Source organism: Caenorhabditis elegans, chromosome V, assembly GCF_000002985.6.
Source record: "Caenorhabditis elegans chromosome V".
Classification (NCBI taxonomy): Eukaryota; Metazoa; Nematoda; class Chromadorea; order Rhabditida; family Rhabditidae; genus Caenorhabditis; species Caenorhabditis elegans.
This window is the reverse complement of record NC_003283.11, coordinates 1609250-1858138: the sequence shown is the minus strand read 5'-3', so window position 1 is coordinate 1858138 and position 248889 is coordinate 1609250. Positions and strand designations below refer to the sequence as shown.

Below are 248889 nucleotides of genomic sequence, written 5' to 3'. Positions count from 1 at the left end.
TTCAGTCTGAAATTTGTATATAAAGCTTCCTTTAAACCAATCTCTACTAGGCTCCGCCCATTTCTTGGTTGAAAATTTTTTTCTGAACGATTTTGCCTTGCAAAACACTATACGAAATTTGAAATAATTTCATTTTTCAATTTAAATACACTTACACATTAACAGAAAAAGTTTGTTGACCTGCCTACCTGCCTACAACTTCACACTGTAGTTTCATGGTAGGCAGGCATATGCCTACGAGGTAAGGTCACAAATTTCTTGCTTCCCTCATAAATTGAAATGGAAGAGTTTGCCGAACTAGGCTATTTTGGCTCGGCCATATCTGGGGTAGATTTACGGCGCGTTGCGGCTCGATTCTAGTTGTAAAACTAAATGTATTTGTCCGTGTGGAGTACACGACTTTCCGACGCGTTGTCTGGCAGGCGATTGTCAATGGAGCGCGAAAAATTCAATAAGGAAGGCCAGAACCCCGTGAAAGGTTATGCTTGCCTGCCTACTATTTTGAGCTACTACGAGTAAAATAGGTGATTTATAGTGTACTTTTACCTAGTACTGTGAAACTATCCAAAAATTCCTTCTCAATTTTTTTTCTGAATCACCTTTATTTTTAAAAAAATATGATTCATATATATTTCTTCTTTCTCAAATTTATTTTACCTCAAAAATATCACTGCTTGAGACAAGGTCACTTTCTGCCAAAAAATCAAGCAGAAGCATGCAATCTCAAGGTTACGAAAAATTCAAATTTCCCTTTCCAGAAGCTTCGAGTAACAAAATTTCAAAACGAAAAAATTTATGCAAATTTCTCCCAAAAATCGTGTGAAATTTATGCTTTCTTCGCCTTCCCCCCTACCCGGCCGTTTTTCATTTTCGCATCCCATTTTTCGCGTAAATTCGTAAATTCCTGAATTCCGCCTGCAGGCAATTTGCCCTCCCCTGACCAAAAGCAAAAGCAATTCAATTCGAAATTCACAATTCAAAAATCCCATCCTAAAAACTTTGGAAGGGGTGCGCGCGTTCCGCCTCTCTTTCACCCCCACTCCCCCACCACAGGACGAAAAAATCTTTTTGTGAATTTGAGTGTAGGCATGCGGGTTTTTGGAAAAAAAACTAGTTTTTAAATATGATTGTGAACCTGGAAATTTCCAAATATACTTTTAATTTTTTGATTCAAAAATGGTTAGAGTTGTGTTACGCTAAATTGACGTAAATCAGAATATGAATAGGCCTGGATTGTGGCAATTTAAGCCAAAGCCTGAGAATAAGCCTAAAACTACGCCTAATCCTAAGCCTGAACCTAAGCCTATGCCTCAGATTAAGCTCAATCTGAAGCTTCAGTCTAAGCATAAGCCTAAGCCTAGGCCAAAGCCTAAGAATAAGACTGAGCCTAAGCCTAAGCCTGAGCATAAGCTTTAACTCAAATCTAAGCTTAAGCCTAAGCCCAAACATAAGCCTAAGCTCAAAATAAATCTCAAACTCAAGTCTAAGATTAGGCCTAAGCCTAAGCCTAAATCCGAGCGTTTTTGTTAAGTCCTACACTAAACATATGTAGAATAACCAGAAATCATGCTAGAACCACACCAAAAATAACAAATACACTGTGTTTCGGCGACAATTTTCGGAACAAAAAATGGGGTCAGCTTTCGATTTCCGTCCCCCTTTCTACCCCCTACTTCTATTTTAGTATGCAGTACATACAAACTTGGATGACTTTTTTTGTGGATTTTTGATTTTACTTTTGTTTTGTTATTTTCTGCAAATTTGCTCCATTGATAAGCATTGAGCAGGCTTGCAAACTTTTTAAAAATGGTTTAAAACTAATATCGCTCACTGTTCCTAAGTTCATCAACCCTCTCTCTTCTAGCTTTCAATTCACAAAAATGTTGACAACAACTACAGTTTTCCCGGAGAGTGTGATGAGGACGGGCCTAGCCCCGGCACCGAATATTCCGAACCCAAGAAATGCAGGAAGGAAAAAGAGCAATCCGGTGAGTCATTTTATTTTTTTAGGATAATGATAGCGGTAAAACCAGTAATTATAGGCTATGATCTAAGAATATAGTCCAGAGATAATCCTGAGCCCAAGTCAAAGCCAAAGCCGAAGCCGAAGCCTATGCCTAAGCCTGAGACTCAACCTAAGTCTGAGCTCGAGCCTAAGCCTAAACCTAAGTGTGAGTCTAAGCCTAAGCCTGAGCCTAAGCTGTAGCCTAACCTAAGCCTAAATAGCGTCGAGCTCACGCTCGCCACTGACGCCAAGCCCAAGCTTAAGCCTTAGCCTAAACCTAAACCTGACCCTAAGCCTAAGCCTAAGGCTAGCCCTAAACCTAAGCCTGAGCCTAAGCCTAAGCCTAAGCCTACCTAAAAAAAGAATTTACGATACGACCTCAGGCCTACTCACAGCAACTTAAATTAAATTTCAGGTTTGGGAGTTTTTCACCGACCTCCGAACTCATGGCCTGGCAGGTGTCCGCTGCAGATTTTGCCACTGGGTGACTAACGACAGATCGCCTACAACTATGAAATTTCACTTGAAACGGAAACATGACACAGGTTGGCTTAATAAATTCACAACGGGTTCCAAAAATGTATTCTAGGACCCGGAGGACTTTGGGCGATATGTGAGGAGAAAATCAACTCACAGGCTCCAGCGAACTATGCTCCGCGAGTCAAGAAACAGGTGAGATTCTAGATCAAAACCAGTTTTCCACCCAGTCACCCAAAGTCAGATGTCTGTCAAAAATTCGTGTGTTACCCAATTGCAAAAACCATATCTGTTTCGCTACTGCGTCTCTCAAATTTCCTGCAATTTTCTAGGTAGAAAACATGTTTGAAAAGCGAATAGTAGTGACCTAGAAATCACCGAAATTCGCATTAATTTTTACAATTCTTTTCCGCGCGCCCGCACGCGTGGGGCGCCTGCGGAAGACACAATGGTGGGGGTAAGAGACGCAGACAGATTTTAGGAACGTTTTGCAAAGTAGCTTTTACATATTGAATATATGTATGTATATAAATGCGAATTCTAAAAAAGAAGAAATCCAGTTTTTTTTTTCGTCGCGGGGCGAAGCTTGGTTGTGTCCAATTTTCGACATGGATTGGAATGTTTAAACTGGACATGGTTGAACGGAAAAGCAAAACAATTTTACTTTTTTTTTGAAAGGAAAAATCTTCAAAATATTTAAAATGCTTTTTGAAGTTTAAAGGGAAATCTAGGAAATATAAATTGCAGCTTTTTTTAAACTTTGACTTGGAGTTTTCTGTCTTGAATTTTGGAACATAATCTACCTACAGTAGTCTCACAGTACTTTTCAAAAACTTTTTTTTCGACAACCATTTACGAGATTTTCTTCGAGTAAATTTATATTGGAAAACCGGCAAATTGCGAATTTGCTGGAATTTTCTGCAAATTGTGGTTTCGCACTTTTTTGGAAGTTTCAGTATTTCAATTTTAATTGCAAAATTGTACGCATCCTATTAATGTTCCTACAGCTATTTTGAAAAGCAAACACATTCTATGAAAATATCTAAAGAAAACAGAAAAAGGTTCCAAAAGGCCCAGTTTTAAGTGTTTCCGTCTTATAAAAATCCCTCTAAAACTTTTGGCAAGTTGATTTTGGCAAACGGCAAATCGGCAGATTGACGGAAATGAAAGTTTCCGGCAAATCAGCAAACCGGCAACTTGACAATTTTTGTAGACAAAAAATTGGTCGAACGGCAATTGCCGACCACCCCTGATTTACAATACCTTAACTACAAAAATTTAACTGCCACTGAGAATACAGTAATCTTAGTCTACGACGTAGACTCTACGTCTGGGTAAACTTACAGTAACCCAATAATAAGACTACAGTAATCCTACCTCAACCCTATTTCAAGACACAAGTACAGTACAGTAGCTATACAAATACTATTTATCAAAATTACAGTAATCTTACAAAAACCAGTAATTTGGCAGTAACCACTGAGTATATTTTAAAAATCTACAGTAACCCTACAGTAACCCAATAATAAGTCGACAGAAATTCTACTTTAATCCTATTTCAAGACACAAGTACACTACAGTAGCTATAAAAATACAAAACATCAGCCCTAGGATAATATTTATCAAAAGTACAGTAATCCTACAAAAACCAGTAATTTGGCAGTAACCATTGAGTATATTTTAAAAATCTACAGTAACCCTACAGTAACCCAATAATAAGTCTACAGTAATCCTGCAAAAACTGGTAACTTTACAGTAACTCTGCAGTAACCTTTTCTTATAGTAATTTAAGTTATCCTACAATGCAAACATCTTACAATAGCCCTGCACTACACTCCAATTAATTATTTTCACGTGGTGTCAGAGTGTCTCATTTCGGCCTGATCTACGTAAATCTACAAAAAATGCGGGAGAAGAGACGCAGAGTTCTCAACTGATTTCGTATGGTTAAAAGCGTGCTGAAGTCACATATTTTTGGGCAAAAAATTTCCCCATTTTTTGTAGATCAAACCGTGATGGGACAAACTTAGTTTTTTTTTAATTCTGAAAAGCGACGAAACCATATCTTAGACAGAAAAAAACTGTAATATTTTCAGCCCGAAGATCTGCTCCTCAAAGCCCTCTCCCAACCGTCACCCTTCTCGTTCAACCCCTTTGCCACCGCAGAGATCAAGCTCGGAGCCCAAGATGACTTCCTGGCGGCTCTAATCCAACAAGCCTCGCAGTACGCCAATTCCAGCACATCCCCATCGGCCAATTCGAATGTAAGTTTGCCTAGGTGCCTAGGCACACAAGACGGGCGCTTAAAATTAATTATCTTCCAGGAAGGAAACGCATCTAATGAAAACGAGAGTCTCACCAGCGATTCGGTATTTCTTAGCAAATTGAACAGCACCTATCAGAATATTGTGAGTCAGAATACTAAAAGAAGCAGCCGACATTTCACTACCCAAATTCCAGAAAGAAGAAGATTCCTCCTCCTCGTCAGTCAGTGGAAGCACCTCGACATCCACGTCATCAGCAGAATTCCATCTGAATGATGGGACAAGCATCGCCGCGCTGCTACAAATCGCCACAGATTCTGACTTGGTATTCACATTTAATGCGAGAAAAATGGGCGAATATTGCTTTGAGAGTAATTTAAAAAATGTAAGTTAAGAATTTGCAAGAGAATTATTTTCGGCCAAAATCACAGAAATCAAAAAATTCCAGCAAAAAATGGTAACCCTAACCGATTGCGGTAACGAAATCCGAGTCACTCAGCTGGAAAACGACGAGGAGACCCGCGTAGAAATGTGGAGGAAAAGCGACTGGCAGCAGTTCACTTGGGCGGTGCGGGGCTCTTGTCTCCATTTTTTGAAGGGTTGCTCCGAAGCACCTTTGATAAAGATAGAAGATGTGATGAATCTTGTTGAAGGTTGAAGGATTAAAAAAGTAATCCCAACGCTACCAGTTCCATACTCTTTGTCATTCCAATCGATTTCTCTAACTTCCTCCCAGTGCTATTTTCACCCCAGTTTCCCTTCATAATGATCACTTACTGGCCCAAATTGGCGTCTTTCAATTCAATTTTTTCCAAAACTTTTTGAATTTTTCCTCATTTATTTATTGGCTGACGGGTTTTTCTATTTATTAATTTTTATCTTTTTTTAAATTTTTCCCTTGACATTCTATCATAATTTAAAAAAAGAATAAATAATTCCCGTGTGACGAAAAAAAAACAACTTCCAACAAGAAATAAAGTTCAAATCAATTATTTCTAAATTATTTTCACAAAATGAACTACTTCTTCCATCCAGGAACGTTGCCAGGTAATCAATGTTTCAGATGGCGCCTGTGAGATGTCGGCTGCTGGCTGAGGGCAGCCGACATCTCGGCTCCTGTGAAGTGCCCGCTGCTACGCTAGTTTTGAGAAAAAAGTGCCAACAGCAGCCGACGTCTCGTGGCTGAGAACCTTTCAAAGTGCCTGCGGGGAACTTTTTTTGAAAAAATTTGAAAAACGCAGCAGTTATTTTCAAATTAAAATGATTTCTAATGGGAACCGGGGATGTGTAGCATTTTTCCGGGAAACGCAAAAATTACTTATTTCATACATGATAATCGAACTTTTTTCAGCTAAAATTAATGAAGACATGTAGTAAAAAGATTTGTACTATCTGAAAATAATATTTATTTTTGGTGAAAATATTCAAAAAGCCTCAAATAGTGCCTGAAAGTTGTCGTTTGCCAAAAAATTATCGGCACTTTTTCGGCAAACAGCAACTTTCAGGCACTATTTGAGACTTATTTCTTGGAGCTTTTCGACAAAAATAAATATTATTTTCAGATAGAAAAAAACATTTTTCTACATTTCGATATTAATTTTCGATGATAAAAGTTGGATTATCATGTATGAAATATACAGTTTTGTGCGTTTGCCGAAAAAAATGCCGCACAGCCTTGATGGGACTTTATGGGGCACCCGACCTTATAGGTTATAATAAGACTCCAGTAGAATAGCACCTGTGATAAGTCGGCTGATACTTTTAATTTCAAAATTTAAAACTTTTAAATTGGCTGACGTGTTTTCCTATTTATTGATTTTTATTCATTTTTTCCCCGTGACATTATAGTTTATAAAAGAATAAATAATTCCCGTGTGACGAAAAAAACAAACAACTTCCAACAAGAAATAAAGTTCAAATCAATTATTTCCAAATTATTTTCACAAAATGAACTACTTCTTCCATCCAGGAACGTTGCCAGGTAATCAATGTTTCAGATTGCGCCGGTGAGATGTCGGTTGCTGGCCGAAAACAGCCGACATCTCGGCTCCTGTGAAGTGTCCGCTGCTACGCTAGTTAAAAAAAACGCCGAGAGCAGCTGACTTGTGGTCCACAAGCCTTTTTTAAAAGCATTTTTTGAGTCCAGTAGAATACCACCAGTGAAGTGTCGCCTGCTACTTTTAAATTTTGCGTATTGCGAACCAGCAAAGTGTCCGCTGCCAGACAATATTCAAAATCACTTCCATTTTTTGCAGCGTATTTCCGGAAAAAGCCCGAGAAGAAGACTAATGAGTGTTCGCACAAAAAATTCACAGTGGAAAAAGCCAGATGGAGAGATGTAAAAAGAAAATACGACAGATGGATCGAAAAGGACAGGCAAAAGAAAGCTGGAATCAATGTGAGCAAAGGCGTGACTCCAGAAGACAAAAAGCTTGCGAGAGAAGCCCGAAAAGAGCAGAAGAAGCACGTGAAGGCCAGAAAGCTGAGGAAACGACAGAGAAGACACCGAATTTTCAGACGCATTCGCGCATCGAAACGTGCAAAGACGGAGGTGATTGCAAAAGGTCAGATGAAGCCAGAGGACATCCGGGAGAGACTTGCCTACTTGAAATCCCAGCGTGTGGAGCACATCTACAGATACCTACAGTACCGCTACACGTGTTCGGCTCCACAAAGAAAGGCGGCTCGTCATCTGCGCTGGGATTGGACACTCACGAGACATCGGCGCAAGAGATACCAAAAATATCGAAGATGGATGGAGGGACGTGCCAAGAAGATGGGACTGACTGTATGGAGAAACTGTGATATGAAGCAGAAGCCGCATTCGATCCCGACAAAAAGAGTGGAATGGCAGGCGCCGGGAAAGACTGGTTGGAAACGTGTCACCTATGAGAATAAGTTCCCGGTCGTGCAAACATTGAATTCTGTCGAGATTCAAAGCGACTTCAAACACATCAGTGAAGAGACAAAGGTCATGTTGGGACTTACGCCGTAAGTTTATTTTCCTCGTCGCCCGCTAACGCCCACTGACGCGCGCTGACGCCCGCTATTGCCCCCTGACGCCCACTGACGCTAGCTGACGCCCGCCTACAGACGCTGACGCCCCCCGACTTCCGCAGACGCCCGCCTACAGACGCTGACGCCCCCTGACTTCCGCTGACGCCCGCTGACGCCCACGGACGCCCGCTGACGCCCACTGACGCCCGCTGACGCCCGCTGACGCCCGCTGACGCCCGCTGACGCCCGCTGACGCCCGCTGACGCCCACTGACGCCCGCTGACGCCCGCTGACGCCCGCTGACGCCCGCTGACGCCCGCTAACGCCCGCTGACGCCCGCTTACGCCTACTGATGGCCGCTGACGCCCACTGCCGCCCGCTGCTCCATCTCTATTGCTCGCTACTTGCCTGTAGTTCCCCGCACCTCCCCGCGGCTGCCGGCCTCTAACTCGAGTGGCTCATTTTTCGGGGTATCTCCGAACGCCCAAAGACTAATCCACCCGGATTTCTGTTTTTTTCAAACCTGAAAATCGAATGAAAAAAATTAACATTTCAGAATGTTCTGCAAAGAAGATGTGATTGGCAACATGGGAAGAGCTGTATTTCGATATTTGGCTTTAACACAGTACCAGCAGACCTTCTATCATTTCCACTACCGTGCGACAATCAATTTCGACAGTGCCGGATCCGTGAGTTGTACTAAACAAAAAACTTACTAAACTAATTTTCAATTTACAGAAAGAAGCGCAAATCCTGTGCAAGCTCAACAAGAATCGCTCACACAACGCGATGCGTGTCATGAAATATGGCCAGTACCTAAACTTGCAGTACATATTGACACCACAGGTTGGTCATTTTGTTAGAACAATCACTCAGAATCCATGTAGCATTATGAGCAATCAAAATATTTTCCAGCTGCACTGGGATTTGGGATTTCTCGTACAAAATACAACACTTGACCTCTACTCGGCTGTGCATCTTATTCAGCAAACATTCTACTGCATTAGTGATCTCCACAAGGTATGTCTTCACCAGAGGTCCGATTTGTTTTAACATAAGAATTTGGCTACACCCATCTCGACATCCGCCCCTCTTCGTTCTCTCTTCTCAGAAACAACACATCAATCGTGGTGCTCAATAATTTCTTCAACTCCGAGACGCGTCAAAACATCCGTCGTAACATTTGCACGACGAAGCACAATGGGCTGCAGCCTCTGTACGTTCAGCAGGCCCGACATGCCCGTAACAAATTGGAGCGAGAGCCACTGCCGAAGAACGTCATCAACACGTACTTGTCGAGACGTCAGCATTTCCGATTGGCACGAGGACCTGCCGACGACTACGAGTCGTGGTTTTACATTTGTGCACGGTTTATCACTCTGGTATGAGTTTTGAGAAAGTGGCTTCGTTATGAGAATCTGGCGTTTTTTCGGCACGTATGCAGGAACGTAGCTTAGGCTTAGACTTAAGATTAGGCTTAGGCTTAAGCTTACCTTAAGCCTAAGCTAAGCTTAGGCTTAAGGTAAGCTTAGGTTTAAGCTAAGCTTAGGCTTAAGCTAAGCTTAGGCTTAGCTAAGCTTAGGCTTAAGCTAAGCTTAGGCTTAAGCTAATCTTAGGCTTAAGCTAAGCTTAGGCTTAAGCTAAGCTTAGGCTTAAGCTAAGCTTAGGCTTAAGCTAAGCTTAGGCTCAAGCTAAGCTCAGGCCTATGCTTAAAATTAGGCATAGGTTAAACTTAGGCTTAGGCTTACGCTTAAGCTTATCTCTGGTCTACATTCTTAGACTATAGTCGCTGAACAAACATAAAAAATTCGACCTATTTTGACTTCTCGCCACCCCCTGCCTATGTCATGCTTAACTACGTTTCTGTTTAGAACCAAGTTCATGCTTGCCTGCCTAACTACATTTCTACCTTGTCCTAGTTTACTTGATAGTAACTACTATATTACCTTGAAAACTAATTTTTAGAAAAAGTTTGAATGGCACGATGAGGAAGATCACATAATGGCGGCAACAATGAAGTACAACTATCTGGCCACGTGCACGTTTCCAGACTAATGAGAGGGTAAATAGACGAATTTAATTTTGACTTATTTAAGCATTCTTTCAGATGGCAACAATTCTACAGTACTGTCTGTCTGCGACAAATACAAACGCAAAAGTAGTCGCCTTTTATCTTGAACGCGTCATTCAGAACTGGAAAGAAAACATTCCGCCAAAGGAGCTGTATTCGTGGCAGGGCAAAGAAGACCGGTTTGGTAAGAATCTGGAGAAGAGACAGAGAGAATGGATAGAAAGAAACAAGCCATGGTACAAACCGAGAGAGCCCAGATGTGCCGAGTATTGAGGATTATGAACTTTACTAGTCGTGAATAAATTCGTGTTGCCATGTACTCTTTTATGAAGCTAGAAAGCTTAACAAGTCATAAATATGCTTAACATTTTTTTATAAAAAATCAATTAGTTTGAAGGATCGCCGGTGCAATTTCTCCGGCCATAAAATGAAATAAACATTCCAAAATATCGATGATGATCTTCAATCTCGTAGTCCAAATGACTATCCGAACAGAACGGGGATTCCTGAGCATCGCACTCCTTGAATACGGCCTTCAGCATGTCATTGTCATACCAAACCTCATTCCGATGATGATGGAACTCGGCCATTCCGTTTAATGGAATATGTGGGACAATGTCCTTGTGATGGACAATTCTGTACGAGTAGGTTACCATTTTGTCGTGGGCGTCTGCAAAAGCCTTGTCGCCGGTACGTGGCTCTCCGAACGTGATCATTTTGAGGTTGGACGACGTGGCAAGTCCGTTAGCGACGAGGTAGTTGGATGCTAGAGCTGCCATGGATCCTCCAAGGGAGTGGCCTCCGACCTGAAAATTAATAAGTTTGAAATTTAAATTTTCGTAAAACGTGGCTGTTATCGGCGGAAAGTGACAATTTTTCATGGCTTTTTGACTGACTATGTTTCATTTTTCGTGGTTTTTATTTTTCTGGAATTTTTTTTCTCTAGTTCTCCCCCTTTCGCCCAGCCTAGCCTAACAACAAAAGCCTGAACCAAAGACTTAGCCTAAGCCTAAGTCTAGGCCTAAGCATAATCCTAAGCATAAGCCTAAGCCTAAGCCTAAGCCTAATCGGCCAACGGGAACCCTTTGAAAAATCAAAAAAACGCTGTAATCCTAACCCTAAATAGCGTCAGCTAACGCTCCCCCACTGACGCCAAACTTAAGCTTGATCCTCAGTCTAAGCCAAAGAATAAGCCGAAGCCTAAGCCTAAGCCTAAGTCTAAGCCAATGCCTAACCCTAAGTCTAAACCTAAACCTTAATTTTTTTGTACTTTTTGGGAAAAACACCCACCCAAATCTCATAGCCGGGATATGCATGCTTCAGCGTATTGAAGTCTTCCTTCATTCCAGCATTCCATAGTAAATTGTAACTTCTCGCAAAGTAGAAACCGACGTTTCCGCCACCAAACCACGCGGTCTAAAAGTAGTTCTTTAAAAATGCTACTTTGCCAAGTTGAGCTTACCTTATTTCTGTACATTATCTCATCGGATTCCACAAGCAATTGCAATACTCCTTTGGTGCCTCTGAATTTTTTGGTTAAAACATTGCGTCGCCATGAAGGCAGGTAGGCAGGCACGGGTTGCCCAGTTGTCAGCCTCTCACCTGAACGCAATGATAATTGCCTTATCATCATGCGACACCAGTGTCAAACCGGAGCACCTGTCCAGACCATCAGCCTCATCGCATTTCACGTTTACATGTCTTTTTAGCTGAAAACATAAGAATACAAAAAAGAATTGCAAGTTGTAAAAATTACCTCATAATTAGTAAAAACCTTATCCAAACAATTGGTCGCGTTTGGAGCTTCAGTTGACGCAAAAATTATTGGAAAGTGGCTTCTGACAAAAGTATCCGAGAAGGAGGATGCTGGAAATTTTTAAATTTAAACACTTTAATTTTCGTGGTGAGACTAAACTTCCACACCAAATATTTTCAGAACAATATTTCCAAATTTTCCTGATAATTTTTGTTAGAATAATAATTTTTTTAATGATTTTTCAGAAAATTACTTACCGTTATCGTCGCCAGTTGGAGCTCCTTGAGCCCTGAAAACTCCTAGGCATAGTAGAAAAAGCAGGCAGTGCTGCCTCATTTTTCAATCAAAATGACTCCATCTTTCTTATCACGGTTTTTTATCAGAGCAATTCTCCTTCGGGAGCACTTCCTTATCATTCAAATAGGGTATTTGGAGCATGAACTGTGGTTTTCCAATTGATTTTTTTTTGAGAAAATATAAATTAGACTGTTTTTCTAGAAAATTTCAAACAAAAAGCTTCAGAAAATCATGAGAATTTTATTAAATTTAAAATTTATTTTTGAATTAAATTTAAAGGTGGAGTAGAGCCAGAGGGGAAATTATTAAAAACCACTCCTGTAATTCCAAAATTCCTTAATAAAACTTTTCAACAAAAATTTTGAAATTTTTTTATTTACTGTCAAGAAGTACTTCAATTTTGTTTTAATTATTTGTATTAAAACATTTTAGGGATCTAAACATGCAAAATTGCTCTGGCTTTCCTCAAAATCTCATATTTTTCAAAATTTTGGCAATTTGCCAAAACTTTGACTGGAAATTATGAAAAATCTTCAAATTATTTGGAGTGTTTTATTATGATATTCGGTCGTTTTGGAACATTATACGCGTATTTAGACAATATCCCCACCTTTAACAGTCTATTTTAAACAAAATTTTTAAAGCAAAATTTTTTAGAAAAAAGAAAGAAAAATGACACTATCCCGAAAAAAAAAACAGAAGAAAAAACAAAAACCCAGTGCCCAGAAAAAAAAAAAAAAAAAAAAGAAAAACCACGAAAAAAAAACATACCGAAGTCTGGAAAAATCCATGCAAAAATTGACCAAAAATTGCCAAATAAAAGCAACTGATTCAAAAAAAAATTGAAAAAAAAATTTCGCTCGGAAAGTTGAATTCAAAAACAATACAAATAATTATTAAAAAAGGCACAAGAGTTTTGATTCTAAATAGGGGGTGCTATTTATTTTATTATTTATTTCAAAAATCCGCGCAAAAAAATTCAGGTGTAATTCAAATTAGGTCATCAACTTTTGAATTTTTCGAATTTTTGAGTTTTTCAAGAGTAATTTCAAGGTATACTCAATTTTTTTCGAGGTTTCAAAGTTTCTACTACAAATTTTTTTTCAAATCTGCAATTTCAGAATTGTACAAGTATCAAGTTAAAATTTTAGCAAAGCCAAAAAATGAACAAGAACTAAATTCTACTCTTTGTCAATGTTTTTTACCTCATTTCATAAAAATTTAAAATGTGTTAGTCAAAAGTTTTAAAAGTTTAAAGGTGGAGTACCGAAATTTGAGACTTTGCTTTTTCAAACCAAAAATGGTTCAAAACTACCGAAGTTCTGAAAAATTTTCAAAAAAAATTATGGCCGCGTAAAGTTTTGGAAAAAAGGTATATTTTTAGCTGAATTCTCAAATTTTGGCAACTTTTCAGGGTCGCAGATGTTGGTAATTGAGATGCTTTTTCGATCGATGCGGGCACAAATATGATACAATGTTCTGTTGTTTAAAAGGCTATGATAGAATAACAAAGAAGTCTTATACAAGGTTAAAATGTCTAGATAGTGTAAAAAGGAAGTATACCATTTCTAAAGAGTTACGGTATTTAGTTAAATGCAATTATTGCTTTCGGTATTTTTCCTTCGCTTATATCAAGTGCTGCTTGTTCCACATGATGGCCCAAAGCTTCACAAAATTTTTGAACGGTGAGCCCATCACTGAAGTCGGTGATTAGATGCATTATACTGAAAATTATTAATTTTCAAAAATACGAAAAACTAATTTGGACCATACTTTCCGCTCGCTTTTTCCAGACTCGTACGCCCCATTTGATCCATTTGTGTGCCACTTGCCAACGCAGTTGTTGCAATATCATTTGGATTGAATGAGTCTTGAACTGCTGAAATGACTCTTCCTTTTAGAATCTTCTTTGGCAGATCTGGCTCCGCTGTAATTGGACGCCCGAGGCCAATTCCTTGAGTTGCATTACAGGAGATTGCATTAATCATTGCAGAAACTGTTCGAAATCCTCCAGTCAAATATACCACCGTTTTATTAAAAACTGGCCGAATCTGAAAACGATACAATCAATTTAATTTGATTGTTTGTGAAAATGGATGACTTGACAGGGATCCTAATTTGATTAAAATTTGTAAAGTTGCGAATGTATAAACCAGGGGTGCGCGGCAATCGGAAATTTCCGGCAATCGGCAATTTTGGCAATTTTCAAACCAAATTATATTTCGGATATTGAAAAAAATTTCACCTTGTATTTTAGTATTCGGTTAGTCATTTTCTTTAACAAAACGGTCAATCCTTACAGGATTAAATCATTTTGAACTTGAAAAGAGAAATCTGTTCAGTAAAATACATGTTTAGGCTCCTAAATCTACAAAAAGTTTCAATTTTATATTTCCGGCAATCGGCAATTTCGGCATTTGCCGGTTTTTAAAATTTCCGGCAATCGGCAATTTCCGCAATTGCCGAAAATTCGATTGCCGAGCGGCAATTGAAGCGCACCCCTGGTATAAACTATAACTACATGCTTTCAAAAACATTTTCTAACATAATTCATCTTTCCATTTCGCTTTGATCTTCGAAAAAAGCGGGAGAAGAGACGCAGACATCTCATCTGATTTCTTATGGTTAAGAGCGTGCTGACGTCACAAATTTTCTGGAAAAACATTTCCGCACTTTTCGTAGATCAAACCGCAATGAGACTGCCTGACACCACGTGCTTAGCGACAAGAAATCAAATTTCAACAAAATTAACCACATTTTCAGATTCTCCGTGTCAAATTACCCCTTATCTCCGATTTTCAGAATTATAGTGCAAAATCTTGTAAAATTAGGTGCCAAGTCCGCAAACACCAGGCTACAGTACCCAAAAGACTAGATTTGACAGAATTTTGCACTAAAATTCTGAAAATCGGCGATTAGGGGTAATCTGAGACGGGGAATCTGGAAATGATATCATTTTCGGCAAATTTTGAGGTTTAGACCCTTTCAGCTGTAAAATTTGAATTTTACAAATTTTAAGTCAAAATGTTCGAAATCTTCAGAGTTTGAGCCAATTTTCAGATTTCCCATTTCAAATAACACCTAGTCCCCGATTTTCAGAATATTAATGCAAAATTCCGTCAAATCTGGTGTTTGCGGACTTGACACCCAATTTGACGGAATTTTGCACTAAACTTCTGAAAATCTGAGATTATATTATCTTTGGCAAATTTATTACTAACCTGCTCGGCAAATTCAACGAAAAATGCCTCCCTCTTCTTAGTCGACTCTCGTTCCCAGGTCCAGTTGAGCTGCTCATATGTTCCTCCAGATAGCTCTACAAAGTCAAATCCTTTGCTCTCATATACTTGACACATAGTTTTAGCATCCTCCAAAGTGAGTCCTTCTGATTGAAATTCCACTGAATTTGTTTTAATTCCAATCAAAAACCCAGTTGATGCCGGAATTTCAGCTCGAATAGCATCATAAATCTCGATAACAATTCTCTGACGGTTTTCCAGCGAACCTCCATACTTGTCAACTCTCTTATTAGTTGTTGGAGATGTGAATTGAGAGAGCAAGTATCCATGGGCTCCGTGTAGTTGAATTCCATCAAATCCACATTCGTATGCAAATTTGGCAGCATAGACGAATCTATCCACTACTTCGGTTTCAACTTGCTCAGTTGACAAAGGCTTTGGCTTTCCATACGTTGTAAAACGTGCAGCTGACACAAGTTGAACATCAGAAGCTGACCAAGGAGTAGGATTCACGAACACTGGGGTCTGCCTTCCAGCATGAGAGATCTGCATTACGGCAAGAGCCCCATCCTGTTTCATCAGTTTTGCCCAGTAAGTAAACAGAGCTCGACGTTCATGGCAATCTCCTTCTTTGAAAATTATAGCATTACCAGCAGCCTCCAAATTAGTCTGAAAAAATCAGTATCGAAATGAATGAATTTTTGAAAAAAAAAAAACTCACTGGGTCCACTAGAACATTCGAAGTCAGGATCATTCCAAAACTGCCATTTCCCCATTTGTCATAAATATTAAGAATAGCGTCAGTTGGAAGACCGTGTCTTTTTGGCTCATCAGGATAATAACTCGACTGAATCTCGGTGAGGGCAGCTTTCAAGAATCGATTATTGGTTTCTCTACCATTTCGGAATTTCAAATGTTCTCCAAGAACATCTGGGGAAACGATTTCAGCGTGTGGGAAACGGCGAAGAGACATATTGGTTCTATGATTCGACGAGGGAAGTAACTGTTGTATTTATACTCTTAGCCTACGTTGGCTACACTTCAACTACAACGTCTGTTTGCCCTTATCTCTTAGTGATCGTTGTATTATTGTGACGAAAAAAAATCGAGAACAAAGGTTATTCGCCTGGCAGATATAACCATCTTCTAGATACCGCATTTCCTCTATTAGTCTTGCATGCAAGACTAATTTTTGATTGATCCGTAGGGGTGCAAGAGAACTGCAAGACTATTAAAGGCTGCAAGACTAATTTTCGAATGCCCAATAACTTTGGAAAGTGACCAATCTTTTGTAAAAAAACTTAACTTGTTACTATTATACATAAACAAGAAAAAATACATACAGTGCCGGCAATAAATAATTCTATTCAATTTTTAATTTTTGGTAAATTTACAAACTTTTCAAACGAGCACAACTTAAGGGCATGCTATCGAAAAAAGTTCAAATAATGAAGTATTGTCCATAATTACATTTATTTGTATTCAATTACTTAAATTGTTTACCAGTGTCATGACAAAAAATACAGCGGCCGACATCTCGTGAGCCCGTTTTTCACAACGTTTACTGATTTGGCCGTATCTAGAAAACGATTTTTTTTCCGTTGTTAAAGTAAAATTATCTTCATATTATTTGCCATCATTTGTATTTATTACCTTTGTTCTGAAAAATCCAGCAAAAAAGTTTAAAGAGATTAAACTTGAATAGTGTACGACCACACCTAGAGCATTTCTCGCAAGTTTAAAAATATTGTGGTTTTTGATTGGGCGTTTATTCGTTGATTTAAGTACATTTATGGTCTTTGGAACACAAATAAACGTTACTTTTTGTGCCCCAACGACCATAAATGTACTTAAATCAACGAATAAACGCCCAATCAAAAACCACAATATTTATTAAAAAGTGATAAATAAATAAAAATTAAGTTCCAGACACTGCGACACCGAGAAGTTGGAAAAAATTTTGATTTTGCTGAAAATGGGCCTTATTTTGCAGTAGTTTGAACCGCCATAACTTTTTTTTTGAGAAATTTTCAAAACGTCTCTTTACGAAATTCGGTAGTTTTGGATCAATTTGGGTCTTAAAAAACAAAGTCTCAAGTTTCGGTACTCCACCTATGAAGGATTGACCGTTTTCTTTTAAAAAAAAGACCAACCAAACACTAAAAAACAAGGTGAAATTTGTTCAATTTCCAAAATATAATTAGGTTTGAAAATTGCCGAAAATGTCCGGCGATCGACAACTTCGGCAATTGTTCAATTTGGAAATTGCCGAAATTGCTGAATGCCGGAAAATTCCGATTGCCGCGCACCTCTGGCCTAGCCATAAAAATGCATATCTCCGATTTACAGAACGCTCAAAATGCACAAACACGAAAAATCGGGGTTAAAGATAAGATGCCGTCTGTCCGTACGCCTGTCCGCCTTAAATTACTTTTCCACCTGTGATGTTGAGAAATGAAACAAGAGCTGAACTACCTGAACTCTCCACTAACAAACTTCACCTGCCTCAGCTTCTCCCAGTCGCTGATTATGTTCTCGTTCAGATGGAAAACCCGTACAACCTTATATCCTGTGACTTTAATCGATATTCACGTTGGCAATCTTTCCTAGTACTATGGGCACCAGTTTATGGGCTTCTGGTATATTTAGCTGCGGGATATCTGTTCAAATATCATTCGGATAAGCAAAGCTATCAAGTTCGAACCGCTCAAACAATTGCCGTCTTTTTATGAGTTAATTTTTTAGCCTGTTTTTCAGACTGCAATTAATTTTTCGAGAGTTAAGAAAACTGGGAAAAAGCTGACTCGATTCTTCTTACAATTAGTTACTTACACGTGGTGTCAGGCTGTCCCATTACGGGTTGATCTACAGAAAATTGCGGGAATTTTTTGCCCAAAAAAATGTGACATTAGCACGTTCTTAACCATGCAAAATCAGTTGAGAAATCTGCGTCTCTTCTCCCGCATTTTTTGTAGATCTACGTAAATCAAACCGAAATGAGACACTCTGACACGACGTGCACTTTCACATATTTTGTAGGCACTATGTTGAACTGACTGATACTTCCTCATTTCTGTTCCCACAATTTGTATTGCCGGTTTTGGGCGCGCAAATTGGAGGAATTACAAGTGAAATATATCTGCCAAGCAGCCTCTAATAAATGCCGAGTGTGCAGACTCCGCCCCTTTTTCGCGTTTTTTGACACTTTTTTTGGCTTGCGAAAAAATGTTCCACTTCGTTTTCATTAATAACTTCAGAGCCGTTCGACTACATACTCTAATATTTGAGATCCTATTAGAAATATCTTGCCCTTTTGTGGAGCAAAAAACGGCACTTAGTTTGGAGCAAAATTGAGCCCAGGACGGCTTTCCCCAGTTTGAAAAATATTTTTTTGCTCTTTTTACCCCCAAAAAAACCATGTTTTAATTGAATTTAAATTCGGGTTTTGCTCAGTTTTGTTTCAAATTTATGTGCAAGATACTACTCAGAGAGACTGATTTTTTGAAAAAAAGTTTGAGTTTATAAGTGCAAAAGCCAAAAAGTTGTGATAAAACAAAAGGCCGAAAAATGCCATTTTGCCAATAAATTTTTTTTACGTAAAAAGCCGTTTTTCGTCTTTATCTCAAGTTCTACTTTATCTTTTTTGATATTTTTTTTGCTTACCCCACGTAAAAAAGTACGCTGAACACGATTTTCAACTCAGAATTGAAATAAGTTCTATGAGTCGGCCGAGCAAGACGAAAATGTGCCAAATTTTGCACATTTTTTTTTTTTCGCGAATCTACTTTTTCCATCATAACTCGGTCAGTTTTCAAGTTTTTTCAGTTTTCTAAAAATTGACGTGTAGGTCTCATCAATACGCATCGAGACATATAAAATTTGTAAAAAGTTCAGTGGGAAAATTTTTCAAGAAAAAAATAATTCAAACATTTAGTACTGGGGGGGAGTAGTTTCCTGGGTCCCCTGTACATTTTTTCCACTAAACTTTTGCGGAATGTATTTTTTATACATAGTTTTCGATTTTATCTAATGGAAGATGAAGTTTCGTGGCATTAGCAATGTTCTGTCAAGAGATATTATTTTTTAAAAATTTTCAGGCCAAAACTTGTTTTTTTCTACAAATCGACCAGTTTACAAGATATAACCCTCAACTGTACCTCTCCTTTTCGGGAATTCAATAATGAGTACAATCCTGTAATAAAATTTTCAAAAATTCGTTTTCCCGCTGACTTATCAGTGTTAAACGGTTTTCGAACGTCTTTCCCCAAATTGGAGTTATTGAAAAAAGCTGAATCGAAAGACGACTCCCTCCAAAAATTTTCCTTCCCTACATCTCTGTGTCAGGGTCTCTCCCGCATGGCCGAGTGGTTAGTGCGTATGTCTGTGAATATTTTGCTCGTTGGCTCGATTCCCCCAACTGACAATTTTTTTTGTGGGTACTCGGGATTCGAATAGAAATGCTCGATTTTAAGCAAAATATGAGTGGGTCTCCTCTTCTCCCAATGGCTCACTGCAATCGTCACGAACCCTCTGACAGGTTCGAGGCGAAGCCGAGAACCTACGTCCGACTGGGGGACTCGCCCTACACCCCCTACCCGCAGGGAACGCTAGTCCTCGAGCATACACTTATATTATCGTTGCGCTAGTAACCCATCATGGTATGTTTTTAGAAGAAGCAATTAAAAAAAACGCTGCAAAAACTTTATTTTAGCTATTAATATAACAACTCTCTTCACTGCCCACTGCCGTCTTATGCTGTTAACGAAATCATTAACTATACAAAATTCAGTATTATGCGTTTTTGTGAAATGCTCCAACAAGTTATCATATGTTTGTTATATTTTCTTGGTCTTGGCCATGTGCAGCGTTTTCATTGGTTTTAATTTGGGTGGAGTTGAATATCAAAATGCTTGGAAGCATGAGTATTACAAAAAGTATAAATTAGAATTTATTTGGTGTCCTCAGTACTAAGTACTCGATTCATCTGCTAATGAATTCGTGATTATGATGATTATATCAGGCGCAGCCAATATCTTTTTCGCGATTATGCTCAACGTGTGCACTGTGACTACGATTGTGGCTCTGCAGTCGGCTCGTGGAACAATGTCCCAGAAAACTGTAAAATATCACATGCAAGTTGCTCTTTTATTCATGTTTGCAAGTGGAATCCAGGCGGTTTTCGTAGTTCTACCAGTTACTCATATTCTATTATGCGTTTATTCAGATTTTTCAAGCAGTACACTGGAGGTTAGTTTGAGTATGCTTTATCATTTACTATATACAAAGGGTTTATTACTAGTGTCAGTATGTTCAGTTTTGTATAAAAAATGTGCGTTCTCATCTTCGTAATGCAGTGCTGGCCAAAAAGATATCCACTTTTGGTTTTTTGTGTGTAACTTTTTTCTAAGTGGTTATTTTGTTTTGAAACTTCACCACAGTGTTCACAAAATCTAAAAACACAATATTCATCAAAAATGTTCAACAGATTTTGAAAAAACTTCAGAAAAATTCAAAAAAATCGAAAAACTAGAAATATTGAAAAAACCGAGGTTGCAAGGAAATGACAATTAAAGTACCGGAATATGAGCAATTGGATTTAAAAACAACATAATTATGCTTAATACTTTGTCGCGTATCCGTTTGCATCAATAACAGCTTGACAACGACGTGGCATCGAGTCGATCAGCTTGTGAATAACTGACATGGGGATAGCTTTCCAAGCGTTTTCCAACTGGTTGAATTTGGCATCTGCATTTGAAGCCCGAATACCTCCAAGACGTCTTTCCAACTCTTCCCACAAATGCTCTATTGGATTCAAGTCCGGAGACTGACTTGGCCAATCGAGCAAATGCACACGACGACGTTGAAACCAGGAACGCACATGAAGAGAAGTATGCTTAGGATCGTTATCCTGCTGAAACACGAAGCCACGGCCCACATTTTGAAGTGCCCAGGGTCGCATTGTAGTTTCCAAGATGTTTTCGTATTGAAAACGATCCATAATGCTTTGGATTCTCCTTAGTGGGCCCATGGAAGTGCTGGTGAAGCACCCCCACACCATGACGCTCCCACCTCCATGCTTAACGGTTGGGCATTGATACTTTGGAGAGTACCTAGAGCCAACAGGACGACGTACCCAGGAATTTCCATCACTCCCGAACAAATTGAACTTGCTTTCGTCAGACCAGATGTGTTTAGCCCATTCCTGACGTCCCCAACGAAGATGCGCTTTTGCCCACGCAACTCGAGCCATGCGATTTTTCTTACTGATGAACGGTTTCTTGACTGGCTTTCGTCCGTGTAGTCCTGCTTGCTGTAAACGTCGACGAACAGTTCGTTTACTTGGTACAGGTTCATTTGGAGAACTTATAATCATTTGAATATCCGTGGCGGTCCTATGCGGATATTCTCTTGCTGATCGGAGGATGTTGCGATCCATCCTATGGGTTGTCACTCGAGGCCTGCCGGGCGAGATTCTCAAAGCGACGGATTTCTAAACATTTATTATTAAAAAATAATATTTTTCGAACTCACCTCAGTTTGGTACTTCTTGATTACTTTCCAAATAGTCGACGGAGAACGTTGAATTTGCAGCGCGAGCATTTTCGTGGGTATTCCTTGTTCGAAGCCAGCTACAATGGCTTTCTTGACGTCCAAGGAAAGATTTTTACACCCAACAGATTTTACCATACCTTAAAAATAATTTATCAACCAAACAAATCCAGTGCAACAAACAGAGTGCGTTTTATTGATAATTCAAAAAAAATAATGAAAATTGGAAAAACGAAAAAATCAAAAAATTGAAATAAAATTCAGAAAAAATCGATAATCATGTAATGTTTGGTCCGCAAATTTGCGTAACATTTCGCTTTATGCACACGGAAAAATTCAAGTCAAATGGATGCTTGAGAAAAAAGTTACACACAAAAAACCAAAAGTGGATATCTTTTTGGCCAGCACTGTATTAGGAACTCATTTACTTTCCGTTTTGTGAAGAACACTGTACTGTTGAATGACTGTAGCTGTATTAATGGCGAAGTCCAATAAAGTGTACGTAGTCGGCATCGTGGACAACCCTTCCCAGACTCCCAAACACCCCCTTCACGACGGAATACACCTAAAACCTGCAATAGAGAGAAAGAAACGAATAACACAAACGAAGATAACTCAAAAACTTATTTATTAAAGCGAAATGTTACGCAAATTTGCGGACCAAACATTACATGATTATCGATTTTTTCTGAATTTTATTTCAATTTTTTGATTTTTTCGTTTTTCCAATTTTCATTATTTTTTTTGAATTATCAATAAAACGCACTCTGTTTGTTGCACTGGATTTGTTTGGTTGATAAATTATTTTTAAGGTATGGTAAAATCTGTTGGGTGTAAAAATCTTTCCTTGGACGTCAAGAAAGCCATTGTAGCTGGCTTCGAACAAGGAATACCCACGAAAATGCTCGCGCTGCAAATTCAACGTTCTCCGTCGACTATTTGGAAAGTAATCAAGAAGTACCAAACTGAGGTGAGTTCGAAAAATATTATTTTTTAATAATAAATGTTTAGAAATCCGTCGCTTTGAGAATCTCGCCCGGCAGGCCTCGAGTGACAACCCATAGGATGGATCGCAACATCCTCCGATCAGCAAGAGAATATCCGCATAGGACCGCCACGGATATTCAAATGATTATAAGTTCTCCAAATGAACCTGTACCAAGTAAACGAACTGTTCGTCGACGTTTACAGCAAGCAGGACTACACGGACGAAAGCCAGTCAAGAAACCGTTCATCAGTAAGAAAAATCGCATGGCTCGAGTTGCGTGGGCAAAAGCGCATCTTCGTTGGGGACGTCAGGAATGGGCTAAACACATCTGGTCTGACGAAAGCAAGTTCAATTTGTTCGGGAGTGATGGAAATTCCTGGGTACGTCGTCCTGTTGGCTCTAGGTACTCTCCAAAGTATCAATGCCCAACCGTTAAGCATGGAGGTGGGAGCGTCATGGTGTGGGGGTGCTTCACCAGCACTTCCATGGGCCCACTAAGGAGAATCCAAAGCATTATGGATCGTTTTCAATACGAAAACATCTTGGAAACTACAATGCGACCCTGGGCACTTCAAAATGTGGGCCGTGGCTTCGTGTTTCAGCAGGATAACGATCCTAAGCATACTTCTCTTCATGTGCGTTCCTGGTTTCAACGTCGTCGTGTGCATTTGCTCGATTGGCCAAGTCAGTCTCCGGACTTGAATCCAATAGAGCATTTGTGGGAAGAGTTGGAAAGACGTCTTGGAGGTATTCGGGCTTCAAATGCAGATGCCAAATTCAACCAGTTGGAAAACGCTTGGAAAGCTATCCCCATGTCAGTTATTCACAAGCTGATCGACTCGATGCCACGTCGTTGTCAAGCTGTTATTGATGCAAACGGATACGCGACAAAGTATTAAGCATAATTATGTTGTTTTTAAATCCAATTGCTCATATTCCGGTACTTTAATTGTCATTTCCTTGCAACCTCGGTTTTTTCAATATTTCTAGTTTTTCGATTTTTTTGAATTTTTCTGAAGTTTTTTCAAAATCTGTTGAACATTTTTGATGAATATTGTGTTTTTAGATTTTGTGAACACTGTGGTGAAGTTTCAAAACAAAATAACCACTTAGAAAAAAGTTACACACAAAAAACCAAAAGTGGATATCTTTTTGGCCAGCACTGCATTACGAAGATGAGAACGCACATTTTTTATACAAAACTGAACATACTGACACTAGTAATAAACCCTTTGTATATAGTAAATGATAAAGCATACTCAAACTAACCTCCAGTGTACTGCTTGAAAAATCTGAATAAACGCATAATAGAATATGAGTAACTGGTAGAACTACGAAAACCGCCTGGATTCCACTTGCAAACATGAATAAAAGAGCAACTTGCATGTGATATTTTACAGTTTTCTGGGACATTGTTCCACGAGCCGACTGCAGAGCCACAATCGTAGTCACAGTGCACACGTTGAGCATAATCGCGAAAAAGATATTGGCTGCGCCTGATATAATCATCATAATCACGAATTCATTAGCAGATGAATCGAGTACTTAGTACTGAGGACACCAAATAAATTCTAATTTATACTTTTTGTAATACTCATGCTTCCAAGCATTTTGATATTCAACTCCACCCAAATTAAAACCAATGAAAACGCTGCACATGGCCAAGACCAAGAAAATATAACAAACATATGATAACTTGTTGGAGCATTTCACAAAAACGCATAATACTGAATTTTGTATAGTTAATGATTTCGTTAACAGCATAAGACGGCAGTGGGCAGTGAAGAGAGTTGTTATATTAATAGCTAAAATAAAGTTTTTGCAGCGTTTTTTTTAATTGCTTCTTCTAAAAACATACCATGATGGGTTACTAGCGCAACGATAATATAAGTGTATGCTCGAGGACTAGCGTTCCCTGCGGGTAGGGGGTGTAGGGCGAGTCCCCCAGTCGGACGTAGGTTCTCGGCTTCGCCTCGAACCTGTCAGAGGGTTCGTGACGATTGCAGTGAGCCATTGGGAGAAGAGGAGACCCACTCATATTTTGCTTAAAATCGAGCATTTCTATTCGAATCCCGAGTACCCACAAAAAAAATTGTCAGTTGGGGGAATCGAGCCAACGAGCAAAATATTCACAGACATACGCACTAACCACTCGGCCATGCGGGAGAGACCCTGACACAGAGATGTAGGGAAGGAAAATTTTTGGAGGGAGTCGTCTTTCGATTCAGCTTTTTTCAATAACTCCAATTTGGGGAAAGACGTTCGAAAACCGTTTAACACTGATAAGTCAGCGGGAAAACGAATTTTTGAAAATTTTATTACAGGATTGTACTCATTATTGAATTCCCGAAAAGGAGAGGTACAGTTGAGGGTTATATCTTGTAAACTGGTCGATTTGTAGAAAAAAACAAGTTTTGGCCTGAAAATTTTTAAAAAATAATATCTCTTGACAGAACATTGCTAATGCCACGAAACTTCATCTTCCATTAGATAAAATCGAAAACTATGTATAAAAAATACATTCCGCAAAAGTTTAGTGGAAAAAATGTACAGGGGACCCAGGAAACTACTCCCCCCCAGTACTAAATGTTTGAATTATTTTTTTCTTGAAAAATTTTCCCACTGAACTTTTTACAAATTTTATATGTCTCGATGCGTATTGATGAGACCTACACGTCAATTTTTAGAAAACTGAAAAAACTTGAAAACTGACCGAGTTATGATGGAAAAAGTAGATTCGCGAAAAAAAAAAAATGTGCAAAATTTGGCACATTTTCGTCTTGCTCGGCCGACTCATAGAACTTATTTCAATTCTGAGTTGAAAATCGTGTTCAGCGTACTTTTTTACGTGGGGTAAGCAAAAAAAATATCAAAAAAGATAAAGTAGAACTTGAGATAAAGACGAAAAACGGCTTTTTACGTAAAAAAAATTTATTGGCAAAATGGCATTTTTCGGCCTTTTGTTTTATCACAACTTTTTGGCTTTTGCACTTATAAACTCAAACTTTTTTTCAAAAAATCAGTCTCTCTGAGTAGTATCTTGCACATAAATTTGAAACAAAACTGAGCAAAACCCGAATTTAAATTCAATTAAAACATGGTTTTTTTGGGGGTAAAAAGAGCAAAAAAATATTTTTCAAACTGGGGAAAGCCGTCCTGGGCTCAATTTTGCTCCAAACTAAGTGCCGTTTTTTGCTCCACAAAAGGGCAAGATATTTCTAATAGGATCTCAAATATTAGAGTATGTAGTCGAACGGCTCTGAAGTTATTAATGAAAACGAAGTGGAACATTTTTTCGCAAGCCAAAAAAAGTGTCAAAAAACGCGAAAAAGGGGCGGAGTCTGCACACTCGGCATTTATTAGAGGCTGCTTGGCAGATATATTTCACTTGTAATTCCTCCAATTTGCGCGCCCAAAACCGGCAATACAAATTGTGGGAACAGAAATGAGGAAGTATCAGTCAGTTCAACATAGTGCCTACAAAATATGTGAAAGTGCACGTCGTGTCAGAGTGTCTCATTTCGGTTTGATTTACGTAGATCTACAAAAAATGCGGGAGAAGAGACGCAGATTTCTCAACTGATTTTGCATGGTTAAGAACGTGCTAATGTCACATTTTTTTGGGCAAAAAATTCCCGCAATTTTCTGTAGATCAACCCGTAATGGGACAGCCTGACACCACGTGTAAGTAACTAATTGTAAGAAGAATCGAGTCAGCTTTTTCCCAGTTTTCTTAACTCTCGAAAAATTAATTGCAGTCTGAAAAACAGGCTAAAAAATTAACTCATAAAAAGACGGCAATTGTTTGAGCGGTTCGAACTTGATAGCTTTGCTTATCCGAATGATATTTGAACAGATATCCCGCAGCTAAATATACCAGAAGCCCATAAACTGGTGCCCATAGTACTAGGAAAGATTGCCAACGTGAATATCGATTAAAGTCACAGGATATAAGGTTGTACGGGTTTTCCATCTGAACGAGAACATAATCAGCGACTGGGAGAAGCTGAGGCAGGTGAAGTTTGTTAGTGGAGAGTTCAGGTAGTTCAGCTCTTGTTTCATTTCTCAACATCACAGGTGGAAAAGTAATTTAAGGCGGACAGGCGTACGGACAGACGGCATCTTATCTTTAACCCCGATTTTTCGTGTTTGTGCATTTTGAGCGTTCTGTAAATCGGAGATATGCATTTTTATGGCTAGGCCAGAGGTGCGCGGCAATCGGAATTTTCCGGCATTCAGCAATTTCGGCAATTTCCAAATTGAACAATTGCCGAAGTTGTCGATCGCCGGACATTTTCGGCAATTTTCAAACCTAATTATATTTTGGAAATTGAACAAATTTCACCTTGTTTTTTAGTGTTTGGTTGGTCTTTTTTTTAAAAGAAAACGGTCAATCCTTCATAGGTGGAGTACCGAAACTTGAGACTTTGTTTTTTAAGACCCAAATTGATCCAAAACTACCGAATTTCGTAAAGAGACGTTTTGAAAATTTCTCAAAAAAAAAGTTATGGCGGTTCAAACTACTGCAAAATAAGGCCCATTTTCAGCAAAATCAAAATTTTTTCCAACTTCTCGGTGTCGCAGTGTCTGGAACTTAATTTTTATTTATTTATCACTTTTTAATAAATATTGTGGTTTTTGATTGGGCGTTTATTCGTTGATTTAAGTACATTTATGGTCGTTGGGGCACAAAAAGTAACGTTTATTTGTGTTCCAAAGACCATAAATGTACTTAAATCAACGAATAAACGCCCAATCAAAAACCACAATATTTTTAAAAAATGATGAATAAATAAAAATTAGGTTCCAGACGTTGCGACACCGAGAAGTTGGAACAAATTTTGATTTTAGCTAAAAATGGGCCTTATTTTGCCCAACTTTGAACCGCCATAACTTTTTTTTTTGAGAAGTTTTCAGAACGTCTCATTACGAAATTCGGTAGTTTTGGATCAATTTGGGTCTAAAAAATAAAGTCTCAAATTTCGGTAGTCCACCTTTGAAGGATTAAATCAGTTTGAACTTGACCATTGAAAATTGTTCATTGAAATGCACTTTAGGCTCCTAAATCTACGAAAAGTATCAATTTTATATTTCCGGCAACATTGTGTACCGGAAATTTCGGCAATTGCTGGTTTTGTGAATTTTCGGCAATCGACAATTTTGACAATTTCCGAAATTGCCACAATTTCAATTGCTGCTCACCCTTGGCCTAGGCTTAACAAAGACTACACTTAAGATGGGTTCCCTTATTCAACTGCCGATTACATCATCGGTAATTACGTGAAGGTTTAGCCAATGATTATGTGATGATAAGATGATAATGAAAAGAACGATAATGAGTCACACACACACACACACACACACATCCACCTCATGCCTACGTCTCCCTTATATATCACACGGCTTCTCCTCTTTTTCTGAGACTAAGAACTTGAATCCCACTGAGATAGTCGGATCCACACATGAGACTAGCGAGAGAAGCAGACATGCCTCGTTGCCCATTCATTGCTAGTTCCCCTCGATCTCTCTCCATCTGTCAGCCAACCATAACCAACCATTTCACCAACACACACATCCGTTGTCATCTATTCACTTTTATTTTCATTTTGGAACCCTTACACACCAAAATGATACTCTTACTTTCGCTCATGACCCTCATGTTATCATTTGCAAAAGCACAGGTAAGAACGTAGTCTCTGAAAAACTTGCTCCTGTTTTGTTTTAGGGTTGAGCATGCACTGTAATTTGACATGGATTTTCATTGGCCTAGGAAGAATGAAAACTAGGCCACCCAATTTTTGAGGGTCAAATCGGCAATTGCCGCCCACCAAAAAATGAAATTTTTTTCGTCAAGAAATTCGGCAAATCGGCAAATTGTCAGTTTGCAGATTCGCTGGAATTTTTCAATTCCGGCAACTTGCCGGTTTGCCGATTTGCCGGAAGTTTTCATTTTCGGAAAATTGCCGATTTGCCGGAATTTTTTAGAGGGATTTTTTGATAATACGGCAACACTTGAAATTGTGCCTTTTTAAAATTTTTTCCGTTTTCTTTGGATATTTTCATAGAATTTACTTACTTTTTAAAATAGTTGTAGGATGCGTACAATTCAATTTGCTGATTTGCCGGAAGTTAGCCGGTTTTCCGGAAATTTCGATTCCGGCAATTTGGCGGTTTGCCGGAAATTTTCATTTTCGGAAAATCGCCGATTTGCCGGAAATTTAAATTCCGGCAGTTTGTTGATATGCCGGAAATTTCAATTCCGGCATTTCGCCGATTTGCCGGTTTTCCGGTAATTTCCAATCCGGCAATCCGCTGATTTGCCGATTTGCCTTAAAATTCAGCAAATCAGCAACTTACCAGTTTGCCTATTTGCCGGAAATTTCAATTCCAACCTCTTGCCGATTTGCCGGAAAACTCACCAAATCAGCAACTTTCCGCTTTTCCGATTTGCCGGAAAAATCGTTTGCCACTCTGACGTCACAATCCTGCAATTCTTGTACACAATTGTGATGTCATACTTTATTAAACAGGATTCCTCCTGTTTCAGAAGTTGAATTAAAAATGAAGTTTTTTGAGTCACAGACCAAATTTCAAATAATCTTGAAAGTCTCAGAAAAATGTTACAGTTTATAGAACATGGATTTTCAACCATTTCTCTCCCTGTTACGACCTGAAAATATGAGAAGTATGGCTGAACTTGCCACCGAATTATCATCAATGGCAGGTAACAATATGAGGGAAAACGAGAGAGATGTTCAGTGAGTTTTTTTTTTTCGAAAATTTTCTCGAAAATTTCCTCGAGATTATGGTTAAGCTCTAGCCGTCTTGCCGCTTCATTCGAAGAAAAAAAAAGGAATGAAACTTGTTTCTGTTTTCCCATCCTTAAAAGTACAAAGTATTGCTTTGCAGGCGGACGGTAGCCGCTCCGAAACCGCCGACGCCCGAACAAAGGCCGTCACAAATGATTGGCGGAGGTGAGAAAACTGGACTTCTCCAAAAGTTTTTGAATTACTTACTGGTTTTTAATAGAACCTTTTGCGAAACAAAAAAATTGATTCTGCAATTCGAAAATCGCGGTTTCGAGTTTTTCATCGTAGGCCGCCATTTGAGAGTTCTACTTAGGTTAGGCTTGGCGTCAGTGGGGGAGCGTTAGCTATTTAGGGTTAGGATTACAGCGTTTTTTTGATTTTTCAAAGGGTTCCCGTTGGCCGATCAAAGCGAAACTTTACACAGAGGCGTATTGGCCACTAAGAAGCTTTTGTGTAAAATTTCAAATTGATTCCATCAAAACTCGCCGAGTTATGGAACTTAAGGTGTTTTCGAAATGCCCCTCAACTATTTTTAAAAATTTTTAAGTTTGGCGTTTTGTCAGTTTTCGGCCTAAGCTCACGAAAATTTAATGACAGGAGGACGGCAGTGAAATAAGTTCTCTTGTGAATTTTGAGCCGATTTCGATTTACAGGAGCCGAGATATTAAGCTTCTAAAATAAACAAAAGTTCGAGCCCGGGTGTGGCATCTAAATTTTTTTATGCCCTGTTTTTCGTGGTAAATGGAAACGCGCGTGTAACTTGACGGTGGGTGGATGGATTTTGATGCGGTGTTTTGCTGTCTCTTCAAGAAGCTTGCCCCACCTCTGTATGCTTTATTTCAGAAAGATAGGAGCTCTTCGAGCCGAGATATGAAGAGTATTTTCGAGTATCCTCGAAAAATCACGTTTTTTTTCTCATTTTTCGCCTCTTTTTTTTGCAGGAAAATTCGAGTTTTTGCGATTTTTACGAGATTTTTTAGCAGTTTATAGTACTCGACGAGATGCGTCGAAAAACATGCAAATCATCCAGATCCATCAACTGTGAGCTCTTTTAGAGAGCTCCAAAGTCAAATTCGCAATTTTGACCTCCCCCCTCCTTTTTTCGCAAACCACCGCTTCGTGCGATGTTGTCTTTGAGAAATCTTTGGTTCCAAAGTGAAATTGTTGTATAAAAAGATCGTACCTACATTTTAAAGTAAAAATTATTCCGAAAAAGTGATTTTTTCATTTTGAAAAGCGAGGCAGAAAAAATTTTTTCGATTTTTTTTCCAAAAACTTTGTTTTTCCCTTCTCGTAGGATGGCGGTCGTTTGAGATATTTTGATTTTGAGGAAAAAAAATGAAATTACAAATATTTCTAAAGCGATACAGCAAAAAAATTTCGAAAATTGAGTGAAAATTCACTGAGATAATCGACCTTGAAGCAAGTTACTGCCGTTTTTGCGTTGCTCATTTTTCAACTTTGAGCGTTTATTATTCACTCAATCTGAGATAATTTCAATTCTGTTTTTTTACATAGATTCAAAATTTGACGCTAAATCCGAAAAACTAAGTTTCAAAAAAATTTTAGTAGAAATTTTTTTCAGCACTGACTTTTTTGAATTTTTGCGATTTTTCACTCATTTTTCGATGAATCTTTGTTTTCTTTTTTGTGTTCAATGAACAATATTTATAAAAAATGGAATCTATTAACAGTTTGTGAAAATTTGTTTTTGAAAAAATTTTGTGCCAGTTTGAAATTTTTTCAAAAAATTAATTTTTTGCCTCTTGACCAGAAAAAGTGGTTTGGTCTGGTGTTTTAAAATTAATATTTTTAAAATCCTCACACCTTTTTTCATATTTCCCCAAATTTTTGTAACTCAATTCTTACTTTGAAAGGAATTACAGGCGGGAGATAGAGTTCGTTGAAGGGTTGGCTGCCAACACATCGCCACCCCACCACAGAGAGACACACATTTACGACCCAATATATTCAAATATTACCTCTTGCTCCCAGTTTTCAAGATTTTATGATGATTTTTACTTTATTAGAAAGAACACATTCTCTTTCCTATTTGCAGGGATAGTGGAAGACAAAGAAAAACAATATGGATTTAAAATCAGGGCTTCGCCCCGATTTTAATAAAATGTATGAAACCCTCATAAAAAGTTACAAGAAGGTTTTTCCTTGCGCTTGGAGCGCAAAAAAAAAGAAAAAGAGCTATTTAGAGTTAGGAACAAACCCAATTTGAATAAAACATTGGAAATCCTTATGACTCACTTAAGCCTAAGGGCCCGAAAAAAAAACTAGGATGCCCAACTGGAATAAAACATTGGAAATCCCAATCCAGCCAGCCTAAAGGCCCGAAAAACATACTAGGATGCCTAACTGGAATAAAATATAGGAAATCCTTATGACACACCGGCGGTATGGCGCGGCTTAAGCCTAAATAGCCACTTTTATCAAAATACATTTGAGCGAGGCGGTTGTAAACTATTCGTTCATTAACAAAAAAAAAAATTTTAAGAAGCAAAAAAAGAGACTATATTTAAATTTAAAAATAAATATCATATGTTATCACACCTTACAATTAGAATATCACGCCTTAATTTAGATCATCGGAATTAAATATCATCAGAGTGATTATATTCATCAAAGGTCTCACTTTATTGGAGGGCTAATTTGATCAATATAAAATTCCTATCTCATGTGAAGAAAGGTTCAAATTCTGTACCTATGAATGCTGCCGATACTTGAATTTCTATCTCATGGGAAGAAGGCCTTTCTTGTTGGAAGAACGGAGTTATAAAAAAATATACGCAGGTACAGAATTTGAACTTTTTTCCCATGAGATAGGAATTTGAATATTGGCATTCTATAACTTCACTAAGAAAAAAATCTCGAAAGGTTGACGCAAATATGTAGAGATTGCTCGCAATCCTTCAAATATTACAAAATTTCCAAGATTCTTAGTAATAATTTTCATTTAGATTACTGAAAAATATCCACAGATTACTTTTGAGTTGCCTGAGAAGTTATTGTAAAACTCGAGTCGAGCTCAAATGTATTTTGATAAAAGTGGCTATTTAGGCTTAAGCCGCGCCATACCGCCGGTGTGTCATAAGGATTTCCTATATTTTATTCCAGTTAGGCATCTTAGTATGTTTTTCGGGCCCTTAGGCTGGTTGGATTGGGATTTCCAATGTTTTATTCAAATTGGGTTTGTTCCTAAGTCTAAATAGCTCTTTTTCTTTTCTTTTGCGCTCCAAGCGCAAGGAATCAGGCTTAGGCTCAGGCTCAGGCTCAGGCTCAGGCTTAGGCTCAGGCTTAGGCTCAGGCTTAGGCTCAGGCTTTGTCTTAGGCTTAGGCTTAGGCTCAGGCTCAGGCTTAGGCTCAGGCTGGGCGACAATTCAAGAATTCAGAAAAAAGAACAAAAAAATGAAGTCAGACCAGTCACGGGCTTCCGGCAACTCTCTTGAAAAATGGAAGAGACGCGCGAAACTCTGCCACGGCCATGAGTAGATTTACGCTGCATAGTTTTTTGTAGATCAAGAGGGGGAAATTACTGCATAATTCAAGTTCAAAGGCTTCATCGCAAAAATGTTCCATTAAACTATTTCCGTAATTTTCAGCAATTCAAAATCTCGCATTCCAAGGCCGAAATGCTTTCCTACAAGCCCTGGATAAGCTGGAAGCTTCCGGAGCTTCTACGCCACCAACACCACCACCATCCACATTTCCGACCCTCCCACCATTAACATTCGGAACCCCATCGACTCCACCACCACCAGCAACACTTCCACCAATGTTTGGGATTCCGAAGCAACAAGAGTCGAATGATAATACTTTCGACATGGGCGGTCGTGATGTGTTGGGTGTGCGGGATTTCAAGAAAAACGTGGCGATGGGAGAGAAGATTCGGGAGATTCGATATGCCGAGCCGATAGCCGAGGTGGCTGTAGAAGCTGCTCCAGCTAATATTCCGGCTCCCGTGGAAATTGCCGCACCGGCTTCCGCGTCTTCTTCTGCTGCAGCTGTGAGTGCTCCCGAACTAGCAAGACCACCAGCGCCGGTATGATTTATTTTGTTATTATAAGGCCCCACATGGTGTCGGGCTGTCTCATTGCGGTTTGATCTACGAAAAATGCGGTAATATTTCTCCAGAAAATTGTGACGTCAGCACGCTCTTAACCATGCAAAATCAGATGAGATGTCTGCGTCTCAACTCCCACATTTTTTGAAGATCAAAGCGAAATGAGACATTCTGACTCCACGTGTGAGGCCCAAAACGCGCTCCAATTGAAAACGCTCCGCCTACCATCGTTGGGTCTCATTAGGTATTTGGCGGTAAAATCGTAAATTCAACCGTTTTCAATTCGTTTCGCCAAATTACGAGCATTTCTTTTTTCCGGCAAATAGGCATAACGGCAAATTGGCAAAATGGCGGAATTTAAATGTTCCGGCAAATCGGCAAACCGGCAAATTGCAAAAATTGAAATTACCGGCAAATCGGCAAATTGGCGGAATCGATAGTTCCGGCAAATCGGCAAATTGGCGGAATTGATATTTCCGGCAAATTGGCAAATCAGCAAATTGCCGGAATTGAAATTACCGGCAAATCGGCAATTTGGCGGAATTGAAATTTCCGGAAAATCGATAAATTGCCGGAATTGAAATGTTACGGCAAATCGGCAAATTGCCGGAATTGAAATGTTCCGGAAAATTGGCAAACCGGCACATTGCCGGAATTGAAATTTCCGGTAAACCGGCAAATTGCCGAAAAAACAACGATAGTCGAAATTTTGTGGTTTTGCAAAAAAATCCTAAAAATTGCCGAAAGCGTTTGAATTTACAGTTTTTCCACCAAATACCTAACGAGACCCAACGTTTAGGGGCGGAGCGCTTTCGATTAGCCGTGGAGCGCGATTGGGTCCGCATAATAAATTCGAAATCGCCTAGCGGCAAATTTAAAAATAAAAATAAAATATTTCCAGACAAACGCTTTCGACGGCAGCCCATTCATGCAAATCGCCCGTCGATTCCTTCAAGTTGGCACCGGCACCGGGACCCCAACTGAGGGAGGCAAAGCGGAGCCACTCCCGCAGATCGGAATCCGAGATTTTATGCCAAATACGGATAGTAACTTTGGCCTGCCACGTGGCAAAGGCTGCCTTCCATTTATATCGGAATTCATGCAAATCGCGTATGGAAAATGCCAGGATCAAGCCGACGAGAAGACGTTCGACGCGTGGGGTGAAGAACTTCGACGAGCAATTCTTCACGGAGAAATCGATTTGCTGAAAGCATCCCAGGAGACGTGCCGACGTGGTGCAGAACGGCAACAGTGTGATTCGCTGCGAGAAGCCGTTGCCACGTGTGATGTGATGGCAAGCTTGGAAATCGGAACACAATTGCAGAGAGCCATGAAGAGATGCGAAGAAGTGTCTGGAATGATGGATCAGTCGCCTGCAGCTGTGTTGGGACAGCTGAACAATTTGATTACCGGGGAGGTGGCGCAGGGATTTTTGAATAATTTCTTGAAGAATGGATAATTAGTCTCTGAAAGGGCACTGTGTTAGATTATTTTTTTGTTTTTGTACATACTTAATAAATTATTTAGAGCTTTATAATTTTTGTTCTTTTAATGAACAGAAAAAAGTAACAAAAAAGAAAAACAACAATCAGAAACTAGCTATAAAAAACTATTGAATTTCAATTCTCATGCATTTTTACTAAATTTCTGCACTGCATTCTTGGCGACGAGGCTCCAGGAGTATGATGAAGTCGGCTGTTTCATGGGAATCGACACTCCGCCGACGATCACACTCTTGCCAGATGATTTTGATCGGAAAATCGTGAAGCGGCCGATTTGACGAGTCGAATTGATGCATGGGCCATCTGTGGAGAACACTTGGCGACCGATTCGTACTAGATGATCGCCGTGGATTCCTGATGCTTCTGCTACACTCGTTGGCACTGCGATCACCTCGAATTGCTTCTCTTCGCGGATGTACGATTTACCGAATCGATTTATCGTGTTAAGTTCGTCCTGAAAATCAATTTTAAAAATTTTAATTAATTTTATTTCAAAAAAAAAAACTGCTCACCAAGGTGAAAACGTTCCCATTCAATCCCTTCACATCCACCGAAAAATATCCATTTTCAATATTTCCACGTGGGAATCTGAAATCCACGTCCACGTCCAGAGCTTCTTTCAGGAATGCAGCAGTAACTAGCGAACAAGATCTCCAGTAGGCATCATTCACTAAATTCACGTCCTCAGCAGAATCGAATCCAATTTTTCGAATCTCGGCTTGATCTTGAAGTGGTTGATTGACGCTGCTGAAGTAGGCGCCGCCAACGGATGGATGAACTTCCACGAGTACGGCGTCGTCGGCGAAGTGCTTGGAGATATCTGAAATTGGGGAAAATTAATTATTTATTCATAAAATCTGCTTTCTTACGATTAAAACAGTGAAATGATGTGGACACATTCCGATTCACAAGAACTGGCTGAGCCTTATCCTCAGTTCTCACTGAAACCACGACTTTGTCCACTTTTTTCAAGTCCCCGTACACTTGATGGCGAATGTGATCGAAGAACTCGGAGGAAAGAGTCGCTGCTGGAACGGAAGCCGGGACAGCGTCTGAAAATAATATTTTATAAGCATTTTTTATCGTTTTTTTCTTTGTTATAAATATTATTTTCAAGAAATTTGGGGTATTTAATGCAACTCACAGCCTCCATAATTATTGAACACCGTTTAAATTTTCTCTTTTTCAGCTTTTTATCAATTTTTTCGCAAATTCAAACGAAAAATATCATTTAAAAGCATCAAACGATCAGAAAGTGGGTAAAATCAACGATTTCTGTCAAGAAACAGCTTTTCCTCACAAAATTACATGTTTTACGAAACAGAAATCGCAAAACTGGCGGTTCAGATACATTTTCGATGTGTAGGATGCTTCTCAACAATTTTATACATTTAATAATTAAAAATTATTTCTATAGAAGCTAGAAAAAAAGCCTGAATAACTTTTCTCATACTTTCGGCCGATGCCACAGCAGTTGATGCGCTCCGGATTGCCAGCAGGCTTCTGACAGGTAGTTTCATGTTTTATTGACCTGAAAAATATGTTTTTTTAAGTGATTTAAAGCAAAAAACCATTAAAAAAAGAAATCAGAAAAATAAAAATAAAATCACCGGAAACCAAAGTGTGTGCGCAGATTGCGAAAACGCGTGCCGCGCCTTGCATGTGGGCGGAGTCGGGTATTTGCCAACACATTGACGATTTTTCTACGATTTTTCTACCGAATTTGTGCTTTTTTGACCGAAATGTTCAATTTTTAAGTCAATTTAACGTATTTTTTGCGTTTCAGAACGAAAACTTGATTAAACCAACCGGATCTGACATGATAATCGCCCGGAAAAAGCTGCAACTACAGAGATTATGGAGGCAAAGGTGAGGTTTTGTTTTTCTCTACTTTAAAATTAATAAATTTTGTTTCAGAGGATGCCGAGTGGCTACGTATATTTGCCTGGGAGTTTTAGTTTTATTTGGATTTGTCTACAATAGCAAGGGAAATGTAGGTTTTTTTGGAGTGCGCCTAATGGGGAAATTGCTGTAAAACATGCCTCTGGGGTCACAATGACCAAAAAAAATTCAAAAAAAGTCTCTAAATTTTATATGATTTTTTGAAAATTGGAAAAATCTCAATTTTCCCCCTAATAATTCCTATTTGAATTTCCGCCAATTGGATTCGTTCTATGGAGCGTGCTTGCATTATTTTAATTAATTAATTTCATTTTTTATCATTATTTCACTGATTTTCTTCATTATTTGTGTATTTTTATTGGAAAAAGTGAGAAAAATGCAAGATACATGCAAATTTTTCATTAAAAGTCACTGTAAATGCGTAAAACTGTGAAATATGATAATTTCAGGTTCAGTTTTACCCATTTTCAGTGATTTTTAATGAAAATATGCATTTCTGTCTCTTTTTCCGATAAAAATACACAAATAATAAAGAAAATCAGTGAAATAATGAGAAAAAATAAAATAAATTAATACAAATAATGGCGGAAATTCAAATAGGAATTAAGTGGAAAACTGAGATTTTTCCAATTTTCAAAAAATCATATAAAATCTAGAAAATTTTTTTGAATTTTTTTACTATGATATTCGGTTATTGTGACCCCATAGGCGTGTTTTAAAGCAATTTTCCCACTGAGCGTAGTCCACATTTCAGGGAATAGAAACAAAACTCAAAAACAAAATGAATTTCAGAGCATGTCATCTATCAAATCGGACAGTGCCGCTCAACAATTTGATGATTTAGACGATCTCACAAATAAGGAGCTCCCCGGTGGTCCTGATCCTAATACAATCTTCCGTGGCTCAGAACTAGGAAACTACGAGCCAAAAGAGCCGGAAATCCCATCAAATCAGCCCGGAGAGCACGGAAAACCTGTGCCAGTAACCGATGAAGAAGGAATGGCGGCAGGAAGAGCAGCGGAGAAGGAGTTCGGCTTCAATACCTACGTCTCCGATATGATCTCGATGAATCGAACTATTCCGGATATCAGGCCGGAAGAGTGCAAGCATTGGGATTATCCAGAAAAGCTGCCGACTGTTTCAGTGGTTGTTGTGTTCCACAATGAGGGATGGACTCCGTTGCTCCGAACTGTGCATTCGGTGCTGCTCAGATCCCCGCCAGAGTTGATCGAGCAGGTTGTGATGGTTGACGATGATTCTGACAAGCGTAAGTTTGCAGGAGGACCCCTGACTTTGAATTTCTAGTTAAAAAAAAAGATTTACGAGAATTTTCTCCAGTTGCGGCAGTTTTTTGCTAAAATTTTTCTGGACTCTGCTCTGTGGGGAAATTGCTTTAAAACATGCCTATGGGGTCACAAAGACCAAATATCATGATTTAAAAAATTCAAAAAAATTTTCTAGATTTTATATGATTTTTTGAAAATTGCATCAAATTCCCATTTGAATTACCGCCAATTGAACTCGTTCGTTGGAGCGCGCTTGCATCATTTTAATTTTTATTCATCAATTTTTCTCATTTTTGACTGATTTTTCATGTTTTTCGTGTAATTTTACTCGAAATTTAGTGACAAATTCAATATAAATGCAAAAAAAAAAAACGTTTTTCATCAACACTGAGCGTGAAATAATCAAATTCAGAGATTTTCGCTTTAATACCAGCTTTTTCATAAACAATTTACATTTATATTGAATTTTTCACTAAATTTCCAGTAAAATTACACGAAAAAAACATGAAAAATCAGCCAAAAATGAGAAAAATTGATAAATTAAAATTAAAATAAGGCAAGCGCGCTCCAACGAACGAGTTCAATTAGCGGTAATTCAAATAGGAATAAGGGGAAAACTGAGATTTTTTCAATTTTCAAAAAATCATATAAAATGTAGAAAATTTTTTTGAATTTTTTAAATCATGATTTTTGGTCATAATGACCCCACAGGCATGTTTTAAAGCGAATTCCCCACAGAGCAGAGTCCAGAAAAATTTTAGCAAAAAACGCCAAAACTGGAGGAAATTCTCGTAAATCGACCTTGACACTTCGCGCTTCAATGAAAATGTCTCCGGCTTTTTTTCAAGCTCAAATATACAATCAAGGGAATTTTTTGAATTTCATATAAAAGCAATAATTTAATATTAAAATAAATCAATTTCAGCTCACCTCAAAGAGAAACTCGACAAATACGTGACTCGCTTCAACGGAAAAGTCATCGTAGTTCGCACAGAACAACGTGAAGGCCTCATCAACGCGCGATCCATCGGAGCCAAACACTCGACCGGTGAAGTCGTGCTCTTTCTGGATGCTCATTGTGAAGTCAACACCAACTGGCTCCCACCACTGTTGGCTCCGATCAAGCGTAATCGCAAGGTTATGACTGTTCCAGTTATTGATGGAATCGACTCAAACTCGTGGGAATATAGAAGTGTCTATGGAAGCCCGAATGCTCATCACAGTGGAATTTTCGAATGGGGACTTTTGTACAAGGAGACTCAAATCACTGAAAGAGAAACTGCTCACCGCAAGCATAACAGTCAGCCGTTCCGCTCGCCAACTCATGCTGGAGGCCTATTCGCTATCAATCGGCTCTGGTTCAAAGAACTCGGATATTATGACGAAGGGCTTCAAATCTGGGGTGGAGAGCAGTATGAGTTGAGCTTCAAGATCTGGCAGTGCGGCGGTGGAATTGTGTTCGTCCCATGCTCACATGTCGGTCATGTCTACAGAAGTCACATGCCCTACAGCTTTGGAAAGTTCTCTGGAAAACCTGTGATTTCTATTGTAAGTTTGTGGAGAAAGAGTTCAAATTTCCTACAAAAAAATCAAAAAACCCTGATACGACTCTGGAATTCTCTGTAAAGATTGCAATAAAATAATAAAATATATAAATCACTATCTACATCAGGAGTGTGCGGCAAATATCCGTTTGGAAAAAATTTTTTGTCGAAGAATTCGGCAAATTGCAATTTAAATCGCCGATTTGCCGGAAATTTCAATTTTGGCACGTTGGCATTTTGATTTTCGGCAAATGTGCAGAACCACAATTTGCCGTTAATCCGGAAATTCCGGCAATTTGCCGATTTGCCAGAAATTTTCAATTCCGTCAATTCGCCAATTTGCCGGAAATTTTCAATTCCGGCAATTTGTCGATTTGCAGGAAATTTTCAATTCCGGCAATTTGCCGATTTGCCGTAAATTTAAAATTCCGGCAATTTGTCGATTTCACGAAAATATCAATTCCGGCAATTTGTCGATTTGCCGGAAATTTCCGATTCCGGCAATTTGCCGATTCGCCGGAAATTTTAAATTCCTGCAATTTGTCGATTTGCCGGAATAAATCGTTTGCCGCCCACCCCTGATCTACATTTCCAAAGAAAACATTTAATTTCAAAATTTTCATTCTGGAAAATTTTAGTTTTGGCTCTTTATAACTATATAAAAATTGAAAAAATCTATAATTTTTAATTTTTTCAGAACATGATGCGCGTCGTCAAAACCTGGATGGACGACTATTCAAAATACTACCTAACACGTGAACCGCAGGCGACCAATGTCAATCCAGGCGATATCTCGGCTCAATTGGCTCTTCGCGACAAGCTCCAGTGCAAATCGTTCAAATGGTACATGGAAAACGTTGCCTATGACGTCCTGAAGAGCTATCCGATGCTCCCACCGAATGATGTTTGGGGAGAGGCCCGGAATCCGGCAACCGGAAAGTGTCTCGATAGAATGGGTGGAATTCCTGGACCAATGGGAGCGACCGGATGTCATGGATATGGTGGAAATCAGCTTATCAGATTGAATGTTCAAGGACAGATGGCTCAAGGAGAATGGTGTCTGACTGCGAATGGAATTCGAATTCAGGCGAATCACTGTGTCAAGGGGACGGTCAACGGATTTTGGTCTTATGACAGGGTAAGAATGCGAAATCGCTCTGCATCCTGTTTATGTGCATTCTGTTTTCGTGAATCCTGTTTTGGTGGGGCCTCAAAAAAAAACACGAAACTCTGGCCGAGCCGCGACGCGACACGCAACGCGCCGTAAATCGACCCCGACCGTGGCCGAGCACAATTTAAAGGGGGAGTAGAGTTTGTGGGTATTTTGTTTAAATATACTAAAACTGGTCCAAAACCACCGTATTTCATAATGAGACTTTACAAAAAATTTCCAAACATTTTTTATGGACGGTCAATATTTCGAAAAAAAAGAGCCAAATATTGCTAAAATCTGAAATTTTGCACACTTTTCTTTGTCACAACCGCTGGATATTAGTTTTTCTGAAATTATCACCCTTTAATCCTTATTTTAGTAATTTATCTCGCGGAAATTCGGTGATTGGGCCAACTTTTAGGCCGATAGGAATCCAAAAATGATCAAAATTGGATGCCTATTGGCCTAAAAGTTGTCTCAATCAACGAATTTCCGGGAGAAAAATCACCAAAAGAAGGATTAAAAGGTGATAATTTCAAAAAAAACTAAAATCCAGGGGCTGTGACAAAAAAAAAGTGTGCAAAATTTCCGATTTTAGCAAAATTTGGCTCTTTTTTTTCGAAATTTTGGCCCGCCATAAAAAATTTTTGGAAATTTTTTGTGAAGTCTCATTATGAAATTCGGTGGTTTTGGACCAGTTTTAGTCTATTTAAGCAAAATACCAACAAACTCTACTCCACCTTCAAATCGGGCTCGGCCACGGCCGGGGTCAATTTACGGCGCGTTGCGTGTCGCGTCGCGGCACTTTAAGCAAAATACCAACAAACTATACTCCATCTTTAAAAAAAAACACAAATTTCCAGTTTTATTCAAATAATAGTTTTTTAAAAATCTGTTTTTTTTCCAGAAAACCAAACAAATCATCCACAGCCAAAAGCGACAGTGTATAACAGTATCCGAATCGGGATCAGAAGTTACGTTGCAAACGTGCACAGAAGACAACGAACGACAGAAGTTTGTATGGAAAGAATTTTATCAATCCAGCTAACTTCCTCTCATCATTTCCCAGTCCCTGGAGGATTATCATTTTTTTCCTACAAATATTGTACATATCCGGGTATAAAATCTAAAATTAGTTTCTTCCAAAGACACTTCCTTCCCATCTCCCCGAAATCCAAATCTCTGGAGCTTCTTCTAGTATTATTTAATTAATTAATTAATTTTTACTCTTTTTATTGTGATATTTCTCAGTTACCTAATTTATAATTTATTTTCATTGTAATATGGGTTTTTTATTGGTGGTGGCTTTCTCTTTTCACTTTTTGCCTTAATTCTGATGCATTTAAAAAATAATATTATTGCTTGTGTAGAAAATGTTGCTGTTCTATGGGGGCTTCCGGGTTACACAGTCTTTGTTCTCATTTTTCGGACGATTCAATTGGGGTGGGGGCAATGCAAATATTTGAGGTGGTGACTGGATGGATACTACTGCAAGCTAACTACTTCACAAGTGTTGGTTATTGGGGGAAATTTGGACTTTTTGAGACCGTGGCCTAGAAAAAATTTAGAAAACTCGGCCACTGATTTTTGAGAAAAAATTTCGCTCGTGGCAAGACCTCAAACAGGATTTTTTGCTGAATAATCGAATTCAGGCTTCAAAAATTTGGATTAGTTCCGATAAATTTTGATTTTCACTGAAAATTCGCTGTGAAATCGAGGTGCAAGCGCGCTCCACGGCCAAATAAATACGCCCCGCCTCCAACACTTGGGTCTCGTTAGGTTTTCGCGGCAAAACCGGAAATTCAAACGTTTATAATTATTTTTCGGGTTTTTAACTGATTTTTTGTCGACAAATGTTTGAAAAGTTTTTGAATTTGACAAGGTATTTTTGCTAATTTTATTTTGAATCATATTTTCCAAGTTAGACATAAAAAACGAAAAAAAAATAAGAAAAAACCGAAATATTACCCAACGAGACCCAACTTTTGAGATTGGAATGTTTTCATTTGGCCATGGAGCGCGCTTGCACATCGATTTCAGAAAGCGCATTTTTCTGCGTCTCCGTAATATTATGAAGACGCAAAAATTGCGATTTTTGCACCTTAGATACTGTCTTCGGTCTCGACACGATTAATTTTTGTAACGAAAAATGGAAAAATATGTGCGCCTTTAAAGAGTACTATAATTTGAAACTTTTGTTTCTGCGCAATTTTCATATTTTTCACGGATTTCTGCCTTGCTTCTTCGTAGAAATGCCGAGGTTGCCATCTGGTTCCCTCATAAATTGAAATAGAAGAGTTTGCCGAACTAGGCCATTTTGGCTCGGCCATATCTGGGGTAGATTTACGTCGCGTTGCGTGTCGCGTCGCGGTTCGATTTTAGTTGTAAAACTAAATGTATTTGTCCGTGTGGAGTACACGACACTTTTCCACGCGTTGTCCGGCAGGCGATTGTCAATGGAGCGCGAACAATTCAATTAGGAAGGCCAGAACCCCGTGATTTTTTTTCGGACAAGTACAGTCAGTTTTACAACTAAAATCGAGCCGCGACGCGACACGCAACGCGCCGTAAATCTCCTCAAGATATGGCCGAGCCGAAATGGCCTAGTTCGGCAAACTCTTCCATTTTTATTTATGAGGGAAGCCAAAAATCCGTGACAAATCGCGAAAAAAAAACTGAAAAATCAATGAAAAAAATTGCTGAAACTAGAAATGGGAATTACAGTACTATTTAAAGGCGCATGACTTTTCGCATTTAACAAAAAAAATTTCGTGCCAAGACCGGGTTTACCGTAGTCTCAAAATCGCACAAAAAAGTTTATCGGCATTGTGCTCCAACCTCGATTTCAGCTCGCTCTCTGTGTACATTGGAATGTTTTTTTTCCTTATCAGCAGCTGACACTAACGCCTCCGCACTCTACTGCTAAAAATAGTGAGCCACGTGGTTTTGCTCCCTATTTTGTCAGACTTGATCCAGAGTCATATGTACACGTCTAAATGTCTTAATCAACGTGTGCTCGTACTTTTTATCGAAGCCCCGGAAAGTCCAAATGTTCTGCTGGTCACTATAAAAGAACAGTGGCGAGAAAAACCAAAGTCAGTGGAAAAAATGTTATCACTATTACCTTTTTATCTATTTTTACTAATCCAAACTCTACGGGCGGCCCCTCTCGACAATTGTGCTCGAGTGGATTCTTGCTCGGCGTGCGTAAATTCCACTGATGGATTTGGGAATAGCTGTCAGTGGTGTATTGCGGAGCACTCGTGTGCTTCCGAAAAAGCTGCGAAATCTGCAAACTGCACTGTGGATGACTGGACGTTAGACGACTACAATTGCCCGACAGATGTGTCGCATGTTAAGTGAGTCTTTGTGGTAATTGCTACATGGCCGGGAAAATGTTGAAGAAAAACTCAGCCACGCTAATTGATGGCCGAGTCTTTGCTATTGCTAGGTCACGCCAGAAACCGCTATGTGGAAGAATGACTGAAACTAAAACGTATTTGTCCGTGTGGAGTACACGACTTTCCCACGCGTTGTCCGGCGGGCGATTGTCAATGGAGCGCGAAAAATTCAATGAGGAAAGCCAGAACTCCGTGTCCGCGACATGGCCGAGAAAAACAAGCAATTCGGCCATGCCAATAAAATAAAACCGAATTTTTTTGCGATGTGGTGTCTAAAATAATCAGTGGTCTAGTTTTTTCATCTTCTTTATTTTCTAAATTCTAGGAAATTACTAATGATTTTTATAGTTCAGCTTTCGAAAAATTTCTGCGCATGGTCGAGTTTTCTCTTTTTCACGGCCACGTAGTTCAATTCAAAATTTCGAATCAATTCCAGGTACGATGAGAATTTCATGAGGAACATCGTGGTGCCTCTAATTGCAGCCACACATTCTCCAAATCGTAGTGAGGTAAGAATTTTATGAATTAAACTTTCAAGCATAACATGATGTATCAGAGTGGGCGGCAAACAATTGTTTTCTGGCAAATAGGCAAATTGCCGGATTTGAAAATTTTCGGCAAATCGGCAAATTGCCGGAATTAAAAATTTTCGGCAAATAGGCAAATTGCCGGAATTGAAAATTTCCGGAAAATAGGCAAATAGCCGGATTTGAAAATTTCCGGCAAATCGGCAAATTGCCGGAATTTAAAATTACCGGCAAATCGGAAAATTGCCGGATTTTAAAATTTCCGGCAAATCGACAAATTGCCGGATTTGAAAATTTCCGGCAAATCGGCAATTGCGGAAAATTTTCGGCAAACTGGTTTTGCACATTTTTTAAAAAGAAATTTCAGATTTTCAATATTAATCGGCAAAATTGTACGCATCTTATGCAGATCAAAATTTTTTTGCCAGAAATTATAATTTCCGGCAAATCTGCAAACCGGCAATTTGCCGATTTTCCAAATTTGTCGGCAAAAAAATTTGCGGAAATTGCTGCCCACCCCCGATGCTGTACACTAAATTAATTTATTTAATAAAATATCTGATTTCAGCTAACCCGCTCCTTGGGATCCTGCTCCCAGCTAAACAATAAATTGGATATAATCAATACTTATACAACTCCTTGCGACAAAACAAAATTTGTAAGTTGATCAGAAACCGAACAGTTCAAAAAAACCAAACAAAAACAAAAACACCACGTCATACCATTTCAGACCACCTGTTTTGCATACAGTGCTTATCTAAAAGACCGGAATGCGATGGTTATAGTGTTCCGTGGAACAACAAGTCTCTCCCAATTTATTGACGAGGGAATATCGTTCTTTTTTCTTCCAAAGGTGCCCTTTAACGTGACAAAGGGGGTCGTTGATCAGTACTATCTACATGCATTCTATGCATTATGGAATCAAGGAATGAGGGAGGACGTTCAAAAGTTTATTCTTGAAAAGCGCCACGTGAAGCTCTGGTTTTTCGGACACTCACTTGGCGGTGGTCTCGCTTCGATTGCTTCATCCTACGTTGCGAAGACGTTCAAGCTGCATCAGAGTCGGACGAAATTAGTGACGTTTGGAATGCCACGTATCGGGGATATCGACCTGGCTGAGGCACACGATGAGCTTGTTCCGGATTCGTGGAGAATTGAGCATAGAAAGGATCCGATACCGTCACTTCCGCCAAGAACTTTCCCGAAAGATCAGAATAGAGGATCGTTTCATCATACAACGGAGGTAGGTTCAGCCAGACACGTGGTTGATACGTAGGCAAGCAACCAGGCAGGCATAAGATAGGCACGTAGGCAGGCGCAAAATCAGACGCGAGGTGGGAATATAGGCAAGCAGTCAAGCAGGCAAAATATAGGCGCGTAGGCAGGCAGACATTCAGACACGAGGTGAGTACGTATGCTAGCAGCTAGGCAGGCATAAGATAGGTACGTAGGCAGGCAGACATTCAGGCACGAGGTGAATACGTAGGCTAGCTGCTAGGCAGGCATGCACTTTTAAACACGAGAAATGTTGATAAAGAAGTGCTTGAATCGTTCCTGTGAAAATACGAAAGACCTGATAAGGCAGGTATGTAGCCAGGTATAGAGTAGGCAAGGCAATTTTAAGAAAACACTTGTTGCTCTTTTTCGCGGCCTTGTTTGAGAAACCCCAACTTTTACAAATGTAAAATATCCAGAAATTGCCAATTTTTCAGATTTGGTACCCTGATGGCATGGCACGGGGAGCCCGGTTCGAAATTGGTACTCGACCAGATACGACTGTAGGCCGAAGTGTATTTCCGTTCAATTTCGACGATCATAAGACATATTTCAATGTGGCCATCGATGACTGGTGGAAAAATGGATGTGTTGCATAATTTTTTACGGTATAATTAACTCTATAGATTATAATGTTATTCTACGGGTGAAAGCAAAAATAAAGCAATTTACATTTTTAGTTAAATTTTGCCACTTGGCCGCAGACAAAAAGTTCGGCCACCCAATTTTCATTTGGGGGTCATGTTCAAATACACCTACAAAATATGAAAACTTTCTGGTTTTTCTTTCTTGGTGTTTTTATTACCTTCTTCTGACTCATCCCCCATTGTTAGGATTTTGTACAAACACGAAAATGTGTACTTATACGCAACATTTCACATATTTCGCAGGATTTTTCCCAAACTTCCAGTCATGTCTGCCTACTACGATCCATATGGAAATACGGTGTGCACCACACAACCTTATCCACAGCCACCTCCGCCGGTTATTGTGTAAGTCTTTGTTCATAACAAAAAGTTGAGAACTAAAGCAACAGTTTTGAGAATTTTTAGCGTTTTTGTAGCTCATTGTTGCTAAAAAATTTCAAAAAAAATTAACTTTGGGGGGTAAGCTGTCTCAAAAATCTTCTTTTCCACGATCAGAATGCAACATAAAATTATTAGGACCATAAAAATTCTAATATGTTCAATCAGCATTACGGTGTACGGCAAAGAGGTACCCTTCTATGCATTAAGTTGGCCTATGTACCAAGTTGGCCTGTGTACCAGGGGTGTGCGGCAAATTTGCCGAAATTGCTGAAATTGCCGTTTGCCGAGCTCGGCAAATTTTGAGATTTGCCGCACACCCCTGCTGTGTGCCAAGTTGGTCTATGTACCAAGTTGGCCAATGTATTAAGTTGGCCTATGTACCAAGTTGGCCAATGTATTAAGTTGGCCTATGTACCAAGTTGGCCTATATAATAAGTTGGCCAATGTATCAAGTTGGCCTATGTATTAAGTTGGCCTACGTACCAAGTTGGTCTAAGTACCAAGTTGGCCTGTGTACCATGTTGGCCTATGTACCAAGTTGGCCAATGTATTAAGTTGGCCTGTGTACCATGTTGGCCTATATACCAAGTTGGACTATGTATTAAGTTGGCCTATATACCAAGTTGGACTATGTATTAAGTTGGCCTATATACCAAGTTGGACTATGTATTAAGTTAGTCTGTTATCAAGTTGGCCTATATACCAAGTTGGACTATGTATTAAGTTGGCCTATATACCAAGTTGGCCTATATACCAAGTTGGACTATGTATTAAGTTGGTCTACGTACCAAGTTGGCTTATGTACCAGGTTGGCCAATGTATTAGGTTGGCCTATGTATCGAGTTGGCCTACGTACCAAGTTGGCCTACGTACCAAGTTGGTCTAAGTACCAAGTTGGCCTGTGTACCAAGTTGGCCTGTGTACCATGTTGGCCTATGTACCAAGTTGGGCAATGTATTAAGTTGGCCTATATAATAAGTTGCCCTATCTATTAAATTCGCCTATGTACCAAGTTGGCCAATGTACCAAGTTGGCCTAAATATGTAAGATTTGTCGTACAGCGTTAAAAAAGTCGAGTTCTACAATGTTAATGAGGCCTGGGCCAAAGGCCAAACAAGCCAAATTTAGATGTGATTACTTTGCACATAGCCATCAATTTTACTCGTACAACAATAAATTCCAGATGCCAACCACAACCAGATCACTGCCATCGTCATGAGCCATCATGTTGTGAGAGCTGTCTGGCATGCTGTGTATGCTGCCAGTGCCTGGCCTTGTTGTGCTCCTGCTCGGAAGGTGGTTGCTGTTGCTGCAGCGATGATCATTGCTGATTGTGTTAATTGAAATATTTGAACCGTAAAAAAACACATAAATTGTATTTTTCAAAGTTATTCTCAGATTGTAAGAAGTTCAATAAAATGTATCTTCAGAATAATATAATTTAAGTTGTAGATTTTAGAGATACAATAGAAATTCAATTATGACTTATTTAATACAGCGGTTTCAGTTTTAAATTAAACACAAATTACTGAAGAGAGCTGGAGTGATGATGATGCTGGTGTCCATGTCCAACCACAGACACCGTTGTAGTGGTTCTGGTGTTGATCGGCTTCTGAAACTCAACAAAACTATAGACTTGGCTTAAAAGCCCCATGCTCACAACTTGAACAAATGAAGATCCCACCTTGAATCTGAAGATTTTCGAGACTCCGCTACGAATGGTGGTGTTCATGAAGAGGTAGATGATCGCTGGGCATCCGTGTCCAAGCTGCCAGGACATGTGACCGATGACAATGACGAAGTCGGCGACCGGGAAGAATTGCATGTAGACGTAGACCATTGCAGCAATGAAGTTGGCCATGCAGATGAGGGTGGATTGGAGGAAGATCTGGAAAGTCCCAAATTTTGTCGGTCGCGTATTTTAAGGTGACGATAGTTTCAAAGAAAAGCGACGTAGAAAACGCTCATAGGATCTAATTTTTCGGCAACCGACATATGCTGGTTTGCCAACTTCTTGTGAAGTCAGAAAACCACATTTTGTCGGCTGCTTAACTAGAACCAATTGGCACTTCTCCGTTTGAGCCGTTTGCTACAAAGCAGCCGACAATTCCAGGGCCTGTCCAGCCGACATTTCACGGGTTACCTGAGCATGAGATTTCTTGTTAGTTGACTCCAGCCTTTTCCTGAATTGCTTAGAGATCGCAGCGCAAAAGTATCCATAAAGAGCACACGTGGCAACCACGATAAACAGGTTGTTGGCGGTATGTGGATAGTTTTGGTACTCAAGTGTCTTGTCTGAAACTCTTAATTTTATCAGAAGAACTTCAGATATTAACCATACTTTGATAGATGAATGGATCAAAGAACCATGCTTGGTATCTCGATGTGAAGAGCAATGGTGGGGTCAGTATGGTAAAGTAAAGGCCATAAGCAATCGGGATTAGTAGAACACAAGTTGTTCTTGATCCAGAAAAATATTTCTTGACCAAAGTTGGGAAGAGGATATCCAGGACCCGGTTGAGCACTAGGATCAGGCAGATCAAACAAGCGGAGCACCAGAATCCTAGGCCCAGTGCTCCGGCAATGAAAATGGTTTTTGGGTGGGAGCAGTAGACGGCTCCCTCAATCATTAGAACTCCAGTGGTTACTGAGTTGACGGCTGGAACAGAACCTCTACTTTCTTAAAACTATCTTAAAAGCTTCATCACTCACCAATAGCACACAAATCCACGAATCCTAGTAAAAACATGATTTTGAAACATGAAAGTCGTATATTCTCCTTTTGGAGCATTACAACTAGACATGGAATGTAGAGAATCATTATTATAACTCCGTAGAGCAAGTCGATATAACCGAGAATCGGGTGAGGAGTGCCCTCCATTTCTGTCCACATTTCGGGTGTAGGGTATTTGTCACTGGAAAATGTTTTATGAGAGGTCGAAATTTTTTGTGAATTGCTTTAAGATTTACATGTTGTGTCCATAGAGAGTAAAACCAACTTTTCCTCATATCGAATTTCCTCTAATAGTATTGCACCGAACTACTTCACTTTAGAAGGTGATATCTCGGTTCGTTTAAAAAATATCAATAAATTGTCAACTGCAAATATATAGAAAAACATATAACAAGTGATTTGTCAGTTAACCATTTTTAATGAAACAAACGCCAACTGAGATATAAGCTGTCAAATTCAAGCAATACTATTAGAGGAAATACGGTAAATGAGAACCGTCCAGTAAGATGTAAGCTGCTAGAAAAGAAACAAAACTATATGTTTTTTGACTCTAGATGATAGCAAAGACCTTATGAGTTAAATTTGTCAGAAAACGTTCCGGTAAAAATATCGTGGTCTAAAAGAAAAACTAATTGTAAGCCAACAATTTTTTTAAAGCTTGCAAAAATACATTACTATATTCTTAAAAAATAAAACACAGTCACTTAAAAATATAAACTCACTTGCAATTAAAATTATAGATTGCATTGACATCTCCACCTTTTGCAACGAGCCATTCCATTTTTTGGCAGTCGCTGGCTCTAAATGTTTGATCTTCACTCCCACCCACTAGTTTTATACTCGGAAAAACTACCGTACCACAACCAAAAGATTAGGCTGATGTCTCGATTTACACTCGAAGCTTACAAATTTCGGGATTATGATGCTTTTGATAATAGTGGAAAAAATGTGACTGGGAAGTGCGGGCGGATTAAAGTTTTTGACCAAAAACTCGTAGTGGAATTCATAGAAATTGAGAAAAAAAATAAAAAGAATTACGCGAAGAACAATGGGGAAATGCGGATTCAGTGATTCTCGGCCGTATTGAACTTGATCCCACGATTAAGTTTGAGCAAAAATGGGAAATGCTGAAGTTGAAATGAGTAATATTATATGGCACATATTTCGAAAAAGATTTAGAAAACTTCAAAAAATTATTAAAGGTGGAGTAGCGCCAGTGGGGAAATTGTTAAAAACCACTCCTTTGGTCCTAAAATGACCAAATACCATTATAAAACTATTCAAAAAATTTTTGAAATTTTTTTATTTACTGTCAAAAAGTGGCAATTACTCAGTTTTTGCAACTCATAATTTTGGAAGTCGACCAAAAAAAAATGTTTTTTCGACATTTTTTATGTTTTAATTTTGTTTAAATTATTTGTATTAAAACAGTGTAGGGGTCGAAACATGCGACATTTCTTTAAATTTCCTCAAAAGCTCGTATTTTTCAAAATTTTGGCACTTTGCCAAAACTTTGCCCGGAAATTATGAAAAATCTAAAAAATTTTTAAAGTGTTTTATTATGATATTCGGTTGTTTTGGATCATAATAAGTGCATTTGGACAAAATCCCCACTGGCGCTACTCCACCTTTAAAGGTGTTGAGGCCAATTTTCTTTCTTTTTTAAGTGAAATTTTTTTTCTGTTTCCCCTACCCCTAACTGAAAATTTCATTCAGGTTTTTATAAAATTCTAACAAAGAGTACAACTTTCAAAATATTCCGAGACATGCACTATTTTTTTGGTGCCCAGCATCGTCAGGAGCGTGAAATTTCTGAAACTCTGGGTGTATGGTGGGCGACATACGATTTTTTTCAATTGCCGAAATTTTTTGGCAAATTGCGGTTTTGCACATTTTTTTGGAAATTTCAAATATCCAATTTCAATCTGCAAAATAGTGCGCATCCTATAAATATTCTTACAAAGTAAGCAAATTCTATGAAATTATCTAAAAAATCGGGGAAACATTTCAAAACGGCACAGTTTTAAGTTTTTCTGTCTTATAAAAAATTCCTCTAAACATTTCTGCCTTCTTCCTATGTGAAATCCGGCAAATCTGATATCCGGCAAACCGCGAATCGGAAAATTGCCGGAACTTAAAATTTCCGGCAAATCGGCAAACCGGCAATTTCCCAAATTTGACCACTTGCCGCCCACTTCTGGTATGTATGCCTATTTTTTTATTTTGGAAAGAAGGTATTCAATATTTTTACGGAGAAGTTTGGAGTCAGGAGGATCTGGAAATCTTCTTGAACTTTGAATATAAAACCCGTTTTCACTCTTGAACTCAGTTTGTGAATTCCATGAAAGAGTTTGGCCGAATTCAAATTGCTAATTGACGAGACATAATAATAATAATTATTATTATTTATTCCCTTTTCTCGAATCACAATGGAAACATTTCAAATTTTACATGAAAAAAGAAGAACAAATAATAAGTAGCTTCTCTTCAACAAAAGTGTTAATGTTTTGCAACAAAATTGATCGGAATAGAACGTGATGAGTTTGTCTTCTTTGGAGCCTCAATTTGGAGTTTTCCTTCATTCGAAATGGCAGATTTGACAGAAGGTAAATCAGCATCTTCTGGTAGAAGAATCATTTTTGAAAATGAGCGTTTCAAGTATCCATGTTCCGATTTTGTTTCTTGAATCCCTTCAATTTTGAGCTCTCTTCCATCTAATTTAATCTTAAGATTTTCTGGTTTGAAATGAGAGACATCGAGTTGAACCGAAAACTTGGATTCATCATTTACAATCTGAAAAAAAGAACACAATTTTACCAATTGAAAATATGAATTTATGATGCTTACTTACCTCCCCAATATTATCGGAAAAATTGAATGAGTTGTGATCAGCATTTCTCCAATACGGAAATTGAACAGATCCAGTGAGTTCGTCCAAGAAATGATCAAGAGCATTTGAATCAGAATATGGAGAACGGAGCATGAGCATTTTCGAAGTTTTTTAGATGCACTAGAACAAAGCGTGTTGGCTTCCTCTGAGCCCGCTTTCCTTATATACCCGCATTCTGCAGCCTTACAGAATGTTCTAGAAGGTCCTAGATGCATTCGTTTGAAAATACTCCCGGTGGGTGCAAAGAGACGCAGACGGAAAATGTATCTGGGTCTCTTTATTGTGTACACTACTTTTCCATGTACCGAATGTGAGTCGCCCTCCTTTTGCAACAAGCAGCTCGAATGTTCTAGAAAAAGGTGGAAAATAGTATAAATACCGTTGAAAATAAATACCGAACAACATTTGCTCTAATTGTGAAATTAGAAATCTTCAAACTATAATCATGTCACTTTACCACTATTTCCGTCCAGCTCAACGTTCCGTTTTTGGTGATCTTATGAGAGATATGGCTCTGATGGAACGCCAATTTGCTCCAGTCTGCAGAATCTCTCCATCTGAGTCTTCTGAGGTAAATAACAAATATTCTTTAAAAATTAAAAAAAAACAGCTTTCAGATTGTTAACAATGATCAAAAGTTTGCCATCAATCTCAACGTCTCACAGTTTAAACCAGAAGATTTGAAAATTAATTTGGATGGTCGTACGCTATCAATCCAAGGAGAACAAGAATTGAAGACTGATCATGGATATTCAAAAAAATCATTTTCTCGTGTTATTCTTCTACCTGAAGATGTAGATGTTGGTGCAGTTGCTTCGAATCTTTCAGAAGATGGTAAACTTTCGATTGAAGCGCCAAAGAAAGAAGCGGTTCAAGGAAGATCAATTCCAATTCAACAGGCAATCGTCGAAGAGAAATCTGCTGAATAATTATTTTTTTCATTGTCTCTATTTTTTTGAATAATACATGTAATAATTAAATTATTGTACATACATAAATTACAGTATTGTTCGCTGCAATAAACTTGAAAATATTCAAATTCGGTGTTATTTCTTGAAAAAGGCAAATCGGCAAATTTCCGTTTTGCCGATTTGCCGGAAATTTTCAATTCCGCCAACTTGCCGGTTCGCCAATTTGCCGTTTGCCAGATATTAATTTCCCGGAAGTATTTAGAGGGATTTTTTTATACGACGGAAACACTTAAAACTGTCCTTTTTGAATTTTTTTCCGTTTTCTTAGGATACTTTCTTGGAATTTGCTTACTTTTTAAGATGTAGGAACATCCACAGGATGCGTACAATTTTGTCATATCGGCAATTTGCCGGTTTGCCGGTTTGCGGATTTACCGAACATTTTTTAATACCGGCAATTTTCCGTTTTGCCGATTTGCCGAAAAATGTTCAATTCCGCCAACTTGCCGGTTCGCCAATTTGCCGTTTGTCGGACTTCAATTTGCCGGAAGTTTTTGGAGGGATTTTTTTAAAAGACGGAAACACTCAGAACTGTCCCTTTGTGAAATTTTTTTCCGGCAAATTCGGCAAAAATCGGCAATTTGCCGATTCGCCGGTAAAAATCGTTTGCCGCACATTCAGAATTGCTTCTTTTCTTCGTTGTACAAGTTAGTTTAAACTGTACCTACAGTAACTGCAGCTATAAAAATTCAAAATAGTGTCAATTATTTCAAGATATTTCAAGATATTGAACCAATTATTTCAAGATATTGAACAGTAAAATTTGAATATGAAATATTAATTTTCCGATTTAAAAATTCAAAAAACAAAAAACCGATTGTGAATAATCTAGATCTCTCATTTTTCATGAATACAAAGTTCCGTGTTTTGTTTTTCGCTTTGAAAAACTCTGAAGGCACCTTTTTTGCGAGATTACTCATCGCATTAATTTTCAATTTATCTGTCTTTGTATGAGACCTCTCGCCAGCCTATTTTATTTCCTTATGATGACTAAAAAAAGTTTTGCTGAATTCATAAAACGGGGGAGATGAGGATCAAAATGTGTAAGTTTTCTGTAATCTCTGTCTATTCACGTGGAATTTCACAAATAACCGGGGCGAGCACAATGAGTTACGTATTTTAATCCCGAGTACGCACGAGCTGTTGGAAAATGAGTGAATTGAAATGTAAAATAATGGGGAAAATAACAACTTAATCCAAGTGGCTACCGTATATGGTATAAAAGCTGAGAAATGAGTGGGGACCAGAGATCCAGAACAGGTTGGCAGCATGGAGTGGCTGATTGTGAAAGGTGGTGATGTTAATTCGATCTACAACTTTAATTGCAAGTAAGTTGGATATTTTGTTGGTAATTTTATTTTTTGAATAAACCCCGATATTTTTTACAAGAAGCTCATATAGTGAACTTTTATGAATTAAATTCCGCAAAATCTTTGTATTATAACCCCACATTGTTTAAGTAAAATAGCAATTATTTTATTTGATCATCTATTTCAAACGTGTGCAGTTTTCATTGTTACGCTGACTATTAGAAAATATTGTTTCCTAATCCTAATAATAAGAATTCAAATTAATCTCACTGTTTCAAACTAAAAAAAATTAACTTTTACAAATATGGGGTTATAAAAAATACAAAACAGGTGGGATGCGGCAAATTTCAAAATTTTCCGAGCTCGGCGAATTCGGAAAACTAGGCACATTCAGCAAATTGGCCGTGCTGAGCAAATCTTGGAAAATGAGAAAATTTCTGATATTTCTAGGAGCACGAAAATTACTGAATTTTTAGTACAAGCTCGATTTTTGACTAACTTCTAAATAATTCAATTTGATGCTACTTTACTAGAATTTTTCGAACAAATCCAATAGTTTCGGTTAAATTTTTTCAAATCCAGTTTGTGGTGCGTGCGGCAAATTCGGCAAATTTGCCGAGCTCGGCAAACGGCAAATTCTGCGAATTCGGTAGATTTGCCGCACCCCTGATACTCAATTACCACGAAGAGTTACCATAATTTTAAAAATATCTTTAAAAAAACTGTAATTTCCACTTTCTTTTTTTTTGTTTTAACTTGATATTAAAAAAGGTTTTTCGTTAAATTTTGAAGAAAGGGGAGAGTATGAATTTAAAAAAAACCAAGGAAAAATCAAAGAAAATTTTGCAAAAACAAACAAAAATTCTCGCAGGGCTCCAGAAAAAGGTGTTTGAAAGTGGTATTTTCATTGAAAAAAACTAAAAGTCGGCTTAAAGGTGGAGTAGCGCCAGTGGGGATTTTGTCTAAATACACTTATTATGATTCAAAACGACTAAATATCACAATAAAACACTCCAAAATCTTTTAGATTTTTCATAATTTCTAGTCGAAATTTTGGCAAAGTGCCAAAATTTTGAAAATATGAGCTTTTGAGGAAATTTAAAGAAATGTCGCATGTTTCGAGCCCTACAATGTTTTAATACAAATAATTTAAACAATTTAAAGTATAAAAATATAGAAAACTTTTTTTTTGCTTGACTTCCAAAATTATGAGTGGCAAAAACTGAGTAATTGTCACTTTGTGACAGTGAATAAAAAAATTTCAAAAATTTTTTTTGAAAAGTTTTAATGTAATATTCTGTCATTTTGGCACCACCTTCAAAAAGTGAATAATTGTAAAACGTAGATCTCCATAATTCCAAATTCTACAGTGACAAGTACGAGACTCCTGAGCTGTGGACTGAAAAAGAAGGAACACCTCGCCCACTGTTGGGATATATCGATCTGATGTACGGTGTGATAATCATGTTGCTCTACGTTCCATGCTTGACTGTCATGCTCAAAAAGGAGAATATAAGGTTATCATGTTTCAAAATTATGTTTCTACTTGGTTTCGTGGATTTGTGTGCAATTGGTAGGTCATCGAAAATAAGCTACCTATATAAGCTATAATTTAAAAAAATTAAATTTTTTACAGGCGTCAACTCAGTGACCACCGGAATCTTGCTTATTGAGGGAGCCGTCTACTGCTCCCACCCGCTGACAATTTTCATTGCGGGAGCCCTAGGCCTCGGCTTTTGGTGCTCTGCCTGCATGATTTGCCTACTTTTGGTGCTCAATCGAGTCCTGGATATCCTCTTTCCCACATTGGTCAAGAAATACTTCTCCGGCTCCAGAACCACTATGGTACTCATGATTCCTGTTTGCTATGGCTTGTACTTTGCATTCTTCACGCCTCCATTGTTGTTCACCTCGAAATATCAAGCATGGTTCTTTGACCCGTTTATCTATGAAAGTAAGTTGAAAGTTGATTTTCGGATTTCAACGAAGTTACTATTTTTATTGTTTTATAGACAAAACCCTTGAGTACCAAAATTTTCCACATACCGCCAACAATTTGTTCATCGTTGTCGCCACTTGTGCACTCTATGGATACTTCTGCGCGGCTATTGCAAAGCAATTCCGGAAAAGAGTAGAGTCTACCAACAAGAAATCACATACCCAGGTGAGTAAGGCTAATCAGTAGCAGTTAATTGATGGTCGGTCGGTTTTGCTAGGTGACCTCCAGTTAGAGTATCAGGCCTCAAAAAATGAACAAAATGTATTAAAAATTATACGGGTTCAAAAATCGTAACATCATGGGCCTAAATCTGCAATTGAAAGTAGCAAGTTCCAGCATTCAAACCAGGGGTGGGCGGCAAACGATTTTTCCGGCAAATCGGCAAATTGTCGGAATGGAAAATTTCTGGCAAATCGGCAAGTTGCCTGATATGAAAATTTTCGGCAAATTGCCGTATTTGAAATTCCCGGCAAATCGGCAAAATTGCCAGAATTGAAAACTTCCGGCAAATCGGAAAATTTCCGGAATTGGAATCATCGAAAAGTTTGGCAAATTGTGGCTTTGCTCATTTTTTTTTGGGAATTTCAGAATTTTAATTTCAATCGGCAAAATTGTACGTATTCTATGAATGTTACTACATCTATTCTGAAAAGAAATCTAATTCTATGAAAATATCTAAAGAAAACGAGGAAAAATTTCAAAAGTGCACAGTTTTAAGTGTTTCCGTCTTACAAAAAAATTCCTCTAAACGTTTCCGGCAAATCTGATATCCATCAAACGGAAAAAAGGCAATTTGCCGAAAATGAAAATTTCCGGCAAATCGGCAAACCGGCAATCGCCGCCCAGACCTGATTACAACTGTGTTTAACCTGCCAAATGTCGGCTGGGTAACAAAGCACAAAGGTCTCAGGAGTTAAAAAAAAATGCAGCAGACATCTTGCTGTTTGCCCATAGTTGGAGAGCGGACAAAAATTAACCGCTGCGCCTGTCACATGTCGGCTGCTATAAACCAACTTTCAGATTTTCCTCCAATCCACTCTAATCTGTATGGTCAACTTCGTCGCCGCTATGATCTACGTCTACATGCAATTCTTCCCGGTTGCCGATTTTGTCATAGTCATCGGACACATCTCATGGCAGCTTGGTCACGGATGCCCTGCATTCATTTATCTGTTCATGAACACCACAATTCGCAGTGGAGTCTCTAAATTGTTCAGGATCAAGGTGAGAAATTAGCATCTAGGTTTTGAAGAATAAAGTAAAAATAAAATAAAACTCAGGGTGGCCGAGTCAACTCCAGAACCACAGCTACTGTAAGCGTCGTTGGAAAACCTGGAACTCATCAATCAATTTCGGCACACTAGTTAATTTATTTTTTTCACTTTGTGAAAATATTTATTCAATACTTGGGAGCAAATCTCCATTGCACAAATTCTCATCGCAATATGTATAATAACCTAATTTTCCCAGCCGTTTTTCTTCTTCTGGAGCCTCGTCATTAACGCTTGAACATCCCTTTTCTTTGACATTATTAATGTCTTCGTAGAATAAATAGCACTTTTGACCTTTAAAATAAAATTAATATATTGTATAAAAGTTCTTCACCTATGTACCTATGCAGTACTTGGTTCTTTCAGATTGATCTCTTTTACTTAAATAGCATATCACGTTGCCCAACGGCACTTCAATGTTCTGTTCTCGATTGCAGAACTCTGTATCACAAATGCATTGGAGCCAATCGTTTTCAATTTTGCACATATTTTTACGAGACAAATCTTGAGTGTCTGGAATGGATTTTTAAGATTAGTTTGGGGTTTTTTTTGCAATTCTTACAGTTTGGGTCACTACATCCTCTTCTAGGTTTGGCGGTTCTCGGGAATACATCGCCAAATTCATTTCGAGTCTGAAAGGAAATTTTCATCTGGACAATCAAGCTCCCGTAAATACACTTATAAGTGAAATGATTTTGAAAGAGAAGTTTGCCGAACAATAAAAGACGTTAGCCACGCCCAGTGCTCACAGCTGATTTGTAAAAACATTATGTGTTTTATACACTCACAAGATCACGCTCGTATATGCAGTAGTGTCCATAGCAATAATTATCTTCATTTAAGTCATCTTCGAAGCATTTCATGACTGGCGGTACGGTAAGCACAACATCTGTTGGAATTTCAAACGAATCATCATTGCATTTGTCAGTGTTGCCTGAAAATAAAAATTCTAAAAAAAGACTAACAAATAAAAACTAACAAAAACACGAAACAAGTCCTTTTCGATTTGTCTGGCATGTTAGTTCCGATAAGTCGGCAAATGTTTCTTGACATCCCTCAAAAATATTAAATTCTACAACAGTTTTATGGAAATTTTAGGGTCGAACAATTGCAAAATTTTGCAAGTTGTTAAATGTGGTGTATAATATCAAGTTGCGTTTTTTTTGTATGGTTAAGGAATAAAACATATTTTTACATTTACATAAATGACACTCATTCTATGAGCTTCTTGAATTAAAAAAAAAAAATGCTCGAAAAATATTGTTTGCTCTCAAAATGATCGAAGTCAGTAAAACCACTCAAAATAATTCTACGAATCTTAGTGAAAATAATTCACTGGTTGATTTCCGTTGCTTTATTTATTAAAGGATTAACTATACCTCTACCTACCCGATCTCTGACCTGGCTGTTTGCCAAAATCCACGTTTTCATACAATAAGAAGTTGATTCACAATATCCGTCGATACAAGTAACGCTGTAAAAATTAATTTGAGTTGCTCAAAATATCAGAAACTGAAAATCGTTTTTTACCCAAAATGCCCTTCACAGTAACACTGAATTCCGACAATTTCTTGTGGAAAAACCGTCACGAAAGTAAGAATTAATAAAGTATGCTTCATTTAGAAAAAAAATTATTTTTAATCACAATGCAAAAATTTAGAAATAAATGGGTTGCTATAGCGATTTTTTGATTTGTTCAGTTTTTAATTAGATTATTTGTGCCCCTACTTTGAAGCAACACCTGCTTTTTCGCACCGTCATTTTTTTTCTGTTTTTTCGTTACGAAGACAAATTAAAAATTCAGGGGGCAGATAGCTCAGTCGGTAGTGGTGGCCGCTAGCAGTCTGGAGGTCACGAGTTCAAGTCCGGCCTCACCCCCTAGGTTCACCCAGCCTCTATTGGGAAGTGGAGCAATCCACGACTGGATTATCGGCCACAGTCCCCGGCTAGGACGTGGCTTAAATTACAGCCCAGAGGGATCACCACCAGGCAGTTGTACCTGAATCCCAGATCCGCAGTGCATAGCACTTGAAGAACGGATCGTCCTTTAATCCTTTTAATCTTTTTATTGAAAAAAACTGAAAAAAAAAACTTTTGGCGGAAAATTCAAATTTAAGTTTGCAGTTATTATAGACCGAAATACCTCGTTTTTTGGAAGAGATTAAAAATTTTTTTGATTGAATTTTTTATTTGTTCAACAAAAATGCAAAATTTATTTTTTTCCTGGCGGGGGTATTTTTTTTAACTCAAAAGGTTCAAGAAAATTATAAAATTTTGAACCTAAATGCTTATTTCAATCGAGCAAATCAAAATTGTAATCATGAAATTGCAAACAGCATTTTATTCACAAAAAAATCCCATTAGAAATTATTCTATGACAGAATTTGCCTCAATTTGTGGTGTACTCGTTTCTACAATATAATCTCCGTTGCACTCGTCTTCGTTACAAAACTTAAAATACATGTTTGCACCACTGGTTTTTGACTCCTCCGGGGCTCCATCACTGACACTCAGGCAGCCCAGCTCTTTAACTTTTTTGTCGATGCGTGCAACACACACGTGACCTGAAAATCTGGGATTTTTTTGTCTATTCCTGAACAAAAAACCCGCCTCGACAGTGTTTCCGTGCTGGAATATTTTTCGAATCATATTCACCTTCTCTATAATAGCATAATGTGTTTCCCATGGGTACTTCAAACGGTTGATCTCGATTGCAGTATGGCGTGGAGCACTGACATTCTAGCAATCCGTTGAGCAATCTGCACATGTTCGGGGAGTTCAGGTCTTCTGCATCTGGAAATAAACGCGCCAGTCACTCAGAAAACTAGTTTAGGATTATTTCAACAAAAAAACCTGACAATCGGAAAGCGGCTACTTGTTCCTGAGTTTTGTTTATGGGGACGGAAGCTTTTTAACGATTTTTTTTCGTTGATTATTCTGTAGCAAAATGTTCTTCAAAACACTTCTCATATTTGAATGTATGTAGAAATTTTGCAAAAAAAAAATTCTCCGCCTAATTCTCGGTGAGTTTTTTAAAGTTGACAAACAAATTTTGAACTTGATTTTCAAGATTTTTCTTTGTACTATAGGTATATCAATTTGGAAAACTTTCAGATATTGAAATAATCATTTACGAATTTGACGGCTTTCAAAGTATGATCGGAATACTTACATTCCAAGTCACTGCAACCACGAGACGGACTATTAATGCTGGTATATGCATCTCCAAAGTCATTTCTGATCTGGAACTTTTTTTTCATTACCATTTGATTCTTCTTAAAAATAAAAAAATTAACAATATCATTATTTACTAATCTAATATAAAATCAAGAATTCGAAAACCCCGATTGGTTATCGCAGACTCTTTCACTAATGCCTATTGTTGAAGATAGTGCATTCTTAAGAGGCAGGCGCGGTTTCAAGGCCTGCCTCAAACCTGTTCTCCCCTTCAATGCTGAGTTCTGAAATGAAAGCAGGCTTGGTGTTTGCCGAGAGACAGGTTTTGGCAACTACTTGGAAACCCTAGTTGAAGATTACAATAAAAGTGCCTTTATTCATTATAAGATCACTCACGTATTCCTGTTCATACGTGCAATAGTGCCCGAAACAGTAGTTATCTTCAATCAAGTCTTGTGAGAAACATTTGATGACTGGTGGTATGGTAAGAACAACATCCGATGGTATTGTAAACGAGTCATCGTTGCATTTATCAGAGTTACCTAAAATCATGTTACTTTAAAATATCTTCTTTAGCGACGCTGAAGTTGTTGTTGTAGAGCTTTAATTTTTTGGCGAACACTTTAAGGTTTTTAGTTTACCGTCAGACTTCAAAACGATACATGTGTCATTTGAAAGAAAAATTTTAAGCGGCAAAGCTCCACTCTCAAACCCTCTACCATCGATCTAAAACTGCTTCTGTGCTTTTTTTTCACTACTTTGGAGGCCTGTAGAATTGCTCCAAAAATTTTTTTTTTGCAAACTTTCAATGTTTTCAGAACGTTTAAAAATAGGAAACCAATATGGGAGATTTTTGGAACATTTTAAAATTTTTTTAAAAAATCTGAAAATTCTTGGACCTAGTGGAGTGATGAAATTTTCAGATTTTTTTCAAAAAATTTAAAATTTCCAAAAATCTCCCAGATTGTTTTTCTACTTTTTAACGTTTTGAAAAATATTGCAAGTTTGCAAAAAAATTTTTGGAGCAATTCTACAGGCCTCCAAAGTAGAGAAAAAATGCACTGAAGCAGTTTCAGATCGATGCTAGAGGGGTTGATATATATAGACATATCCTTATGGAAAACTTTCAAATGGCACATGTCTCGTTTTGAAGTCTGACAGTAAACTAAAAATCTTTCCTTACAAGGCTATAATTTACCAGTTTTATTTGAGAACTACATGCTGAGAAAGTATTCACCAAATTTAAAATTGTTTTTATATTTATTTTGCTAAATCAAAGGTTGAACAATCAGTATGATTCCAATGCCAAGTTTTTTTTAAATATTGAAATTTAACAGTTTAAGTATTTCAGACATCTGAATGAAGGTTATCACACTCCAAATGTAATATTGGAAATGGGTCACAGCAAAAAAAAAAACACCGGAGGAGCATTTTGAATTTTTTTCACTATTTTATTTGCTTGTACAATTAATTTAAAAAGTCAATTTATACAGACTTTGAATAATTTTAAGTAGAGTAAAGTTCTATCGCGTGCTAATTTTTTCACCCATCTTGTTATAAGAATACATCATTTTTTAATCCAAAAATCCAGTAGCTTACTTCGCAAAACTTCTTCAAATCTAGTATTTAATAATTTTTTAGCTGTAAAAGTTCCTTGAAAAAATTGAAGATCGAATTTTTTCAAGTCCAAATGGCTCCCCTGATGCTAATTTTTTTTAGCCAATTAGGCTTCATTCGAAATTCTAAATATGAGCTGAAATACTTTTTAAAAAACCACTCACAAATACACGAGACCAGTCCTCTCCGATTTTTTTGACATTGTCGGTCGGATAGATCAGTACGAGTGTTTAAACAGTCCTTAAAATTTTCCTTGTATACCCTGGAATTTCAAAAAAAAAAAACTTGATTGCTCACTGCCCCATTTGCCACAATCCAAGATTTTATACAATAATTTTCCGTTTCACAAAATCCGTTCACACAATTATCGCTGAAAACCGAAAAAAATATTGCTTTTTGCAATTTGCAATTTATTTGTTCTCACCCATTTTGTCCTTGACAATAGCACTGAAAACAGGAACAATTTTTAAATAAAAAACCTAAAGCGAATATTGAAAAAACGTTCATTTTAATAAAAAAAAAGTTTAATTCGAAAGCAAGAACAGAATTAATAATTAAATCGTTGTCATGGCTATTTTATTAAAGTTTGTTTTTTCAAGACTTGATCTATCACCTGCTTTTTGATTAATTTGCAAACAAAAACTCCAGTTAACATCATGAAAATATATGTAGTGTTTGAGAAAAAATGTGTATACATACATTAAATTTTTAAGAAGATGTGCAGATATAAATTTTAAAATTTATTCACCAGTACAAATTTAAAATAATTTATCAAACAAATCCTCCATTTTCCGGACCTGCTACTCCACTTTCAGGGGGTATACACTCAATTGCACAAATTTTGATCGCAAAATCTATAGATAAAATCGTCCTTTTTTCTTCAACTCTTCAGGTGCACCATCACTCACACTCAAACATCCTCTGGAAATTGTGTTATCATCTTTGTGCACATAGCATAGATGACCTGAAAAAACCATTAAATCTCTGAAAAATGTCCGCAGAACTCCGTTTTATTAAGCTGAAACTTTCAAAATCCTTGATTTCTAAAGATGTAGTCAAAGTGAAAAATTTAACGATTCATTTAAGGTTATGTTGTTGACAAAACTTATACATTAAAAATTTTATATAATCGGGTTTAGAAATATTTCACTATTCTTCCATTAAAATTATGTCAAATTGCCAAATTTTCAAAAAATCAAATGCCAAAACTGCTATAATTTTTATCTTGTTTCAATAACTAATTGTTACTATTTATGAAGTTACATATATTACGGGCCTCGACCCATGTTGGTTGCGCACTTAAAAATTGCATTGCTTATTGTAAGTGACAGAAAACAGTACCAATATACCGATTTTAATTTTTTTTTTAATTTATTGAATTTTTCTATTTTTTGAACGATTTTTTTTAATGTTGCAATATTATTTTAAATGGCTGATTTATTTTTTAATTCCCTAATTGTAAGTTTATAATTTTACGCTTTCCTGCTCTATCAATTGATCTTGCTTCATTTTCTCTTTGATCATTGTTTTAAACATAATTTTTCAATTTTTCAGATTTTTTTCCACAGAAAAAAGATTAAGTGAATTTTAAATTATCGAGTTGTAAGTCAAATTTAAAGCTTCAGCGAATTATGGTCGTGTTATCAAGTTTTAAGGCAACTCATTAAAATTAGATAACATTCAAAGTATCTACTGAATTACTTATATAAATTCACATAAAAAATAATGAGTAGGGATACGCATTGAATGAAAACTTTATTAAATTCAAATAAAACCCATAAATCAACTGAGGTTCCCAGAACCTTCCACATTCACAACTGGATCTGCAGTTATTTCTCCATTGCACAAGTCTTCATCACAAAATCTGTATAACAAATATCCGCCCTTCTTTTTCAGCTCTTCCGGACCACCATCACTAACGTTAATACAGCCTCGACTGATGATATCATAATTAGTATGCACGTAACATAGGTGACCTGAAAAATGGAGTAAAATTCGAAAAGAACGTGCTTTTGCTCTTTAAATTTTTTTTTCAATATTTTTAAAAGTTTAAAAAAATCAGAAAAAATGTAGAAAAATTTTATAAATTTTATAAATTTTTTTACAGTTATATTAGGTATATTGGGACTGTATTCTGTCATTCAGGGGAAAAAACCGCAGCACGTGGTGTCAGGGTGTCTCATTTCGGTTTGATCTACGCCACAGCGACCTAGGGCACGAATTTTCAGCCAATGAGAATCTGATGTGGGCAGTGGGGCGCGCTTGCATTCTGTATCAAAAGTGAAACTTTGAAAGTGTTTTTGCTGTTTTTCATCGATAATTTCGGGAGAATAAGGAAATATTTATCAGAAAAACACATTCTAGTAGATTTTTTAAATATATAGTTGCAATTTTTAGTTCAGAAAATACAAAAAACGCGTATTTCGCTTTTTTTCCGAATTTTCAACAAATAACTGATTGCAGGGTGTTTATCGGAAATAAAACAAACATTATGGATCTCCTATTTTGTAAAATGCATCTTAGTACTATCAAAGTATAGTAATTTTTAGTTTTTACAGAAAAATATTGCATATTTGTTCTATTTCAATGTGCATCCTATTTATTTTTTCTAAAAATGGTTCCAATTGCTGTTATTTTGTGCCCTTTTGCTATGAAAATTTTTAAAAAATAATTGTTAGGTTGATCAGTACTGAAAATGAGAGATAATATTGAAAATAAAAAAGAAATGAGAGTTTTTCAAATTTGTGCCTGTTTTAGACCATTATGCTTGAAGTAATCAATAAATTTTCTCAGAATAGTGAATAAACAACTTTAAAGGTTATAATCAGAAACAGCACACTCCTCACAGCTTGTTTTTTAACTAAAATTCAAGATTTTGGTGAATATTTACATCAAAACTGTATTCCTTTTTTGGGAAAATGCCTAAGGCTCCGTCAATACTGGCCGGATTTTTTAAATTATTTTTTTAATTGATATTTTAAATATTTATCTTTCCAAAATTGCCTGCAAAACGAAGTAAAATTTCCTTTTCTTCCAAAGAGTGCATAGAAAACAACTGATTGAAAATTTCAACAGTAAAAAATGAACTATGCAAGTACGCCCCATTGCGAACTCTCAAAATTTTTTTGTTCGCGATTCTCGCTCTAGTTCGCTGTGCTACGTAGATCTACGAAAAATGCGGAAGAAGAGACGCAGAGTGCTCAACTGATTTTGCATGGTTAAGAACGTGCTGACGTCACATTTTTGGACGAAAAATTCCCGCATTTTTTGTTGATCAAACCGTGATGGGACAGTCTGGCAACACGTGCCACAGACGCACAGACTTTTAATAAAGTGTGAAAATCGCAGAAAAATTTTTTTTGGTCGATTTTTAAAATTATGATAGGTGAAAACAGAGTTTTTTTTTGAATATTGTAAAAAAAAAGGGTAAAAATAAAAAATTCAGTTTTTTTGAAAAGTTTTACCGTTAGAAAAGTTTTGTAAAAGATATAGCGTCCGGGCTTTAAACAAATTTAATATTCCTTTTTGGGAAAAAAAATCGTTCACCTCGACAGTACTTCATTCCAGGAATGTTTCCTGGCTTGCCGTTAGAGTTGTAATAACACAGTAAATTTCCCATCGGCACATCGAATGGCTGATCTTTATTGCAAAATTCTGTGTTACATTGACATACGATCATTTCATCGTTCGTGTAGCAAACATTCATTGAGGCGAGGTCATGATTATCTGAAATTTCGGGTAGCGGATAGTTTGTAAACTTTTTCCTTACATTCCAAATCACTACATCCCCGTTCAGGAAAAAATGAGGAAATTTGCACATCGCCAAAGTCATTTGGTACCTGGAAGCTATCAATTTTTGAATGATTATGCTATCATTTATTTTATAAGATTTAGACCATAATTATAGATTTTTGTTAAGCTTAAATTTATTTTTCAGATCAAGTAACTACCTTTCCAAATAATAGGCTGACCAATCAACTTACCAACTGTCTTGAGTACCTGCAAAATTGCCCAAAACAGAAATTATCATCATCCACAAACTTATTATAGCATTTGATTGTTGGTGGGGCAGTGAGAACAATATCCGTCGGAATAGAAAACGTGTCGACGTTACACATATCAGTGCTACCTGAAACTTGAATTCAAAACTTTATTTTTTTTATTATTATTTGTATTTATTTAATACGATTCCATACGAATTTATATGGATAGTATAAAAAAAGAGCGCGAAAGTTTCTCATACACTTGCTTGCCCTGAAATTGCTGTAAGAAAACGAGCTCTAATGAGAGAACTTTAAACATTGAAAATTATGAAGACTACTTAAAGGTGGGGTACCGAAATCTGGGAAATATTTTTAAATTACTCCAAATTTTCCCCTGATTCCGAATATCTAAATGAAAAAATTAAAAAAAATTTCCCTGGTTTTATATTTAAGCTTGAAATCGCGATTTTCATTTGCGTACCCATGAGGTTTTTCAAATGCGCGCCTAAATAAATTTTCCTTGGAGCGCATTTGCTCCATTCGTTTTTTTTCCATCAATTTTTATTTCTTTCAGTTTTCAGCTATTTTCATTCATTTTTGTCGTATTGTATGGGGTTTTTTTTCGGAAAACATTAGGCATTTTATTAGAACAAAAATGTATGAAAATAGCTGAACACTGAAAGAAATAAAAATTGATGGAGAAAATAAAATGGAGCAAATGCGCTCCAAGGAGAATTTATTTAGCCTCGCATTTGAAAAATCTCATGGGTACGCAAATGAAAAATATAAAATCAGGGAATTTTTTTTGAATTTTTTCACATAGATATTCGGAATCAGGGGAAAATTTGGAGTCATTTAAAAATATTTCCCAGATTTCGGTACACCACCTTTAAAGGTATATTATTATCTAAATGCCCAAATTTCATCAAAATATCAAATTGAGATGCATTGAAAACTTTTCAAAAAATCATTTTTAATTGAAAAATTCATTTTCAGCTAAAATCTCCAAGTTGGCCATTATTCAGTATTGCAACATGCGAAAATTGTTTTAAAAAATTAATTATCGCCGTTTATTGAATATTTTTGTTGTTTATTACTTATTTAGGGTTTACAATAATAGTAAATTTAAACTAGTAGATTGCGATTTTCTTACTTTCACTTTACAAAAAATAAAAGCTTTTGCAACTATTTTCCCTCAAAAGGCCAAAGTCCAAAATAGCTGCCACTAAAGAATGACAGATTAGCTAATTTGATCATTAATCTCCCTTTCGCCAAATAAAGAAACAGGTGACCGAAGCACGGAGACTTTGAAAATTGCGCATGCGCGCGCGTCAACATATCTACCGTAGCCTTCATGAAACGTACAGACGCACGAAACGAGTCCCTTCCGATTCGTCTGACACTGTCGATCCGATAGATCGGTGCGGGTTGTCAAACAGTCCTGCAAATAGGTGACGAGAGGTTTTATCAAGTTTTTTGTGTAGAAGTTTTGGAAAGGAAGTGAACAGATATGCAAAATGATCTGGTATGACCTGCTTGTAGATTTATTAGAGAACAAACGAATATTTGTTTGATGACGGTTTGATCATAGTTTTATCACAAATCATATGGCGATGTAGATTGTGGTTCAAATCAGGAAAAGATTTCTTGAATTACCGCATTTTGTTTTTGAATGTTTTTGTTGGATCTTTGAAAGTTGAGTTGAAAATAAAACACCTTTCCTATAAAAGCCATCATGCTGCAAAAAACGGCCCGGCTCAAATTAAAGCACTTTTTAAAAAATTTTACAGTTTAATCTTCAAAGTTTAAATATAGCCAATATTTTTTGTCAAAAATTATAGTTCACAGGCTCCCCCCGATTTTTTACATGTGTGCACAGTTTTCCTTTTTCAATAGCTCAATTTCTTTTTTTTCTGGTTTTCAAAAAATTATTTCTGAAGAGAAAATTAATCGTTTGTCGATTCATTTTTATCAAGATTATTAAAGGTGCACCTCAATGGAGTACCGAAATTTGCGACTTTGCTTTTTTAGGCCCAAAATGGTCCAAAACTACCAAATTTCGTATTGAGACGTTTTGAGAATTTTTCAAAAATGACCGCTCAAAGTTTTGAAAAAAATTGTCTATTTTTCAGGAACTCCACCTTTAATTTTGCAATGCCAATTTTCATTTAGAATACTTGTTATTAAATTGAGCTCTGTAGAGCCTTTTTAAAATTGATTCATTGCTTCCAAAAATCTTTTAAAAAAATTACCTGAGCAGTGATCTGTCCGTTGATAGAAACCCAAGAAGTCATGCAATACGAAGTTGTTTCACAAAATCCATTGTCACAAAATTCGCTGAAAACATTAAATTAGTTTGACAGGAAAGGTCTTTCAAATTTAAAATAAAGACATTTTGGAAACTATTATACTCAAAAGTTTTAAGACAAAGCCTGATCCGAAAAAAAAACTCACCCCATACTCCCCAAACAATTACACTTAATGGTAACAATATCTTCAATAAGCATCGCAAGAATAAGAAAAGTCTTCATTCCTAACTTTCTCCACAAGGAAATCCAAGTTCAAGTCGAACAAAAAAGTCACTTTAGTGACACCAATGCAAGGTGTAAATTGAAAACGTGTTGGTTGCCATGGGATTTTCTTTTTTTATTATGTATTCTCTTATTTCCTAGTTTGATTAATTTTCTCGATAAGGTTTGCATTGTAAAGGTTAGGGCAACACCTGGTTAGGAATGACGTCTGAATTAATAAATTTAAAACAAAAAGTCACCGAAATTTTTTTCAACACTAATGACTGAAATATGGTTTAAAAATGGAGTTGCGCCAGTGAGAAAATGTTTAAAAACTACTCACATTATCCGAAAATGACCGAATATCATAATAAAACATTTCAAAAAAATTAAAAATTTTAAAAATTTTTATTTACTTTCAAAAAGTGGCAATTACTCAGTTTTTGCCACTCATAATTTTGGAAGTCCACCAAAAAAGAAAAAGTTTGTTCTACATTTTTTATACTGTAATTTTGTTTAAATGATTTGTATTAAAACATTTTAGGGGTCGAAATATGCGACATTGCTATGTTGGAGTTGGTGATGGATAGTGTCAAGGTACTGTAGTTGTACTGTAGGATTACCGTAGGGTTACTGTACTTTGAGAAAATTTGAATTGCTAAAACTATAGTAACCTTACAGTAATCCTACCGTACTCCTACAGTACCACTATTGTACCTTGACATTATCCATCACCAACTCCCAACCCAATACCTCTCCAAAAGATAAAAATTCACATTTTCCTAAACTACAGTAACCCTACCGTATATCTACAGTACACCTACAGTACCACTACAGTACCTGCAGTACAGTCAAAAGCTCATATATTTTAAATTTCTGGCAATTTGCCAAACCTTTGTTCGGAAATTATGAAAAATCTAAAATTTTCTGGAGTGTTTCATTATGATATTCGGTTGTTTTGGATCAATATAAGTGCATTTAGACACAATCCCCACTGGCGCTACACCACATTTAAAATTTTCCAGCAAATTTTGTAATAATAGTTTTTGTAGCAAAGCTTCAAATCACTTGAACTTGACCGAATTTTTTTTCTAATATTAATGCCGGAAATATGTTTTAAAAAACCGCAGCAAGCATTTAGAGTGGTTCAAATTTGGAATATAATGGCTTAAGAATTCTTGTGAAAAGCTAAAATTGTCAACAATTTCCCAAAGTATGTAAGTGTATTTAGGCAAAACTTTTCAGGCTTTCCTTTAACCTTTCAGGTCGACAATTCCAGAATAAAAGTAATTATCTCAATTGATATTTATTCCATATCCTCATATTGCAATCATGCTTCCGTGTTGTATTGATAAGCTTCTTAAATTATGTATGTTTTTTTGACCATCCCCACCCCTTTTACCCCTTTTACCTTGTCCACACACGGAAATGCCTTCCCCTTTGATCATCTCAAAAAAGAACAGCTGAAGGAGGATAGCTGCCTGTAGAAACATATACACACATATACACTGCATCAGATAAGCTTCAGCCTTTGTAAAAAGGCTGAAGCTTATCTGATGCAGTGTATATGTGCGTAAAGTTTCTTATGTAAACTTTGAAATTTCTCGCCAATTTCACTTTTCAGTCTCATTTTAACGATTACATCATTAGTTTGTCTTATGTTACGGCTTTTACAACTTTTGAACTTCTGTTTAAGTTTTAGTTTGACAGAAGGTAAATCTGTAGGCACGAGGTAAGTTTAGGCTGGCTGGCCTAAATTAAATTCCCGCGGACTAGAAAACTCCAGTTGCCGATTTAAAAACGGTCTAACAAAAGCGCGGACAAGAAAAAAATCCTCGGCCGTGTAGTCCTCTCGGAGATTTCCGTTGCGATTTCATTATTTTTTTGGGGTTTTTCTTCGGTTTTCTTTTTGGTTTTGCTTATTTTTGTAGTTTTTTTTTTCAAATAGAAAATCGTGTCAGAAAAGTATATATAAAATGCAATGTCCGAGAGGAGTCCGTTTGCATTTGGGCGCGTTTGCATAGTTTCATAAGCAACCAGGCACACGCGGTTCTGGATTCCCTCGTATTTTGAAATGTAAGAGTTCGCCGAACTATGCCATTTTGGCTCGGCAATATCTGAGGTAGATTTACGGCGCGTTGCGTGTCGCGTCGCGGCTCAGTGTTATTGTAAAACAAGATGTATTTATCCGTATGGGTTACACGAGTGTCCTACGTGTTGTCCTGCAGGCGATTGTCAGTGGAGCGCGAAAAATTCAATGAAGAAGACCAGACCCGCGTGCAGGCAAGTATGCAGGTTTACACTTCCCCGATTTTTCGTAAAAATGGATATAGTCAAAAATATCCTTGTTCTTGTATTAAAGTTTTTTCCATATAATCATAGCTAGAATATTACTGAAAAAAATCACAATTTATCTTCCAATCATCACAATTCTTGTTTGTCCCTCCACTTATCTCATTATCATCTCCATAAAACCGCACCATACTACAGACATATCCGAAAAACGTCTAGCTATGTATGCCTAGTAGTTTCCACAGTAAGTTTTGCCAGTTTATTGCCAATGTTAGAACTAGGGAGTAGGGAAAAAGAAGAAGAGAAGCAATATGACATTCTGCCAACAACCACTCAATTTCCATCTTCACTCATTATTTCCCATGTAAGCTTGTTATCTCTATCCACCGATCTAACGCGTTTGCCGGTTTGCTTCCACATTTTTGTTGGTTTTTTTGGTGGAATGGAATTGATTGCTTTTGAATTTCAATTAAATCCTAAACGCTCAATTATTTTTGTAAACTATGTTGCTCACCGATATTTTTCAACAATTAAACATTAATTTTGAGTATTGAGTTTTGTGCAAAAATATTATGAACATCTTTAAAGGTGGAGTAGTGCCTGTGGGAATTTTGTCTAAATACATTTATAATGATCCAAAACAACCGAATATCATTATAAAACACTCCAAAAAATTTAGATTTTTCCTAATTTTCGGTCGAAGTTTTGGCAAATTGCCAACTTTTTGAAAAATATCAACTTTTGAGGAAATCCAAAGCAATGTCGCATTTTTCGACCCCTACAATGTTTTAATACGAATAATTAAAACAAAAATTAAATATAGAAAAAAATATTTTTTTGGTCTACTTCCAAAATTATGAGTGGCAAAAACTGAGTAATTGTCACTTTTTAAAAGTAAATAAAAAATGTTCAAAATTTTTTTGAAAAGTTTTATTATGATATTCGGTCATTTTGGGATTAAAGGAGTGGTTTTTAACAATTTTCTCACTGGCGCTACTCCAACTTTAAACATAAATTCACGCCAATTCTTAAAAAAAATTGAGTTTGGATTTCGCGCTGAATTTCTTGGACTACTTGTTTTTTAAATAGTTTTAATTTTCCGGCAAATTTCAGAAAATTTTAAATATTACTATTTTAAATTGTAAAATCTTCCCCCAAAATATTCTGTATAAAGAATTTTGAATTATGTTCGTGATAAAAAAAATAGAGCTTAAAAAAAGAAAGGCGTAACATGCTCTGACATTTTCAGTACACGTGGTGCCAAGCTGTCCCATCACGGTTTGATCTATAAAAAATGCGGGAATTTTTTGTCCAAAAATATGTGACGTCAGCACGTCCTTAACCATGCGAATTCAGTTAAAAACTCTGCGTCTCTTTTCCCGCATTTTTTGTAGATCGAACAAGTACCAGGAGTGGGTAATCAAATTTATCATTAACCTAAGGTTCACCAAGACAACGATACAATTCTTATCACCACCTTATCCGTGATCTCTTTTCACTTTTAAATAAGCTTCACCTCATGCGCTCTGCAAAACCACCCAAATCATCTTCCCTTGATCTCTGAACATTTCATCAGTTGACAAGTGATCTACCTCGCATTCTTATTATCTTCATAACGCATATTCACTTTTCTCATTGACATGTTCCTGTTCCAACAAAATCTATTGTTAGTTTCCTTTAAATACGCATTTTTCGTATTTGATATATTATTAAAAATCAAAAAATCATATGTTTTATGTTTGAAATTTTTTTAAAAATATTCCCAAGTTAAAAAATTTTTAGAAAAATTGTCAAAAATTCCCAATATTTTTTCCTGTTAGAAATGACCAATTTTTGAACACACCTACATTTTGCGACAAGATATTTTTTTGGAAATTACACAACACTTTTTAACGAAAAATTTGAAAATAGGTAGTTTTTTCGCAAAAATTAACACCGTTATTTTTACCTGTAACCTTTTAGATTATTTCTCTAATATGATTTTAATCCAAAACTGATTAAGTTCAGATGAACCGGGTAAAATCGGGAAATCGGTGAAAATGATTTGCTGAAAAAAATCCCATCTCTTTAAGAACAAAGACTGCCCGATCCAACCAACCTCATTTGATAATTCCTTGTCACTGAACGACGTATTGATGGATTCTGGTCAGTTCTCGTGTGTTAAGGTTTTTCTCCTTCTCCACCACATAGCCACAACAACTTTCTAGTGGCCGCTTCTCCTCATCCTCCTCTGCCCAGAAAATGCTTGTTTTTGGCTTTTCCTGTCTCTATTCGTGTGTTGAGTGGATATATGTGTGTTTTTGCGATCTTTTTTCTTTCTGCATACGATGACGTCCGTTTTATCAGTTTTGCAAAGGGTAAAGGATCTCTTGTGACGCGGCACAGGTGTTCCTTTTCTCAAACTATTTCCCTAGAATTTCCGACATATTTTTTTCTATTTTCCATGCCTGCCTCCTTGTCTGCCTGCCTTCTATTTTTGCTTTTTGGGTGCAGGTTCTCATTGTGAAGATTTTGGTCGATTTTAAGCCATTTTTAAGTTATGCTTATTTTGTCTTTTACATTCTCATTCTGAAACAAACTATTGTTTTGATTTTCTGAATTTTCGAAAGCGACAAGCTTTTACTGGCTTTATTATGGCTTTATCATAAAGGTTACGGCAGCCGACATCTTTCGGCTTTTTATTTTTGAAAAATTATAGGTTTACCATCACTTGACCCTATGTATTTATGAGAACTTAACTTATTTTTGAATATAAATTCTCAAAAATAAATGCAGCTAAAATTTTGTTGGAAAACGTTTATTTTTGCGATTTTCCGATGTTATGAAAAATGCTCCCGAATTTTCTTTTCACTCAAAACCAAAATACAAACTTCTCAAGAGGTCTAGTCGCAAATGATCGAGAGATCAACACCTAATTTCCATCATCCCGAGAGGATGGCATGCTGTGTTTTATGCTGTTCATTATACGCCTTTTGTCAAAAGGAAAAAAATTCTTTGTGATATACCTGATCCTCTTGACCTAGAATTTTATGATTCAAAAAATAAAACTGTGTCCTGAAGTAGTTCTGTTGTGGATTTTATAGAGCGCTGGAACGATAAAACGCTTGTTAGAAATTATTTCTGGTCAGTAAAAATTATTTTTTAAATTGCACTGTGGCAATTGCAGTTCGGCAAATTTTTTGTCGACAAATTCGGCAAATTTGCCTATTTGCCGGTTTGCCGAACATGAATTTGCCGGAAGTTTTTAAAGGGATTTTTTATAACACTTAATAATGTGCCGTTTTGAAATTTTTTCCCGTTTTTTCAAAAGATATTTTCATAGAATTTTCTTACTTTTTCAGAATAAATGTAAGCTTACAATTTTGCCTATTATTAAAATTGAAATTTCCAAAAAAATGGGCAAAACCACAATTCGCCGAAAATGTTCCGGAAAACTCGGCAATTTACCTATTTGCCAATCTGCCGGAAATCGTTAATTCCGGCAATTTACCAATTTGCCGATTCGCCGGAAAGTTTCAATTCCGGCAATTTGCCAATATGCCGGGCGCCGAATCAGTTATTGACCCTAAGATGACGTTCCATCCAATGAGTCACTAGAATAAACCAGCTTTTCCATTTTCTTACAATTTGAAACATCAAAAATTTCATGGCTAGACATGGCGTATCAGTTTTTTTTTTGCAATGATCTATGATTTCCAAAGATCACATTTTATTTCGCTGGAACTTCTTGTAGTACATGAAAGCTTTTTGCCAATATTTCTAACAACCTTTTTTTCAGTCAACATGTCTAGAGAATTTCCTTCACATTAAAAGCAAATGTTGTAGTGACCTTGTTTCGATGTTGTCTTCTGCTTTATTTTTGTTTCATCTCACGCTTCCTAAAGATCAGTCACCAGAAATTCCTGATTTTCGGCAATTTGCAATTTGTTTAGATATGTAGCTGCCAATGACGAAATTGTTTCATTAGGTATTTTATTTATATACTCCTATTGTTGTCACTTTGGTTGCGGCATTCTAAAGAATTGCATTAAAAAACCGTTTCCGATACGGTTTAGATTTTCTCCAACGAATGTTTTTTCCCAAAAATTGTTCAAATGTTATCTTATTCAATTTTGCAAATTCACCAATTTTTTCCACTTTGTATAGCTTTCCTTTTTGTTTTCTAGATTTTTTCTAAAGTAAGCGTTCTTCAGACATCGATTGAAAATATCTTTTACAGACATGCCATCACACACCTTTACAGTAAATACAGATGAATACCGGCCAGCCGAGTGGGGAGAAGACTCAGAGGATTTCTGTGTAAAGGTAAATTATTTTTAATTTAAAGTAAACATTTGCAGTATTTTGTAGGCCGAACTGCAGAAATATCTAGTTGTTTATCTAGTTATCTAGTTGTATCTATATATCTCGTTGTATATCTAGTTTTATTTATTTATTTATTTATTTTAATACGATTCCATACGAATCGTGTCCCAAGAAAAAACACAAAGTAATACACATAATACACATAAATCAATACACATAATACATACACATAATACACATAACACATTAAAATAAATCAATTCCGTAAATACATGGTAAAAAATATTATGCATAAATACAATTCATAATTATCACCTGCAAATTGGATTAGAAACATAAAAAGGTCAGAGTTTATTGTAAATTGTCAGAGTTTATTGTAACTTTTCAGGTGCCCCGAACCAGCAGAGAAAACCAGCAACTAAAGTATGGCCACGTGGAAGATGACAATGTAGACATAGCGTATCTAGATTTTCCATTACTTCGTGCCAGTCTTATATTCACTTTTATTTCGGTTACAGCATTTGTTGGTGAGATAATTTCTTTTTTTTAAGCCTTGGGCTCCCACGAGATGTCGGCTAGACGCGATTTCTCGAGAATAAAGCTGAAATTTTTTTTTATTTTTTTAGCGGCGGTGCTCGCAGCCCTACCTACAAACTACACACCTCTGCTAGATGAAGAACTGGTGGATAATTCAATCATTATTTGGTACGGCGCTAAAGTTTATCGGTGTAGGGTAAGTATCAAAAACTAGATTATATTGTGTTAGCTGAAAATTTCAGACCTTTTTCACATACCCAAAAGATGGCCTACTTTCAATTCTGAATCTTTTGGAATTAAATGTTTGGGGCAATGTGATATTCCGACTTGCCACATGCCTAACAATTGCTGTTCGATTTTTTCAGAGCATTGTGTTCAGGTATGTAATAGAAAGCATCTGAAAAATGCAAATATCCTTCAGAAATCTTCTTATCAATGGTTTTTGGCGGGAAGTACCAAATCCAATGTTTCGGTGGCTTTGTGACTTGCTGCCAATGTTGACTTTAATTGAGACCACCGCGTTAGCCATGTTTAGCATTATCACAATGCACAGTGATTTTAAAGGTGAAGAAGTTTTACACAATTTCATTTAGGTTTAGGCTTAGGCTTAGACTCACGCTTAGGTTTAGGCTTTGGTTCAGGCTTAGGCTTAGGCTTTGGGTTTGGCTTTGCTTTGTGCTTAGGCTCAGGCTTAGGCATAGACTTAATATTAGGCTCAGGCTCAGGCTTACCCTTAAGTTAGGCTGGACGGGGGTGAGAAAAACCTTTCCTTTTAACATTCTAATAATTAAAAATTTTCAGAAATAAACCATTTCTGCAAATCCACCTTCGCAATTGTATCAGTTGTCAACATGTGTATCCCCACAATTTTCCATTTTGTTTTATCAATTAACAGTTCAAAGGTATGATTTTTCACCACATTTTGACTAGATTGAATTTTCAAAAATCAAATTTTGCAGAAAGCCGAAGCAAGTATTGTATTTGTGCGTGCAGTTTGTGCAGTTGTCTTCGGTTACTGTGCTCCACAGTATTTCCAGTTCCATATTGGATGGACCAAGGAGTCGTTGTGCCATTCTTACAGTGAGTGGAATTTCTTAAACCATTTTTGCTCTTTGCTGATTGGTTAGCACATATCCAATCAGCCACGTTGGCCAGGCCTTTCCGACATCACTGATTGGTCGGCGTACAACCAATAAGCCACGCTAACCACGCCTTCTGCGCATCGCTGATTGGTCGGTGCTTATCTGATTCGCCCGGGGATTCAAAATTTTGGATATCAAGATAGTAATAATTTCCAGTTCCCCGCCACTTTGCCATCATGGAGTACAGCCTGTTCTTGGCCTATATCACATTCCATCTCCTTTCGCTTTTGGATCTACACCACCTTCAATTCATCTGCTATCCACGTTCTTGTAGTGGAGAATGTGAGCCGCTGGCTCCAGTCAACTTTGAAAAGGGAGAAAAGTATGAGCATTGCCGAGCATTCGAATACAACCAATGGAGGCTCAAGAACACTTATAAATAATTGACTGTTTTGAACAGACTCATGTCTTTTTCTTTTCACTGATGGTATCTCACTGGTTGCGCCAACTAAATAACCACACATCTCATCTCATTTCACTTGTAAATTAATTTGAAAATTTGTCCGAAAAAAACGTAGTATCGTCAATTTTTGAATTGATATTTTGTTTGCCAATGACTTTTCTTGAAACTGTGTAGTAATAAATTAATTTTCTGAATATTTTGCTCTAATTCAATTCTAAAACACGAAACAATTTTTTTGCAAATTTATTTAAAAACTGATTTTTTGGCTGATGAAATTGCAAAAATCGGCTCCCACCACGAAAATGTCAAGCTACAGTAACCCCGTTTTCGTGGCGAGACCCAAAATTTCCAAAGTTTATGAAACCTAGTTATATACTTGTCTGGAAGCTCTTAGCAAACAGTATTCATATTTTTCAGTAATTTTTTTAAACTTCCGTGAAGAGTTTCTGTAAACGATATGATTTTTTGTAATTTCTAATTTTTCTGGCAATTTTCAGGGACGGTTGAAAACGTTTACCAAACCCCTGACGAAAGTAAAATGAAAACAGATATCAAGATATTTCCCACATCACTTTTTTATCATTTTTTTTTGTTTTCAAAACGTCAAAGAGACAAAAAGTGTAACAGGTTACTGCGCCCAATGTCTTCAATTTTTCATTTTTATTATTTCCCTACTTTGTTCTTTTATTTTCTTTCAATAAAAGGGGGTTTCAAATTACTATGAATTTTTGGACGGTAAGTAATATTTTTGCCAATTTTACGACACATGCTCATGGATCTACAAGGTGTGATTAATTATTTCGGTTGTCTCTAATAGTTTTATTTTATCCACAGTGGCACTCCTTTTCATTGCGAAAAAAGTACAATGTAAAAATATTCAGATCTGCCTCTCAATCTTCATCCTGTTCGCTTCAGTTTTGGCAGCACCGAGTAAGTTTTTCCTCATAAAATATGCAGTACTATTGTAAAACTTGATTTTTTTGAAGACAACAAATTCTAAATTTTACATTATTAAAATTAATATTTTCGAATCTTCATTAAATAATAAGAAAGGCTTCAAAACCGAAAGATTTCAGAAAAATGCGGACCAAATGAGGATTTCAAAGAGTGCGGAACTGCTTGTGAAGCCAACTGCGCCGAAGGACACGTGGTAAGATTTTTGAAACGTGGCAGTTGTCACGCCTACTTGCCTGCCTATTTTATGCAGCTCTCATATACGTTTTAATTAAATTGTTGAACATTTTTCAAACACCAAGTGTGTTATCGCAAAACTAGTTGAATGTCGGCTGCACATTGATATCCCAGAAATATTGTATACTACAGACTACGCTATAATTTTATTTTCAGATGTTCTGCACAATGCAATGCATTGTAAACGTGTGCCAGTGCAAGGATGGTTTCTTCCGTAACAAGGATAAGAAATGTGTTCCACGCAACAAATGCTAAGCTCAATTTCATTATATGTTCCTTATAAATTTCACAAACTATTCAATTTTAATTCAGCTTGCAAATAAACCATTTTTTAATTTGGCCGTGGACAGGACCACGCACTAGCACTGTTAAAGGTGGAGTAGCGCCAGTGGGGAAATTGTTAAAAACCACTCCTTTGGTCCCAAAATGACCGATTATCATAGTAAAACTTTTCAAAAAAATTTTTAAATTTTTTTATTTACTTTCAAAAAGTGGCAACTACTCAGTTTTTTCCACTCATAATTTTGGAAGTCAACCAGAAAAAAAATTTTTTTCGACATTTTTAATGTTTTAATTTTGTTTAAATTATTTGTATTAAAACATTGTAGGGGTCGAAACATGCGACATTTTTTGAATTAGCTGAAAAGCTCATATTTTTCAAAATTTGGCAATGTGCCAAAACGGAAATTATGAAAAATCTAAAATTGTTTGGAGTATTTATTAAGATATTTGGCTGTTTCGAATCATTATAAGCGCATTTAGACAAAATCCCCACTGGCGCTACTCCACCTTTAAGATATTGATAGTAGGAATTTTTTGGAATTTTTTCCTTCTAAATTTCTTCTAAAGTATATTGTTAACAATTTCACTAGATACATTTCTCCCAAATAAAGTTTACCGGCTGTCCGAAACACTTACAAAGTCGCTCCACATCAAAGCCAGGTAATTAGGTAAACACTATATACAAGTACATACAGAATAAATCATATAAAATACCCACTTTAAAAGTCCTTATACCTCCCCTCTTATTTCCTGCATAAACTTTTTTTCGCAGTACTCCCCGTCTTTTTTCCCATTTTTTTTCCTTTTTTTTCGTTCTTCCATTCCAAACACCCTTCTTTTTTTCCATTTTAGAAACCAATTATTTTCGGCTTTACTTTTTCTTTTCTTATTTTACGCTAGAAAATGTAGTTTTCTTGAGGTTTTTTTCTGGAGCAGTTGAGCATTAAATGCTCAATTTGTGGAGTTTTACTATTAGAATTTTTGACTTCAAGCTTTTTTCTCACATTCACGACAGTCAAAAAATTAATTTTGCTAGCGACCAATTTTAAATTAGTCATCGTTTTTTTTTAATTCTTTAAAAATCATGCATTTATGGAAATTAATTTTTTTCGTAGAAAAATCAAGTGTGAACCGCTGTATTTTTAAAATCACACATTTCTTGCAGTCTTCAACTAAAATCGATAATTTTCTCAGAATTGTTTTCTAATATTTTCGAAGAACCAAATATTTGTCCGTTTGAAAAATTGAGCCATAGTTAGAAATTAAAAAAATTTCTCTGAAAATTTATTACTGTGAAAAAAAAAACTGAAAATCTAATTTTCAAGTACATGTTGACCGCACACCAAGTGCACAATACTAATAATTTTTGATTCAAGGCCCATGTCGAATTAATAAGAAGCTCCAAAAAAAGTTCAATGAAGCATATAAAAGCCTTTCCTTCTTTGAACTTGCTCTTCTTCTTCGAAACGAGAGGAGACATGATGAATGAAAATAGGGAGAAAAGACGGAAGACGAAGTGGTCCACAAAGGATTCTCCTCCCCATTTCTTTCCTTTTTGCCCACCCCGTCACCCACCAAATGAGCACTATTTTCTGTTGGTCCACAAAATGGGTAACTTTGTTCTTCTACCCTCTCCAAAATTCAGAAATCGCTCAACAATTCATGAGATTTTTACAATGGGCTTGTCATTTTTTTTTCTCGCATTTTTTTGGACTTCTATGAATGAAAAGCTAAAGCTAAAAAATTTTAGTTCACCGTAAGTTGAGAATTGTTATAATTTGGAGAAAACTCTAACAATTTTTTTCCAAAACTTTGTGATGTATTTATCAATAGGAAATTTGCGTATATTTCAATTCAATTTATCAATTTATGTAGGTTTTTCAAAACTTTTTCTTCTTTTTTTAATTTAATTTTTATTGAAATGGGCGACATGAGAACATGAGAAAGTTGCAAATAGTGATGCAGGCGACGAATGCAGGCAGGCAGCTTTCCGGCAGGCGTCAAGGCCTAAAACCTCGCCTGGCTACCATGGAAGCCCTACTCTGAAGACGTGGCAGGATTTTAACAGAATCGATGAAAAAAAAGACAAACTATCGGGCTCAAAAAACTTTCCAAATAAACATTCGATTTTTTAGCAAGCAGGCCTACGGACCTGCCTTTCTGCCTACCTCCTATTTTCTGAATTTCGGCGTGTTCTCTGTTATTTGAAGTTTTTACTGATGTGAGTAGATTTATTTTGAAATGCCAATTAACTTTTTCAAGGTTTCATGGAACACGGATTTCTGGCTTCCCTCATAAATTGAAATGGAAGAGTTTTCCGAACTAGGCCATTTTGGCTCGGCCATATCTGGGGTAGATTTACGGCGCGTTGCGTGTCCCGTCGCGGCTCGATTTTAGTTGTAAAATTAAATGTATTTGTCCATGTGGAGTACACGACTTTCCCACGCGTTGTCCGGCGGGCGATTGTCAATGGAGCGCGAAAAATTCAAAGAGGAAGGCCAGAACCCCGTGATGGAAGTAGGTCGCCACGTGGTGCCAGGCTGTCCCATTACGGTTTGATGTACAAAAAATGCAGGAATTTTTTGTCCATAAATAGGTAACGTCAGCACGTTCCTAACCATGCGAAATCAGTTGAAAAATCTGCGTCCCTTCTCCCGCGTTTTTTGTAGATCCAGGTAGATCAAGCCGAAATGAGACACGCTGACACCATGTGGTTCGCCTTGTAGGCAGACAGCGAGGCATTTTTTTTTTCGGTAATTTTGAAAACTGAATATCCGAAAACTGATGAAAATAAAAATAAACACGCCTAAATTGGCTTCGTTCCTTTCCTTCTCAAATAATATGTGTTTTTTTTCGCCCCGGCCAATTTCCCTCTATAACCGATCACTTTTAATAATTTCCTCATTCTCCACACCCGCTCAGACTCCTTCATAAGCTTTTCCCAAAAGCATTTGGACCACCACCGCCGCCGTTATGCAAATGAGATCAGTGCACACTTCCGGTGTGCCTGCGTCTCACATCTGTTCACACTATTTCCATCATCACTCCGCCCACTTTGAACTTGTGTGCAAGGCTCATTTGAAATTCAAAAAAAAAGAGAAGTACTTGTGTTTGCAACTTTGTTGTTCCAATTGTTTTGCACATTGAGCCAACTTGTTTTTTTTCTGTTGTTGGTGGGCTCAATGGGGTGCCGAGCCAGTGAAGCCGATGGAAAATAAAAACAAAATCATGTCAGTCGGCAGAGAATTGGTATATTTTCAGTTATTTTGCATTTTTCTGAAATTTTTATCTTGATTTTTTGCGCTTCGGTTGAGGTGTAAATTTTAGAGAATTGACAATTTTTTGAAATGAACTTTTTTTTGTATTTTCAAAATTTCGCCGAGCTACGATCCGTTAAAGTTTTCTACCGGCTTCTTTCCTTTCGTAGTATAGTTTTAAAATTTTTCAAAAATCAATTTCAGATGCTCCCACAGCTGCTCCTGTTCACAATACTCCCAATTTCGACGCTCGGTCTGGAATGCTTCACGTGTGGAGTTTTCCTGTCGGCTCCGGAGCCAATGTGTCGCGGTGAAATCCGAAATAACTCGTGTGCTCCCGAAAATCTTGGATGCTTATCGATTATTGGCCATAAAGCAGTGAGTTTTTTGCTTAAATTAGAGGAGTCACATGGTGCTAGGCTGTCCCATTACGGTTTGATCTACAAAAAATGCGGGAATTTTTTGCCCAAAAGAAATGTGACGTCAGCACGTTCTTGACCATGCGAAATCAGTTGAGAACTCTGCGTGTCTTCTCCCGCATTTTTCGAAGATCTACGTAGATCAAGCCAAAATGAGATACTCTGACACCACGTGACGAGTGGCACCGAAAAAAATATCGATGGCCGAATTTTTGCGCGTAAAATATGAGCGCTGTGAAAATATGAGCACCCCACAGATTTCTGGCTTCCCTCATAAATTGAAATGGAAGAGTTCGCCAAACTAGGCCATTTTGGCTCGGCCATAGCTGGGGTAGATTTACGGCGCGTTGCTTGTCGCGTCGCGGCTCGATTTTAGTTGTAAAACTGAATGTATTTGTCCGTGTAAAGTACACGGCTTTCCCACGCGTTATCCGGCGGGCGATTGTCAATGGAGCGCGAAAAATCAATGAGAAAGTCCAGAACCCCGTGTCGGCAAGAAAAAATTATTTCAGGACGGAACCTATTATGTAGAAAAACGATGCGCTGAGAAAACCGATGATTTAACGGATGGATGCATTAATATCGGAATCAGAGGGTAAGTCTCAAAATGCGCTCTATTGAGAATAACACCAATTATTATAATTAATTCCACGTTGCAGCATCGCCGCCAAGCAATGTTTGTGCAAAACGGATCTCTGTAATTCGAGCCCCGGCCAGCCGTTCCGCACCTGCCTCGGATTAGGACTGCTTGGCTTCCTCTACGCGTTTTGGAGAATTGTTTGAATTTATTTTTGAAGCCCTCCATGGAGCTCCAAATAATAATTTTTTGGTGTATAGGAAATTTTCACGGTTGACCTCATATTTCGACTCGTTTTGAGCATAGTTTTGTACAATAAACATTTGAATTTCTAGAAATTATATTAAATGCAGAGCAAAACATCACTATGAGCTGAGGATATTGGTATTGAAGCGATTGAAACTTTTCAACTACCGTATCCGCGAGTTGTAAAACGGTTATTGTACTTTTCCATTTTCCATCAATAATTTTGATGTCAAAACAAGTTTTTTAAAGACTTACAACGTAAAAAAAACCAAAGAAATACTTAAAATATTGAAGGGAAAATGTGAAAATTGGAAAAATAAGTTTAAAATTTACTAAATTATTGCCCATTACAGTACTCCTTAATACGGTAAGAGAAATAGTCTTGATTGTGACAGTCGCAATTTTCCGAAAAACTTTTTTCAGATAATAAGTTTTTTAATGCCTACAAATTTTTATGCTTACTTTTTAATGCCAAAATTTCAAGTTCTGCCGCTTAATTCGCAATATTCCTTTAAATACACTTTGCGCGTAAAACCAGATGCCCGGTCCGCATTTCGAAACTTACCGCGGTGTTTGCGGACTCGCGAAAAACAGATTTTATTTTCTGTGCGCAATTTTTCCATTTTTCTCCTATTTTTCTTTAAAAACGATCATAGATTTGATTTTAATGTGTGTTTAATTTAAAATTTGCTAGTTTCTTATCAATATTTCCATATTTTCCACTTTGAAAGTGTTCTTATCAGCAGAAATCAGTAGAAACAGCCAATTTTTCATGTCATTGAAATAAATTACACGGAGTCACACGATTTTTTTGCATAAATCCGGCATTATTTTCATTCAAATAGTTCTGTAGTAACGTTTTCTTCGGGCAAATAGTTGAAAAAATGTTTTTAAAAATATTATTTTCCATCAAAAACTCTGCAAACAGCATTTCATCTCGAAAGTGCAGTCCCAAAACATTTAAATGCGCCCGATTTTTTGCAGAAACGTCACAGATAATTCGTTCGTCTGACGACCTCCGTACGGTCTTCCCCGTCAGATAGACTTCCCCCATCACCATTAGCCCATATACTTTCCTTGTCAATTTTCCCACCTTTGACGTTGCAGTTCTCAAAACAAAAACGTTTTTATTAGTTTCTTTAGTTCCTAGATATTCTCTTTTACATTTTATTAATACTTTATTGGACTCAAAATTGTCTGGAAAAACCGAATTTATTAATGAAACTTCTTGAAAATTCTCAAAAATGGTTATGTCGGCGCAAAATGTGATCTAAAATTAGTTAAAACTTGAAATTTGACCGCGGCTAGAAACTAACTTTTTTGAAATCCGCCTCTAATTTTGGGTATTCAAGTTAATTGTCTTGAGTTTTCAACTCGATTTAGGTACATTTAAAGTCGATGGATCACCAGAAAATGGTAATTTCTACCAAATTTGATGATCAATCGACCTTAAATGCACCTAAATCGAGTTGAAAACTCAAGATAATTAACTTGCATACCAAAAATTAGAGGGTGATTTCCAAAAAGTTAGTTTCTAGCCGTGGTCAAATTTCAAGTTTTAACTAATTTAAGGGCATATTTTGCGCCGACATAACCATTTTTTTTTGAGAAGTCTTCAAGAAGTTTCATGATGACATTCGGTGTTTTCAGACAATTTCGACTACACACGCTCCCCTCAAAGCCGAATAATTATTAGAGCGCGCTCTAATAATTATTCGGCTTTGAGAAGGGCGTGCTACACCACCTTCAAACAAAATTTAAACACAAAAAAAAAGTGTTTTTTTAGTTTTCCATCTGCAACAAAAAAAAAGAACTCGAAAATCTCCTTGCAGCTCTTTTTAGATCGTTCCTCTCTTTGTTCTGCATCTCTGCGTCGAGTGATCTCTGCAAAAGTTGTCCCGCCGCCGGAGACCGCCCATCTTATCATCATCTCCTCCTCCTCTCCCGTGTTCACATGAATTCCCGCTGCAGACAATAATGTCAGTTGATTGACCATTTGACACACACACAAAATATTTCATTTTCCATATTATGTATTTTTGCAACAAAAAATATTTATCTGACCGCCCATCTCCTCCTCCGTGTTAATATAAAACGTGTGCCGGCATAAAAATTCGAATAACATCAGCATTTTTCATTTCTACAGGGTACCAATGGCTTCACCAGCAACGAAATTCTTGACCGATCGGGTTGCTCTCGTCACTGCTTCTACTAAGGTATTTAGCCCTTTTTTGTGGTTTTCTTATTCAAAATCTGAAAATTTGCTTCATCAGACCCAAAATGGTACAAAATACCAAATTTCGTAGTGAGACGAGAAAATTTTTTCGAAAAAAGTTGAAGATTTTAAAAAAATGGTAAATTTTCAGCTAAAATCTCAAATTTTGGCAACTTTTCAGTGTTGCAGCGGTTGAAACTTAATTTGTATTTAATTAACATTCTTTGATGCATGCCTACGCAACTTATTATTACGAGAACAAAAAATTCTGAAAATGCGTATTTCACAACATATTTGACGCGCAGAATATCTCGTAGCGAAAACTACTGTAGCGCTTGTGTCGATTTACGGACTCCATTCTTGAAAAAAAAAATCATATTTTTCGAATTTTTACACATCGATATTCAATTTTTCTTCGCTTTTTCGAATTCCGTGGTCATTTTTGTGCTTATTTTTTAATGTTTTATCCATTAATAAATTAATTTAATTGAAAAACGTCCAATATTCGCGTAATTTTGATGAGTAAACTCCTACGGGCGGCAATATTAGTGTAAAAAACGCGAGTATTGTACGTTTTTTAATTAAATTGATATATTAGTGGATAAAATATTTTTAAAAAAATCCCAAAAATAACAAAGGAATTGAACAACAACGAAGAAAAATTGAATATCGATGTGTAAAAGTTCGAAAAATATGTTTTTTTTCGAGAATGGAGTCCGTAAATCGACACAGCGCTACAGTAGTTTTCGCTACAAGATATTCTGCGCGTCAAATATGTTGTTTAATACGCAAAGTTTCGTAGACATGCATCAAATAATATTAATTAAATAAAAATTCAGTTCCAATCGCTGCGACACTGAAAAGTGGCCAAAATTTGAGATTTTAGCGGAAAATATACCATTCTTTTTCCTAAACTTTGGGCGGCCTTAACTTTTTTTGAAAAATTCATTCAGAACGTCTTATTACTAAATTTGGTAATTTTGGACTATTTTGGGTCTGATAAAGCACTAAAGGTACTCCACCTTTAAATTGATACTATTTCTAAATTGTCTTGTGTTCATGTTAGCCATCGCCTCCTCAAAAACAAAGTCATCATCATCGCCTCCTCAACTAGTATTATTGTTTTTTAGGGAATCGGGTTTGCCATCGCCAAACAACTTGGCGCTGCCGGCGCCTCTGTCGTCGTCTGCAGTCGGAAGAAGGAGAATGTCGATGTGAGTTGTGGATGAAATAATTAGAAAAAAACATAGTTTTTCCCTGAAAAAATCATAAAAATTTAACGATTTTAGCCCAAAAATATGGGTAGTACGCCTTTAAAGGTGATACAGTTTTTTTTCTACCGATTTTTTAAAAAATTTTGCAACAAAAAATTGAAAGTTTCGGCATTTTACGGCGATTTAGTTAGTTTTTCTCTGATCATTGTGGTTTGAAACATTATTGTTTTTTTTTCAAATTCTCAGTCGTTTTTCCGCAAAAAAATTTACTTGAACATAATTTGTACGGGTTCAAAAAATTAAAAAAAAATTAAAAAAATCGCAAAAATTAAAAATTGCCTATATATATATATATATATATATATATTATTACGGTTTAAAAAATTCTGAGAATGCGTATTTCACAACATATTTCACGCGCAAAATATCTCGTAGCGAAAACTACAGTTACTCTTTTAATTACTACTGTAGCGCTTGTGTCGATTTACGGGACTCTATTTTTGAAATTAATTTTTTTTCGAAAAGTGACAGCGATATTTCTGTTTGCTTCGTTTTTTTCGTATAAAATGACGAAACAATACGAAAAGAAAACGAAGGAAAATAGAATGTCGTTGTCATTTTCATTTTTCGAAAAAAAAAAATTAATTTCAAAAATAGAGTCCCGTAAATCGACACAAGTGCTACAGTAGCCATTTAAAGAATTACTGTAGTTTTCGCTTCGAGATATTTTGCGCATCAATATTGTCAAAATTTTTTGTCACCGTAATAATATTGTCGGAAAATGCAAAAATGTCGAAACTAAATTATTCCATTGTGCGGGAATTCAAAAATAATTCGGCACGTGCAGTCAGAAAGTCCCATTTCAGATTGATCCACGAAAAATGCGGGAGAAGAGACGCAGACATCTCATTTGATTTCGCATGGTTAAGAGAGTGCTGACGTCACATTTTTTGGGCATAAATATCCCGCATTTTTTGTAGATCAAAGCTAAATAAGACTTTCTTACACCACGTGATTCGATCAAAAATCATTAAAAATATAGAAAAATTGGTAAATAGAGACGGTTTTTTATTTAAAAAAACAGGAAAAATTAGATGTTTGGTTTTCGATTTTCGACACCTTGGTTATGCAAAAGCAGGAAAACATAAATATGGTTTTTTTTTTAAATTTTCAATAATATTATTCATTTTCCAGGAAGCCGTCGCCGCACTTCGCCTCGAAAACATTGACGCTCACGGCACAACAGCACACGTCGGCAACAAGTCGGACCGCACAAAACTGATCGACTTCACACTTGACAGATTCACGAAACTCGACATCCTCGTGTCGAACGCTGCCGTCAACCCGCACTACGGTGATCTGATGAAAGTCACCGACTCACAATGGGATAAGCTTCTCGATTTGAACGTAAAATCCGCATTCGAACTTACAAAAGAGGCTGTGCCGCACTTGGAGGCTTCTGGTCGGGGCAATGTCGTCTTTGTGTCGTCTGTCGCCGGATACTCACCGATGAACGAGATTGGAGCGTATTCGGTGATGAAGACGACGCTCACGGGATTGAGCAAATCGTTGGCTTTGAATTTGGCCAGGCGGAATATTCGAGTCAATAGTATTGCTCCGGGTAAGCGGAAAAATATTTGTTTTTTGGATATTTCGTGAAAAAATTAAATTTTGAATCATTGAAAATCAAAAAATTCAAAAAAATAAGTTGCTAATTTTGGTAGCCTAGGTTTTCTAGGAAAATTGATTTTTTTTTCAAAAATTTTACAAAAATGCAGTTGATCTACAAAAGTTTGAGGGGTGCGCGGCAAACGATTTTTTTTCCGGAAACTCGGCAAATTGCCGGAATTTAAATTTTCGGCAAATGGGCAAACCTGCAAATTGCCGGAATTGAAAGCTTCTGACAAATCGACAAATCAGCAAATTGCCGGAATCAAAATTTCCCGCTCATTGGAAAATTGCCTACCTGCCGATTTGCCTGAAAAATGGCAACTGCCGAAAAAATTAATTTTCGGCAAATTTGCACTTTTTTTTTTTGGAAATTCCAGAATTTCAATTTTAATCGGCAAAATTGTACGCATCCTGGAAAACGACGATTCCGGCAAATTGGCAAATCAGCAAATTGCCGGAATTGAAAGCTTCCGGCAAATTGCCAGTATTGAAAACTTCCAGCAAATTGCCGAATGTGCCGGAAATTAAAAATTGCCGGAATTGAAAATTTCCGGCAAATCGGCAAATTTCCGGAATTGAAAACTTCGGCAAACCGGCAAATTGCCGAAATTATAAACTTTCGGAATTGAAAATTTCCAGCAAATCGGCGAATTGCCGAAATTGAAATTTTCCGGCAAATTGCTAATTTGCCGGAAAAACGGCGAAATTTTCGGCAAATTGTGATTTTGCACCTTTTTTTTTTGAAATTTCAAAATTTTAATTTTAATCGGCAAATGATTTTCCGGCAAATCTACAAATCGGCAAATTGCCGGAATTGAAAATTTCCGGCAAATCCGCAAATTGCCCATATGCCGGAAAACGGCAAATGTCAATAATATATTTTGAGGAAATTCTATGAAAATTTCGAAAAGGCACAGTTTTTCGTTGTTTCCGTTTCCGTCTTTTAAAAAATCCCTCTAAAAATTTCCGGCAAATTACTGCAAATTTGCCGAAAATCAAAATTTTCGGCAAACCGGCAATTTGCCGGATTTGCCGCTATTCCTTCAAATTCCCAGAGGGGTCAGTGGGTGCAAAAACACAAACTTTAATGTCCTTGACTGATCACATTCTGTATCTTTTATCATTTAATCTTTTCTCTCTTTCTGTTATCTTGATTCGATTCGACAAAGAACAGATTTTAATTGGTTTTCGATTTTTGCCTGCTTCTGTCATAGTGTGTAGGGATTTCCCAAGCTAGCTGGAGCTCCTGAAAAATCGATTTTTTTTTTCCAAAATCATTCCGAAAAGTGCGTTGCCCACTACTTATTTTCGGATCGATTGACCCCATTTTTACCCCTCGTGCGAGCTATTTGCTCTGCGAAAGAGCAGTAGCAGGAGCAACAAAAAAACAGAAGCCACGAGGCTAACGTCTGAGTTTTAGCAAACATTTGACATATTTTCTCAATATTTACCTCTCGCTGCTTCTCTCCCACATTGACTTCGAAAAACCAAACGCCAACTCACGGGATCCCGGTGCATCGGGTACCCAGAGGAGGGTTATTTTCAAAAAATTTGAAAAAAACGCATGTTTTTCGTTTGTTTTTCAACTTTGAAACGGAAGATTTGGCGCGATCGAAAATCAAAATGTTGAAATTTGGCGATCTTTGGGAAAAAACGCCATGTGACTTGAAACATGTTGACTTGCCAAAAAACCATCTGATAAATAACATACTTAATGACCCAGAAATCATAAGGCGTAAATCCTGAGATCTAGGTAAATATAAATATTTATCCGAATTTTTGCGGAATTTTCGTGAAAACTGTTGTTTTTCCAACGCACGTGGACTCAGAAAGTTCCATTTTGCTTTGATCTTCGAAAAATGCGGGAGAAGAGAGCGCGTGCTGACGTCGCAATTTTTCTGGGAAAAATTCCCGCATTTTTCGTAGATCAAAGTGAAACAGGCTGACACCACGTGTTGTCGTTGATGGGTGACGTAGATATTACGGAAATACAAGACTATTAGCATGCGTATTGCACAAAATATTTGACGTGCAAATAATCTCGTAGCGAAAACTACAGTAATCCTTTAAATGACTACTACTGTAGCGCTTGTGTCGATTTACGGGCTCGATTTACGATGGAATATTACATTTAAGCAAAATAAAGAGAAAATAATACAAAGAAACGAAGGAAACTGGAATATAGCTGTAACTATTCGAAAATAAATTTATTTCAAAAATCGAGCCCGTAAATCGACACAAGCGCTACAGTATTTATTTAAAGAGTTACTGTAATTTTCGCTGCGAGATATTTTGCGCGTAAAATATGTTGCACAGTACGTATTCTCAGAATTTTGTGTTCCCGTAATATTGAAATATTTTTGTGAAATGCAAAACGGCGTGCGCCTTTAAAGTGTACTACGGAATTTTCATAGATTTGTCTAGTTTTCTCACGATTAGTTGAAAACTTGAGATTCTTTTATTTTTGGTCTAGCAAAAAATTACAGAAAAATTTTCTACAAAAAATATTTATTTATTTATTAAAGAGAAAATTTCAATCTTAAATTTTTAACGAATCGTGAGAAAACTAGTGAAAATCGATGACAAGCCCGCGAAAACAGGATTTTTTGAAATTACAGTACTCTTCAAAGATCGTGTCGAGACCGGGCTACCGTGATTTCGACTCAAAAATCGCAAAATTTTCGCGTCTGAATAATATCACAATGATTTTTTCGAACCACACTAAAACATAAATTTCTTTACAGGAATCATTCAAACCGACTTCTCGCAAGTCCTCTTCTCCGACGAATCCGAAAAGCAGAAGTGGCTCTCACAAATTGCACAACGCCGATTCGGTGATCCGGATGAGTGTGCCGAGGCGGTGGCGTTCCTGGTTTCCGACGAGGCTAGCTACATATCTGGAGAGACGATCGGTATCAACGGAGGCATGCACGCGCGGATTTAGAGATCTCCGGCGGTGGAAAATAGTGCCGATAAACGTTTTTTTTTAATTTTTCTTGATGAAGAATCTCATTTTTCCCCTCCACTCCCTCCCCGACACACTAAATTATGATTCATTTCAATTTTTTTGATATCCCGTCCCCCTCACGTTGTCAGGCTGTCCCATTACGGTTTGATCTACAAAAAATGCGGGGGATTTTTTTATCGAAAAGTTGACAACTCTGCATCTCTTCTCCCGCATTTTTTCGTAAATCTACGTAGATCAAACCAGAATGAGCCACTCTGATGACACCACGTCCCCCTCATCATCATCATCATGTGCCAAACCTGTGAGTTTTGCGTTGTCGTCCACCTCTTTGCAATTTAGGGTTCTTTTATTCATATTTCCTCTTTTTTTTTTGTTCGAACACAAATGACTGGTATTCTGTCATGCTTTTTTCCTCGAATTTTCCATGTATTAGCCACGTTTCATTTCTCCCTCTCATTTCTAATCAATTTAGAGTTTCTGAATGAAATTCTCAAAAAAATACAATTTGTTTCCAAAGCTTTATCAGTAGAGCAGTAGATCACTAGTTGTACCGAAAAGCACATATCGAATACAGCTGCTTATTGCAGTCAGTATTCACCCATGAATTATCATTAATCACCAGCGCCACACAATCACAACCATCAGCATCTCGTGGATATCCGGATCGCCAGTTTTGATAACTGGAATCATAGGTGTCTCCGTTGATAAAATACCAGTTTGACGAGTTGGTCGGGTCCCGTTTTAGCCCGAACCAGAACATCCCGTCACTGACGGGCGGTACTATGGCTGAAAATGGGAATTGACGATAGAGCGCGTTGGCACACCGACTCACTCCGCACTTTCTCCTCCTCTTCCTTTGTCTCGATTGATGTCAGTTTAGGAGTATGCAGGAATAATGGATGATCGGATAGGCAGAGATTTTCAGCTTCAGCGAATTGTTTTTTGTCTGAGGAGACCTGGAATATTGGAACTACTACGGGACCACAATGCGTACTTCACAACATAATTGACGCGCAAAATATCTCGTAGCGAAAACTACAGTAATTCTTTTACCGATACAGTAATCATTTAAAGAATTGCTGTAGTTTTCGCTGCGGGAAAAAAATGTGATGTTTCAAATGTGATGTTTGCACAAAATACACCAATTCGTCGAGCTGAATACACGTATAATTACGAGCTTCAGAAAACTTTGTATTGAGATTATTTGTACTTGTGTAGTATTACAGGAAAACAATATTAGAAGAATGCGTATTGTGCAACATATTTTGCACGTAAAATGTTTTGTACAATACGCATTCTCAGAATTTTGTGTTTCACAAACCCGATAGCATTTCGTATTGGCCAGACCACTGAAATATGTGAAATTAGTCGTGTCGTAGAAGCATCTGCAAGAAAAGTTAAATTTTTAACATTTGAATTTTGAGGAAAAAATTCTAAACTTGAAAATTCTAAGTTTGAAAACTAACGGGTCTGATGGATTCGATGTCGGTTCAGGGGTTGAAGGCAGCGGGAGCACATATTGGCAGAGTACTTGTCGTTTGGTACTGGTACAATTCCCGTCCGAGTACCAAAGCTTGTCGCTCACGTTCATGTAGGCACAATCCGTGTAGGTAGTTGCGTCGATAGAGGGTTCTGGAAAATCGCTTAAAATATCACAAGATGGTATTTGCTACGTGGCGGTAAAAGATTTAAAATAGATGGCCGAATTTTTCACTCTTGGAAAACTCGGCCATCGATTGTTTTTTTTCGGCCACGTTGTTGAAACGGAACGATCAACCAGCAAATTTGTTTCGGATTAAAAGAAAGACGGAGCAAAGGTTTTGCAAGCCCACGGCGCGGTTTTTTGTCTGTCGATTTACGAAGAGCTTTGTACTACACGTGGACAAGTGTGCATTAATCTATTTGCACAGTTTTACAGGTTTCGTTTAAAATTATTGTTTTTGAACTATTTTTCACATTCCTTTTTTATTTTTATTTAACTTTTTTTAAATTTAACATTCAAAAAGTTGATTCATTGTCCTTCGTAAATCGACACAGATTTCTGGCTTCCCTCATAAATTGAAATGGAAGAGTTCGCCGAACTAGGTCATTTTGGCTCGGCCATATCTGGGGTAGATTTACGGCGCGTTGCGGGTCGCGTCGCGGTTCGATTTTAGTTGTAAAACTAAATGCATTTGCCCGCGTGGAGTACACGACTTTCCCACGCGTTGTCCGGCGGGCGATTGTCAATGGAGCGCGAATAATGCAATGAGGAAGGAACTCCGTGACACAGTTTTACAGGTTTTGTTTGAAATTCATGTTTTTGAAGAATTTTTACATAGTTTTGTGAAAAAACCACAAATTATTGTTTCAGATTCACTTACTTTAGTAAATTGACACACATAAAACCGCGCCGCAGCCTTGCAAAATGCTTATTCCGAATTCACAATTTAATCGTTATGTTACAACAGAAACCACTGTACACTATGCTAACCTTCAAATGCTTTCCACGCGGCACCACCAGGCGAGGCAACTGTCGCACCGAAAATCATTGAATCCACTTTCGGGACGAGACCCAAAATGTCGTCTGCAGTTTTCACACGAATCCCATTCTTGCCAACTGGAATCGATAAAGGCGAAATATCGATTGAATTATCACCAACGTTGATTGTGATAACTGACGAGTCAGCTATTGGGTAGAGGGAGCTGGCCGCTTTTATATTATCCGAGTCCCTTAAAAATTTGAAATCAGGAATTGCTTGATCCTTGAGTTTTTATCCCCTACGTAGAAGAACTGAAGTAGATCATCGATAAGAATTGTGATTTAAATGGCCGGTATGACGTGGGATATCGATTATAATAAACTGACTGATCACGGAACATTCTGAAATTAAAATTAATTACTTGTTATGAAAAATTTTGAAAAACTTACGATTTAAAATCCAGCGGATTGTTGCGAACGCAGTCATGATTAATTGTCTCGTTAAGATTCCGAATCATTGTATCAGTATCCACAAATGTGCTCACAAAATTTGGATACTGGTATATATACGGAGACACCTGGGTGCAACCATACGCAAACAGTGCGAATTCGGCGGGTCCACGATCTCCAATATAGGTGGATAGAGATCTGGCGAACTCGACTTGCTGCAAGATGCATTTTTAGATAGAATTTGTTTGTTTGTACAAAAAACGTTTGTAAGCGGCCGACAAGTCAGGAGTTGCTTTATGCTGTAAGTAACTGGGAACCCAGAGAAGGAGGCGTCCTCACATTTGGTTGTTGTCGAGGGAGCCCATAAAACGTCGACTGCTATAGTTCGCAGCCGACATATCGTGGCTCAGCTTAAAAGTATGCGTCGTTGAAAAGACCTAGATAATGTCGGCTGCTGTTGGTAGGCAGTCGATGTGTGCCTACATTATTGCCTTGAACGCTTCTGTGCCTACACAAAAGACTCACTAACCGCAAATGTCAATGCATTTGTGGAGAATATTGAAGCATCAATTCCGATAACCACTGCAGTTGATCTTCTCTGTTCAGCAGGTGGCAGTGTTGATCTGAATGGTACGGTAGTTTGACCGATTGTTGGAGGATATGTTACTGGGGGTTGTGCTGGAATTTTTTCTGCTTTCAAACAAATCCTTCAATAAATCTTACCCCAATTACTATACGTTGAACTGTCCCCGTTCATCCATCCCCATCCAGCTTCTGACTGGCCTAGACCGATGTAAGCTGTTTGATAAGTCGTATCCATTAAGCCATCTGAAAATAAGCTCTCCAGTCTAGAGGCATGAAAGGAACTGAACAATTTCCCACCAGCTACAAAATCATTTTCCAACTGATTATCTATTGATAGCTTCACAAACTTTCCTAGACCGGCTCCTTTTCCTACAGAGTTGCACGAAGAGGTTGCTGACCCACTCACCGCTGACTTGGTAACTGCTAGACATTTTCCATTAATCTGATATTAATTTTTAATGTGGATAAATATTAAGAATCTGGTACAATTTTAACCGTTAAAAAAATTGTTTTTACTCATTGGGGTTTATTTTTGAGCAAGGTATATTCCGGGAACACAAAATTCTGAGAATGCGTATTACACAATATATTTGACGCACAAAATATCTCGTACCGAAAATTACAGTAGTTCTTTTAATTACTACTGTATCTCTTGTGTCGATTTACGGGCTCGACTTTTGAAATTAATTTCTGTTTGAATAGTTACAGCGATATTCCATTTTTAGCATTATTTTAATATTCTATCAATTGAGCCCGTAAATCGACGCAAGCGCTACAGTAGTAATTAAAAGAATTACTGTAGTTTTCGCTACAAGATATTTTGCGCGTCAAAAATGTTGTGCAATACGCATTCTCAGAATATTGTGTTCATGTAATATTACACAAGTAATGCTACCAATAACCTGAATTCAAAATACAAGGTTACATCTTTTTTGCACATATTACACACTGAGTTCTGACCTTTCTCATTGAATTTTTCGCGCTCCACTGATAATCGCCTGGCGGAAAACTCGTGGGAAAGTCGTGTACTCCACACGGACAAATACATTTAGTTTTACAACTAAAACTGAGCCGCGACGCAACACGCAACGCGCCGTAAATCTACCTCAGATATGGCCGAGCCGTAATGACCCAGTTCGGCAAACTCTTACATTTTAAAAAATATGAGGGAAGCCAGAACCGCGTGATTACAGTTTCTCTAAAATCAAATTGAAAAAAAAATGTTCTGAAACAGAGAAAATATTTAAAAACTCACCTCTTCCAAAGAAACGGCAGTCGAACTTTGTATATAATCAGTACAGATCACTGAATCAACTCGTTTAAACAATAAAATAAAACATATAAACAAGTAAGACAAGTAAACAAGTAATATGTTCATAGCTTCTGTTTCTGAAATATGTTTTCCCTGAACAATAATTTTGTATGATAACATGACAAAAAGGGTGCAAATGATAATGAAAAGGAAACCAGGAAAAATGTCTTATCAGCGGCACGAAAAAGAAAAAAAAAGGAATTTTTATGTAATGCGTCAAAAATTTGAAAATCGGATTAAAAATATAAGCATTGCAACTAAACAAGCAAATTTTGTTTCACAATTATTTTCAGGTGGCCGCGCCAAACTTCGGCCACTCATCAGTTGGAAAATTGCCTCAAAAATCGGGTATGCAAACTATTTTGGGCAACCTCAAACATAGAATAGAGAAAACTCGGCCATTAATTTTTTAAAATTCTGTTAACTTTTTTTTTTCTTCCCATAAATTTTCAGTCTATGATCTCGAACTCGAACTGTCGTTTTTCTATTTCTTATCAGTAAATTTGCATTTTACTGAAAAATTGTGCGGCTTCTGTGTCGGTGAGTGCCTTCATTCAACTAAAAGCCTGAAGTATGGAGCAAGATCAGTAGTTGTAAAAATTTATGACCCAATTCGTTTCGCAACTTGTCTTGTAGAAAGGAACTTCAGGTAATTTTCTGATTTCCACTTATTTCGATATTTTTTGAATGTATAATCTAGCATTGTTTCAGCAATTTTTTCATAAAAAATAAAAAATAAAATACATATACAAAACCAAGTTAAAAAGCTGTATCCGTAAAGTTGAACTGAAAAGCACATATCGAATACAGCTGCTTATTGCAGTCAGTATTCACCCATGAATTATCATTTATCACCAGCGCCACACAATCACAACCATCAGCATCTCGTGGATATCCGGATCGCCAGTTTTGATAACTGGAGTCATAGGTGTCTCCGTTGATGAAATACCAGTTTGAAGAATTTGAGGGGTCCCGTTTCAACCCAAACCAAAACATTCCCTCATTGACAAGAGGTTGTGTGTGTATTAAAGCTAAAAATTGAGGTTTGCAATGGAGCACTTTTGCGAGACTTACTTCTAACCTGATCCTCTTCGATTTTTGTCTCAATTGATGTCAGTTTAGGGGTATGCAGGAATAATGGATGTTTGGATAAGCACAGATTTTCAGCATCAACAAACTGCTTTTTTTCTGAGGACACCTGAAACTTGCCGACTATGCAAATGTGCTTCATTGAGACTGAGTCCACTTACCCTATAGCATTTGGCATTGTGTAATGACTCGAAATATTTAAAAGTTGTCGTTTCGTAGAAGCATCTGGAAAATGTAGAAATTGCGTGGATATAAATACATTTTAAAAACGAATACATGAATTTAAATTTCAAAAAAAAAAAAAACCAACGGATCTTGCCATGAAATCGTTGGATTCGGTGTCGGTGGTGTTGGGAGCACATATTGGCAGAGCACTTGTCGTTCCGTGGTACATTCCCCGTCCGAGTACCAAAGCTTGTCGGTCACGTTCATGTACGCACAATCCGTGTAGGTAGTTGCGTCGATAGAGGGTTCTGGAAAATCGCTTAAAATATCACAAGACGATGTTTTCAACGATGTATCCTAACCTTTGAATTCCTTGCTCGCGCCACCAGCCGCTGCAGCCGTCGTGCCAAAAATCATAGAATCTATTTTCGGGACGAGACCCAAAATATCGTCTGCAGTTTTCACTCGAATCCCATTCTTGCCAACTGGAATCGATAAAGGCGAAATATCAATGGACTTATCACCAATGTTAATTGTGATAACTGACGAGTCTGCCATTGGGTAGAGGGAGCTGGCCGCTTTTATGTTATCAGAGTCTCTTAAAATTGTGAAATCAGGAATTACTTGATCCTTGAGTTCTTATCCCTTACGTAGAAGAACTGAAGTAGATCATTGATAAGAATTGTGATTTGAATGGCCGGTATGACGTGGTATATCGATTATAGTAGACGGTCTGATCTCGAAACATTCTGGAAAGAGGTATGGTTTTGGAAAAGATGCGTAGTCGGAGCTTCCTAATCTCGTTAGCCGTTTGGAATACGTAGAAACTTAAATTTGCGGTTAAAAGTTTTCAGTAACTCGTCAGAATTTCTAAAAATTAAGTTTCCACGTATTCAAAAAGAGAACGGAAAAAGGGAAGCTCTGACCACACGAAGTCTCAGGAAAACTGACTAACTCACGAGCGAAAATCCAGCGGATTGGTGCGAACACAGTCATGATTAATTGTCTCATTAAGATTCCGAATCATTGTATCAGTATCCACAAATGTGCTCACAAAGTTTGGATACTGGTTCATATAAGGCGACATCTGGGCACAACCATACGCGAAAAATGCGAATTCTGCTGGCCCGCGAGCACCAATATAGGCGGAAAGTGATCTGGCGAACTCGACTTGCTGAAAGTCCAATTTTCAGATGGTGATCAAAATTGTTTGTTTGTAAGCGGCCGACGAGCCAGGAGTTGCTTAAAGTTGTAAGTAGCTGAAAACCCAAAAAAAAACGTCGGCTGCTACGATTCCAACGAGCTTCGCTGCCGACAAATAGGATTCCTCAGTTTCAACTCGTTTGAAAGTCCAGAAAATGTCGGTTGCAATAACCACCGACGTGAGTAAGCTTGCAAGCGACACCATGGATGACCCAGAAAATGTCGGCTGCTTTTTTTGGTAGGAAACAAAAGCTGAGTTCAAAACTTACTAACCGCAAATGTCAACGAATTCGTTGAAAACAATGAAGCGTCAATTCCGATAACTACGGCAGTTGATCTTCTCTGTTCAGCTGGTGGAAGTGTGGATGGTTCGGTAGTTGGTTCAGCTGTTGGAGCATCTGGTGGATGGGCTGAAATTTTTGGTATTGGGAATATAATATTTAGAAACCATGATGAATAAAATTTAAAATAAGACAAGCGCGCTCCATCGAACATCGAACTATTGGCGGTAATTCAAATGGGAATTTGATGCAATTCGAGATATTTTCAATTTTCAAAAAATCATATCAAATTCAGAAATTTAAAAACAAATTTTTTACTATGATATTTGGTCATTGTGGTACCATAGGCAAGTCTTAAAGCAATTTCATAATTACTCCACCTTAAAAACAAATTTTTCAAGTATCAAAAACTTACCCCAATTCCTATAAATTGAACTGTCCCCGTTCATCCATTCCCATCCCGCAACTGAATGACCAAGACCTATATAAGCCATCTTATAAGGAATGGCCTTCAAGCCATCTGAAAATCAATATTCAGCTTAAAAATTAAATAAATACTCACTTGCGACAAAGTCATTTTCCTCCTTACTGTCGATTGATAACTTGACGAACTGAACTCCATTTCCTGTATCGCTACAGGAAGCTGCTGCTGACCCACTGAATGCTGTGTTGGGGACTGCTATGCATTTTCCATTAATCTAGTGTAAATCTTGGATTGATATTTCAAAACTCAATTTAATTTAAGTTTCTCAAAAGTTTGTATGCCTATGATCAACAAAATTTTATAATTAAAGAAACTTTTCTATGAATTTTTTAAAAATAAAATTGAGTAAATTTTATGAATCTGGGTATTTAGATTTTTCAGTTTTTCTAAAACTACATTTAAAAAAATCAACAAAAAATCTAGGTGCTTTTCAATTAGATAAATACTTTCAAAAACTCACTTTATTTAATGAAACGGCATTTGAATTTAATATATAATTAGCACAATCATCTGACTCAACTTGTTTGTATAATAGAAAAATCAATAAACAAGGTAATAAATTCATAGCTTCTGTTTCTGAAATATGTTTTCAGTGAACAATAATTTTTGATGATAACATGACAAAAAGGGTGCAAATGATAATGGAAAGGAAACCAGGAGCTTATCAGCAACAAAAAAAAATGCAAAAGTCAAGCATTAATTTGTTAATGTGTCGAAAAGTCGAAAATCGGATTAGAAACATTAACATTACAATAAAAAGTGCGTCTAGCATAGTTAGAAATTTTTAAAGCAAACCACGTACTCACTGGCTGGTCTAAATTAAATTCCCGGGGACTAGAAGCCTCAATTTTCCAATTCAAAAAATGGCCTAACAAAAGCGCGGACGAGGAAAAATCCTCGGTCGTGTATTCATCTCGGAGTTTTCCGTTTCGATTTCATTATTTTTCTGCCGCTTTTACTTCGATTATATTTTTGGTTTTGCCTATTATTGTTGTTTTTTTTTCATCAAATAGAAAACCTTGTCAATTTTCTGAAAATAGGCAAAAAAAAAACAGATTGGAAAAGAAAAATAAATAAAATGTAATGTCCGAGAGGAGTCCACCATCAGTGTTTGCGTTGGGGCGTGTTTGCATAGTTTCATTTTGAAATAACAGCCGGCGAGCACGTGTGTAACTTGAATACTTTTTTAAAAAGTTCACAGCGCTTTCAAAAATTACTAAAAAATTACAACGCAAAAGTTGATGGCCTAGTTTTTTTTTCTGGCGGCCACGTTACTAGAGCTGTCTTATCTCCAAATATTCCAAAACGAGGAAGACCCTAAAATTAAGTTCCGTTTAACAAACACCCCACCCATTTCTACTTCCTATACCTTTTCAGTCTATGATCTTGAATGTTCGACTAGAACTGTCCCTTTCTCAATTTCTTATCACTTTGCATTCCATTTTATTGAAAAATTGTGCGGCTTCTGTGTCGTCGAGTGCCTTCATTCATAATGGAGCCTGAAGTATGGAGCACGATCGGTAGTCGTAAAAAGTTTATGACCTCATTCGTTAGAAGGGAATTGCATGCAATTAAAGTTTAGTGATGAAATATGGTTTTGTGAATTATAACCATTAGGAACATTAATAATATGGTGACATTTGAAGTTCAAGTACATGTTCACTAATCTTCTCTATATGATTTTCAGATAGAACAAACCTTTTTCTACATGTTTATGTTAACTTTGGATGAAAATAGTTGGGTAATCATGTAAAATACAGTTCCGCACAGCCCTGGTTTACACTTTCAGTGTCACAAACTCCGTCCCTATACTATGCCCATTTTTGTGACTTGAAGTGTCAAATGGAATAGGATTGGATTTTTTTAATACCTATTATCCAAAGAGAAAATTTGAAAAAGTTTGAAAGTTCAGCTTCAAGCAAATTTATTCCCACAAACTGTGATTTTTCATGCTTTCTACCGAGAAACCAGTTTTTCAACAGTGTGACATAAAATCAAGAGTACACATAGCACAAACTCCGTCGTGAGGTCTAGTATTTATACAGAGATTTAGTTTGTATTAGACAGTGTTTTTAAAATTTTCCATTCGACCAATGGCTCCAAGAAGTATTCTAATTACCGGTGCAAATCGTGGTATCGGCCTTGGGCTTGTGAAGCAGTTTCTCAAAAATGAAGGCATTCAACTTGTAATTGCAACTTGCAGAAATCCATCAAAAGCTGATGTATGCCTTAATTAGGATAATGCTTAAAAATCTAACATTTAAGGAACTGAACAGCATTGCTGATTCGCGTCTACAAATTTTTCCATTGGAGATAGACTGCGACGACTCTATCAAGAAATTGTATGAAAACGTGAGGATTTTTGTTTGCTTTTCAAGTTTGAAAAATTTGATAAATAGTGGATAGAACTATTACTCAAAGGACCGAAGTGTGAGATTTCGCTTTTTTAGACCCAAAATGGTTCAAAACTGCCAAACTTCGTAATGAGACTTTCTGGAAATTTCTTTCAAACAAGTTATGGCGGCTGAAAGATTTTGAAAAAGGTCAATTTTTAGCTGAAATTTCAAATTTTGGCAACTTTTCAGCATTGCTGCGGTTGGAAAAACAAAAAAGTTAAGTGCTGCGACACTGAAAAGTTGCTAAAATTACTATTTATAACTTATTTATGTCCTTATACTATTCATTTTTGATCACGATTTCAATCGTAAATAAATACAAATACAAATACAAAAAAATTTGAGATTTCAGCTAAAAATTGACCATTTTTTCCAAAACTTTGAGCGGCCATAATTTTTTAAAAGAAATTTTCAGAAAGTTTCAGCACGAAATTTGGTAGTTTTGAACCATTTTGGGTTTAAAAAGTGAAGTCTCAAATTTCAGTACTCCAAGCTTGTGCAAAATGCACATTTTCAATTTCAGGTTGATACCCTCGTTGGCACTGACGGCCTTACAGTTCTTATCAACAATGCTGCAATTTGTTCAGTCTACGAGATTGAAGGACAGATTAGCAGAACATATATGCGTCAACAAATTGAGACAAACTCAGTCTCTACCGCCATCCTGACCCAGAACTTTATACCATTGCTCAAGAAAGCGTCGGCAAAGAACGGCGGTGAAGAATATTCGACTGATCGCGCGGCAATCGTCAACATTTCTTCCGGAGCTGCATCCATTGGATATATCGATGACAAACAACCTGGTATATATGTACGTAAGATTTCATAGATTTTATAAGAGTTTTGAAATTTGAAGATCGCTTACCGTATGAGCAAATCCGCATTGAACTCATTCTCCAAGTCTTGTTCGGTTGAGCTGGCCAAGTACCACATCTTGGTTACGGCAATGTGTCCTGGTTGGGTCAAGACTGATATGGGGGGAGAAAATGGATGGGAAGAGGTATTTGTTTGAATGAATATTTCTTTAAAACAAAAACATTACTGCAGGTTGACGATGCAACCGAAAAGATTATGAAAAGCATTTTAAAACTTGGCGCTGCTCAACACGGAGCTTTCATCAACTCCAGCTTGGAAGTGTATCCAAATTGACATGAAATGGATCGATTGCATTTAGCACATATATGAAGTTTGCTTTTTTTGTTGGATAATAAAGTATAACGTTTATTGTAGTGAGTCCAGGAGTTTCTAATTTTCTCACTTCTCCTTATTTGAAACGGTCTTCAACGACAGTTACAGAAAAAGTTTGCATGCATTAGTATTTCAAGTTTGCGTGCCAGCTGTTCTTATATTAATTTCTTTATTCAATTTTTTCTGTGAGATCATAAATAATTAAATAAGTACTTTATTATTCGTAAAACAAATCATCTTTATTCAAATACAAAAGGCCAAACTAAACCTTAAAGTTAGACAAGGAACGTTGATTCCATAAAAAAAACTCTGACAATGAGTTTTGCTCGTGTACCTTATAAATCATACTGTCGTTTCCCTTAAAGCCAGGCGGAGCACACGAATTGTAATTGCTCTAATATTTTCTTTCGTTGCACAATACGATAAAGAAACAATTGTGGGTATTGTATGCACAAGAGTTAATGAAACAATTAAAGAAATAGGCTGACAAATATCAAATTTATAAAGTATCGTCTCAATAATTGAGGCCAAAATGTAAATCTGAAATAGTACATTTTAGCGTTCTGTCAATATATATAAAAAACTAACAACTTGCACACTGTAAATTGGACCAAATTGTTGCAAAAGATAGCCAATCGAAATGCCCATTTCCGGCGTTAATCTTTGCATAAGACCACGTATATAGTAATAAAAGCATCCTGTGATGAAAGTCATCAATAGTAGCATTCCATTGAACAAGTTATGCCACATCTCCACTGTGAGATCAGTTTTCAATAATGACTCTTTTTGAAGATAAAAGTTGTCTAAATTTAATTGGGTTATATACGTTTTTTTCATAAAACATACAATTAATAACTGAGTAAGACGCCATTGAACAATAAACTACAAATATTGCGATGTTCAGTTGTGATCTGAGATTTGCACTATTACAAAAATACTGAAGGTACTCTATATGTAACTCACTTTATTAATAGCCATTTGTACTGCGCAAAGTGAAGAATTAAAATACGCTGCATAGTAGCCAGAAAAGTAAACGATATGATGCATCCGAAAACGAAACCGATAGAAATATAAATGAACAGTGCGATAGTAAGCATCGCTGCAAGAGAATAATTACTCTCTCTATCAGCAATCAATCTAGTAAAAAGATTTATACTGTTGATGAAAAGAGTGCAACCAGCAATGAAAAAGAGCTGCTGGAAAATCGGAGCATGAAATTCCTTGAATTTTACTCGTTTTTCTGCTTTCCTATTTCTTCGTTTGTAAAGCAGTAATAATAAAAAGAATATGCAGTTCGTAGTGTGGATGAAAAGCATTACAACATCCATAACGTCAAGAAACAATGTGTCAAGACTGTTTTCATGTTCCTTGTATGAACGTGCAGCAAAAATTAAAAACTCCATGGTAGAACTCAGAAATTACAAGTTGAAGCTTTTTGAAGTGTAGCATGAGGCTATAAAACACCATGACAGGTGAATAGTTTTTCAGAGTACCCTCGGAAAAAATCAAACTTTCATAGAAACTGCTGCAACTTAAAAGAAATTGAGATTTTGAAATTGAAATTTGAGATTTTTTTTTGCGTTTATTCGTTGATTCGTTGATATACATTTGGGGCACAAAATGAAACTTTCATTTATGCCCCAAAGACCATAAATGTACTTAAATCAACGAATAAACGCTTAATCAAAAGCCACACTATTTATTAAAAAATGATGAATGAATAAAAATTAGGTTCCAGACGTTGTGACACCGAGAAGTTGGAAAAAATTTTGATTTTAGCTGAAAATGGATCTTTTTTGCAGTAGTTTGAACCGCCATAACGTTTTTTGAAAAATTTTCAGAACGTCTCATTACGAAATTTGGTAGTTTTGGACCAATTTGCGTCTAAAAAAGCAAAGTCTCAAATTTCGGTACTCCACAAGATTTTTGTGATAAAATTTTAATTTTTATTTACAGCTGGAATCAGTGGGAATTTCATCCAAAACGATCAAGTATCATAATAAAACACTCCAAAATTTTTTTAGATTTTTATTAATTTCCGGTCAAAGTTTTGGCAAATTACCAAAAATTTTAAAAATATAGGCGGCTGAGGAAATCTAAAGCAATTTCGCATGTTCAGACACCTACAATATTTTTATACGAATAATTAAAACAAAAATATTTTTTATGATTTTTTATGTGTATTATGTGTATTATTTTGTGTTTTTTTTCTTGTGACACGATTCGTATGGAATCGTATTAAAATAAATAAATAAATAAATAAATAAATAAAAATTACAGTATAAAAAATGTATGAAACAATTTTTTTGGCCGATTTCCAAATTTATGAGTGCCAAAAATTGAGTAATTGCCAACTTTCGACAGTAAATAAAAAAATTTCAAATATTTGTAAAAATTTTTTAAAAAAATTTTTCTTAAACAGTTTATCTTCAAACATTAGTCACTTCACCTACTTTTCATCTGCTGACATTATGACGAAAAATAGTTTTCAGCTGCGCGAAACGAAATGTCTTTAGTCAGGACAGCCAAGCAATTCATGATCGATTTTTTAGCAACTAACTATTCAAATATTTTCTTTGAGAATATTCGTGGCCATCAACTTAATAAACGTTTCTCTCAAAAAGTTAAACATTGTTCAATTCAACAATAATGAACTATACATGTATACCGGATCTAACCTATATAGACACTCCTGATTTCTTATTGACAGATATGCACATTATCACAGGAATATCTACACCAATTCATTTTCTTGGACTATACTGTATCATTTTTAAGACTCCTAAGCAGATGAGGAGTGTGAAATGGTACATGCTAATTTTGCATATTTATGTTATGATATTTGACTACTCCTATACAATTATGACAGTCCCTTTTGTTCTATCACCTTTTGCTGCGGGCTTTCCACTTGGTCTGCTTCGTCTCACAGGAATGTCAGTTGTTGCACAGTCAATATATTTTATAATAATTTACTTTTGTAAGTGACCTTTTGCTTGAAACCCAGAAAGAGACAAATTTATAGTTATGTTAAACGGAATAGTTTCGATTTTCGAAAATAGGTTTTATAAAATTTGCTCGTTCACCTCGAAAAATACGTGGAAATTTTGGAGGATTGTATGGCTAGCTGGGCATTATGTAATAGAGGTCCTGCTGATCCTTCCTATAAAATGTTTTGTTCCAGAACAGACACATGCACTACAATACGTGTTTCAGGTTGTGAAAAAAATTCATTAGAGGTGAAGTAGCGCCAGTGGGAATTTTGTTTAAAATGATCCAAAACAACCAAATATCTTTTAAAAAAATACTCCGAAAAATTGTAGATTTTTCATAATTTCCGGGCAAAGTTTTAGCAAATTGCCAAAATTTTGAAAAAATATGAGATTTTGAGGAAATCCAAAGCAATGTCGCATGTTCCGACCCCTACAATGTTTTAATACAAATAATTAAAACAAAATTACAGTATAAAAAATATAGAAAAAAATTTGTTTTTTTTGCTCGACTTCCAAAATTATGAGTGGCAAAAACTAAATAATTGTAACTTTTTGACAGTAAATAAAAAATTTCCAAAATTTTTCTGAAAAGTTTTATTGAGATATTCGGTAATTTTGACGCCATATGAGTAGTTTTTAACATTTTCCCCACTGGCGCTAATTCACCTATAAAAATATTAAATTCCACTTTTCAGAACCTTCCATGTCTACCTAGATATATATACGATGGTCCGGTTTACGTGGTTGCTGAAGACATCACTTACCATTTTTCATTTATTTTCTCATTGCATGTGCTTATTTGTTTCGAAGTGATTTTCTTTTTCGGATATCTTATTCGGAGCGGTCGTCAGCAACTGAAAGGAAAAACAATGTCTCAAAGAACGTTTCAGTTGCAGAAAAAGTTTTTTATAGCACTCATTTCTCAAGTTTGTGTGCCATCAGTTTTCTTTATTATTCCACTAATCTACGTTGTGATAACAATTTTAACGAAATATTATAATCAAGGATATCTTAATATTGCATTCACAATTATCGCTATGCATGGACTTGTTTCGACATCTGCAATGCTTTCACTTCATCAACCCTATCGGGAAACAATTCTGAATACGTTTCAAAAAACACCAAGAACCTTGTCCAAGATCCAAAACTTAAATGATAAGCGGTTGCACAGGTGCTCGGCTCGTGTAGCTCATATTTCACCTGGTTGATGTGTTAATGATGTGAATAAATACGTAAAGTAACGAGAAAATTGATGATATTCAGTTGCACTATTTAAGCATTCCATGTGTGTAGAATTTTTTTCCCTCTTCATGAATATTCAGAACTGAGTTTTAAAGGGTTTTAGAAAATTGAAATAATTTATTTTAAAAAAAACTGCTTGACATAGACCCTTCACCCGGCCATATAAAAATTTCCATTGGAAAAAAAAAATCACTTTGCTATTTTTGCGTAAGGCCGCATTTTGTTGTGCATGACGAGTCCCCTTCGGCCATATTGAGTACGTTTTGAGTACAAATTCGGTTTAAAAAACTCACTCTCTCGCCCATGAAAAACGCAAAGACAGTTCATCACGCATCCAATTGTACATGATGTTTTGAAACTGATCATGACATGACAGATTTTGTTTCAATGAGTTGTTCTTTTGGAGTTGAAAACAAACATTGGAAAGGTTTGACGATTTTCACAATTAGAAAATAAACGTTTCAAAACAAACTTATTACAATTTTCATCATTGTAGACAAGTGTCATGGATCTTGTTTTTTTCGGAGTAAAATGACACAGTTAGAAATTAGTGAGCGATTAGCGAGGCTAACGATTAATGTTAATGCGATCTACATGTCTGTTTTACTCGGAAAATTTTAAACAAGACTTTTTATCTTTTAGGCCAGTACTAGGAAATCATATGCATTTTTTTACACCAATGAAAAATATGCTGTGAAGTACATCGTTTCGTGCAATATTGTTTTTTTTTTCAATTTAATTTTTTTTGTTTTTTTGTATATGCCACTAAATATGCGATAATTAAAACTAACCATTTACAGATCATTGTCAGAAATGATCAAATTCTTGCTATTTTTAGCTATTGCAGCAGGTTTGATATCTTAAATTACTATTCAATGCTTCACATGGCTTGTCAAATAATTTTATTCCAGCGTACAAATTAGAAGATTTTTAGCAACTGTCATATCAAATGCAGAATTGGCTGTACCAACTGCTTCAATTTCGGCCCACGTCCTAGACATTTCTGGTGGCTCACCAGCTGGAGGAATTCAAATCCTTGCTTTCATTCTGCTAAATAATGGATGGACTAATATTGGATCACAGTGAGTTTTAAATCTATTCGATTTGTGAAGTTAGCATCCTTTATTCTCTAAATCTTCCAAAAGAAACTATAAACCAGTACTTATTGAGTTCGTTTCCCTTAAAATATTTCGATGTTTTCAAACTGAAACATGCAATTTTTTTTGTAATTTTAGGTTTAGTTATGCCATATTATGTCTACGAAACAAAACGCATAAGTACTTATTCTAAACTTTTGAATTTTTTCCAGATTCACCCAAGACAACGGGCGTGTTGACTGGGTCTCACCTGACTTCACGCTTATTCCTGGAACATACCGATTGGTCTACATCACAGAACCATACTACACAGCAAAAAACGTAGAGAGCTTCTATCCCTATGTGGAGGTTGTATTCAACATTCGCAACGCTACACAACACTATCATGTTCCATTGACTCTGAGTCCATGGGGATACTCTACCTACCGTGGATCATAACTATTTTCCCAATTAACCATAAATTTGCAAGTTATGTTATTAAATAAATTGAATCCAGCCGATACCTTGAAATTCTAAATTTACCAATGAGATTAATAATCCCATCAAGCTTTTAAAAATTTATATACCTACATAGATTAATAACTGCATTTGGAACTATACTTGAAAAATCCACAAGTTCACAATATGATTTCAATTTGAAATTAATATTCTAAAATTGGTTTCGAATTTAATTTTTGACCAATCTATAAAATAGTCATTGATTTTCTCCACGGAGACCTTTAGGTCTTTTGGGAACACAATTCTAACAAAAAAAGTTGTTCGACTGAAAATTATACTTTTTCAAAGCTAGTAATCAAATCTATATTAAAAAATTCTGGATAATCTGCTTCTGAAAATATTTGGACTAGATGAAGACTGATTTCATTTCTCTTTTTTCTTGTAGTTCAACATTATCCTGGAGCCGAAATCCACGATTCGTAAAAATTAAAATTAAACTTTTCTAAACTGAATAATTTCATATATGTGCATCATTACAAAAAACTCGTAATTTAATACTGAAACTTGAGCATATCTTTCAAAATCGGATCATCCACGTTTGCGAAAACCGTAATCTCAAACATCGTAGTCACGAGCTCATGAACCTCTGACATCACAATTCCTACGGCCAGAACGATTTCAGATACTCTGAGAATCGGATCATCATATCCTTCATCTTCGCATATGAGGAGAAGTGTTCGGAAAATGTCATCGCGTTGGCGAGCCGAGATTTGACGACCCGTGTTTTGGAGTTTGTAGTAATCTGAAAAATTAATATGTTTTCTGGTCAGACGTATGCAGCCGACACTAATCTATGTCGAGAGCCTGAAATCTGTCGGCTGCTGGTTTGTCTAAACATTAGCAGGATTCCCCGTTTCAACTCACTATAATGCCAAATCGCTAATGCTTTAAACAATGAAAACTCTGCGAGGGATAATTTCAGCTTTCTCAATGGCTCGTTAACATTCTTCCATTGCCGCCGAATCATTAGCACGACATTTCTGAAACAGAAATACATTTAAAAAATTTCAATATTTAAAACTTACTTATAAATAGTAATATCTTCTAAATTACAATCTTGGGGCACCACTTCAAGTTCCGTAGATGGCATAGGATCCATTTTCAGATATTTGGCTTCTCGCGTCACAAAAACTGGCTCATCCGGGTAGATTCTGAAAGTTTATGTTTTTTTTTTGTTTTTTTTTATTCCGATCAACTTACACCTGACTATAATAAGCTGGATCCGCAAGTGCGTCAACTGCAGCCGTAGTTTGGAATAGCACAGTTTTCTCGGATTTATTCAGCAGATGGAACTCGGGGAACCGATTCACGTAGTCCAAAATCATGGTATAATCATTGCGATTTTTGTATCGATAGGTATCGTAGCTGAGCGGTTTCATGTCGGAGAGGTCAAATGGCTGGAAAAAATTGGTTTCAGAAATATTTTCGACCAGTTTGTTCTTAATTTTTCAAAAAAAAAAGCTAGAATACAGTCCCAATATGCCTAATACAACTGTTAAAAAATTAATAAAAAAGTTTTCTAAATTTTTCGTTTTTTTTTCAAAAAATAAAAAGAGCCGAATTATTTTTGAATTCCCGCGCAAATGAGTATTTTTGACATTTTTGTGAAAACTGATTAGTTTCTTCATTTCTTCTTTGATATATATTTTGAAACTTTATTTTTTACATTTTCAGACATTTTTCAGTAAAGAAAAGTGGCTACTCATTATGAAAATTGCCAAAACGTTCAAATTGGTCTAAAATTGTATAATTCGACATTAATTTTAACTTTTCTTGAAAAATTTCTGAAACTAAAAAAATCAAAACAAGTCAAGAAGAACCAATCAGTTTTGGCGGAAAACGCAAAAAATGTCAAGAATGACGTCACTCATTTGCGCGGGAATTCAAAAATAATTTAGCCCTATTTTTTTCAAATTTAAAAAATAATAAAAAATTTAGAAATTTTTTAAAAAATTTTTTACAGTTAAATTTGGTATAATGAGACTTTATTCTGTCATTCAAGGCAAAAAACCTTCAGACGCTACTCCACCTTTAAAAAATTAGTACTAAACAATGAAGATCACACAAAAATGCCGAAAAAATATTGCCAGAATATGATCTCGCACTTTCAAAAAAAACTTACGCAAACACAAGGATTATCAAACATCGCAGAAAGCGATACATTCGCATATGTAAGTCTTCTTCTCATATTCAGATTCACGAATTGCTCTATATAAAGTGTAGCAAGCTTGTAGAGTCGATCTTCCTCCTCCATAACATCTATAGGTGGAGATACAGCTAGTGACGGCTCATTGGGAATTTTGATAAAATGCTGAAGCTCTTCGATTTCCATTAGATCATCATCAATTTTCATCGATTTTGCGGGAGGATAATATGATTCGCTTGACTGTGAAGTTGATTGAATTGGGAATTGGAGAGGATCGTAGTCTTAAAAATTTTTAGAATTATTTTTAAAAGTAATTTCGATTTAAAATATCACAATAAAACTTTTAAAGCATTTTAATTTTTTTTAAAAATTTACTGTCAAAAAGTGAAAATTTCTCACTAGGGAACCGTCAGAAGGTGACCATCGGATTTGCAAATAAGACCTATGCCATTCGATAGTGCATGTCTTAAAACGGTTACTCGTGAATTTTTAGCGGCAAAACTCCAGAATCAAGCTCACGGTGGGCTCTCAAAGATCCTAAAATAGCACTTTAACGAAGCATTAAAGGGTCAATTTTCCCAGTTCACTTTGGTAGCTCATATCTCCGCGAATAATTTTTTTACATAAAAGTCATCAACCAAAAAGTTGTTGATATTGTTGTGAAGAACAAGTTTCCAGTTGAAAGTTTTTAACAAAAAAGTTTTGTTTGAGATAAAGCGCGTGAAGTGCGGCAACTGTTGATGTTATTTTTATGCTGTGATGTCTATTCTAATGCTTTTAACTCAAACAAAACATTTTTGGTAAAAAACTTTCAACTAGGAACTTGTTCTTTACAACAACATCAACAACTTTTTAGTTGATGACTTTTCTGTGAAAAATTTATCCGCCGAGATATGAGCTACCAAAGTGAAATTGGAAAATTGCTTCTTTAGATCGTTGAAGTGCTTCGTTACAGTGCTATTTTAGGATCTTTGAGAGCCCACCGTGAGCTTGGTTCTGGAGTTTTGCCACTAAAAATTCACGAATAACCGTTATAAGACATGGGCTATCGAATGTCATAGGTGTCACATGCAAGTCCGATGGGCACCTTCTGACGGTTCCCTAGTCAGTTCTTGCCACTCATAATTTTTGAAGTCGACCGTAAAAAATAGTTTTTCCTTCATTTTTTATATTTTAATTTTACTTTAATATTTTTGTATTAAAACATGGTAGTGGTCGGTAAATGCTTTGGATTTCCTCAAAAGCTCATAATTTTTAAAGTTTTGGCAGTTTGCAAAACTTATGGCGGAAATTATGAAAAATTTAAAATTTATTGGAGTGTTTTACTATGATATTCGGTTTTTTGGATCATTATATGTGTATTCAGACAAAACTAACGCTACTCAACCTTTAAATGAACTTACAATCAGAGGTAGAAGCTATAACATCCACTGGGCTGGACCGCTTATTTTCTCCGTTCATTTTGTGCCCTTGTACTACTGAAATTCAAAAACTTGATTTTACAAACATATTAAAATAGACTTACATTCTTCCTGCATCCCAGCTTTCAAGCACTTTGCCAGCCTACATTGTCTACAATTTTGTCGGAACACGTGGTTGATTTCGCAGGTTTTCTCACCGGGACATGAGTAAATTTGGCCAGTTTTTACAGTTCGACGGAAGAAAGCTGCACAGGCCTGAAAAAGTTCACTTGAATAGGCAACTACTACGTAGATTTATGTAGATTTTGATTTTTCGTGGCTATTATAAAAAATTCAAAAAATGGGGACCAAACCTAACTGTTCAACATGATGGCTAGGCGCAGGAGGGAAACAATTTCAAATTTTTACATAACGAAACATTGAGTAAACATATGTTATCTATTGCAGCAGGGTGTGCGGCAACTGCGGCCTGGCAAATTTTGGTAAATCGGCAAATTGCCGGTTGCGATTGGAAAAAAAATGCAAGTTCACAATTTGCCGAACATTTTCGGTAATTGCCATATTTCCGGCAAATTCGGAAAATCGGCAATTTGCCTGTATGCCGATTTGCCGCAAATTTCAATTCCGGCAATTTGCCGATTTGCCTATTTGCCGGATATTTTAAATTCCAACAACTGGCCAATTTGCCGGAAATTTCGATTCTGGCAAGTTACCGGTGTGCCGATTTGCCGGAAATAATCGTTTGCCGTTCACTCTACTGAAGTTTTTTGAATTTTTAAATGTTTTTTTTGCGGGTGAAATATTTCCGAAAAAACAAGAGAAAATAAAAATGTTCTACTGATAAGACAGGAAAAACAAAAAAAGCTTGGTAAATAAATTAATCAACTTAATTTTAGCAACAATAAAAACAACGTACCTTACAGGAATGTGCTCCAAAATGAAAATTTGTCGCGTTTGGCGAGTCGCAAACCTTGCAATTCCCACGAGACATCTTGAATAATCAAAGAAAATTATAGAAACAAAAAAAAACACTTGAAAAAAAGTGAGAAGGAGAAATGAAACAAATCAATGAGAGACGCAGACACAAAACGTGGGTGAGAGCAATAAAACGCTGAAGAGAAGGAGACATTGAGAGTCAATTCGCGGCATGTTATCTTTCTTTTCTGTCTCCAGGTTGTCCATTTGTTTCAAGAACGAGTGGAGAGTACGACGGGAAGGGGCAAAGGTTATAGTACACTACAAGACACAAACCGCTATATAGTTTTTATACTTTTATTTGTAGTCGTCTGTCAAAAAGCGGTAGGGAACTCAATAATAGCTATGTAAAATGATATAATGTACGAATTTTGAATTCTATGGTTGGCAATATCATACTCACGTGGGCTTAGGCTTAGGCTTATGCTTATGCTTAGGCTTAGGCTTAGACTTAGGCTCAAGCTTAGGATTAGGCTTAGACTTAGGCTTGGCGTCAGTATCGAGCGTCAGCTATTTAGGTTTGGGTTTACAGCGTTTTATTTTCATTTTTCAATTAAGTTTAGGCTTAGTCTTAAATCTAAATGGGCAGGGGGAGGAAGAGAGAAAATAAAAATTCCAGAAATTTCGAATATTCAGAAAAAAAGAAAAAAGTACACAAAATCGTGAAAAATATCAAAATTCTAAGAAAAAAGACAAAAATGGCGAAATCCCAAAAAAGCAGAAAAAATGCTTTTTAAAGAATTGGACAAGGCCCCATTGTCTTTTGAGTACACAATGATTTTCAATTTCTGAAATTTTTCGAATTAATCTCAAAATTTTGGTTTTTCATAATGCTCTTTTTGCGTAAATCTGTCTGGGAAAATTATCTCGTCATTTCTTAAATTTCGTCAAAATTATTTTTTTCAGTTTTGTTTGTTATAACTTATTCTGATATTTTTCTTGTATTTGTATTTTGAAAATCCCTTCAAATTCAATCGAAAATTGGTATTCCACCAAAAAAGACTCCTCCCACAACTTTAGTATAAACTTATCGGATTTTTTTTCATTTTTTGAATGGTTATCCTAATATATATAATAAAGATTAACTTGCAAATATCACGAGTGATAGGTCACAAGTGATTAATCTTACTTCCTACATTCTTCGATATTGACTACGAAAACATCAATATAAACGCCTCAAAATTTTTTTGGTTCAATATTTTTCTGTTCAACACGCCTTGGAGAAAATAAAAAATAATTTTTAGAAATAATTTTATGAACAACCAAGCCGCCTGTTTAGCCCTTTTTTTTATTAAAGTCAGAAAAATAAGGAAAACACTGAGACCAGGCTTAGCTCACATCTATAATAAAAAATCATTTAAGCATGAATAGGGGTGGTTGAACCAAGAAAGCAAGTAGTTCAGTTCCATTTTTCACTTCCTTGTATAAAACTTTAGTGATATCACTAGAACCTAATTCGTGCATTAAAAATTTCAATTTTTGTGCTCTCAGATTTAACAAAAATCCTGTCGAGCAATTTTAGGGAACAAGCATGTTCTCTAATTAACTAAAATTTTTCGATTTCTGCTAAATTTTAATAAATGTGCCCCTTAAAAAATACTACATTCTTGAACTTTCTTGATATTGGTCTGATTTACTTGATGGTTCATAGGTTTAATTTTTTTTAAACTATAGCATGTAAAAACCCAAAATTTTATCGAACCCAATTAATGAAATTACCACAGAAGATTTATGGAGTACTGTTTAAGGGCTTGACCTTTTTGCATTCAATAAGAAGTTGTAGTGTCGAGGCACCATATTTTTGGAACAAAATTGCAAAATTCTGCATTCTGTACTGGACATCAGTTTCATTAGCATTTACTTAAAGATTCTCGAGTTTTAAAATTCCATACGATCTCTGATAAAAATAAAAGACTTTCAAAGTAAATCCAAACGTATTTTCTAGCAATGTCCTGTTCGCTAGTTCTCAGTAAAAAGATTTTTGGTTTTCACTCCTGGACTACCTGGATTACTGGACTATTGAACTTTCATATTTTCCAGGAAAATTTTTGCTATAGTTGACAAATATGCGAATACAATTAGTTGCTTGGAACACATAATAAGCAGAAAACAATCGCCCACTTACATTCCCGTAATTTTATTTTTACGTGTGGACTAATATTAACTTTCATTGTTTTCTTCCTTCTAGACAGCCATTCACTTCTTTGTTAAAAAAATTCTTTGCTAATTTGAATTTGTTACATTAATTTGCCTGCGTTCTTTATAGACCGAGAAAATTTATCTGAATGTAGTATATAAACTTTGAAAAATCAAAGACCCAAATCTAGAGCTCAAACGTTTAGAACAAGCCGAATTATAATTACTTTGTGCAAGATCTTTTTATGAGAAATTTTTGACATTTTTGAAACATTTACAGAATATACATAACTTGCCCCAAACCTTTGCTTATGAATCTGTTTTTTTGTTTAAATGTTCATTAACCATTAGAAAATACAGTATACATATTAATCTGCAACCTAATTTACCCAGAATTCATCGAAAATAAATAATTGAAGGTGTGCATTTCTGGAAACACAATTGCTAGAAAATCCAAAAATCACCTATATTCCTAGTTACTGCTTGCTCTGAAAGAGGTGTATAACTTTTAAATACTAATTTTCAGACATCTGCCTATGCAACCTGAAAATTCATCTGTGTGTGATGTACGCGAAGTTTTGAAATATCAAGACTCCAAATTTTTGCATTATTCCGAGCTGATCATGCTGATTTTATCATTCATTGCTTTACCAATTTTGATTTTGGCAATTGTGAAATGCATCAAATCTTCACTGTTTCATACGAACATTAGATTGATAACAGGGTTTCACTGTTTCTTCATTCTTATTCATTGTTTCGGCAGGTGAGCTGATTGTTTGGACCTGCCATTTTTTGGGGGACACTATGTATAATAAAATCTACAGTAACCCTGGAGTACTCCTGAAGTATCCTGGCAGAGCAGTACTCGGCACATTTATCACATTTGCAAAATTCTCTTTTTAAAATTGAATGACCACTCGCAGCCTCGATCAATGTCGGCTGCGCATTTATCAAACTTCCTATACCAAATGAGCAGCCGACAAGTATCGAGGTCTACGATAAACCACACAAGCTTTGCCTAAGTATTAAGGGTGGGCGCAATTTCGGCAATTTTTTTTCAGCCAAATTGGCAAATTGCCGGTTTGCCGATGTGCCGGAAAATTTCAATTCAAACAGTTTGCCGGTTTTATAATTTTTATTTTCTGCAAGTTGCCGATTTGCCGTTTGCCGGATATCAGATTTGCCGGAAATGTTTAGAGGGATACTTACAAGACGGAAACACTTAAAACTGTGCCTTTTTGAAAATTTTTTCTCGTTTTCTTTAGTTATTTTCATAGAATTTGCTTACTTTTCAAAATAGATGTAAATACATTCATTGAATGTATACAATTTCGCCGAATGAAATTTCCATTAATTCCAGAATCCTTCAACATTCCAGCGATATGTACCTCTGGATGGCACCGTTAGCAGTTTGTGAAAAACGGCAATATTTTGAAATGTAAAAAGAAATTTAATTTTACCATTTTTTAACCACTTGTAATTTCAGATGTGTGATATCCCGAAGCATGTACCTTTACGGAATTTACAGTTCCAGTTTTACTACTGTATTTATGGCCATTGAAAGAACTCTGGCGACATATTTATCGCATAAATATGAACATAAAAATTCATGTGTCGGTATTTTATTGGTTTGTTTCCAGGTAATTTCTAGAATTTTTGAAAAATTTTTAGCAAAAAATTACAGATCATAATTAGTCTATTAATAACTGTTCCCCTATTTCTTGATTCAAAGTTCACAACTCGGCCGGATTTTTGTGAATTTCATGATCCTTCCGACTGGCTTTTGGTTGTAGAGATCTTTACGATTTTCTCCAATTTTGTAGCCTTTTTGCAATGTTGGAAATTATACAGAGTGAACACGGTACGTAAAAAACCTATTTTTTTGGTTAAATTTTTTTTTTCAAGAAACTCAGAGTCCATTCAAAAGTGCGCCGGTTAAGCCAAAAATATCAAATCGAGGAGAACAAAATGTTGATAAAAGTTATATTGCGTTTCACTTGCTTAGATTTTGTGTTCATGATGGTATATTGTTTTGGAAACTTGGCCACAAATTTTATTGACTTTAGTTTATCCCAAGGGAAATTGCACGGATTCATAGAAAGTGAGTTTCAATTGTTCCTATGAAAGTTTCAATTTTTTTTAGTGGTGCATTGTCTGCCGGTTTATGCAATTGTCGTCACATATTCCATGGCAAGAGTTATAAAACACGTGAGTCTATTATACTTTTTAATTATTTTCGAGCAATTTTTCATGGCCACTTCACTGCCAGACTTTGGAATGTCTCTTTTTTTGTTTTTTGTGTATTTTCTGAGATTTATTTTTTCTCTATCTGCCCAATTCTTTAAAAAGTATTTTTTCTGATTTTTTGGGATTGTGCCATTTTTGTCTTTTTTCTTAGAACTTTGATTTTTTTAAAACGATTTTGTGTAATTTTTTTTTCTGAATTTTCGAAATTTCTGAAAATTATATTTTCTCTCCTCTTTCCCCTGCCCAGATTAAGCCTAAGCCGAAGCCTACGCCTGTGCCTAAGCCTAAGCCTAAGTCTAACCTCAAGAATACGCCTCGGCCTAGCTCTTATTTATCATTTTAATACACTTTTTAAAAAGTGGACTAACAAAACTGTCGCTTTTCTCAAACTCTATCATTTCAGATTCAAAAACGGAAGACGTCAAATTTGGTTGCAGAAATCCGAATAAGGGAGGACGCGTATTTCAGTTATATAAATAATCAATGGACCCGTGACACTAAGAACAAAAGTCACAAATAGAACTAAATATTTCAAATAGTTTCCACTTTATCCTGAGCTACAAAAGTTGCCAAAATGAACACGGAACACATAATGCAAGTGTCTTGAAATCCAAGTGTGACAATTTGAAAATTATCAGGAGATTTGAGATGATCGGAGTACGCAGTAGAGACTGATGCTAGGGAGATGAACTGTAAATATAGCTACGATTGAAAAATAATCAATAACATTTTCTTACAATTGAAATACATAAGAATAACAGGATATGAACGATACGAGCGCGCTCTTTCAAACTCAATTTCTTAGCGTTTTTAGCATAATAGATGGAATAAAACTTATAAAACAGAAGATATGTTATCGAAACTAATAAAATCCATTTCAAAATGTCCAATCTCTGAAATTTTACTTTAAACATTAATTACTGAAGCTGTAAACTTGCAATGATAAAACAATTATTGATACTGATTTGAATGTAGGTATGTCTGCAATTTTATTATTGAATAAGTCTTAAAAATTGGTTGTACATGAAACTGCAAAAAACTACCGATTTATTGCTAGATGAGCATTTCAAAGCAATATCCCCACAAGGGATATTCATTTTCAATTAAGTGGTAAAATTCTGTTTAAATCAGGAGTGAGCGACAAACGATTTTTTTCCGGAAAATCGGCAAAATGACGGAATTTAAAATTTTCGGCAAATCGTCAAACCGACATCCTGCTCATTTGACAAAGTTTCCAAAAAACGACCATTGGCGAAAATTTTCGGCAAATTCTGGTTATGTACATTTCTTTGGAAACTTCAGAATTTCAATTTTAATCGGCAAAATTGCACGCAACCTATGAATGTTCCTACGTCTGTTTTTAAAAATAAGCCAATTATAAAAAAATTTCTAAAGAAAACAGGAATTAAATTTCAAAAAGGCACAGTTTAAATTTTTTTTCCGTTTTATAAAAAATCCCTCTAAACACTCCTAGCAAATTTATATTACGGCAAACGGCAAATCGGAATTTGCCGAATATAAAAATTTTCGGCAAATCGGCAAACAAACACATTGCCATAAAGGAAAACTTCCGGCAAATCGGGAAACCGGCAATTTGAAAAAAAACCAGTAGACTTACAAGTTGTGTCGGGTAAATATCTTAATGCATAAAGAGCTATGAATAGTACCGCATCAATTATGTATATCTTCAGTCTAAAAATTTATTGAATTCATTTCTCTAACTATCAGTATACCTTGTAACTTTACAGCTCATAACATAAACTTCACTTCCAATTTTCCAGTTCAAAAATAATGCGTAAGTCATAGTAATAGAGTAAGGAATTGTTGGTGTGACGAAGTTTGGAAAGAGCAGTATGGGAAAGGATATCACATATTTGTACATTTCAATTCGATTACCATCAAAAAAGTGGAAAGTTGATATTAATAATATGTCATGAAACAAAAACGCTAATTGGAAAAAAGTAACAATAGGGTAGATTAAACAAAAATGGTAGAAGCAGTAATATATCGAATTCTAAAAAAACACAATTTTAAGAGTTAACATCAATAATAGATCTATTCGAAGTTTACACCTACTTCTTTTTTACAAGCTTGGTAACAGTACAAAATTACTGAAAATACAGGAAACAGGAAGCCTAGCAATATCCATTCCGATCCAAGTGGTAAAATATCCAGCAAACTTGCATCGATTTCAGAAAAATTAAAAGAAATCGAAATCGGTTGTGGATACTCGGTAAAGTTGCAAAACATATGTACATCAGGCAGAACTGATGTAGATGTCAAGGTTTTATATCTAAGGAAAATCACCTGCTCGATTCAATTTTTTTTAAGAGTTCAATTTTTTTGGATAATTTCGATTATTTTTGGTGGATGACGTTTTTGGTTCTCATCATCGGCTGTGCTATTTGATGTAAACATAAAAAATTTTCTTTGCTTGAAGTATAACATTGCGTGGGATAATATTTCGTAGATCAAAGAGGCACATATATTGGTAGAATATATTAGGAAAACTGTGAAACGTGTGTATTAAAAGAAAGCTCACACTTGTGTTAAGAATGAACTTTTATTATCTTTTTTTAGTACTCTTCAAGAAACCAATTAAACTTAAAATAATATTTTTTATTTATTTACGTGTCCTGAGATGCCATTTAAAGACATATGAGCTTGAAAGAACAATGTTCACGAAATAGCCAAATTCGAGTCAAATGCTGATACAGAAGCCACTTCATTTTTCAGAAAAAGTCGTCGGAAGAAATCTGAAAATGATTGTGGGATTTCTATGTGAATATTAAAAAAAAAAACTCAATTAAAAAAAAATGTAATACCAATAGTTATGGGCCGTATTTACCAGACGAATTTGTCCTAGGCTTTACAATAATACACTAAAGTTAACCGTTGAGTCTCTCTTAAATTTTTTAAACCGGTATCTAAAAGTAATCATTTTTAAACTCTTCTTATATTTTTGTGAACACATATTGTTTTCGATGAGCTCACATTTGAGCAGACAAATGAAAATTCTTTAAAGAATTTTCCAATTAGTTTAAGTTTTAAATATGTCAAAAATTGAGTACTTCTTATTGTCAGCAATGATAACTAGATATATTTATTGAAACAGATTTTTCCTAATATTTTTTTAATAGCTTCCAACTCACTGTAAAATGCGTTTCTATATTCGTCCACTAGAAAAATCACGGGAATCGAATCGAGTGCAATGTAGAGTGAATACATACTTATTATGGGTTTATTAGACCATTGTATATTTAGACCAAACAGTGGGCAGATAAGGAAAAATCCAGTTGGAATAAATAAAAAGACGACAGGAATAAAAGTCTGAAACGGCTAATGTCAGTTGACATTATGTTTTTGAACTTTAAAAAATTTATAACCGAATATACATAGCTCAAAAACGAATAGCTATTGTAAAAAATCATCTGTCATTTTTTGTTAACGTGCCCGACTTGGGCTGTCAGTCTAGAACGATTTTTTGACCGACAATGCATAGAGAACCTTGAAAATTTATAATTTTACACTATATAAAAATCGGTACATAGCCTCTAATTAAGCTTACTTGAGCAACAAGCACTTTGTACAGCTGGCTCTGAAGCCTTCGTGAGTATTCACTTTCGCCTTGAGACAAAACCGTTTTGATTTTAAAATAACTCTTTGTCCCGTAATAAACAATTGTGAAAAACGGTATGATCTGAAATATAGTTGTTTGGAATATGGCTCCTCATAGTATATAATACCATCGAAATATTCATTATCAAAAATTTCAATAAGTAGTCAACGCTTAAGTTCACATTTCCATTTTCCATTTTCCAATACCACCATCCGACATAAACAGTTTTGTCAACATCCAAATCATAAAACTCTCTTAAGTTCGCTCTACAAAAAAACCAATTAACTTTAACTACTGTTTGAAAACCTGTTTCAAACCTGACATAATCAGACAGTTCCCTTTGAGGACCAAGGAATAGGAAGAGTAAAGACTCTATTATGCCCGCAAGTAAGGATAGAGAAATCCAATGAACCAACCGTTTTCCTTTAAAATATTGAAGGCGGCCTTTTCAAAAAAATATTCATGATTGTGCAAGTAAGATATTTTATAGCATGAAGCTTACCTTTCAAGAGCAAAATATCTGTAGATAAAGTTGATAGCTATTGCAAATAGACTTGCGCCAAAGCTGCCACAAATGAAAACTACATATTGTAAAATTTGCTAATTTATAAATTCTAAATCACAAACCCAATAAGCAAAAAGCCACGTTTGAATGTTTTTCGAAAATGGTGTCTCTCAGGTCCATAATTGTCACTGCACAGCTTCCAAAACTGTAGACATACTTGAAACATTTCTTTTATACGTTTTCAAATTTTTAAATAAGTTACCGGTGATATGAGCAAATCCAGAAAAGCAACAAAGCTTGATAGCATAGAAAAATAACATAACAAGTACTTATAGCTTCCCATTTTTGAAGGAGAGCTACTGAATATCAAGACAATTATAACGCAGTTTGTGAGAAGTGAGAATAGACAGGAGGAAGTTTGAAATATGCTTTTTATCAGGGAATATGTTCCCATTATTAGTATTTTTAAAAAAAAGTATAATCAAAGTATAGCGCTTTTTTTGAAGTTTACTGAGAGTAAGAAAAGAGTAATAGATGCAAAAAACGATTACATCTAAATTCTCCACGGTATGCTCATTAGCGATCATTCATAGAAAATATGTGTTACCGGAGAGTTACTTAATGCTAGTACGGAATGAAAATCGAAATTATATAGAAAAAATATATTATAAACTTAAAACCCTGCATGTGCAACTTTAACTAACAAACCAGATATTCAGACCAGGGGTGTGCGGCAAATTCGACAAATATGCCGTGCTTTATTAACAAACTCCGAAAAATTTTATATTTTTTAATGCTTTTTGAAGCACCAAAACTACTGAAATCTGAACAAACATCTGGTTTTCGAATAAGTTCCGTGTAGTATGTTTGCTTAATTATCAAAAGTGTAATTTTACTAAATTGTTGGTAAAAAAATCAATAGTTTTGGTCAAAATTGTACTGTCAAATTTTTGATGTGTGCTGCAAATTTCAAAATTCGCCGAGCTCGGCAAAGTCGGCAAATCTTCTTTTTTTTTGAAATTTGCCGTGCTCGGCAAACTCGGCAAATGTGCCGCACATCCCTGATTCAGACCATAAAAACGGGTTTTAATCAACCTGAAAAAAATTTGAAAAAGTTTTTTTCGCAGCTTAAATTTACGAGGTTCTCGTGCTTCATTTCAATTCATAAGTGTTTGGTATTATATTTTAAACGGTGAAAGTTTGAATCGTAACGAACATTACATTTAATTTTCTTTTCGATGCTGGTGTTTTATTAATATAAAGTCACAACTTTGTTTTTGTTAAACTTATAATTTTTAAGCTTAGAGAAAAGTATTGCATATATAAACAGGTAACGTAGCACCACAGAATCTTGAAATGAAATCACAATTTCTTTTTCCACCGTCTCCGAAATGTTTCGAAAAAATGAATAACTATACGCAATTGTGGACGTCTGAATTGAGAAATTCGAAGTTTTAAATTAGTTTAATGCACTCACCCAAAAGACTAACAAATACAGAAACATGTGTACCGTGTGACAATATTCCAAGTTGCTCAACTTTTTTCCATGCCTAACCGCGTAAACTTTTCGGAGTAGGCAGATTGAAACTAAGATAACTACTGTAGCTTTGATAGTGTCCAAAACTAGAACATGACCATTGAAAAGTACCAAATTAAAATAGCACCTGTCTTGAAATCGAATGTATTGTAAACTCAGTTGAGGGAATTTTTGCTTTGAAGATAATGCTCGAAGAATGGTTAATAAAAATAAAAACGAGGAGATAGTGAAAGTGATTCTTAGCCTGAAATAAACCTGGACTTATAATAATTTTAATAATTTTAAAATACTTTTTTTAAAATAAAAAACTCTACCTGGTAACTTTACATCCACAATAATATTCCCCTAACAATGATCTGAAGCCACATTTGTTATTTAGCAATACAGCGTACGCCAATGTGATTGCGTGGGGCAGTGTTGTAATAAAATTGAAAATGGCAATGATGAAACTAGTGAAACAAAGCAAGCCTGGCCCAAGATGTACGTTCTGATAATCTAGATGAAATAATAGCCATGGATAATACTCTCGAAAAAATACGGCACCGTCAGTTACCGCTGTTAGTGGTATAAGGTAGTAAAAATGAGTAAAGTGTATGTGCAATTCATTCTTCTGAACTATTTAAAGTTTTCAACGTAGTGCCAAGATGTGGTTGTTTGGAAGCGGCCGACACGTTTGGGGTTGCGCGCCTAGCTACGAAGCTTGAGTGACGCAGTGAGGCCGGAACAGCCTGCTCTTGGAACCCCTAGGTTGAGCATTTCCCATAAGGTGTCGGCTGCGCAATTTACACAAAATGTACCAGGCCAAATTGAAATTGCAAATGTCTGATTCCAATTTGCAATAAAAATTGATTAAAAGTCTAACTGAATTTAATTAAATGCAGCCATTTAATTTATGCCGATATATATATTTTTTGGATTATTGTAAATCCTATATTTTATTGCATTTGAAAATATGAATGGAAAAAAATAAACTAAAAAAAATTAACTTCCGTTTAAAAAAACTCGCCTGTTTCTTGCACAAAATGCCCACAAACAAAATTAAACTGATCATAACATACCAAAAAATAAACGAAAAAGTTTGTCGCGGAGGTAAAATGTCCCACGGAGCAACTGTAGTAGTCACATTTTGCTCGGACAAAATCAAAAATTCTCCAGAATCACTCACAAGCTTCACAATTTTGAAAAAACGCAATTGACTACAACTATTCGAAGTACGAAATGTGAGATAAACAGCTGTTGTGCATTGAAATGCGTGACTTGGTAAATTGAAACATTCTTCATTATGCAAAATGACGCAAGTCGTTTTGGAAAAAAAGCTGCTTTGTTAACTAGTCAGCTGAAATTTTTCGATTTTGGAAGAAGCTTTCATTGCTCACAAAATCGTAAAAAATACATAGCATTATTACAATTTTTGAACCCAATAAAAATATTAATATTATCCGAAAACTGAAACGCCTCAAAAAAATAGCTCAATTAAGAAAAGTTTATCTAAGCATTAAGTAGACACAGAAACGGCTGCCATGGAGGCGACCTACACCTGAGTTTAAGTCAAAACTCAACACATAGGCTTGCTTAAACTTCTCCTTAGTTGCTTCAAATTAGACATTTGATTCCACACTTTGATTCCTGAGAAAAGTGAAGGCTACAAACTCCATCGCAACGCACAATATTCAATGGAGAACACACTCTCTTCACTTGCTGCGTCTTCACACTTTGCACACTATTACGTTGTACGCATTTTTTTAATAGGAAGACACACTCTAGTTCAGCAGGTAATTGTTGCTGGCAGATCAATTTTCTAGTATAAATACGTCCACTATTCATTGAAAAGTTACATTTTCATTTGTTCTTTATTTCTGACCTTTTTGGATTTATATGTTCCTTTTTTTATGAAGATATCTATTTTAAGTAGTGATTCATAAATTGAAATCATTCTGGCCAGATCATCTTATCAAGATGAAAAATGCTCTAGGTATGAGAGGAGCATACTAGGAGAATGCTCAAGTTTTTAAAAAATGTGTACCTGATTTGGTTAATTTGAATACGTTCACAATTAAATTCGAAACATTAAAAAAAAAATCTAATAAAAAAATTTCTAAAAATGCGTTTAAAAGACGAACGCATGGGTGATTTTGATTTTTATTAGAATTATTAAATCACTGCTACGTTCAGCATTCATTCAATTTAAGTCTAATTTTAGCCCGGCTACCTTCATGTTTTCAGAAAACGTTCCTCTTCAAATAATGCCAACCTACAAACTGACCTACTTTGATGGCCGTGGACTCGCCGAGCCGGCGCGAATGCTCTTCCATCTTGGTGGAGTTCCATTTGAAGATTCAAGAATTCCAGTTGACATGAAAACGGGATTGATAATGAACCCGGAGCTTGCGGATGTTAAGAAAAGTGAGTCGATCAGGGCTTTCAGCTTCCTATTTTTCACATTTCCCTTTGAGAAACTTTTTGAAATTTCCAAAAATTGGTAGAAAAAGAGTGAAACCAGAAAGATTTCCAATTTTTGATTTTCCAGAAGCCCCATTCGGAAAGTATCCAGTTTTAAAAATCGATGATATAGAAATTGCTCAGTCAGCTGCTATCAATCGTTACCTTGCGAGACAATTCGGATTTGCTGGAAAAAATCCCATAGAGGAAGCTCAAGCGGATTCCTATATCGATCAATGCCAAGAGTATAACACTTCATTCCGCGCATGCATGTATGCAACTCTTCAAGGAAAACCCGAAGAAGAAGTTCAAAAAATTCGCGAAGAAGTCTACATACCTGCTCAAAACAAGTTTTATGAAATATTCAGTGACATTTTGAACCGTAACAAGTCTGGATTTCTTGTTGGTGACAGCCTTACTTGGGCTGATCTTGTCATTGCGGATCATTTGTACAGCTTGGATACTATGGGAATGCTGACGCATGAAGATGCATGGAGATGTGAGACATTGAAGAAATTTCAAGAGAAGATATATGAGCATCCATTGTTGAAAGGATACATTGCGTCAAGGCCAAAAGGAGCTTTTTGATAATTTTAAATTTCTGTAAAGATACACAAAGTTTCAATTTTTTTTAAATAAAAATCAAATTAATAAGCTTTAAAATTATTGTTATAAATATTAAAATTGAATAAGGCTACTAGGAACAATTTGGAGTAAAATTCAATTTACGAAAGCAGTCAAACACAATTTCCCATTCTGATATAATCATCGCATAAACAAAAACATATTGTAAAATGCAGCTGTCCAAAAATCCTAGTAAACGTGGAGAATATGGCTCAGAGCTCGTAATTGAATGCGCAATTTGCGGAAGATTTATCAACTGAAAAATTAAAAAAAATTATTTTCAAGACTTGAATCTAGTTCGTGAATCACCCAGAACACAAGTATGTATAAGGCTATATGAACCATTTGCACATATTCAACTTGTGTAGCTTTTTCTCTAGATTTTAAACCTTTTGATAATAAAAAAAATAAAATTTTCTTCAACCAAAAAAAGGTTATTATTAAAATTGGCAAAAACTTCATCATATCGAGCTCCTGAAAAATATGACTGTGTTAGGAAAAATTGTAAAACTCACAACAATATTTCCTTTACAAAGATGAATAGTGATAATAAAATGTTTCGCTGAAAAATCGGAATTTTAAAATTAAATTACTTTGCAAATATATGTACATCCTGTGGAATTACGTAAACGGTAGAAAAACGACATGAATGCAGTAACAAATATCAAAACTTTAGTTCTATAATACAAGTTTTAAAGTTAAAGGTGGAGTAGCCCCAGTGGGGATTCTGTCTAAAGACACTTATAATGACACAAAACAACCGAATATCATAATAAAACATTTCAAAATTTTCTTAAAGATTTTTCATAATTTCCGGTCGAAGTTTTGGCAAAATGCCACAATTTAAAAAAATATGAGCTTTTAAGGAAATTATGCCGCATGTTCCGATCTCTACAATGGTTTAATACAAACAAATAGAACAAAATTACAGAAGAAAAAATGCAGGAAAACATTTGTTTTTTAATTTTTTCCAAAATTATGAGTGGCAAAAACTGAGTAATTGTCACTTTTGACTGTAAATAAAAAATTTTAAAAAATTTTTTGAAAAGTTTAATTATGATATTCGGTCATTTTGGCACCTTAGGAGTAGTTTTTCACACTTTCCCTACTGGCGCTACTCCGCCTTTAAGTTAAAATTATCATAAAACCCACCTTGTAATTTTGACCCCCAACACAAATTTGCTTGCTTTTGGCTTCAGGTTCAAGAAAATTGAGTTGACCATTGTAAATGAAAACGAGACAGGCGGTAAATACAATACTGGGTTGCTCATAATTAAAAAGAAGATAAATCTATTAAGTATGTGATCTACTGGTTCATCACTCGATAGAATTATTGGTAGAAAAGCGTGGAAAAATAGAAAAGTGAACTGGGAAATTGGCGCAACTAAGATGACAATACAGTATGGAGGAAATGAGTTCCAAAGCAATTTCTGAAAAAGTATTGCTGAGCATCGGGTTTTTGAGTTTACAATAACACTTACTCGCTTATTAACTAGTTGAATAAGAAATAATATAGTTGAGATTAAAATGAAAGTCATCAATCCCAGTGCTTCAAGTACAGTTTTCGGAGGTTCTAATAACGTTGGTGAAGTAGTTGAATTTTCCATTATACCTGGGAAATAAGGACTTTAGCTCATGTCATAAAATGGCAAAGAGTCAAATGTTTCACCTGCTTCACCGCGGCACATTTAATGTAATTTCTGATTTACTAAGGTACATCTGTAAAAATATTAGGTACTAAGCTATTGGAAGCTTAATATCAGAACTTTTGAAGAAATCCATGAACATAAATATACAAATTAAGTACTTTTATTTTTAATACTGGGAAATTGAATCGAAACACGCGGTGTCAGGTTGTCCCATCGCTCCACTGCACGTAAAAGGCGGGATTTTTTTTTTGAAAATTTGTGACGTCACAGCGCATTTTTAATAATTATTTTTCAATTTAAGCGTCGAATTGTGTCAAATTGTTTAGCATTTTCAAATTGCTCTCTCATCTTAATTTATAAAATTGAGATTCCGCCGAAATTCTAAAAATTTAGCAAGTTAAATCGAGAAATTTGATCAAAATACAATAAACAACAAATTTAACACGGAAATTTACAGGGTGGGCCAAAAGTATGGTAACACGTTTGCAGCTCTATAACTTCACGCGTGGAAAGAGTTATTACATCAACTTGTACCAGTTTTGTTCTCCATAAAATACTGACCAGATGAACGTTTTGAATTTTTAAAATATTCCATCCGCATCGCTGCAGGCCTTCAGAACTTTTGAGATCACGATCTTGATGGCACGCAAGTCGGCATTCTGCGGGATTTCTACATTTTTCTCGAGGAATCCAGCAAGTGTCTTACAAGTTTTTATAATTCAAAGAATGCTCTTGGTCTGGAGATTCTTTAAAAACAAAAATCCAAAAAATTTCTGTCGTGGTATTTCTGTCATGGACTTTGGCAGTAGTTTAAGTCTTGAATGACTCAGTCGCCAGAAAGATGGATGTGAGCGGCGGCAGCAGTATGAAGAAAAATTCGTTTTAGTACTTTTTGGCACGTTTTGACCTGACTTTTCAGAATTTTCATAGAAAAATTAGCCCGGATGATTTTGTGGGTCGTTACGCCTTGTGAAACCAAAAAAACTGAGTAAATTTCGCAAAGTTGAATTCATGAAATATTCAAAGGTTCTTGCTAGGCGCCAGTGTAGACACAGAAAAATTTTATATACTACGAAAACAATCAAAAGCGCTTCTTCACTTCTTTAACTTTGAAATTAACATAAAAATCATACATCTGAAAATTATTGGCGTGCGTGGGAGGTGTGTTTGTGTGGGAAGTGCCGCGTGCCAAAACGCCGTTTTTTCGAAAGGGTTCGCCAAATTGCCGAGGTGATTAAAATTGCACCTTATTGGGAAACAATACAAATTTTGGGTCAAATTGAAAGAAATTTATTCAGCTATCAGTATTCGATAGAAGAATGTACTTATGATGTGGCAGTCGCGCGAAAAGCTCATGTAAAAGAACGCTTCATGTGTTACCATACTTTTGGCCCACCCTGTATTAGAAAAATCATTGAAAAAATTCCACGAAAATCGACGCTTAAATTTTAAAGCAATTAATCAAAATGCGCTGTGACGTCTTAGTTTTCTTCTTCCATGTTTTCCAAAACACGACAACTCTTCTAAACTCGGGATAAGTCAAAATTACAACGATTGAATTAAAAATTGAGTGAGTTGTAGAAACCATGCAAGCAACCCAAGAGATTTCTGAACTTTGAAAAAATTATTTTTTTAAAAATTAGTTTAGATTACCCTGCGAGTGATATGTAGGAACTATCACAGTCATCATTATAACGAAAACAGGAATGAATGAGATTGGAGTTGTCAAAAACTGAAAATTACATTTTCTATTCAATGATAAGTAAACTAAAAAAAGCAAACCTGAACTATCAAACTTTTTAAAACAACTTTGTGTTTGACAAGGTCATAGGTGGATAGTCGGCTTTGAATTCTTGTCAGTGCTGTGTACATTCGGTAAACAAGGCATGTTATCAGGACAGTGGATTTTGTGGTTCCAAATGTAACAAGTGCAAAAAATAAAATCAACTTATTGTTCATGGGATAATATTGAAATTCTCGAAGATTCCCAAATTGACCTGCATATTCAGGATACAGCTAAAGCAGGTTGAAATTGTTTGAAAAATAATAGGTATTATTACGGGAACAATAAATCATGAGAATGAGTACGTGGAGCATTTTATTTGACGCGCGATATCTCTTAGCGAAAACTACAGTAAGAACTCGAAAACTATTGTTATTTAAGTTCTTACTGTAGTTTTCGCTAAGAAATATCGCGCGTCAAATAAAATGCTTCAAGTACGCATTCTCATGATTTATTGTCCTCGTAATACCTCTTCTAGAATTCTCATTTGTTCATGCAATGTGTCGCCACTACGGTAAATGGAAAACGCAATTGCAAAAGGAAATAGCAAACAAAATGAATACCACACATGATATATATAATTGGCGGAGCTTGTAATATCCTCTAAGCTCATAATTGCTTTGTGTTTACGAAGAAAACAAATTGCAAGGATATTGACTTGTTCACTGATAAGAAATGTGAAGATTGTCTGTAATTAATGATGAATTAGAAAAAGTAAATAAGTTTTGTTTTTTGGTTACCATAAGTAAGTGCGAACTCCATGAAAACACTCGTGACAGAATGCCATAGGAATAGCCTGCACAAATTGGGAACAAGCCAATGGGCTGCATAAGGAAGGCAGTGTTCAAGTCACAGATGAGACATGAGATCTGAATAAAATATACTTTTTCAGTAACCGTACTTCAAAAAATTTATTCATTAAAAGTGGAGTAGCGGTGCCAAAATGACCGAGTATCATAATAAAACGTTTCCAAAATTTTTTGAAAATTTTTTATTAAATGTCAAAAAGTGGCAATTACTCAGCTTTTTCCACTCATAATTTTGGAAGTCGACCAAAAAAAATGTTTTTTTTGTATTACATTTTTAAATAAAAAAAACAATTTTTTTTCAAATTTTTCAAAAAAAAAGAGCAGCAATTATTCAGTTTTTGCTACTCATAATTTTGGAAGTAGACCAAAACAAATTGTTTTTCTACATTTTTTATACTGTAATTTTTTTAAACATTATTTGTATTGAAACACTGTAGAGGTAGGAACATGCGATAATGCTTTGGATTTCCTCAAGCAAATTTTTTTTTCTAAAAAAAATTTCCCAAGCTGATATTTTAAAAATTTTGGCAATTTGCCAAAACCTTAACCGGAAAGTATGAAAAATCTTTTTTTTTGGAATGTTTTATTATGATATTCAGTCGTTTTGGATCAATATAATTGTATTTAGACTCCACTTTTAAGTTGAAAAAAGTCCTACTTGAAATGCTAGCAAGTAGAATTTAAATGAATCCAGCCTCGAGCTGTGAAAAATTATGAGATAAATGACAAACGTGTTGAGGAAGAATGCAACCGTTCCAGAGATGTAATAGTGATAAACTAGGTGAAATGGGACGTTAAAGTCGATATTAAACGTTTGTTGATCAGACATGAGGCATAAGAGTGACTACTATTCATGGGAATGAACACATTTACATTCAAAAATCACCTGCTTCGCCGGGAGCATGAAATGAATACATACATTTTTTTATAAAAATTTGAAACAAACGTACTGCAATACGGAAGAAAAAAAAACTACGAGTGAGCTAAAAAAATGTATCACGGAGTTTCAAGGTACATACATTTTCATGACGAGTCATATAAATCATAATTACAGTTTACAAAATGATGTGCTACAGAGGTTTTCATTTTCAAATTTTTTTGGTTCCCTTGAACCAAGAAAAGAAGTTTTGGAATACATACATATATCAAAAGTTCGAGATATCTTAAATTTAATAAATTTTATTTATACACATTTTAATAATAAAATTAAAAAAAAAAAATTAAATAATGTGAATTGAAGTGACACTATTTGGAAGTGTCTTTGAAATTCCAAACATTTTGCGAAGAGTCTCACAATATTTACTAGACATCAGTAGGCACAAAACTGGGTGAAGTATCGAGACGAAAGTTGCTAGGATCGTGAAGTAGATGACGAGATCAGTTAAAAGTCGGCTGAAAAAAAAAGCGGTGAATTGTTTTTTTTTTTCATTAAAGAAAGCTGGAGAGCTCTCAAATCTAGGTTATATCTGAAATTTGTTAAGATATAATTTTAAAGGGTATATTTCAGGGTATATGTGTTTTTTTTCAGAACAAAAAATATTTGAAAATTACACCGGCCACCAAGCTCAGCTTGGTGGAGAGGCGAGCCTTGCTGCATGATTTTTTTCGTATATACATAAAAAAAAATTTATTGAAGTCTATAGAAATAAATTTAAAAAAAAAACGCCGCTCACATATTTATGTCGCCCTTTGTGAAAAATTGTTTAAATATTGAAATTAACCCCAATGGTGTTTCCGATAAAAACGCAGCCACTGTCATCAGTCCGATTAGTTTGGTAGAGAGTCCATATTTTTCCTCATTTTCTGCAGTTGATAAAGTCCGAATAGCTCTCGTTCTGGATTTTTCAAGTTTTCGAATTTCTCTAATTAACACAACTGCTAATAATGGAAAGGAAATTCCAGGGATAAGCTGAAATTTTGTATTGTTCTCAAGATCTTTGAATTAACAAGTCACATACACTGGAGATTATAGAATCTGAAATAAAATAACTTCTCAAAATTACTACGTCGGCAACAGTAGAAACCGGACGCAAAATTAAGGAAAATCTGAAGACGCCATGAATATCCTGGTGTTCGGCGCAACTAAAATTAATATTATTTTTGCAATCACCAGGAAGGACCTACTTTGGTGACAAAGGGTAAGTCCGATTTTCAATAACCTGGCATTCATATTGCCAGACAGTTGTCAATATACCACTGATACCAAACACAATTGCCATTAAACTTATCCCAAAAATGGGTTTCATGATTTTCGAGAACCTGGAAGGAGAGATTTCTGTTGGGGTAAAGTATGTTATGTTAGAAATAAAAGAAAGGAGAATATACTCTCCTTTCATAATAAATTTAGGTAATTTTACTAAAATCAGAAGCAAAATGGGGTATTTGTAAACATGCATTCAAAAAGTAATTATGAGCTAACCAATAACGTATAGTCAAAGTTTGTGATTACTTAAAAGTGGAGTACCAAAATCTGGGAAATATTTTTACATGACTCCAAATTTTCCCCTGATTCCGAATATCTATGTGAAAAAATTCAAAAAAATTTCTCTGATTTTATATTTGAGCTTGAAATCGCGATTTTCATTTGCGTCCCCATGAGATTTTTCAAATACGCGCCTAAATAAATTCTCCTTGGAGCGCATTTGCACCATACTATTTTCTCCATCAATTTTTATTTCTTTCAGTTTTCAGCTATTCTCATTTATTTTTGTTCTAATAAAATGTTGAATTGATACGAAAGAAAAAATTTTTTTCGAAAAAAAATCCATAAAATACGACAAAAATGAATGACAATAGCTGAAAACTGAAAGAAATAAAAATTGATGGAAAAAATCGAATGGGGCAAATGTGCTCCAAGGAGAATTTTTTGGGCGCGTATTTGAAAAATCTCATGGGTACGCAAATGAAAATCGCGATTTCAAGCTTAAATATAAAACCAGGGAAATTTTTTTGAATTTATTCACTTTGATATTCGGAAACAATTTGAAGTCATTTAAAAATATTTCCCAGATTTCGGTACCCCACCTTTAAGGGCTCTCAAGTTTTTTAAAATTTAATAGACCGTTGTTAAAGATGTTTGGAAAGTTCAATTTGCCTTACTTTGCGTTAGAAATTTTCCTCATGATCAGAATCCTAACTCCAGCCATTAGAATTCCAAGCCATGAGCTGCATCGCTTAAAATGATACTGAACCGACCAGGACATGGCGTCAGCGTATGCTTTCACCAGTGAATCTGAGGTAATACTGAAAAAAAAGAAGTTGCATCTATTAGTAAGGACGCTTAACCGGGAGAACTCTGATTTTCCTAAAGGTGGAGTAGCGCCAGTGGGGAAATTGTTAAAAACCACTCATTTGGTCCCAAAGTGAACAACTATCATGATAAAACTTTTCAAAAATTGTTTGAAAATTTTTTACTGTCGAAAAGTGGCAATTACCCTTTTTTTTCCACTCAAAAATCTGGAAGTTGACCAAAAAAATTTTTTTTCGACATTTTTTATGTTTTAATTTTGTTTAAATTGATTGTAAAACATTGTAGGGGTCGAAATATGCGACATTTCTTTAAATTTCCTCAAAAGCTCGTATTTTTCAAAATTTTGGCAATTTTCCAAAACTTTGACCGGTAATTATGAAAAATCTAAAATTTTTTGGAGTGTTTTATTATGATATTCGGTCGTTTTAGGATCAAAGGAGTGGTTTTGAACAATTTCCCCACTGGCGCTACTCCACCTTTAAGGATTGAATAAATTACCCACCATTCAGGGTATTCAAAATCTACTAAACTGAAATATCTATATACTGTTGTCAGCGTGGTACACAGATCACAAATCGCAATTCCAATCATAAAAACATTTATTGAAGTGGCTCTCATAGATTTTCTAGTCAATATTATTACATGGAAAATATTGATAAAAATAGAGAAAACGCTCAGGATAAAATTCACGAAAAAACTTTTATCTTCTAGATTTCTGAAACAAAAAATAAATTTTCTTCGGGTTCTATAAAAAAATAATGTCACCTCAATAAATTAATGAAGATTCGTAAATGTTCGTTATCAGTCGAGTTTGAATTCATTATATTTAAGTTTTAGTGTTCAGTTGAATAAAAATGCTCACTTGATAATAATGAAGTGCGAATCGCCAGACATACTAATTTTCAAGATTAAAAGAACAGGATCTCGAAATATGAATAACAGCCGATTACATGACATGCTTAGCATTTAATAATGATGTTAGAAGTCAGAAGTTTATTTGAAAAATGAGGATATAATAAGGATAGTCTCCTTATTACGGATAACAGCGGACTTTCCCCTACTTGGTCTAGTTTAGATAGTCTAGATAGTCTAGATAGCCTAAATAGTCTAATTAGTCTAGATAGTCTATAGTCTAGATAGTCTAAATAGCCTAGATATTCTAGTTTGTCTAGATAGTCTAGATAGTCTAGTAGATAGTTTTAGTCTAGATAATATTTTTATTCTTAATACGAGCCCTGATTGATAATATCAAAAAGGTTTAAGTAATTTGAAATTTCGGAGCTGAAGCCACGCTTGTTTTGTTTCTTGCAGATGACAATTTTGCACTTCTGGTGAGACCGAGCATCAGTCGAATCGTATTCCGATACTGACTAGACATCAAAATGCAAAATGTTGGATGAAGAATTGAGTTGATGGTGACAAGCATCAGGAAGTAGACAGCCAGATCTGTGGACAATAGCCTGAAGCATACATTGATCATTATCACGGGTGGTGGTACTCACGTAATCATTAGATTTTTATCAAAGATCACTCGTCCCATATAAATCATACCAAGTGGAGTCTCGATAAGAACAAATGTGAATGTCATTACAACAATCAGCTTCGTACTTAAATCTCGTTTCTCGTCGTGATGAACGCTGGACTTGCGTCTCGTGAGATTGGTTATTTTTATTGATTGAAGGATCCGTAGAAGGGCGATTGTTAGAATAATGAATGCCACACATGGGATGAACTTTAATATGTTGTTATTAAATTTTATCTATATGGAGGACTCTCATTCCGAAGACTGACCTAGTTCTAAATTTGGCTCAAAGAATCGGCTTTAGGAGTTTGCCCAATAATTTCAAAAATATTCGAGGTTAGGTGAGGCAATTCGGGATGAGATTCATCTCTAGGAAAGAGGAAAAAACGATCGAACCCTACTAATCAGAACATCCATGATCATATAACTTCTGTGAATTATAGCATCATTGGCGCTAAAAATGTGCGCTAGAATCACGGAATACGGTGGTTTACTATTTAAGTTTTGAAACTGAGCACATCTGAAAATATAAAATTATGGACCAAGAAGCTTCTAGAAAAAAGATACGTAATAGGCAACGGAGCAGTTTGATTAGCCACGACAATCCATCTTGCTTGATAAAATATGGTTAGCAGACCGCTGATACAAAACACAGAACCTGTCAAAGTCCAACCAACCGACGGTTTTGACCAGTTACTGTATCTGGGAACAAAAGATACTATCAGTACTTTTTTTAGTAGATTATTAGCATTGGTACCTGCTGACAGTTGGCTTCTTCATTATAACATATCTCACGCTTGCCATAAGAACCCCAAGAAAGGAACTACATCGTCTGAAATAAATGAGAACCGACCAAGCAGTAATGTCCATGTAAACTTTTGATAGTGAAGTTGCAGTAATGCTAAAACAAATTGAACTCAAAGAAAATTTCGTTTCACCACGAAAACATTTATCAAAAAATTGAAATTAAAATTACCACTCTGAATTCTGCGGGTCCACCATAAACATTTGTTTGTACATAGTACTCATTGCGATTCCAAGATCACTTATCGATAAACCAATCAAAATAACATTTGTGGAGGATGTTCTCATAGACTTATTAGATAGAACGAGAATATGAAACACGTTTAAAATTATCGACATTAAACTGAGGAACAAATTGGCTCGTTGGAAATATAACCCAATATTGCTGAAATATCTTTACAGTATAGTCGCATGTGGTGTCAGAATGTCCCATTTCGGTTTGATCTTCGAAAAATGCGGGAGTCGAGAAGCAAACATTTCAATCGATTTCGCAAGGTTAAGAGCATGCAGACGTCACATTTTTCTGAGAAAAAATTCCCGCATTTTTAGTAGATCAACCCGTGAAGGGACAGCCTGACACTACGTGTAGACGAAAAAATGAATATAGGAATATCTAGGCAACTTACTTTACAACATTTTCGACATTCTGTAGATTTTCAGCGTCACTAACCAACGACATGACTAGGTGACAAATGATTATCAGTGATCAACAGACAAATTCGGTATAACTTAATGATATCAAAATCATATAAACCTAATTTGTTATTGTTACTACAAAACATAATTATATATTACTCACACATTGAAAACACAAAGACAAACACGTGCTTGTCAAGAAAAAAAAATATGTGAGACGTCTCTGCATAAATTACATTTTGTTTATAGACTTAGGGATAATGAGTTGAAGTTAGGTGGGATTTGGTCGGGATGCTTGAGTAGTTTTGTAGGAGTACTATAGGCATACTGGAGGTGTATGGTAGGATTATTGTAGTTTTGGAAATGATTATTGTAATTTTGGAAATAATTATTATAGTTTTGGAATTTTTCTGGAAGGGTCCTGTCATCCTGTAGGGTTCCATGTTTTTGGACCTTCTGGTTAATGCGAGAAATCCTTTGAAAAATTTGAGAAAACTCTAGAATGTCTTTGAACCTTCTGGATAATTCGGCAAAATTCTGGAAAATTCTGGAACTTCTGGAAATTCGAGAAAACTTTTTCTATAACCTTCTGCTAGCATTTGAAATAAAAATCATTTTGTTGCATTTTCTGTCCGGTTTTTGAAATTAAGGCAAAGTATTTATAAAAAATTTTAACCTATTGTTATTTGTGCTTTAGTTATAATACCACTCTTTTATTAAGTCATGGAAATGACCCTGGCCGCCGATTCGGGTGAAACAAAAATATAGTTTATTAGTGAGCTGATTGAAAAGTTCTAAATTATCACTAAGTCATCTGAATTCCTTGTATCGAAACCCCACTGGTCTTGTTTTTCTGCGATGCAATTTTTGTCTTTTTAGTGACTCCCAGCATTTTCCTAATTGTGTCCCGATACTGGCTTGACATTAAAATGCAGAAGATTGGGTGAATAATTGAATTGACTGTTACCAACATCGAAAAGTACACGACAAAATCTGATGACAAAATTCTAAAATTCGTTCTAATTTCTAGTGTGTTCAGAGTGTAAACTTACGAAATCGCATCATTTCGATCATAGCACGCTTTAACGAGATATATTACTCCAAGCGGCGCCTCAATTATAAGGAAACTGATTGTCATGAAAATTATGAGTTTTGTACTCAAATCCTTCTTATCTTCATTTGTAGACCCAGTTTTCCTGCCAATGCTCTCTCCGGACTTTTTTAGTTTTTGGAGAGCGTGGAGGAGTAAAACGGTAAGAATCGAGAAGGCGACGCAAGGTATGAACTGCAATTTTAAGAAATGCTTAAAATGTCTTGTCTATTAGAATTTTGAAGGGCACAATTTTCAAGCAAAATTTTATTGAGCTCTTAGCTTGATCACTCAGCTTGAGCATCTAGCTTGAGCTCTTAGCTTGAGTACCTAGCTCGAGCACCTAGCTTAATCACTTAGCTTGAGCTCCTAGCTTGAGCTCTTAGCCTGAGCACCTAGCTTGCGCACCTAGCTTGAGCTCTTAGCTTGAGCACCTAGCTTGAGCACCTTAGTTAGTTAGTTTCAACCCGCTGCGACATTGACCAGTTGGTCCAATTTTAAATAATTTTAGCTCATTTTTGGAGCCGCCATCACATTTTTTTTTGAAAAGTTTTCAGACTTTTTCAAGTTTAACGCAATAAAAAATTTGTGTTTACACCACCTTCAATAACAATTAATTTTTACATTTTCTATTGATCTTGGAATGTTTCTTAAAAATACCTTGGAACTAACTTTCCAATAATTGAATTCCAAACTCCATGGCTACAATAAATTCTATTATCGTCATAATTCCCAGAAGCTTATTTAATTTATTACTTTCTAATGTTGACTAATAGAATGACAAGTTAGATCAGATGATCAATTCATAGCTCCAAAAACAAGTAATGTAATGGCCTATGAATTTTTTTTTGTGAAGAGAATTGAGTCTAAGTGCACACGTAATCAACAAACCTTGGTAACAACTGCATCAACCGTTAAATAGGATCTCAAAACAAATTGATCATCAGAATTGAAAAAGTCGTTCAACATTACGGAAAATTGAACACGTCGACTGATTTTCTGGTATAGAGCACAACTGAAAATATTTCAAAATTCGAGTTTCAATTCACAATAGCTCGGCATACTTCACTGGCAGTGGAATACTTCGATTTTCCACAACCATCCATCTAGATTGATAGAAAGCAGTTTGAAGTGCACTGATGCAAGATACCACAAGAATCATGTACCAGCCAACTTTTGGCTTTGACCAGTTACCAAATCTAAATATTTGTTTTGAAATAATTTGAATATTTTGTTTTCGCTAATTTCTGGCTACCTGCTTGTAGTCATTTTTTTCACGATAACAAATCTGACAGTTGCCATTAGCACACCTAGCCAACTAACGCATCTTCGAAAATGAATCTGAATAGACCATACTGTCATGTCTACGTAGATCTTCCACCTCAAGCTTGAAGTCATGCTGAAATAATTATTAAAAACTGTTTTATGTGGTGTGTACCGACATACCAATCCGAATTTTCAAAGTCGATCATGAATAGATGTTTGTATACAGTAGTCATTACAATACACATATCACTAATGGATAAACCGATCAGAATAACGTTTGTCGCAGATGTCCTCATTGATTTTCGGCATAGAATTGTGATGTGCGCCAGGTTAACTAATACTGAGATTAGACTGAGGATGAAGTTGGCACGGTGGATGTGGTATCCGATTCCACTATAAAAGTTTGAAAATTTATTGTTGAGTTTGTGCAAAAATCTAAAACTTGTAGAAGTATTACATCTAAGTTGGCGTCCAAAAACTAGCATTACATGCTCTACTAATAAATGAAATACGGTAATTTTTTGACTATTACATAGTGTTTAACCTATATGTATAATATTAAAAACCTAATCAATAATAGGATATCACATATTAAGTTTCAATTACAATTCCTACCTCACAACTTCTTGAACGTCTTCCAAATTTTCATAATCAACGAAAGGCGACGACATGGCTGCTCAAATCAAGATGACACACTTTCAGCCAAACAAGTCCCGGAAGGCTGCAATCATGTGAGATTAATAAATATCACTTTCGCTTATTACGTGACCAGACAGAGTGATTTTTTTCGCGTGCGGTGAATGAAAATTTTCAGACTTCAGACTAAACTCAGCGTCTAGGATTCGTTTGATTTAATTTCCAGAACGAAATTGTTAGGAAATTGGCAAAAATTTGCACCTGTGCCGCGTTTGTTTTGCAAGTTGGCTATGTTTTTCCATTTTCCCAGAATTTCCGGATTTTAGACCAGTGAGACAAAAATTGATTTCATGAGAAATTATATACAGTGCCGGCCAAAAACATCCCGTTTTTGTTTTTTGGTAAAATTACAAATTTTCCAAACGAGCACAACTAGAAAACTTATCGAGAAAAGTTCAACTGATGAAGTATTGCCCATGATTTCGTCTGCTTGTATTCAATTTTTTAAGTTGTTTACCAGTGTAACGACAAAAAATACAGCGGCCGACATCTCGTGAGCCCGTTTTTCACAACTTTTACTGATTTGGCCGTATATCGAAAACTAAATTTTTTCTGGAAATGTTGTTATAGGGAAATAGTCTTCAGACTATTTGTCATCGTTTGTGCCTATTCACTTTGTTCTCAAAAATCCTGCAAAAAAGTTATGGGAATGCAAACTTGTCGCTCATTAGGTGCCACCTACCCACTACAACCAAAAATCAGGTTACTTAGTTCAAAATATTTTTTCGAGCATTTTCTAGAAATAACACATGTAAAATCACAATTAAGCTATATTCAAACACAATATCAATATTCAGGAAAAAAATTCATCGTTTGCGAGAAATGTTCGAGGCGTGGCCGTGCACTATTCAAGTTTGCACTTCCATAACTTTTTTGCAGGATTTTTGAGAACAAAGTGAATAGGCACAAACAATGACAAATAGTCTAAAGACTATTTCCCTATAACAACATTCCCAGAAAAAATTTCGTTTTCGGGATACGGCCAAATCAGTAAACGTTGTCAAAAACGGGCTCACGAGATGTCGGCCGCTGTATTTTTTGTCCTGGCACTGATAAAAAATTTAAACAACTGAATACAAGTAGACGAAATTATGAATAATACTTCATCAGTTAAACCTTTTTTGATATCATTTCTAGTTTTAAAGTTGTGCTCGTTTGTAAAATTTGTAAATTTATCAAAAATCGAAAATGGGATATGTTTTTGGCCGGCACTGTAGAAATTTAAATTTCATTCGTATTGCCTATTTTCCTCATTTTCATGTCATCCTTTTAATTGGGTAGTAGGTACATGTGCAAGGACGAGGCAGGCGTAGGTCTCCAGGTAAACAGGCAGGCGGGTAGGCGTAGATGTACTTGTAGGCTGATAAGCAGGCGTAGGTGACCTAGAAGGCAGGCGAATAGGCATATGTTTGCTTGTAGGCAGGCGTATATGAAACATTTTTGTTTCTATAGCAAAGTATGTTAATTTTTTATAAGAATGCAGTGTTCTCTATAGTTTTACCTAAAAATGTTTAATACGTTATTATGTAGTGATTCTGAGCGTGAGCGCAGATCTTTGTCAAATAATCGCCATTAAAGTTTTAGCTCTTTCTGAAAACAAGGAAGTGCGAAATTAAAAACTACAGCACACAAAAACGGATTGGCAGGTACATTTATGAAAATGCCGCCACAGAAACCACACAAAAACCACACAAAAACAGAAACCACAGAAACCAGACGCCACAGAAATAAGAATGTATTCAGTTAAAAATTTTTAATAGACATGTGAAAACTATGGTTGTATTTATGAAAATCTATGTAAGCAATAATATAATCATATCAATTTATTCTGATCCCGGAAACAGTATGCATGCTCCCTGCGTTTCTTGTAACAGAAATTGTAGATTTTTGAGATGGGAGAAACGTTTTTCTGATCGTATCTCTATACCGACTTGACATCAAAATGCAAAAAATTGGATGAAGAATCGCGTTTATAGTGACCAAAACGAGAAAGTAAAGGGCCAGGTCTGTAGAGAGTATTCTGAAATTTTTAAATTGGAATTTAGAAGGATTCAGTTCGAAACTCACACAACAGCTTCAGATTTGTCGAAAAATGCTTTTGTGAGATAAATAATGCCTAGTGGAGTGCCAGTGATGAAGAATCCAACGGTCATGTAACCTATGAGCTTTGTGCTCAAATCCGTTTTGTTCTCCTTGATGAAGCGGGCACTGCTTGTACTTTTTTTCACGTTCTTTAGAACCCGAATTAAAAATATAGTAAGTAGTGCAAAAGCGATGCATGGTAAAAACTGAAAATTGTTTACTGTAAACTTTCAACATTGGCAAATTGGCTGATTGCCGAAATTGGAAACTTCTGGCAAATTGCCGATTTGTTGAGTTTGCCGGAAATTGCACAGTTTTAAGTGTTTCCGTCTTTTAAAAAATCCCTCTAGAAACTTCCGGCAAATTGATGTTAGGCAAACGGAAAATCGGCAATTTACCGAAAATCAAATTTCCGGCAAATGGGCAATTTACCGAAAATCAAATTTCCGGCAAATGGGTAGTTTACCAAAAATCAAAATTTCCGGCAAATCGGCAATTCACCGAAAATCAATTTTCCGGCAAATCGGCAGTTTACCGATAATCAAATTTCCGGCAAATCGGCAGTTTACCGATAATCAAATTTCCGGCAAATCGGCAGTTTACTGAAAATCAAATTTCCGGCAAATCGGCAAATCGGGAATTCGCCGAAAATCATATTTCCGGCAAATGGGCAATTTACCAAAACTCAAAATTTGCGGCAAATCGGCAATTTACCGAAAATCAAATTTCCGGCAAATCGGTAGTTAACCGAAAATCAAAACTTCCGGCAAATCGGCAATTTACCGAAAATCAAAATTTTCGACAAATCGGCAATGTACCGAAAATCAAAATTTTCGGCAAATCGGCAAATCGGCAATTTACCGAAAATCAAATTTCTGGCAAATCGGCAGTTTACCAAAAATCAAAATTTTCAGCAAATCGGCAAATCGGTAATTTGCCGAAAATCAAAATTTGCGGCAAATCGGCAATTCCCCGAAAATAAAATTTCCGACAAATCGGCAATTTACCGAAAGTCAAATTTCCGGCAAATCGGCAATTTACCGAAAGTCACATTTCCGGCAAATCGGTAGTTTACCGAAAATCAAAATTTTCGACAAATCGGCAATGTACCGAAAATCAAATTTTTCGGCAAATCGGCAAATCGACAATTTACCGAAAATCAAATTTCCGGCAAATCGGCAATTTACCGAAAGTCAAATTTCCGGCAAATCGGCAAATCGGTAATTTGCCGAAAATCAAAATTTGCGGCAAATCGGCAATTCACCGAAAATAAAATTTCCGGCAAATCGGCAATTTACCGAAAGTCAAATTTCCGGCAAATCGGAAATTCGCCGAAAATCAAATTTCCGGCAAATCGGCAATTTACCGAAAATCAAATTTCCGGCAAATCGGCAATTCACCGAAAATCAAATTTCCGGCAAATCGGCAGTTTCCCGATAATCAAATTTCCGGCAAATCGGCAATTTACCGAAAATCAAATTTCCGGCAAATCGGCAATTAACCGAAAATCAAATTTCCGGCAAATCGGCAGTTTACCAAAAATCAAAATTTTCGGCAAATCGGCAATTCACCGAAAATCAAATTTCCGGCAAATCGGCAGTTTACCGATAATCAAATTTCCGGCAAATCGGCAGTTTACTGAAAATCAAATTTCCGGCAAATCGGCAAATCGGGAATTCGCCGAAAATCATATTTCCGGCAAATGGGCAATTTACCAAAACTCAAAATTTGCGGCAAATCGGCAATTTACCGAAAATCAAATTTCCGGCAAATCGGTAGTTAACCGAAAATCAAAACTTCCGGCAAATCGGCAATTTACCGAAAATCAAAATTTTCGACAAATCGGCAATGTACCGAAAATCAAAATTTTCGGCAAATCGGCAAATCGGCAATTTACCGAAAATCAAATTTCTGGCAAATCGGCAGTTTACCAAAAATCAAAATTTTCAGCAAATCGGCAAATCGGTAATTTGCCGAAAATCAAAATTTGCGGCAAATCGGCAATTCACCGAAAATAAAATTTCCGGCAAATCGGCAATTTACCGAAAGTCACATTTCCGGCAAATCGGTAGTTTACCGAAAATCAAAATTTTCGACAAATCGGCAATGTACCGAAAATCAAATTTTTCGGCAAATCGGCAAATCGACAATTTACCGAAAATCAAAATTTGCGGCAAATCGGCAATTCACCGAAAGTCAAATTTCCGGCAAATCGGCAATTTACCGAAAGTCAAATTTCCGGCAAATCGGAAATTCGCCGAAAATCAAATTTCCGGCAAATCGGCAATTTACCGAAAATCAAATTTCCGGCAAATCGGCAATTCACCGAAAATCAAATTTCCGGCAAATCGGCAGTTTACCGATAATCAAATTTCCGGCAAATCGGCAATTTACCGAAAATCAAATTTCCGGCAAATCGGCAATTCACCGAAAATAAAATTTTCGGCAAATCGGCAATTAACCGAAAATCAAATTTCCGGCAAATCGGCAGTTTACCAAAAATCAAAATTTCCGGCAAATCGGCAATTCACCGAAAATCAATTTTCCGGCAAATCGGCAGTTTACCGATAATCAAATTTCCGGCAAATCGGCAGTTTACTGAAAATCAAATTTCCGGCAAATCGGCAAATCGGGAATTCACCGAAAATCAATTTTCCGGCAAATCGGCAGTTTACCAAAACTCAAAATTTGCGGCAAATCGGCAATTTACCGAAAATCAAATTTCCGGCAAATCGGTAGTTAACCGAAAATCAAAACTTCCGGCAAATCGGCAATTTACCGAAAATCAAAAATTTCGGCAAATCGGCAAATCGGTAATTTACCGAAAATCAAAATTTCCGCCGATTTGCCGAATTTGTCGACAAAAAATTTGCCGAACGGCAATTGCCACCCACCCTGGGTCAAATGACCCCATCAAAGTTTTCAAATTCACCTTGCTGACAATTATATCAAAGAGCAGGTAGGCTCTGAGCACAATTCTATCGTTGTTGCTAAACAACGGAGAAAGTGCAACTGAGAATTTCGGTACATTGTTGGTATTCTGGTACTGGGCGCAACTGAAACGCAAGTTTTTTTTTGTTTTTTTGTTGCAAAAGTTCTATAATACAACGTACACTTGTGGTAAGGGAAAACTACGATTTTCTATAACTACAAATCTGAATTGATAAAATACTGATAATAGAGCACTGAGGAAAAATAGAATCACAGCCATGAGCCACCCAACACGCGGTTTCGACCAATTGCAGAATCTGGATGAAGATATTAAAGAAATATCTTAAATACCACGCACTACCTGCTAATGGACAATTTCTTAACTAGTACCAATCTCACAGTGGCCATGAATATTCCAAGCCACGAAGCGCATCTTCGGAAGTGTATAATAATAGACCACAGAGTTATGTCAAAATATATTTTCCACAGGGAAGTTGAAGTCACACTGAATCTCTAGGTTTTTCAAAAAATCTGTTGAAAGTACTCTCACCCACCACTCAGAATTTTCCGCATCCACCATCAAAAAATGTTTGTAAATAGTGGTCAGCCCGCCGGCAATATCGCATACAGAAAGGCTTATGAGAATGACGTTTGTCGATGAGGTTCGCATGGATTTTTGACTTAGAATAAAAATATGAAAAGTGTTCATCAAAACTGAAACGAAACTGAGGACCACATTGATGATGTGAAAATAATAGCCAATGTCGCTGAAAATATGTGCGAAATTAAAAGGAGTATTGTGAATTGAGTTCATGTTTATTCATAGACTTTTTTTCAACTTTTCGATTTTCCGGAATGTAATTTTTTGTTGAAAATTCAAGCTTGTATATAACTTTTTTTAAGCATTAACAAAACATTTTAAAAACTAATAAAAAGTGCTTTAAATACTCACCCAATAACCTCCTGAACTTGTTGTATGTCGGCACTGCTTGACATGCTCAATTCCAGAAACTTATTAGCGGAGCTTGTTATTTCAGATATTTCAGAATGATTTATGAAAAAAGAAGAAAACTGATAATCAAGTAACTTCTCGTGTTGCGGATAAATATGTGTTTTCTGTTTTCTGAATCACAATTATCTAGGGGAATTCCTGGCCATTTACGCCGCGCGTAGTCTCACAAGCTTAGCTTTGTCAGGTTTTGTGTGTTGTCTGGTCAAACTATGAGCATAACAATTAACGTAACAAAAACATCACAAAAAATTATAAACACAGAAAAAAACATACGAGTATTCTAGGGAAAATAGAATAATTGAAAAATTAGTTTTAAAGAGTATTTTGCTTAGGGCTTAGGCTTGGCGTCAGTGGCGAGCGTTAACATACATTCTCAAGTCTGTCAAAAAAAAAAACCATGAAATGTTGCCCGAAAATTGCCCAACAAAGCAACAGATCCAAAAATAGTGACAAAAAGTTTTGCGGGGCTGGATAGTTTAACACTTGTTGAACAAATTGAACAAGCCTAACAAAATATTTTTTTCTTTCATCATTCAAGGCTCACACGATTGCGAAAAAATATAGCTTCATTAATCTTCTTTTTTCTAATTCCAAACATTTTCCAGATAGTTTTTCGGTACTGAGTTGACATCATAAAGCATATCACTGAATGGCAGATGGAATTGATGGTTAACAAAAGTGTGAAATATATTACCAAATCAACAGAGATCAAACTGAAATTTGTTTATTTTTTTTTCAAAATTTTCATTAAAAAATTTCTTAACTTACTAAACACGATCATCCGTATTGAAAAACACCTTGACCAGACTAATAATGCCCATCGGAGCTTCAGCGATAAAATACGCATTCGTCATAAAAACAATGCATTTTGTGGTTTTGTGGCGTGCTTCGGATCTATCAATAGTATTGCTACGATGTGATACCTTATCAAGTTTCTTTGTTTTTCTGAGCTCACGGAGCAGGAAAAATGTGAGGATTGGAAAGGCACCACATGGAAGATCCTGAAAGTGTTTTTGTTGAGTTATTAGGAAATTCCTACTAACCCTTGTTACTAAGCCATTAACCAAGTAAAATAATCGGAGAACAAGTTGATTATTATTTTGAAACAATGGTATCAGTGACAATGTATATTTGGATGCGTTGTTTATGTCTTGAAATTCGGCGCAGCTGAAATTTTTTGGATGAAATAATATTTTCGCTACGAGTAACAATACAGTAATCCAGTTTTTTTTCTGAAAACTATATATGTCACAAACTATGACAACATTTTATTTTACATAAAATCATATATGACCTAATTGGCAGCGGAATTGTTCTGTCCTCGAGAACTTGAAATCTCAACTGATAAACTAGAGAAAGCGTCGCGCTAACGCATTGAACAACAATGAAAAGTTTCCATCCAACTTTTGGTTTTGCGAACTTGCTTCGGTCAGTTAAACTTTTTAGTATAACGTATCTGACGCTTGCCAGCAAGACCCCAAGCCACGAACTACAGCGACGAAAATGATATTGAAGAGCCCAAACGTTCATGTTCAAATAGATTTTCCAGAGCTTATTGGATGTTAAGCTGTAACATATGTCAATTTTAAAGTGTAGGTGATTGTCCTATACTGTTAATTGTGGGGCCGGTTTTTTTTAGGTTTTCTCAGAAAATTCTGGGAAATAAATCTGGGAAAAATTTTCAAATGACTCCAAATTTGCCTTTGATTACGAATATCGATGTGAAAAAATCGAAAAAATTTCTCTGATTTTATATTTGAGCTTGAAATTGTGATTTTTGCGTCCCCGTGAGATTTATTTAAATGCGCGCCTAGCCAAAATGGAAGCCAGAAATCCGTGAAAAAGCCGAAAATCTGACGGAAGTGAAAATATATGAAGAAAATTACATGATGCAAACGCGCTCCATTTGGGCGCGCATTTGAAAAATATCATGGGGACGCCAATGAAAACCGGTATTTCAAGCTCATATATAAAATCAGAGAAAATTTTTTAAAATTTTTTTCTTAGATATTCGGAATCAGGGGAAAATTTGGAGTCATTTAAAAGTATTTCCCTGATTTCTGTACTCCACCTTTAAGTAATGGCAAAAAAACATTCTGATGTATTTTTCTTGTATGTAGGTCGCAAAGCTTAAACTCACCACTCAGGATTCTCTACATCGACCATTTCAAAATGTTTATAAACTGTTGCAGACATTGCGCAAATATCAGAAAATGCAATTCCAATTAATATCACGTTTGTAGAAGTGGTTCTCATAGACTTCCTTGTCAGAACTATTAAGTGCAACAAATTGATTATCAGAGCAAAACAACACAACGAGAAATTCGCATAATGCGCGTAATTGGCAATGTCACTGAAAAATAAAATAAAAATAACAATGAGATTTATTCGAGAAAAAAATTACAAACTTGACAATTTGTTCGTAGGGTCCTGCATGAAACTTTGGCTTCATTTTGCAATAGATCAGGAATTTTTTATAATGAATTTGATGGAAAATAACTCTAACTATAAGACGGGGTTTATGTTATCGCAAAAATTCTAATTTGGAAAATTACAAATTTTCGGAGAATATAACTTTTCATGCAGAAAAATCGGGTAGGACAAACTCCTTTTGTGATTTTTGAAAAAAAAAGAGCATTTTGCAATACGTTAGAGGTGCTTCTCTGAATATGTAAAATTCGCTTTAAAAAATATAAAAACAAGAAAAATGATGGAACCTAGTATTGTTTGAAAAACAGCATTTTTAGGTCTAATCTTGATTTAGTAAGTTTTATAGACGTGGGAACATTTTGAAACGTTTTCAAGAAAAAAATTGAAAAAAAAAATTCGGATAAAGCAACTGTTGGTAGTAAAAACGAATGCACGGGGTTCTGGCCTTCCTCATTGAATTTTTTGCGCTCCATTGACAATCACCCGCCGGACAACGCGTGGGAAAGCCGTGTACTCCACACGGACCAATACAGTTAGTTTTACAACTAAAATCGAGCCGCGACGCGACACGCAACGCGCCGTAAATCTACCCCAGATATGGCCGAGCCAAAATGGCCTAGTTCGGCAAACTCTTCCATTTCAATTTATGAGGGATGATGAGGGCGTACAAGGTAAATGATAAATCTTTAAATGCCACAATAGTTAGCCAATCAACTTACTTGATATCTTTTTCAAGGGAATCTTTCTCGTCATAGTATCCCATCCTGAAATTGCAAAAATAATAACAAAACAAAATAGGAAAAGATAATTTCAGGTGTTTTCGTAAAAGCCGCTTATATTTTGCCCCTCAAATGTTATGAAAAAGTTAATATGTCAAGAATTAACATGAGTTCGCCGTTTTTAACCTAACACGGAAATTTTTTTCATTCGGGAAGCGTACTTTAGGGGCTCGAACAGCTATTATTAATATGGATTTTAGTGAGTCAAGAACCAGATATAATGATGGTAAAAACTATATGCACTTTCGGTGTTTCGCTGAACTTATAACCAAAACCTACTGACTGAAAATAATGCCTTATTTGAAATATCATAGAAACACTGAGAACGCATATACTTTTCGCCACCACTGTGTTTCATCATTGTTTGAAAAATATACTGAGAATTTGTACGAGATCTATGAAACATGCACTACCCCATGGGTTAATTAATGAAAAGAACCCTCCCCAAATTTTTTTTTACTAAAAGTTGTTTTTTGAACTTAATGTAAGTGAATATGTGAAATGTACCCATAGACTAAAAATGTGGACAAAAGAGCTATATTAACAAGAATGGAATAGTTATAAGAAATTTCAAAAATAAACTAATTTGCCAAATTTGCCGGAAAAAGGGCGGAACTGTTCGGCAATTTGTGGTTAGGTACTTTTCTTTTAGAAATTTCAGAATTTCAATTTTAATCGGCAAAATTGTATATAGATATGTTCTTACATCTATTTTGAAAAGTGAGCTAATTCTATGAAAATATCTAGAAAAAAACGGGGAAAAAATTTCAAAAAGGCACATTTTTAAGTGTTTCCGGCAAATTGATTTTTGGCAAACGGGCAAATTTATCGATGTGTCAAATTTATCGACAAAAAAAAATAAATGAATAAATGAAGTAAAATATATTGTTAGAGACTAGAAATTCCTTGAATTATTGTAAATGAGCAAGTCAAAATTTTATCAATTTTTTGTTTTTAGGAATCTGGTAAGTAGGGGCATTTGCGTATACGGTGACTTAGTGATTCTGAAGAATTCTTTAAAAAATTACGTATGCCTAATTTGATTCTGTAAATAAGTGAGCGTTTTTATTTATTCTTGATCGAATTAGTATGCATATTTTGTAGATTTAACCAGATTGGTAGCTGGAAAAGTCTTGGTTTCAGTTGCCGTAGTTCAGAATTTTTTCCTAGTAATTGTTTGCCAGGAAAAAAGAAAGACGCTGAGATCAGTTTGTTCAGTTTTTTTTTGCATTATAAAAACTTGCCGTAGTTTTTCCTATTTAGAATGTTTACAAAAACTTTGTGTTAGTGCGAGATTAATGGAAACTGCAAGACTGATTTTCAAATGTGCCCGAAAAATTTTGAAAAATACAGCTTTTGGTTATTTTTGTCATTTTTTAAAAAAATACTTCCGTACAAGCTAGAGTACGTTGTTTGGTATTTTCTGGTAAATTTGATTATGGTGAACAGTTTTATTAAATAAAAAAGAATCGCTTCATATCATTTTACCGTACTTTTGAATTTTTGAATAAAACAGCTTTTGCTTAAATTTTGAAATGTTTTAAAATAAACTTCCGTACAAGCTAGAGTACGTTGTTTGGTATTTTCCAGTAAATTTGATTATGGTGAACAATTTTATGAAATAAAAAAATGACTCCATATCATTTTACAGTACTTTTCAATTTCTGAAAAGTACAGCTTTTGGTTAAATTTTGAAATTTTTTAAAATAAACTTCCGTACAAGCTAGCATACTTTGTTTAAAATTTTTGATAAATTTGACCATGCTAAACAGTTTTATAAAATAAAAAGAAGCACTCCATATGATTTTCCAGTACTTTTGAATTTTTGAAAAATACAGCTTTTGGTTATTTTTGTCATTAAAAAAAAAAAACTTCCGTACAAGCTAGATTACGTTGTTTGGTATTTTCTGGTATATTTGATTGTACTGAACAGTTTTATTAAATAAAAAAGAATCGCTTCATATCATTTTACCGTACTTTTCAATTTTTGAATAAAACAGCTTTTTGGTTAAATTTGAAATTTTTTAAAATAAACTTCCGTACAAGCTAGAATACGTTGTTTGGTATTTTCTGGTAAATTTGATTACGGTGAACAGTTTTATGAAATAAAAAAAATCGCTCCATATGATTTTACCGTACTTTTGAAATTTTGAATAAAACAGCTTTTGCTTAAATTTTGAAATTTTTTAAAATAAACTTCCGTACAAGCTAGAGTACGTTGTTTGGTATTTTCTGGGAAATTTGATTATAGTGAACAGTTTTATGAAATAAAAAAGAATGACTCCATATCATTTTACCGTACTTTTGAAATTTTGAATAAAACAGCTTTTGCTTAAATTTTGAAATTTTTTAAAATAAACTTCCGTACAAGCTAGAGTACGTTGTTTGGTATTTTCTGGGAAATTTGATTACGGTGAACAGTTTTATTAAATAAAAAAGAATCGCTTCATATCATTTTACCGTACTTTTCAATTTTTGAATAAAACAGCTTTTTGGTTAAATTTGAAATTTTTTAAAATAAACTTCCGTACAAGCTAGAGTACGTTGTTTGGTATTTTCCAGTAAATTTGATTATGGTGAACAATTTTATGAAATAAAAAAATGACTCCATATCATTTTACAGTACTTTTCAATTTCTGAAAAGTACAGCTTTTGGTTAAATTTTGAAATTTTTTAAAATAAACTTCCGTACAAGCTAGCATACTTTGTTTAAAATTTTTGATAAATTTGACCATGCTAAACAGTTTTATAAAATAAAAAGAAGCACTCCATATGATTTTCCAGTACTTTTGAATTTTTGAAAAATACAGCTTTTGGTTATTTTTGTCATTAAAAAAAAAACTTCCGTACAAGCTAGATTACGTTGTTTGGTATTTTCTGGTATATTTGATTGTACTGAACAGTTTTATGAAATAAAAAAGAATCGCTCCATATGATTTTACCGTACTTTTGAAATTTTGAATAAAACAGCTTTTGCTTAAATTTTGAAATTTTTTAAAATAAACTTCCGTACAAGCTAGAGTACGTTGTTTGGTATTTTCTGGGAAATTTGATTATAGTGACCATTTTTTTTAAATAAAAAAGAATGACTCCATATCATTTTACCGTACTTTTGAATTTTTGAATAAAACAGCTTTTGCTTAAATTTTGAAATTTTTTAAAATAAACTTCCGTACAAGCTAGAGTACGTTGTTTGGTATTTTCTGGGAAATTTGATTATAGTGAACAGTTTTATAAAATAAAAAAGAATGACTCCATATCATTTTACCGTACTTTTGAATTTTTGAATAAAACAGCTTTTGCTTAAATTTTGAAATTTTTTAAAATAAACTTCCGTACAAGCTAGAGTACGTTGTTTGGTATTTTCTGGGAAATTTGATTATGGTGAACACTTTTGTAAAATAAAAAAGAAGCACTTGATATGATTTTCCAGTACTTTTGAATTTTTGAAAAATATAGCTTTTGGTTATTTTTGTCATTTTTTTTAAATAGTTCCGTATAAGCTAGCATACTTTGTTAGTTATTTTTTGGTAGAAATTCATGTGTGCGACAAATGCCAAAATTGCAAGACAGACTTTCTGGCAAAAAGCCAGTGCAAAAAATGTGATAATTATGTTTTATTAGTGAAAGCAATCGTGCTGCTTGAAATGTAATTTATGTGCAATCATGTCAAACAACAAAAATACATCGATAATAAACTAAAGGTTTCAAGATAATTATCGATTTCAGTTACAATAGAAGATTCCACGAAGACAATAAGGTGCCAAGGCCTGCCAGTTTTTGTGAATAGTTCCCCAAAGAACATAACATAGCCGGCTGATATGAGAACGTCTTTAAAAATCAATCATAATTAAACCAAGTTCAATAAACAACTGCTCAGCACTGTATTCACTTGTAGCTTCTGGAAAAAAACTCATAAAATTAAGCCGATTAAACTTGAATATTCACCTTTTTCCCGATGCAATTAAAGCATGAAAACATATTGTAAACTGCTTTTCGATACTGTAGTGACATTGAAAAGCATACGACACAGTGAATTGAAGCGTTCACAGTAAATAGTGAATCACATAGAAGCACAGTATTTTGAGCAAGTTTTCTGAAAGAAGAAACTGAGTTTTGCCAAAAAAATTTAATCAAAATAAAGAAGTCCTCATTGAAAAATATGCAAAGCAGCTATGAAGCTTATAAACATTTTATAAATCGAAACACAAAAAGAACAATTCTGAAAAAATTCGCCACGCGTTTCTGGCGTCCCTCATAAATTGAAATGGAAGAGTTTGCCGAACTAGGCCATTTTGACTCGGCCATATCTGGGGTAGATTTACGGCGCGTTGCTTGTCGCGTCGCGGCTCGATTTTAGTTGTAAAACTAATTGTGTTTGTCCGTGTGGAGTACACGGCTTTCCCACGCGTTCTCCGGCGGCGATTGTCAATGGAGCGCGAAAAATTCAATGAGGAAGGCCAGAACCCTGTGCACAGCCGTAGACCAAAAAAAACTCTTACCGAAACTGGGCTTCTTTAAGCCAAATTGCAGTATACAAATCGGCAATTCCTAACGGAAACTCGGATATAAAAAACGATGTCGCTACAAAAATGATAAAAATCGTTGTACGATCTTTTTTTGAGTTTCTCAAGTTTTTATTTGTCGCTGCTATTTCAACTGTAGACGAATTGGATTTTCTCATTCCGTAGATCAATAGAACATTTAAAAATGGTAATGTAAAGCATGGAATCAGCTGAATAAATTGTTAAAAATGTATAAAGGGTTTCTTAACATTTCATAGATACCTTTGCAAATACGGCCTCTATGAACATTCGTATCCTACCAAGTATATAATCGTTCATTAAGAATAATGAATTGTATTGCTGAGCATACACGGGAATCTCTTCAATTTGTGTGCTATGTGAGCACTGGACATCCGGTTTCCAAACTCCAATTTGAACATTTTCCACGTGTAGGTAGAAGGAGATTGTGAAGGCAAAACTGATGAAGAATGCAGTCAAAGTAACCTTTACTCCATATTTTTGCGTAGAGTATCGATTTTTCCGGTTCGTCACATCACTGATAACCCGATATCTAACAACAGCCAACAACATTCCAAGCCATGCAGAACATCGGCGTGACGCGTTGTGTACTGAAGTTAGAAACCAGTCTAGACGCATTTCTGACAATGTATTCGGGGGATTACTGAAATCAAAAACTGACTGTGAGTCATTGCATCCATCAACTTTTGAGATTTCATCTTTGCTCCCACGACCAGCCAAGGGAGGGCTTAAGGCTAAGGAGTGGCCTAACTAGGGAGTTTTTCAACCATACGGTGCGATCGGGTAAAAGTAAACGTGTTATGCGATTGCTGGCATCTTAGGTAACGTAAGCTTAGGCAAGCTTAGGTAAGATGCCAGCAATCGCATAACACGTTTACTTTTACCCGATCGCACCGTATGGTTGAAAAACTCCCTAGTAAGCCTAAGCCTAAGCCAACGCCTAAACCTGCCTAAGCTTAAGCCTGAGCCTAAGCTTAAGCCTGAGCAATAGCCTACGCCTAAGCCTAAGCCTGAGCATAAGCCAAAGCCGAAAATCCGACGATCGTATCAAAACTAACCATTTATTCCGCAAGTCCATTAGTTGAAAATCATTTCTCAAAATGATCAACATACAAGACAAATCGCATAATGCAATTCCAATCATAATTATGTTAGTTGATGACGTCATCATTGACTTCCTGGTGAGAACCACCAAGTGAAAGAAATTCAATATAGATCCAATTATGGAGAAAATAAACTCAACGGCCAAGCTTTGAAAAGCGAGGATCCTGAAAAATGTTGAGTATCCTCAGAATTCTGATGTTTTTTTTTTAAACTATACTGGAAGAAATTAGAAGAGTTGGCATCTTGCTCGACGAAGCCATGATGGTCAATTGATATGGTGTACATTTAGAAAATGATAGTGAAAAAAAAGTTTTTATGATAATGAGTCTAAGAAAACACGGCTAGCAAGGTTCATGGTTCAGTGAATTTCGCCTGATGCGTGCTTCGCATTTTTTCCTGTACAATTTAAATCTCATTTTCAGAAAATTCACCAAAATTAATTCTTTTTATATTTTCTATTTTTAATTGTATTTTGACATTTGCATTTCAAAAAACAAAACCCCTTGTTTACCGTACTCCACATTTAAAGGAGCACGCATTTTTGCTGAGTGGTATCGACACGCTCACGGACACTTTTGTGTGTGCGCCTTTAAAATTACTGTACATTTTCTTTCTTTTTTTCTTGGCTGATTTCGTAATGTTTTCTCGAGTTTTTGATTGTTTTTTCTCAATTTTTCTTATTTTCTTTGTTACTAACTAACATATAAAATTATTTTCAGCTAATCATCGGGGCGAAAATCGATCGCAGTAGGAGGAAAACGACGAAAAGTGAGGTTTTTGCCAAAATATCTCGAAAAATTCAATTTTTGTTATTGAAAACAGATGCAAATATGAAGAATAACGTTTTGAAACTCTTTCGCAATTATTTCATTGATTTAAATCGAAATTCAACTGAAAATTCACAAAATTTATGAAAATTTACGCATTTCTCACGAAAATTGAAGCTAACTTAAATGTACAACAGTTTTTTGATACCTGCTTTCATGTAAATGTTTTATTGTCTTTTCGCCTCCGCTCTAACTTATTTTTTTCGTAAAATAATGATTATTTTTCTTTAAATTTTAAAACAAACGGCTAGGTGCCTAAAATTCACCTAATAGGCGACCTACTTTTTGAAAAATAAAATTTAGCCACGGAAAAGTGGGCATAGGTCGCCTGAAGGCTTTTTTTTGAGAATATCCTCAATTTTTAGGAAAATTCACCGAAAAAAAATTGATTTATCAACAAAAAGGGTAATTTAATGATACAATTAGATATTTTTACTTTGATGTTGAGAAAATATCCGGAGTTTTGGTGGATTTTTTCCCTCTACGACTTTTAAAGGCGCACGCATTTTCGCGAAATGATCTCGCCACGCATTGTTTTTGAAAAAATAATTTTTAAATCAATAAGTGGCGCGTGGCGAGATCATTTCGCAAAAATGCACGCTCCTATAAAGTCGTAATGGTAGAAAAATAAATACTGTATTGAAAAAGTCGATTTTAAACGAGAAAACAAAAAAAAATCGATTATTTCAAAAATCGAAAACGATTTTTTTTAATATGGAATTTTTTTGGGAAAATTCCTCGGAAAAATATTGATTTATCAAAATATGCTGATTTTTGTGAGAAAAAATCAATTTTCTTTGAAATATTGAAAAACTCGACTTTTAACCTAAAAATTTCCATTATTATTACCATAAAAAACAAAACCTTTCGATTTTCTTTTATAAAAGAACTACATTTTCAAAAAATAAATTATATATTTTTTAGCCTCGGAAAAATGGGTATAGGTCGCCTGCAGATTTTTTTGGTGAAAATCCTCGAGCTTTTAGAAAATTCGACGAAAAAACTATTGATTTATCAAAAATTATTGAGCAATAACCTTGAATTAATGTAAAAATTCGATTTTCTGCACAAAAACAGCAATTTTCGATTTTTTTGTGTAAGAAAATACTGAAAAACCGACACCGACACCATGAAAACAACACGACGGCTCGCCTGGTAGGCGACCTACTTTTAAAAAAAATATAATTTTTTACATTTTAGCCACGGAAAAGTAGGCGTAGGTCGCCTACGGTATTTTTTTGCGAAAATTCGACGAAAAAACTATTGATTTTTAGTTTTTTCGGAATTATTGAAAAAGTCGACCGCCAGGGACTCGTAGGGACGAAAAATATGTGAAATAATTTAAGTATTTTAAATATCAAAAACAAAAAATCTTCCTTTTTATTACATTTTAGCCACGTAACGGTAGGTAGGCGTAGCTCGCCTACGATTTTTTTAAATTTTTCAAATATAGTGGCCGTTAGAAACACCTAAAATTAGTAGTTTCGACCACTCTAGATAGACTACCAAAAATTGAAAATTTTTAATGATTTGAGAATAGCCGTGGTGTCATCAGTAGCTAGCCATTCTCTTTTTTTTTTTGAAAAAAAAATTTAAAGAAAAATTAGAAACTTGAAAAATCATGTTCCCATGCGGAAATCCTGAAATTAAAAAAATTTAAAAAAAATCCGAAATTAATCAAAATTTTGCTCAATAAAAATGATGGAGCAGAATTTTTTTAAACATTTCCACGATAATTTTCAATAATTTTGCAGATAATCTTTTATTCAAAAAAAAAAACGAGAAGCCCAGATGTCTGCGCCAACCGAAACCCAGGCCCGCGAGCTCAAGATCGATGGTGGTGACGGTAACCCCTTCACCCTGGAGCGAGAGCCGGATTCAAGAACCGTCATCACCATCGCTCACTACAGGACGACGGACAAGCCCGAGCCACTCGTGATGCCTTTGAGTCTGCAGGCACCTGGGGCAGGACGAGGAGGGAGATGTGTGGAGGATGAGGAAGATGATGCTGATGATGAAGTTAAAGAAGAGCCAGAGGATGAAAAGGAGCCAGAGGATGAAGAGGAGCCAGCGGAGGACGAGGAGGACGACGAGGAGGTTGAAGAGCGCCTGGAGGAGGAGCCAAGAAACGTTACCGGAGGAGACGAGGCCAGCGAGGGAGACGCGTCACTTGGCAGCCTTCGTGCTCCATCTGATGACGAGGGGGAGCAATCTCCTTGGAATTCGGATGGGGCCGAAGAGGGGCGCAGATCTCCGACCTGGTCAGTGTCATGGTACAGCGTAAGTTACAGCTTTTCACATTGTATTTTTTTCAAACAAAAAAAATTCCAATTTTTTAAACGATTTTTTCAAATTTTGCAACAATTTTTTTTTGCTTTTTTTTTTTGGTTTTTTTTCGCAAAAAAAAAACAATTGTCAAAAGTGGTATTTCAAATTAAATATTTAAAAAAAACAAAAAAAAATTGAGAACTAGTCTTTCTGACACTTTTTCCAAAAAAAAAACTTTTTGATTAATTTTGAAATTTCCTTACAATTAGGGAAAAATTGGAAATTAAATAGCCAATTTTTTAAATTTGCAAAATTGAAAAATAATTTAAAAATTAGAAAAAATGTACAATTTTCAGGATCTTGGTTCCTGGAACAGGATGATAATGGGGTCGTCGGCCAGTAGCCGTAGCCTGAGCAGCATCAGCTCGCTGTCGACTTTCCGGTCGCCAGTGTGCTCGACCTCGGGCTACGTGTCCGGCGGCGCCTTCGACCTGGAAGACGATGATGATGAAGGTGTTCTGGATGATGATGAGGATGATGAGGAGGAGGATGTGATGGAGGTGGCGATGGAAGCCGATGACGAGGAGGATGTGGTGAATGTGGAGATGGCGGGCGATGATGCCGAAGCAATCGACGATGCGGTGCCAGAGTAGGAGAAGGAGGAAGCTGCTGGGCCGTCACCGAGCTCCAATCCATTGAAAAGATCTGCCACAGATCTTCCGGATGACGAGCCCAGCACAAAGCGGCCAACTTCGCCGACAATGGCCGGATCGTCATTTCGCTCTCGTCAACGCCACGATTCGGAACTCCACCGACCAAAGCAACCTGGAATTGAAAAAAATATTGAAGAATCTCGGGTATCAAATTTTTAGCCTAATTTTATTTATAGTTCGATCTTATTTCAGCATTGAGGATATGGAGTGTGATGAGTATTTTGTGATGCCGTTCAAGTCAGCGACTCAGAAAAAATTGGTGGTTTTTAATGTCACTGGTGGTCAATCGGCGGCCCTGCTCACTGCCAGAATTGATAAAGCGCGATGGATGAGCTCATTCAGCTTCGATTTCCCTTCTGGCCAGTTTCTTTGGCCCTCAATTTGTATGGACGATTTGTCAAATTGCACATCTTGGCCACCTCGTAAGTTTTGAAAAAAACTTTGATTAAATAATTTTTTCTTCAAATTTTCAGTTCATCCAACTTCGTATCACACGATGAGGCTCTCCAAGATGTGCATTTGATCAAGACCGCCTTCGACGATGAAGAAATTGTGAAGAGTGCAAAGGAAAGGATGACTGCGAAAGGATTTAAGACTTATTGGAGGATTCGCAAGGAGTTGTTGGATGCGTCGATGAATTAAAATAATATATGAATTAAAATAATATATTTGTCGATAGAATATAAAAATTAAGCAAAAGAGAAGAAATACATTTCAAAAATCGAGCGCGCAACAGTAGTCATTTAATGAATTACTGTAGTTTTCGCTACGAGATATTTTGCGCGTCAAATATGCTGTGAGGTACGCATTCTCAAAATTTAGTGCTCCCATAATAAATTTTTCACATAAATTCAATAAAAAAGATTTAGAAATTAGGTATTTACAACAAAAAAATTTGCAAAAGTCGTGCAAAATCAGAATATTTTGCCGAAAGCTGTAAAAACTTTTCCTCGAGAAGTACACGAGCTGCGTAATTCGACAAAATACCGTAATTATCTTCCATTCGTGAATATGAGGGAGCCAGTGACGTCGAGAGCAGAGCTAAAATTTTCATCATTTCGCAGTTTTTTTCTGAAAACTGAGTGGTCGTTTAAAATATTATTACATGAACACTAAATTCTGAGAATGTGTATTGCGCAACGAAATTGCCAAAAAAATATAAAATATCTCGTAGCGAAAACTACAGTAATCCTTTATTTGACTACTGTAGCGCTTGTGTGGATTTACGGAAACCATTTATAAAGAAAATTGAAAACAGCGAGCCCGTAAATCGACACCAGTGCTACAGTAGTAATTTAAAGAATTTCTGTAGTTTTCGCTACGAGATATTTTGCGCGTCAGACATGTTGTGCAGTACGCATTCTCGGAATTTTGTGCTCCTGTAATAAAATTTGTTGTTTCGACCACTCTAGCTAGACTACTAAATAACTGTAATTTTTAATGATTGATTTGAGAATGGCCGTGGTCTCATCAGTAGCTAGCCATTCTCGTTTTATGTGAATTTTTGAGAAAAAACTTGAAAATTGAAGTTCCTCAGTGATTTCCTCCGCGATTTTCAACAAAAAAGTCGAACAAAAACACACTGCCGTCGCCTACAACTCGCCTGGTAGGCTACCTATTTTGAGGAAGCCCACGACGATCGACCAATGACTTGTGTGCACTTCTCCGCTGATTTCTGTCAATTCTTCTGGAATAAAGCTATTATTCATAGCATATTATACTCTTAATTTTTTGAAATTAATATGTACATACCAATTTTCATGTAAATATTTCATTGTCTTACCGTGCCTCTGCTCCAACTTCTATTTTTTCGTAAAATAATGATTATTTTTTCTTGATTTATCAACAAAAAGGGTGATTTTGATGATAAAATTATTTTTATTTTGATATAGAGAACTTATCCGGAATTAAAATGTTTTTTTCTTATACTACGAATTCAAAGGCGCACGCATTTTCGCGAAATGGTCTCGCCACACATTGATTTTGAAAATATATTTTGAACGGCGCGTGGCGGGACCATTTTGCGAAAATGCACGCGCCTTTAAAGTCGTAATGGAAGAAAAATAAATACTGTATTTGAAAAAGTCGATTTTAAACGAAAAAACAAAAAAAAATCGATTATTTTTAAAATCGAAACCATTTTTTTAATATGGCATTTTTTGAGAAAATTCCGCGGAAAAAAAAATATTGATTCATCAAAAAAATATTGAGAAATTACTCGGAATTATTGAAAGAAGTCGATTTTTTACCAAAAAATTAGATTTTAGCCACGGAAATGTAGGCGTAGGTCGCCTACGAAATTTTTTTTGATTTTTTTAAATATAGTGGACGTTAAAAACACCTGAAAAAAGTAGTTTCGACCACTCTAGCTAGACTACCTTGTTATTTTTAACGAATTGAGAATGGCCGTGGTCTCATCAGTAGCTAGCCATTCTCGTTTTAATTTAATTTTTTGGAAAAAAATTAGAAGCTCGAAAATTCGTGTTTCTTCGTCCGTGGCTCCTTTCCAGATCGGTGCTCTGAAGAAAATCTCGTTCCATTTGAAAATTCTGAAAATTTGAAAATAAAAAACAACTTTAAAGGCGCATGCATTTTCGCAAAATGGTCTCGCCACGCATTGATTTTTGAAATAAAAAATTTTTAAATCAATAAGTGGCGCGTGGCGAGACCATTTCCCAAAAATGCATGCGCCTTTAATTCGTAGTGGAAGAAAAATAAATGCTGTATTTGAAAAAGTCGATTATTTTTAAAACAAAAAACAGTAGGCGTAGGTCGCTTTTTTTTGTTGGGAAAATTGGAAAAAAATTAGACCGAAAAACCTACACCTTTTTTGACCGCGTGCCTAAAACTCGGCTGGTAGGCGACCTATTTTTTGAAAAATAAATTTTAGCCACGGCAAAATAGGTATAGGTCGCCGGCTCCTCCACTTTTTGGAAAATTCGACGAAAAAACTATTGGTTTATCAAAAAATATTGAGAAATTGCTCGGAATTATTAAAAAAGTCGACTCTTTTTAACAAAAAAAAACGGAAAAAACTCGATTTTCCTTTTTGAAAAAAAAGACAGTTTAGCCGAGTAGGTGTAGGTTGCCTGAAGCCTTTTTTTTGAGGAAATCCTAGTTTTTTTGGGAAAACTACGAAAAAACTAATGATTTATCGAAAATATTAAAAAATTAGACTTTATAACGAAAAAAAAAACTAAAAATCTATTTTTATTACATTTTAGCCACGTAACGATAGGTAGGCGTAGATCGCCTACAATTTTTTTTTGAATTTTTTAAATATAGTGGCCGTTATAAACACCTTAAATTAGTAGTTTTGACCACTCTAGCTAGACTACGAAAAAATTGTAATTTTTAATGATTTGAGAATGGCCGTGGTCTCATCAGTAGCTAGCCATTCTCGTTTTAATTTAATTTTTTGGAAAAAAAAATTAGAAACTTGAAAATTCGTGTTTCATCAAGTACGAATGATCATCATCAAGTACGAATGGCCTGTAAAACAAGGGGATAAATGGATTTTTGCAAGAACCAACCGGAGATCTTGCTTTTTTATATTGGAGAACTTAGAGGAGCTACTTTCGAGCAAAACGATGGATGAAATGATTGCTGTTGTTGAGGAACCGAACATCCGGGTAACGAATCACGGGGGGAGGTAGTGTTTCTTCCAGGGTCGCAGGGAGTTGTGGAGAGCCCGAGGGCCGCTGCCACAGCTTTAGGCTTCTTCCACAGGTCCATCGGTTACATTGGTACCAGGGGTGTGCGGCAAATCTCAAAATTTGCCGAGCTCGGCAAATTCGGCAAATTCGGCAAATTTGCCGAGCTCGGCAAACATATACCTTGCCAAAATTACAAAAAAAAAATTTTGGATTTCTGGAAGTATTTTCATAGAAATGAATTGGAATATTTTTTTTAAGATTATTCGTGAGTTTCTGGACCTAGAAATTTGATTCTAGGCGCCCCACAGGGCATTTTGTTTCCAATTTATTTTTTACAGGCATATACCTTGTTTTTTTTCGAAACTCTATTTGAGATATTTGGCTAAAAATTGTTTTGCCCGACTTTGTTCAAATGTGTCGAATTCATTTATTTAACATAATTACTCACAGAGCCTGTGCTTTAAGCATTTTAAATTATTCGAAGAACTTAATAGAAATCAATGAAATTCAGTGCTAACTCAAAAAATCTTGGTAAAATGAAAAGTTTCAAAATAAAACTATATCCAAAGATTTGTTTAATTGCATTAAACAATCTTTTTTACTGTTTTCTTTCAGGAAATTAACTAAAAATATACTTTACTGTGCTCGTTTTTGAGATTACGGCCAGGTACCCATTTACAGCCCGTGCGGACGTCTCCCCCTTCTTCCCTTCTTCCCACAGGCCCACAACGCCTCTTGCCTGCAACTCTCTAAAGGAGACGATCTGTAATGGTCTCCCTCTTGTCTGTGTCTCCGCCTCTATCACGCTCTCTCTTTCTTTTCTCAGGGGAAACGCCGGGTCTCCGTTCATCCAGCCTCCCAATTGTTTTTCTGTCATTCACTCCTTTTTGCTTATACCCCCTTCTTGTGAGTACATCCCACCCTGTAGATGTGCTCCTTGCTTGATAAACCAGGTCCGCAGTCCGATTTAGGGGCTCGTGTTCTGGAACAGTTAAGGAAACCATGCTCTGTTGTATTTAGCTGGTTTCGCTACTAGCACTCCTTTTTTGTCCTGAGTTGATCGTGTTTGAAGCGGATTTCCGATCTAAACTTGTATAAATTTAAAAAAAAACCTTTTTTCAACAAAAAAAAAAACAACAAAAACTTACAAAGAAAAGAGTTGAAATTCTTCGACTCTTCTCGACTTTTGCTCAATTTTCACTCAACTTCTAGAATAATTATTCTAGAAGAAGTACGCTTTCCAACTTTCCTTCTCTTTTTTCTCATCCCAATCCCTTCCCAAATCCCTGCACCTGTAATGTTATGCATGCTCCCCTTTGTCCCCCAACATGGATCGAACGATGGATGGATTCTCTGGAACTGTTACTGGAACAGTCTCTCGTGCTTCGGACAATCAATGGACACTGCTACATCCCTCTCTCTTTCCCCCTCCCCGTCTTTGTTGGAAAGTTATTACGAAACTTCTGAAATCAGAAGTTTCTCAATCATTTTCTCATTTAGTATCAAACTTCTAAAAACAGAAGTTTAAATATAACACCGCTAAGACAACTGTCTGAAACGGGAGATCGGAATTGAGGCTTAAACAGATCATACACCGTACTCAGAGGTAGCGAATAAAGGCTAATGACCAACATCATGCTAGTACTTCTGTTCCTAACGAACAATGAGAACCGATGTTGGGCCCATACTGCGATACGATCGGGCGGTTCTTGCTCTATGGAATACTTGGGTGATGATGTGCAGTTCTTACGGTGTAGAGCATCACATGAAGAAGCAACTCCTATTCTAACCTATCGCCACCACCTGCATAATCACCAAGCAACAGCAAGGAGCAGCAAAAGGACGACCGAGAACGTAAGATTAAAAAAAAAATTTTTAACATTTTTGATTCAAAAATTCAAAATTTAGTTCTCAAAAATCAAAGATTCCAAAAAATTGGAATCAATTTTTTTTGCCAAACCCAAATTTTTCTTTTAAAAAATCCTGAATAAAATTTCTGAAAATTCAGGATTTACAAAAAAGCCAAGAGCTAAAGATTTTAGTGTATTCATTCGGTCGGGTATTCCGGAATGGCATCCGGAATACCCCGACCAAATGAATCTCCCCCCGGCATTCTTCCCAGGAGGCCCAAAAGGCCTTCTGATGAAGTGGGTGGAGAGCTGACCGCGTGCTCTTCTACTTCCCAGGAGCAAACTTTTCGAATATGCGGCCCCATGTGTAGAACTTTCTTCTCAGAATCATTATTTCCGGTAATTATAAAAGTGCTTTTTTACAGAACAGAAGAAGAAGGAACGAACGACGACGGAAATAAGACATGGACAAAAGGTGGCGATAGTATGGAGTTGAATTGGAACGAGATCTCACTCAAAAGATCTCGAGCGACGATGGATCGGATGGAACGATGGATTCGAATGCGACGATCGGGATCGGCGGACGGGATGGATTCGGAATGGATTCGGGATGGATGAGGATGGATTCGGAATGGATTCGGGATGGATGAGGATGGATTCGGAATGGATTCGGGATGGGTCGGGATGGATAGGGATGGATAGGGATGGATAGGGATGGATCGCGATGGATCGGGATGGATTCGGGATGGGTGAGGATGAGTCGGGATGGATCGGTATGGATCGGTATGGATTGGGATGGATGGATCAGGATGGATGAATGGAATCGGGTGAAGGCGAGAACAACAACGACGACGACAACGACGACATCAACAAAGGACCGGGATGGATGAATCGAGAAAAAATTTAAACGATGCTTCAGAAAATCTAATTTTTACAGATCGACGCGACGACGAAGATCAGGATAGGTGGATCGGAATGGATCGTGATGGATCGGGATGGGTTGGGATGGGTCGGGATGGATCGGGATGGATGGAATCGGGTGATGGCGAGAACAACGACGACGACAACGACAACAACAACAAAGGAGTGACATGGTTGGATCGGGAGAAGGCGAGAGCAAGGACAAGGATGACAACGACAAGGACAACAAGGGATCGGAATGGTAAGGAAAGATTTAATTCTTCATTAATTATTAATTTAATTGAATTCATTTCATTTAATTCATGCTTCAGCTAAACTGAATTTTTACAGATCTACAATAAAAGCGACAACAACGAACAGGATGAATGGATCGGAATGGATCGAAATGGATCGGAATGGATCAGCAACGACGACGACGACGACGAGGACAACAAAAGACCGAAAGGGTGAGGAAAGATTTAAATTATGCTTCATCTAAACTGAATTTTTACAGATCGACGATCAAGTCGACGAAGGAGGATCGTGCCGGAAGGATCGGGACGAGAGGACGATGGAAAGAGGGAATCCGGAAACACAGAAAATGGTAAGGAAAGATTTGAATCATGCTTCAGCTAAACTGATTTTTTACAGATCTACAATAAAAGCGATAACAACGAACAGGATGAATGGATCGGAATGGATCGAAATGGATCAGCAACGACGTCGACGACGAGGACAACAAAAGACCGAAAGGGTGAGGAAAGATTTAAATTATGCTTCATCTAAACTGAATTTTTACAGATCGACGATCAAGTCGACGAAGGATGCCGAATGGATCGGGACCAGACGACGATGGTAAGATGATGAATTCCGGAAACACGAAAATAGTAACAAAAGATTCAAATGATGCTTCAGCTAAACTGATTTTTTACAGATTTACGATAAAAGCGGTGACGACGACGAACAGGGTGGATGGATCGGAATGGATCGGAATGGATCAGAATGGTTGGATCGGGAGAAGGCGAGAACCACGGCAACGACGACGACGACGAGGACAACAAAGGACCGGAATGGTAAGGAAAGATTTGAATGATGCTTCAGCTAAACTGATTGTTTACAGAATTACGAAGAAGACGACGACAAAGGATGGAACGGAACGAAATCAGGATACAACACTTTATAATTTATTTCACTTTTAATAAAAAAAACTCTTTTCACTTGATTTCAATGTGAACAATAAATCTTTCTCGATCTTGAAACCATGTTTTTCAGTTGTTTCTATTTTTTCTCCGTCACTCTTTCACGACTCTTTTTCGTGGAATTCGATTTTTTTTCGCCGGTAGATTTTTCCGCCGGTTCGAGTTTTTCCGCAAATAGATTTTTTCCGCCGATTCGAGTTTTTCCGCAAATAGATTTTTTCCGCCGGTTCGATTTCTTCCGCAAATAGATTTTTCCGCCGGTTCAATTTTTTCCGCAAGTAGATTTTTCCGCCGGTTCGAGTTTTTCCGCAAGTAGATTTTTCCGCCGCTTCGAGTTTTTCCGCAAGTAGATTTTTCCGCCGGTTTGAATTTTTCGGCAAGTAGGTTTTTTTCCGCCGGTTCGAGTTTTTCCGCAAGTAGAATTTCCAGCCGGTTTGAGTTTATCCGCAAGTAGTTGTTTCCGCCGGTAGATTTTTCCGCCGGTTCGTTGTTGCGGAAAAATTTTGCTGCGGTATAAACGGAAGATAATGGTACCTCATTATCTGTTTATGATTGTTGAATATAGTGTTTTAATACATGCATTTATTGATTAAATAGGCCGGATGGAGAGAGAGGAGATGGGTCACCTCTCACTCGCTCACTCGCTGATGTATAGAATGCATATATAATCAAGGGTAGAACACTAGAGGGCAGGCCAGATCGGTGACCTCTATTACAAGACAGATAGGAAATGCGATAGTAATAATAGAGGGAATAGTAAACAATAGAACTGAACTATACGTTCACAGTGGAAAAATTTTGCTGCGGAGAAAAATCGCCGCGAAAAAAATTTTGCTGCGGAAAAATTGCGGAAAAAGAAAAACCTTGCCAAAATTACAAAAAATAAATTTTGGATTTCTGGAAGTATTTTCATAGAAATGAATTGGAATATTTTTTTAAAGATTATCCGTGAGTTTCTGGACCTAGAAATTTGATTCTAGGCGCCCCAAGGGCATTTTGTTTCCAATTTATTTTTTACAAAATTACAAAAAAAAATTTTGGATTTCTGGAAGTATTTTCATAGAAATGAATTGGAATATTTTTTTAAAGATTATCCGTGAGTTTCTGGACCTAGAAATTTGATTCTAGGCGCCCCACAGGGAATTTTGTTTCCAATTTATTTTTTACAGGCATATACCTTGCCAAAATTACAAAAAAAATTTTTTGGATTTCTGGAAGCATTTTCAATATTTATAAACTAACCGCTTCCCACACTACCATTGTCCGATCCCTCTTTCTCGCCGACGTCATCAGCACTCTCGCCGCCAGACATGTCGTAGAGCTTGTTGTTCTTCTTCTTCTTCGGCTCAGCCTTCTTTGCTGGAGCCTCCACAGCTGGCTTTTTTGCAGCTCTTCTTTCTGCACGTGGCTTTGGCTTTCTTATGACTTCTTCATCAGAAGTGACGCCAACCTAAAAAAAAATATTGGAAATGATATAAACTACAAGGAAAAACTTACATCGTCGTCACAATCGGCTTGCCACGCCAGCTTCTTTGGCTCTTTCTTGACGCGTTCCCGCTTTGGCTGCGTCATCTTTTCATACTTTGCCTTGGTTGCGGCATCAAACCGCGGCTCGATACGATGTCCGTCCTTGGATGGGAGGACTTCCGGGCACACATTCTTCGTGGATCCACGTCCGCTCTTTGCGTCTGCAGCAAGCTTCTTGACGGCATTCTCGAGCATAGCATCTTGATCACCCCTCTCGCGAGCCTCTTGCTTGTCCAACTCGGAAAGGAAGTTGTCCAGATCCTCATGCCAAAGATCTTGCCAGGTCTTCTTCTTCAGCACTCGAAGCTCTGTCATCTTCTCCTCCGATTCATTGATGAGCTTGTTAGTCTCTTCTTCCGAAACGTCGAGGATAGTCATTCCGAAAAGGTACTCGTAGCCTGATAGCTTGGTTTCAACGGCCTTCGCAGCAGAGGAAACGCCTTCGTCATCTTCGACGGCGACAGTAGCTAGATCATCTTCGTCCATTTCTCCAGATTCACGAAGCTTGAGCTTTTGCTCCTCCTTCCACTTCTTCACTGGATCAGCATCAAAACCCATTTTGATCAAATCATCGACAATGGCTACCTTCTTCTTGTTCTCGAATACAATCTCTTTGTTGATCTTGGCGAGGATGAAACGAGCCTGGTTAGTGAGACGCTTGCTCTGAGCCTGAAGAACTTCGAGGAGGTACTCCTTTCTCTGCAGGTACTTCTCTTGGCGGCTATCGTAGAACTCTTGAGTAATTGCCTCTGGCGAAGTGGACGTGCGAAGACATCCGGCAGCATCGAAAAGCACCATGGAGCTCATGCAGATGACAGATTGGAGCTGGAGCACTTGATGAAGATCCTGCTTGCGCTCCAATTCACGAAGTTTTCCTGGCACCAGCTTCACGACGAATTTGACAGTTGTATCTGTGTGATACTCCTGGTAGTCCACGATAACAGGCGGTTTCTTCTCGTCCGAGCTCTCCATCAATCCCTCCAAAACCTTCTCTTTGTAATCTTGAGTTCACTGTTTGATTGGCAACTCGGTGATCTCAATGGTGTTGTCATCAAGCACAGCAACTTCACCATAGCATGCAAATCGACGCGGGTCGATTTGAATGATCTTTCCGCGGAAGTTCTTGTACCATGGAGCTAAGGCTTTCTGCGGCTCGCCGGCGATAAGACGCTTGATGTTCTTGACCAGTTCACGTGGATTGTAATTAGGGATGTTCGTGCGCCATCCTGTATCGATCCCTTGAGCTCCATTGACGAGAACCATTGGACTAATTGGACAATACCACTCTGGCTCAATTCGCTGATTTTCTTCATAAAGAAAACGCAGAACATTATCATCGTGAGACGGGAAGAGTGTACGAGTGACTGGCGACAGTTGAGTAAAGATGTACTGAGCTGAAGCACTGTCCTTTCCACCCTGAAGACGAGTACCGAACATTCCGATTGGAAGAAGCAGTTGATGTTGTTGGATCCAACGTAATCCTGGGCGAGATGCACAATTGTTGTCATAAGCGACTGTTCTCCGTGATGGTAAGCAGACATATCAGCGACACCTCCGGCCAATTGAGCCACTTTGACCCCATGCTTGTCTGATCTCTTGAAGCACGCGAAGAGAACCTTCCGTTGTCCTGGCTTGAAACCATCCACAAGACATGGAATTGAACGCTCGTTGTCGAGATTCGAGAAGAGCACCAATTCACGATTGACGAAATCCTTGAAAGTGACGAATCGAGTGTCCTTGTCGTAGAGATATTCTTCAGCAAGTCCCTGCTGCTTTCTGTCTTTCTTCTCCCGCATCCACTTCGAGAGCCAGTCCTTTCTCTCCTCACTCTTCTTCTTCGAAAACACCATGTCGATAGCGTCAGCTCCATTGTACTTGAAGCGGATACGATGACGATCCATGCGTATATTGGCCAAGAGTGTTCAAGTAAGGAGATGTTTGCAAGAATTTGAAGCGTTTGGTTAATTGGAAAGTGTCTTTGGGAATCTATTCCGATATTTTTGAATATGTTCATATTCTGAATCGGATCTTTTTGCTTGTTCATGATTGGTACCTTGGTGTGATTGCCCCAACTGTTTACTATGTCATGAATGTTCCAGTAAGAAGATTTTACCAAAAATTTGTCGAATTTGGGTTCTTAGCAAAATAATCTGTTTGAAACGAAGGGACTCCTTTTACAGTCTTGAAAGATTAGCAGAATCTAATGTGTTTATTACTGGACCATCACCCTTTTTGTTTTTTACCGAATTTATGTTTCTCGCTTGGTTTTTCATCTGAAAAATGTCTATTAAAGAGCCCAGAAGAAACGTTTACTTGGTCAAGTGTAACTGGAACACTATATTTGATCAGTAGTTTGTATGCTGTTTTGATTGTTCTTCCAATAAGAGTCTCACGAATAAGCTCAAGCAGATCATATTTCTAAATTTTCATTTAAGCGCATGTAATTAAACTGATCACAAAATTAGCACAAAATGTTTTATTCAAGCATTCTTGATGAATGAAGTTTTAAAGTTTTCAGATTTTTCAGATTTTCAGAGTGCATTTGTTAGACTATATGCTGAAACAGTAGATACGGCTTCGAGTTGACGGACGGGGAGCATTTTTCGTATTGTCTGTCGTAGTAGATTATTTGTTAAGAACATGGTTACTGTAGATGCTGCTCCGTGCTCTTGAATGATCATCAAAAGAATGTAGGGAATGTATGGGAACTCTGAAAAATCAAAAAAAGAATTTAAAAAAAACCACTGGGTCTCATATATTTAAACAATTTTCCTTAACCCAACTCTCAAATATTGACACTTACGTGATAACTCGACAACAACCGAAATTGCACCCAAAAATATCAAAACAGGACATAGAATACATATTATATGCACTGTGATCTGAAATTTTCTGATTTCGCCTTGTTTTCCTCACAGAAACCAAAACCCACTGTTAGTATCAGACTATGCAAAAAGTTTCTGTGTAGAGCTGCTGTTTTTACGGATAATTTGATTTTCACCGAATTCAAATATCGAATCGTCGCAGTAAATGCGGAGAAAGACGATGAAAAACACATAACTGTTCCGATTCCACAAATTAAATAAAATATCTTGAAAATATTGGAATCAAAGTTCATGAAAAAACAATTATCACACCACATGTACCCCGAAAATGTGCCAAATCTCTGAACTTGCACTCTTGTTTCGCTGAGTACTTTGTAGAATTCCCTACCTGCTCCATTTTCATTTTATAAGATTTTTGATACTTCAAGTCTGGATAGATTAAAATTGCAAACAGTGTTATCAGAAGCGCACCGATATAAAATCCAAATTTAGTAATGGTCACCAACTTTTTTAGACGGGAATTCTCGTTTTGAAAAATCACAACTGCTTCCATCCGGTAAAGGAAAAGTTGTTGAGCCGAGATTCCAGTGTATACGAAGCAGACAAAAAGTAATTGAAATAAAATAGGAGCATACTCAGCAAGAGGACTATTTGAGCACATTATGGGAATTGGTAGGATTATCGTCACCTTCCATATCGTGCCCATGTGGAGTTCCAGAAGTAGTCCGCTGAGCAATATAACTCATTATAATAACTAACTGAAACGAACTTACGAAAATACATGAGCCACCAGGTAATTTCGATATTTGCTAAAATGAACCGGACTTTTGAATATTAATATCCAAAATGCTACTATATAAATTGGCACCGAGATCGATGTTGAAATAATGTGAAGCGTTGAAAAACCGGAAGGTTGCTCGAAATCGCAAGATTTGTTGAGCATGTTTTTGACTCAATGTGAGGTAAATTTTCCGAAAAATTCAGGGAAAACCAACAGGTGCAAAGTAGAAAAAAGTTGAGAGACCTCATGACTAACCTGATTTGTTTTTCAATTTATTGTCGCTCCTGCATATTTGATCAAATTAAAGATCAAAATGTTAATTTGAAAATTTAAATGGCGGCATCTTTTCAAGCTTGATCTTTGAACACTGAGAAACTGAAACTTTGCTCGTGGTAAATGAGCAGCCGACTCCAATCTAGGCCCCATTGTCTGCATCTCTCGAGTGGGCTACTCATGCTCGCTGGCTGGCCTAAATTAAATATCCGGGGACTAGAAAACTTCGTTTGAAAACTCAAAAAATGGCCTAACCAAAATGCGGACGAGGAAAAAATCCTCGGCCGTGTAGTTCTCTTGAAGTGTTCTGTTTCAATTTTATTATTTTATGCAGATTTTGCTTCGATGAAAGTATTGAATAAAACGTTTATTGATCGTATTTCATTTTTTTTAAATCGCCGAAAATCTAATAAAAATTAGAAAAATATCAAACAACCACCGTAGATCGATTTGCAGTACTATTGTCAGCCGTGACTGTCCCATTCTCGCACTTGAACAATTTTTTGACAGCTCCTCTCAGTAAGTTATTTGTCATGAACATGATGACGGTAGATGCAGCACCATGTTCTTGTATGATTAGTGTGAGGATGAATGGGAAATAGCGAAAATCTGCAATTTTTCAAGTATATGTGTGAATTTTTGGGAATTTTCAGTTTTTTTCCGAGCATTCGATAAATATTCTTTGTGATGTATCAATTTATAGTCCATTTTCTTCAAGACATATGAACTCTTGACATTTTAATAGATGAAATCTCAAACGAAAACATATAATTTGCTGATTTGCCCTTTCACGAACATCAACATGCCGGAAGTTTTTAGAGGAATTTTTTATAAGACGGAAACACTTAAAACGGTGCCTTTTTGAAATTTTTCCCCCGTTTTTTCTTGATATTTTTATATGAGTTTGCTTACTTCTCAAAATAAATGTAGGAACATTCATAGGATTTGTGCAATTTTGCCGATTATAATTGACAGTCTAAAATTTCCAAAAAAAATTTGCAAAACCGGCAATTTTTCAGCAACTGTCGTTTTTCCGGCAAATCGGCAAATTCAAATTTTGTCGGTTTGCCAACTTGCCGAAAGTTTTCGATTCCGGCAATTTGCCACTTTGCCCGAAGAAATTATTTTCCGCCCACCCCTACATACTTCAAGAGAGACTTATTTTGGAATGTTTTTGGAAATTCCACTTTCCGCTGAAATAAAAAATTTTACAACTCACTACTCAAACTGATCATAACATTAATTGCCGATAAAACGCCTAGCAGGGGTAACACAATGCAAACGACATGAACACCTGCCTGCAATTCACAAGAATTCAAAAAATTTCTAAAAATTTATTCAATCTACCGCCAACGAGAGACTCATTAAATAGTTCCGATGTGTCGCTTTTGTTTTAGCAGTGAGCCTTAAGCTAACACTTTTCAATGCTTCAACTGTTACATGAAAAGCAATACCACCAGTGGTACCACCCAAGACCACGGCGATTCCGGCAACGATAAAGAAGACATAGAAGATTTTCGAACTAAAATTCATGAAGAAACAGTTGTCACACCACATATACGGCTTGAACGTTCCGAATCTCTTGAAAATTATTTTTAGCAAACAAAAAAAACAAAGAGACTTTAAACTCAAAAACTCACCTTTTCCATTTGAATTTTATAATCTCTTTGGTTCTTCAGATCTGGATAAATCAATATTGTGAGAATGAGCACAAAGACAATGCTCATATAAAATGCATATTTCAAATATTTTGTCACTTTTCGAAGTGTTGACTGTTCTGATCTGTGTACGATTACAGCCTCCATTCGGTGAACAAAAAGTGATATAGCTGAAGCTCCAGTATACGCGAAGCATGCGGGAAGGAGTTGAAATACATTTGGAGCATATTCAGATGCAAAGGTGTTGGAGCACATTACTGGAACCGGTAGGACAATTGTTACTTTCCATAGGACACCCATAACAATGTCGAGAAGGAATCCTCTGAAAAAATTAAAGTTGGGGTACCGAAATCTGGGAAACATTTTTAAATGACTCAAAATTTTCCCCTGCTTCCGAATATCTATGTGAAAAAAATCAACAAAAAAATTCCCTGATTTTATATTTGAGTTTTTCGCGATTTTCATTTGCGTACTCATTAGATTTTTCAAATGCGCGCCTAAATAAATTCTCCTTGGAGCGCATTTGCCCCATTCGATTTTCTCCATTAATTTTTATTCCTTTCAGTTTTCAGTTATTTTTATTCATTTTTGTTCTAGCAAAATGTTCACATGACTCGAAAGAATACATTTTTTGAAAAAACCCATAAAATACCACAAAAATGAATGAAAATAGCTGAAAACTGAAAGAAATAAAAATTGACGGAGAAAATCGGATGGGGCAAATGCGCTCCAAAGAGAATTTATTTAGGCGCGCATTTGAAAAATCTCATGGGTACGCAAATGAAAATCGCGATTTCAAGCTTAAATATAAAATCAGGGAAATTTTTATTAATTTTTTCACATAGATAATCAAAATCAGGGGAAAATTTGGAGTCATTTAAAAATATTTCCCAGATTTCCCCACCGTTAAACGCAAAAAATAATGGCGCCCAGATTTTTTGTTCATTTTTCAGGAGCATTTTCAACAAATTATTTGGAGAACGCCCTTCAAAATTTAATTTTTAAGCTTGCCAAGAAACCCAATATTTGAGAGCCGGAATATTTTGGAGAGAAAATTCAAACGCAAAAAAAAACGATGGTTGAGACAAGTTTCTTTTTTTTTAAACTTACGAAAAAATGTGCGCCATCAATAAATTTCTATATTTACTGAAATGTTTTGGTGTTTTAAAAATTAGAACAAAAAATCCAATCGCGTATACAATAATAGACAATGTTAGGGCAATGTAATGAATAATCATAAAATCGAATGGTTCCTCAAAATAACAAGTTTCATTTAGCATTGCTTCAAGATATGCAACCTTGATTTATGTATTAAACGGAGTGTGTTTTATCGAACTAGGAAAAAGTAAAATCAGAAAATCATTTATTACTGCTGACAACGATGCAGGTGAATTTTTAAAAGTGACCAGAACAACTCGTCAGTCATCAAAAATCGATGTCTTGTCACAATTGAAGAATGATTCAATGTCGCTTTTGAGCTTTGCTTCCAATAACACGCAATGATTTTCGAGTTAATATAATTTTGAAAATTGAAAAACAGATTAAGGCACGACGTATGCAAGTAATTTTAATAGAATTTCTCAGCAACCCACAAATGTTCCAGCTTATTAAGATATCATCGTTTATTTTGTAGCCTGGCATATTTCTACATTAAAATAACCAGATTTTTTTGTGATATTTTGGTATTGCAAATTGACATGCCTGACTGTTCAATTGTAAAACTTATAGTTCTGCATTTTACCGAGAAATGAAGATATTGGTGTAGACTTCAATGCTTTCCACCAAATCATGAATTATCAAAAATGTTTCTACTGCACCAACAAATTCAATAACCATTCGAATCAGTCGTTGAGAGGCCTCTTTAGCTTTTTTCAGAGTTTAATCCGGGAGATAACATGCTTCATGATTTGTATTTAACAGGACAATTGCCGACCAGCAATTCTAAAAGATGGGCTAGTGTAATATGTTCTCTCAATATTTTTTTAAAACTTATGTGATCAGGTATAGACCATGTTTTCTGTATCTGAAAATAACTTTTAATTTACACCGAACAAGTGAAAAAGAGCTCAAAAATTCTCAATTTTTTTTCAATATTTGACTGATTTTTTCCGCAACTTTGTACTTTTAGACTATTTTAGCACTTTTTCAGGTGTTCCAAGTCAATGAGATTTTTTTCAAATAGAGAAAATATATTTCTATATTCTATCACAAAAGTCTAAAGGTGGAGTAGCGCCAATGGGGATTTTGTCCAAATACACTTATGATGATCCAAAAAGACCAAATATCATAATAAAACACTCCAAAAAAATTTAGATTTTTCTTAATTTCCTGTCAAAGTTTTGGCAAATTGACAATTTTCAAAAAAAATATGAGTTTTTGAGAAAATCCAAAGCAATTTCGCATGTTTTTGCCGACTTCCAAAATTATGAGTGGCAAAACTGAGTACTTGCCACTTTTTGATAGTAAATAAAATTTTCAAAATTTTTTTTGAAATGTTTTATTATGATATTCGGTCAATTTGAGACCATAGGAGTGGTTTTTAACAATTTCCCCACTGGTGCTACTCAACCGTTAATGCAAAATATTGGGAGAACATGCCACACCGCCTCATTCTATAGAATTGCCGACCGGCAATTGCCTTACGATTTAACACTGTAATTTTTAACTGTATTTAAGAGGGACGACTTGAAAGCACAATAGAAATCGAGTTTAAATTTTTGTAGTATATTACTTTTTTAAAATTGCTTTTAACAAAATACCAAACCGACGAGTCCAATTGTTATCTATAATTATCGCTGTTTTCGTCTCACCACGCATTCCAGACACAAATCGTTTTGAGTCACAAGAAGCGGGTTTTACATAGCAATTATGATGTTAGTTCTATGTAAAATCGGAAATGAGAATTCTGTTATGTAGTTATTCTTAAAAAATATTTTGCTTTGAGATTGATTTTTTTTTGAAAATTTTATAAATTATTTCAAATCTGAAATGCTTTCTATAAACATTACACAAAACTTATTTCCCAGTTTTCACAATGACGAACGGTTATTAATATTCTATTCTTTTATAGCGTAAGTTTAAAAATTTGGTCGGAGCAGGGGTGCACGGCAAATGCCGAAATTACCAATTGCCGAAAATTCCCGATACCGGGAATTGCCGGAAATTTGGAATTCCGGCAATTGCCGAAATTGCCGATTGCCGGAAAGCCGCGCATCTCTGGTTTGAAGGAATTTGCCTTAAAATTACACAATTATAAATTCTTTTCAGAAAACTCTCAAGAATTAGTATCCATGTCGAATTTTGGTTATCTATTTTTGGAGGAATTCTAACAATATTTCATTTTTTAGTACTTACGAGAAAGGCGATGAAATCAACCTCAATAATATCACTGATGATTAGTGTCGCTATCTGTGATTTTTTATCAATGATTGTATCAATAAGCTCGAAAGATATGATTTTGAACTTTTATGGGTCAGACTGGTAAGCCTTTCAGATTTAGCGGAATCATATAAAACTTTTTGCATCTAGCACACCGCCAAACTCCTTTCTAACGTTTCAAATCTTTTGGGTCTTAATGTCCATCCGTGATGGTGTGGTGAGATGCTCAACTTGGCTTACAGTCCTGATGGCACTTATTCGGTTTTTGGTTTCAAAATATGCGTCTGAAGTTCGATATCAAAAAATGTCAATGTTCATCTTCGGATTCAAGTCTTCTGCGTTTAGTGTTTTTATCAGTTCACTGATGTCTTCTTGTTTTTATCTTTGTATAAAATTTGTCGAAATTGGAACTTGGACTCCTGCAAATTGGTAATAATTTGACAACTTTATAACAAAAAAAAGTTAGCAATTTCAGCTGCACAAATATTCCACTAGACTCTCAATTTCCACTCTACGAACAACGGGTTTCGGATTTGTTCTCTCTTTATGATGGCGCACCTGTTCAGATTTTTCAATTTATAAATGGAATATTTTCGAAGGTAAATAAGTTATTTATAGTTATTTTATCACCCGCCTGCCAGCCTACAAGTCTAGAAAAAAGGGAAGGTCACGTAGGCAGGCAGGCATGCTAGAACTCACACCTAAACACATGCCATACACTTTTTAGTTGATTCCATGTATCATATTGCCTCTTCTAACTACTCTACTAGTCGTGGAGTTGAAGCGAACCGAGAAGAGTAGAATATCTTCGAGTGTGCTTTACAAGAACAAGTGAGTCTACATACTCATTTATTAATTAATTTGAACTCAAACTTCCAGCACTGAAAAAACTACAAATTTAGTAATTATCATGACATTTTCTATTTTCTTGGCCTCACTGCCAACCGGTATTGCCACAGTTTTTCAGGTCATCTATAGCGATTTGGGATTTTTGTCAGTTTGCTAGAAGTCATGCATTTAAACTCATAATTATTTCTCAGATTTATTTATATCAATGTGGATGCAATCTGTGATACTCTACTGCTTTGGAATGCTTCTACAAATTGTTTCATATGCTTTTTAATGTCTTCCCAGTACCGTAATACTGCCAAAAAATTGTTGAAGGTGTGTTCATGAAAATATTTTTTAACATATAACTAAAGCTTGGCAGATAAAAGTTCACGTTAACAATAACCATTTAATTGGCACACCATTACGAAGGACTACAACTTAATTTTTTATGTTTTTTTTGAATGAACTTATACTAATTTGCAAAAAAAGTTTGTTTAATACGTTATTAAAAATAATACAACCATTATTATTTTTTTGGTTTGAAAACTGGTTTTACTGTGGATGTCTACAAAGTACAAACAACGCGAATAGAATATAACTGCAAACTTTGAAAATTTAACATTTATTGTCAGGAAAGGAAACACATTTTATAAGGAAGTAGGCAACATCAATAGGCATTTCTTCAACAATACAGAAAATTAGCGAACTTTGGAGGAAATCTTTAGCAAAAGAGCAAGTATGTAGAGCAGAGCTGAATGTAGTTTCGGTTTTTTTGGAATATTCTGTAAAACATTTTTTTAAAAACATTACTTCACTTTTATCGGTTTTTGACTTTTCTCCACACTGGCTTACTTCGACGATTTTTGATTTCTAAAATATTTTGCCTATTTTCCAATTCACTATGTCATCTTGAGGCTTTGATTTAATTATATCGTGAATAACGAGATTTCACATCACAAAACACAAAAGCCTTTTTGTTTTTTTAAACACAAAAAAAGACAACTGAAAATAAATCGGACCCGTTTTTATTTTTGCTACTTGTCTCACTCTACCTAATTCTATACTTTGAAAATTCTAAAACATTATTTAATTTTGACAGATCAGACTTTAAACACTTTTCAGCCTTTCAATAAAAAAATTCTCAAAGATTTCAGATTTCCGTTTCAGGAACAGCCGTGAAATAATTTTTAAAAAACTGAGTCACAGCTTTTCGACTTTGCTTCGTTTTTTTTTTCTGACAGCCACTCATTAACTCAATTTCTCTTGTTCATTTTTGCTCAGACTCCCATATTTCCTGTCTTTCAGTTTCAATTTAGAATCTATGGAAACCACTACATCCATTTACGACCATGCTTCTAGTTTATTTCCAAATTCTGACAGCAAAATGGCACTTTATCAATTGATGTTGACACTGGAAAAGTTTGCCCGACCTAGTCTCAAATTACAATATTATTTGTCCTTTTTTGGTATTGTTTTAACAATTCTTCACTTTATTATACTGACTCGTAGAACCATGATGATTTCCTCGATAATATCAATTATGATAGGAATTGCTCTATGTGATTTTGTCGCCATGATAGCTACAATTGTGTCGTCGGGCATGTTTTTCGATGAAGAAGGAACTGATTGGTGAATGATAAATTGATAATTCGTGAAGCGAGCACAAAACTAGGACATAGCTGTTTAGAAATTCGTGTCTGCGGAAATTGAAAAAAAATGGGGTTGAAATTTCCATCCCGTGAGAAACAAATTAATGAGGATCTTTGGAGTTTTCAACGTCAGATCACATATCCCTACCTTCGACCCCTACAATGTTTTAATACAAATAATTCAAATAAAATTAAAACATAAAAAATGTCGAAAAACATGTTTTTTTTGGTCGACTTCCAAAATTATGAGTGGCAAAAACTGAGTAATTCCCACTTTTTGACAGTAAATAAAAAATTTCAAAAAATTTTCAATAAGTTTTATCATGATAATCGATTATTTTGGGACCATAGGAGTGGTTTTTAACAATTTCCCCACTGGCTTTAATCGCGATCTAAAAACTTCCGGAAAAAAATCAAGAAATTTTCGACGTAAAAAAATTTAGTTTGCAAATGTTTTTTATTCAGCACTCCCCCTGTGTCACTTATTCTATACCAAATCTTCTGGATATTCGTAGTTGTCAGGGATTTCGTACGCCGATCTTCCACATGGCTTGGTGTTTTTATGGCGCTTGTCAGGCTTATGATGATCAAATTTGGAGCCGGTCTGAGATTTCAAAAATGTTCGAAACCCGCATTTGGATTTGCTGTTATTTTTTGGTGCTTTGTCTTTAGTTCAATGCTTTCTTCGTTTTACTATTTTCGATATAATATTATTGAAAAAGGGTCATGGGGCCCAAAAGATTAGTTCGTTAATTTTTCTGCTCCTCTTAAACAAAAAAAAATTGTTTTTAGCTGTACAGGCATCCCCTTAACTACTAGTGCTACAATTCACACTCAGGAACTATCTCAATTATTTACAATGAATGACGAATTTTTTGGGAAATCATATATGTTTGTGAATGGAATTGTTTCAAAGATAATTCCTTGCATCCTTCTGCCTTTTCTAACAGTTTTGCTGATTGTGGAACTTCAGAAGGCAGAGCAATTACGGAAAATTTCCAGCATGACAAAGAGAATTAGGTTTGTGGGATTTTTTTTCAATGAGTCATTTCTGATTGGATTTGCAAAAAAAAACGAATTCATGAGCAGAGTTTGTTTTCGTGATTTTAAAACTCGCATAGCCGAAAGTTAGAATTTATCTAAATTATATACTATAGGCAATTTGATAAACTTTCAAAAAAAAAACCAGCAAACTTTTTTCAGCTCAGAAAAAACCACTGGCCTTGTTATCTTTATGACTGTCTCATTTTTTGTCCTGGAACTTCCCATTGGAATTTCACTAATCTTTCAAGTGTCCTATACCGATTTTGGGTATTTATATCTGGCCACTTATATCAATCACGTTTGTAATTCGATTTTCATAATTAATGCGACAAGCCATGGAGTCTTGTGTTTTTTCATGTCGACGCAGTATAGACTGACGGTGGCTCAAATTTTGAAAATAAAGGTGACAGAGGAATGCTTTCAAGTAACAGAGTATTATTTCAGAACAACCAAGTCACGACAGTTCACAGTGTACAAATGTAAAAGTGAATTAATTACTATTCTAGTGAACTTTGGGTCGATGATTAATCATATGCCGCTGGAAATTATATTGTGAAGGCAAAAGTCTCTACTTTGAAAGATCTTTGAAAGTGATGTGTGTTTCAAAAACTACATACATTTAATAAAGATATTTACTTTTTTCTAGTTTGCCATTTTCACGAGTTACGCTGAAATCGGTAATTATGCAGAGTGGTATACAGAATTTTTCTAAATTGTATGATGCATTTGAGCGAGATAACAGTTGAGAGATTGCTGGAAACGAGGCTTTCCATATTTAATTTCTTTTTGTTTCTAAACCAGAGCTCTGCGGTATTTTTTCGGCAAACGTAAACAACTGCTTACTTCATACATGACAACCCAACTTTTTTTATCCATAAATGTGTTCTATCCAAAAAAGCATTAGTCTTGTCGAAAAACTTTTTAAAAAAACCTCAAATAGTGCCTGAAAGTTACCGTGTGCCAAACATGTGCCGTAAAAGTTTTTCGGCAAAAAACAATTTTCAGGCACCATTTGAGGCTTTTAGAAGTTTTTTAAAACAAAAATAACTGTTGTTTTTAAATAGAAAAAAACCTTTTTCTACATTCTATATTAATTTTAGAGCAAAAAAGTTGGTTTGCCGAAAAAATGCCGCACATCCTTGTTCTTAACGCAATAACTTTCACACTTTCTCAGAAAATATTTTAACAAATGCTCAAAATAGAGAAAATGCTATAAATAGTGTACATCTAAAGCCAAATTTATTTTTGTGTTCATTTTTTCCAAATATTCGTTTCCAATTAAGTCGTTTAACTACGTTTTTTATATTTAATTTTTTTCCACAAGAATAATTTTTGTATTTGGTATGGAAGCAACAACCTCTGTATATCAACATGCTTCATTTTTGTTTCCAAGTTACGATGACTCTACACGGCTTCTTCTCCAAGAAGTCTACACATTTTTCAGGTAATTCATCACTGTTGTGTAAATATGAGCTGACTAGTTTTTCTCACAGGAATACGGGAAAACTTAGCATTGACTTTCAGTTTTATGTAGCTATATGTGGAACATTTTTAATCTCTTTCCACTTGTTTGTATTAACTAGAAAAGGAATGATGACGTCGTCTGTGATATCTATCATGATTGGCATAGCGATATTTGATATGGTGGTGATGGTTGAAACTATTGTCACGTCGGCGAATAGTAATTTGTTTTTTTCAAGAGAGGGCACGGATTGGTAGGTTTCTTTAGAATTTTATCGCGAAAACCACTAACTTTGATAACCTAAACTGAACATATGTATTTTATACATAGGTATCTTAAATTTCATCCCTTATAAAAACCATCATATATACATATATAATCAACACACTTGAGATGAACTCTTGCTGGGTTTGTCTCGTTTTATAAATTTATTTTCTCATCAAACCTTAAATTGTACTACCTTTTAATGTATTACCTTTTGGCTCTTAGTGTTGAAAATAAATCAAATCAAATCAACAAACTTCAGTGAACCTCCAGTGTCTTACCTAGCCCTCTACATCGCCTGGGTCACATTAGTATGGTGTGATTTGGTACGCCGGTCATCTGTTTGGCTAGCTATTTTACTTGCATCAATTCGGCTGCTATCTTTAAAATTTCCCTTTAGCAATAAATGTCGGCAGATGGGCAAACCCAGTTTTGGATTTAAATCTGTCATTGCTAGTTTTTTTATTGAGTTGCCCGTTTTCTTCCTTCTTCTATTTCCGGTACGATATTTTGCAAATGGGTACATGGGAGCCGAGGCCACAGTGAGCAAAAAAGAAAATAAAATGTATCGACTTAATTTTCAAATTTTCAGTTGTAAAGGAACACCTTTGAATTCGACGTTTCCTGTGTTCGATCAAAGATTATCCTCTTTGTTTACAGTTTACGATGGAGTTTTGGGAAAAGCTTACATGTTGGCCAGCGGGACGGTTACTAAAGTAAGTAGAATTTGAACAAAAATTTTCCTGGAATATGTTCAGATAATTCCATGCGTCATGTTGCCGGTTCTCACAATTCTTCTAATTCTCGAGCTAAGGAAAGCAGAAAAGAAAAGAAGTGAACAAAACTTTGCAAAGAGATCGTCGTGAGTTTTGAAAACTGATGAAATGTTTTAGCTATGTATTTATGTAGAACTTTTTAAAATCTACTATTACTGGTATAAAACAAATCTAATAGTAAGTAGACAGAATAAAACAACTGTTCATTAGAATTCCCGTTTGAATCTTTTTCTACGGAATTTTCTGAATTTGGCAGGAAATTCAAGTTTTCGCTGAAAACTTTTCGGCGGGATATTGAATTTTTATGAGAAAAATAGACGAGAAACTAAACTTTTTGGAGAAAAAATTTTGATGGGAAGTTCCCAATTTTACGGTAAATTAAAACATTTTTAATGAAAAATTTTGGCTGCAAATTCATACTTTTCCATTTTTTAGAAAAATGTTGACAAAAATTGAAGTTCGCAATGAACATCTACGTCATTCAAATGGTAAACTCATAAACACTAATCTGTTTCAGAACGGAGAGAACCACAGGTTTGGTGCTTTTTATGGCAATTTCCTTCACAGTCCTTGAACTCCCGATGGGATTCGTTTATCTTGTTCAAGTCAAGCATACTGATCTGGGTTTCATGTTTGTTTATTTCTAATTTTTAACACATAAACGTTGCCATCTTTCAGCTGGTGGGGAACATTTGTGTACCACATCTGCAATGCAATTCTCACTGTGAACATTATAAGTCACTGTATTATATGCTACATAATGTCAGGTCAATATAAAGCGACTGTACGGAGAATTTTGAAAATTAAGACGTACGATTTGGGGCTGGAAAATGTTTGCTTATACAATTTTTTTAGGTCAATTACCCATGAGCAGCATGAACAAACAAGGTCCTCCCAAATGCGACAATGAAATTATGATAATAAAGATATTTAACGGTATTATAAACTTGTGTCACATCAACCCATTTTGTCATATATGTATGATCTGTTTACTTTTATTGAATTTGTGAGAATTCACGGAAGAAATAATTCACATCAAATTTGCATTACAACAAATTGTTTAGGAGGAACGAGCACATCACAAATATCAAGCACAAATTACATACTTGTACGCTGAAGTTGTCGCGTTCTTCCGTAGGAGGAAAATCTAAAAGTTAATCATATGTTAAAGGCGGAATAGCACTAGTGGGGGTGTTGTCTAAATGCACTTATAATGATCTAAAGCAACCAAATATCACAATAAAACAATCCAAAAAATTTTAGACTTTTCATAATTTCCGCTCAAAGTTTTGGCAAATTGCCAAAATTTTGAAAAGTACGAGCTTTAGAGGAAATTTAAATAAATGTCGCATGTTTCGCCCCCTACAATGTTTTAATAAAAATAATTTAAACAAAATTAAAAAGTGAAAAATGTCGAACAAATTTTTTTTGGTCGACTTCCAAAATTATGAGTTGCAAAAACTGAGTAATTGCCACTTTTTGACAGTAAATAAAAAATTTTCAAAAAATGTTTGAAAAGTTTTTTCATGATATCTTGCCATTGTGGGACCAAAGGAGTGGTTTTTAACAGTTTCCGTACTGGCGCTACTCCACCTTTAACAGTAGTCAAATTCACTTACAACAATCAAGGCCATCAAAAGTTGCACAATACTTGACAGTTTTGTTGTAAAAGTCCATATAAGGATCAACAATGTTTGGCAACGACTTAAGCTTCTCATTGACATTATGGAGTTCTATCCAAAATGGAGTTCTGAGTTGTATACCCTGAAATCGTAAGCTTTCATTTTGCAGATTTATTTCTGAATACCTTTAACCTTGGCATTACAATGGTTTCTAGTACCGAATTATGTGTAACAGATAATAGTGGAAACCCATCTGAATCCACAAAATGGTCAAAATATCTTAGGTAACTGTTAATTTCTCACGTATCAAATTGATTCCATATTCCCAATTGCTTGAAAAGTTAAGTGATCTTGGTTTTCCTGGTATCCATAGTCTCCCCAATAAAAATTGCATATTTTTCAATTTATAAAAAAAATCCTCATCCTCCTCTTCAATTGTTACATTTCCACAAACAATAACGCAACCAGAGTCCATATTTTTCAGGGTCAATTCTTCAAATTGACAGACTTTGCCACTCGAAATAGAATCACCGGTGAAATTGCAAAAATGGCGTGGCAATGTTTTCATATAAAGATTTCTGTTAATTATGAAATTTGTCGCTTCAGCAATTGACAAACACAATTCAATGGGCATATTATAGATATTCATGATGATTTGTTGATCAGAATTGTTTGGGAGTATCGAGGAAAAATTCTAGAACGTTTTCACATTAGATGTTGCTCAGGACCAGTAGTCACCTTTAAATTAGGTAAATTCAACAATTTCATGTCGTTATTGTAGTTGATATCAATGTGACAATAACACCTGGTCAAATTCGTCATTCCAATTTCAGTCATTAAGTTGTTTTCTTCCCAAAGAAATGTTCCGTTTAAATCTAGAATAATTTAATTGAGATTCAATTGATTTGACATTTTAGTAATCTTTTTCTCTATACATAGCTAACCACTTTGCTATAGAAAAATGACTTAAAATTGTTAGGAAAATAACCGAATTTGATAATTAAACTTCTTGAAAACATCTCAAAAGACAAGTTATGGCGGCTCAAAAAATGACCTAAAATTAGTTAAAGTTTTAGATTTGACAAAACTTCCCAATGTCGCACATTTGGTAAAATTTGTTCACTTCTGGTGATCCATTGGCCTAAATCTACCTAAATTGAGTTGAAAACGCAAGATAACTTGTATGCCCAAAATTAGACGGTGATTTCAAAAAAGTTAGTTTCCAACCGTGACGACATTGACAAGTCGGTCAAATTTCAAATTTTACCTAATTGTTGGTTTTTTATTTGAGCAGCCCTAACTTTTGAAATTCGGTTTTTTCGAGACAATTTTCCGTCATAAATTAAAATTTTTAAAAATTTAATCATTCAATTTTATTAAATTTAATAAATTTTCATAAAAACATTCCGACTACACCACCATTTAAGTATCACTAAAACTTTTGAGCCAGAGCTCTGGAGAGCTCTGCAGAGGAAAAACACATTACATAAAAATTATGAAATTTTTTTAAATAAAAATTTCAAATTTTAATTTTACCAAATAAAACTTACCACATTCAATTGTCTCCAAATCAGAGAAAAAATGTCCATTGGATAGACTTGTGCTAACAACTTTCAATGACCCGAACAACACTCTCATATTTTTGAAAGTCAAGGCCAATTTTTCTTCTGTCACATCTATAGTTTCATCTAGCACTAGGTTTGCACATACAGTACTACAATTCGTCGGAAAAGAATTTATGGTTTCGGAGGTGACCGGGTTTCCCAAGAATATACATTTCGCGTCTAAAAATAAAAAAAGTTTCAGTTGTTTGAAAAACGATGTTCTCACCACAATTTGTAGATAAAAAATCTGAAATTGTAACCTTGGTTATGGTAAATAAAGCTAAAGAGATAAAAAGTTTAATCATCACAAGAGCCCCGAATTTGATTTAAAAAGTGTGCGTAGCAACTTGCAAGCAGGTGAATAACTTGAGTTATATAATTTTTCCATAATAACTTCAGAGTTTTCAATTATTTATCACAAGCTCAAAACGATTGAGCAAAATAATTTTTGTAAAATGAAACGGAGAAACAGTATGTATTAAATTTTATTGTGAAAACATTTTGACGGGTAGCACTTTTAAAATAGAAAACAATACTTTCAGGTAATGGTTATAGTAAGAATTTAAAAAAACCATATTAGAAAGCTTCAATGTTAATTTTAACAAATGAAATGCACAAAAATCATGAAAATAATTGTTTGAAAACATCCATGTAGTGAGAAAGCAGAATTGTCCCTGCCACTGGTTGGAAAATTTCTGCTTGGAACATTTGGCACCTTATCTTCTGAATCATAACGCATATCTATAATTTATATGATGCTGCTTACCACAATGAACTCCAGCAATTTGAGTACTGTATAGGACAGTTCTACCGTAGATATCAGTAAAAGGACTGCACACATTAGGTTGTTTGAAAATAAATGCTTCCAATTCGTCTTCAATTAGTGCAAAATATAACCATTCTTGAATTGTTGAGCGCACTCGCTGAGAATATTTTGATTTAACGTTTCGTTAAAATTAAATTTTGAATACTCTTGTATTTTAAAGATAAACTGAATTTTTCTTTTCTCTTTTGTTAATAATTTAAAATTTACGAAAGCTTGAAATTTCGACTTCGGGTTTAAATTTATCGCAGCCAGTTTATGTTTGTTTATTACTTTTTTGAATTTGTTGCAGATTCTTTGCCAATAAATATTACAAGTTTGGTAACAGAAAAATCTTCACAGAGAAAATTGCGAAAAAAATTTGCATGTGTGGTTTTTCTTCTTTTTTTCTCTCTACCTCCCCCCGCTCAGCCTGAGCCTAAGCCTAAGCCTAGCCTGGCCTAAGCTAAACCTGAGCCTAAGACTTAGCCTAAACCTAACCCTAAACCCGAGCCTAAGCTTAAACCTACGCCTAAGCCTAAACCTGTGCCTAAGCCTAAAATAAGCCTAAACCTAAGCTGTCAGCTAGGGCAATTTTTACAGTTTCCAATTTAGCTTGAAAATCATTATTAATAGATCAAAATGAAAAGAGCAGATTATGAATCTTCTGAAAGATAACGTTATGAATGAAAAAGTCAATTAACCAAATTAGAAAAATTATTATAAGCTCTAAATTTATCATTAAAATGGAATTCAAGCTAAAATAAAGCTCAAACGTATCTTACCTTTATACTTGGTAGAGTAAAGTTCAAAACAAAATGATTCGACAACATTTCTATGGCTGGCTTATCTGAAAAAACATTACTAACTTGACATATAATCTTAACTCACTGTCCAATGTAACCACGTATTCTAAACTGCTGAGAAAGTCAACTTGAGTTAAGTTAACATTAAAAATCTTTAAACTTCCAAATAAATACTTCATCGACTTCAACTTGTATACAAACTCTTCATCACCAGCTTCTATCGTAATATTCCCAGAAACTCGAACACAATTCGATGTCATATTTCTTAAAGTTGTGGCGTCTATGCCGAATTGGCACACCTTTTCTCCAGATATAAAGTCGGATGTGATTGGGCAAAATGTTTTTGGCAAATCTCCCATGTAAAGGTTCGAGTTTTGAATGAAGTTTGATATTTCTTGTATGGAAATGCAAAAGTTAGAAGGCATACTGTATATTACCATTTCAATTTGTCTTTGGGTAGAATTAGAGTTTATTGAAGAAAAGTTCTGAAAGTTATTCAATATTATAATTTGAAAAAAATACCAAAAGTACCCTTAAGTTCGGTAAGTTCATCCATTTCATGTTACTGTTGTAATTCACATCAAAATTGCAAAAACACGTAGTTAAACTGGTCATACCAATTTCTATCATATTTTGGTTCTCATCCCACATAAAAACTCCATTGGAATCTGAAATCATGATTTTCAAGATTCTTTTATTGCAACCTACCACATTCTATAACTTTCAATCCGGCAAGAAACCTTCCACTTGTATAATTTGTGCGGTACACATGCAGAGACCCATAGAGGACTTTTATATTTTTGAATAACAAAGTCATTTTATCTTGAGAAATGTCTGTGCTATCATCTATAAGTAAGTTGGCGCAAACTGTGCTGCAACCTGTTGGGAATGATGCTTTAGTTTTAGAGTTCAAATGCTCTTCCAGAAAATTGCACCGGCTTTCTGAAATTACTGTGCCCATTCAATTGCTAAGTGAACGATCATTTACCGCAGTGTGAATCGAAAAATTCGGAGATATCAGCTTGGGTTGCTGTCAAAGATATAATATTAAAGAAAATCAATACTTGGTGGCAAAAAATTTGCAGCATGTTTAGGAAATAAAACTGCCACCACATTATTCAATATCTTTACTGATATCAGTTAGAGTGCACATAAAAACTGCATATTGGTTTGATTAAAACTTTTTTCTGTGTAAATACGAGAGCTGAATAAAATTTCCCCTAGTACTTAAATCTATCAATTGAATTTTTTTTTTGAATGAAAGCTAACACTATTTCTTAATGTTCACTTTCAATGTTTTTCAGAACGTTTACAAGTAGGTAAATAATCTGGGAGATTTTCGGAAAATTTTAAATTTTTTTGAAAAAAATCTGAAAATTCTTGGACCGAGTGGAGTGAAAAAATTTTCAGATTTTTTTCAAAAAAATTAAAATTTTCCAAAAATCTCCCAGATTATTTACCTACATGTAAACGTTCTGAAAACATTGAAAGTTTACAAAAAAATCTTGGAGCAATTCTACAAGCCTCCAAAGTAGTGAAAAAATGCACTGAAACAGTTTCAGATCGATGCTAGAGTTTTTGAGAGTGGAGCTTTGCCGAGCCGCTTAAAATTTTGCAGTGACACATCCTTGTGGAACACTTTCAAATGACACATGTCTCGTTTTGAAGTCTGACGGTAAACTAAAAAGTTTTCCTTGTAAGCCTAAGCCTATGCCTAAGACAAAGCCTAAACCTAATCCTTTCCTTGTGTAATGCATGTACATAAACAATCATAGTAAAATAATATTAAAATTTTTTATTGTGGGGCTTATATGTACTTGTTAGTTTTTTTGTGATACTTATATGAGTAAAATTTCCTCCGGATCAGATCTGTAGTTACGATTCCCACGTTGGTTAATTCAATATCCAATGTTCTATGAATCCACCTAAAATTTCGAAATTTTAGATCTTCAAAACATCTGAACCATACCCATGTCTAATTGGAATTGATCCAATATCAACTTTTAAAAATCTATTCTTGCCATCGTCCGAACAATTGTGCAGGATTGTAATGAAAAGTTCGTAATACATCTGAAATGATTTTTTAATTCTAATTTGAAAAAAAAAACAGACTTACATCCAGGAATCCGTCTCCATCTTCTTCGGCATATGCTTCATAGTAGTGAGGAGAAATTGACTCAATTGGTGGAATTCGGGAAATTGTGTCGTCGCTGAAATACTCTACTTAAAATAAAAATAGTTTTTTGGGATCATTTCATCTCAACTTACACAAAGGTGTCCAATTCCTTAATCTTCATTTGATACCTGAGGCTAGACTTGTTGCAAAGCAGTCTTCCTCTAAAAAGGAACTTTGTCAAAAGAGTTTGTACGCTCAAAAAACAGCAAAGCAATATCAGGAAAGTCTTGAAAAATTCCATTTTTAAGAAAATGGAAAAATCATGGGAAACTTAAACTTTATATCTCGCTACAAATCGAATTATAGATCATGCATTTTGTATACCGTTACAGTGTTATTGTAAACTATTTTTGAGACTAACATGTTGAAGTGACCGACAACTTCTGGGCCAATTTTTTACGAGGACTCCTAAACAATATAAAAACAACACTTTTTAATGATTCTAGTACAATAATCATTTGCACTGCAACTTTTTTCGAACGAGGGCCGAGAAAAAATGCGAAAAATCGGTGTTTGCACACAAAACACCGCATTTTACGACATTTTGTACTTGCTTTGTTTTCTTGTGTTTTTCACCAATTTTTCTTGTGTTTTCTTATCAAAACTGATAAATAAATATTTTTTGCTAATGCTAAAATAATTTCCAGATGAAAAAATATGTATTCAGCCGGCAGGTAGCGGTGAAAGTGGTCAATGTAATATGATGGATTACGGGAATAAAAAACCCAAACTTTTTCTGAAACATGATACATATGCTGCTCTGGTGCTGAAACTACCTGATTTTCATATCGAGACCACTGAAAAAGTTTTGAGGTTTTCAAAATTCAACTTTTTTGGTGAAAAAGTAGAGATTTTCGCACAAAAAGTTGAACTTTGACAACCTCAAAACTTTTTCAGCGGTCTCGATATGAAAATCAGGTAGTTTCAGCACCAGAGCAGCATATGTATCATGTTTCAGAAAAAGTTTGGGTTTTGTATTCCCGTAATCCATCATATTACATTGACGACTTTCACCGCTACTTAACGACTCAATACACAATTTTTTCACTTGGAAATTGTTTTAGCATCTGCAAAAAATATTTATTTATTAGTTTTAATAAGAAAAAATGGGGAAAATTGGGGAAAATTGGTGAAAAACGAAAGAAAACACGCGGAAAACAAAGCAACATAAATGTCCGCTGAAACTTGTCGGGGACTCGGCCATGGCCTAGAAACCTTTTTGCCTCGTCCCTCGTTCGAAAAAAGTTGCAGTGATTTGATCAAATAATTTTAAAAACATAATATTTTGCAAAATTTTGTACGTAAAACTTCATACATCCAAAACCTCAAAATTTTTTAGTTTAACTCTCTGGAAAATTTTGAAAACAGTATTGAAAACCCGATAGCGAAATTGTGTGTTTTGCAAGAGTTACCAAATTTTGAAATTTTTTTTTGCATGTGCCACAATTTGCGTCTAACATTGTCCCCAAAATGTTCACTAATTAATGTACCTTTATAGTTCATAAATTTATTTTAAGTTCCAAAAACATCACTACAATAATTACATCTTTATTAAATAATATACACAATTTAGAAAAAAAAAACAAAAATCGTACATCAGGCAATAACATCACCTGTATCGATCCCGGCATTGTTCACAAAAATATTTCTTTCGGACGAGATGTCTCTGAAATTAAGTTATGTATAGTAATTTTGATATGTTTCGTTCTTGTAGCGTACCCATCTTTTACAGGATATTGCCCAAGGCTAACTGTAAGAATTTTGTTTTTGCCGTTCGATGTACAATTGTGTGTGACAATCATGTAGAGGTCGTAAAAATTCTGAAACAAAAAACTACTAGACGATATTTGTTTTCCTCCCCAGTTCCTACATTCCAAAAACCATCCCAATTGTCAATTGCAGTGGCTGAATATAAGTGTGGTGATGAAGACAAAACGGATGGTAGGTGAGAGATTTTATCGTCACTGAAAAAAGAAACTGACATCATCATTTCGGTAAGAAATAGATACTAAAATGATCGTTAGCCTAAGAACGTACATGTAGATGTCATCTTCGTAAATAGTTATTTGATAATTGAAATTATCTTTTTCGCAGAATAATTGCCCATGGAATTCGAATTTAGTAGTTCCTTCCGTAATAGGTAGAATTAGTAAAAATGCGAAAGTTGAAAAATTGAAGGTCCAAGATGTCATGGCGACTTTCCAAATACCAAAAATCAAAAAATGACAGCCCGGCACCCTTGTAATGGGCGTGGCTTTTTTCAAGGTTATCTTAAAAGATTGTCAGTATTTTAATTAGGAAAAAGGAAACGAAACGAAGAAAAAGAAACATCGTATTTTCAAAAATTAAAAATCAAACGTTAAATACTTTTTTCTACATACTTATGAATTCGTTCCTCCAAAACTGTGTTCGAAATATATGTATCACAGTTAATACGTGATGCCTATAAGAAAGCTCGCATCATTGAAAATGTGGAGACTGTAAACATTAGGCTTACATTCAGGCGCCAAAACGCATGCCGCGCCGACCTAGCGGCGACCTCCGCCTGCCCAGCACCGCGAACCTCCTGTGAAGTGCGGAACCCGGAAAGTGTCGGCCGAAAGAACCACCTTCCGCACTATATGGTGTCAACACAAAGCCGTTTATTTCTTTTAATCCATAGCGCAGAAATGAGGCGAGAGGCGGTCAGGCTGGAGGCAAGACCGCGCCTACCGCGCCTGCCTCCTATAGAAACCCTAGTGAACATCGCTAACAAAAAATCGCATCTGCTCCAAATGTCCGCTCTGCGAATATTCGTTCTCGTGACGTCCTGAATATACGTTTGTTTTAAGTTTTCGCAACATAAAATCTTGTAGTTGGAAAGGTTTCAAAATCTACCTAAACGGGTTGTTATGCCAAAACCTTTTTACTTTTTTTAAAGTAAAAAGTCATTAACACCGATTCAAATTTTAAACAAAAAAGGTATGGTTAAAAAAGTTAAAATTGCAAATTTTCCTGACCATTCCTCCACGTTCTTCTCCAGATGTACTTCTTCATTGACAATAATATCACGCGTTTTGTCTAAAAAATTCATGTTACAAAAAATCACCAAAAGTTCTCCTCACCACACGACTTTTTATCAATTTCCGCTCTGTACAAGACTGTTTCGTTGAGAATATCCATGTAAGGATTACAAATCGAATTATTGACAAGCCACTTTTTCAGGGACTCATGGTTGTCATAGAAACTGATCCACCGTTGTACATACCCTTGTTGTAAAGTATCAGATGAGCGGACACCCTGAAAAATTTTGTTTTTTGTTTTTAATATTCAAGTGTTCCCAAACCTTTAGTTTTGGCAACGAGAAGTTTGATAATTGTAGATTGTTTCTGACAGTTATTGAAACAACAACCGCTGAAATTACTGTTTATTTTTGGAAAAATTCTTATGAAATGAAATTACAAACATTCAAGTGTCACAATGTACTCCAGCTCATTCAAAAAGTCCACGGTCGTCAGGTTCGTATTCTCAATATTCAAAGTTCCATAGATAAATTTCAATAAATTTAACTTATGAACATGCTCTTCATCTCCACTATCTATTCTCACTTGCCCAACAATTCGAACGCAGTCGGGTTCCATATTTGTAATATTGAAACTTTCAAAAACGCAAGTCTTTTCTCCGTTAATGGCATCTGTTGTGTGTGCACAGAAGTTGGCTGGGAGAACGCTCATGAACAAGTTGTCATTGGCAATAAAATGTGACAATTCTTCAATATCAATGCAACCTTCTGGAGAATTGTCGTAGACGAGCATCTCTATTTGTTTCATTTGAGAGGCATCCATTGATGAGAAGTTCTAAATTTTTTAATTACTTTAAGCAACTAGATGCATCAGAGTACATTTTAAAGTTTAAACAAATAATGAACTTTGCATCGGATGTATTGTTGACATTGTACCGATCAGAAGTTATTCAAAAATAAAACTTGTTCTAAGAAATCAGTAATTTTGGTGCTCCTAGAAATATCAAGAATTGTCTATTTTTTCGGAGTTTTCTCAACACGGTCAAGCGGCCAAGCTTGACCTCGGCGTAAAAAAAAATTTCACTCGGCGAAAAAAAACAATTTGTTGAATATACCGAGTTCGGCAAATTCTGAGATTTGCCGCAAACCTACAAAAATGTCTACAAAAATTCTCAAATTTCATAAAAGCAATTTTACCTCGATTTTTCGATTTCTCCCGAAACCCATCGAACCGATTATTAGATTTTAGATTTCTAGGAAATCAAAAAAAAGGAAAATTTTTTGTTTTTCGATTATTCGTCATATTTAATCCCGTATAAACCCATGCGGGGTAGCAATAAATCGATACGGGCCAACCTGCCAAATCCAAAACTGCTTACAAATGTACCTTTAAATTCGGCAAATTCATACTAATCAGTTTCTTGTTTTCATTCACATTGAATTGACAGCAGCATCTTGTCAAATTCTTCATTCCAATTTCAATCATATACTCGTTTCTTTCCCAGCTGAAGAAACCATCTTTATCTGAAAAATATTTTGAGTTTCATGACACTTTGCTGTTGCTCACCGCATTCAATTTCTTCAAGACCTTCTAGAAACTTTCCTGAAGTGAAGTTTGTTCTATAGACATTTAAGTTCCCATACAACACCTTCATATTTTTGAATGCAGAAGTCAGTTGTTTTTCGGAAACATCACAGTTTTCGTCAATTTGAATGTTTCCAAAAACCGTCTCGCATTCTTTTGGAAACTGTTTCAGTGATTCAGAAGTGATAAACTCTTGAGTAAAACTGCATATTGGGTTAGTTGAATCTATGTTGCCATTGGAAACAGAAGTTAATATAAAAAAGTAGAAAACTTTAGACATTTAACGAATGGGTTTGTGGAATTGGTTATCGCAATACACATCACATAAAATGCCACACTTTGGGGTATATAAAATTGCACCTGCAACATTTTCCCAATATGCTATTTGCCTAAAATGTTGAGTTAAATCTCACTTGGGAACAATCGTTGCAGGACCTTGGCAAAAAATCAGGGCTTAGGCTTAGACTTAGGCTTAGGCTCGAACTTAGGCTTAGGCTTAAACTTAGGCGTAGGCTTAGGAAAAGGCCCAGGCTTTGGTTTAGGCTTAGCTTAGGCTCAGGCTTATGCTTAGGCTCAGGCTCAAACTTAGGCTTAGGCTCAGGCTGTGGGAGATCAAAAACAAATCCCAAAAAAAAAGAATCACAGGTTAAAAAAATTAATTGCAATTAATCAAAAAAAAAAAATTTAATGCCACAATCGTTGAAAATATCAAAGAAATGTTGCAGACACTATGGAAGAAGAATTATCACTTTTGAAACCATTTTCCATAAACTCTTTTTTAATCTCGTCTGAAAATTGTTTTACTAGGAAATTTTAAAACTGAAAAATAATTGCTCACGACAAGGTTTATAATTAATTAACATCAGATACAACACGGTATCGTTTGGCTCGTTTATTAGGTTCTCTGTTAAATTTTCGTGGTTAGCTCCAATCTCTGCCCATTTATTTTTATTATTGTAAACCTGAGATCCGCGAACACGCTGAAAGTAAAACAGGTTTGATAGAATAAGGTTCCGTTTCTGAACTAACTTGTAGCTTTGGCAGCTAAAAATGTGTTAGTTGAAGGTTATCAGTGACACTTAAAGAATCGCCAAACGCTGAAAAAATTAAATTCACCAAAAAGTAAATTTTAAAAAAGCCTCACTATCAAGAATAGCAATGTATTCTAAATTATCGAAAAAATCTACGACCTCAAGATTTGTATAACTTATGTCAATACTTCCGTAGAGCCACTTCAGTGATTTCAGTTTTTGAACATGCTCCTCATCTCCTTTTGTGACTGTGATTTTCCCGACAACTCTAACACAGCCATCTTCCCTTCGTCACTGAACTATTTTGGAACACACACACTTTTTCTCCATTGATAACTTTTGAAGTGATTGGACAGAATCTGGTAGGGAGTGAACTCATGAACAAGTTGTCATTGATAATGAAGTTTGAAATTTCTTCACTGGTAATGCAACAATCCGGAGACGTTTCGTAAATGAGCATTTCGACTTGCTTTGTGACATTTGGATTCGAGGATGTAAAGTTCTGAAATTTCATTTATCTCGAATAGCTCAAAAAATATACTTTTGACGGGGAGTGTGTACTGTATATTATCTATTTCGATTTTGGAATTTCCACAAAAGAAAATAACTTACAATTAGGCTTAGGCTTAGGCTTAGACTTATGCTAAGGCTTCGGCTAGGTTGTAGGCCTAGGCTTAGGCTTAGGCGTATGCTTAGGCTTAGGCTAGGCTTAAGTTTAGACGTGTGCTTAAGCTTAGACGTATGCTTAAAAAATAACACAAAAGTCGTGCAAAAAATCTAAGAAAAAAGAAAAAAGTTCAAAAATTGCCCAATGCCTTAAAAAAGCATTAAAACACACAAAAATTATCTGAACAGAAACTTAAAAAAAAACGAAGAAAAACCATTTAAAAAGGACATTCCAAGGAGCCTAAGGCTTTAAAGTCTTGCAAAAAATCTATGAAAAATTACCCAAAAATTGCAACAAAAAACACAGATTTAAAAAATAAAAGGGTTCGCGGGGTTGGAGAGTCAAAATCTTATTGATAACACTTTTAAAGCCTAGGAAACAAAATAATACCTTTAAATTCGGCAAGTTGATCCTTGTCATTTTGTAATTTATGGATAAATCTATTTGACAAGAACATCTCACTAGATTTGTCATTCCAATTTCAATCAATTCCTCGTTAGACTCCCAGCTGAAGAAACCATCTTCGTCTGAAGAAGAGTTTCATAGAAACATTCAAGATATCAGTCACTTACCACATTCAATAGTTTGAAGTCTTTCCAGAAACTTGCCGCTCTTGAAATTTGTCTGATACACTTTCAAGTTTCCGTACAAAGTTTTTATATTTTTGAATGCTGAGGTTAACTGTTTTTCAGAAACATTAGAAGTTTGATCGATTAGTATATTGCCATAAACAGTTTCACATTCTGTTGGAAACAAATTTATTGATGCAGAAGTTATAACTTCTTCAGTGAAGCTGCAGTTATCACAGTTGATAGCAAGTATTTGGATACAAAAAGCAATCAGGCCAAAACGTAAGAAAGTCATAGAGAAATAACGGGCTTTCTACCTTAAAAGTATGGCGAGTAGAAAGAAGGAAGCATAGAGTTAGAGGGAAAATTCTCGTTTTCACCTGCTATTTTATAAATCTAAAGTTTATGTGTAGTGATTATGTGAAATGGTAATTTCAAAAATAAATGAAAGAATAACATGTTTGTACCCAAAGCTTCAAGAATTATACACATTTAAAGGTGTTGTAGTCCAATTTTTTATTGCTTTAATTGACTAAAATTGTCTGAAAACCCCGAATTTCTCAATGAAACTTGTTGATATTTTCTTTGAAAACCTATGGCACAAAATGGGTAAAAAACTTGAAAAAATAGGTCGCCCATCGGCCTTAAATGTGTCTCAAGTTGAAAACGCTTCTATGAACTCTGGACCAGCTCTCAGATTTAATTCGTCCCAATATAGTTCATCGGCTTATCATCTGAATTGTCCCACCAATTTTCTAAAGATCGTGGAGAGACCCACCAAAATAACTTTTGAGCTTTGCGCGTAAAATAGGACACAAAGTTAAAAAAGCTTTTCACGTAAATTAATATACTTGAAAATATTTTTCGTCTAACAAAAAAATTTTCAAAACGTGACAACTTCCTTATCAAATTTCTAAATCTTTCCACGTGTTTTCCAAATGTCAACGTGTCATGAATGAATGCTCAGATTAATCATTACCGAAAAAGTTCTCGTCTTCAAATTGATCACTTCTCACTCATCTTCGTTTCGTCAATGGCATCGCAACTCCTCCGTTCGACAAACTCGCGGTACGTCGCTGGAGTGCTCGCTGCTCTTGGAGCCGGATGTGCCGTCTACACTCACTACACAGGTAATTCAAAAGCCGGGCAAAGCCTATTTTCAGAAAGGTTTCCTTGGAAATTCATAGTCCCTCATTTTTTGAAATGTCAGAGTTTCAACGGAACCTCGTCCGCGGCCATGACCGCGATGCAAAGCAGATTCTCAGAAAAATATTTTACAAATCTCTAAATATAATTTTCCAGCAACTTCAAGCCAAATCCGAAGTCGACGCCGCCACAATCAAAAAGATCGAGGAGGCCTACGTCAAGCTTAATGGTCCAGAAGGAGCCAAGTGCAAGTCGCTGCTCAGGAAGTATTTGACCAAGGACATTGTCGAGAAGCTCAAGACAAAGTGCACAAAGCTCGGAGCATCAGTGTACGACTGCATTTTGACAGGTGTCTACAATTTGGACGCCGGAGTCGGAGTCTATGCTCCAGACGCTGAGGCCTACGCTTTGTTCGACAAGGCCTACGCTTTGTCGCATTGTTCAACAAGAACATTGAGGATTTTTATGGATTCAGTCCAAAGGAGAAGCAACCACCAGTTGATCTTGGCGAGGGAAAGACTAAGGAATTCCCGCCATTGGATCCGAATGGAAAGTACATCAAGTTAAGGGTTCCACGCGGGTAATTATTTACCATGCCCTACCCTACCCTCTACCATACCCTACCCTACCCTTTACCCTAATTTACCCTGTATTTATTGATTTTTAAAAAGAAGACAAATACTTGTTTCATTTCTCAATTTTTTTCGAAATTTCATTTCTAAAAACGAGAATTTTACAAATAAAGTAAATTAAACGTAATATTCTTATAATTACGTGAAGACATAGGGTAGTTTACCCTGTCAGGGTAAAGGGTAGAATAGGGTAAATACGTGCCCTAATGAATTTTTTACCCGCGTGTAAGGCTTACATCAAGTAGATGAGAATCCGATGTGGACGTTCTTAGACGGGACAACCACTCAATTCATGTCTCAGTCAGGAGAACTATCTTGAGATGGAAGGAAAGGTGAAGAGGGATTTCTCTGAATATTCTCACAAGGAGCTCAAGCGCAAATACTATCCCTTGTATGGTATGAAAAAGGATACTCTAAAGCAGATGTTGCTGATCATTTCCTGATGTCGTGGCTATGCTCGATAGAATTATCAAGGGGTTCGCGGAATTGAGAAGCAGGTTGGTTTTTCAATAAGATACTGTTCCCTAACTCAAAATCCTCCGTTTGCAGGTTCCATTCTCCCGTGATGACCATCTCGGATGACTAGCATTCTGCCCAACAAACCTCGGATCAACAATTCGTACATGTCTATTGCTCTTCCAAAGCTCGTCGCCTGCGAGGACTTCACCGAGATTTGCGAGAAGCTCAATCTCGAAGTGCGCGGAATCTACGGAGAACACTCGAAGTGTACGACGGAGTAAAATAGCTTATTGAGATGGAGGAGAAGCAGAAGTAAACTGGAAGAAGAAAAACTCGATCAGTCATATTGTATCTCTATAGTAGAATGACTAGCGGGCCCGGAGAGTGCTCCAGCTCTTCGGGTATGGGGGTCTGCTAGGAAAAAAATGGGGTTGCTATAGCTTTGCTACGACCCAAACTGACAGAGTTATGGTCATTTGAAGTTTATCGCAGTTTTGGGTCTTATCAAAGTGTATTCGGGCCTGCGGTCCTCCACATGACTTTTTAGGCCTGAAATAGGCTTGACGGTTGGCTAACGCTTTTTCGTATTTTTTGGCCTGCTTCTTTCTGCCTGTTCTTATGTAAACGTGATTAGAAGCTTAATAAGGTTTTTACGAGTTCAACTACAACAGATTACATGACAAATATTTTGCTGTTTGCTAACTTTTTGATAACTCCAAAACTAACCGAGATATGAACTGCCAAAACTGTGTCACGATGCACCATGTTTCTACTTAGACAGTTCATATCTCGGTTTATCATGGGAATGCCTTCAAATGCTTATCTACAAAAATGTAGAAAAAAAGACAAATATTTCGTCTGTTGGCAACTTTTGATAACTCTGAAGCTAGTTAAGATATGTTCTATCTACCAAAGGTTGAAAAGGTTGAAATTCAATTGTTGAATTAAAAATTGTGGAAAAAGGTTTATGAATCTCAAACTATTTTGAAGTTATGTGAAAATGCGATAAAAACAGTAAAGAATTAACATCAGAGTTGGTATATCCGTCGTTCGTGCATATTTTTCGACATCAGAGACTTCCTCGATATCGTCTGAAATTCGTTGTCAGTTCATTTGATGTGGCGGCAATTTTTTCCTAATTGTGGGTGCAAATTCCATTTTTTTGATAAGCTTTGTCGCTGACATTATATAATTATTAAATTGAAAAAAGTCACTCACCACAAACTTTGTTGTCAAATTTCACAACCCATGACTTGTTTCCGCTCAAATTATTTCTGATGTCATTGCAAAAACTTGGGCTCATCAAAAGCTCCTGACTATTATTATTGAAAACAATTGGGACATATACTCGAGATTCGACTCTTTGAATTTCCGGAAACGATACATTAGTTAGTTCGGAGTTGTATTCAACTCGGATAGCAAGATGATTTTCTGAAATTTTTTAGTTTTTATTTTCAGGAAATCTATTTATTTCAATAGTTTTCAGCTCACCTTTTAAACTAACAATATTTTTTAACTTGCTTAAAAAATCAATGCTCGTTAGGTTTGTATTGTCAATAGTAAGACTTCCAAAAATTGATTCAACGCTGTTCAACTTCTGAACATGTTCCTCATTTGATTCATCAATGATCAAATCTCCAACCAGGTTTACACACGTGGAATTAATCTCGGATAATGTGGAGTTTTCTATATTGCACAAAGTGCCCAACGCAACATCGGATTTTGAAGCTGGACAGTATTTTCCAGAAATCCCATTTAATCCAAAAACGATATCTTTGTTACTCTGGAGATTAGACATTTCTTGAATTGTTATGCAAAAGTTTTCTGAATTGTTTTCGATGTCTACATCTATCCGAGTGTAGTTTGCAGTCAGCGAATACATTGGCTGAAAATTCTTTTGTTAGTTTTCTAGCTTTCGGGATTTTTCGCGGTTTTCTTTTGTCGTATAGAAGAAGTGTGCGGCAAATTTGCCAAATTTGCCGAACTTGCCGTTTGCCGAGCTCAGCAAATTTGTCGAATTTGCCGCGCACGGCAAATTTCAAAGAAGTGTGTCTGCCGAATTTGAGTTCGGTAAATTTTGAAATTTGCCACACACACCACAATTTTTGGTAAAAAAATTATAGTAAAACACCATAAAACTTTGTTATTTTGAAATTTATGTAGGCCGACCACACGGACTTTATTCAAAAATCAAACTTGCACTGAAAGCTAAAATTCAGTAATTTTGGCGCTCCTAGAAAAATCAAAAAATTTCTAATTTATCGGAGTTTGCTCAGCACGGAAAATTTTGGAAAAAGAGATTTGTCGAATTTTCCGGGCTCGGAAAATTTTGTGATTTCCCGCACATCCCTGGTATCGAAAACAATCATAACTTTTTCGAAATACATCTTTAAGTGTTTTGTTCTTAATATTCAATTTATATGAGAAATCGTGAAAAATTGACAAAAATATAGTTTGCCCCTATTGAAGTTTCATTGGAAATAATGCAGAAATACGTCATTTCGTCAAAAAAATGTGTTTGATAAATTCCGTGATTAATTTAAAAAATGTGAATTTTTGCAAGAAGACTCACTTTCATTAATGGTAAGTTTAGTTTCAACAGTTTAACATTAGCTGTGATCTCAACCCGACACGAAACATTTGTCAAATTCGGCATTCCAATTTCCGTCATTTTATCATTCAGGGAGATCTTGAAAAACCCAATGTTATCTGAAACCTTTTTCTGTTCATTTGAGACTAATATTGTTATCAAATCCTACCGCACTCAATAGTTTCAAGACCACTCAGAAAACTGGCAGACTTGAACTTTGAACGAAACATATACAGAGATCCTATCAAATGCTTTAGGTTTTTGAATGTGGATGTCAGCTGTTTTTCAGTAAGATCTGTTTCATAACCAATGTATAATGCATCAGGAGCGCAAACAGTTGAACATTTTTTTGGGAAATTCTTGATGCTATCAGAATACAATATACTTCCGTCGAATATGCACCCAGTAGCTGAAAAATTTGAAAAATAACATTGAAAAGCATTTCAAAAAACTCACGACATCTTGAATAGTCAAAGTCATCGGTAGAAGTGGAATTATCAGTGGAATTATTTTGCTGATAACTTGGATAAACTAGAAAACCTGTTATTATCCAAACTGGGAGCATACTAGAATAGAGGAAATAAGAACGCAGTGCACCCAAAAATGAAATGATAGGTTGAGTAATCGCAGTAGAGCTTATAATCATATTTCTGCATTTTTTTTTATTCTCACGCATGCACGCCTTCGCAATTTGATTATTCGGGTTAGTGGGAAACTAGACACACCTTAAAAATATTTGAATGATGCTGGGTGTGACGGGTTTCCAAGGAGATTTTAATACCGGAAATTGAATTTTACAAGTATCTTTTTTCTAGGTAAATTTGTTTTGCAAAGTAATTGGACAATTCACGTGCTCGGCCTAAATTGAATGCCCGGAGACTGGAAAACAAAAAATGACCTGACAAAAGCGCGGACGAGGAAAAATCATCGGCCGTGTAGTCCTCTCGGAGTATCTCGTTTCGATTTATTTATTTTTCTGCGACTTTTTCTTTGATTTTGTCTTTGGTTTTTCTTATTTTTGTAGTTACTTTTATCAATTAGAAAATCGTGTCAAATTTTTGAAAATTTGCACAAAAATGATTCGAAAAGAAAAAATATATAGAATGTATAGTCCGAGAGGAGTCCACCATTAGCGTTTGCGTTCGGGCGCGTTTGAATAGTTTCATTGCAAATGGGCGGCCGGCGAGCACGTGTTTATTTCCAGCTCCACCACCAAGATTATCACCAGTAGCGGAATTTCCGAATTTTCGAAAAAGGTAAGTTTTTGGAAAGTTAGAAAATTTTGAAAAACTTAAAATTTTCACAAAAAATTATTAAAAACTAGGAATGAATGGAAGCGAAACTAATCAAAACGATAAGAATTTGGGCTCCGTTTCCCGATTTAGTTGTTGGCTCCACTGAGCTGTGTGTTATCGCAATCACACTTGTGCCTGTGCTCAATTCATTTTCCATGGTTCCACTAGTTATTTCAGACTCTTCTTCAAACTTTTCAACAGTTGATGATTCTACATAATCAAATGACTGAGTTGGACTTGATTGACTAGGAAATGAAAGTTCTTCCAGAGCATCACATTCGTCTCCATTGTATTTTACTCGAGACTGAGTTTGTTCTTCATGCAATTTACATTCTTGTACATTGTTAAATATAATTTCCAAGTTTCCATTAATCTCAATAACCGGCTCATGATTTATTTGGAATGGGGGTCTCTGAAAAGCCAAGGTTAAAGTGGAATACGGTTAATTTGCAATGGATCTTTGTAGCATTGACATTGGGGACGCACGATGCACACATTGCAAATTAACTGAGAATATTGTGCAAAGAATATTTCGTGCAAAGAAATACATGTACTTACCTTCATTATTGGAAATTTAACATTTTTAAGTGCACTATTTGACAGGAATCGGACAATTGGACCCGAATCTGAACCAGTTGAGTGAAATTTAAAAAACAATTTAAATAAAAAACTAACCCATTTTTAAGCCAACAACTTGTTCTAGATGTTTTAAAAAGGTTAAATCTTCCAAATATTTAGTATCCTCAATAGTAAACGATCCATAGATTATGATAGCTTTGTTGAGTTTTTCAATTTCTTTCTCATTTTTATCATTTATCACAATATCGCCAACAATGTGCTGACAATTCGAATCCACATCTTTGAGTGTAGTAAAATAGCACACTTTTTCCTCATCCTTTCTGTATGTATCTGAACAAATTCTTGCTTCAAAGTCGGAGAAATGAGCCATGGACTTTGAAAACAATTGAATTTCATAGGTGGTCAAGCAAAAATCTGGATGGTTATTTTTAAAACCAACAAGAAGTCCTCCGTTTAATGGGGTTAACTTCTGAAATATGTAAATTGTTTTAAACAACAAGTGAATGATAGATTTGTTTTTTTGTGACGTTATAGCTATTTTTGATATAATACGGTAAGCCTTCCGTGAGGGTAAAAAAAAGGTAGGGCACGTTGATACCCTTTTTTACCCTTTACCCGAACAGGGTATTTTATGGAGACATTACCCTATGTCTTCACGCAATAATACGAATTTTAAGTATTATTCGCTTTATTTGTAAAATTTTCGTTTTTAGAAATGAAATTTTCTAAGAAAACGTTAAAAATGAATTAATACAGGGTAAAACCAGGGCATAGGGTAGGGTAGGGTAGGGCAGAGGGTAGGGTAGGGAGGGTAAAAACTAACCCTCATGGAAGGTTTAAATACGGAACCCCTGATTTGCAGGCAAAATGGAATTGAAAATAATTTTTGAAAAGAAAATTTCGCCAGAATTTTGCAAGCGGAAAAATCATTTTTAAAGGTGGTATAGTCGAATTTTTTAATTGCTTTATTAGACTCGAAATTGTCTAAAAACACGGAATTTCATAATGAAACTTCTTGAAAATTTCATTAAAAAAAACTGTCATGACGGCTCAAAAATTGTCTTAAAATTAGGTAATATTTGAAATTTGACCTAATTTTTGGCCATTTTTTGAGCCGGCATAACTTTTTTTTGAGAAGTTTTCAATCAATTTTGAATCTAATAAAGCTATTTAAAAAATTCAACTACACCATTTTTAAAGAAATATTTCCATTAGTTTTGATTAGCACATATTATAAATTCATTCATGTTTCGCTAGTTTCAAAACTGACTCTTTACCTAACTTTTCACAAGGTCGCTGAGAAATTACCTTTAAGGATTTTAGCCCAAGTCGTGCCATATTTGGGTTATCATGAATGCTAAACGTAGCAAAATATGGTAACCAGTTTCCGGAGATGGTTTCCAAGTTTTCGAGAAACGACAAATCCTGAAGGCTGGTATTATATACTTCAAAGACGCCTTCAATCTTCTTCAGTGATGTCAGCACAGATACATTATGAGCCTCAGAAATTTGACTAATCTTCAAGCCTCCATTTGCAGAGCCCGCGATAGATGTGCATTTTGGGAAGTATAGTAGAGATCTTGGACCAGCTCGCAGATTTCTGCATCCGCAATTTTGTAAGTTGCCATAGACATTCAGGTCGACGTTAAAGTTGGAAGTTGGAATGTCACAATGCGGCTTGAAGTTTAATTTTGGGTTGAGCACAACGTGCCAAATGCACGGTGTCATAGAATACCATTTTTCGATTGCGGACACATTTTTCAACTCTGAATTTCTTGCAATAATGAGCTCGCCTGGAAATTAGAATATCAGAGTAATCTCGTTTTTTATTCTTTAAAGTCACCCTTTTCGCACTTGAATTCCCGCCTATTTCCTAGAAAACTTAATGACGTCAAATTCGATAATTCTACTTTGATAATTCCATTCAAGTGCCTTAGCTTTTGAAAATACGGTTCCAACTGTTCTCCCGTTAGATCTGTGTCAGCATTGAACACGAGATTTCCACAGACTGTTGTGCACAACGAAGGCCAGTTTTTGATAGTTGATGATGTTATAGACGTGTTGTAAAAATGACAATCATTTTCTGAATTAATGATTTCGTTTGTATATTTTTTGCTGCCAATTTTTTTTTTGGATGTGTGGCAATTTAGACAACTGCCGGTATCATTTTATTTCGAAATTTATTTGCTCTGAGAAAATTCAGAAGAAGATGAGAAAATTTCACCGTGTATGAAAAAATAACTAGAAAATGTGAAAAACTTCAAAATTTATGTTCAACAGAAAAAATGTTCGAAAACTGTTTAATTTATCTGTTGCCGAAAGGTTTCTGAATTTCATATTACCGAAAAGCCGGAGAACTTCTTTTCTCTGTGCCCCTCTATTAGATCACAAACCTAACTTTGCATCAGAGAACAACTTTTTTTTTCTTAAATCTTATCAGCTTTGCTCTTACCGCATATTTCAGGTGATTTGACATCCTGAGTGGATTCCTGACCTCTACCTCTAGGAATAATCAGCAAGATTACCAGAAAATGTAGGGAGTACATATTTTCAGACGGAAAATCAGGTTTTCAGGTATGAGTACTAGCTCGTACGAATTTAAAATTATAAGGTTGAAGCTAGTAATTATGTATGTTTGTTGGTTGGTATCAACTTTGATTTATCAAATTTCTTACTACATCCTATGACAAATTTTTTTGTTGAAAGTTTATTAGTAATTATTATTTAATACTTGCAAAATTATAAAATTTAATTCAAAACTTTTATTTCTCAACATTAAAAAATAATGCGTTTAGAACGAAAAAATTTGCACAAGACAGCTAACAAGGATTGAAATTATCACAATTTCACATCTTGCGGATCTTTCCACCGCTGGAGAATCAAGAGCCGGTTCCAATTGCACTGAAATTTATTTTAAAGTAGAGCCAGAACCGAGAGCTTACAGCAACTATGCCCATTATATTTAATTTCAGAACTTTTGAGCCTCGTCTGGTATTGCATGCAATCGTTGCGATGTTGAAACAGCGTTTGGGAGTTATCAGAAATTTCGACGAAACCCTGTTTTTCAAGAGAAAAAACAGAAAAAGAGGCGTACTGAAAGAAAGTAAATTTATAAATTTAGATCAATTTTGATTTCTTTTTAAATACCCTCATTCTTGGGAATGTCAGATTCTGAAGCTGTTCGTTCGACAGAAAACGAATTACAGGAGCTTTATCTGAAAATCTATCGTTGGCGGAAATCCTCCAGTACTCGTCGTTTGTATAATCCTATCTATTATGTTTACAAGTACTAGCAAATTCCAGCATGTGAGTAGCCCATTTCACGTGGTGTCAGGCTGCCCAATGTCGATTTGATCTACGAAGATCTACAAGAATTGCGGGAATTTAGACGCTGACTTCTCAACTGGTTTTGCAATGTGCTGACGTTACATTTTTGTGTAAAGAATTCCTGAATTTTTTATAGATCAGTTCGTAATAGGACATCCTGACACCACTTGCCGTTTGATAAACGCAGGCGACCTAAATTATGAGAGTACCGTTAAACCCCAAACTTTTGCTTAATGTTCCGACTTGTTCGAGATTTTTGAAAAAGCCCAGATCCTTCAAATTCGCAGTATGTTCAATTGTCAAAGATCCATAAATCATTATTGTATCTTCCAGTGTTTCGACATCATTCTCATTATCATTGTTGATAATGACGTCACCGATGATATGTTGGCAGTTTGAATCTAAGGTACTCAATTTCTCCAAATAGCACACTTTTTGGCCATCATTCCTTTCCAAGTTACGGCAGACCGTGGCTTCGAACTGTTCCGTGTGGAATCCGACTTTTGTGAAAAGTTGAAATTCGGAGGTTGACACGCAAAAATCTGGATGATTATTGGCAATGGCGATTGAAAATCCTTTTTCCATGGGAATAAGTGTCTGTAATGTATTTTTTGGAAAATGTTATTGGTTATGAATTCGCAAAGTATATTTCGAAATTTTTTTGAGAAATTATATTTTCCGAATCTTACCGTCAATGAGTCCAGTCCCAGTCTTGTCAACTTGGGATTATCATGGATACTTGTAATACTAAACTCTTGAAATAATTGCCCATTAATAGTTTGCAAATTTTTGAAAAACGACAAATTTTGTAATTCGGTGTTATAAACTTCCAAGTTTCCAGTAATGCTTTTCAGATTTGATAACGCTGACAAATCGGTTTGATCACTGACTTCTGAGATTTTCAAAACACCTCTCAAGCCCCCAGTTATTCTCGTACAGTTTCGGTAGAATGGGAGAGAGCTTGGGTGAAGCCGAACGTTAGAGCATCCTGAAAATTGTAGTCGGGTTATATCGTTCACTTGGGTAGTTTTTGTTTGAATGATTCGTATTATATAATACCAGCCGTTTGCACGAACTGACGTACTTTCTCTAGACACAATCTAGAACAACCAAAACATTTTCTCGATTTTTTCAGAGTTTCTAGAAGCTTCCGAATTTCCTAAATTTCGCAGGAGGTTCTAGATAATTCCAAAACTCTCACAAGTTTTTAGAAGGTACTCCAGAGTTTTTTCGAATTTTCTAGAAGGTTTTGGAACATTTCAAAATTTTCTTGGAATTTCCAAAGAATGTTTTCTCTGAAATTTTAGATTTGCCCGCCAAAAATGTTTATCAGTAACTTTGAATTTTGCGCCAAACAATTTTCTCCGAAAATTTAAATTTCCCACTAAAATTTTTTATCAAAATATTTGTATTTTCCGCCAAACAATTATCTCATAAAATTTGAATTTCCATCAAAAAAATATTCTCATAAAATTCGAATTTCCCGGCAAAATATTTTTGAAGGGTCTCACCACGAAGGGAGCCAGACTCCGCACACAATTTTTAGTGACGTTGGTGTGACGTCATAGACTACAAAGACTACATATGCTACAAACTAGTAATGTTGATACCAATATTTTTTTTTTCTTAATGCACCACATACCGCAATCTCTTGCGTTTCCATAGACATCCAAATCTTGTTGTATCACGTAAAAATTTTCGCACAGATGAGTGGAGTCCAACTTTGAGTTGTTGTAAATATGTAAAATACACGGTCTCACTTCTGGATACCAGTATTCCATAATTTTAATGTCAGTAAGCATTGGGTTGTGGGCAATTATTAGACCCTCTGGAAAAAAAAATTATGAAAATGATACCTAAATAACGGAAATCACCTTCATCACAATAGTAAGTTTGTAGTTTTGGCAAAACCGACAAAGACGTTATGTTAGTGTGCACCACTTTCAAAGACCCAATCAAATATTTTAGATTTCCAAAAGTTTCTTTTAATTGATTTTCAGAGAGATCAGTTTCTGAAGTAAGATATAAGTTTCCACAGACTGATTCACAAGTAGTTGGCCAGTTTTTAATGGAGCTTGAGGTGATCGTCTCGTCTTTGAATTGACATTTTTCTTCTTAAAGTTATATTTGTTTGATAAATTACAGCTGACTCACCGCAAGCATCAGAAAGTTCAGAATTTTCAGTTGACACGTAAAATATAAAATTACAGAAAAAGAGAACCTTCGGTTGCATAATTGAGCTTAATACATTGATTCAGTTTAATACTAACAAATATTTTTTGATGAGGAAAACTTGGCAGTTGGAATGAAAATTATAGGTTTTCGAGTGTTTTGCTTCTCTTGAATCTTGTTTCAGACGATTGAGCTTTTGAAACAACTCTACTAGTTTTTCCAAGAATGAAAAAAATTTGATAAGATTAACTAGCCATTTTCACGCTTTTAGAATCATTTTATGTTCACAAAATTGTTCAGAAAAGTACGAGTCTAGATAATGCGACCTTCAATTGATTTACTTTTCTTTGCACTCTCCCCATTCGCTTTTATTTTTTTCTGATTTCTTGAAATTTCTGGATTTTTTCTCTCGCCCTCGCGCCTGGCCTAAGCCTAAGTCTGAGCATAAGCCTGAGCCTAGCCTTAAGCCTAAACCTAGGCCCAAGCCTAAGCCTAATCCCAAAGCCTAAGCCTAGGCCTAAGCCTAAGCCTATGTTGGGTGTTCCTGTTTTCTTTTATTGTTTTATAAAAACATAAACAATCAATATAGGGACTGTTTTATAAATAGCACTTTATTTACAAGTTTCTGGAAAAAAATACACAAAGCCGAAATTTCAGAACGTCCTACGAATTCTTTTGTGGAACTTTAATAGTGACCGTTTTCACTTCAGTATACGCCGCAAGACCGTACTCCCCAAGTTCACGACCGATACCTAAAAAAAACTTTTAAAGAATAGGTTGGAATAATTATTTTTGTTACCAGATTGTTTGAATCCTCCAAACGGAGCAGCAGGATCAAAAACATCATAACAGTTGACCCAAACTGATCCCGCGCGGATAGTATTTGCGACTTGAAGAGCTTTATTCAAATCATTGGTCACCACTCCAGCAGCCAGTCCATAAATTGTATTATTGGCTTTTTCAATCAACTCCTCCATCGAATCAAATCTGATGACAATCATGACTGGCCCGAAAATCTCTTCCTGTGCGATTTTCATTTGATCATTCACATTTGCAAAGATGGTAGGCTTCACAAAATATCCCTGGTCTCCGTGTTTAACTCCGCCAGTCACTAGCTGAGCCCCCTCCTTCTTTCCAGACTCAATATACTTCATAATAGTCTCAACTTGTGATTCATCAATTTGCGGACCTTGTGTAGTGTTCTCGTCGAATGGGTCTCCGATGACAGTTTTCTCTACCAGTTCCTTTGCCTTTGCCACAAACTCATCGTAGATTTTTCCCTCCACAAAAGTTCTCGATCCTGCAGAGCAACACTGTCCCTGATTGAAAAACAGCGCGTGATGGGATTGACGAACCGCCTCCTCTAGATCCGCGTCCGCAAAAACGATATTCGGTGACTTTCCTCCAAGCTCGAGCGTTACTTTCTTCACATTGGACTCCGCTGCTGCTTTCATTATGGTTTTTCCAACTTCCGTGGATCCAGTGAACGCGACTTTATCGACGTCCATATGCGATGCAATAGCTTCACCAGCATCAGTTCCACGCCCTGTAGAAATCTCAAAGTTTTATTTGAACAATAAAATAATGGTGTTATTAGTTCGAATTTTCGGATTCACCGTTATGCAATACTGGTAGAGCAGATATTTTTACATTAAAGGTGATGTAGTCGAATTTTTTAAAAATTGTTTTGTTAGACTCAAAATTGCCGGAAAACACTGAAAAATATTTTTTACATTGTATAATCAAAATTTGACGGTGATTTCAAAAAAAAATTGTTTCCAGCCGCTGCGACATTGCCAAGTCGGTAAATTTTCAAATTTTAGCTAATTTTAGGCCATTTTTTGAGCCGCCATAACTTTTTTTTTGAGAAGTTTTCAAGAAATTTCATTATGAAATTCGATGTTTTCAGACAATTTTGATTCTAATAAAGTACTAAAAAATAAAGGAATTAAACTACACCACCTTTAATAAAACTGCGGCCAACGCTAAAAGTTATCAACAAGAATATAAACAGTGCGGGTGGTAATACCTCGACATTAAGCTCTAACTTCATGCCCAAGTTTGGCCCATAAAAGATAAACTTGGATCAGAAGTTGGCAAAACTTGGGCAAAACTTGGGCAAGACTTTGGCAAAACTTGAATTCAGGCTGCACCAAGTTTAGTTGGGTGAAACTCAGGTTGAACTTTGGTGCAGCCTGAATCCAAGTTTTGCCGAAGTCTTGTCCAACTTTTACATAAGTTTTGCCAACTTTTGATTTACTTTAATATTTATTGGACCAAACTTGGGCCATAAGCTGGTTCCAAATGCCGAAATGTTCCTAAATGTGCCAATAGACCAATTTCGAGATGCAGATAAAGTGAGTGGTTTACAATTCCAGGGTCCAATTAAAGGATAAATTTAAATTCCCTCTAAAAAATACCTGGAATAATATTCACAACTCCTTCTGGAAATTGAGCTTCTTTGATCAGCGATGCCACGTGGAGAGCTGATAACGGGGTTTTGACGGCGACCTTCATGACAACTGTGTTCCCCATTGCCAATGCCGGTGCAAGTTTCCATGCTTGCATAAGAAGCGGGAAATTCCACGGAATAATTTGACCACAAACTCCAACTGGCTCATGCCGTGTGTATGTAAAATAGTCTCCACCGACGGGAATGGTTTTTCCGTGGTTTTTATCAGCATATCCGGCGTAGTATCTGAAATTCACGGACTAATGTAAAATTAGAAATTTAGAAATTTGCCTCACCTGAATGTTTTTATGGAAATTGGAAGATCTATGTTGTAAGCTTCTTTATAAGGTTTTCCATTATCCAAAGATTCAAGAGAAGCCAAAATAACTCTGTCTCTCTCCATCAAATCGGCAAGTCTGTTCAATAGAACTCCACGATGTGAAGCATCCATTCTTCTCCATTCGCTTCCAATTTTAAAGGCTTTTTTGGCGGCCTGAACAACTTTTTTTAATGCAAATTATATAGTTTAAAGGTGGGGTAGCGCCAGTGGGGATTTTGTCTAAATGCACTTATAATGACCCAAAACAACCAAATATAATAATAGAACACTCCAAAATTTTTTAGATTTTTCATGATTTCCGGCCAAAGTTTTTGCAAATTGCCAAAATTTTGAAAAATACGAGCTTTTGAGGAAATTTAAAGAAATGTCGCATGCTTCGACCCCTACAATGTTTTTATACAAATAATTTAAACAAAGTTAAAACATAAAAAATGTCGAAAAAAATTTTTTTTTTTCGGTTGACTTCCAAAATTATGAGTTGCAAAAACTGAGTAATTGCCACTTTTTGACAGTAAATAAAACATTTTCAAAAAATTTTTGAAAAGTGTTATTATGATATTTGGTCATTTTAGGACCAAAAGAGTGGTTTTTAACAATTTTCCACTATCGCTACTCCACCTTTAACTTACTTCAACGGCAATATCAACATCATCTCTGTTACCCTCGGCAACTTTTGCTAAAAGTTTCCCGTTGGCTGGATTAACAAATTCAAAAGTCTTTCCCGATTTGGCATCTACAAATTCGTTGTTGATAAAAAGCTGAAAAAGATTCGTTGCTTTTAATACATATATTTTGGAAAATAGTCTGGCACAAGAAAATCCAAAGAGCCTGAATGAGACATCCGGGGCTTAGATTTATGTCAAAACTTAAACTTACACTTGTATACTTTGGCTTGAAATCAGCTAATCCGGGAGGTAATCCAGAACCATTGCAGGCTTGAACAGATGCTCGAACGGCGGAGCGCAGTAAACTGAAAAATGAATTTTTGGGAGCTCTTTTTCCAAACTTTTATGAAACTTTTTGAACTTATCCAAATTTAGTTTAGCAAAAATGTTTCATATACATTTTAAATTTTTTTTTTTTGGAAAATTCTGTTGTTCAGACGGTTAATTATGAGAGCACTTTTTTGACATTTCTTTGTTTTTTTATGTAGATAAGTTACGTTTTTTTCCAAAATGCAACAAAAAAATATATTCAAAATACTGAAACACTATGTATGGCATTTTTGGCGATGGAAAAATGTGCCTAGTTTATACAATTAGAAATTTTAAAAAAACTAACAAAAAATTTGTTTTTCTTCAGAAAACTAGAAAATGAAACTTGCCTTGAATCCATTTTAATATTTAGTTTTTGAAATTAAATATAAAAATTGAAAGAAAAAATTTTCGCAACAAAACTGGCACTTATAAACGATTCTTCGTTTTTTTATTCTGTCCGCTGCTGATATTTTTCCAACGATCCACAAAATATTTACGCTCTTGCTTTGTTTGTGTGGACTTTGATGTTAGAGGAAAACATGTTGTCTGGTCGCTGCGAAACTCCCAGAACGTTGCTGTTTTGTGTGAATAGTAGAAACTCAAAAACCCCTTTTCATGTGCAGAACACGTGGCCCTTTTGTTTTTTTTTAAGTTATAGGTATGTATATTTTTTAGAAAACTTGAAAAACAAATCTAAAAACTCCCTACAGCGGAAATTTTCATTAACTTAAATTCAAATTTATTGAAAACATGGCGGGAGTTTGAAATTTTCACAGACTTAATTTCGAAGGAAACATTTTGTCGAGAAATTCAAATTTTCCCACAATAAAAATTGGCGGGAAATTCGGAATTTTCTCAGAAAGTTTTGGCGGGAAATTTAAATTTGTTGAGCGAAATTTTTCTGAAAAATATTTTTGCGGGATGGATAAATTTTATAGGAACTATGCTTTGGCGAAAAAGTAAAATTTTCCTAGAAAAATAATTGGCGGGAAATTCAAATTTCCTGAGAGAAATACTATATTTAAAAAATTGAACCAAGATATGGGTGTGGCTTATTAGTGTCCCGCCATTTTTACTTGGTGTTTTTCTTTCGAAGAATCAATTTCTCTAGAATTGATCTAGCAACATTTATCACACTGACACAAACATACTAGGAAACATGCATCATTTTGTTTTATGAGCTCTCCTGTTTTACAAACTACCTGTCGGCACCAGAGGACAGATGTGTGCGAGAGAATACTCTTTTGACATTTTGCCAGGAAAAAATCAGAACGGAAAAGGAGAATGTAGAACAGGGATAGCCCAATTGGGCAGAGGAAAACAAGGAAGAAAATGGCTTTTCGAGATGTGGGTCATTAGGAAAACAACTTGAAAACCTCGAAATTAGTTCTTCCTAGTTTTTCAAACTGGAAACAGTTTCTAATTTTTTTTTTCGGAGAATCTTATCCTCAAAAAAATTAAACAAACAGCTATTGAGATCAAAAAACATTAAAACATATATAAAAAAAAATAATTTTTTACTTTCATCGTCCCAGAGGAACAAAATGTAGAAAAAAATTCAGGAGACATCATTTTTCTTTAGACGACATTTGGCCAACATTGCTCTATCCCGACTTTGCGGTACTGACTTCGGACTTCGGGGCTTCTGGAGCAGGAACTGCAGCTGGTGGTGTAGCCTGCTTGGCGGGCGGTGGCGTGAATTTGACCGCACAGACGTCGGGGAGTTGGGCGAGACGGATGATCTGGAAATTTGGAAAAAAATTTTTAGGGAAAGTCGAGATTAAAGTATAGTGTCCAAATATAGAATAATTTTTGGTTAATCTGAAAATAACACTTAATTTTTGTTCATTCTGTTCAAAAATGTTTAGAAAGTTTCATACGACTTCAACTGAAATAAACCTGATTTTCCGATCAATAAAATATTTTTCTATATTTTGACATTTGATTTATTGAAAAATATTAGACCAACATGCTGTAATCGGCGAACCCCAAGCGCCGCATTTTACGCCCAAATCGCAGAAAACTAACCTCAAACACGAGATAACCAAGAACAAAATATTGAAGCATCGTGTTCGGAACTCAATCGATCAAACAATAAATTATTGATTTTTGAGAAAGCGAAAACAAAAATAAACGTTTTCCACGCGGAGTATGTGTAATTTTTAACGTTGACGTGAATTTATTATTTTTTGCGTTTTTGTGTTTTTTGTTGTTTTTTTTTCGAGAAATAGTTTAAGTTTCTGAATACCTCCTAAAAATTGGCATGTAAAATAATTTCTCAAGTTTCTCAGATTTCATTAATAAACAAAAAAGAATTCCACAATTTGATAAAATATTATATTGTTCCTGCAGTCATTGAAACATTGCTGAAAGCACGTTGTCCGGTAGCATTACTGATTTGTCCATCAACATAACAAGACGTATTTCTCGATGCGCTAATAACATTTGTTTTGCAAAACAGTTTATTTTTCACACGGAGTACATAATCTGAAAATTTTCCTCAATTGAGTTTGAAGAAGTGTACAAAGATACACAGGTTAATTTAGTTAGAAACTACAGACTAGGCTCGGAGTTTTTTTGACAACGTTGTCTTCTTGTAAATTTGTTTTTAACAATCTATCGATAAGTGATGAATATTTACGTTTCGTTTTTTTCACTCAACGTTTTAAGCCCATGTATTCAATGAGTGAATAATGAGAAAAAGTTTTTAACATTTTTTTTTCTAAAGTTTATAATATTTTCACCAATTTATATTTTTAGTCTAATATTGGAATTTGTCATTTCCTTATTGACGAAGGTAATAAATGGGAAAGGGCAACCAGTGCAACCCAATAAATACCTTATTTTTTTCAAATCGAATAAAGCACCGAACTTACATAATAGTGCTCTCCTATAATCTCTGATAATAAAAATATTCGGAAGTGGGTCAATTGCGGGGTAAATAGCAATACACAACACCACGATTCCACCAATAACATCATCATTAATATCGAAAATGCACAAAATAAGAGCAAACGTAAACGGTGAAAGCATTAAAACCACTGGAATCAAAGTTTGCACCACCAATGCAAAAAATAGCTGCCGCTGGAGGCCTATTGACTTTGACGATCCACTTTGGCTCATCATTTTTCTCATGTAATAGTAACATTTCAGACCGAAAAAGAGTATTGCAAAAAATGATATGTTCTAAATTTTTCTCAAATTGGTTATTGGATTCAAAATTCTGTCTTTATATACCATCGTCATAATGTTCAGAGCAAGTCCGATTGATGGCTTTATATTGAATGTAATCGTACCATTGTGCTCTTTGAATATTCTCGGCCCCAAATACACAAACTCTGATTCTTCCAATCCAAAAGTAACGTGGATGCTATTTCTAAAAATATTTTGTTGCAAGCAAGTAAAGAACAAATCAGTTACTTGATAAAATCAGTGACTTCCTGTGTTGGTGCACAGAATACGTATCCCGCGACTGCCCAGACTGTGCCAAAAACAAGTGGAAGTGAGAACCAGAGAAGGATTTTCCAGGATTGGAAGGAGCGAGCAAGGTCACTTCTGTAATTCGACTATTGTAGATGTTTGCCCGTTAGTCAAATCATTAGTCTCCAAAGAGCAAATTGATCGAGGCTATAGTTTGACTAGTCACACCTGCAGCTAACATCGATCGGGGACCTTCTCAGTTCTTTCAGCTGACTGCGTTTTTCAAATGAGTTACTCCCATAGTTGGGAATTTCTGTACTTCTCATTAACAGTACATTCCAAATTGTTTTATATGTAAGTTGTTAGTAGAAATAAATAATTCAACACCTGGCTATCATTCCTGACTATTTAGGAAACTCAAAAAAAAAAAAATCAAAATTTTACAAATTTTAAAAATTAAAAAAATAGCATAAAACTCACTTCACAGTTGCCAAATATCGATAGATGAATTGAATTGCAAACATGGCAACTGATATTCCATAACAAGCCCAGTACACTGCATTTAGTATGTTCAGCACAAAGTGGCTCAATGCCCGATCTTTGGAACTAATTATTGTGGAATATGTTGCGTATTGGGTATGGTGAAACTGAAAATGTTTGATTTTTAAAATTTTTTCAGTGAAAAAACACTTACTGGACTAGTGAGAGCTGTCACAATTCCATAAAATATTTCAAAGATTGAGAAATACAACATAAAATACTTGTAGACTCCAATTTGCTTTGGTGACTTGTTCACAATTAGGTGAATCAGAAAAATGTTGAATGAAATCGAAAAAGCTGCAGAAAGTTGCTGAATTTGAATCAACAGTGTTCCCCACTCGAGGCCACGGAACATTTTTATTTTCTGAACAATAAATATCAAATATTAATCAAAATGGAGGTTTATATGCTGCACAATACATATCAATTCAAAGAATTCTCCTGATCAAGTTTTCAGATTAAGAAGTTTTCAGAATATGTACATACAACTGATTCATGTGCCGTCTAACAACTTAATGGAATCTGATATCCAATCATGTTGAATAAGAAAATCATCGACCAAACCAGAAAAAAGTTTTAAGGTGAAATTGTGATCACTGTCAAAACGGATGGCAGTTAAGTTTAAAATTTAATTTTCTTTCAAAAATAACGCTACTTATTTTGCGAAAAAATGTTGATACTATTTTCAAAAACCAAAAGCCTCATTATCCCTGTCATGATACATCTTATTTTTGTTAAAACATTATGTATGTGATGATGATTATTTTGAGAATTGAAAAAAAAACGAAATCTTGTAGATAAATACAAAAAGTGAAAGTTGGAGTACCGAAATCTGGGAAATATTTGCAATTGACTCCAAAAATTAAGAATATCATTGTGAAAAAATTCAAAAAAATTTCCCTGATTTTATATTTGAGCTTGACATCGCAAATTTCATTTGCGTGCCCGTGAGATTTTTCAAATGCGCGCCCAAACGCATTATCATTGGAACGCACTTGCATAATTTGATTTTATCTAGACAATATCTATATTTGAAAAAAGAAACCGGGCACAAATGAAATTTGCGATTTGAAGCTCAAGTATGAAATCAGGAAAATTTTTTTGAATTTTTTTCACATAGATATTCGGAATTAAGGGAAAATTTGGAGTCAATTGAAAATATTTCCCAGATTTCGGTACTCCACCTTTAAGTTAACCAAATACTTTACCCAAGATGAGGGTCTCGCATTAAATGAGGCTCACGTCTAGACAAAGCTGAAAAATGGGAGTGGTTTTGCCGCTTCAACTGTACAATTAGATCTATAGGCAAAAAAAACTGAAAGTGACAACAGGCATTATAAATTCATTCAAGTTATGTGCGTAGAGGTTTAAAAAAAGTATTTCATGTATTCATATGAACTATCGGAACATGACTAGGAGCACTCGGAGCATTTTTAGTAGTGTGTCCGTCGGTGTAGTAAGAAGCGTTTCGGACGTCACTGACAACATGCTTCCTGCATAGGAATCTGTTTTTGATCCAGCGTAAATAATCTGAAACTTGGAAAATAACGTTTTCGGTCATAGAAAATCAATCATAAGGGCAACTAAATTTAAATTGCTCATCTTCAGAAATTTAAAAATTACGGGCAAATAAAAATTTAAATTGCTCATCTTCAGAAATTTATAAATTACGGGCAACACTAAATTTAAATTGCTCATCTTCAGAAATTTATAAATTACGGGCAACTCTAAATTTAAATTGCTCATCTTCAGAAATTTATAAATTACGGGAAACTCAAAATTTAAATTGCTCATCTTCAGAAATTTATAAATTACGGGCAACTCAAAATTTAAATTGCTCATCTTCAGAAATTTATAAATTACGGGAAACTCAAAATTTAAATTGCTCATTTTCAGAAATTTATAAATTACGGGAAACTCAAAATTTAAATTGCTTATCTTCAGAAATTTATAAATTACGGGCAACTCTAAATTTAATTTGCTCATTTTCAGAAATTTATAAATTACGGGAAACTCAAAATTTAAATTGCTCATTTTCAGAAATTTATAAATTACGGGCAACTCAAAATTTAAATTGCCCATCTTCAGAAATTTATAAATTACGGGCAACTCTAAATTTAATTTGCTCATTTTCAGAAATTTATAAATTACGGGCAACTCAAAATTTAAATTGCTCATCTTCAGAAATTTATAAATTACGGGAAACTCAAAATTTGAATTGCTCATCTTCAGAAATTTATAAATTACGGGCAACTCAAAATTTAAATTGCTCATTTTCAGAAATTTATAAATTACGGGAAAATCAAAATTTAAATTGCTCATCTTCAGAAATTTATAAATTACGGGCAACTCAAAATTTAAATTGCTCATCTTCAGAAATTTATAAATTACGGGAAACTCAAAATTTAAATTGCTCATCTTCAGAAATTTATAAATTACGGGAAACTCAAAATTTAAATTGCTCATCTTCAGAAATTTATAAATTACGGGCAACTCAAAATTTAAATTGCTCATTTTCAGAAATTTATAAATTACGGGAAAATCAAAATTTAAATTGCTCATCTTCAGAAATTTATAAATTACGGGCAACTCAAAATTTAAATTTTCCATCTTCAGAAATTTATAAATTACGGGCAACTCAAAATTTAAATTGCTCATCTTCAGAAATTTATAAATTACGGGAAACTCAAAATTTAAATTGCTTATCTTCAGAAATTTATAAATTACGGGCAACTCTAAATTTATATTGCTCATCTTCAAAAATTTATATTCATATTACGGGCAACTCTTACGGCAATCTATCAAAAGTTTGAAAAAAAATTGTTAATGAAGTTGGTATGAACAGATTTTTTAGAGGATTCAAAATTAAAAAAAATCAGTGTGTAAAAATGATAGAAAGTATCAAACTCACTCAGCAATGCTCTCCGGTAGTCTTTGATAATGAAAATATTGGGAAGCGGATCAATCGCTGGATACACTGCAATACTCATCACCGCCAAACCACTGATAACATCATCGTTTATATCAAAAATACACAGAATTAGTACAATTGTGAAGGGAAGTTGCATGAAAATCACTGGTATTAGGGTTTGAATCACCAGTGCGTAGAACAATTGGCGTTGGAGAGCATTACTTTTCGAAGATGCACTTTGCTTTACCATGTTCTGTATACAAAAGTAGCATTTAATTCCGAAGAAGAAAATTGCTAAAAACGATATGTTCTGAACCTTTTTGCAGTTTTCTTGTGAAGATTTTGATTTTCTCACCACAGTCATTACATTTAAGCCAAGACCAGCAGATGGTCCTACATTGAATTGTATAATGCCATTTTCGTTTTTCTGAAAAATCCTCGGGCCCAGATAAACAAACTCTGATTCTTTCAAGCCAAACGTGACATAAACGCTGTCTCTGAAAATTGAAAATTGCGTCTCAAACTTAATCATGAAGAAATTTACTTAATGAAGTTAGTAACTTCTTCTGTTGGCCGGCAAAAAAAGTAACCATCAAAAGACCAAATTGCTCCAAAACTTAAAGGAAGCAAGAACCAGATAACGATTTTCCAGGTGTTGAATGAGTTTGCTAACTGACTTCTGAACATATACAAAAATTAAGTTGATAACTTAAAAAATACTTACCCGCAGGCTGCCAAGTACCGATATATAAAGTGAACACCAAACATAGCGAGAGACATTCCGTAACAACCCCAATACATTGCATTAAATATGTTAAGTGTGAAATGGCTTAAATCACGATCTTTTGCACTGATAATTGCCAAATAGGTTGCGTATTGGGTATGGTGAAACTAAAATATAATTTGTTGATTGTAAAAGAACCAAAAAATATATCAAGAAATTTGTGATATTTTTCCCATTTTTTAACGTCGATTTGTACAATGATCTGTTGAATTTTTGAAATTAAAGTACAACTATATAAGAATTCAAACATTAAACAAATGACGCGAATTTAAAATGTTGAGATTTTAGTGTTGATGTTTCGATCTTGTATTTTAAGGTTTGGTAGTCTTTCGGAATGCTTTTTATTTATATTATAGAGTAAAATAACGTTTTTTCTATCGGTAAAAAATGTATATATATATATATATATATATATATATATTTTACAGAAAAACTACAATCTCGAAAATGAGCCGGAAGGGTTTGCTCCTCCAAAACATTACAACTCTTCAAAAAAAAAATTTCTATATACCCTTTATGGAGTTAAAATTGAAGCTTTGTCGCTTATACTTTTGAGCTGACATGTTATTTGGAAAAAATTTTCTCAAACACCTGAATAGTGCGCTCACCGGACTTGTTAACGCAACGACAATTCCGTAAAATATCTCGAAAAAAGAGAAGTATAACATTAAAAACTTGTAAGCTCCAATCTGCGTCGGCGACTTGTTCAAAATAAGATGTATTAAAAATATATTTGTTAAAATCGAAAAGGCAGCAGAAACCTGTTGAATATGAATCAAAAGTCTTCCCCATTTAAGACCGCTGAACATGCTTCCAGTATGAGAACACTAACAAATTTGCAAATTTCGTGCAGCCCACCGACTACAAAACCAACCGTGATTAATGAATAACATGGGAAATTTAGCTAACAATCAAGCGAAAAAAAGGAAAACAAGGAAATGAACTAGTTCAATTTCTAAATTTAGACGTTCTCCGAACAAGAAAGCTGTGTTCAGAATAAAAAATAACGAAAACTTTCAAAATAAAAAAAATCAAAATTGAATTATTTGAACTAAAAAAACATCAAATTATTTTGAAAATAACGTTAGAGTGAAACCCATAACAATAAAATAAAAAAATTCAATCTGAAAATCCAATTGGCACCATTGTTCTGATTGGTTCTGTCAATGGCTTCTGAAATTGAATTGTTTAGTTAAAAAGTACCAAAGTACTTCTTTACCACACTCATTTCCATCAAAAACAACGTTTGTCAAAAATAATTGATTCATAAGGAAAAGACAAGCAGTCGAGTTGAGAAAATCATTTCCATTCTCTTGAAATCCGATTTGATATCTGCTTGTGGAAAATACTCGCTGAAATTAAAATTGAGAAAAATGGAAGTTTTTCATTGTGCAAATACCTTCAAATTGGGTAAGCTGGCATTCTGTAGAAGCTTGTTTGAGCTTATTTGAAAAGGAACGGCAGAATCTGAATTAGCTGTGACTGCGTGGGAGGATTGGAAACATGAATCTCATACTTAAAAAACTGGGTAATAACTAAGAACCAAACTTAAAAAATGAGCGGTTAAATTTATTAAAGGTGGAGTAGCGCCAGTGGGAAAATTGTTAAAAACCACTCCTTTAGTCCCAAAATGACCAAATATAATGATAAAACTTTTCAAAAAATTTTTAAATTTTTTTTATTTATTGTCAAAAAGTGGTAATTACTCAGTTTTGTCGCTCATAATTTTGGATGTCGACCAAAAAAAAATTTTCTAATTTTTTTATGTTTTAATTTTGTTTAAATTGATTGTATTAAAACATTGTAGGGGTCGAAAAATGCGGCATATCTTTAAATTTCCGCAAAAGCTCGTATTTAAAAAATTTTTGGCAATTTGCCAAAACTTTGATCGGAAATTATGAAAAATCTAAATTTTTTTGGAGTGTTTTATTATGATATTCGGTTGTTTTGGATCATTATAAATGCATTTAGTCAAAATCCCCACTGGCGCTACTCCACCTTTAAAAAAATATATATTCAATGTTCTACCTACCATTCAAGCTTGCAACATATTCCAAACTCCCCAAAAACTCCAAGTTTGTCAAGTTCGTGTTCTCAATCCTTATTCCTCCATAGATATTTTTCACATTTCTCAGTTTTTCAACATATGCTTCATCTCCAGAGCCTATCGTTATTTTCCCTAATACATCGCTGCAATTGTTATCAAGTTTGCTCATTCCATCGAAAATACAATCGTCTTCGCCGTCCTCTTCCGTCACGTTTTGACAAATTTTCGCTTCAATTTTACTGAATATCACTTCATTTTTCAAGAAAAAGAGCATTTCGGAGGGCGTGAAACAAAAGTCGTCGTGAACTTTTTCCACGTTTATTATAAAGTTGTCTCTGGTTGTTTCGATAGTCTGAAAAATTTTATTGCCAACTTTCTAAGATCAAAACTCAACTTTTAAAGCTGGCATGCGGAATCTTGTAAGATTATAACTTTCGAAAATATTAATGTCCACATTTGCATATTTATTTGACTTGATATTTTCCAACTTTTCGAAAAAAGAAAAGTCATGCAAATCGGTCGAGTAGAAATTGAGACAACCACTGATGTTTTGAATATCACTAAGAGGGGATAAATCAATAGGTGGTTGGGTGGTATAAACGTTGAAAAACATGAAAAACATTGTATTCACTATTGCCGTACACCCTCGGAATTTGTCAAGTTCAGTTGAGTGTAGTTGATCAGAAACGCATCCTGGAACTACCATATATCAAATAAAATTTTCATTTTAAATGTTTATAACAGAAAAAAATTTTAAACATCTTTCTAAATTTTTCTATAATTTTTTTTTCAATTTTTCAAAAATCGAAGAAACGACCGAATTGAATTTGAATTCCCGCGCATAAAAATGACGTCATTTTTCTGATATTTTCGCGTTTTCTGGCTCAACTCAATTCAAAAACACAGTTTTTCAGACACTTTTCCATAAATATAACTTGATAGCCAAGAAGAAGTTAGAGGAAATTTCAAAATTGGCCTAAAAATTGGCAATTTGTTAGTTAGTTATAATTTTGTTTAAAAAAAAAATTTTCCGGAAAATTGTTTAAAAATTTGACAATATGAGTTTATATCAAATATAGAAAACATGAAAAAATGCATTTAGCCAGAAAATGCGAAGATATCAAAAATGACGTGACTCATTTGCGCGGGAATACCAAATTCAATTTGGCCGTTTCTTTGATTTTTAAAAAATTGGAAAAATAATATTAAAAAATTTTGCAAGTTATTAGGGTCTATTTTCTGTTATTTAAAGAAAAAAATTGATTCTATTCCACCTTTAAATTTTTAAACAAACCTTTGCAATTTTTAAAATTGTTGTATACAAACATTAGAGCAAGGTCTGCATATCGATCACAAAACTCCGTTCCATCTAAGATTGTGTTGTTATAAGCATAAAAATCGCATGTTATATTTGTCAGGTTATTAAAGTTTAGCACTTCAAGATTTGAATTGAATGAGAATGACACACCGAGCGTTACTGAAAATTAAATTAAAAAATTTTAAAACTTTCTCTCGCTCACCTGCATCGCAATGAATTTCCTCTAAGCTCAAAAGAAACTCGATACTCGCGTATTTTGTATATGAAAATTGAAGAACTCCTTTCAAAACTCTCAAATTTTTAAAATAAGTCTGTAGTTCGAACACGGGGAGGTCAGATCCGGCATTGAAATTCATAATTCCACATACTTCGGTACAGTTCACAGGCCACTGTGTTATTGTAGATGAGTTGACTTCGGCTTCACGGAACCAGCATTTGGGATCTAGTGATTATTAAATTTTTTTAAAGGTGGAGTAGCGCCAGTTGGGATAGTGTTTAGAACTAATCCTATGGTGCCAAAATGAACGAATGTCATAATAAAACTTTCCAAAAAATTTTTTGAATCTTATTTACATTCTGTTAAAAAGTGACAATTATTCCGTTTTTGCCACTCATAATTTTGGAAGTCGACCAAAAAAAAATCCTACATTTTTAAACTTTAATTTCGTTTAAATTATTCGTATTAATGGGGTTATCCAACTGTATTTTTCCCCCTTTTCCTCCTATTTTTCCCCCTTTTGTCGCGATCCAACTGGGAGGAAAAATGCATTTTTCACCCCTCGTTCTCCCATTTCCCCCCCCCCCCCCCCCCCATTTTTCCATCCTATTTTCCCCCTTTGCATGGATAGCTCAGTGGATAGTGATGTCTGCTTGCGATCTAGAGGTCGCGAGTTCGAGTCCGGCCTCCCCAATATTTTTTCTAAGCTTTAACTGGAAAGTGGAGCCATCCCCTGCTAAATTTCAAGTGCAAATTGGCTGGCTCCACTTCTCACTTCTCAGGGATTACCAGTTAAAGCTTAGAAAAAATATTGGGGGAGGCCGGACTCGAACTCGCGACCTCTAGATCGCAAGCAGACATCACTATCCACTGAGCTATCCACGCAAAAGGAAGAAAAATAGTGTGGAAAAATGGGGGGAAAAATGGGAGAACGAGGGGTGAAAAATGCATTTTTCCTCCCAGTTGGATCGTGACAAAAGGGGGGAAAAATAGGAGGAAAAGGGGGAAAAATACAGTTGGATAACCCCATAAAACAATGTGGGGGTCGGAACATGCGACAGTGCTTTGGATTTCCTCAAAAACTCATACTTTTTGAAATTTTGACAATTCGCCAAATTTTGCCCGGAAATTATGAAAATCCTAAACATTTTTGGAGGGTTTTATTATGATATTCGGTTGTTTTAAAAACAGTATACCATAGGAAAATGAAGCGTCAATTTTTTTTGAAATTTTTTGGGCCAACATATACATGAAGAACGCAACTAATAAAAAACCTACCACAATCATAAGCTTGCTCAATTTTCTCAATATCACTCAATTCTTGTGCACATTGAGCAATCGATATAAAAATTAGAAATATGAGAAGCATTTTATAGAGAGAAAAAGAAAAAAGAAAAGCTTTCGTAAAGAATTTTGTGAAAAAATACACAAGCTGTAATTATCATAACATTCGAGTCTAGGTGAACTTCCGAAAAGAGCAATTTTGGCCAAAGAATCATCAGAAATGCTGAATAATTGTTGGAAAAAATTTTATACAGTGATCATTTTTTTGGGAAGAAAACTGAAAACTCCGAAGTCTGGGATACCGGATTTTAAAATTTTTTTTTTTAATCTAGCACTTTTTGGACGAAAATCAACACTGATGACTAATTCTAACAAAAATAGCACAACTATGACTTTTGATTGTTGCAGATCATTGGATTGATGACCGGCTGCAGTTGAATCCCACACAGGAAGCTTAAGGCAGCTGGGTACACATCTATTGACCTCAGTAAGATAATTATGCAGGACTATGTGTCTAATTTATTTTTTAAATATTCTAAGAGTTTGGTTCTAAAAAATTGTGAAAGTCCAGGAAGATCTTCTCAAACTTCAGGAAAAAAATCAAAAAGATCCGGCACAATTTTCGAGCGGAAATATGTACTCCCACCACAACCAGTGTGCACCTGTACAAACGATCATAATTTCAAAAATTGCTGCTATGTATCTGTTTCAGACACTTCGAATATACATCAACCATCATGTTAAGATCAGCATCAAATTACGAGTCCTATAAAATGAGCACGCATCCACAGTATCCTCACTTTCCGGCGCCTCGTTTTGGTCAAGCGAAGCTACCGCAACAAAACCAGCAGCTATGAGCCTCACCTTTGTCGTTGTTTCCGTTCTCGCTTTGGCTTCTGGAACCGAAGCTGCCATTTCTGGCAACTACAACTGTACCACCTATAATGGAACCTCGGTGAGTTAAAAAAAAACTGTTCGTTTTCGTAAAAAAATCGCTTCGTGGCGAGACCCATTGTGGTGAGACTTTTCCTAGATTCATGTTCACCCTCTCAACACATCTCCGCCACTATTAAATACCTAGCCATTAAAATTAATTTAACTTTCAGTTTGTCTACACTCCGGCAGCTGTCGCGTGCTCGAACGTCATCTCTGATGCTTCGTGTCAAGTTTTGTATGCTGCCCCAGACACCCTCTACCCAGCTGCTGGAAATGATGCGGAGAGAGCGTATGCTTGCTACACCACGGCCACGGCCACTCCAGCGGCGACTGTAAGTGATATGGTTACTGCTGCAATTTCCACGTGCCCAAAGACTTGCGGCTTTTGCTGTGCCACCAGTGCATATTCCTGCTCTAATGTTGCTTGTAAGTCTCGTTTTTCAAAACTTCTTCAACGAGTAAATCTTTTAGACCCACGTCTCACGTGCTCCTCCATCACAGCTGCTCAGTGTGCTTCATCCGTCTGGCGTACCATCATTGCCGAAGACTGTCCAGCCGCTTGTGGATTCTGTAACGACGGAGGATGTGTCGACTCTGTTGTGGCCTGCGCCAACGACATCTCCATCTGTACCACCGTCGGACTCCAAGACTTCGTGAACACCTACTGCCAGAAGACGTGCTCCAGATGCGCATCTTCCACCACAACTGCTTCTTCGTCTTCCAGCAGCTGCACTTCATACACCGCTGACTCCAGCTCTGCCTGTGCATCATGGGCCGCCAATGGATTCTGTACCAACACCTTCTACACTGCTGCTACTCGCAAGTCATATTGTGCCACGACTTGCAAACTTTGCTAGACTTATTTTTCGACAAGATTTCATACAAGCCGGGTATTGACGATGATGACAGTTATGGGATAATTTTTTTATTTAATATGGTTTTTCCTTGCATGACCAGCAGGAATATTCAAACTAACAAATTAAATAAATGATGTTCCGCAAAAAGATTTACCGTATTTCCTCTATTAGTTAGGCATCTCTATTAGTTTTGCACCTCCATTAGTTTTGCATCTAAAATTAGTTTTGCACCCTCTATTAGTTTTGCACCTCTAATAGTTTTGCACCTCTAATAGTTTTGCACCCCTTCATTTGTTCCCTAATTTTAGGAATTCAAAATTTGCATTATAAAATCGTTCTAAAAATTAGGAAAACTCTTACAGACTTGGTATAAAAAGTCAAAATTGGCAAAATGTGAGTACAATTCGGACAATTTTTGCGTATCAGTCGTAAAATCCGTCCATTTTGGTTCATAAGTTGTAATTGAAATTGATGATATTTGCCATAACTTATTGGGAAACATGAGAAAAAACCTGTTCGAAAATTAGTTTTGCACCCTCTATTAGTTTTGCACCTCCATTAGTTTTGCATCAAATTAGGTGTCCGAAAATTAGTTTTGCATGCCTGACTAATAGAGGAAATACGGTAATCGAACAAAATTACCTCAAAAAGACTTCACCTTTATACGATTCATTAAAAAAATGATTAAAGGACGATGTTTTCTTCAAAATTCTCACTATATTTTTCATCATTGTGTCGTCATTCGGTAAGTCATATTAACTACAAAATGTTTCTCACTCTGCGCGGGCGTTATTCGTTTCTTCTCGCTCTCTAGGCATCTATGTTTGCCAATTTTTAACTACACTCACTAGACAGAAATAATTGATTTACTTTTAGAAAGTATGATGGCTAAAAGCGTATTTTGTGGTGTTTGTGAGCATTCCGCAGATGTTTTCCACTTTGGTGCAATTTGTTGTGAGTGAGTTTACAAGCTTTTGATTTTTGAGGAAAATAAAGAAATTTTTCAGAGCGTGTGCTGCATTTTTCCGGCGACTAGTTTCTCGAAGCAAAACGCCAACGGCAATATGTTCTGGAAATTGCGATTTAAGAAATAAAATAATCAGAAAGCTTTGCTCAAGTTGCCGGTACCAAAAATGTCTTCAAATTGGGATGAAGGAGTCATTAGTGAAATCTAAGAAACAGAAAACTTCGAGCTCCGAGAAAACTATTCTGGAAGAGTTGAACGAAGCGTACCAAAATCTACTCGACTTGAGGAAAGAAACATTTCGAAACCAGGAAGCTAAACTGACATATTTCGAGGAAATGGATGATGTGTGTTCAGTGGATCTTAGTTTAGTAGTGGAGACATTGGTGAGAACATTTTATAAAATGGCGCCAATGGAAGATGATCAGCAGAGGCTTCTTGTCAAAAATTTTCTGGTGGAGTTTATGCTGATGGATATGTCATTCAGATCAATAGGTGAGAAAAAGATTTTGATAAATGTACGTATAATTTGAAAATTTTTTAGATTCCAATGTGATCATTCTTGCTAACGGGAACTATGTGGATGTTAAAAATTTAGACGAGCACTTTCAAAGCACCAAAATAGTTTCCGACGAGTCAAAAGCTGCTGAAGCTAAACTGTAGGTTTTTTTTTAAATTGATAAACGTTAAAAACTTAATATTTTGAAATTTTTGAACGGTGTTTTGGAAGAGACCAGCATATTTCATTACTGATTATTTTGAAATTTAGACTGTTCCATCGCGAAGTTGGATCGGGGTTTAATCAAATTTTTCAGCTATCTGAAATCATATTGGGAAATGGCTGAAAGTCAGCTCGTGGGAAGGTTTCAAGAACTTCGAGTTGATCGTAATGAGCATTTATTGTTGTGTGCCCTTCTTTATTGGGATTTCGGTGAGCATTTTTCGTTTTCATGTAACTCAAAATAAACATTCAGGTCTGGAAAACCAATCAGAAGAAAGTTCGGAAATTTGTTTGAAGTTGCGATCCAGAATATTCAAGGAGTTATCGAATTACGAAAGAAAGCAATCGTCAACAGAGAAACAGTTTTCAAGGACCGGAGACCTTATTCTAATACTTCAAATAATTGATAAACAAATGGTTTCAATGTACGAGTATAAAACAGTATCCATAATTTATGATTTATGTGCAAAAAATTGTCCACTTTTTCGAATTTAATAGCTTTTATAAATTTTCTATTGTAATTGTTTTATACCGACACTACAAAAGAGGTGTATAGTCCAAATTGACGTATAATTGAACTTTGGGCGGTTCAAAAAATAAATGATTCCCGGAAACAATTGGCAAACTCTCAGAAATTAACATTTTATTTTTGAATACTTTCCGAAAAAAAACTAATTTAATATTATTTCTGACGGTTCGGAAAAATGGAAAAAACTTTAATTTGGGCGCATTTTGAGTCTAGAGTGAGGTTACACAAAAAATAACTATAGTTGTTCATATAATTTCGAAAATTAAAAAAAAATCCCTGAAAATCAAGGAACTTTAATATGCAATATAGACTAATTATTGCTAAATCCCATTCACTTATTTTTTAAAAAATTTTATATTGCCTTAATGACACGATAGCAAAAGTAAAATACCCTATCATGACTAGTGTCAGAATTACTTAAACTCACATTAAAAATTCAAGAAAATTTAATTTTCTAGTTTCTAGCCGGTATAGTCGTCAATTCAACTTTAACAATTTTTGTTCTTAGTTCAACCAAAACTTTGATACTAAATCTCTGGATACACAACAGAGAAGAACCTGTATTTCTATATCTCTCATCTCCGTCTCTCTCTCTTCACCCCCCTCCCTCCTTTTGTCATCTATTCGGTCACTTTGGACACAAATTTCTATGCCTGCGTCTCGGCATACTAGCGAAAAACAAGCAGCACAAACTACAACGTGTGATTTCTAATAGACACGGAATTTTCTGCGCAACACAACACTTGATTATTTGCTCATGTCAGCGACATTTTGGCTACCGCCCAGTTTCAAGTTCGCATTCTTATTGCAGATTTTTTCGAATGTTTTGGGTTCATCTTTTGGTATTCTATATCTTTTTTTCCTTAACCCCTAAAGTTTATTAGATTTTTTAGTTAAAAATATCTTTGATCCAGAGAGGTGTAGTCGAATTTTAGATTGCTTTGCTAGACTCGAATTTGTCTGAAAAAAAAACGCATTTTCAACTCGATTTAGGTACACTTAAGATTGATGGATCACCTCAATAGGCCTTAAATGTACCTAAATCGAGTACTATTTCTAGTTTTGAGCCTGATATTTTCAGACAACTTTGAGTCTAATAAAGCAATAAAAAACTCGTCTACACCACCTTTAAGAACATTTAAAAAATCAATTTTTTTTCCATAAATTTAACTTCAGTCACTTTTGACACGTATGATCTGTAAAATAAATTATTCTTCCACGATACCTATTCTGAAAATTTGCTTTCAATCATTCAATTATTTATCCTGTTTTCCAGATGGAAATACCTACCCCTCATCAGATTTGTAGGGTCTGTGGAGAATGTGCGGATGCTGTTCATTTTGGAGCGCTTTCATGTAGGTACGAGTTTTAACGGAAAATAGTGGATCTTAACGTAGCGATGGGTCCATTTTACCCATTGAAGAAACTATGAAGCAACGAGTAGTACTTTTTTGACAATTTCCACCGAAATTTGAATTCCCGCCAAAAGTTTTCTCAAAAAATAATTGAATTCCCGCCAAATTTTTTTTCAGAAAATTTGAACCCCCGTCAAAAATTTTTCTCAAAAAATTTGAATTCCCGCCAAAGTTACTTTTTCATGATGGGTCTCCCCACGATGGGTCTCAATTATTTTTATTTTTTTTGAATTCTCGGTTCAGTATACCCAGCTCAATTGAAAAATTAATTTTTTAAATATAAAATTATTTTAGTTGAACAAAACATATTAAATCATGTTATCAACCCAACACATCACCACAACCTTTCAGAGCATGTGCAGCGTTTTTTCGTCGAAAGGTGGCTGCTGGCAAGCCACTCTCATCGAGCCGATGTAGTGGAAGTTGCAAATTGGAAAACCAAGTTCTGAGAAGGTTATGTGCAAAATGCCGTTACGAGAAGTGTGTGCAGGTTGGAATGAGGACGTCAGCAGTGTTATCTAGATTAGCTGTAAAATCAGAACCTGAATTTGAAAGCCTATTGGACCAAATTAAATTGGCTTATGAAAGATTGCAAATGGCACGAAAAGAAGCGTTTCATACTGAGGTTTGCGCTTATTATTGCGTTAAATGTATTTCAAAACAAAAAAACAAATTCAGGGTCACATCCCGAAAATGATCAAATACCAGGAAATGCACAAAATGTGCTCTTTTGATTTACAATTAGTATCTCAACATTTCACTTCCATTTTTCAATCGTTAACCCCAATCAGTGAAGCCCAGAAAGTCACACTCGGAGAATACTTTACTGTTCCATTTGTATTACTTGATGGATCATACCGATCGGTTGGTAAGGTGGAAATTCTGAAACTCTGGAAAATATAAGTATATTCAGAAAGTGATTATATTGTTTTCCCTAATGGAGATTATGTAGACGCCCAGAACATCGATGCTTTTTATCAAAATCCTGATGAAAAAGATGAATCAATTGGATCAAGTGTCGCGAGTATTTTGGAACCATACTGGAGGCTTCACCATCAAACTCTCTGGGAGCAGATGAAAAAAGTTAAGCCCAGTCTAATTGAATTTCTGGTTTTGAGTGCATTTATATTCTGGGACTTTGGTAGGCTATTATTTTTTAAATTCTAACAAAACATGATTTACTATATTTTAGGACTACAAGGTCAAAGTGAAGAATGCATTAAAGTGTGCAATCAACTCCGTGCTAGAGTAAATGCAGAGTTATCGACGTATGAGAAAACGTTTTATACTGCTGGAGACTATTCGCTGCGAGTTGCTGAAGTCGTATATCTACTCCAAAGCGTTCAAAAATCCTTGGCAATTATGCATTCGTGTAAAACGCTTGGATATGTGTTCGATTTTCGAGACAGAACGTGTCCGTTAAACGATAATCTTGAGAAAACTCACTCAAAATAAATAATTGTTGGAATTGTTAATAAATACTTTGAATTTTAGTTTAGCATGTTTTAAATTTAAAACGGTATAATTAGAGCTGTCAAAATGCAATTCGATGTATGGAGCTGGTGCCTGTTTCCAAGCACCTGGCCGTACCCCAGCTCAAAACTTGAGGCCAAGAGTAGAATACATAGAGTTTAATTCGCTTTTCTGAAATAAATTCATTCGTTTTTTTCATTTGAGATGTTTCCGTTTAAGTCTGTACTGTACGCAATTGAAGAAAAAATAATTTAGTGGGATATTATTTCTATTACACTAACTTCCAGAATTTTTCAACGTTTTTCAGTTTTTTAGAACAATTGCAAAGAATTTAAAACAAAAACAGTATTTTAAAAGCAAGAAGCAATTTAAAAAAAAACTGAAATAAATATATTTACTCACTGAATCTATGGATTTTGAAATTAGACAATCAGTTGAACATTTTGTTAAACTCGAAAGTTCAACTTTTTGTGTCAATTCAAACACTGTGAGCAAATAAAAATTCGTTATCATTTTTTTCAAAGTCTGAGTTTCACATAATAATTGATTTTTTTTCGATTTCCGATTTCTTCCTATTGAATATACATAAGCGCATGACTATTTTGACATGTGAATTGTGAATATTAGAATACTTCAAAAACAAATAATTTCTCAGACAAAAATTTGAATTTTCATGTTCAAATATATCACTTTTTAAATTCTCATTGATACGCCTAGCTCAAAGCAAAATAGTCAACGTAACAATTTGTTAGATACTCTTATATTCAGTTAAAATGGATGACTCAACTGTATTTTGCTCATCTTTACAAACTGACCCGGTCTCAGCTTCTGAGCTTGGTGCTATAAAGTGTCAAGTGTGCTTCCTACCCGGCCATGGCATCCATTTTGGTGCATACACCTGTAGAGCATGCGCTGCATTTTTCAGGATTGTGAGCATTTCTAAGAGCAAGTTTTTTGTGTGTTAAAATTGAAAACTGCCAGCTTCTGGGTTGTATTTTTCATGAAATTATGAAAAGTAGCAAACTTCTATCGTATAAATTTTTTAGTTTTTTTTTTGCTATTTTTTGCTCATTTTTAGCTTAACAACAAAACTAAAAAATCTTAAACCTTTACTTTCACCTTAAAATGTATTCCAGGAGGTGTCACTTTTCACCACGACCAACCCACAAATGTCGAAATAATAGTAATTGCAAACCGAAAATAGATGGACGCTGGTTTTGCAAAACGTGCCGGCTAACTAGATGTTTGAGCATTGGAATGTCCCCCGAGAGTAAGTCCTTTTTTTTGAGTTTTCTTAGCCTGTAAAACAATATTCTAAATTTGTTTTTTCTTGCAGATATTCAATATGATCGGGACAAGTTCGAATCTATACTTAAAAGTTCAAAAAATAATCGTCATCTTCAGATTCCGAACGTAAGAATTTTTGGAATTTTGAAAACATTAAATTATCAAATTTTTATCTTAATTCAGACAGTGGAATCGCAACTTTGTATTAGTCCTCTTGTTTCGTTTTCCAATAGACGCGAAAAAAGTTCAAAATGCATCGATATTTCTCAAATTGTCAAGAAAGCTGTAGCTAAACTACTGAACCCTGCAATGATCAGAAATATTGACTCGACAAGTAACTTGGAGCAACTGACATCGGGGTTTAAAAATCTCCAATCAGGTCAAAAAGAGAACATACCTAAAATTGATCACATCACCTTGGCACATCAAACACAACATTTTAATAGCAGCATGTGTAGCGCTGCAGTATGGTTGGGTTACTCAGATAGGTTTAAAACTTATAGTGACATGCAAAAAATCAAAGTTCTCCAAGCAATATGGTGTATTTGGGGACGTCTTGAAGGCATAGTGATGACAGCAAAAATGAGGATTATAGGAAAATGTGAGAAAGAGGTAGCTTCAATTGAAAGATCTGAAAAGTCAAAACCTTTTCATTTTTTCAGCAATTTTTTTTGACATCTGATACACTTATTGTCTACGATAATTTCTCATCTGATCTAGATTATTGTTCTACATACCCATTCGAAGAAATGAAATAGTGAGTTTCGGTTGGGCATATTCTGAATTTAGGTCGTGTTTTCAGCTTTTTCATTCCCCGTGAAATGTTCCACGAGGATGTTATATCCGAGTTGGTAAAGGTACAGCCAGATGATGTTGAGACCACTTATTTGATGTCTGTTGTATGCCTTCAGTTAACAGGTAAAAATTTTATTTTTCCAAGACACACCAAAAAATAAGCGTGAGTTTTTTAAGGAGAATTTCAAGTTTTCATGAAAAACAGTTCCTTGCAATTAAAAGAAATATTTTTGAAGGCAAACGATATGGCGGCTTAATTCAAGAAGAAATGGAACAATTTCAAGACATTTTGTCAAACGACCTACATGAATATTACATCAATAACAAGATGCCAAAATACCTATTGCGAATCAAACAGCTGATGCGAGTGAAGGAAATGTTTTTGAGAAATTTGAACATTCGAATGGAAAAGTACAAGATTGCAGGGGTCTTCAATGTTTTCAACCGTCCAATTTCTAACTTAGAGTTTTTCACCGTTCCTATCTAATATATTTTATTTTTATTGCAATACATGTCTGTTAATACAAAAGTATGAAAAATTAGTGGAATTATCATTTTGGCATCTTATTTTCGAATTTCTAAATCGAATCGAATTGTGATAAGAGTAGTTTCCATACAACTATAATTTCCCAACCAAATTTTTTTTAACTGAAAGTTTAATGATCACAAAATTACTTTTTTGACTTCTTCTTAAGATCTATCAAAATGTTTCTTATCTATGGTTCAATGAAGCAGTATGAATTCATATGATATCATAACGACAAAAATTTTTTGACTATGATCAAAAAAATCAGTTCAGCTCAAACCCAGTTTTTTTTTGGTGTAGATAAATTCTATTTGGTTTTATTTTGCCAATAATATATGTCCTTTCACTAGAGACACATTTATATCTGTATAAATCTGCCGATTAAAAAAAGGATAGTATGCAGAATTTGCTTCTTTTCAGCTTTTTGCAAAAATGTTTAAAAACATAAACGTATTATTTTTATTGAAAAATCAATTCCAAAAATGTATACCTTTTCGAAAAAAATGTATTGGTAGTACAAGATTACAGTTCTTCCATTTGACCAAAGTTCAAAATGTAAGTGCAGACCAAACTTTTTGTCAGCCGACTTTACATGCACTCTTTGATAACATTCCGCTTTTTAGCTCATAAAGTTCCTCATCTTCTTTAATTTGGAGTGAACTCTGTTAATTCCCTAGATTTTCCTTGTCTATATATTGATTGACAATTTGACAAATTCGATGCAATTTTCGAGAGTTTAAGACTAACATATGTACCCTAGTTTGATTATTGCATTCTATGTTTTCTGATACCTTATCAAATAGTTTTCTGAGTTTATTCGGTTCTCTACGTAACTAATTGTAATCTTCTGATTGAAAAAAATCATTTTGTTGCCAAGTAACCTATTTCGCAATAAATCTCGTAAATATTCTGTTGAGTCATGTGTTAACTAAAACTTTTTCGTTGTTCACTCTATTTCTCTCACTTGAATATAATATTCTCCGCATTGCTTGTTCTTGGCAAACAATTCTTTGTATCTCACTTTCCTTTTTCCCTCACCTCAGTTTTAAAATTTTGTTTAAAGCACATTTCTTTACAGAAAATGCAAAATTCTATCGATTTCTGTTCTGCCTCATCGTCGACAAGTTCCAATTATTCTTCACCGCCGGCTGTATTAGACATCGATCAAGTTCTCGAAAAATGCCAAATTTGCTACCAACCTGGTCATGGCTATCATTTTGGAGCGTTTATTTGTCGTGCATGTGCTGCGTTTTTTCGGTTGGTTAATCCATCCTTTAAAAAATATTGATTGAACTAATTTCATTAGACGATGCCATTTTTCATTGGCACTCGATCAGAGAAAATGCCGACTGTTGTCAGGATCTTGTCAGCCGAATAAAAATGGGAGATGGTTCTGTAAGAAGTGTCGTTTTGACAAATGTTTGGAACTGGGAATGACCACTACAAGTATGTTTCGGATTGTATATTTTCAGTCATAAATTAATAATTTCAGATATTCAATATGATCGAGATGCATTCAAATCGTCGGCTTCTTTTTTGAAAAATAAATCAGTAGCGAAAAGAGTCGCCGATCGAGTTTCTGTTCCAATGGTGAGATCTTGAACATTTAAAAAAGTTGTTTGAATATTCAATTACACATAGTTTTCATCGCATGAAAACGCAGCAAAAGTATCAATATAAAAATCTTCCATGCAGACGTAAAATAGGCATACAAAGTCTGCGCGGAGCCCGCTTTTAGCACTCGGACGGAAACATTGTATCACGTATCCATGTTCGAGTGAGAAAAATCGCCACATCTTACGCGCAAAAAGCACCTGCGTCTCTTTTTCTCGCACGCTGTCTAACGTCTATTCAAAACGCCTATGGCGAGAGAGCGTGTGGAGAAGAGAGACGCAGACGTTTCAGCAGTTCTCATCAAACCAACGACACGTAATATACAATGTTAAAAACGTTTTTCAAACACCACCAACTGCACTCGGAAAAGCAGGGCGAACGCTAGACGAAACCGATCAGAGGATTTTGTGCCAGAATGTAAAACACGCAATTTCATATTACACATATAAATTTCACAAACTTTTCCAATAACAATTAAAAACACCTAAACAAATTTCAGACGGTCGAATCAGCGCTTGGCATAAATCCTATCATGATTTTTACATATGCCGACGAAAATAAACAATTCCCATTTATTGATATATCACAACTTGTGGACAAGGCATTGTCATCAATCCTCACGCCAATATCAGTCCGAAAAATTAAAAAGATGAGCAACTTAGAGCAGCTGACTCAAGGATTAGACGAGTTTCAGTGGACTCAAAAAGAAAGTGTTTCGCAAATCGTCCGTCTATCTGCAAACGATCACTTGAATGATTTTCAAACATACATGTGTGCAGCGGCAAAATGGCTGTCATATTCGGATAGAATTCGAAATTTGGATGATGAATTGAAAATACAAATTTTGCAATGTATTTGGTTCAACTGGGGACGGTTAGAACGAATCGCAACGACGGCAAAAATGAGGAATAAACGGAAGTGTGGGAAAAAGGTTTGTTAATCGAAATGCTTTTAAGTTTCTGCAAACACAATTGAGTTTCAGCAGTTTGTATTTTCGAATAATATACTACTTGACTACGATGAAATGTCTTCTGATTTGAGCTTCTGGTCAAATTATACATTCGAGGAAATGAAATAGTGAGATTTCTTGACGCAAGTTAGAAAATAACAGGGAAAAAATTTCAGCTTTTTTATACCGACTGAAATGTTTTACGATGAGGTGATTTGTGAAATGGAAGAAGTACAACCTGACAATATGGAAACTACTTTCATTATAAGCCTTATGTGCTTCCATCTAACAGGTATCTGGTTTCGCAAAAAATTTCACTCTGAAAATTTCCAGGAAAACAATTTGGTGGGCAAGTTCAAGAAGAAATGGATCAACTGCAAGATCTCTTATCGGATGAACTTCACGAGTATTATCTAAAGAAAAATATGACGATGTACTCTTTGCGACTCAAGCAGTTGATGAAAATCAAGGAAAAGTTCCTCAAGCTTCGATATAAACGCTGTGAAAAATATAAGATTGCAGGAATATTTGAGGCGTTTCATACGAACTTGTCAAATCCCGAGTTTTTCATGATTCCTGCTTAAAGAGAGCTTTTTAAAATAATAAATTGATAATATTTTCTTCTACTCGAAAAGCCAATACAATTTTTTTTCTGAAACAATCCAGGTGTGCGGCAAATTTGCTGAACTTGCCGTATGCTAAATTTGCCGAAGAGAGACTACTTGAGTAATTTCAAATAGTTTCACAATGAATATTTATTACTGAATACTAGATTTTTTAGATAACATTTTCAACGATTTTAATTCTCTACTTAATACTTTTTTCTACTTAATGAACATTTTTAACAAATTTAACTGTACATTTTTACTCAATACGTTATAAAATTATGCGCGGGAATGTACAAAGTCATTTTCTGAAATTAAATCTATCTATCTATAAAGGAGTGTAGTTTATTCCCCATTTTTTGCAAGATCTATAAATAAATATTTCTTGGAGAGGTATTATAGTTTTCTAGCATACAACTATAGATGAAAAAAAAGAATGCAAAACAAATAGATTTATGAAAAATAATTATGTACTTTTTTTTGAAAAGGCTTTGTAAATTGAATGAAGTACGTCGAATCATGTGTGAGATTAAGGAGTTACAAGACACAAAAATAGAATAATATAAATATTAAAAAATTCACAATTCATATGTTTTTAATACAACAAGCAGGCAGGTTCTTTTGGGTCTTTCAAAGGTAAATCCATTGACAAAAAACTTCTGCTCAATTAAACAGATCATGTTTATTACATATAATCATCAGTTTTCTAGTTTTTTCGAATAAGTATGTTTTTGTACTATCGGACGTCTCATCGGTAAGATGTCCGTGGTCGATAAGGCACCGATTTAGGGTTAGTGTGAAGAACGTTACATTTCCAACGTCAATAAATATTTGTGCGTGACCAAAGTTGATCTCAGTGGTCTTACATTGGCCCTTAACCCAATATTAAGGTACTTTTCATTCAACTATCTCTGCCCACTTTTTTCAATTTGCTTATGATTTTATGAAAAATCTATGATTTGTATAGTTTAAAAATTTCCTGAACTCTGCAGGAACGCAGGAATTTTTCCTATGAATCAGCCTGACTACCGCCTATTTATCTGTTTTTGTTCAATTAGATTCTGAAATTCACAGTCCTAACAAATGTGAACAAATCGAAAACTTTGAAGATTTGAAAATAGCAGACCCTCCCCGGTAACGTGATTTGAAAAGCGCCCGACATTTTCTGGGTTCCGCTAATTTTTTTTCAGAATTATCAGAAGTCTTTAGGAACGGCGTACGTTTCGTACATTTTAAGCCTATATAAAAGACGCTCTCTACAGGATAACTATTCCGTTTAAAACTCGGCCTCCAAAGGTTGATTGATCAGCAGCATTTTGGTTCTTCTTCGACCTCTCACACTGTTCCGTTGAGCATTATTTAACCGCCCGTTACTATCTTTTCTCTCAATCTCTATGTCTCTTATCTATGCAAAGACGCGCTGGGCAAATAACGTGTCCTTTTGGATTTGTAAAATTCATTTTTACCTAAGTTCTCTGACCCTCCATAATGGATAGGACATGTTCACCATCGTCCTCATCACAAAATAACTCACTGCCAAGCTTGGTTGAGTTAGGAATATCTTTAATTCACGAAAAATGCCGTGTTTGTGACCAACCAGGACATGGGTTTCACTTTGGAGCATTCACATGTCGGGCGTGCTCGGCGTTTTTCCGGTTAGTTTTTTTTTGGAATTCTTGTAGTTTTTCATCATTAGTTTCTCTTACAGACGTGCGCATTTTTCTCTGGTTACTGAAAGAAAGTGTCGATTGTCAAACGGACGGTGTGTACCAACTAAGGGCGGACGATGGTTTTGCAAAAAATGTCGATTAGCAAAATGCTCGGAGGCGGGGATGAACAGTAGGAGTAAGTTGAGATAATTTTTTGGAAGGTATAAAGTTCAAAATTCAGACATACAATACGACCGTGATGCTAATAAAACGTCACTTTTGAGCTCTACAAATGTGAATCGAAACATGAAAAATAAAAATGCTATTCCAAATGTGAGTAATCTGATATATTTTTAGAAATTTTAAATGTAAACTTTTAATTATGGTGCATTTTTGAATAACTGAAACCTCTAAATATCGCAAAACTTGCAACAATTTTTTTGAATTTTAAACTTCAGAATAACATTTTTTTTTCAAAAAGTTAGACATTGAATTTCCTGCCAATATATGTTTTGAAAAGCTATATTTTTGATCCCCGCGATTTTTTTTTGGAATAAAAACTATAAATTTCATACCAAAATTTTTAGAGGGCAATGAATTGTGAATATCCCTAAAATTTGTGAGAACATCTTTTTTTACTTTTGCAAAATTTTTTCTAAACATTTAATTATGTTCGAATTAATTTTCTAATTTTCTGTAACTTGTAATTTCCTTAAGTTTTGGAATAGTTGAATTTTCTGCCATAAACTTGACTTTTTTTTTAAGTTTCGAGTTTCGCTGCAAACATTTATAGCATTTTTGTGTTTTGATTTTCATCGCATTTTTGTTTAAATTGATGCTTTAATTTTGCAAATTTTTTTTCTTGAAATAACATTTGCAAAACTACACAAAAATTTTACTTTAATGACAATTCAAATTTATTCGCTTCAAGAAATTTGCGCTAATATATCAGACTGTAGAATCACTTCTTGGCATCAGTAATTTAATTATTCTACTTGAAAATCGAAGTGAACCAAATGCATGTCCAGTTGTCGATATATCCCTATTGGTTGACAAAGCTACCAACTACATTCTGAATCCAGTTTTAATAAGAAAAGATGGCGATATGTCAAACTTGGAGCAATTATCACTTGGATTACAAGACATTCAATCGTCGCAAAAAGAAAATGTTCTGGAAAAAAAGTTCATTACAATCGCTGACCATATGAAGCAATTTGAAAAAGCTATGTGTGCAACAGCAAAATGGTTGGCGTGCTCCAAAAAAATACAGAGCTTTGATGATGACGTCAAAATTAAAATTTTGAGAACTGTCTGGTTTAATTGGGGACGCTTGGAGCATATGACAGCAACAGCTAAAATGAGGATTCGGGGAAGCTGTGGGAAAGAAGTGAGTTTTTTTGTTCGAAAAATCACTTTTTTTGGGATTTTACCATCACTAGAATATCTGTTTCAGCAATTAATGTTCTCCTCTGACACAAAACTGAACTTTGGCAATGTGCACATTGATCTAAGCTGCTTTTCTAAATATTCATTCGAACAAATGCGCTAGTGAGTTGTTCAGCTTTAAAAATTTAAAAAATTCAAAAGTTCAGCTTTTTCTCTCCAAATGAAGTATACTACGATGAAGCCATTTCTAAAATGGTGGAGATGCAACCCAGTGATATTGAATTAACTTATCTCATATGTGCGATTTGTTTTCATATTACAGGTGAGATATATTTTTTTTAAAATTATTTATTTTAAATCTAAAATATTCTAGGCAAACACTTCGGAGGTGATATTGAAGAAGAAATGGGCCATTTACAAGATGTTTTGGCCAGTGATCTCCACGATTATTATTGCAAAAATAATTTTCCCATGTATCTTTTGCGACTGAAACAGTTGCTAAAAATCAAGGACACTTTTGTGAAGCTCAGGAATATTCGGCTCGAGAAGTATGAAATTGGCGGAGTCTTTAAAGTCATCAATATGGAGTTTTCTCAATGTACGCACCAAGAATACTTTCATGTTCCCTGTTGAGAATGATCTCTATTTTTTAAAAATAAAATATGTTTTTCTGAAACTAACTTTTTACGATTTTATATAATAGGCAGATATAGGTCCCTGTTCACAAATCAGAGGGGCGCAAGTAAACGACTTTCCTGGCCATTTTGTGACAGAACAGCAAGTTGTAAAATGTAGAAAAGGTATAGTGAGTGGCTAAACTCGGAAATTGTCGACCGCCGTAATAATCTACTATACCACGTGGATTCAGAAAGTCCTATTTCGCTTTGATCTTCAAAAAATGCGGGGAAGAAACTCAGACATCTCATCTGATTTTGTATGGTTAAGAGCGTGCTGACGTCACAATTTTTCTGGAAAATTATTCCCGCATTTTTGGTAGATCAACCCGCGATGAGACAGCCTGAAACCAATATATACGTACCAAAAAATATCACAAGGACTCTGTCCCCGTGGTGTGAATAGGTTCCTTTGTATGAGTGACTTTTTTAAGGCCCAGACAATATATGCAGTCACGAGCTCGCTGGTGGCCTAAATTAAAATTCCGGGGACTAGAAAACTCGGTTTGCCAATTCAAAAAATGGCCTAACGAAAGCACGGACAAGGAAAATTCATCGGCCGTGTAGTGCTCTTGGAGTTTTTCGTTCTCAATTTTGTTTTATAATATACTATACTTCAAGTTCTGAAAAGCTCTGATCCGATTGATCTAACACTACAAACTCACACGATCATTGTGAGTATATTCTCAAAACCTACAAATCACTATACTAAAAACTCTAGGCGATCTTACAAACATTCCCGAAGTTCTCACATGCTGGCTCATTCTGACTGTCATAAGTCTGAAGTTCTTTATTCTTTGGGTTTTCCCCTCCCCAACTAATGAGACAAGCTCTCACGCCTGGTGCGTAAAGTCTGTGAGATGCACAAAAAATACTTTCAGTGTACCCTCTCTCCATGAACACCTCAGCGTTTGTTATTACATTTATTGGCACTGTTGCCTCGATTGTGGTAATCCTTGGAAATATATTCTTAATATTTAGCACAAGAAAAAGAAGAAAGGAAATTGTTTTGTTTTATTTTCGATTTCACATTGATGTTTTGTTCGGATTGTCTTGTAAGTTTGCTGCTTTTTTATTTTACAAATTTGTACTCAACAAATTTTTTAAAGACTTCTTATACTCGTTCTTCATCCTGGGCTTCACAATATATGGTTCTTCATTTTTCATTTCAAATTCTGACCTTTTTTGGTTAGGCCTACCGTTTTCAAATATAAGCGCTGCAAGAACCTTTATAGTTCTCATAATTGTCATGGATAGACTTTTGGTGAGCTGAAATTGTTGTCACGTTTGTGTTGAAAATAACTAAGTACTTGTAGTCTTCTTTTCATAACTTGCGCTTTTTGCATAAATTCTGGAAAAAATACTGAAATATCTGACTATGAGAATCAGATATCTCTAAAGTAAATATAGATGATATTCTGATCTATAAGTTCTAAAAATACTAAAAAGCTTTCTCATTAGCTGTTCTTCTAGCTTAACAAGGGCTAATGAGAATACAACTTTCGTGGAAAGCAAAACACGAACTTTCTACTTTCATTTTTTTTCAATAACTTTGCAAACAAAAAAATTATTCAAATGAACTTAACACTCACCTCTTAATACTCAAACATTGAAAAATTCTGATCCAAAAAATCAAGAGGAAATGAAGTCTAACCAAGCCTAAAATTTATCGAATCTTTGATATTTTCGTATTTTACTATTATGAACCAAAAACTTAAAGGGGGAGTAGAGTTTGTGGGAGTTTTGCTTAAATATACTAAAACTGGTCCAAAACCACCGAAAGTCATGAGACTTCACAAAAAAATTTCCAAAAATTTTTTTATGGTAGGTCAAAATTTCGAAAAAAAAGAGCCAAATTTTGCTAAAATCTGAAATTTCGCACACTTTTCTATGTCACAGCTGCTGGATTTTAGTTTTTCTGAAATTATCACCCTCTAATACTTATTTTGGTAATTTATCTCGTGGAAATTCGCTGATCCAATTTTGATAATTTTTGGATGCCTATCGGCTCAAAAGTTGTCTGAATCAACAAATTTCCGCGAGATAAATTACCAAAATAAGGATTAAAGAATGATAATTTCAGAAAAACTAAAATCCAGCAGCTGTGCCAAGAAATTTCAGATTTTAGCAAAATGTGGCTCTTTTTTTTTCGAAATTGTGGCCTACCATAAAAAATTTTTGGAAATTTTTTGTGAAGTCTCATTATGAAATTCGTTGTTTTTGGACCAGTTTTAGTCTATTTAAGCAAAATACCCACCAACTCTACTCCCCCTTTAACCATTACAGGCAACTTACCTACCTATTAAATATCACGTGGCTCGACCTCGAATTTCAAACCTACTATTCTACATTCCTCCATTTATATTTCTCATTGTCGAGGACTTTGTTATTTTCATAATTTGTGGAAAAAATTTAAAACATATCCCAGACAGTTGTACAACGTTCCCATGCACCTTGAATACTTGTGCATATAATTGGTGGACCACTTATAAGTCTGTTATATTTCCTGTGATCATATTCTTCACAATAATTCTTTGCATTAAGCTAATGCTTTTTTCAAAAACTCTGCAAAACTCTGGAGTTACGAAAAGAGTAAGGTCTTAGAATTAAAATAATGATATCAATTCAACAAGTTTGGAAACATTTCAGGCCAATCGACTAGCTCTTCTCGACGCTTTTTTGATTTTCTTCTTCGACTTTGTTCCATCGTTTGTGGCTCACGAGTTTCCCAATTCTCCGTTGATAGCCTACACGACTACAGGACCAGTTACTGCAATGCTGAAGCAAGTCGGAAGAGCAATTGAATCAATTATTGTCATTGAAATTTTAGTTAGAAGACAATCAAAAATTGAGGATAGTCGACGATCTAAAAGATCTACTCAGCCTATACCTCATATTGCCACTATTTCGAAACCTTGAAATTTAACATAAGTCTGAAAGTAAATCTACTATGATGTAGGTTCAAAACATATTTGACTGATGTTTTCCTTGTATAAAAAATGTTGCACACAATAATAGTACTACAACTTCACATCGAAAATACAGTTAAGATAACACCTCAAAAAACTCCGGGTTTGAAATTCGTGGGTTGAATGAGTTGAAAAATCCGCCAATTTCATATTTATCCATTCGAGCACTTCTCAGCTTCAGAAAATTCTCTTTGATTCTCATTAACTGTTTTAGCCTCCGAAGGTACATGGAGTTTTTGTTTTTCAGGTAATACTCGTGAAGGTCGTTTGATAAAACGTCTTGTAAGTGGTCCATCTTTTCTTGGATTTCGCCACCGAATCGTTTGCCTGAAAATAAAAAAAATTTCAACAGTCATTCGTCATTTCGTTTGGGCTTTTAAAAGCCACAAGTTACAACATAATTTCTGTTAAGAAATGATATCCAAACACCGGAAAATGAATTTGCTACGCGCTTAACTTTAAACTAATTTTTTTGAACTTTTAAAAAATTCACCAGTCAAGTGAAAGCAAATACTGCAAATGATAAATGTCGTCTCCACGTCATTTGGCTTCACTTCCATCATTTCCAATACGGCATCTTCGTAGAACAGCTCTCTAGGAACATAGAAACTAAAAATTTAAATGATATTCATATAAAAATATCCAACTTACTATTGCATTTCTTCAAACGGGAGAGTTGTCCAGCAGCTAGCATCAAAAGACATTTCATCCAAATTCAGTGCAAACATTGGGGAGAACACAAAATGCTAAAATAAAAACCTGGATACATATAAACAGAAAGCATTTAAAATTCAGTAACTACCTTTTCTTCGCATTTTTTCTCTAATCTCAATTTTGCCGTAGTGGCAATCCGTTCGAGACGTCCCCAAGTGTACCAGATTGCTTGCAGTATTCTAATTTTTAACGAGTCTTGATAGTTCCTGATTCGTTCGGAACACATCATCCATTTTGCAGCTCCAAACATGGATCTTTCCATATCTTGTGTGACATCACTCACAGATAGATGTACAACCTCTGCTAAATTGTCTTTTTGTGACCACTGAAGCTCGATGAGCCCATGAGTCAGTTGCTCCAAGTTGCTCATTTTTTTAGTTTTTTTGGTGAAAATTGGATTTAAAAGCATGCGAGTTGCCTTATTAACCAGTTGTGATAGATCCACATATGGAAGGACTTGAGAGGTTTTATTGATTAATATGAGTGAGGTGGCATCACGTTTTGGCTCGGTGATCTAGAAATTATTAGATTTTGGAAAAGAAAAATTACTTTGATACTGTGTTTAGTAACGGAAAAGACAAATTTTTTCATAAAAAATTTTGCTGGAAGTTCTAATTTTCTCAAACAAATTTTAGCGGGAAACTCCAGTTTTGTTCTTAAAAATTGTTGAAAAATCTGCTTGTCTCAGTCAAATTCTAGCGGGAAATTCAAATTTTATTAAAAAAAAATTATCCTGGAAATTCACAATTTTTCAAACAAATTTTAGCAGGAAACTCCAATTTTTTTTTCATTTTTCTAGTGAAAAACTCAAATTCCGTTTCTATTATTTATTGTTGGAAATTCAAATTCTAGCGGGAAACACAAATTTCATTTCCTGAAATTTGCTGGAAATTCAAAAGTTTTCAAAGAAAATTTAGCTGGAAACTCAAATTTTATTTTAAAAACACTTCCTGGATATTCAAGTTCTAGCAAGAAACTCAAATTTTGTTGCAAAAAAAATTTCAGGAAGTTCAACATTTTTCAAAAAAAATTAGCGGGAACTCAAATTTTTTTTTCAAAAACAGTTGCTGGAAATTCAAAATTTTTCAAGCAAATTCTAGCGGGAAACTCACACTTTGTCACTAAAAATTTCTGGAAATTCGAAATTTAGTACTAAAATTCAGTGGTTCGAACAGTTCAAGGTTTCAACCAAAAACTTACGTTTTCAGCACTGTCTTTTATTTTTTTCACCGATGATTTATAGGCGTCTCTGTCATATTGGATATCTGAAATATTTTTTTAGTATATTTTTTCCGGAAATTTCAGTCAGCCCACTTGAAGGAGTCATCCCCAATCGAAAGCACCTTTCCAATCGGCAAGTTTTACAAAACCATTTTCCATTTTTATTCGGTCCACATTTTCCTTTGGATAGCCGACATCTACGACGGTTTTCTTTTAGGAAGTGGCAACGTCTAAAATATAAATTTATTTTTTTAATATCAATATAGTATTTTAATTTCAAACCGGAAAAAAGCAGCACAAGCTCTGCAAGAGAACACTCCAAAATGGTAGCCGTGGCCTTTTTCAAAGCAAATTCGGCAGTCCTTCCTTGGAGGAGGCGGCTCTGATGATGACAAGGAAATATTTGAAAAATGATTTGATGTTGATGGACGCGGACATATATTAATCAAATTTTTCATGTTTTTGACAAGAAAAGGTAATGAAAAGAGAGAAAGAAGCCAATGATGACGAAAAATCAGATAAGAGGTAGTTACTGCCAGCGTCGTTGGAGTGAATACACAAAAAAGGAGAAATAGAGAGACATGCAGACAAATGCTGTGGCGGAATGACATACAATGTAAGGTTCGTATTAAATAGTTCAAGTGTACGTTTGCAATTGTCGCCCAAGATCAACAATATGAATTTTGAAAGTTTTCATTTTACCAAAATCTTGAAAAAGATTAAAGAAAGGTGCAGGGAAATTATCAAATAATCCATGTATGTATTTAAAAAAAATGCACGGAGGTGGCAAGTGACATTTTCCAGCAAATCGGCAAATTGCCGGAATTGAAACTTCCGGCAAATCGACAACTCGGTAAATTGCCGGAATATAAAATTTCGGCAAATCGGCAAATCGGAAAGTTGTCGGAATTACAATTTTGCGGCAAAACGATTTGCCTATATTGCCGGAAAACGGCAATTGCAGTGAATTTTCGGCAAATTGTGGTTTTGCACTTTTTTTTTTGAGAATTTGAAAATTTCAATTTTAATCGGCAAAATTGTATGCATCCTATGAATGTCATACATCTATTTTAAAAATAAGCAAATTCTGTAAAAATGTCTAGATAAAACTGGAAAAATTTCAAAAAAGCACAGTTTTAAGTGTTTCCGTCTTATAAAAATCCTTCTAAAAACTTCCAACAAATTGATGTTCGGCAAACCGGCAAATTGTCAAAATTGAAAATTCCGGCAAAAAAATTACCCGAACGGCAATTGCCTTCATATGCAATAAAAAAGGGTTAAAGTCAATAAATTAAAACATGAAACGAAACAGCATAAAGTTGCAAAACGAATCGAAAAAACAGAAAAAAATAAATTAAGTTAACTGAAAGAAAGTTTGAAAAATCGATGAAAATCGATTAAATTATCAGAAAGAAAGTTTGAAAAATCGAAAAATCAATTTATCTGACTATGAATCATATAAAACTACTTTCAAACTACTTTCATGTTACCCATTATTCATCTCCCTGACACCCGCACATTCATGTACCAACTAATCAACTATTCAGATGATAATTCATTTTCTGTAT

General features: G+C 35.5%; 62 protein-coding genes, 7 non-coding genes and 10 pseudogenes across 129 annotated transcripts; 34 read left to right on the top strand and 45 right to left on the bottom strand.

Annotated features, from left to right (window-relative positions):
• Positions 1–1862: 1862 nt before the first annotated feature.
• On the top strand, positions 1863–5746 carry T10B5.10 (BED-type domain-containing protein; the record flags this gene model as incomplete). Of its 3 annotated transcripts, none has more annotated exons than NM_001392485.1 (7): positions 1863–1988; positions 2421–2550; positions 2595–2677; positions 4579–4746; positions 4807–4890; positions 4943–5131; positions 5195–5746. In NM_001392485.1, the coding sequence occupies 7 exons, from the start codon at positions 1881–1883 to the stop codon at positions 5402–5404; spliced, it is 972 nt and encodes a 323-aa protein (NP_001380083.1). The 3 variants fall into 3 exon arrangements, 2 of the variants coding, with proteins under 2 accessions (NP_001380083.1, NP_001368568.1); NM_001380606.1 differs by having other exon boundaries at positions 1917–1988; positions 5195–5404; NR_132518.1 differs by lacking the exons at positions 1863–1988; positions 2421–2550; positions 2595–2677 and having other exon boundaries at positions 5195–5690.
• T10B5.12 lies at positions 2296–2358 on the bottom strand. The gene has a single exon (NR_068618.1). It is a non-coding gene; the product is annotated as an Unclassified non-coding RNA T10B5.12 (non-coding RNA).
• Positions 5747–6693: 947 nt separating the features above from the next.
• T10B5.2 lies at positions 6694–10066 on the top strand (annotated as a pseudogene). Of its 2 annotated transcripts, one of them has the most exons (8): positions 6694–6727; positions 7002–7737; positions 8300–8432; positions 8482–8589; positions 8659–8763; positions 8855–9125; positions 9709–9805; positions 9851–10066. In that variant, coding segments are annotated over exons 1-8 (1700 nt in total). The 2 variants fall into 2 exon arrangements; another variant differs by lacking the exon at positions 6694–6727.
• A 57-nt stretch (positions 10067–10123) lies between these two features.
• Positions 10124–11938, bottom strand: T10B5.7 (Fungal lipase-type domain-containing protein; the record flags this gene model as incomplete). Of its 2 annotated transcripts, NM_071116.6 has the most annotated exons (6): positions 10124–10620; positions 11105–11230; positions 11277–11337; positions 11417–11523; positions 11571–11680; positions 11828–11938. In NM_071116.6, the coding sequence occupies 6 exons, from the start codon at positions 11904–11906 to the stop codon at positions 10201–10203; spliced, it is 903 nt and encodes a 300-aa protein (NP_503517.1). The 2 variants fall into 2 exon arrangements, with proteins under 2 accessions (NP_503517.1, NP_001300196.1); NM_001313267.3 differs by lacking the exons at positions 11417–11523; positions 11571–11680; positions 11828–11938 and having other exon boundaries at positions 10201–10620; positions 11277–11291.
• Positions 11939–13331: 1393 nt separating this feature from the next.
• On the bottom strand, positions 13332–16095 carry T10B5.8 (NADH:flavin oxidoreductase/NADH oxidase N-terminal domain-containing protein). The gene is made up of 4 exons (NM_071115.8): positions 15828–16095; positions 15089–15775; positions 13641–13918; positions 13332–13591 (listed from the first exon to the last, which is right to left on the bottom strand). The coding sequence occupies exons 1-4, from the start codon at positions 16077–16079 to the stop codon at positions 13453–13455; spliced, it is 1356 nt and encodes a 451-aa protein (NP_503516.1). The 5' UTR covers positions 16080–16095; the 3' UTR covers positions 13332–13452.
• Positions 16096–28065: 11970 nt separating this feature from the next.
• Positions 28066–35065, top strand: Y32G9B.1 (the record flags this gene model as incomplete). Of its 5 annotated transcripts, NR_132517.1 has the most annotated exons (6): positions 28109–28327; positions 29280–29404; positions 29556–29620; positions 31342–31582; positions 33067–33506; positions 34429–34986. NR_132517.1 is itself a non-coding variant. In NM_001380605.2 (5 exons), the coding sequence occupies 4 exons, from the start codon at positions 29283–29285 to the stop codon at positions 34984–34986; spliced, it is 1185 nt and encodes a 394-aa protein (NP_001368070.1). The 5 variants fall into 5 exon arrangements, 4 of the variants coding, with proteins under 4 accessions (NP_001368070.1, NP_001368071.1, NP_001300230.1 ...); NM_001380605.2 differs by lacking the exon at positions 31342–31582 and having other exon boundaries at positions 28066–28327; positions 34429–35065; NM_001380604.1 differs by lacking the exon at positions 31342–31582.
• Positions 35043–36560, bottom strand: mrpl-39 (Mitochondrial Ribosomal Protein, Large). 2 transcript variants are annotated; one of them, NM_001029076.7, is made up of 4 exons: positions 36483–36560; positions 35899–36081; positions 35542–35849; positions 35044–35483 (listed from the first exon to the last, which is right to left on the bottom strand). In NM_001029076.7, exons 1-4 carry the CDS (start codon positions 36547–36549, stop codon positions 35154–35156), a joined length of 888 nt encoding a protein of 295 aa, NP_001024247.1. In that variant the 5' UTR covers positions 36550–36560; the 3' UTR covers positions 35044–35153. The 2 variants fall into 2 exon arrangements, 1 of the variants encoding a protein (NP_001024247.1); NR_132516.1 differs by lacking the exon at positions 36483–36560 and having other exon boundaries at positions 35043–35483; positions 35899–36082.
• A 255-nt stretch (positions 36561–36815) lies between these two features.
• Positions 36816–42283, top strand: gly-7 (the record flags this gene model as incomplete). 3 transcript variants are annotated; one of them, NM_071111.7, is made up of 6 exons in its annotated part: positions 36816–36898; positions 36947–37022; positions 37724–38198; positions 39143–39765; positions 40459–40899; positions 41822–42281. In NM_071111.7, 6 exons carry the CDS (start codon positions 36849–36851, stop codon positions 41960–41962), a joined length of 1806 nt encoding a protein of 601 aa, NP_503512.1. The 3 variants fall into 3 exon arrangements, with proteins under 3 accessions (NP_503512.1, NP_001300252.1, NP_001300253.1); NM_001313323.4 differs by lacking the exons at positions 36816–36898; positions 36947–37022 and having other exon boundaries at positions 37727–38198; positions 41822–42283; NM_001313324.3 differs by lacking the exons at positions 36816–36898; positions 36947–37022; positions 37724–38198 and having other exon boundaries at positions 39358–39765; positions 41822–41962.
• A 971-nt stretch (positions 42284–43254) lies between these two features.
• On the top strand, positions 43255–46794 carry Y46H3A.5 (Fungal lipase-type domain-containing protein; the record flags this gene model as incomplete). 2 transcript variants are annotated; one of them, NM_071110.4, is made up of 5 exons in its annotated part: positions 43255–44273; positions 44752–44824; positions 45411–45500; positions 45573–46085; positions 46555–46794. In NM_071110.4, the coding sequence occupies 5 exons, from the start codon at positions 44023–44025 to the stop codon at positions 46714–46716; spliced, it is 1089 nt and encodes a 362-aa protein (NP_503511.2). The 2 variants fall into 2 exon arrangements, with proteins under 2 accessions (NP_503511.2, NP_001300251.1); NM_001313322.3 differs by lacking the exon at positions 43255–44273 and having other exon boundaries at positions 44768–44824; positions 46555–46716.
• A 209-nt stretch (positions 46795–47003) lies between these two features.
• Positions 47004–48582, top strand: Y46H3A.4 (the record flags this gene model as incomplete). 3 transcript variants are annotated; one of them, NM_001392483.1, is made up of 2 exons in its annotated part: positions 47004–47109; positions 48329–48582. In NM_001392483.1, the coding sequence occupies 2 exons, from the start codon at positions 47052–47054 to the stop codon at positions 48487–48489; spliced, it is 219 nt and encodes a 72-aa protein (NP_001380188.1). The 3 variants fall into 3 exon arrangements, with proteins under 3 accessions (NP_001380188.1, NP_001379381.1, NP_001300250.1); NM_001392484.1 differs by having other exon boundaries at positions 47030–47109; positions 48329–48476; NM_001313321.3 differs by lacking the exon at positions 47004–47109 and having other exon boundaries at positions 48361–48489.
• Positions 48557–50679, bottom strand: srt-42 (the record flags this gene model as incomplete). Of its 2 annotated transcripts, NM_001029074.6 has the most annotated exons (6): positions 48557–48757; positions 48830–49033; positions 49289–49440; positions 49487–49804; positions 49858–50060; positions 50602–50679. In NM_001029074.6, 6 exons carry the CDS (start codon positions 50658–50660, stop codon positions 48671–48673), a joined length of 1023 nt encoding a protein of 340 aa, NP_001024245.2. The 2 variants fall into 2 exon arrangements, with proteins under 2 accessions (NP_001024245.2, NP_001024244.2); NM_001029073.2 differs by lacking the exons at positions 49289–49440; positions 49487–49804; positions 49858–50060; positions 50602–50679 and having other exon boundaries at positions 48671–48757; positions 48830–49006.
• A 1584-nt stretch (positions 50680–52263) lies between these two features.
• On the bottom strand, positions 52264–52961 carry hsp-16.41 (Heat shock protein Hsp-16.41). The gene is made up of 2 exons (NM_182316.5): positions 52731–52961; positions 52264–52672 (listed from the first exon to the last, which is right to left on the bottom strand). Exons 1-2 carry the CDS (start codon positions 52866–52868, stop codon positions 52379–52381), a joined length of 432 nt encoding a protein of 143 aa, NP_872116.2. The 5' UTR covers positions 52869–52961; the 3' UTR covers positions 52264–52378.
• Positions 52962–53181: 220 nt separating this feature from the next.
• On the top strand, positions 53182–53805 carry hsp-16.2 (the record flags this gene model as incomplete). 2 transcript variants are annotated; one of them, NM_001392482.1, is made up of 2 exons in its annotated part: positions 53182–53340; positions 53387–53805. In NM_001392482.1, the coding sequence occupies 2 exons, from the start codon at positions 53215–53217 to the stop codon at positions 53696–53698; spliced, it is 438 nt and encodes a 145-aa protein (NP_001379929.1). The 2 variants fall into 2 exon arrangements, with proteins under 2 accessions (NP_001379929.1, NP_001294665.1); NM_001307736.3 differs by having other exon boundaries at positions 53269–53340; positions 53387–53698.
• A 1190-nt stretch (positions 53806–54995) lies between these two features.
• srt-41 (Serpentine Receptor, class T) lies at positions 54996–58633 on the top strand. The gene is made up of 6 exons (NM_071105.6): positions 54996–55068; positions 56421–56623; positions 56687–57004; positions 57063–57214; positions 58070–58273; positions 58330–58633. Exons 1-6 carry the CDS (start codon positions 55010–55012, stop codon positions 58411–58413), a joined length of 1020 nt encoding a protein of 339 aa, NP_503506.2. The 5' UTR covers positions 54996–55009; the 3' UTR covers positions 58414–58633.
• F36H9.10 (Activin_recp domain-containing protein) lies at positions 58445–59939 on the bottom strand (the record flags this gene model as incomplete). Its single annotated transcript, NM_001313172.1, has 7 exons — positions 58445–58614; positions 58663–58833; positions 58883–58952; positions 59109–59254; positions 59300–59375; positions 59722–59794; positions 59851–59939. The coding sequence occupies 7 exons, from the start codon at positions 59937–59939 to the stop codon at positions 58445–58447; spliced, it is 795 nt and encodes a 264-aa protein (NP_001300101.1).
• A 748-nt stretch (positions 59940–60687) lies between these two features.
• F36H9.1 (DUF7622 domain-containing protein) lies at positions 60688–63621 on the bottom strand (the record flags this gene model as incomplete). The annotated part of the gene is made up of 7 exons (NM_071104.4): positions 60688–60884; positions 60931–61113; positions 61493–61562; positions 61894–62039; positions 63279–63354; positions 63412–63484; positions 63539–63621. 7 exons carry the CDS (start codon positions 63619–63621, stop codon positions 60688–60690), a joined length of 828 nt encoding a protein of 275 aa, NP_503505.4.
• A 949-nt stretch (positions 63622–64570) lies between these two features.
• 21ur-14173 lies at positions 64571–64591 on the top strand. The gene has a single exon (NR_068617.1).
• Positions 64592–64852: 261 nt separating this feature from the next.
• Positions 64853–69682, bottom strand: F36H9.2 (DUF7622 domain-containing protein; the record flags this gene model as incomplete). 3 transcript variants are annotated; one of them, NM_071103.3, is made up of 7 exons in its annotated part: positions 64853–65090; positions 66661–66840; positions 66884–66953; positions 67098–67243; positions 68463–68538; positions 69350–69434; positions 69552–69682. In NM_071103.3, the coding sequence occupies 7 exons, from the start codon at positions 69626–69628 to the stop codon at positions 64897–64899; spliced, it is 828 nt and encodes a 275-aa protein (NP_503504.1). The 3 variants fall into 3 exon arrangements, with proteins under 3 accessions (NP_503504.1, NP_001300102.1, NP_001300103.1); NM_001313173.3 differs by lacking the exon at positions 69552–69682 and having other exon boundaries at positions 64897–65090; positions 69350–69391; NM_001313174.3 differs by lacking the exons at positions 68463–68538; positions 69350–69434; positions 69552–69682 and having other exon boundaries at positions 64897–65090; positions 67098–67232.
• Positions 69683–76116: 6434 nt separating this feature from the next.
• F36H9.5 (uncharacterized protein) lies at positions 76117–78484 on the top strand. Its single transcript, NM_071102.3, has 8 exons — positions 76117–76204; positions 76593–76731; positions 76831–76937; positions 76984–77120; positions 77163–77305; positions 77543–77643; positions 77701–77821; positions 78040–78484. The coding sequence occupies exons 1-8, from the start codon at positions 76121–76123 to the stop codon at positions 78264–78266; spliced, it is 1059 nt and encodes a 352-aa protein (NP_503503.1). The 5' UTR covers positions 76117–76120; the 3' UTR covers positions 78267–78484.
• Positions 78485–78902: 418 nt separating this feature from the next.
• On the top strand, positions 78903–79816 carry F36H9.4 (TIL domain-containing protein; the record flags this gene model as incomplete). Of its 3 annotated transcripts, NM_182422.4 has the most annotated exons (4): positions 78903–79021; positions 79168–79216; positions 79363–79436; positions 79634–79816. In NM_182422.4, the coding sequence occupies 4 exons, from the start codon at positions 79007–79009 to the stop codon at positions 79730–79732; spliced, it is 237 nt and encodes a 78-aa protein (NP_872222.2). The 3 variants fall into 3 exon arrangements, 2 of the variants coding, with proteins under 2 accessions (NP_872222.2, NP_001300104.1); NR_132515.1 differs by lacking the exon at positions 78903–79021 and having other exon boundaries at positions 79634–79814; NM_001313175.3 differs by lacking the exons at positions 78903–79021; positions 79168–79216; positions 79363–79436 and having other exon boundaries at positions 79634–79732.
• Positions 79817–83214: 3398 nt separating this feature from the next.
• F36H9.7 (UPAR/Ly6 domain-containing protein) lies at positions 83215–84351 on the top strand. The gene is made up of 3 exons (NM_071101.8): positions 83215–83394; positions 83948–84030; positions 84095–84351. Exons 1-3 carry the CDS (start codon positions 83221–83223, stop codon positions 84216–84218), a joined length of 381 nt encoding a protein of 126 aa, NP_503502.2. The 5' UTR covers positions 83215–83220; the 3' UTR covers positions 84219–84351.
• A 2053-nt stretch (positions 84352–86404) lies between these two features.
• dhs-13 (DeHydrogenases, Short chain) lies at positions 86405–92828 on the top strand. The gene is made up of 4 exons (NM_071100.2): positions 86405–86474; positions 87604–87687; positions 88882–89308; positions 92103–92828. Exons 1-4 carry the CDS (start codon positions 86412–86414, stop codon positions 92300–92302), a joined length of 774 nt encoding a protein of 257 aa, NP_503501.1. The 5' UTR covers positions 86405–86411; the 3' UTR covers positions 92303–92828.
• Positions 92829–92833: 5 nt separating this feature from the next.
• clec-205 (C-type lectin domain-containing protein) lies at positions 92834–97278 on the bottom strand (the record flags this gene model as incomplete). Of its 2 annotated transcripts, NM_071099.8 has the most annotated exons (11): positions 92834–93112; positions 93159–93282; positions 93648–93711; positions 93793–93958; positions 94800–95038; positions 95091–95189; positions 95238–95452; positions 95767–95915; positions 95961–96065; positions 96120–96264; positions 97078–97278. In NM_071099.8, the coding sequence occupies 11 exons, from the start codon at positions 97198–97200 to the stop codon at positions 92868–92870; spliced, it is 1674 nt and encodes a 557-aa protein (NP_503500.2). The 2 variants fall into 2 exon arrangements, with proteins under 2 accessions (NP_503500.2, NP_001300254.1); NM_001313325.3 differs by lacking the exons at positions 94800–95038; positions 95091–95189; positions 95238–95452; ... (2 more) ...; positions 96120–96264; positions 97078–97278 and having other exon boundaries at positions 92868–93112; positions 93793–93917.
• Positions 97279–97835: 557 nt separating this feature from the next.
• clec-204 (C-type lectin domain-containing protein) lies at positions 97836–100983 on the bottom strand. The gene is made up of 11 exons (NM_071098.4): positions 100817–100983; positions 100435–100570; positions 100288–100392; positions 99865–100001; positions 99348–99562; positions 99039–99137; positions 98751–98986; positions 98534–98696; positions 98385–98448; positions 98209–98332; positions 97836–98165 (listed from the first exon to the last, which is right to left on the bottom strand). The coding sequence occupies exons 1-11, from the start codon at positions 100919–100921 to the stop codon at positions 97894–97896; spliced, it is 1656 nt and encodes a 551-aa protein (NP_503499.2). The 5' UTR covers positions 100922–100983; the 3' UTR covers positions 97836–97893.
• A 1466-nt stretch (positions 100984–102449) lies between these two features.
• ZK697.14 (DeHydrogenases, Short chain) lies at positions 102450–103901 on the top strand (the record flags this gene model as incomplete). Its single annotated transcript, NM_001029147.1, has 5 exons — positions 102450–102578; positions 102622–102708; positions 103276–103563; positions 103609–103752; positions 103800–103901. The coding sequence occupies 5 exons, from the start codon at positions 102450–102452 to the stop codon at positions 103899–103901; spliced, it is 750 nt and encodes a 249-aa protein (NP_001024318.1).
• Positions 103902–104282: 381 nt separating this feature from the next.
• On the bottom strand, positions 104283–105343 carry ZK697.1 (Serpentine Receptor, class Z; the record flags this gene model as incomplete). The annotated part of the gene is made up of 4 exons (NM_071097.3): positions 104283–104480; positions 104529–104743; positions 104787–104851; positions 104904–105343. The coding sequence occupies 4 exons, from the start codon at positions 105341–105343 to the stop codon at positions 104283–104285; spliced, it is 918 nt and encodes a 305-aa protein (NP_503498.3).
• A 1246-nt stretch (positions 105344–106589) lies between these two features.
• Positions 106590–108138, top strand: srh-199 (Serpentine Receptor, class H; the record flags this gene model as incomplete). Of its 2 annotated transcripts, NM_071096.1 has the most annotated exons (3): positions 106590–106917; positions 106963–107153; positions 107626–108138. In NM_071096.1, 3 exons carry the CDS (start codon positions 106590–106592, stop codon positions 108136–108138), a joined length of 1032 nt encoding a protein of 343 aa, NP_503497.1. The 2 variants fall into 2 exon arrangements, 1 of the variants encoding a protein (NP_503497.1); NR_132514.1 differs by lacking the exon at positions 106963–107153.
• Positions 108139–108985: 847 nt separating this feature from the next.
• Positions 108986–109707, top strand: ZK697.8 (putative 5-hydroxyisourate hydrolase ZK697.8; the record flags this gene model as incomplete). Its single annotated transcript, NM_071095.2, has 3 exons — positions 108986–109022; positions 109107–109254; positions 109482–109707. The coding sequence occupies 3 exons, from the start codon at positions 108986–108988 to the stop codon at positions 109705–109707; spliced, it is 411 nt and encodes a 136-aa protein (NP_503496.2).
• A 450-nt stretch (positions 109708–110157) lies between these two features.
• Positions 110158–114368, bottom strand: nhr-256 (NR LBD domain-containing protein; the record flags this gene model as incomplete). 3 transcript variants are annotated; one of them, NM_071094.4, is made up of 8 exons in its annotated part: positions 110158–110509; positions 110632–110747; positions 110793–110918; positions 110968–111164; positions 111890–112194; positions 113317–113391; positions 113439–113589; positions 114251–114368. In NM_071094.4, 8 exons carry the CDS (start codon positions 114323–114325, stop codon positions 110259–110261), a joined length of 1296 nt encoding a protein of 431 aa, NP_503495.1. The 3 variants fall into 3 exon arrangements, with proteins under 3 accessions (NP_503495.1, NP_001300301.1, NP_001300302.1); NM_001313372.3 differs by lacking the exon at positions 114251–114368 and having other exon boundaries at positions 110259–110509; positions 113439–113451; NM_001313373.3 differs by lacking the exons at positions 111890–112194; positions 113317–113391; positions 113439–113589; positions 114251–114368 and having other exon boundaries at positions 110259–110509; positions 110968–111146.
• A 370-nt stretch (positions 114369–114738) lies between these two features.
• Positions 114739–114798, top strand: ZK697.16. Its single transcript, NR_068616.1, has one exon. It is a non-coding gene; the product is annotated as an Unclassified non-coding RNA ZK697.16 (non-coding RNA).
• A 2166-nt stretch (positions 114799–116964) lies between these two features.
• On the top strand, positions 116965–119274 carry srab-25 (Serpentine Receptor, class AB (Class A-like); the record flags this gene model as incomplete). Of its 2 annotated transcripts, NM_071093.2 has the most annotated exons (7): positions 116965–117208; positions 117806–117883; positions 117932–118085; positions 118130–118306; positions 118351–118546; positions 118589–118653; positions 119096–119274. In NM_071093.2, 7 exons carry the CDS (start codon positions 116982–116984, stop codon positions 119210–119212), a joined length of 1014 nt encoding a protein of 337 aa, NP_503494.1. The 2 variants fall into 2 exon arrangements, with proteins under 2 accessions (NP_503494.1, NP_001300303.1); NM_001313374.1 differs by lacking the exon at positions 116965–117208 and having other exon boundaries at positions 117828–117883; positions 119096–119212.
• On the bottom strand, positions 119224–120574 carry ZK697.18 (annotated as a pseudogene). The gene is made up of 5 exons: positions 120426–120574; positions 120311–120384; positions 119631–119673; positions 119430–119585; positions 119224–119382 (listed from the first exon to the last, which is right to left on the bottom strand). Coding segments are annotated over exons 1-5 (581 nt in total).
• Positions 120575–121371: 797 nt separating this feature from the next.
• On the bottom strand, positions 121372–123270 carry str-160 (Serpentine receptor class r-10; the record flags this gene model as incomplete). Its single annotated transcript, NM_071092.2, has 8 exons — positions 121372–121448; positions 121845–122022; positions 122261–122392; positions 122439–122577; positions 122629–122760; positions 122814–122892; positions 122939–123032; positions 123079–123270. The coding sequence occupies 8 exons, from the start codon at positions 123268–123270 to the stop codon at positions 121372–121374; spliced, it is 1023 nt and encodes a 340-aa protein (NP_503493.2).
• A 788-nt stretch (positions 123271–124058) lies between these two features.
• ZK697.17 lies at positions 124059–124841 on the bottom strand (annotated as a pseudogene). Its single transcript has 4 exons — positions 124668–124841; positions 124481–124597; positions 124294–124439; positions 124059–124248 (listed from the first exon to the last, which is right to left on the bottom strand). Coding segments are annotated over exons 1-4 (627 nt in total).
• Positions 124842–126120: 1279 nt separating this feature from the next.
• gst-21 (glutathione transferase) lies at positions 126121–127455 on the top strand (the record flags this gene model as incomplete). Of its 2 annotated transcripts, NM_001269073.2 has the most annotated exons (3): positions 126121–126325; positions 126577–126756; positions 126881–127455. In NM_001269073.2, 3 exons carry the CDS (start codon positions 126310–126312, stop codon positions 127378–127380), a joined length of 696 nt encoding a protein of 231 aa, NP_001256002.1. The 2 variants fall into 2 exon arrangements, with proteins under 2 accessions (NP_001256002.1, NP_001256003.1); NM_001269074.3 differs by lacking the exon at positions 126121–126325 and having other exon boundaries at positions 126597–126756; positions 126881–127380.
• Positions 127456–127489: 34 nt separating this feature from the next.
• On the bottom strand, positions 127490–129023 carry ZK697.3 (annotated as a pseudogene). The gene is made up of 5 exons: positions 128898–129023; positions 128569–128846; positions 127932–127978; positions 127726–127890; positions 127490–127672 (listed from the first exon to the last, which is right to left on the bottom strand). Coding segments are annotated over exons 1-5 (799 nt in total).
• 21ur-13178 lies at positions 128942–128962 on the bottom strand. Its single transcript, NR_068615.1, has one exon.
• A 1483-nt stretch (positions 129024–130506) lies between the features above and the next one.
• On the bottom strand, positions 130507–132486 carry sri-27 (Serpentine Receptor, class H; the record flags this gene model as incomplete). The annotated part of the gene is made up of 6 exons (NM_071089.1): positions 130507–130673; positions 130719–130797; positions 130848–131081; positions 131318–131536; positions 131589–131717; positions 132316–132486. 6 exons carry the CDS (start codon positions 132484–132486, stop codon positions 130507–130509), a joined length of 999 nt encoding a protein of 332 aa, NP_503490.1.
• A 391-nt stretch (positions 132487–132877) lies between these two features.
• On the bottom strand, positions 132878–135873 carry srw-101 (G-protein coupled receptors family 1 profile domain-containing protein; the record flags this gene model as incomplete). 2 transcript variants are annotated; one of them, NM_001029146.2, is made up of 7 exons in its annotated part: positions 132878–133049; positions 133331–133566; positions 133616–133739; positions 133782–133916; positions 134757–134900; positions 135410–135622; positions 135673–135728. In NM_001029146.2, the coding sequence occupies 7 exons, from the start codon at positions 135726–135728 to the stop codon at positions 132878–132880; spliced, it is 1080 nt and encodes a 359-aa protein (NP_001024317.1). The 2 variants fall into 2 exon arrangements, with proteins under 2 accessions (NP_001024317.1, NP_001300300.1); NM_001313371.1 differs by lacking the exons at positions 135410–135622; positions 135673–135728 and adding an exon at positions 135770–135873.
• Positions 135874–136165: 292 nt separating this feature from the next.
• Positions 136166–137912, bottom strand: srw-102 (G-protein coupled receptors family 1 profile domain-containing protein; the record flags this gene model as incomplete). Its single annotated transcript, NM_001029145.2, has 7 exons — positions 136166–136367; positions 136410–136639; positions 136826–136949; positions 136997–137131; positions 137187–137330; positions 137406–137618; positions 137860–137912. The coding sequence occupies 7 exons, from the start codon at positions 137910–137912 to the stop codon at positions 136166–136168; spliced, it is 1101 nt and encodes a 366-aa protein (NP_001024316.1).
• A 753-nt stretch (positions 137913–138665) lies between these two features.
• srw-103 (G-protein coupled receptors family 1 profile domain-containing protein) lies at positions 138666–140947 on the bottom strand. The gene is made up of 7 exons (NM_071088.4): positions 140841–140947; positions 140406–140618; positions 140215–140358; positions 140024–140158; positions 139851–139974; positions 138922–139154; positions 138666–138876 (listed from the first exon to the last, which is right to left on the bottom strand). The coding sequence occupies exons 1-7, from the start codon at positions 140894–140896 to the stop codon at positions 138675–138677; spliced, it is 1107 nt and encodes a 368-aa protein (NP_503489.2). The 5' UTR covers positions 140897–140947; the 3' UTR covers positions 138666–138674.
• A 1792-nt stretch (positions 140948–142739) lies between these two features.
• On the bottom strand, positions 142740–146930 carry srw-100 (G-protein coupled receptors family 1 profile domain-containing protein; the record flags this gene model as incomplete). Of its 2 annotated transcripts, NM_001313326.1 has the most annotated exons (7): positions 142740–142941; positions 142989–143209; positions 145936–146059; positions 146117–146251; positions 146296–146439; positions 146489–146701; positions 146887–146930. In NM_001313326.1, the coding sequence occupies 7 exons, from the start codon at positions 146928–146930 to the stop codon at positions 142740–142742; spliced, it is 1083 nt and encodes a 360-aa protein (NP_001300255.1). The 2 variants fall into 2 exon arrangements, with proteins under 2 accessions (NP_001300255.1, NP_001300256.1); NM_001313327.1 differs by lacking the exon at positions 145936–146059 and having other exon boundaries at positions 146176–146251.
• Positions 146931–147475: 545 nt separating this feature from the next.
• Positions 147476–149398, bottom strand: srw-99 (the record flags this gene model as incomplete). 2 transcript variants are annotated; one of them, NM_071086.1, is made up of 6 exons in its annotated part: positions 147476–147659; positions 147715–147947; positions 147990–148113; positions 148241–148513; positions 149087–149299; positions 149355–149398. In NM_071086.1, the coding sequence occupies 6 exons, from the start codon at positions 149396–149398 to the stop codon at positions 147476–147478; spliced, it is 1071 nt and encodes a 356-aa protein (NP_503487.1). The 2 variants fall into 2 exon arrangements, with proteins under 2 accessions (NP_503487.1, NP_001300257.1); NM_001313328.1 differs by lacking the exon at positions 148241–148513.
• A 4687-nt stretch (positions 149399–154085) lies between these two features.
• srw-90 (G-protein coupled receptors family 1 profile domain-containing protein) lies at positions 154086–156088 on the bottom strand (the record flags this gene model as incomplete). Its single annotated transcript, NM_071085.1, has 5 exons — positions 154086–154251; positions 154658–154890; positions 154943–155342; positions 155758–155967; positions 156021–156088. 5 exons carry the CDS (start codon positions 156086–156088, stop codon positions 154086–154088), a joined length of 1077 nt encoding a protein of 358 aa, NP_503486.1.
• A 433-nt stretch (positions 156089–156521) lies between these two features.
• Positions 156522–160250, top strand: Y46H3C.6 (annotated as a pseudogene). Its single transcript has 5 exons — positions 156522–156571; positions 158385–158910; positions 159255–159755; positions 159804–160033; positions 160085–160250. Coding segments are annotated over exons 1-5 (1473 nt in total).
• A 29-nt stretch (positions 160251–160279) lies between these two features.
• 21ur-9982 lies at positions 160280–160300 on the bottom strand. The gene has a single exon (NR_068614.1).
• Positions 160301–164116: 3816 nt separating this feature from the next.
• Positions 164117–165681, top strand: Y46H3C.7 (uncharacterized protein). Its single transcript, NM_001392481.1, has 2 exons — positions 164117–165121; positions 165543–165681. The coding sequence occupies exons 1-2, from the start codon at positions 164891–164893 to the stop codon at positions 165576–165578; spliced, it is 267 nt and encodes an 88-aa protein (NP_001380010.1). The 5' UTR covers positions 164117–164890; the 3' UTR covers positions 165579–165681.
• Positions 165644–167110, top strand: Y46H3C.5 (Btz domain-containing protein; the record flags this gene model as incomplete). Its single annotated transcript, NM_071083.2, has 6 exons — positions 165644–166279; positions 166369–166484; positions 166532–166621; positions 166669–166771; positions 166819–166904; positions 166952–167110. The coding sequence occupies exons 2-6, from the start codon at positions 166404–166406 to the stop codon at positions 167108–167110; spliced, it is 519 nt and encodes a 172-aa protein (NP_503484.1). The 5' UTR covers positions 165644–166279; positions 166369–166403.
• A 660-nt stretch (positions 167111–167770) lies between these two features.
• Positions 167771–167789, top strand: Y46H3C.9. Its single transcript, NR_068613.1, has one exon. It is a non-coding gene; the product is annotated as an Unclassified non-coding RNA Y46H3C.9 (non-coding RNA).
• Positions 167790–168451: 662 nt separating this feature from the next.
• On the bottom strand, positions 168452–170644 carry Y46H3C.4 (annotated as a pseudogene). Its single transcript has 2 exons — positions 168714–170644; positions 168452–168666 (listed from the first exon to the last, which is right to left on the bottom strand). Coding segments are annotated over exons 1-2 (2146 nt in total).
• Positions 170645–171274: 630 nt separating this feature from the next.
• srh-5 (Serpentine Receptor, class H) lies at positions 171275–172511 on the bottom strand (the record flags this gene model as incomplete). The annotated part of the gene is made up of 5 exons (NM_071081.1): positions 171275–171453; positions 171547–171625; positions 171676–171909; positions 171957–172296; positions 172342–172511. The coding sequence occupies 5 exons, from the start codon at positions 172509–172511 to the stop codon at positions 171275–171277; spliced, it is 1002 nt and encodes a 333-aa protein (NP_503482.1).
• A 465-nt stretch (positions 172512–172976) lies between these two features.
• srh-3 (Serpentine Receptor, class H) lies at positions 172977–175560 on the bottom strand (the record flags this gene model as incomplete). The annotated part of the gene is made up of 5 exons (NM_071080.2): positions 172977–173231; positions 173842–173920; positions 173970–174203; positions 174263–174602; positions 175391–175560. The coding sequence occupies 5 exons, from the start codon at positions 175558–175560 to the stop codon at positions 173050–173052; spliced, it is 1005 nt and encodes a 334-aa protein (NP_503481.1). The 3' UTR covers positions 172977–173049.
• Positions 175561–177268: 1708 nt separating this feature from the next.
• On the top strand, positions 177269–178931 carry srw-91 (G-protein coupled receptors family 1 profile domain-containing protein; the record flags this gene model as incomplete). The annotated part of the gene is made up of 8 exons (NM_071079.4): positions 177269–177351; positions 177548–177760; positions 177809–178087; positions 178134–178257; positions 178386–178489; positions 178538–178651; positions 178699–178822; positions 178869–178931. The coding sequence occupies 8 exons, from the start codon at positions 177269–177271 to the stop codon at positions 178929–178931; spliced, it is 1104 nt and encodes a 367-aa protein (NP_503480.3).
• An 879-nt stretch (positions 178932–179810) lies between these two features.
• On the top strand, positions 179811–181665 carry srw-98 (G-protein coupled receptors family 1 profile domain-containing protein; the record flags this gene model as incomplete). 2 transcript variants are annotated; one of them, NM_071078.2, is made up of 5 exons in its annotated part: positions 179811–180118; positions 180604–180882; positions 180931–181158; positions 181342–181585; positions 181627–181665. In NM_071078.2, 5 exons carry the CDS (start codon positions 179811–179813, stop codon positions 181663–181665), a joined length of 1098 nt encoding a protein of 365 aa, NP_503479.2. The 2 variants fall into 2 exon arrangements, with proteins under 2 accessions (NP_503479.2, NP_001300138.1); NM_001313209.1 differs by lacking the exon at positions 179811–180118 and having other exon boundaries at positions 180701–180882.
• An 860-nt stretch (positions 181666–182525) lies between these two features.
• srw-96 lies at positions 182526–184596 on the top strand (annotated as a pseudogene). The gene is made up of 8 exons: positions 182526–182626; positions 182676–182897; positions 183171–183450; positions 183501–183624; positions 183667–183770; positions 184202–184315; positions 184363–184494; positions 184540–184596. Coding segments are annotated over exons 1-8 (1134 nt in total).
• A 103-nt stretch (positions 184597–184699) lies between these two features.
• Positions 184700–187166, bottom strand: irld-41 (annotated as a pseudogene). Its single transcript has 7 exons — positions 187137–187166; positions 186857–187090; positions 186045–186181; positions 185610–186000; positions 185492–185559; positions 185304–185448; positions 184700–184831 (listed from the first exon to the last, which is right to left on the bottom strand). Coding segments are annotated over exons 1-7 (1137 nt in total).
• Positions 187167–187377: 211 nt separating this feature from the next.
• Positions 187378–189623, bottom strand: irld-42 (Receptor L-domain domain-containing protein). Its single transcript, NM_071075.4, has 7 exons — positions 189507–189623; positions 189227–189460; positions 189050–189186; positions 188604–189003; positions 188498–188562; positions 187677–187833; positions 187378–187633 (listed from the first exon to the last, which is right to left on the bottom strand). Exons 1-7 carry the CDS (start codon positions 189604–189606, stop codon positions 187509–187511), a joined length of 1218 nt encoding a protein of 405 aa, NP_503476.3. The 5' UTR covers positions 189607–189623; the 3' UTR covers positions 187378–187508.
• A 678-nt stretch (positions 189624–190301) lies between these two features.
• K04F1.8 lies at positions 190302–190935 on the bottom strand (the record flags this gene model as incomplete). 2 transcript variants are annotated; one of them, NM_071074.2, is made up of 4 exons in its annotated part: positions 190302–190443; positions 190488–190588; positions 190635–190728; positions 190787–190935. In NM_071074.2, 4 exons carry the CDS (start codon positions 190933–190935, stop codon positions 190326–190328), a joined length of 462 nt encoding a protein of 153 aa, NP_503475.1. The 2 variants fall into 2 exon arrangements, with proteins under 2 accessions (NP_503475.1, NP_001300139.1); NM_001313210.1 differs by having other exon boundaries at positions 190326–190443; positions 190787–190815.
• Positions 190936–192188: 1253 nt separating this feature from the next.
• Positions 192189–192918, bottom strand: K04F1.9 (the record flags this gene model as incomplete). 2 transcript variants are annotated; one of them, NM_001392480.1, is made up of 4 exons in its annotated part: positions 192189–192360; positions 192414–192514; positions 192565–192658; positions 192732–192918. In NM_001392480.1, 4 exons carry the CDS (start codon positions 192884–192886, stop codon positions 192291–192293), a joined length of 420 nt encoding a protein of 139 aa, NP_001380009.1. The 2 variants fall into 2 exon arrangements, with proteins under 2 accessions (NP_001380009.1, NP_001300140.1); NM_001313211.3 differs by lacking the exons at positions 192565–192658; positions 192732–192918 and having other exon boundaries at positions 192291–192360; positions 192414–192496.
• Positions 192919–193558: 640 nt separating this feature from the next.
• Positions 193559–195569, bottom strand: irld-40 (Receptor L-domain domain-containing protein). The gene is made up of 6 exons (NM_001380601.1): positions 195263–195569; positions 195083–195219; positions 194140–194530; positions 194020–194087; positions 193799–193973; positions 193559–193754 (listed from the first exon to the last, which is right to left on the bottom strand). Exons 1-6 carry the CDS (start codon positions 195558–195560, stop codon positions 193636–193638), a joined length of 1188 nt encoding a protein of 395 aa, NP_001367947.1. The 5' UTR covers positions 195561–195569; the 3' UTR covers positions 193559–193635.
• A 419-nt stretch (positions 195570–195988) lies between these two features.
• Positions 195989–197842, bottom strand: irld-43 (annotated as a pseudogene). Its single transcript has 6 exons — positions 197551–197842; positions 197369–197505; positions 196425–196813; positions 196310–196377; positions 196119–196260; positions 195989–196068 (listed from the first exon to the last, which is right to left on the bottom strand). Coding segments are annotated over exons 1-6 (1108 nt in total).
• Positions 197843–198502: 660 nt separating this feature from the next.
• On the top strand, positions 198503–200067 carry K04F1.1 (annotated as a pseudogene). The gene is made up of 3 exons: positions 198503–198677; positions 198850–199822; positions 199875–200067. Coding segments are annotated over exons 1-3 (1341 nt in total).
• Positions 200068–200735: 668 nt separating this feature from the next.
• Positions 200736–202994, bottom strand: irld-11 (Receptor L-domain domain-containing protein). 2 transcript variants are annotated; one of them, NM_001307812.4, is made up of 6 exons: positions 202831–202994; positions 202544–202783; positions 202357–202493; positions 201276–201669; positions 201003–201215; positions 200736–200875 (listed from the first exon to the last, which is right to left on the bottom strand). In NM_001307812.4, exons 1-6 carry the CDS (start codon positions 202937–202939, stop codon positions 200775–200777), a joined length of 1194 nt encoding a protein of 397 aa, NP_001294741.2. In that variant the 5' UTR covers positions 202940–202994; the 3' UTR covers positions 200736–200774. The 2 variants fall into 2 exon arrangements, with proteins under 2 accessions (NP_001294741.2, NP_001294740.2); NM_001307811.5 differs by having other exon boundaries at positions 200744–200954; positions 202831–202982.
• Positions 202995–203694: 700 nt separating this feature from the next.
• On the bottom strand, positions 203695–206794 carry irld-44 (Receptor L-domain domain-containing protein; the record flags this gene model as incomplete). Its single annotated transcript, NM_071068.2, has 6 exons — positions 203695–204081; positions 204228–204295; positions 204345–204717; positions 205557–206041; positions 206092–206331; positions 206701–206794. The coding sequence occupies 6 exons, from the start codon at positions 206792–206794 to the stop codon at positions 203695–203697; spliced, it is 1647 nt and encodes a 548-aa protein (NP_503469.2).
• A 201-nt stretch (positions 206795–206995) lies between these two features.
• On the bottom strand, positions 206996–209839 carry irld-45 (Receptor L-domain domain-containing protein; the record flags this gene model as incomplete). Of its 2 annotated transcripts, none has more annotated exons than NR_132513.1 (8): positions 206996–207149; positions 207191–207341; positions 207396–207696; positions 207747–208172; positions 208265–208563; positions 209218–209403; positions 209450–209689; positions 209730–209839. NR_132513.1 is itself a non-coding variant. In NM_001028858.1 (8 exons), the coding sequence occupies 8 exons, from the start codon at positions 209806–209808 to the stop codon at positions 207040–207042; spliced, it is 1521 nt and encodes a 506-aa protein (NP_001024029.1). The 2 variants fall into 2 exon arrangements, 1 of the variants encoding a protein (NP_001024029.1); NM_001028858.1 differs by having other exon boundaries at positions 207040–207149; positions 207396–207463; positions 207785–208172; positions 209730–209808.
• Positions 209840–210410: 571 nt separating this feature from the next.
• On the bottom strand, positions 210411–213970 carry alh-2 (Aldehyde dehydrogenase domain-containing protein; the record flags this gene model as incomplete). The annotated part of the gene is made up of 7 exons (NM_071066.3): positions 213864–213970; positions 213416–213509; positions 213169–213297; positions 212496–212692; positions 212168–212445; positions 210547–211293; positions 210411–210499 (listed from the first exon to the last, which is right to left on the bottom strand). Exons 1-7 carry the CDS (start codon positions 213872–213874, stop codon positions 210411–210413), a joined length of 1545 nt encoding a protein of 514 aa, NP_503467.2. The 5' UTR covers positions 213875–213970.
• A 1047-nt stretch (positions 213971–215017) lies between these two features.
• Y46H3D.1 (uncharacterized protein) lies at positions 215018–215640 on the bottom strand. The gene is made up of 2 exons (NM_071065.5): positions 215545–215640; positions 215018–215258 (listed from the first exon to the last, which is right to left on the bottom strand). Exons 1-2 carry the CDS (start codon positions 215581–215583, stop codon positions 215121–215123), a joined length of 177 nt encoding a protein of 58 aa, NP_503466.1. The 5' UTR covers positions 215584–215640; the 3' UTR covers positions 215018–215120.
• Positions 215641–215851: 211 nt separating this feature from the next.
• Positions 215852–217831, bottom strand: str-221 (Serpentine receptor class r-10; the record flags this gene model as incomplete). Its single annotated transcript, NM_071064.2, has 6 exons — positions 215852–216003; positions 216393–216702; positions 216754–216892; positions 216937–217071; positions 217417–217583; positions 217631–217831. The coding sequence occupies 6 exons, from the start codon at positions 217829–217831 to the stop codon at positions 215852–215854; spliced, it is 1104 nt and encodes a 367-aa protein (NP_503465.2).
• A 1026-nt stretch (positions 217832–218857) lies between these two features.
• Positions 218858–221980, bottom strand: str-222 (Serpentine receptor class r-10; the record flags this gene model as incomplete). The annotated part of the gene is made up of 6 exons (NM_071063.2): positions 218858–219006; positions 220388–220697; positions 220743–220884; positions 220932–221066; positions 221112–221278; positions 221780–221980. The coding sequence occupies 6 exons, from the start codon at positions 221978–221980 to the stop codon at positions 218858–218860; spliced, it is 1104 nt and encodes a 367-aa protein (NP_503464.2).
• A 275-nt stretch (positions 221981–222255) lies between these two features.
• On the bottom strand, positions 222256–226122 carry irld-17 (Receptor L-domain domain-containing protein; the record flags this gene model as incomplete). The annotated part of the gene is made up of 8 exons (NM_071062.2): positions 222256–222344; positions 222391–222523; positions 222571–222638; positions 223204–223570; positions 223613–223911; positions 224513–224695; positions 224739–224978; positions 226032–226122. The coding sequence occupies 8 exons, from the start codon at positions 226120–226122 to the stop codon at positions 222256–222258; spliced, it is 1470 nt and encodes a 489-aa protein (NP_503463.2).
• Positions 226123–226890: 768 nt separating this feature from the next.
• Positions 226891–227830, top strand: Y46H3D.8 (ShKT domain-containing protein; the record flags this gene model as incomplete). Its single annotated transcript, NM_071061.1, has 3 exons — positions 226891–226992; positions 227144–227399; positions 227445–227830. 3 exons carry the CDS (start codon positions 226891–226893, stop codon positions 227828–227830), a joined length of 744 nt encoding a protein of 247 aa, NP_503462.1.
• Y46H3D.9 lies at positions 227555–227700 on the bottom strand. The gene has a single exon (NR_068612.1). It is a non-coding gene; the product is annotated as an Unclassified non-coding RNA Y46H3D.9 (non-coding RNA).
• Positions 227831–228706: 876 nt separating the features above from the next.
• Positions 228707–230034, top strand: nhr-238 (Nuclear receptor). 2 transcript variants are annotated; one of them, NR_132512.1, is made up of 5 exons: positions 228707–228784; positions 228838–229289; positions 229339–229453; positions 229610–229725; positions 229769–230033. NR_132512.1 is itself a non-coding variant. In NM_071060.5 (5 exons), the coding sequence occupies exons 1-5, from the start codon at positions 228712–228714 to the stop codon at positions 230008–230010; spliced, it is 1002 nt and encodes a 333-aa protein (NP_503461.1). In that variant the 5' UTR covers positions 228707–228711; the 3' UTR covers positions 230011–230034. The 2 variants fall into 2 exon arrangements, 1 of the variants encoding a protein (NP_503461.1); NM_071060.5 differs by having other exon boundaries at positions 228707–228788; positions 229769–230034.
• Positions 230035–231318: 1284 nt separating this feature from the next.
• Positions 231319–232950, top strand: nhr-237 (NR LBD domain-containing protein; the record flags this gene model as incomplete). Of its 2 annotated transcripts, none has more annotated exons than NM_001313329.4 (5): positions 231319–231399; positions 231811–232084; positions 232138–232327; positions 232373–232600; positions 232652–232950. In NM_001313329.4, 5 exons carry the CDS (start codon positions 231365–231367, stop codon positions 232912–232914), a joined length of 990 nt encoding a protein of 329 aa, NP_001300258.1. In that variant the 3' UTR covers positions 232915–232950. The 2 variants fall into 2 exon arrangements, with proteins under 2 accessions (NP_001300258.1, NP_503460.1); NM_071059.3 differs by having other exon boundaries at positions 231321–231403.
• Positions 232951–233698: 748 nt separating this feature from the next.
• nhr-110 lies at positions 233699–235875 on the top strand (the record flags this gene model as incomplete). Of its 2 annotated transcripts, none has more annotated exons than NM_001392479.1 (7): positions 233699–233877; positions 234069–234202; positions 234269–234345; positions 234403–234831; positions 234882–234976; positions 235022–235137; positions 235251–235875. In NM_001392479.1, 6 exons carry the CDS (start codon positions 234190–234192, stop codon positions 235499–235501), a joined length of 981 nt encoding a protein of 326 aa, NP_001379883.1. The 2 variants fall into 2 exon arrangements, with proteins under 2 accessions (NP_001379883.1, NP_001041195.1); NM_001047730.4 differs by having other exon boundaries at positions 233706–233881; positions 234072–234202; positions 235251–235501.
• A 743-nt stretch (positions 235876–236618) lies between these two features.
• Positions 236619–238724, top strand: nhr-117 (Nuclear Hormone Receptor family). Of its 3 annotated transcripts, NM_001307790.4 has the most exons (8): positions 236619–236797; positions 236847–236986; positions 237033–237130; positions 237446–237571; positions 237654–238085; positions 238137–238231; positions 238280–238395; positions 238437–238722. In NM_001307790.4, exons 1-8 carry the CDS (start codon positions 236622–236624, stop codon positions 238685–238687), a joined length of 1434 nt encoding a protein of 477 aa, NP_001294719.1. In that variant the 5' UTR covers positions 236619–236621; the 3' UTR covers positions 238688–238722. The 3 variants fall into 3 exon arrangements, 2 of the variants coding, with proteins under 2 accessions (NP_001294719.1, NP_001294718.1); NM_001307789.5 differs by lacking the exon at positions 237446–237571 and having other exon boundaries at positions 238437–238724; NR_132511.1 differs by having other exon boundaries at positions 236622–236797; positions 237033–238085; positions 238437–238687.
• A 1342-nt stretch (positions 238725–240066) lies between these two features.
• On the top strand, positions 240067–242416 carry nhr-179 (NR LBD domain-containing protein; the record flags this gene model as incomplete). 11 transcript variants are annotated; one of them, NM_001269071.2, is made up of 7 exons in its annotated part: positions 240067–240363; positions 240417–240553; positions 240599–240690; positions 241289–241744; positions 241811–241905; positions 241950–242065; positions 242117–242376. In NM_001269071.2, 7 exons carry the CDS (start codon positions 240197–240199, stop codon positions 242374–242376), a joined length of 1323 nt encoding a protein of 440 aa, NP_001256000.1. The 11 variants fall into 11 exon arrangements, 4 of the variants coding, with proteins under 4 accessions (NP_001256000.1, NP_001300074.1, NP_001380186.1 ...); NM_001313145.5 differs by having other exon boundaries at positions 240130–240363; positions 241310–241744; positions 242117–242403; NR_132504.1 differs by having other exon boundaries at positions 240197–240363; positions 241663–241744.
• Positions 242417–243312: 896 nt separating this feature from the next.
• On the top strand, positions 243313–245336 carry srbc-41 (Serpentine Receptor, class BC (Class B-like); the record flags this gene model as incomplete). Its single annotated transcript, NM_071055.2, has 4 exons — positions 243313–243472; positions 243527–243681; positions 244704–245009; positions 245067–245336. 4 exons carry the CDS (start codon positions 243313–243315, stop codon positions 245334–245336), a joined length of 891 nt encoding a protein of 296 aa, NP_503456.2.
• A 44-nt stretch (positions 245337–245380) lies between these two features.
• nhr-177 (NR LBD domain-containing protein) lies at positions 245381–247876 on the bottom strand (the record flags this gene model as incomplete). Of its 2 annotated transcripts, NM_071054.2 has the most annotated exons (7): positions 245381–245713; positions 245880–245995; positions 246038–246132; positions 246189–246614; positions 247301–247365; positions 247415–247551; positions 247604–247876. In NM_071054.2, 7 exons carry the CDS (start codon positions 247777–247779, stop codon positions 245463–245465), a joined length of 1266 nt encoding a protein of 421 aa, NP_503455.1. The 2 variants fall into 2 exon arrangements, with proteins under 2 accessions (NP_503455.1, NP_001300077.1); NM_001313148.3 differs by lacking the exon at positions 247604–247876 and having other exon boundaries at positions 245463–245713; positions 247415–247427.
• Positions 247877–248889: the final 1013 nt, after the last annotated feature.

What these genes read in the sequence shown, in the direction of transcription:
- hsp-16.41 (NM_182316.5), bottom strand. Translation starts at nt 52,868, where the DNA reads ATGCTCATGCTCCGTTCTCCATATTCTGATTCAAATGCTCTTGATCAT. An exon ending in TTTCCGATAATATTGGGGAG is followed by an intron (nt 52,673 to 52,730) that starts GTAAGTAAGCAT and finishes TCTTTTTTTCAG; the next exon opens with ATTGTAAATGATGAATCCAA.
- srw-103 (NM_071088.4), bottom strand. Translation starts at nt 140,896, where the DNA reads ATGTCGTCGCCTTTCGTTGATTATGAAAATTTGGAAGACGTTCAAGAA. An exon ending in GACGTTCAAGAAGTTGTGAG is followed by an intron (nt 140,619 to 140,840) that starts GTAGGAATTGTA and finishes AAACTTTTATAG; the next exon opens with TGGAATCGGATACCACATCC. An exon ending in GATCGAAATGATGCGATTTC is followed by an intron (nt 138,877 to 138,921) that starts GTAAGTTTACAC and finishes AACGAATTTTAG; the next exon opens with AATTTTGTCATCAGATTTTG.
- Y46H3D.1 (NM_071065.5), bottom strand. Translation starts at nt 215,583, where the DNA reads ATGCTTCAATATTTTGTTCTTGGTTATCTCGTGTTTGAG. An exon ending in TTGGTTATCTCGTGTTTGAG is followed by an intron (nt 215,259 to 215,544) that starts GTTAGTTTTCTG and finishes CCAAATTTCCAG; the next exon opens with ATCATCCGTCTCGCCCAACT.
- irld-11 (NM_001307812.4), bottom strand. Translation starts at nt 202,939, where the DNA reads ATGCTCCCAGTTTGGATAATAACAGGTTTTCTAGTTTATCCAAGTTAT. An exon ending in TAAACTTACCATTAATGAAA is followed by an intron (nt 201,670 to 202,356) that starts GTGAGTCTTCTT and finishes AAGAATTTTCAG; the next exon opens with CCAATGTATTCGCTGACTGC. An exon ending in ATTTGACAACAAAGTTTGTG is followed by an intron (nt 200,876 to 201,002) that starts GTGAGTGACTTT and finishes AACGAATTTCAG; the next exon opens with ACGATATCGAGGAAGTCTCT.
- irld-42 (NM_071075.4), bottom strand. Translation starts at nt 189,606, where the DNA reads ATGCTGCAAATTTTTTGCCACCAAGTATTGATTTTCTTTAATATTATA. An exon ending in ATTTTTCGATTCACACTGCG is followed by an intron (nt 189,461 to 189,506) that starts GTAAATGATCGT and finishes CAGTAATTTCAG; the next exon opens with AAAGCCGGTGCAATTTTCTG. An exon ending in TGAACTTACCGAACTTAAGG is followed by an intron (nt 189,004 to 189,049) that starts GTACTTTTGGTA and finishes AATAACTTTCAG; the next exon opens with AACTTTTCTTCAATAAACTC.
- dhs-13 (NM_071100.2), top strand. Translation starts at nt 86,412, where the DNA reads ATGGCTTCACCAGCAACGAAATTCTTGACCGATCGGGTTGCTCTCGTC. An exon ending in TCGTCACTGCTTCTACTAAG is followed by an intron (nt 86,475 to 87,603) that starts GTATTTAGCCCT and finishes ATTGTTTTTTAG; the next exon opens with GGAATCGGGTTTGCCATCGC. An exon ending in GGAAGAAGGAGAATGTCGAT is followed by an intron (nt 87,688 to 88,881) that starts GTGAGTTGTGGA and finishes TTCATTTTCCAG; the next exon opens with GAAGCCGTCGCCGCACTTCG.
- nhr-238 (NM_071060.5), top strand. Translation starts at nt 228,712, where the DNA reads ATGATGGCTAAAAGCGTATTTTGTGGTGTTTGTGAGCATTCCGCAGAT. An exon ending in TTTGGTGCAATTTGTTGTGA is followed by an intron (nt 228,789 to 228,837) that starts GTGAGTTTACAA and finishes GAAATTTTTCAG; the next exon opens with AGCGTGTGCTGCATTTTTCC. An exon ending in TATGTCATTCAGATCAATAG is followed by an intron (nt 229,290 to 229,338) that starts GTGAGAAAAAGA and finishes AAAATTTTTTAG; the next exon opens with ATTCCAATGTGATCATTCTT.
- T10B5.8 (NM_071115.8), bottom strand. Translation starts at nt 16,079, where the DNA reads ATGTCTCTTCGCCGTTTCCCACACGCTGAAATCGTTTCCCCAGATGTT. An exon ending in CGAATGTTCTAGTGGACCCA is followed by an intron (nt 15,776 to 15,827) that starts GTGAGTTTTTTT and finishes TGATTTTTTCAG; the next exon opens with ACTAATTTGGAGGCTGCTGG. An exon ending in TCGTTGAATTTGCCGAGCAG is followed by an intron (nt 13,919 to 15,088) that starts GTTAGTAATAAA and finishes TATCGTTTTCAG; the next exon opens with ATTCGGCCAGTTTTTAATAA.
- F36H9.5 (NM_071102.3), top strand. Translation starts at nt 76,121, where the DNA reads ATGCCATCACACACCTTTACAGTAAATACAGATGAATACCGGCCAGCC. An exon ending in TTTCAGAGCATTGTGTTCAG is followed by an intron (nt 77,121 to 77,162) that starts GTATGTAATAGA and finishes AATATCCTTCAG; the next exon opens with AAATCTTCTTATCAATGGTT. An exon ending in AATGCACAGTGATTTTAAAG is followed by an intron (nt 77,306 to 77,542) that starts GTGAAGAAGTTT and finishes AAAAATTTTCAG; the next exon opens with AAATAAACCATTTCTGCAAA.
- Y46H3C.7 (NM_001392481.1), top strand. Translation starts at nt 164,891, where the DNA reads ATGACCAACATCATGCTAGTACTTCTGTTCCTAACGAACAATGAGAAC. An exon ending in GCAAAAGGACGACCGAGAAC is followed by an intron (nt 165,122 to 165,542) that starts GTAAGATTAAAA and finishes GCTTTTTTACAG; the next exon opens with AACAGAAGAAGAAGGAACGA.
- srt-41 (NM_071105.6), top strand. Translation starts at nt 55,010, where the DNA reads ATGGAGTGGCTGATTGTGAAAGGTGGTGATGTTAATTCGATCTACAAC. An exon ending in CGTGGATTTGTGTGCAATTG is followed by an intron (nt 56,624 to 56,686) that starts GTAGGTCATCGA and finishes AATTTTTTACAG; the next exon opens with GCGTCAACTCAGTGACCACC. An exon ending in CTAAATTGTTCAGGATCAAG is followed by an intron (nt 58,274 to 58,329) that starts GTGAGAAATTAG and finishes AATAAAACTCAG; the next exon opens with GGTGGCCGAGTCAACTCCAG.
- irld-40 (NM_001380601.1), bottom strand. Translation starts at nt 195,560, where the DNA reads ATGTCTAAAGTTTTCTACTTTTTTATATTAACTTCTGTTTCCAATGGC. An exon ending in GTACATTGTGACACTTGAAT is followed by an intron (nt 194,088 to 194,139) that starts GTTTGTAATTTC and finishes CAGTAATTTCAG; the next exon opens with CGGTTGTTGTTTCAATAACT. An exon ending in TCTCGTTGCCAAAACTAAAG is followed by an intron (nt 193,974 to 194,019) that starts GTTTGGGAACAC and finishes AAAATTTTTCAG; the next exon opens with GGTGTCCGCTCATCTGATAC.
- nhr-117 (NM_001307790.4), top strand. Translation starts at nt 236,622, where the DNA reads ATGCAAAATTCTATCGATTTCTGTTCTGCCTCATCGTCGACAAGTTCC. An exon ending in GCATGTGCTGCGTTTTTTCG is followed by an intron (nt 236,798 to 236,846) that starts GTTGGTTAATCC and finishes TAATTTCATTAG; the next exon opens with ACGATGCCATTTTTCATTGG. An exon ending in TATGTGCTTCCATCTAACAG is followed by an intron (nt 238,396 to 238,436) that starts GTATCTGGTTTC and finishes GAAAATTTCCAG; the next exon opens with GAAAACAATTTGGTGGGCAA.
- F36H9.7 (NM_071101.8), top strand. Translation starts at nt 83,221, where the DNA reads ATGCTCCCACAGCTGCTCCTGTTCACAATACTCCCAATTTCGACGCTC. An exon ending in CGATTATTGGCCATAAAGCA is followed by an intron (nt 83,395 to 83,947) that starts GTGAGTTTTTTG and finishes AAATTATTTCAG; the next exon opens with GACGGAACCTATTATGTAGA. An exon ending in ATTAATATCGGAATCAGAGG is followed by an intron (nt 84,031 to 84,094) that starts GTAAGTCTCAAA and finishes TCCACGTTGCAG; the next exon opens with CATCGCCGCCAAGCAATGTT.
- mrpl-39 (NM_001029076.7), bottom strand. Translation starts at nt 36,549, where the DNA reads ATGAAACTACCTGTCAGAAGCCTGCTGGCAATCCGGAGCGCATCAACT. An exon ending in TGCTGTGGCATCGGCCGAAA is followed by an intron (nt 36,082 to 36,482) that starts GTATGAGAAAAG and finishes TATTATTTTCAG; the next exon opens with ACGCTGTCCCGGCTTCCGTT. An exon ending in ATCATTTCACTGTTTTAATC is followed by an intron (nt 35,850 to 35,898) that starts GTAAGAAAGCAG and finishes CCCCAATTTCAG; the next exon opens with ATATCTCCAAGCACTTCGCC.
- clec-204 (NM_071098.4), bottom strand. Translation starts at nt 100,921, where the DNA reads ATGAATTTATTACCTTGTTTATTGATTTTTCTATTATACAAACAAGTT. An exon ending in ATGCCGTTTCATTAAATAAA is followed by an intron (nt 100,571 to 100,816) that starts GTGAGTTTTTGA and finishes GATTTACACTAG; the next exon opens with ATTAATGGAAAATGCATAGC. An exon ending in GGAAAATGACTTTGTCGCAA is followed by an intron (nt 100,393 to 100,434) that starts GTGAGTATTTAT and finishes ATTGATTTTCAG; the next exon opens with ATGGCTTGAAGGCCATTCCT.